The 288,358-nt window shown below is 40.8% G+C and overlaps 1 protein-coding gene across 5 annotated transcripts; it reads right to left on the bottom strand.

Annotated features, from left to right (window-relative positions):
- Positions 1-92,636: 92,636 nt before the first annotated feature.
- DIAPH2 (diaphanous related formin 2) lies at positions 92,637-263,314 on the bottom strand. 5 transcript variants are annotated; one of them, XM_062503109.1, is made up of 28 exons: positions 263,093-263,314; positions 247,709-247,741; positions 245,216-245,392; positions 244,281-244,385; positions 240,681-240,701; positions 236,419-236,558; positions 235,962-236,036; positions 235,812-235,881; positions 234,750-234,886; positions 233,867-233,978; positions 231,385-231,495; positions 230,503-230,621; positions 229,480-229,596; positions 228,829-228,947; positions 228,466-228,530; positions 227,581-227,685; positions 225,371-225,985; positions 222,837-222,951; positions 203,643-203,744; positions 202,157-202,251; positions 200,317-200,418; positions 193,859-194,098; positions 189,356-189,485; positions 179,058-179,182; positions 162,377-162,541; positions 154,378-154,513; positions 144,951-145,046; positions 92,637-97,167 (listed from the first exon to the last, which is right to left on the bottom strand). In XM_062503109.1, exons 1-28 carry the CDS (start codon positions 263,207-263,209, stop codon positions 97,103-97,105), a joined length of 3,609 nt encoding a protein of 1,202 aa, XP_062359093.1. In that variant the 5' UTR covers positions 263,210-263,314; the 3' UTR covers positions 92,637-97,102. The 5 variants fall into 5 exon arrangements, 4 of the variants coding, with proteins under 4 accessions (XP_062359093.1, XP_062359091.1, XP_062359092.1 ...); XR_009933664.1 differs by lacking the exon at positions 247,709-247,741 and adding an exon at positions 102,225-102,294 and having other exon boundaries at positions 97,110-97,167; positions 162,377-162,542; positions 179,059-179,182; XM_062503107.1 differs by lacking the exon at positions 247,709-247,741 and having other exon boundaries at positions 162,377-162,542; positions 179,059-179,182.
- Between the last annotated feature and the right edge of the window lie 25,044 nt (positions 263,315-288,358).

The raw sequence follows: 288,358 nt of genomic DNA, 5'->3' as shown, positions 1-288,358 counted from the left end.
AAGAAATCCATCTGCCAATGATAGAAGATTCAAAGACAATTAATTTATTATAGAACAAAAGATGTTGTTCTGACGATTTGAAGATCAGGTACAAGAAAAGCAACAGAACTGATAATGACTCTAATGCATGCTTTGATTGCTGGAGATGGAAATTGCATTAAAGAAGGCAGGCAGAGCTAAGTGACAGGTTGTTGTGCACACTGTGGGCCCAGGAGAAGCCAGGCTGGTGAGATTGTTTGGTCTCTGATGGGTTCCAATAAACCCTTTCTGCAGGGCTGCAGCTCTGGCAGCTCACTGCAGCCCTGTCCTGTGGAACTCCTGTGCTTGAAAGCACAGATTTCTGTCACCTACAGGGAAAACAGGATCTCTCCTCTCTACCCGACTGTTGTTCACTCAGCTGTAGGAATCTGATATCCTCAGGCTGTCTGCACTTTTGAGATATTCATCTGTGGACTAAAATGAGGGGTGATTGCAGAAGCACACAGACACCACAAAAACCTCCAAAACCAGCCAACCAACCAACCAACCAACCCACAAACCAACCAACCAACCAACCCACAAACCAACCAACCAACCAACCAACCAACCAACCAACCAACTAACCAACCCACAAACCAACCAACCAACTAACCAACCAACCAACTAACCAACCAACCAACTAACCAACCAACTAACCAACCCACAAACCAACCAACCAACCAACCAACCCACAAACCAACCAACCAACCAACCAACCAACCAACCAACCAACCAACCAACCAACTAACCAACCCACAAACCAACCAACCAACTAACCAACCAACCAACCAACCAACCAACCAACTAACCAACCACCTAACCAACCCACAAACCAACCAACCAACTAACCAACCAACCCACTAACCAACCAGTCCAACCAACCCCCTAACAAACCAGTCCAACCAACCAACCAACTAACCAACCCACAAACCAACTAACCAACTAACCAACCCACAAACCAACCAACCAACTAACCAACCAACCCACTAACCAACCAACTAACCAACCCCCTAACCAACCAGTCCAACCAACCAACCAACCAACCAACCCACAAACCAACCAACCAACCAACCAACCAACCAAACAAACAAACAAACAACTAACCAACCAACCAACCAACTAACCAACCCACAAACCAACCAACTAACCAACCCACAAACCAACCAACCAACCAACCAACCAACCAACCAACCCACTAACCAACCAGTCCAACCAACCCACTAACCAACCAGTCCAACCAACCAACCAACTAAACAACCCACAAACCTACCAACCAGCCAAGCCACTAACCAACCAGTCCAACCAACCAACCAACCCACAAACCAACCAACCAACCAACCAACCAACCAACCCACCAACCAACCAACCAACCAACCAACCAACCAACCAACCCACCAACCAACCAACCAACCAACCAACCAACCAACCCACTAACCAATCAGTCCAACCAACCAACCAACCAACTAAACAACCCACAAACCTACCAACCAACCAACCCACCAACCAACCAAACAAACAAACAACCAAACAACCAAACAACCAAACAACCCACAAACCTACCTACCCACCAATCAACCCACCAATCAACCAACCAACCAATCAGCCCACCAACCCACCAACCAACCCACCAACCAACCAACCTACCAACCAACCAACCAACCAACCAACCAACCAACCAACTAACCAACCAACCAACCCACCAACCAACCAACCAACTAACTAACTAACCAACCCACCAACCAACTAATTAACCAACCAACCAACCAACCAACCCACTAACTAACCAACCAACCAACCAACCCACCAACCAACTAACTAACTAACCAACCAACCAACTAACCCACCCACCAACCCCCCCAGTCAAACCTATTTTTAGTGGAATAACTGGGTTAAAATATGTATACAGCTATGGCTTTCAGATGAATTAATTTGATTTGGTAACTGTGAATAAGACAGTATTTGTTCTCCAAGCCTATCCATAGACACTGAATATTTATGAATTATTGAGAGGCACATGAAGACATCAGAAAAGTGACAGTGTGAGGCCTGGAGGTTTTACAGTCATCCAAGTACGTACTGTACATGAATCCGTTGTGAAGCATGGCCACTGCTGCCCCTACATCACTGAACTTGCTGGATTAACACCCCAGCAATTACAAACCACGTTTCTTACATGTGATTGTCACCACCAATGAAAACTGCATGTCTACCAGTCAGAACAATAGATCAAGTTAATCCAAATTTTTAAAAAGTTAGACTAGATAAGTCTATCATGGGCTTTTCTCTGACTTTTTGACTTTGACTTTCTCTTAGCTCTCAGCAGTACCAGTCACCAACACAGAGCTAAAAACTTGTGCACGTATTTGCAAGACCAGGGGCCCACAGAAGCCATCTAGCAGTCAGACAGACCAAGTTGATCCCTTCTTATTTTAAATTTGGAATGCTAATGTTGATTTTCAGTCCATATTTTCATAATGAAATCGTAAAATATTTGTTGTTCCAATAACAAAATAGAAATGATGGTAACTACTCTAGTTTGTCATGGTGTTCTTTAGAAAATATTTAGCATTTTTTGCTCTCTAACAGTCTGATATTTCCTATGGCAATTTTTCTGACATCTCTGTACTTCTTTAGGACTGATGTTTGCCCTGAAAATTATTAAAATACTTATTAATCAATCTGAAATGCTGAACTAATTCCAGTTAGTGCAAGACAGATGAAAAAAGGCATTTTGCAGGCAACTGGGAGACAACTCTGGGCACACAGCTTTTTTCAGCCAGCTGAGTCTGACACCAGGGTATTTCCCTGGATTCTCCTGAGAGAAAAAGGCCCAGCTGTGCTTCTCCTACAGCACATACTGCCAGATGATCCAAAGGCCTGGCAATTCCAGGGAGACTGGAGCCCTACCTTTTCCTTGGCTGTGAAGTCTTAAAATTATGCCATGATTGTTCCAGCACAAGGTATGTTTTGTTATTACCACTTATTCATTATTTATTATTAGGAAACAGTTGAAAAGCAATTAGAGAGTCAGACTATTCCCATGATTTTGTTTGGTTTTCTCTTCTTTCCTCTATTCTAAATGGTGATTAGAAATGAAAAAGAGGCAGGAAGTTCTACTGGCTTCACCACCACAGGATTGCTGAACAGAAGGAACAGACTCCATTCTTCTTCCAGCTCCCTAAAATTTTTCTTATTAAAACCACCAGGCACAAAGAACATAGAGTCTTTGTTTACCAGGACAATACCCATCCAAATTTGCAGCCTTCACTTGCTGTCCTAAAAATAGGTGAGCTTGAGGCCATTCTTTCCAAAGGGTAAACTGATTTTCTGCTCATATTTCGCAGATAAACCAGAGGGGCAACAAATGTTCACGAAAAGTCAAATAAAGAAAAAAAAATCCTGTTGAAGGAGGATTTTAAATGGAAAGAAATTAATTCCAACTTTCCATCAGAACCTAAATGAAAGCCCAGGTTTGAGCACCCGTTTGAAAAGAGAACCCAAGGTTCCTTATCAAAAGGTTGATAAAAGTGTGATTAATGGCAGGGCTTTCCTCTCCCTCACCCCACAGGGTGATTCTGCAGACAGTGAGGGGGAACAGACTCTGCCTGCACTGACCTGAGCTCACTTTTACTATTTCTGGAGACACTGCCCGAGGTGGGCTATTGATGCATGCTTCTCTTATTATCTTATACAGAGTTATTCCACCCTGCATGAATTTTTAAGGCCCGAAGAAGGGACTGGTAGCTCCGTGCCCCATTTTCCTGGGTGAGTTACCAGCTTAGTGACTTATTCCCCCTCTGGTTTGGAGATTATATAAATACTTTATGTAAATATATTTACTGGCTCCAGCTATAAAAATTCAGAAAAATCCATTTGAAATTACTCACAACTTCTTTAACAGGTAGTGGAATATACACCTAAAGATCCACTCTGCAGCTGGTTCAGAGAGGGGATTTGGACAAGGATTTTGATAGACAGTGACTCTGTATCCTCCTGAGAACTGGGCTTGGATGTCTCACATCTTGGTGAGAGCTGCTGATCTCCCAGGGAAATTCTAATAATGCTGTGTCTAAAACAAAAAGGAGCTTTCAGAAAACTGCTTTTCTGAACAATTTCAGAAATTGTTTAGTGATTTTGGCCCAGGTAGTTTTGAGGTAATGGAAGGTTAGACTCAAATCTGAAATGTTTCTTTTCAGTTTTAGAAAAAAAAAAAATTAAAAATTAAAAAAAATAAAAAATAATTTAAAAATTTTTTAAAATCTTTGTGTTACTTTGTCACTCTAAAGAATCACAGGTTATCATAAGATACAGACCTGGGCAACTTTCCCTAATTTCCTTGTATTCCATTTGCAGCTGCATTCAGGCACCTGATTCGTTCCCTTTCTATCCTTACATCTCAGCCCTGACACCAAAGAATGTGTATAAGAAAAAAACTGCTGGAAAAAATACCCTGGTGATACCTATCAAAAAGCAAGGCAACTAAAACCAGATGGTTAAGTACCAAATTTTCAGCAGAGCCCAAGTTTCTAAGGCATGTTCCAGAGGAATAACAAAAATAAACATCTGAATGTAAAACTCCGAAACATATGTTGACATTAATATTGAAGCAGCACCACTGGTGTGTGTGTGTGTTTATATAAATACATGAGAGTGGATGTACTTCTGATACCCTGCTTTATATGTTGATTATATGAATGGACTTGCAGGCTATTCTGATGTTATGAAGTCAAACATTCCCTTACCTGCTCTGGCTTTAGGAGCCATATGTTTTCATTTCCAGTCCACTGCGAATCTCCAAGTTCCACATGCACAATTGAAATGGGAATGTACATTTGTAGACTAAGCACACACTTGTCAAATTTAAAGCAACATGTCAGAAGCCTAGAATTTCATTATCCAGAGCAGAACTGCAGCAGCTACAGCCATGAAGAAAAGGCCTGGGCTGCGGTCACAGGGGGATGTGTCAGAGCTGCAGAACCTGCAGTGTGTTTGTGGCCAGAATTCTGCTGTGTTCCACCAGAAAAGGAGCCGTCAGTGGCATCTCCAGCCCATCCTATGGGCACTGGGAAGGGGCTTGGCTGTACCTAGCAGATCTTTTGCTAGGATCATGAGGTTTTCTCTCTCAATTCCCTTCAGCTCCATGTGAAAGCAGGACCCAACATATGCTGTGAGCATCCTGTGCTCCTGCACACCCGTGCACGTTGTCACTTTGTGTTATCCCAGGAGCCTCCTGAGCACGCGGGGAGCAGAGCTTCACTGGCTTGGAAATTCACGCTTCAGCTCATGCATTGTCAATTTGGTGACCATCTGTAATTTGCAGAAGTCTCGTTTTATGCTGTGCCAATGAATAAGGCAGGGTTTAGATTTCAGAGCAGACCCGGGAATGTTCTGGAAGCCCTGTGGTTCATGGGTTTGTAAAGGCCAAGGATTAAACATTGTATGAGATCTCTTCCTTCAGGTGGGCACATCCCAACACGGTTCCCACACCAGAGACATTTACACTTACGGGTGAACGCTGCAGACCAGCACAATGAGTAAGAGAAAGCAAACTTCTAGGAGTTCCAGGAGGAAGCATTAATTGCCTTCATAGTGCTCCGGAGAAAACCAGATTTTCAGTGGTGGTCAGTTAACAGACACACAATTTACCTGAGTTCTTTCCTCTGAGTGCAGATGAAATATGCACATGTACCTGAGCAATATATACAAGAAACTATTAATTATGTCATGAGGAATTTTGCCTTTAAAAGTAAAACTTTCAAAGAGCGATTAGGGATGAGTGAAAACGGTATTTTTCAGTTGAAAAAGCATTTCCAGCATTATTTATGGATTTTCTATCCAGAATTCAGGACATACACATCCCTGAGCTGCCCCCACTCCTGGTGGTTTACTGCAAACACAGAAAAATCAGGCAAGCGTGACCGCCTTATCAGGGGCAATTTAGGAACTGAATTGTTGGCCATTGTTTCCTTTATTTATAGCAACAGCCATCCTCATTGTCCCATTGAAACAGAATTTACACGGGGACAAAAAGATGCAGCTCACCTAACCCCTCCCTAAAACAACTCCACAACAGTTTTCTTCCTTCCAGTTCTCTCTAATCCCCATGAGGAGATGGTGCAGTATTAGTGAATTACATTCATTATTCACCTGTCATCCTGATAAATGATTTTTCAAGAGGAGAACCCACATAATACATCTTTACTACAGTGAATTAGGGAAACCCAGAACAAAGCAGTGTCTCCTTAGCTGCATTTGCAAAACCCGGGAAAATATCTTCTAAATCATTTCTGTTCCCTTTCTTGTTTGTTTTCTTATAAGCAGGATTTGAACACTGGCATTTGAGAGGGATGCTAATGAATTCCCAGAGGATTAAAAGAAAGCTACAGTAAATAGAGTTACCTTTCTGTCTCCTCTCTTATGCTTACATCTGTGTGCAGAAAGGACCTGAATGGAAATAATTTTCCTCCTCCTCCACAGGTTACTGTGTTGATTTTGGAGGGTTTCTACTGATCTCACTGCAGTGGTACTGGTAAAACACAAAACAAACCTAGAGAAGTTCCTGAAGCACGTGGGAACAATCCCATGTTGGAATCTAACAACTATTTAGAATCATAGAATGGTTTTGGGTTGGAAGGGACTTTAAAAATCGTCCAGTTCCAACCACCTGCCATGGGCAGAGAAACTTTCCACACACAGTCCCAGGCTGCTCCAAGCCCCGTCCAACCTGGCATCGCTGCCAAGGATCCAGGGGCAGCCACAGCTTCTCTGGGATTCCTGTGCCAGGGCCTCCCCACCCTCACAGGGAACAATTCCTTCCTGATATTCAATCTAAACCTGCCAGTCTGGGGCCATTCCCCTCCATCCTGTCCCGCCATCCCTTGTCCCCAGTCCCTCTCCAGCTCTCCTGGAGCCCCTTTAAGCTCTGGAAGGGCTCTGAGCTCTCCCTGGAGCCTTCTCTCTTCTCCAGGTGAGCACCCCCAGCTCTCCCAGCCTGGCTCCAGAGCAGGAGAATTGTTGAATTCTCTGAGGTTTCCACATCTCCCCCCTCTCCAGCCTGTCCTGGCTGCAATGCCCACAAGAACAAACCATTCTGGGCTCTTGAAAGCTCCTCAATAGGACAGAACATTCTACTTTAAAAATTACACTTAAAAAATATATTCCCCTTCAAAATCTGTTCCTTGAAAGGAGGTTCTCTTTTAGGTTTCAGGTTTCATAGCATTGGTCACCTGAGAAAAAGACACCACTCTTATAAGTCAGAGTATTCCTATTAATCTTCGTGTCCTAAGCACAGGCACCGAAAATCCACTGTTCAAAGGAGAGAAGGGAAAATGGAACATTTCCAAGGAAATTCAAGGAAATGCTTATATTGTAACCTGTTTAGCTTAGCTGGAAATAGAGCTCTGTGTTTGCCGTGCTGCCCAAATTTACAGCATTTATATATATCCAAATTATATAATTGCTTTTAGCTGTTTTGCAGCAAACTGCTTAGAAACCTGGAAATTTTCACTGTTATTTGGTGCAGCAGGGCAATCTTACAAACCTTATCAGTCTATAGATAGGATCTTGTGAAAATCTGCCATATCTTCTGCTATTTGTACAGCATTTTAAAACTTTTTATTCAAACAGACCTATTTTACTGAAGCAGGCTTAAAACTTTCTTAATCGGGTTTAAAACTTCTAAAATCAGGTTTTCTAACCTTATTTTTCTTTAATTTTTTCTAACTTTAAAGTGCTTAGGGTCAATCACACTTATTCAGTCAGGAGCCTGGGCTGGACAACCACTGTTACCAGAAAATATTTCATCCACAAACAAGTCATTCATAAGATCCTAAAGCGGGATTAATCAGTTTTCTTTGCTGTTGTGGAGACCTGCACTGTGATATTTGGTTCTGCCTGAAAGATCTGGAAATTAATTTTAAATTATTTTCACACTCTCTGGATTTAAAAACTTAAATCAGACTGGCTTTAGGCTCAAGTACAGCTAAATAGCCTTATAAATATGATTTTTGCTGATATTAGTAGATGGCAGAGGGCTCTGCAGCCTGCTCAGTCCTGTGATGCCACACACAATAAAGGCCTGAGAAATATTCAGTGCCACACATTCAAAGGGTAAAACTTTGATTTAGATACAAACTTCAGTTCATAAGCATTCACAGAACGCTTCTATTAATTTATTCTATTTATCACAGAACTCTTCTATTTACTTAAAGGACATTTATTCAGGGTATGTAGAAAGTCCAGTTCCCTTTATTCGAGTGCAAAACTCCATCAAAATGAAAAAAAAAAACCCTGTCACTTGCAGAAGGTACAAATCTGGTTCAGCAGTTGTTGAAATTAAGCAAATACTTGACTTGAAAGCTACCCTCAGTTTTGTCAGTGTAATTACACAACCCATAACTAGGCCAGGTGCACCATATTAACATATATGTGAACATTTGCATAAGAAAATTTGGCTGTGACAGATTTTTAAGTGCTACCAAGAAGCCTGAATTCCCTGGATTTTGTTGCAAGGCTGGCTTAGTATGACTGAGCTACATTTCTGAATGGACAATTCCACAAGCAGAGTAAAAATGCTGTTTTCTCTAGCTTATCCCTTCCAGTTGCCACTGATTTCTGTACAGTCTTACATTTCTTAGTTGCCTTTAATTTGTTTTCCTTTTTTTATAAGACATTGCCCCAGGTATGCCAAAAGAAAAGCAAAATATCAGCAGGTTAAGAGAAACTTCAATCTTTTACATATAAACATATATATGTAGATATATACACAGATATCAGTTTGTATATGTTCCAGAAAAATTGGTGAACTATTATAAGCAGCAGCACAAATCTTACTTGAGTTCTATACTAATAATGAGCATTAATATTGCTACTTAACTAATCAAGGAATTAACACTGCATTCTATATCTGTTTAACATTTATACAGTTGAACTGTAAAGTATTGGGAGAATGCTGAGGAAAGGGAACAAACTTTTTCTTTTTTATTTGATTTTAGTCTGCTTTAGCTTCAAGACCACAGTCTACAACAATTAATAAAAAAATTCCTGTACAGCTCTATTATAAAAAGCTAATATCAATGCTATTATTTCTACTGACACTAACAGTGAGAAATACTCGTGCAAATGAAAAAAAAATTTTCAAACAATTTCTCCTCCCCAACTATCATTTATGTAATGGAAGAGAAACAACTGAAAGGGAAGAAGATAAAGCAGATGCATCTTCCTGCATCACATTTTAGAGCTGAACTTTTAGGATTGTACAACACAAACAACTTCCAGCAGCAGTCCATCAATGTGATAAATGCTGCCACTCTATCACACGCAGCTTTGACACTCAGAAAAATCCGTTCTGAGCTCCATTCACTGGAAAGGTGAGATTGTTGTGAGAGCAGAGTAAAATCAAAGTTACAGAACAGCACATTCCTGTAGAAGAATTAGCATTTCTTCCTGGCTTTGGCAGCACTGCTGAGACCTGTAAATTATTCAGCATCTACAATCAACATGCCAAATTTCAGTGGAAACCTTGGTGCTTTTGTAAGCAAATTTTTATCTAGCCCAATCACGTTTGATGTGTGATTGACTAAGGTGTTTCACAAAGTTATCTCTCCAGCCTGATTGCAAACGCTGCTCTTGTGCTTCCTCAAGGAAGAATTAGCTACTTGCATTTCCAATTCATGTCATAAATTCCTCAGGATTCAGGTTTGCCATCTCTCTTATAGCCTCATTCTATCTCTAGAATGTTTGGCTTTGATGAAGCCAGGAGAAGCTACAAAAAACTACGAGCAGATCTGTAAGGACCATCCATTTATTAACTTCAATAAAAGTTTTCTTGATCCGCAATGCTCAGACATTTAATTAAAGTTAAATTGGAAAGATGCAGTAAAAAATCAGAGTAAAATTTAATATTAGATCAGCCTAAAGAACTACAAGAGAAAACAGAGGGGACTGATAAAATACCTGATGGACAGGGAAGGATGTGATAGCTCAAGGAGAGGGGATGTTGTTTAATATTGTCCCAGCTCAAGTGAAGGCAGAGCACACAGCTGCTGGACAACTCATTTACATGCACAAATGCTGGCCAGAATGGCCACAGTGAAGAAAAAGCCCGAGATAAATTATTTAAGGACTGGAAATGCAGTTCACCCTTCCCCTGCACTGACTCTGGTTTTGGCGCACATCCATCCTCCCACCAGTTTAAACCATGAGCTCAGGCAGGAGCACCAGTGCTGGGGTAGCAGTGATGCTTTAGGATTTTAGGGTTTTTTATTTTTCATGTATTTGTTATCCTGTAATTCTTTAGTGTAGAACTCTAAACTCCATACCCAGTGTGAGCTGCTGCTTCCCCATTTTGGTCAGACACCACAATTCCTCTCCAGGCTGGCAATCAAGGACACCTCACTGCCTCAGAAATGGAAACAAAAGTGAGCTGGGGGGAGCAAACTTGGGGTAAATGACTTCATTACCTGAAGCTGTAATTGGAATATTTACCCCCAATCTGCAAATGGACCAAACTTACAGAAGTGTGAAAACTCCCAACCCGTGGTCCATTTTTGGATGCACGGGTGGCATTGGTGGCATTTTTGGGTGGCTTTGTCTGCCCCAAATGTCCCTGAAGGCTCTTCAATAAATATAAGTGATGTGCTTTTTAATTCCCTTGATTCTGTCTGGCCTCTGTTTTCCAGTAGCCCCTGAAGGCATCAGCACCACGAGGTTCCTGCAGCCTGCAGCTCCCACCCAGGAGCTGGGATAACCAGGTGGGGGAAGGAGCTGCCCTGGATTTTTACCCCTTCACCACAGACTGGAGGCAGGAGCTCCATGAGCACTCGAGCAGTGTCGCTCTTTCCCCTCCAAGCCTGGCTGTTATTCCACTGAGGACTGCAGGAGACATTCTCATTGTTGTGATTGCCTTGTCAAGCCTTCAAATTCCTAATTTCTCAGTTTTGATGACTAGATCTGTGCTATAATACTAAGAACAGTGCAGGAAGTGAGTGAAGGACTGACAATCTTTCATTTTTCTGAGACACAAAATAAGTCTTTCCTGTCTACAAGTCAATCCTGTTTTATTCTTAGCTTCTCTGGAGCACACTTCCTTAGACAAGCACTAAACTCTTTTGTCAAAGACACGAATACTGGAGCAACATTGTTCAAACCCTTCCTTCTTGGATTGTGGTGGCAGATTGCAATTTGTCTGGTAGCATTAAAGTTCTAAAAGTTTTTGTTTGAAAAGTTGCCATTGAGTAAAAAAAATATATCATTTAAGTTTCATAAAATTCCTGTTATTCTCCTGAGGCAATTAATAATCTAAACATAAGCAACAGCTACTGTGTAACACTTTTCAGTCAACATCAGGCGAGATTAAGAAGATATTTCTTAAAACAGTGAAATAGAAAATTACATTTTACATTGGACTTTGATTGATGATAAAGAAATATTTTATATTCCTTGCACAAAATAGGCCGAAACACAAATATTAATACTATCTAAGACTTCAGTGTGGCTAAATAATTCATAAAAGTTAATTGAATTTTATTGGTTGGAAAGGGGCTAAGATTGATTCAGCAATGAGACAGATGAGATAATCCCCTTCAGCCTCTGCTATGAGGATTGCCCTGCTCTACGACCTCTTCCAATTTGTTCCCTAATTACACATGGATCAGCCAGCAAACAGTTTCTAGGGACTCCCAAACAGCTGCTGAGCCCAGAACTCCCTCGAGTGCATCCCAGGGGAGTGGAAAAGTCAGCACCAATTGAAATGGTTAATTCATACATATTTAGTGATAGGTACTCTGAGGCTAATATTTTCCTGACCTCTCCAGCCACCAAGAGCTATTTAAAATTTTCCTTATGTTTTGCATACTCCAGTTATTTTGCACTGTCCACTTGCATATTAATCTATAATTCAATTTACCTTGCAATACAGCATTCCAGAAAGTACAAAGAGAAATGAATGAAAATTTTGAGAAATCTGATGAACAATCAAATCAAATAATGCTCAGTGAGCTGAGAGAAATCAAAACTCTCTCCAGTCTATAAAAACCTAAGAAGAAAGAATGTTTGTGTCACTGATGTGAAGAATTTATCCCAAGTGTTGGTGTCAGTACCTCCCACCACTCAGACTATGACAGAGAGGTATAAAAGCAACTTAACAGAACTTTCATGCACAGTTTCAATGCTATTAATTAAATAAAAACTCTGATTTACAGGAAGAAACTGTAGCAGCAAGAGTTGCTGAGGAAGAACAGAAAATTACAGTCTGGAAACTGATTATTTAAACTATTTCATCTACAGATTAAGGAAATTTACTTTGGTCCTCTCCTACCTAAATCCCCAATTCAAATCCCAAACTGTAGTCACTCATTCACATGGTGAAATACTGTAGCCTGGTGAATGCTCTAAACCCAGAATATTAAAAAGGTCAAAATAATATTAAATGTGAGGCTTTGCGAAATTAAAGAAGAGTCTTTCAAAGCACTGGCTGGGCTCACAGAGCAAAGCAGAGGAATTCCAGCTCTGTGATGCTTTGCACTTCCAAGGATTGTGCTCCAGGGGAATGCTGATACTACACACTTGTAGTGAAATTTAGTGAAAAGAGAAGTGGCTAAATATTAATTCACACCAGTAAAGATTACAAAAGCAACACAAAAGAGAGACTACTGTGAGAATCAATCCTCCTTCTGTGCAAATGATCAGGAGGTAAAAAAAAGAGAGCCCTAAAGGAGGCGTGCTGCCATTGCCCCAGCTCATTCAGTCACCCAGGCTGTGCAACAGGATTCCTGCACCACCCCTCAGGGAAAACTCCCAGCCCGTCTACCTGCACAAGGTGTGTTCTTCTGGGTTATCTAATAGGCACTCCTGGGGCAGACAGGCACACAAACACGAGCACGCATCCGTTGGTTTGGCACAAGCTACTGAAGCTGATTTGGAGACTCCAGGTGCAGTTCTCTAAGCCAGCAGCACCGCACCACGTCAGCTCCAGCAGTGCCAGCTACAGATCATTTCATACAGGCATCTTCATCCAAAACTTCTGAAATAAGAAAATATTGAACCTAACATGTTTATTTAATTGTCTGTTTAAAAGTCTTCTGAAAGGACAGAAGAACAAATTTACTGGTATGAAGATGGAAGTCGACAGAGTGACAAGTACTCTGCTAATTCACATGGGAGGCTTTTCTATTTCAAAAACTACGGCCAGAATCAAGCAATTTTATATATATACATATATAAAAATTATTATTAATAGTTTTAATTATTAATTTTAATCACTCTTATTAATAGTAATTATACACCGTATATTATTATTAATACATTACAGATATAATTGTTATATATTCTAATTAGCCTAATATAGATATTATTATGTGTTATAATTAATATATAATTAATTATATATATATATAATTAATATATATCTGATTACAGGTTCTTACCACAGAAGAGTTAAATCTTATTAGATCTGTCTCACTCATCCTCTGCTTTTAAATCACAGCAGAGCAACTACACAAAACAAAGACTTCAGGCTGTTTCCAAGGTGATCAATCAAGAGGCAATATTACATGTTGCAAGAAGTTCACATTGCAGTTATTTAAGCCTTAAAATCTTCTTTGCTAGAGGATCTGCAAACTCCTTCCCTCTCATGCCCCCTTCTCTTCTACTTTTTTTCCCAAATGAAGGATTACGCAGGGTAAGGAAATGCAGGTAGATATTCATACTGCCAAGAGCAGAAGAGGCAGCTAAATGCAAAGACAAACTTTCAGGAAAAATGCCCTTTGTCCTGCAATGCTAAAACCTCCCCAAACTGCAGCAGGCTCCTGCCTTGAGGGGACACACAGATGTTTCTGTGATCTTCCCATCAGGCAGATTCCCAGAGGATTATTTCAAATCTCATGGTGGCCTAGCTTTCCTCACAAGACAGCACTTAGCACTCTCAGAGCATTATTGGCATCTCTGCAAAGGTTATTTTTAGAATAAGCGGCTGATGGAGAGGATTTGCTGCTGTTAGATGTATGGATACACCACAAGTCCTAAGTGATGTATTCCAGCTCTCATTTGGAGTCACCTGCAGCTCCCGTGGCAGAATATTTGGGAGCACAGAGGTTACATCCATTGTTTTACAGAAGCATTTCATGGGGGACACTGGAAGCCAGCTGGTGTCTGAGCCCTGGGTGGGATGGATCTGCAGTGAGTGCACATTGCTGTGTGCCACAGGGGTCCCTGTGCCCTGGCACAGCCTGGCACACCCATCCCACCTGAGTCTCACCTGGATGAGGATCCCTCCTCTCTGCCCCAGCTACCCCATGCTGGAGGGATTGTTGGCACTCCTGTGTGCAGCTGAGACCTCAGTTTGCTTTATCTCAAGGCTGCCCCTGCTTATCTATTCCCTGTTATCCATCTTTCCACAATGGATTGCTCCTCTGCTGTCAGCTGGCTGAGTTGGAAAAGTTTGCCCGTTGAAAAGGAAGCAAGAGTCCATATTTTATCCATTACATTCCATCACAGCTTAATAATAGGAAGCTTTTACAATTCATAAAATAGTGCCATGCTCATCTAATGTAGGTAAAAGAAAAAGACCAGTGTCTGAAAAATAAAAATGTTCTCGAGTCTCATTCCAGGATCATAAATTAAGCTTTTAAAACACAGTTGTCAACTTCGAGCTTTATTTTTTTTCTATGTTTTCGTGTCCTGAAATAACAAATGACTGATTTTTGGTCATGACAGACCAGCGCGGCAAGCAGATAGAATGAAAAGTTGATACCATAAACTCCTTTTTTCTTTTTTTACTCAAAAGCATCAAGTACTTTTTATACTCCTTTGTTTATTTTTTTTTTCTTTTCTGGCTGCTTATGTCTTGAGCAATTGCTTTTATAAGCACAAAGTGCTGTTATTAGTGGAAGTCTGGAGGGGTCTGCACAAGAACATAAAGCAGGGTTGTGACCCAAGAGACTGAAGCTTTGATCCAGTAATGAGATCATCAGAAATACTCCCAGCAGTGCTGCAGATGTGCTGTACAATAAAACAGAACTAACTACAGCATCAGGAAATGCAGATCTAGAACAACCACACACACAAAGTAACTGGGGAACATAAGGGTGAGGAAATAAAGGCTGGAAAATTACTTTCACTCCAAGGACTGAACGATTATTACAATTTCAACTTCAAAAATACAAACTGCATAAGTCATTTGCATTACAAATATTGTCTTGATATCTATGCAGTACAAAACACATATTAGAAGGAAAAATTGAGCTTTCAAAATCTGGGAAAATTAGATGGGATCCAATCACCTGTGAAATATTTCATTCAACTATATCATGAAGGAAATACAGGTATAGTTTTTACCAGAGAACATATTAGTTTCACTCTTAGTTAAGAAAGACATCAGGCAGCAGGCAAATTCTGATACACTTCTTGTTTCCACAGTAGGAGGACTTCAGGCCTCTAAATTGTCTTAAGGATAGAGACAGGACTGCCAATACAGTGACTTTTTCCACTGGGGCAGTGGGAACTGCATTTCTCTGTAGAACAATGGATCGGTGACAGCTCCTGTGCTCAGCAAGCAGCTGGGGGTCAGTTATTGGAACCCTGATTATCCCAAGCTGCATCTTGTTCAAGAGAGACTCATCATCTGTGTCGCCTCATCCATTATCACTTAATAAGAAGTGCTACTCCTCTTTGAATGTTCAGCATGGACAGAGACAAATTCTAACATTAACATAATGAAGTCGAATGTCTCAGTAAAGGGCACGAGTCAGTGACTGCCACGAGCCACGTCCTGTATTCAGCCAGCCCTTTAAAATTCCCGGGAGAGACATAGTCAAAGTATTGAAGGGCTCAGAGGTGTTTAAAAGGTGTTTAAATTAAAATATGCAAGTGAAACAGTAATTTCGGTTGCTTTAAAGATGGGATCTGAATATTGTTTTTTGCCAATTGATTCTGATTTTATCTGAAAACTATAAAGAAAAGATTTCAATGCTCAATTACTCAGAACTGTTCCCCCTGCACAGTGTGCCAGACAAGCCTTGTCAGATTCTTGTGTTTTACTAGTGTAAAAACATCATCTGCTTTATCCTTAGCCCAGATTCTTACAGTCACTTTAATTAGTGTAGTTTAAGGAAGATTCATCTGTTCTAAAATGTATACCTGAGCTGCTTGCATCACAGGCTGTCCATAATTTTTGAGACTTTTTCAAAGAGCTGTAACTTATGCTGTATATTGTCTGAATTCAAAAGAATAAATGTTTTTTTTTTTAGAAACAGTAATATTTATGAACACAGAAGTTTGATGCACATAATAAAAAGTAGCAATGCACGAAATACCAGCAGTTGATGCAGACTGCTTCTTTTTAGTGATGAAAAAAAATAAGGAAGACACATGCAGACATACATTTAGCAGCACTCCAGAGAAGTTAAATGTGACATGTCTCTGCTGCTCTGCACAATAAAAGATCACTCACCAAGCACAGGGAAAGGGGGAAGAATGAACTGTGGCCTGGCCACAAAACTGTCCCTAAACCAGCCCCAGTGCCCAGTACCCAGACTGAAACAGCACCAGCCCCTGAAACCCAGGCCACAGAGAAATAGATTCCATTGGCAAATGCTTGTTTTCCTGATTTTCCACCCCTGCTGCAACTTCAGGAGCTGCTGGAGGAGAACTTCTGCAGGGGAGAAGAGCTCCAGCAGTCATCATCTCCCTGGGGTGGGAACAGCCAGCGGTGAGCCAGCCTGGTTAACTCAATAATCAACAAAACTTTCAAGGCATCTTTGCGAAAAGCTGGCATCAGTAACACCCAGGTGACTGGTTTTTACATCAAAATGAAATGGTTCCTAATCCTGCTGCACTCCCATCCCTCCCAGACCTCGGAATACAGCAGCAAATTAACTGGGAACCTTTAGTACCAATGAGACAATGAGGAAACAATGGTGTGTGACTGTAAATTCTGCTTTACTCAGTAGGTGTGTGACCAGACCACTCTTGCCTGGCATATCCAGCACCTATATTTAATTCTTCCCGTAAAAACATTTCAGTTTGGCCCTTCTCCCTCCCAGGAAACTCTCAAATCACCCTCTTCCAGTCTACTTTGGTGTTTCCAGTCTGTGAAGTGGAGGAGGAGCTAAAAGACACCAGAAATCTTATTCTCCAGCACGAGTATTTTAGCTGTGGAGCCATCACATCATTTATTCATTTTGTCTTTCTAAGCATTTTGCACAACAGCTGAACAGCTCAGCTAAAGGCACTGAGGTATTTGCTTCACTCCTCCTATGTACAGGAAACTTTCTTTTCCAAAATTTACTCCTAATTCAACAGAATTGTCTGGAAGCTGTATACACAAATGTAGGGAGAAATACTCACAAAAGTGTTCACCAACACCTATAATTGGAGTTTGATTTCAGCTTTAATGTTCAAGTCATGTACGTGTCTGCCTTCAGCAGGCAAAGTCAAAAGCTTTTATCAAGATAACCAACTTGTGAGTTTTGCACTGTGACATCTGAGAAAAACATTATGTCTCATACTTCCTGGAAGAAAATGATTTCCATTAAGTCAGGTGTACAGTAGTTATAAAAGCACAGTCTAATACTGTTAAAGAAATACTTTGACATCCTGCTAATAAGATCATTCTACCCTTGCAGAATGTCAACAGCTAATCATATTCTTTATCTGCACAGATATTATACTGAGAAATTGACTTTGCCATCTGGCTCTCCAGAATTTTTATCAGGTCTTTTTAATTAGGTTCAAATCATTGATTTCCATTGTTCCCCTGCTCCTCTGTTTTTCAGGCTGAATCCATTTGCAGTGCACTGCAGCGTTCTCAAGTGGAACCTAAAATGAATGGGGTTTTCCCACAGGTTTTCACACTTTACATCTGCTCACAAAAGTCCTGTCATGCTTGCTTAGTGGTGCATATAATTCAATTTTTGTTTTATTAAGATATGAGGATGACCAATCTATTAGCAGCAAAAAAAAAAAAAAAAAAAAAAATTAGAAAGTAAATCAAACAACCTTAAAAACTCCATATGAAAAATGGGCCCAAGGCTCATAGATTAAAGACATCTGCAAGGAGTCTGGGAGGTTGGGTTGCTATAATTGTGATGAACATATTGATATCAAAGTTGTAAAGACTTTCATAGGCCAGGACATATATCTATGTTAGTTTGGGGTTTCTGGTCTGCTGCAGTGCTAAAGGCATTCCTGTGGCATTTCAAGTTCAGAAAAAGTTTACAATATAAAATACTGCTGTACACCTCACATACAGGTACTGACAATTTCTCAGAGCAGAAGCTCCTGGAAGACTATTGATTTTAAGCCTTACACAAAATAGTAATTAAAGTATCAAGTAACTTTGGCAATGTTAATCTATGAGGAAGATACTCTTCTGGATAAGAAAAGTCTTTAGGAATTTGCATTCATAAGGAAAACTGAAGAAAAGTCCCTAAATAATTGAAAACTGATTTTCAAAGTATGTAAAATCCAGGTCTGAACTTCCCTCAGAATTTAATGGATGGAGGAGCTTGGATAGAAACCTTAACATTAGTTTAAGTCAAACAAAAACAACAACCAAAGCAAAACCAACACATGAAGAAATAAAGCAAGCACACATGATTCACAATACAATTTAAAAGCTGAACAGTGAGGTTTACATTTTCTTCTCTTTTACTTCATTAATTATATTAAAATGTATATGTGTTCTAGATATAAAATACAGCAAATCCTTTGGGAAGGAGACCACACCACCAATTCGGGGGTCCACTCAACGAGGCTGTCAAAGCCTGAAGTTCAAATGGCAAGACACAGCAAAACTCCTCCAAAGTCACTCACAGGGCACTGCACTCACATTTAAGGTCCAAATACATGCCAGACTGTGTGAGCTTTCTCACTGCTGACCACAGAAACTTTGGGTTGGAAGCTGCCAGGCTGTGTCTGCTGGGGAGCAAAGCCTGCAGGGCAGGTTCCTGCAGGGCAGGTTCCTGCAGGGCACTGCTTTGGTTTCCAGCTGAGACAGGAAGGATTTAGCACTGGAACAATTTCCATTTTTTCCCCCCTAAAAGAGAGGCCAAAATATGACATCAGGGATACCAGGATATGTCTTCCTCTTGATGCAAACAGAACTTTCATTATGGGCACGTAAGTCAGCTCAGGTACTGGAGAGTACTTGGAAATTCAGCCTGCAAAATATTTCAGAGAGTGTCTGGAATCAAACAGAACCTGCCTCTCACTGAAGAAATTACAACCCTTGGAAAAATTTTACTCTAAGGCTGTACTAAACCCATACCCACTTAATAATGTATCAATAGCAGAGTTTACTTCAAAACAAATCAGAGGCCTGCAGTGCAGCAAACCTGAGGCACGAGGATCAAAATATGGTGATATTTTGCAATTAAAGCCAACCAGGACACGGGGCTGGCCGTGGGGCTGGAAAGGGAAGCAGAAGGTGCAGGAAAACTTTCCCAAGTTTTAATTGTAGGGAGCTTTCCCACTTAGTTGAGTTGTACATCTGGGCACTTTCACTGAGACATTTGTTCGAGATCAGAGTAAGAAAAGTGGAAAGAAAAACCAGGAGTATGTTTGGTTCACTGCTTTTCCCAAAACTGAAATTAAGCTGCCTTACCTATAATTCTCCTGCTCTTACCTTTGAAAAGAAAAATCCCAGACACCACTCTCAGTCTTTTGGGTTTTTTTCTTTGTTTGTTTTTTCTTTTCAAGCTGTACTCCTGTAAAATTCAAATATTATTTAGGATTTATTGTATGTGAATTATTCCTCCAAGTCTCTCAACACCAATTTTTGAACACCAAACATCATAAGCTTGACATTGTGCTGACCTCCAGTTCCTCTCTCATTTATATATATTATTGTATATGTATATATTTTTCAGTTGCTTTCTTAAGGTTTTCATAGGGATCCAGACACACAAGATATTTGATAGAGTAATACTATTCTTCTACTTTTGCTTTTATGACACTATTGTTAGAAAGTTCTCTAATTTATAATCCCTGTTCACTTAGTCCTTTTCACAGCTACAAGTGTTATTTCTTGCTCTGGAGGTTACTCAGCCACTCAGAAACACTTCAGTGATTTTTTTTTTAATTGATCAGGGACATTTCTGATGATTCATTGTTAAATGGCTTCGACTCTGCTTCATCCTGTGGTTATACATTTGAATATCTGGCATTTTGTGTCCTGTGAGGAGTTGCCTTGCTGGGTTTGGCCCTGAGAGAGGCAGAGCAGTCCTGACATCCCTGAAATGCAGCCTGAGTCCCACAGCAGCCTCCAGAAGTGATGGAGATTGATGAACTCAGGTGGACAAATGCTGTGACAGGTCCAAGCTTTTACTGCAGAGCGTGAAGAGTCCTACAGGAGACTGCAGAATATTCCTGACACTTTTTAGCTGCTCTCACAGGCTGATAAAAGCACAGCCACTGCAGCACAGTTCACCTCTTCAGCTTCTTAAACAATTTCTCCCCTTCCAGCAAATCTGCCTACATTAGAGTCAAACAGGTAAACTCAGCCTAACAAAGCCCTCAAGTATTTTACCCAGTTGAGAGCAATAACCAAATGCTCTCCTACAACCACTTTTCTTCAAGGTGAGAGAATGAAGAGCCAGGCTCTCATCTGCTACAAAGCTTTCTGTGCTGTGAGGAAATCAATAACAGGGCTGATGGCTTGTCAATTATCCCTTCAGTGCATTTTCAGTTTTCCTGCTTTTACCACAGTTTACCTTCTCCCCACGTCAGTCTCCTCATGGCTAAGCCACTCCCCAGATACTCACAGGAATGAGAAACCTTTCCTCATGTCACGTGAAATAACCCAAACTGTTTAATATTACTCTGAAGAGTTCATGAACTATTAACTATAAATTAAGAGCTATACCATTAAAGAACTATATACCATATATATATATTTATTTATAGAAAAGAACAAAACAATTACCTCTCCCATGGTTCTTTTCTCTCCCCCGTGATGAAAACTGCGAGATGATGAAGAGATGAAGCAGCAAACTAAGAAGGTAGCTTGCAGAGTCCTTTCTCCTGCAGCATCCCCAGTGAGGAGCCGTGTCCCAGGCCAGGGATGAGCAGCAGCCACCCCTGGGCACAGGCACAGGCACAGGCACAGCTGCAGCCCTGGCACTGGCAGCTCCCAGCAGCAGCTGGGCTTGGTTGAACTGGGAACCACAGCTCCTTGTGCCAGACACCCCAGACACAAGAGCTCTGCCCCAGAGCTCTTCCTTCTAGGACAATACGCTGAACATTGCTTACAAACAGCATGCTTTTTAAAAAACCCATTTTGCATAGAAGATAAACAGTGTATTCTTCATTAATCAGCTTCAGAGTCTTTCTGAAGATATTCAGTGTTTTCTGATGATTTGTTGAAACTTTTCCTTTTTTTGATTTTTCTTTTTAGCCAACAGTTCTTGTTGGAATTCAAAATGCAAGGAATTCTCAGAACATTGGGCCTACAAGCCAAAGCTTAAAACTAAACACAGTTAAGTAGTGACAAGTTTAGCTTTAGAGTTTAGGATATAGAAAAAATAAAAGTAACAAGAAGTTTTAGAGTGCAGCAATCTAAGTCTTTGTGTCAGAAGAGGATTGGCTAAGAAAGGTCACACTGTAATTAAATGAAATTTCTTAGCTTAATAATGTAAGTATCTCTGTTAGCAGTGTTTTGTTAGTTAATAAATCCTTCAAACAGCTTCCAACCTTATGTGTTGCAACCTCTAGCCATGCTCTCAACACCTGTAACACCTGTAACACAGGAACTCTCACTTGCAGTAAAAAATAAGAAAATTAAACCACACTTTCTAAAACAACGAGAAGTTCTGTCTCTCTGCTTCATTTGGATAAAGATCAAATCCCTGCAAAAAAAAAAAAAAAAGTAATGTAGAAACAACAAACCCACACTTTAAAAATATAGCATAAAAGAATAAACTCACAAGTTATCACCAACAAAAAGCCCCAAACCTCAATAACTGCTCTTAGCTCCACTCGCTGATTCAGGGTGCTTTGATCCACGCTGCCAGGGAGCCAAAGCAGCAGCACAGGCAGCGGGCAGTGCCTGGCACAACTGGGTCCAGGGCAGCCCCCTGGCACCAGGGACTGAGCTGGAACAGCAGGGACCGAGCTGGAACAGCACCAGGGACAGAGCTGGAACAGCAGGGACCGAGCTGGAACAGCAGGGAATGAGCTGGAACAGCACCAGGGACAGAGCTGGAACAGCAGGGACCGAGCTGGAACAGCAGGGACTGAGCTGGAACAGCAGGGACAGAGCTGGAACAGCAGGGAATGAGCTGGAACAGCAGGGAATGAGCTGGAACAGCAGGGACTGAGCTGGAACAGCACCAGGGACAGAGCTGGAACAGCAGGGAATGAGCTGGAACAGCAGGGAATGAGCTGGAACAGCAGGGACTGAGCTGGAACAGCAGGGAATGAGCTGGAACAGCACCAGGGACAGAGCTGGAACAGCAGGGACCGAGCTGGAACAGCAGGGAATGAGCTGGAACAGCACCAGGGACAGAGCTGGAACAGCAGGGACAGAGCTGGAACAGCACCAGGGACAGAGCTGGAACAGCAGGGACCGAGCTGGAACAGCACCAGGGACCGAGCTGGAACAGCAGGAATCGAACTGGAACAGCAGGGACAGAGCTGGAACAGCAGGGACCGAGCTGGAACAGCACCAGGGACCGAGCTGGAACAGCAGGAATCGAACTGGAACAGCAGGGACTGAGCTGGAACAGCAGGGACCGAGCTGGAACAGCAGGGACTGAGCTGGAACAGCAGGGACCGAGCTGGAACAGCAGGGACCGAGCTGGAACAGCAGGAATCGAACTGGAACAGCAGGGACCGAGCTGGAACAGCAGGAATCGAACTGGAACAGCAGGGACCGAGCTGGAACAGCAGGGACTGAGCTGGAACAGCAGGGACCGAGCTGGAACAGCAGGAATCGAACTGGAACAGCAGGGACCGAGCTGGAACAGCAGGGACCGAGCTGGAACAGCAGGCTCAGAGCTGGAGCAGCAGGGACCGAGCTGGAACAGCAGGCTCAGAGCTGGAGCAGCAGCAGCAGCCCCCGAGCCTGCCCCGTGCCCGTTCCCAGCCCGCCCAGGCGCTGCAGGCTGTGCCAAGGGCACTCACCCTTCTGCTGCTCACCTTTTCAGACCCCTGCAGAACAGATGGGCCCAGATTAGCTGCTGAAGAGCTGTTAATGTAACTATCCATCAGTGCCTTTAATTACGGTTTGCTTGTTTTCAAAACAGCCCATATTGATTTTTTTTAAAGTAGAACATAAAATAAACTGCTCTGTAAACACAGAATAGACTGATAAACACAAATACACCCAGCCAGTGTTGTTCTTTCTCGTCCTGTGAAAGCCCCATGTGAATATTCATCTGTAGAAAATGATCAGAAATATATTGTAGATATAGGTGATCTTAAGGTGTGTCAAAGGCTCCTCCTCAACTGAGAACAATGTTTTAAGCACCCGTTCCCAGAGCCCATAAATTATGTGCTGTGCAAAATATTCTATTACAAAAAAATCTTCCTGCTTAGAAAATGTAATTTAAATAAAATATATCATTTTCTGCTTTGGGAAATAATAGATGTATTTCCATAAAAAACTTACGGATGAAAAATTACCTTTGCCTTTATGTAGTTAGGATATTAGTTTGGTAAACTCTCTAAGGATATTCCTGCGAGAGCCATTTCATTTTTATTTTAATTACAGCGAATTACTTGTTAAATGAAAAAAATTCTTCCACAGATCACAGCTTCACATACCGAAGTTTCCTCCTTCAGGAACCAGGTAAGAGCCAATCCAACTTTATTAAGTCCAAGCCATTTTATGAGCGTGTTGCCTGTGCAGCCAATTCTCTCAGTCAGATGTGCACTTTCTGGAGATGAAGTGGCATTTTTCTCACTGCTCCCAAGTTTTGTGCAGGTAAAAACAGGTGGAAAGATAAATCGCAAACCTCTAATTTTAATTTTTTATTATTTTAATGCCACAAATCCAGCTTTTTGAGACATGGCATGGGTTTTTCTAACAAAGGCACTCTGGAATGTGCTGCAAATTAAAGCATTAAAGGTTACTGAAAATGCACACGTCCTTGGGAAGATTTATATACATTAAAAAAACAACTGAACCTGTAGCTGCAAAGCATTTTATTTTTATCTGCAAGAAACGGTTATGTTTGATGTAATAATTTTGTTTCATGTATGATAGTTTAATTCTTATAAATAAGGGTTTCTATTTTTAGAGGAGGAAAATTTCTAAGAACTCTCTGCCACAAGAAAGTCTTGAAAACCTTCTGTGTTTTAAGAGAAAGATTCACCTTTGCAAGGTGAACAATAACAAAAGGAAGTAATTTTGGGATCTCTGCCATTTCCTTTCACTGGTTACCTGGAATGCCAGCAAACACCCAGGTTTTACTTCCCTGAAGGGAAACACTGGTCCATGAAATTGTGAAAAGTGCTGTGTTGCAGCATGGCAATCTCTGCTGTGCATCAGCTGCATTTATCTGCTTAAAACCATGTGACACTAACCTCAAAACCAAAATTAACAGTGAATTAAAAACTAATTTCCATGTCTTCCTTCACGTAATGGTCTTTGTTCCAAAAAGGAACTATTTTGTGTGGATCCCCAAAGTCTGTTCCAAAAAAGAGCTCTTTTGTGTGTTTTTTTTTAAATCAAGAGTTCAAATTTTGATTTATTATGCTCATCCTCAATAAAGGCAATAAAACTGCTAGGAAGGAAGAATGGGAGTAAGGAAAGAGAATGGAAGAAACTGATCCGTGGTATTCCTCCTGAATTATTTGGAATGCCAAAGTGGCAGGAATTCCTGCAGGTATTTTGCCTTGGGATCTACCCTTGGCAAGGCTCAGTGAAAACAGGAGGGGAAAGTGTAATGCAAACAGTGGTGTAGCAGAAAGTACAAAAACCACTCCCAGGTGCTGTCTCTGTAGATCCACAGCTCCCTGTTTGTATGCATGTGTATGTCCACATGTGTGTTCACCACATCCTTTGCATGTGCCACACAAGGCTGAGCAAAACTGGCATTCAAAATATGTCAATCCATGCCAAGTGTGGCATAGAACTGTAAAAAAATCAAGAAGCTGTAAATGTTTAATAGGCATTTTGGAGCCATTGCAAATACACATGGCCAGGACCTGACCTCACAGACTGAATTAATCATGGATCACCCAGTCCCAAGGTCTCTTTCTGTCATGGCCCCTGAACTTTTTCTTCAATGACTGCTCAAAATCCATTGTAATTTATTCTGATGCCTGTAACTTGCTCCACATTTTTGAGGCACTAAGGCTATTCTCTGATTAGCGATTAGGGGGTATCTATCTGTTTTAGAGGAGTATTTTAAATGAGAGCTCTCTGACAGGCCACGGTGTCATCCATGGAAAGGTCACTGGCTCCCTTCTGACCCCAGGCAGCGAAGGCTGAAAGGCAGAGCTGCTCAGAGGCACATTTTATCCTCTGGATGCAGTGAATTGATGGGTTTGGTCCAGAGCACAAGTGGATAAATATCCCCATCCCAAAGTGCCACCAGAACTGGTGTTATAATGTCATTCTCAGCAGAAGGTCGAGGGGTGAGCTGGCAGAGAAACTGAATTGTGTTTGCAATCCCAGGAGGCAAGATAAAAACAGAATAACTGGGTGGCCTAGGAAAAAAAAAACCCACCCCATTCCTACAGCTGATCCAGAGCTGTTGCTCCAAGATTCTTGACAATCTAAGTAAGCTCTATTTCCAAAGGGATTTACCACTGAGAGGATTTCTAAGACATTGAACTGTTGAGAAAACACAATATTTATTGACAGCTATGAAGCTTACAGATCCAAGCAGCAAGTAATGATCAGATTGTTGCAGTCTCCTCAATCAGTCTGCACTTTGGAAAATCAACTAATAGAAATTAGCAAATGAAACAGCTAATCTGGTTTTACCTTTCTCCAACCTCCTGCCAGCAGAAGTTTAACCTTTGCTCTGTAATGCCCAAATAATTGCACACATTCCCCTGACACCATTTCCACTGAATGCTTTTCTTTCACTGCTTTCCTTTAGATTTTTGTTTAGAAATTTCTCTAGACTTTTCTTTAGAATTAGCCAAATTTGAGCTTACGGGATTTGTTGGGAATCATATGCAGTCACTTTTTGAACAGCTGAGAGTTTTCTTCAGCTCCACTTTCTGATTTTTGAATGCTGTGGAAAAGAAATTCTCTGTCTCAGACCCTTCCCAAAGTTCTGCTGGTTTCCAAAGGAGCTTTGTGGGGTTTGCAGGATGTGTTTTCAGACCAGGACTGCATCATAGCAGCATTAATATACAGCAAACACTTCATGTTTAAGAGAACATTTTACTCTTGAATTTGCTCTTTATGCACAGCTCACCCACAAGGTGCAATTTCTTCAGCCTACATGATTTTGGATGTATTATTTTTCTGGACAAAGGTTCGAAGAATTCCATTCCTATACAGTGTTCCTACCCACTTGTACAAATAATTGAAGGTTTTGTTTTTGTTTAGAACCAAACATGAGCGCTGTGGAAGTCATGGGAGAGCAGGGCAGTGAGGTCTGTGCCCCTGAGGATGATATTCTGATTATTTTTTACTTTCTGTAATGCAGGGCCCTGCTTTTAGCCATTAATTCTGCACAAATGAGAGCTCCTCAGTGGAAAGTTTGGCATCAGTGGGGACTAAAGAGAATTTAACTGTGGCTGAATACAGTTTAATGCAAGCTCTGCCCCTGGTGATATTTCTGCTCAGGGGACAAGGAGCTGTGCCTCACAGCCCAGGCTGGGATGGATGGAGGCTTCAGAAGGTTGTGGTTGTCCATAATTCCTCTGAATTAACCCTGAAACTAGGGTAATCCAACAGTGTCCCACAGCAGGAAACAACCCTCAATTTGCTGTGCTTGCTCTCCTAAGTGCACATTTAGGACCCACATAAACCAACCCAATCTATAGGAATTCTGGTTTAAAATGCAGGTAGGCAGGAAAAAGTACAAACTCCTCTTCATGCCACACAGCAAAAAGCAAAATAAACCACAAATATGTGGATTTTTCAGGGAAAGGTGTTGATCTTAAAGAGAGAAACAGTTTCCAAGAGGAGTGAGCTCCAAAAGATGAGTGAACTTAACCAGTTCATAAATATCTTGGCAACCACATGCATTAATATTCAATGGAATTAATTAAATAATTGCCAAGCTCTTCCACTCGAGTCATTACAGCCAATAAAAGAGAGCTACTCTAGTTGTTTACTGGCTTGGACAGAAAAACAAAGATAAATGGAGATATTAAAATGTATAACCAAGCTCTCTTTTGGATGGACTGGGTTTAAGTGTCAATAAATGTCTGCTCATATGGGCTCAGTGGTAATGAATGTTCACCAGGAGGTACATTTTACAAGAAAACCTCTATAAACACAAATGGGAAGACTAAATGTGGATGAAAGTTAAATCCCTTAGGAATTTCCCCTTAATTTATATAATTTCATCATTTGGGAAAAGCACTACAGTCATGGAACAGAAATCCAGTTTTATACAAGATTTGAAAGGTAACCAATTTACTTATTAAAATACAGGAAAAATTAATGACAGCATTACTGCAGTATTAAAATTCAATTTTAAAATATAATTTACAGGACAAAAACTTCTCTTTCTTCATCATGCTCACTGCCATGGAACAGCTTAAGTAAAGTATATTATTAGATAATTTTACTTTCCTGTTAGGAAATTAATTCTGAGTATTAAAAGTTGCTTGATATAATATACATGTGTCTCATTTTATATATATATATATATATGCATAATATCTTTTTTCCCTTTTGAGCCTGGCCACAGACTTCATGCAGGAGCACCAGAGAAGAGAGGGCAGCATGGGTAAGACATGTCAGCCCAGTGGGAGGAAAGGAGCAGGGGGAAAGGGAAATATGCAGATCAAGCCATCTTTTCATAGGATCCTAAAACCACATTGTTTGAGGCTGATCTTTGCCAGGAAGAGACTGGCTGGAATCTAAATCCAGAGTCCTACAGCTCAGTTAAGGTGAGGATGAATGAACCAGACCTCTTCATTGCAATAATTTCTCCTTAGCAGGGACATCGTTCCTTCAGTCCCAATGAAAATCTAGTTTTAACAGCAGTGCTTAATTTATTGCCAAATTAAGTAGGCAGGATTTTCAAATAAGGAAAGGACAAAAAGCATGTAATTCAAATTCAGCAGTGCTCTTCTCTGATTAAGATTGGTTTCTCTACACTTTCAAATAGAAGCCGGGGCATAGTCAGACCTGACAAGTAACATTATCTGACCTCTATTTGTGTTTATGAATATGTGACAGAGTTATTTTAAAGAGATAGGCTAAGATGTTTCAGATAAGTCACTCTGCATCAACTCCACACCGTGATTAAATATTACTGATAAGTGCCAACTATCACAGTAAGCCCACCGAGAAAAGGCCAAAAATACATTTCTGCTCCTGAAGTGCAATAGCCTGGGTGTTTTTAGCAGCCTCCTGTACACGCAGAGGACAAGTATCTGACAGAGGGAAGGCACAGGACTCTTACAACAGAATTCCACTGCCTCCTTAATTGTCATGGAAAAAGGAGCGAGCTCAGCATTGATATGAGCCTTACCAAAATTCCAATCGCTAGTATTCTCAGGAACAGCGTTAATTTTGCATGCTAATTGAGTGGATAAAGAGAATTAATATGGCTGAGGGAGGAGAAGAGATTGTCTGAGGCATGATCTGCCCCTCAGTCTGTGATTGTGGATGTGCTGTGTTTCCAGAAGCTGCCAGGCTCTCTCACTCGCTTCCTGCTTGGGGTAGAGATCTTTCTCTTTTTAATTTGAGAGGGTTTATATGGAGAGTGAAGACCAGTGTGATGGGTTGTTCCTAGGAGTGTAGTCCTTATTAGTATAAATAGCACTTTCATTAGGGTATTGTGGCAAGGGGCCACAATTAGAGGTGGGATAATTAATGTGGAACATGCAAATCTTTCCTTTCAGGGAATGCTTAATGTAGGACACAGCAGAATGTTGTCTGGCTATAGTAATACCTTGCTGCTCTCTTTTAATCCTCATCACTGAGAAAAGGAATTTATTCCTTCGGGTAATTCAAATCAAACTGCAAATACTGCAGTGAAAAAAACACGAAACCTGCCACAAACACACAGGGAAAAAATACAACAACAAACCACGCCAACTGGCAATTTATTTCATTCTTTAAACAGAAAAGAAAAAGGAAGCTAGCTACTAATTTTCTCTTTAATAAATGAAGTCTACTGATAAACTTATTGACAGACAGATATTCTGGCAACAGATTGTCAAAAATGTTTTACCAGGCCATACAAGTAACCCCCACTCACTGACAAGCTGTCTGCAAAGTTAATCTAAGAACCTGTAAAATATCCCAGGTTTGGAGTACAAGTATTTCAGTAATGAAGGAAATTCAGAATAAGTTAAGTGTTATTTGCATATTTAAATGCACACGGTTGTTAAATATGCAAAGACCTAAATTTAACTTCAATATTAAGAGGCATTTGTTATCTCTAATAACAGAAAACATGTACCCACCACTCCCCAGGCAAAAAATACACAGTCACAAATCCAAGAGCAAGTGGTGCCTCAAGTGCTGCTTTCGGAGCAGTGCTGGACATCTGCTCCTCCACACCAAATGTTGCAGTGCCTGGTGTGAGTTTCGTGATTGAATTCCAGCTGGGATATTTGGGGGTCAGATTTTGCTCTGGCAGCCTTAACATTTACCTAAACCTTTCCTGAGAACTTGCTCCATCACCAGGTTCCACGCTGTGCAGGCACCACTTGGGATAAAGAGCTCTGTAATTATTTAACGAGTCCAATTCTGTTTCTTCTGCTCCTCCTAAATCCTTCATCTGTTCCAGCAGTCATTAGGAAAATGGGGAAGGCCCTTGTTAAGCAAACCATGTCCTGCTGCACCAGTAATTGCTTTTTGGATGTAGCAGCTGTTCAGTCGTGTTAACACCTCCTTAACGATTCTGGGGAGACGCTCAAACCCGAATGGACACAATTCTGAGCAAGCTGTTCTGTCTACCCCTGTTTGAGCAGGGGTTTGGACTGGGTGTTCTCAAGAGGTTCTTGAGAACGTTGTTTTCTTTGCAGGTACTTTAGTTTCATTTGTGTACGTCGCTAGAGAGCCTGAGCTGTAAAATGAAAGTTGCACATAAGTCAGAAAGGATCTTTCTCCACCCTCTTGTTTCCAGCACTAGACCAGGTGGAACAGAGGGTGTGGGTCACTGTGGAAAAGGACCAGCTAGAAACTTCCCTTCACCTCTAGATGGTATTTCTGTGGTTGACAAGCTACCCTTGATCCCTGCTGGTATTTCCTGGATGATTTTGCTTCTTCTAAGAGGGTGCCACTGCCTCAGAACTGGCTCAGAGCTCCAGCAGAGACTCAGCTGCATGAAGACGAGCAGGCAGGAAGAGCAGGAAGAAGGTGTTCTACTTAGAAGAGGAAATATTTGCAAGACAGGCACTGGTAGGAGATGGGTACCAGACACCAGGAGGTCAGCAGATAGGACAGACACAATAAAAATACAACATGTGTTGCATATTCACTCCAGGATTCACACATTACACCAAGAAATACACAGGATGTTCTCCCATTTCTCAAATTCTGTGAGTTAATAAAAATGGACAAATATATAATAGAACAGGACAGAAAATGTCCTAAGCAATACCTCTGCTCCATACTGAACTGAAATATGTCGATGTGCAGGCTTACGTACCCCTCAGGCCAGGGACTCCTTCAAATGCAATTTTTGGTAGCTAAAGCAACATTTGCCTACAGCACCTGTCAAGCATCTATTGAGAAGGGAGTCATGTGGTTGCTAAGTACACATCATCTTGGGCTCCTGTCAAGATCTGGTGCTGGCCTGATGTTGAGCAGAAGTGTGTTCCAATTTTGCTCAGGAAAAAGAGACTTTGCTCAGGAAAATGATTCTTTGCTCAGAACATCTTGGCCACAATGAAAGGAAAGGCAAAGCCAAATCCTAGCACGGGAGGAAGAGACAGATCTTCCACACAGGCTCAGGAATTCCAGCTGTTCATGGCACCACCTGGATTTGACAGCGCTTGTTCTCCTCCACTCTGTGTCCGTGTCAGCCAGTTCCTCAGAGTGGGGTCACAGTCCCTGCCTTGGCTGGTTTCATTTTCCCTCTCCAGCCGCAATCAGGCAATGTTTTCCTGTTAGAGGGAGCACAGGAGGCACAAGCTGCCAGCTGCAGTGGAGCTGGCCCCTTCTGGCTGGGAGAAATCCTGGTTTCCATGCACCAGGTTTGGCACAGCAAAGCCCCAGGTGAGCTCAGGGCTCCAGAGGGCTTTGAGGAGCTCCCTGGGATGGCTCTCCCAGCTGCAAACCCTGCCCACACCTCATTGTGCCAAGAGCTGCATGGAGCTCTGATGGCTTGGCAGCTCTGCCCCAGCCAGGTGGGCCAAGCAATTACCAGGCACAATATCAGATGGAAGTGGACATGGCTGCAGGCAGCCAGGACACCCTGCATTCTCATAAAACCTTTTTATTTTACTATTTTTATTAAATCAAACCCAGATTTCTAAGTAAAAAGCACAAAATTGCTTTTTAATTTGAATGTCTGTCTTAAATTGTCTCACATTTACACATCTAGTGGTAAGACAATAATAGTCGTCTCCCTATTTTTATTATAGATAGATAAAGAAAATACAGAAATTTATAACGTCAGAAAAGAGGTATCATAAATATATATTGGTTTATAGAGTTCCATGTTAAAACCAGCTCGAAGAGTGCAGCTGTGCTTCATTAACACCCTGGTAAGAACTAAATGAGATATGGGTGAGGAGTTCTTGGACTCTACTCCTACCATGTCCTTGTACATCTATAAAGAACATCTCAAAACTTCTTCTTTCCTGTCCAGTGGAGCTCTGGAATTGCAGCTAAAGGGATCCTTTCTGCATTTTGCCTGATACTTTTCCTATATAGTTTTCAGATTCCAAATTAAAAAAAAAAAACTTTTTCAAAACATGCAAACTGAACCTTGTTTAGAATGGGATGTACACTAAGAAGCCTTCCAGAATAATTTGAAAAAAATCAAGAAAAAATTAGAGACATAGCACAAAAGTGAAACAATTAAATTAACAAGGCTGTCCCAAAGTGCAGTTTTATATCCCAGTCTCAGCAAGACATGCAGTGTGTTATTTCTGCTCTGATACATCAGTGTAAGCATAATTTCACTGAAATTGGCTTAAAAGCTTTGATTTCCAAAGGAAACATTTCATCATTTTCATAAATGTTTGCTTTGCATGAGAAGACTTCTTGTTATAAACAAACAAACAAAAATTAGTCGAAAATGAGTAAGATTTTTTCCCATAAAGATACTATTATTCCTTCTGGTTAAAAAAAAGAAAAAAAGAAAAAAAGAAAAAAAGAAAAAAAGAAAAAAAGAAAAAAAGGCAACTAGAAAAGTGCATATTACAACAGAAACTAAAAATAGGAAATAACTGTTTGAAAAAAAGCCTCTTGATTTTCCAGAAGAACTTGTCTTTGAAAAGCAATTCTAAAGTGTTTCCTCTGTGCTTCCTTCAGTGGCGCTATATGGCAAATGAAAAAAGTTTAAGACAAATTCGACACTTCTGTCAAAATGAACACATTGTTCCTCTGTCATGTCTTTTGTGGTTTGCACAGGTGGGAGTTTGGACCTGCTGTAGGAAGAGGAGACACGTTCAGCTGTAGATTTATAGGATGCATTTCAAAAAACTCCAGTGAATCCAACACTTCCTACAAAACTTTGTTCACTCTTCAGCACAGTGGTTCTGTTTCTGTAGCTAAGGCCAAACTCACCAAGCATTTTAAAGTTCTCTGGTACATACCAAGTGTCACCCACATACATGTAGGGGCAGCTACACAATACAGACCATCCTTTAAAGATTCCTGTTCAGCTGTTTTCTCCCCAAATACTGACCTTTCTGATTTCTTTTTGCCCTGACTTGTCCTGTCCCATAAAGGCATTTATTCCCAGTGCAGTAGCAGAGAAACACCTCGGGCTGGTGCCTCTCCCCAACAAAGGAACAGTTCTCACACAGATAATTCTGATTTTGTGAGTGGCTGTTTGAGGCAAGCTGTGTGGTGAGTGAATACAAACAGCACAAAACAGCTGGAATCATGGAATAGTTTGGGTGGGAAAGGAGTCAGAGGGATCATCAAAGTCCAACTCGTGGCCCCGCACAGAACAGCCTGAAAGTCACACTGTGTGTCTGAGCATTGCCCAAAAGCCTCCTGAACTCTTGGTGCTGTGACCACTTCCCTGCGAAGCCTGTTCCAGGGTCTGAGCACCCTCTGGATGAAGAAGTTTTTCTTCATATCCAACCCAAACCTCCCCTGACTCAGCTTTGACTCAGGTGCTGTCACTGGTCATGACAGAGAAGAGATCAGAGCCTGCTCCTCCTCTTCCTCACACAAGGAAGTTGTAACTGCTCTGGAGGGAAAGGGAGTCAGTTTATCCTTAATTTGAATCTTTCATTACGAATAAAGTCTTAGCAAATATAACAAGATAAAAAAAAAGATCCTGAATTTCCATTAGTTGTTTGACCATTGTCACCAAGGAATCAGACACAGAATTTGGGCTGTACCCTCCCTCTTGGGGGGGTCACTCAGACCAGGCTGAGCACTCAGTACACACATTTTTGTCAGAACAGTTGTGCTGTGTTTGTGTTTAGAAAATATTTGTATTCTAACAGCAACTTGGGATCACAGGATCAGGACCTTGGTGATCCTAAACACTGAAAGACTTGTTAAAGAAAAAAACCCCGCAATTTAAACTTGCGAGAGTATTTACCTCTTCAAGAAGGCAGGAAGACAACAAACATCTATGTGCTGACCTGTGCTGACGTGGAGAGGATACCCTGCTTCCTTTTCAGCTGCTGGCTGAGCTGGAGTGCCCTGACAAATATTTTCCCTTCCCAGGGCAAGATTATACAAACAGAAACTTGTGCTCAACCCTCACTTAAAAATTCTTCACGGCCATAAAACCCAGGGAGGAGGAAGGGAAGGTGATTGTGCTTAAGTGCTGCTGGTAAACACACACTGATGGAGAGCCAAACCTGAACATTTTGTATCAGTAAAATGAGCAGGAAGCAACCAAAGTCTGAACAGCAGGAGCCAGGAGGATGAGACAAGCTCCCACTTCCAGACACAAAATACTGCAGCTTCCAGTTTCATCTTGTGAGACCCTACAGCACTTACAAAATAAGTGGAGACTGTAAACTTTTATTATTATTATCATCCAGGCTATGCTAATGGAGAAAGCACCTAGACTTATAGCTCTTGAAACAAAAAGCAAAAAGGCAAACAAGAATCCAGAAAATCAAAGGCTTCTCTCTGGGACCGTTGTAAGACCTTGGAGTTTTGGACAATCATTCTGTGATGTTAAAGCCCTGCTGATCCAGCAGCTCCCCAGCTCACACCAGAGCTCTCCTCAGCTGCTCTCCCACCAGGCAGCTCCCATTGCTCTAATTGAGAAGAAAACCTGAGTCCATCAGTTTCCTTCAGTTTAACCAGTCTATTTAGCATTAGTGCTTTTCTGAGCAAAAAATCACATCCTGTGATCTCTTCCCACATCACTCCTGTATCTGCTCTCACTGAGTGTGTGATCCATGGCACAGTCCCAGCCAGCAAGTGGCAGATTAAATACAGACCGAGCAAGAGTGCTACATGAAATTGATAAAATAAGTCTGGATTTATAAATTATACATACATTTCCCAAATTGTCATATCTCCCAATCTTCTCTCTGCTGTTTGCCAGACTTTCTCCCACCAGTCACTGTCACATCACAGCTTCTCCTTTCTTTTTTATGTCCTGATTAACAGGACATCTATATTCTCCCTTGAGCTCTCTTCCTCCCAGCAAGATTATTTTCCATATCCCTACAGAGGGGCCAAGAAAGCATTTGCGAGCCTGAGATGCTTCTTAAGATATACTATGTGATCTAATAAAAGATAATACTTTTTCTTATAAATGTAGCTCCATGAGTGCAATTCAAATGCTTCAATATCGGTTCAGAAAAAAAATCTATATGAAAAAAAATTATTCTTAGATTACTTTAAAAAAATAAAATTTAAACCTTTCCCCCTGTATGTTAAGGGATTCTATTAATCATCTGGGGGGAATGGTTTGACTCTTCAAATATTGATAAAGACCACGGATTTTGCAGTAGGAAAAAGCAGCCAAACATGGAATGATTAGATTCTCCTGGTAGCACTGATTCTTTAGTGGTGTTCAGGACAATTTTGAAAGCCACTGTGCTTACAAACAACATTTACACCTCCTGCCCTATTTCAAAACTTACCCATCAGAGTAACGAATCTAGAATAAAGTCAAACAGAATTCTCAGGGGTTTTGGGGGTTTGGGTGGGGTTTCTTTCCAAAACTTTTGCCAAGCTTTGTAACTCTAACTTCCTTAGTTAGCTCTCAATGCTCAGAAATGCTTAAGGGCTATGCCAGGTGTTGCAGTGTGGCTCAGCAAAGAGCCCACAGCTGCAGGGCTCTGGAATGCAGGTGGGTTTATTTACCAAAACATAAATGCCAAAGTACATCATTTTTGCCATGGAGCAAGTACCACTAAGTACCACGTTTTTTCCAGGAGAACGATGGACGGTGCTAGAAAATGCTTCATTAACACTGAATTTGCTTCAGTGCTTGGGTAGAACCAAGCCACGTGGAACTGCTGCAAGCTCTCTTCACACCCGGTGCCCAGCTCCACAATTTTATTCAAAATGCAGGGTAGGTCCCCACAGGTCTTTTTGGTTTTCCTCTGCACTGTCTTCCCCTGCACATTTCCATCCTGAATAGGTACCACTTTGTTTTCCAAAATGTGTCTTTTTTTTGTGGCTATTACACACACAAGGCACTCTCAGCAGCTGTATAAACATCACTTTGTATGATGAGTTGATAGGAAAAAACCCTCTTGAAAACAGAACTCTCTTGCAGTTTTACTCTTTAATTGCACACCGTGAGTTGCTTTTGACTTTTCGATTTTTATAATGGGCCTTGGTTGTACAAGTCAAGCTTTTAGTTTTAAACTGAGGAGAAGTGTTCACAATACATCAAACAATGTGTAGGAAGTATCAAAATAATGATTGATATAAGCGTGTCTCACTGGTAGATCTTGGAGAGCTCAGTGGTTCAAGGTTTTTTCTGCTTGTCTTAAAGTGAATTTGCAGGTAAAAGGCAGTGTCTGTGTATGGACTACACAAATACACATCCAGATTCACCCTGGAGTTCAACTCACTTTTTCTAGCACAAAATAACACACAACACAAAGAGGAAGCAAAGTCCTTGACTGTTACAAGGTACATTTCTCAGGTGTCTTCCCTCCCACTGCTTCAGAGCTGCCAGGAGAAGAATGTCTAATTCTTAAACACCAAGTTTGGTGACAGACACTGAGCTTGTCCCTGTCTTTCCCTGTCAGCAGGGCAGCAGATGTGTTAAATCCTCTGCCTCAGACAGAGCTGTAACGCTTCCATTATAGAACTCATTGTGCATAAGAGACGTAACAGTCCAAACTCCGAATGTCACCTTTTATTCCAAAATGTTCCTTTCTAGGTGGTCTAAAAGCACTGTAGTTCTGTAGCAAGGGGTGGTAAAAGTCATTCCGTGTTTCACTTGTAATAGGAATATTTTGTTGGAGTCAATAATAACTATGAGTTGATTACCATTTCACGCGTCCATACTGAAATTAAGCCTGCACTGCATGGTTTGACCTTGAGAAATGATTTGGTTTAGTATCAGTGGCAAAAACCCCCATAATTTTTGAAAAAAAAAAAAGGGATAAGAGTATCAAGAGTATCTTAAATATGCTGTGCTTTTGTAAGAAAATGCATACCTGATGTTAGAAAATAGCACATTTATCACCTGACTGCCTAGGAAAAGTGCTGTTACTTGAACCCCTTAGAATTTATACATTTTAAAGAGAAAGGCTGTAATTCTGTGAGAGTTTGGAGAATGTATTTAACCATTAAAGTTCATTTTTTTGCTACCTGTGAAAGATAAGTTTCAAGCTTGTTTAAGACTTTAGACTTTCAATGATTTTCAGTCATTAGGTGCTGCTCTTCTAAAAGCTGTTCACCTCAGCATGGCTTTTAGATTGATGAATCTTAGCAAAGTAGACCTTACCATTTCCATGGTTCATCTGTTCCCCTGCATTACTCTCACGCTAAATCAATCTTCAGATTCATAAAACAAGTCTGTAAATATTAATGCAGGCCAAAGCAGCCTCATCTCACAGCAGAAGGAAACTGGGGGAGCAGCAGCTTTCTGAAAGTCCTTTCCAGCAAAATTTGACTCCTGAGCAAGACAAGAGAAGAATATTCTGGTGAGAAGAAATGAAAAATAATCCAGGAAAAGAATGGAGTTCGTAAGACAATTGGAGAAAAACAAGCAAGGGGAAAGTTGAAAGTAAGGAAGAGTGCAATGTGCTGAGAAGATATGAAAGGGAAGAACAGAATCAAGGAAGGAAGACAGAAAAGAGAAGAAAGCACAGAGCAGTGACAGAAAAGACAGTGAATAACAAAGTGGTGGAAAGGAGAACAAACACTAATGAGATTATATTTCCTTTTCTTCCGTGTCTGGAGAAGCAGCAATGAAAAAGCACACAGTTAAATGAATGAATGAATATTTAAACTGGGTAAGATAGCAGCAGAGGTCAGGGCACATAAATTCAGACTGACCAAGAGCAAGGGGATGCCTAGGGCTGGTTCCTAATCGCATCCCACTGAGACAGCAGCATAAATTGCCCTGGATTTCTGAAAGAAAGAAAGAAAGAAAGAAAGAAAGAAAGAAGAAAGAAAGAAAGAAGAAAGAAAGAAAGAAAGAAAGAAAGAAAGAAAGAAAGAAAGAAAGAAAGAAAGAAAGAAAGAAAGAAAGAAAGAAAAAAAGAAAGAAAGAAAGAAAGAAAGAAAGAAAGAAAGAAAGAAAGAAAGAAAGAAAGAAAGAAAGAAAGAAAGAAAGAAAGAAAGAAAGAGAAAGAAAGAAATTACTGCCAATCTCTGTTTCAATCTTTGACATGTATCATCCCACAAAATGATGATGATGGGTATCAGGTATCTCTGGTTTCTTATGCACTGATTTCTCTTGATTCCTTGGGGTTTTTTTCTTGTTTCTTTAATTTCCAAATTTCTGTTTACTTTAATTTGTCTTTCTTCAGGTTGTCAAGTGCCACAGGTGATTTTTGTAAGCAAATTCTCTCACCTGGGTAGATTTTCTTCTGCTCTCATGGCATTTTTGCTTTTTTTCAAGAAACAGAAGGAAAGATTAAAGGGGCATTGAGCACAGGCAGCAAAACTGGGCACTTATCTTTGCGGTGATTTTTATTTTTTTTAATTGACAATCAAGAGGAATTTAAACAAGAGGGGAAAACAAGAACTCCTGCCAAGACAGAGAGAGCAAGATCCTGTAATCCTGCTTCCAGTTTCTGACATGATACGTTCAAATACCTTTTGGTTACAGTATGTCAGCTCGTGTTTCACCAAATGATGTGACATAATTCAACCTGACGTGCCAATTGTTTTTTGACAGAAATGCAAAGAAAAGAGTGTCTCTGCTCTGCTGGTAAAGAAATAATTTTAACCAGAGGAACAGCCAGATTTGTCCTAAACATTAATGCATCAAAGTGTAATGGCCTTGAGAGCTCTGCTCTTCTGGAGCTCCCTCTGCCAGGGCTCAGGGGCAGCTCAGCTGTGGGGCAGCTCTGGGCTGTCCCTGTGCCCACACAGCTCTGGGGGTGCCCTGGGCCAGGGCTGAGCCTCCCTTGCTGCTTTTCAGTTGTCACTGTCATGTTTGGCTGCAGCCTGACCTGCAGCCCAGGTGTGCAACATCTGGGGCTGTGCCTGACCCTGGTCCTGGTGATCCCCTGCAAATCTGGGGCTGTGCCTGACCCTGGTGATCCCCTGCACATCTGGGGCTGTGCCTGACCCTGGTCCTGGTGATCCCCTGCACATCTGGGGCTGTGCCTGACCCTGGTCCTGGTGATCCCCTGCACATCTGGGGCTGTGCCTGACCCTGGCTGCACCAGGACACCCCTGTGGCTCCCCAGACTCGTCTTGGACCTGTCCCAGCTGTGCAGGAGTGGCTGGCAGGTGCTGGGACACGGCTGTGACTCCCCAGGACCTGTCACCTGTCACCTTGAAGCTGTCCCAGCTGTGGCTGGCAGGTGATGGGACACTGCTGGCCATGGGCAGCATCCCTGCCCCTGCCCCTGAGCTCAGCCACACCGCTGGGCAGAGCTGCCACCACCTCCAGGAGCAGGGGCAGCAGGAGGGGTCCCCCTGCCTGATCCCACCCGGCCCCTCTCTCTCAGCCCCAACACCAAATAAAAGCTGTTCATGGCCCCAGGAATAGCCCTGCTCCATCCCTACAGGCCCTGCTGGTACCTCCCAGCCCTGGTGAATTTTAATTGTAAACCTTTTAATGTCAAAGCACGTTTGTAGGGCCCGGGGTGAGTGGCTGACCTTTAATTTTAGACATGTATTATGTGTTCAGAGTGATTAAAGGAGGAATCAAGTTCAGCTTTTAACAGCTGGAAATTTCATGCAATCAGTTTGAGTATTATAATTTTGGAGCTTTTCAGCAGCAGCATTTCCAGACATCCAGAGCTTTTTGTTTTGTTTTTCCCTTTTATTAACTATTCTCTTTTCAGCAGATCTACCTGAGCCTAGGAGGCTGCATCTGCCTTCCTGGGGCAATGCAACTGGGGCAATGCAAAAACTGGAAGTTGTCATCACCTTCACTCCAATCTATGACTGATTTCCAGGTGAAAGACACACCACCAAGAGAAGTGGATGAGGTCTCATAAAGGACTTTTTAGTCACACAAAAATCACAAAGGAAACAAATCCTCCTCCGAATATTCCAATTAATGTTTTTGGGCACACAGTACTTGTATTCTGGTAGCTTGAGATCAGTGATGTTTCCAGCCCTTTTTCTGCAGCACAGGTTAGTTTGGCTACTGGAATGGTGGGAGGTATAGGAAAGGAACTTCATGCAACATTTTTGTTGTTCTCTTCCCTGATAAGGAGCGAGAGAATGGGAGAAGAGTGGCAATAATCCTCTGTGTAGTTACTGAGCCCATTCTGTCCTCTGTGCTCAGGTACAGAACTGCTAAGGCATTTTGATAAAGAAAAATAGGTTTTGTCTTAACTGACTCTTGAAATTCTTTCAACTGGGGAATTGCAACAGCGCTATTAAAAACCAGTTTTATCGACATGACACGTTCCCTAGGATAGGCCATTAATCATTTTGTGTTATTGTACCAGTAGTATACTTAACATCTGAAATTCAAGCAAAATCCTAATGATACAACTATCAGGAGGAAAAATGGAACTGAATCTACCTAAAGTGCTGCTTGTGCTGTGACTGAGCAGCACATTCAGACCAATACCTATCAGCTGCATTCCTGCTGTTAGTGTGGAGTTTTATTCCTTACAGTATTGTTCACAAAGAAGGAAGGAGGTGAGCAATGTCATTCTTGTCCCCTACCAGCTCAGAACTGCCTGGATACAGAATCCAGCTGTGTCCTCATCTCTAGGGCTTTCTTTTAAAATATCTGCATAAACATATCCTTAATCACAATACTGGGCATCTGTTTAAGCCCCAAGCAACACTGATTATTATGGTTCTATACCAAAATAACTTAATGAGATAGAGGCTACAGGTTTTGCTCCTGTTTTCCAAATAGTAACCTGTCCTCATTTACATGTCACTGAAAGAGGATTAATTTTGACTTTACAGCGTATGGTGGTTTCAAACCTCTAGAAAAGCAGTCTATTAATGTGTGACTGCCTTAATTAGTATATATGACTTTTGTAGGTCCTGGCTGGTCCTCTGAAAGCTTTTTTTTTTTCAAAAATAAACAAATTAATATTATTTCAAAGAGCAGAAGGAGACGAAAGCAATACTGTTGATAAAAAGGGAGGAAATCCCTGGTACAGAGCAGAGCTGAGCACAGCTACAGACCCCAACCAGCAGTGAGCAGAGTGAAGCCTAAGAATGAGGAAAGGACTAATGAACATTAATGGCCTTGAGTCAAAGGAAGGTAGATTTAGGTTTGATATTGGGAATTAGGAATTGTTCCCTGGCAGGGTGGGCAGGGCTGGCACAGGGTGGAATTCCCAGAGCAGCTGGGGCTGTCCCTGGATCCCTGGCAGTGCCCAAGGCCAGGCTGGAGCAGCGTGGGACACTGGGAGGTGTCCCTGCCATGGCAGGGCTGGAAGAGGAGAAGCTTTAAGGTCTCTTCCAACCCAAGCCATTCAGTGATTCTAAAAGGCTCCCTGCAGGTGTAAAATGTGTGCCAGCTCAATCCTGTCCCTGCTGTGACACCCCAGGTAATTGTGTTAGGGCTCACCATTGGCACAGAGCAGCTGGTTCTGCTCTGCTGATTGTGTTATCCCAGCTCCAGCTGTCTGTCAGGCACTGGGCTTGGAGCAGCCCTGCAGACTTTTGGTCCCCAGTGGCTCTTGTTGGAGGGTAAATCCCATTTCCACTCTGTCCTGCTGCTTTGCTTGGCTCCACATGCTGCTGAAGGCAAGCCAGACATGGCACCCACGGTCACTAGAATTTTCCTTCTGATTTCAAAGGTTTTGCCATGAAAACAGTTTTGTGTAACATTTGGGGGTCTCTAGAGAGCAGCTGGTGAACACAGACACCTGAACTGTGAATCTCACACCAGCACGATCCTCAGCCCAGGGTGAAAAAACAAAACCCACAGTAACAGAACAACAGAAACCAGCAAAAACAACAAAACCCACAGTAACAGAACAACAGAAACCAGCAAAAACAACAAAACCCACAGTAACAGAACAACAGAAACCAGCAAAAACAACAAAACCCACAGTAACAGAACAACAGAAACCAGCAAAAACAACAAAACCCACAGTAACAGAACAACAGAAACCAGCAAAAACAACAAAACCCACAGTAACAGAACAACAGAAACCAGCAAGGGACAAAAGGAAAGGGAGAGGAATCAGAACTGAGGGGGGAAAGATCAGAAAACACAACCCTCACCAAAGCTCTTTTCTTAACCAAATTAAGCATGACTATAAATCTGCTGTGTTTTTGCAGGCTGGGTTTACAAACACATTAGTTCACCATATTTCTTTCAAGTTTAATAAAAAAAAACCAAACCCAACTCGAATGAGTAATAGTCAGTTTTGTTGTCTGATAATAGATTGATGGCCTTAAGTTTTCTCAAAGGAAATTCAATTTGAATAAGGATTAAACTCGAATTGTCAGTGAAGTATCCATCCACAAATACTTATTTCTCACTTTCATTCCAAATTCTGGTTGTACTTTGTCTTCCAAAACATCATGTTTTGAAGCTAGACACAGCTAAATCACACACTATCCATATTAATAACGATGTCTAATGTAAGAACATTGCTTTTCTCACAATAATTCATGTCTCAAAAAGGTCTTTTATAGCACCACAGGTAAAGAAGATGTATCTGTGAGAAGCAAAAATAAACACTGTTGTTTTCTTTTGATATTTTGGTTGAGGCTTTCAAGTTCAAGTCATTAACTCACAGTTTCCTTGTACCCTTCTGCTGCTTCTTCTGTCTCTGTGTCAAAATAATTTCATTAAAACACTCACAAATTATCATTTTAATGAATTTCTGACAAGTTAATATACTCCTTGTAGAGGTGTAGCTACAGGTTTGGGTTTGATTCAGTGCCTGATACATTTGCTGTTTACAGAGCAGGAAAAACACCAGGTGTAATGAATGCTGCAAAACCAGAATAAAATAAATTGAACTCACATTTTTTGACTTCGAACCATTTTTTCAGTCAATATTTAAAATACTTGTCATTCAGCTGAGCTCAAATACCTTTACCCCGGATTTTACAAGAGAAAATCATTGTAACTGTGGAGTGCACACTTGGCCATGAACAGCAGGAGCTACAGATCCTCCTGAATAGCCACTACAAGTCAAAACAGGCTGATGAGATTTTAAAAGAGCACTCACTGGAGCCAGCTGAGGCAAGGAAGGAGATTATCTAATTAATTTATGAGTTTTCAATTCCTTCTATGTTAGCTGCCTAGAGTAGCTTCTTCAAAGATGTCCTAAAATGCTGCAAAACAGGGAATAATCAGAGAAAAAAAATCTGCTTTTCATGTGAGGCAGTAAGGAGAGGAAGACGGAAAAAAATGTGGGTTTGCTTCTCTTGTGTATAAAAAAGAATGGGGGTAGAGCTGCTTTAGACAGTCATTCCAAAATATTTTCCACAAATGAACTGATTTTGAAATCACCTATAATTGAACACCCAGATAATTTTAGCTTTGTACATAAAGTATGGTATTGCAGAAACTGCAAAAGGAGGAAATGGTGCGTGATGTATTTGTTGAATTTAGAAACAGCAAACTAAGAGGAAAAGTATTTTTTTTCTCCAAAAAAAGATTCTGGCACTCAGTAAAACAGTCAAGTTCTAAGCAGGGTAATGAGCAGTAATGCTGCTCTAAACATTACTCTCAACATAAGAAACAAACAGAAAGCAATGAAAAATCGACCATGGATGAGGCATTCTTCCTTGAGCTCACTCCATTCTAGGTGATGACTAATTAGGAAAATCTCCAAAACTGACTTTTGCTTTCTTTAAGTGCAACAGTGAAGATAATATAAATATAACTCAGCCATATCAACTGATTCTGCTCCTGAAAATAAACTTTTAAGCATATGGTCAGGAAAGCCAATATATAGGAAGAACAATTCTTGAACAGCATGACAACAGTCTGGAATTACATGCTAGGGCTCACACAAGCGGGTTTCCACAGCCATAATTTCATCAAATAAATTTTGGAGTTTGACAGTCAATCAGACAGGAACACAAGGAGGATTTCCAGGAAATGTTTACATTGTTCCTCTCGGCTTTTGAACAGTGGGATTCATTTCTAGTGGGGGAAGTAGGAATCTCTCTTTTTAAATGGGAGATTACTTCATTAAGTAAAATGAGACGGAAATAAAAGAGCTTGAATTGCATCAGGGAACACTGCTTCCCACAGGGGAGCTCTGCATCAAAATGCTCCACTGGTTCTGGCCTCTAACATATGGACAAGATGAGCAGGGATTTAACCCATCATTCCTGCACTGGATTTTGAAAACAGAACCCTTTGATCCACCTCCTGATAGTGATTTCCATGAGTAGATTTGGTCCCACGTTGTCCTCAAATTCCTTTTTATTTTTCTGATGTTCTAATCTATCAACCAGGCTCCTGATATTTGTTAACACTCTTGTTAACAAAAATGGAACAACAGCACCCCTCCAAGATAAAGTGATTCTCTCTTCAGAGTTATTTGGAAATAAATATATTGAGTGTATTTGATGCCTGCAGAAGCCTTGCTCCCTTGCACCAAAAGGGAACTTGAACAAGACTGGATATGCTGACAATATTTTGGATAAGTAGGTGTTTCCTGATGCACTGCAAATCCAGTCACTTGTGATACAAATGATCTGCATCTGGAGTATCATAAAATCAGAAATGTAAAAACTGGTTTGTGCTCAAAGGGATTCTCAAAAAAGGAAGATAAAATGAAGGTGATGTCATTGAGAAACTTCCCCTGTAGGAACAAATGTAAGTGTTCTGTGTGCTAGAGAAATCCTGAATTACAAAATGAGAACATTATTGTTTAGAAAATCTTTGCCAGAATTACAGAAAAGATACCAGCACTTCCACACTGTTAGGCTTCTTTACTCATAAATCATTACAATAAATTACAAGTGTCCAGTAGCATTCAGTAAAATGTGTAAATGTCAAAATAAATTTGTCACAAAATCCTCGTCATCATCACCAGCTGTTTTTAAAAGGAAACAATAAGAAAAAAATCCAGAATTTGCATAATGAAGCACTTTAAACATCCTTGTTTGGCTTTCATATTTCACTGAAGATTGGGTTAATGATCAAGCTGAGTCACAGACTTGGAATTTCTTAATTCAGTCTTATTTTACAACTCCTTTACCCAATTTGTTCTACAGAGCTGATATTTGGCAGTCAATTTTCACCTGCCTTTTTCTTCCAAACAGAGCACATGCAAAGCTGGCATGACTAGGAAAGTTTTGACTATGTCTGCACAAATCCATATTTGTTGTGGGAAGAATGCAGAGTGTATTTCAATAGCACACCTGCTTGTTTAACTGTATTTCCTGGAAAACTGTACAGAAAAAAAAATGAAAGGAGGAGAAAATCCTTGGAGAAGTCTGTTTGCTCAATCTCCCTTTCTGCTCTTTTGGTTTTGCTCCTGAGCCTGCAGTTGGCTGAGTATTTGGTGCTTCCACTGGGAAATGGAGAGTTCCAACCTTTATTTATTTAGGATCCACACTCTGTTTATCAGTAAAGCTCTTTTCATACCTCCTTCTCCAGGTAAAGCAAGGCTGGTGCAAAATCATAGGTTGGATTAGATGATCTTAAAGGTCTTTTCCAACTTAGTTCATTCTGTGATCTGTCATTCTGTGGTTCTGTGATGCTGTGATTCAGTGATTCAGTGATTCTCTGAGGCTGTGATCCTGTGTCTGTGATTCTGTGATTGTGTGATTTGTGATTGTGTGATCTGTGATTCTGTGATCTGTGATTCTGTGATTCAGTGATTCTGTGATTTGTGATTCTGTGATTCAGTGATTATGTGATGCTGTGATTCTGTGATTGTGTGATTTGTGATTCTGTGATTTGTGACCTGTGATTCAGTGATTCTGTGATTGTGTGATTTGTGATTCTGTGATCTGTGATTCTGTGATTCAGTGATTATGTGATGCTGTGATTCTGTGATTGTGTGATTTGTGATTCTGTGATTTGTGACCTGTGATTCAGTGATTCTGTGATGCTTTGATTGTGTGATTGTGGGATCTGTGACTGTGTGATCTGTGATTTGTGATTCTGTGATCACCACCCTGCTGTGCCTGGAGGTCACTGCTGCCACCAATCTCCTGGTGGAGCTGGTCCTGTGAGCAATTCCAAACCTGTCCCAATCAGTCTGATTAGCAAAATTCTCTTATATGTGCTCTGTTAATTTGGATCATTGAGTTGAAGAGGGCCCAGGTAAGGAAATCCAGCAGAATACAGGAATGTATTATGTGGAATTATGAGGAATATTATACATTCCACAGGGAATGTTAGTGAGGAGAGAAACTAGCAGCAGCTTCCAGCTGGTGGGACTCCAGAGAAAAGCCCAGATCTGCATCAAGTGAGCCTGGCTGCCCAGGGAAATGAATATTCTGCTTTATCCTTGAGCCAGGACACATTGGACTTGTGTCAGCCGCAGAACAGACAGCCCTGACCCAGCACCAAGTTACATTCTTACAAACAGACCATACTTGATTCAGCACAACCTCGTCAGAGACAGAGTTACTCCTTCGAAAGGTTCATAAATAAGATCTGGCAGAGAACATTTCTATGAGTTCAGCAGAATGTCTTCCCTGTGCTCAGCATTTCTGGGCTGTGCTCACTGGAAGTGCAGTTAATATCCCATGGAAGTGCAGTCTGAGTCCTTCAGACAGGCACGGCTACGCCCCCTGCTAAATTACAGAGATTTAGAAATTAACTCTTCTGTCTGTGTAGAAAGGCAGCAGGGCAAAGGAAGTAAGTGATCCTTTTCTCAAGCTTTGCAGATGCATAAAAATGATGCTGAGATTTAATTTTTTTTTTTAAAGGGTAGACAGTAACAACATTGACATTATATCCAATTTAGGTGGCAATAAATCCTGGACAGAAGCTATTGAAACACTTCTAACCATTATTGGGCATAAAGTACGTCTTTCCTCAACACCAATTCCATGCTATTTTAAATCTCTATATTAAATATTATCTGACTTTCCTATTGTACCGACAACATCTATTAACGAAGCCATTTAAAGTTAGCAACATAAATTACTTTTTTTTGTGCTAAGATTGTGAAAAACGTAGACGTGTTTACTGCAGCTGCCGTGCCCCGCACGTCCTCACAATATTCTGATTTACTGTGTAATTTTTCTCAGAAGATCCCTTAGCATAAGAGTAAGCAATTTTGCACCATACCTATGTCATGTTTTGTTGAATCCACATCAAGATGCCAATGCCCTGCAGCACCTGGAAATGTGCACTGATCTTCTGCAACACCAGTTTGAGCTCTTCAAGACTGAAATTGATTTTTCTCAAAGTGGCATGTGAAGGTACAAAGTGTACCCAGTGATCCATAGCTCAAATGAGTGTAGCAATACCAGTCTCAGTCATTGAAGAAGCAGTAACTTTTTAAGTCTTTGCAAGCAACAGTGCAAGAAAAAACAGAGTGCAGTGAAGGATTTTTCTTGTAAAATGCCAGGCAGTCAAGTTGTTGTACTGCTGCTGCAGGCTATTGTCAGAGCTGCTGAGTAAATGGTAGGAATAGTTTTCTTTAATTGGAAAGAGCTGGGATACCATGGGGATGTGCTTTTTACAGCCCCCCAACACAAACGGATAAACCAGGATCCCTGAGCTCAGGTGTTGTCGCGGCATGACTGGAACCCGGTTCAGGGGTGGGCTGAGAAGGGCTCAGGTGCTCCCTCCCAGCGCTGCACCTGCCTCTCCGTGCTCTGCCCACCACGCAGGTCTGTCTGCCTGGGAGGCTGAGGGGAAGGCACCTAGGAGTCAGAATTTGCAGCAGAGCCTGGCACTTGCTCATCCCTCCTCAGGGATTCCCTGGAAACTCTGCCCAGGGTGTCCTGGAGAGGACAGTGACCGAGGCAGTGCCACCAGTGCCACCCCTGCTGCTCTGCCAGGCTGTGCACGGGGGTCCCAGGAATGGCCTCGGGTGGGGTCTCACCTGAAGAGCACCTGACCTGTCAGCTAAGACAAAATTAAGAAGCTTAAAGATAAAATATTATTTTATGCATCTGTGACTTATTCTGGACTTTCGCAGTTTCACTGAAAAGTGTTTGAACAACAAAGTTTTTACTGCTACAGTGTCCCCAAAGAAACATCCGACTATTAAAATAATTAATGTTTATACCTGCACTGGTTCCTGCAGAGTCCAGGGTTTAAAAAGCTTGTTAACTTCTCATTAAATGTGTGTAACTGTAGGAGAATTTTCACAAGCCCAAGGAGAGGTGGTACCTCAGTGAATAAAAGAATTTCGACATTGCAACACCCGAGATAACAGATCTTTGCAGTTAACAAGTGAAAAGTGACCTTTGCAGGTTTTGTTCCTATTTTTTTTTCTCATGGAATGTGATATTTCTGTCTTTTTTTTCCTCCTACTTACAAAGAGGGATTATAAAAAGTTAGGGTTTGACTTTCTAGAAGAGTTCCTAGAAGGTCATTCAAGGTGAACAGGTGCAGATACCTGGCATTTTAAAATTCAAATATAAACAAGGAAGCGTATCTGAGGTCTGTCAGGTCCTGGAAAAAAATCCAGCACTGAGGAAAGGACATGGAGGTGCTGTGGTCAGGGAGCTGAACATGAGCTGCTCTTGAACCAAGTCAGAGAAACAACCATTCCTCTCTCTCAGCACTCCACCGATGTCCAAATATGTTTTCTTTTGCATCCATCTGTGACAGTGGGGATGCTCACTCGGGATCTGTGCTCAGTAACAGAGGGAATTGTTTCTCACCAACCTGACGTGCTCAGTACTGGTTATAAAACACTGAGAGTTAAGTGGGAATTTTGTGTGGAATCTGAGAAAATCAGTGTCAGTATTACACACAGGAAAACTGAATAAACCGAGCCCAACTTTGAAGGCTCAGGCTGTGTCAACACCAAGTTTGTGCTGTTCTGACAAAATTATATGGAAATGAGTGTTAGTAAATTGCAAAGATGATTTCATCTAAGATTTCATGTGTTTAAAACTTTAAGGGCAGGTGTAGTTTTTAAGAAGAGATTATGCTGATTATATCTCTTGCTTGCAGTCACTTACCTTTTTTAATAATACAGCTTCTGATAATGACAATTTCAGCGTGGCTGTTGGGGGGAATAGCTCCAGTTGTGGCTGTAATTCCTGCAGTCCTTCAGACTGTAATGCCAAACAGTTTCTGATTCTGTTCACAGAAAGAGTAAACAGGGATTCGATTTCAGTAATTTGCTCTGGCTGTGGTTAAGGCAACATGGAACAGAGTTCAAGGGGGTTCATGGGCATGGAGGGAATTCTGTCACATTCCCAGGCTCAGATCCTTGGGATGGGGTGCACTGCCTTGGAAAATACCCAGGTGTCCCTGATCCCAGATGCAGAGATATGAATAGACTGCTTCACTTTTACTAAAAAGAGAGCTGGTAACACAGTCCTTCTTTTAAATTATGGCTCATTAGGCCTAGTTCTTAATGTGATTAATGGCACATCACTGCTCAAAGCACGGGACATTCATCAGCAGAACCGTGTGCCCCTAGCACAGGTGTTGAGGGAATTCCAGAACGTTACAGCACAAAGTTCTACTGCTTCTACGAGGATCCGAAATGACAAATCACCAAAGAACAGAAACCATTACAATCTTGAAATAGGAATTAATTAGTGTGTATTCAGTGAGATGTGTTTTCCTCTGAAGTTGCAAGGATTCCATAAACCTGTATGTGCAGGGCATGTGACTGTAAATATGAACACAGGAAAAGCTAGACAGTGCAAATAATTCAAATTTAAACATTTTCCAGTGCAGAATGTGAGACAACAGGAAAATAATCTTTCTTGAAGATAGAAACTAGCTTTGGTCAAGGTTTTCTCAATGGAAGAGACATGTTCTGAATCTTGAGTTAACAATTTAGAGACAGAGAGAGAGCTGACAGTCATGTAGAATGCTGACCAAGGCATATTCTATATATACAAAAGTAATACAACTTACTTCTCAGCATCTCTGTAATTAGAGCATGAATGATCTGTTCTCAAAATCAGTCAGAAATTACAAAAAATACCCAAAGAAATAACTGTCACAGAGAACACTATTGATAAAACTGAGAAGCAGACCAGGTAAGCCAAAGACCCTGAGGACAAAAGCCCTCAAAATTCTGAGAGAAATGGAAAATAGCCTGAAAAGCAAACACAGGCAGGGAGTCTCAGTCCCTAAAATGTAAAGATGGCTGTGAAATTCAGCAATTAATTAGAAATAATGCAAGCAGAACTTATTACCTTTTGTAACATCTGTGCATCTCAGAACATTTTTGATCAAATATCATACTTTCACATTTGTTTCTTGTTTTACCAGGAGTCATGAGTGACTTCTGTTTTCTGTGTAGTTCTATTCATTTTTTATCTTCCTTTTCTTCCCCAACCTTGATTGTCTGTCTTGCTCTGTTATTTCATCTTCTCTTTCATGTGTGCTGTAAACTCTCTGGAGTACCTGTTTCTTTGTTATAGGTCTGCAGAGAGCCCTGAATAACCCAGCCATGATCTAAAAAATGAGGGCATCTAAGTGATAACACACAAATAAATGAATAAAATGTGTTTATTGCACTTATATCCCAATAGAAGTAGATGATTAATGGATATTAAACACTGATTTTATTAATTTAGAAAAAAAAAAGGGGGAGGAGAATCTTGTTGGTAAGCAAGTTTCGAAAAAAATATTTCTATACAATCTGTTGTAGCTATCTTCAGAAAAACATCCTGGTTCTGCCTTCAAAAGCAGAACTATTCTGAAAGAATGAAAAATTAGGGGGAAAAAAAGCAGCTAATAATCTGTCCTGTCTATCAAAAGGAGGCCTGTGAATTATGCAGTGCTTTAGTGCCCTGACCACGGTGGAAGATTGAAGATTGACTCTCTGGAACTGAAATTAAAGAGGTGTTGCAATATCTGCCATAAACCCCCATTTTTCATGGATCCAATTCATTCAGAACTGACCATTATTAAAAGGACATTCATATCAGAATGCAGTGTTTTTGTGAAATGTTCTGGGGCTGCTGAGGAGCTGCTGCTGGAGAGCAGAGCTGAGTGTGACCATTCCCAGCTCAGGGGGACTCCCAGCTCTGCTTCAGGTGGGGTTTGTGGAGAGCCAGAGCCTGGCTGGACACCAGGACAGGGACACAGCTGTCCTGTGCCCCCCCCCGAGCAGGGCTGAGATCTCCACACACAGCCACTCCTACCTGCCAAACAGAGAATTTGAATTTCATGTAACTGTTTCAGTAACTCTGCCGTTCCATCCACTCCTCTCAGCTCAGCTGGAACACAAAGCTTATTGCCCACCTCCCATCACTGCCCACCTCCCATCACTGCCCACCTCCCATCACTGCCCACCTGCCTTTGTCTCCCACTTAAGAACATCTTGGCTTCCTGCATTCCTAACGTGGTTCAACCCCAGGAAAGAAAATCAGCCTGGAATTTGTAAAAGATGAAATAAAAAAAAAAAAAAGGCAGCAAAATGAGGGCTCTGAAGCGCAAGTGCAGCTCCAGCACGGTCTGTGGAGGTTACAGACTCCGGGTCTCCTTCAGCAAGGGAAATCATTCCAGGGCTTCCCCCAAATCCCAGCAGAGTCCCAGCCCGTCCCAGCAGGAGGATTTCTGTGAAATGTGATATTTGCTGGACGACCTTGATTGCTGCTTGAGGAGAATGCTTGAGAATGGCTGATACTGTGCCAAAATAGTGCTGGAAGAGTTCTCAAATGTGACATTTTATTTTTCATATCCGTGCTGTTACTTCTGTGTGTTTCTAAACTTGACCTCCAAATTCATCCCCTCAAGAATTTCTAAAGTAATGGCATTCCATTAAGAATAATAATTGTTAAAAGTTTCCATTGTTTGTTTTGTCTCAAAAACTACTTGCAAAAGTGAAATTTCATCCTTTATCTCAACTCTATCTTTGAGGTATTTTCTGCTCTTTAGAAATCAACAATCTGCTAATAATAGATACTTCACACAAGATGTGTTAAGTGGTGTTTTATAAATGATGTTTCATAGCAAGGGATTACTCACAACACTCCAGCCATCTAAATCACAATACACTTTAACAAAGCAGTGGAAGATCAACTTTTTGGAGTTATTTAAATTTGCATTTAACTTTTTGTCTATTTAACTTTATATTTCCATTTTGAGTTAGTAGAACCTTCTAATAAATAAATAAATAGAGATTAAATCTGTATCTGCTTTTGACAAAGAAATTTTTGTTGACTTCATAATGAAATTTTCATTTCTTCAAGCAACTACCCTAATGCAGAGGAAAGTGATAGGAGAATTATCACAAATTTTATTAAGGTTTCTGCCTATGATAAATTACTTTTGTTTATCATTTGAGAATAAAACCCTCTTGAAACAGATTCTGGGTTATTTTTTTTCCTCTCCTAATCAACTGTCCTTATCTGTTTTCAGTGCTATTATTTGTGCCGGTCAACTTCTGATCAAGAGATTTGCGAAGTATTGAAGAATGAATGTGTTCGTCCTCTCGCTGTGGTTATCCTTTGGTTCCAGGCTGCCTGCTGAAGCCTTTCCCTGACACTCCACGAGCAGAACCGTGGGACAGCACCGTCACTGCCTGCTCCACTTCTGTGCCATGGAAAGAGACTGCCCGGGAAATGAATTAGGCACGAATCAGTTTTTATATCCCCATATAAAACAAAATACGGAATAAATCAAATTATTGTTTAATATGCTTAATTATCTTTTAATGTGTCTCCAGTCACATAGCATATGTCCTGTGAAAGCACTCGGTTTGGTCCTGTGAACATGTCATGTATCTCCTAATGAAGAGAGATGGCACAACGAGTTCTTGCCAGAGTCAGAATCCATGGGAAAAAAGGGACCTATGATATACATTGCTGCTTTAAAACCTGTGTTCGCAGAGGTATCATTCATTTTGAAGAGGCTGCATTAATTAGAAATCCCTTTCTCTGCAAACAGTGAATAATCCCTTTTGCTGATTGATATTCAGCAGAGAATCCTTGAGGTTGGAACCTCCTGAACTCAGCTGCTCCCACCCCTGCTCAAGCAGGTTCCAAAGGCCTTGGGCCTGTCTGGTTTTTATTTTCTCCAAGTTTTCCCTTTCTCAGCCAGTCACAAATCTATTGCACCACTTTAACTACCAAAAAGTTGATTTTCCTATATTTAAATTAAATTTCCCTCATCATGGTTTATACCAACTGCTGCTCATCCTATCTCTGGGCACCACTGACATCTGAGTGTGGGTTTTTAAAGAAACTTAATCCTAACATTTGTTCATATATAAACAAATTATATATATATATATAAATATATATATAATCTATATAAAAATCAGATCTGTAAAAAAATATTTGCAGTTCTGAAAAATACAAAAGTTATTGCTTGATCCAAAGTGTCTTTTTACAACTGAATCCCTGCTCTTGGTAGAACACTGCGCTTTCACAGTGTGATAAAGCAACTTTCAGTCACAAATTTAGCAGTAAAAAGGACTTTGAAAACCAAACGAAATTACAAGGATTATTTGGAAGTAGTTTAATAGTATTTGCTTGGATGTAGACAAAAAAGGGATGTAATCCAAATGATTTTGTGGGCTAATATCACTGAGATGAGCAATTTCTTGTTCAAGAGCACAGACTTAGTCACTGAAGTCTGGATTAAGGGTTTCACTGACTGATACACTTTGCCTACGTGTACTATAGCACAAATTTCTATAGCCACACATGTACTCAGTTGGGCAACATTTAATTTCCTGAGCTCTCCATCTTTAACAAGTCTGAGAGATGGAACCTGTTAAGTGTCTGCAATATGTTCACCTTTCACAGTGCATAATGAAGTCAAACACTCTCTTAGAGCTCCTCCATTGCAAACACCCTGGCACAGAAATGAAACCCTAAATGGAGTGAACTCTCCTGCAGTGCTGGTTGAAAGCATTCCCACATCTCAGGGAAGGAGCATTTCAGCACTGCACATCCTGCCAGGCCTTCACGGGCTCCAGAGCTCACCTTCTCCAAGCTCCAGGGTGAACTTTTTGCTGCGGCTTGCATTGTAAAATAGATTCATGTGTTGCACTCCTGGGCTCTTGTATTTAAAGGATAATTTTCACTTGCTTCTTGCTATTCCCAAGGAAATAACCAACTCCATATGACTCATCATTTTGTGGGAGTTCAATGCCAAGCCCGCTTGCACACAAAAGAAAATTACATAATTATACTAAATTTTGCAAATCAAAAACTTCTTTGTAATTGCCTTAAGATTATTTTATATTCCATTCTCAGAAGATGCTTCCCTGTGTAGCCATTTAGAAAGAATATTTATTACAAAAGTTAATTACAATTTTTTCAAGAATTAAATAGGCTTTTTTGATCTTTTGGGGTTTTTTTTGTTCAAAAAAATATCTCTGTAGCACATGTCCAAATGTTGGGGTTACGTTTCAGTTTTGCCCATATTTTTGACAATCTGATTAAGGAAATGTCATTTAGTTTTCCTGTAAATGTACATGTACATGTTTTCCTGCACATCTAATAAGTAAAACATATTTTATTGAAGTGATATTGGGCAAAAAAATGCCAAACACTACACCACTGCTGTTCTTAACTGCCTCTGAACTAATTTTAACTTCAGGAAAATACTTTAAAAAGGAAGGAGAAAACTACAGAAACATTTTAAATAACATGATATTTCAACATGGAGATGAAAGCAGCCAAGACTTTCAAAACATCACTTAATTGGAGGAAACAAGGGCTGGGAAAAAATTGATTGAAAAAAGTTAAAGTTTTCCCACATTCTGACATATTTTTGTGGGGTTGCTGGGAGTCCAACACTGCCAATCCAGCAATCAGCAGCTATTTCAGATGTGTTGTTTCCTAATTTAGCCACAGTCTGTCACTTGAATCTCTAGAGAAGTTTATTGTCTAGGAAAACCAAACTGGTAAAGGGGAGAAAAAGAGCAGAAAAATCCCTTTTAATTATTGTTATGTCCATTGGGGACTGACCAGAAGCATCAAAAATCTCTCCTCATTTCTTCCAATAGAGTAGAATCAAAGAAAAGTCTCAATTTGAAGCCAGCTCTGCCTGGGTCCTGAGAACGTGTTTTACCAAAAGGAATTTCTGGGCTCCAGGCAAGCAAGGACTTCTCATAATTTAATAACCAGTCAGGTTCTGTTTAGGCAATTCAAACGCTTCAGAAACCCGGATTTGGATGAGGTCTCCGCACGTTGATTTCCTGTCCCTTGGCATCCCCCGCCAAGGGCTGTTCCCTCAAACAGCCCCAGAGCTTCCCCACACCGCAGCCTCCAGGTGCCTTTTGCGGAGCGAGCAGCAGAGCCCGGCCCGCTCAGCGGAGCGGCGCAGGAAAAGGGACCAGAACTGCCGGGACCCTCTGTCCCTCCGGCACTCCCTGCCCGCCCGGAGCGCTCCGCAAAGCAGCTCTGCCCTCCGGACCTTACCTGCGCCTCCGGGCTGCACCGGGGCACTGGGAATTCTGGGCCAAATACACCTGGATCAGGGCACTGGGAATGCTGGGGCAAATACACCTGGATCAGAGCACTGGGAATTCTGGGGCAAATACACCTGGATCAGAGCACTGGGAATTCTGGGCCAAATACACCTGGATCAGGGCACTGGGAATGCTGGGGCAAATACACCTGGATCAGAGCACTGGGAATTCTGGGCCAAATACACCTGGATCAGGGCACAGGGAATTCTCAGCTCAATAAACCTGGATCAGGGCACAGGGAATTCTCAGCTCAATACACCTGGATCAGATCATTGGGAATTCTGGGCCAAATACACCTGGATCAGAGCACTGGGAATTCTGGGCCAAATACACCTGGATCAGGGCACTGGGAATTCTGGGCCAAATACACCTGGATCAGAGCACTGGGAATTCTGGGCCAAATACACCTGGATCAGAGCACTGGGAATTCTGGGGCAAATACACCTGGATCAGGGCACTGGGAATTCTGGGCCAAATACACCTGGATCAGGGCACAGGGAATTCTCAGCTCAATACACCTGGATCAGATCATTGGGAATTCTGGGCCAAATACACCTGGATCAGGGCACTGGGAATTCTGAGCCAAATACACCTGGATCAGGGCACAGGGAATTCTGGGCCAAATACACCTGGATCAGAGCACTGGGAATTCTGGGCCAAATACACCTGGATCAGGGCACTGGGAATTCTCAGCCCAATACACCTGGATCAGGGCACAGGGAATTCTCAGCTCAATACACCTGGATCAGAGCACAGGGAATTCTGAGCCAAACACACCTGGATCAGGGCACAGGGAATTCTGAGCCCAATACACCTGGATCAGGGCACAGGGAATTCTCAGCCCAATACACCTGGATCAGAGCACAGGGAATTCTCAGCTGAATACACCTGGATCAGGGCACAGGGAATTCTCAGCCCAATATACCTTGATCAGAGCACAGGGAATTCTGGGCCCAATACACCTGGATCAGGGCACAGGGAATTCTGAGCCCAATACACCTGGATCAGGGCACAGGGAATTCTGAGCCAAATACACCTGGATCAGATCATTGGGAATTCTGAGCCAAACACACCTGGATCAGGGCACAGGGAATTCTCAGCCCAATACACCTGGATCAGGGCACAGGGAATTCTCAGCTCAATACACCTGGATCAGAGCACAGGGAATTCTGAGCCAAACACACCTGGATTAGGGCACAGGGAATTCTGAGCCCAGTAAACCTGGATCAGGGCACAAGGAATTCTGAGCCAAATACACCTGGATCAGGGCACAGGGAATTCTCAGCTCAATACATCTGGATCAGAGCACAGGGAATTCTCAGCCAAACACACCTGGATCAGGGCACAGGGAATTCTCAGCCCAATACACCTGGATCAGGGCACAGGGAATTCTGAGCCCAATACACCTGGATCAGAGCACTGGGAATTCTGAGCCAAATACACCTGGATCAGGGCACAGGGAATTCTCAGCCAAATACACCTGGATCAGGGCACAGGGAATTCTGAGCCAAATACACCTGGATCAGATCATTGGGAATTCTGAGCCAAACACACCTGGATCAGGGCACAGGGAATTCTCAGCCCAATACACCTGGATCAGGGCACAGGGAATTCTGAGCCCAATACACCTGGATCAGGGCACTGGGAATTCTCAGCCCAATACACCTGGATCAGGGCACTGGGAATTCTGTGCCCAATACACCTGGATCAGGGCACTGGGAATTCTGTGCCCAATACACCTGGATCAGGGCACTGGGAATTCTCAGCCCAATACACCTGGATCAGGGCACTGGGAATTCTGTGCCCAATGCTCTTTTCCCTCAGCTTTTGGGACAGGTTAGAGACCTTTCTAAGCCACCTGACAGATTCACACCTCCTGCCTGCAGCCTGCCTGTATTCCAGCCTCAGAATTGCATTCCACCTACCCCAAATTCTCCCTTTGGCTCAACGGGGACCATGTGCCATTTTCTGAGCTGTGATGCTTTGCTTATAAACTCCCAGTGAAACTAAAGGGAAAGGCAGGCAGGATTTGGTTCACTGGTCTAAAACCATTACATACTATGCAGCAGCTGTTCAGGACAGCCAGTGAAACCACCAGCAACGACCTGGTCTGGAATTCTGAATGAAAAGCTGCTGCAGTCCCATTACCAGACTGGTGTGTGACAGCACTTCAGTTCAGTCCTGTTCTGCTTTATTCAAAGTGGTGCGGAATGAAAATATTTTCATATGGAATCTGGGACTCAAAAGCAAACACCCAATATAAACTTTAGAATAACATTTCCCCTTTCTGAAAACTGTTAAGTGGCTCCATTTTTATTTCAATGGGGAATTAAAGATTTCCAAAACTTTGTTTTCCAGGAAAAAGAAATGTCAGTCAGAAATGAAATTTGCTTTTCAAGCCCTAATGTAAATCTTATGCTGGGATTAGAGGAGTGACCAGAATCTTCCAGAAATTCTAGCTTTTTTCTTTAACACCTTCCAGTCGTGTGAATATTCATTTGTACTTGAAATAAACATTTGCACTTCTCTACTTCACGATTAACAAACCGATCATGAAACCTAAAGGGAGATAAACCAGTCAGAAGTACTGGCATTTGCAAGATAAAAGCAGTTTAACATGAGTTAAATATGAACTATTAAGCAGTAAGATTTTAGAGACTTCCAAAATCTTTTGGTGTTTAAAATTTAAAACCAGAACAGAGAAGAATAATTAATAAGAGGAATTAAAGTGGCATACTGATGCATATGGGAAGAGTGGATATAACTATGCATACAAAAAACCGCTCTTGAAGAAAGATCATCAGAACATGAATAAAAATGAGAAAAAAACCTCTCTGTGAGCTAGAGTTAAGAGAGACAGACAAAGGAAGTTAAAAAGGAAGTCAGTGGGGGAGAAGGTAAATGGACATCATTTCCTGCTCAGCATTTCAATTATTTTCCTTTAGCTCAGAGCTGCATCATGAAATCAGCATTTTCTTTTCTCTATTATACCCATCCTAGTAAAGCTCCTGGTGTTTGGATTTGCTGCTAAGTTGACAGAGGGATTTTGTCAGTAATTTGTTTTGGTTGCTCACTGCTTGCCAGTCTGTTGTGATGTGTATTCACACAGAACATATTTGTTTGCCTGCTGAGTGGGAGGAATGGGAAGAGGACACAAAAGTGGTGTGGGCACACTGACCTCCCCTGGGAGCTCTCCTGAGTTGCTGTGATGCAGGGGGGACTCTGTGCTCTCCTAGAAACTGTGTGAAACCCCCGTGGCCACGCACAGCACCCCCCAAATGTCACCTCTTCCCCCTGGTATCAGCGCTGCCCTCCCAGGAGAGCTCTGTGGAACGCGTAGTGCTGAGAGCAGAGCTGGTGGATGATAACACCAAACTGGGAGCCACAAAATCCTGCCTCAATTCTTTCTTTTTACTCCCTACCAATTCTCACGTCTTAGGGAAAGTCACTTAATTCCGCTAAAAAGACACTGTCCCTCCAAGGGAAAAAAATGTCCAAACAAAAAAAAAACCCAGGCCTTCCTAAACAGATTCAGTCTCAGCAAGGATTTTGTCTGCTGCTCTGAAAATGCAGAAGCTCATAGAAGCTGCATATGCGGGGTGGGATGTGCTTGGACAAATGATCAAAATGCATATTACAGGCATCTCTGTGTGTGAATGGTTCTCTTCCCACAGCAAGAGCACAAGGGGGCCAAATTCTGATTTTAGGGACACGTTATCAGCACGAGGACAATTAGAGTGTTCATCAACGTTCACGGAGTGGATCCTATGGAAAATTGCACCTACAGTCAGCAGTTAGTCAATGCATTTGATTAGAATTTTGCAAATACATTAGAAGTTAGTAAATGCATTAGAATAGAAGGTAGTGAAACCAAACATTTTCCATCACGCTGGAATTGAACATTGTCATTTGACTTTCGCCTGTAGTTTTCTGCAGTCCTCTAACACTTGCTCTTTGTGGCAGGACAGGCAACAAACCCTGTTTTTCCTGGACACTTCTGGACCTCCTGAAGCAGCCTGGCTCCCTTCTTTTCAGTCATTGATAACATTTGCATCTGATTGTCTCTGATGGTTTTCTCTAGTGCTAATGGTTTACCTTTTCCTTTTGAATCACTGCAGATGTTTGCTGATTACATGCAAACTGCAGCTGCCTTTCAAACAAGCTAGGCACTGGACATCAGAAGAGAATTTCACTAGCAGCAGGTTTTCCAGATGATGAAGAGACAGAACGCTAAGAAAAACTAATTTACTTTTGGTAGGAGGTAGAAGGGCTCTGCTCCTCTGGGCCTTTATTCCTGTGCATGCCACTTTGCAGATGGAACTCACCACATGGACTGCATGAGGAAAAGCACTATGAATACTAAGTCAGCCCTGAGTTGCACAGGAATGTAAAATGCATTGGTTCTAGTTAAAATCGATTTTTGCCTTGGAAGTAAGTATTGGATTCACTTTCTGTCTCTCTCCCCAAAACACTTTGAGCAGATGGAAAATATCACTGTAACTGCTGTATAGTGAAGTGGTAAATAAACAACCAAGCAGCCCAGAAATCGTGTTAGGAGTGTCAGGGAAACTCATTCTCATTGTTTCCCTGCAAAAGGGGTAAAGCCTCTGCAATGAATTGAGGGAGGTCTTCTGTGTCGATCCAAAAAATGAACAATTCTTCTTCCCCTCCCTCCCTCAGTACTAACAGTGTATAACAGGAGCAGAGCAGTCTCCAGAACTTCAGAGTCCCTAGAACTAGGGAACTATCAAAAGAAAAAGAGAAGAAATGGAACATGAGCCAATCCATTTATGTTCTGAGCAGAATTTTTAAGAAGTTTTTAATTTTCCTTTTTTAAAAGACCACAAGGTCACAAAGGGTTACATGAAATTATAGAAACAAAGTTTTGTATACTGCAGTAGTAAACAGAGCAGCTGCTGGATTCCTCACGCTTCTCTTTAAATTAAGATAAATGAAATTACAGATTGAAATTTTTTGAGTAACTACTGTCTTTAAGTAAAGATACTGATGAATGTTGATGAGGGGGACTCAGTGGATATTCAGAGGTGGGAAAAGCTGCAGCAAATGCTGAGTCGTGGAGTGGTTAAAGGTAGAAAAGCCCTGTAAGGTCTCGGAGCCCAGCTGTGAACTCAGCACTGCCAGTGGCACCACTGCCCCCTGCTCTGTGCACATCCAAACATTCCTGAACATTTCCAGGGATGGACACTCCACCAGTGCCCTGTGCCAATGCCTGGCCATGGCTTCCAGGGCAGAAGCCAGGCCTGGGATCCAACCCATCCAATCTGCATTGAGACTTCGTGCTCAGGCTGTTTTAGGTGAGAAAAATGTCCCCAAAGCTCCTCGGGGGTCTGAGAGGTTCCCGTGAGATCACAGAGGGGTTCTTGTGCAGGCAGGAAAGAGGAGAGCTCTGTTCTAGTGTTGCTAATTTAAATTGCACACTGTTAATGAAAACACCTGGTGAAAATTTTCTGCAAAGCTCCTTAGGTGTGAGCTGTGAAATAGGAGCAAAGAACTAAAAAAAAATCATCAGGAACTGGAAGTGAGGAGAAAAAAGAACCTACAAGATCTGAACTGATGGAGAGCTGTGCACTCAGCTCTGACACAAAGAACATTCTCCAGCCCAAGAAATCTCCTGCTACTGTCAGTGCTGCAGCCGAGAACGCCCTGTGCGACCCACTGGTGTGCATCACCACAGCAGGGGCTGTGCTGCAAGGAATTAAATGTTGGAAGAGTCTTCACTCAGCAGAATCTGTTGCTTCTCCACCTCCCAGCTGTTTTCTGCTCTGGCTGTTGCAGGACTGCACAGCTGGGTTTAAAGCATGGTAAAAGTAATTATCTTTCTATTGTAATTCCTATTTTCTTTGGTATTCTTTGTGAGGCTTCTGCAAATCCACCCGCTGCTTCACTGCAGCACTGTAAAAATCACTGATATGTGCCTTAAGAGATTAATTCGTATTTTCCTGAATTTGCATTCAAATACTGATGAACTGAGGAACTCTTCTCAGTTTTGTACATCTGCACTACTACAGGCATTTTTGCATTATGTCACACCACTCTTTCACATTTCCCTTACTATCTCATCATTAATAACTATAACAAACCCCTCATGTCCCTGCTTTCAGTGTGCTCCTCATCCTTTATGTGAAATGCCACATTTTGCATATCTACACCAAATTCTCCCATAGTTGAATTCTGAACCTCAGAGCTTTGTACTATATAAAATGTCATTCTTCAGGCTTGAATATATTCTGATAAAATACAGAGATTTCTCTTCCCAGCTCCCCAAAATACATCATTTTCTCCCAAAAAACTCTGAAATTTTCTGTAAATTATTCCCTTTGTGGTCACACATACTCTTTCAACACACAGCAAATCACTGGTTCAAAATAAGAATTAGCTGATTAGCTGTCTGCTATTCTCTTCTCTCCCTGGATCTCAGACCTGTGCACACAAACCCCACAGTCCTCTCCACTTCTTTAAAATTAAACTGATTTTTCTCTCTTTCGATGTGAGATGCAGCAGCAGAATAATGCCTCCAAGGAAGCTGGGTGAAACTGCTTTGAAAAGATTTGCTTTCTCAAGACTGGATTTGCAGTTGGTGGATTTCTATTTTTTCAAAATTTCTGGCACAGAAATGATCAGTTTGCTTTGCCTAGTTGAGCACGGTCAATATTGTCTCCTGGATAATTCTCCTGGGAAAAGATACAGGCATGATGAGACTTATTCATGTACATGCAGTCTACACAGTTAATATGGAGCCACAATTACCAGAAATTAAATTCTAAATGCTTCTGTAATAAAAGCACATCTATGAAAGCCTCAGAAAAGGCAGAAAGAGACCTCATAAAGGATAAGGCAGTCATCTAATAATGGGAATAAAGGGAACTGTTGGGGTGTGGGAATTGGGATGGTCATAAACCAATACTTGCACGGCTCTGTCCCAGTCCATTATTGTGTCTGTCACTGCAGCACCTGAGTGCCCCAAACATCTGCTGGGACACTTGCAGAGCCTACTAAACTCCCATGGAAAATAAATTCATAAACTACGGCTGAAAGTCTAAAGAACAGCTTTTAAAGCAAATGAAAATCTGTAAGAATCTTTGCTGTTCAGCTTTCTCAGCCTATGAATTTACTTGGTTATCAGTTTTGCACTTGCTCCCTCTACACAAGCATGTTAAAAATACTCTTCCTTTGTAGAATAAAAGAGAAGATTTGCCCTCCATGTTCCACTTTTGAGTCTGAGAATCCCTCAGCCTAGGACAGGACACCAGATGTCTCACATTTGGGGACATCACTGTGCTTGCCCCACTTGCATTTGGAAAGTCATAAATACAAAGCAGAGAAGCCTGATTTCAATCCTTTATGTACATGACTAAGCATGCAGTGAATATATCACCAGAGAGGAGATACACTTTGTGCACTGATCTGCACCTAATGAGTCTTTACCTTTTTAATTAATTACAGTCTTGTACACCACAACGACGTCATCATGGACTATAGAGACTGCCTTGAATTTGGATCCATCCTTCAAGGGTTTCACTCTGATGGCAGGATTCAGAGTACCCCAAAAACCACACCCCTCATCAGAGGGCAGAGCTCATCATCATCATCATCATCACCATCATCCTCATCCTCACCCCTCGGTGGCACCCACGCTGTGAGGAGCAGAGGCAGAAAAGTGCCTGAAAAGTTTCCACTTTCCAGAGCAGCACATGGGATTAAATACCAGACTGATCACTGTGTTATCAGAGGCAGCCTGGAGACCCAGAGAACTGAAAAACTTCCTTTGTCACTCATCTTTTTCCAATTTGTTTTTACTTTGTCACTTTTTAATGTTTCTTACCATTATGGAAAGTCTGAGGTCATTGTACCATTTTCATAACAGAAAACTTTAAAATTAATGTTTTACCTTAAAATTTCACTGTGCCACCCCTGGGAATTCTGTTTCCCTGCTAAAGGATGTACTTTAGGTGTTAATAAACACCAAAGAATACAAATGTTTCCTTAATCTAGAACACTTGAAAAAATAGTTAGAGAATGTTTTAACACAGACTTCCAGTTCTACCTTCCCCTGACTGAACTAAAATCTAGAAGTGATTATCATAATCATAATTTGTCAGTTCCAGCATTTATTAATTATGAAAGAATTAAGGTGGAGGGGGAAAGCACACATTTTTCATGTGTCCATGTGTGTTTATTTCCATATAGGTAATATTAGAATGTTACAAGGCTGTGTATTGAGCACAGCTGTTTGAACTTGACTTCAAACAAGCTATAATTGGGGTTAAACATCCTTTTCCAAGTCACTTACTGTGTCCTAAAAGTGATAAATTATAGAAGAATGGGAAAGCAGAACAAAGACAGGAAGGCTTCAGAAGAAACTGCCAGCCACCACTTCCTACCCATTTCCATCAGAGCAGCTCATGTAGTGCTGATATGGAATTCAGAGCTGAATCTCAGATTTAAAAGAGGTCACATACCCCATGACAGATTTCTTGTAGAACAATCTTGATAATTTATTCATCAAGATGGTACCAGCTAGGATATGACAGTGGGGAAAGGAAGCAGAAACAGGGCGGGGTGAAGAAAGATGTGGTAGAATCAGAATATGCTGTACAGTTGTCAGAACAGGAGGAAAACACTACTAATAAAAAACACCCTAAAAATGAGAATTAAAAGTAGATAAAACAACATGGTAAAGGAATCTAAAACATAACATCAGGTCTGTATAGTAATTATAGTGTCAAAAACAGGAGTGGAAGCAAAAAGCACTGCAGTTGGAAAAAATAATACAAAAAATAAAGAATGAAGCGAACTATAAAACTGTGATTGAAGGGTATATACAGCAATAAGCACAAAATTAAGGGGACCATAACATACATTAAGGACAAAAGCACTTGAGAATATCTTCAGTAATTCAGAGGCAGGAAAAGAAAAACTGCCATGTCATTTACATAAAAGCGTTGAATGAAATATCAAATGAGATGAATATGCAATAAAAATATATTTGCAGGAGCTAAACAAAGATGAAGAATGAAGATAAATAATGAGCTCTGTATAAATAAGTGATAAATTAATAGAATTCTATTACAAAACAGGAAACTGAACAATGCCTCAGAAATACACAGAAATAAACTACAGTGTGTTGTTAGCTGAGAGAAAATTCTCAGGGTCACAAAGAACTACAGAGCTACTGCAAATTAAATATGGTACCATTGTGGAAACCACAAATTAATTACAGACTGACAAAAATTATGGCACTGTAGCTTGTTGTGCCTCATCTCCTCAGTTAGTAAATTGGGTAAAACAAATTAGTAAAATAAAGTCTTGTGGCTCTCAAGAAGTCCCTTGCTTACCTTCAGTTAGTCATGACAATGAGTTCAGCTCCCAGGTAGGCTCGAGGTGAGCATGGGGAGCCAGGAGTGCGCAGCTTCATTCCCAGAGAAATTGCTTCAAAAGTGCTTAAATGCGGCTGTGACCTGCTCAAGTTCTGTATAAAATGAATCTGTTGAATACAGACTGAAAACTCCTGAGTGGTGTTTGGTTTTCAGGTGGGAAAGAAAAAAAAAGTATATGAATTTGAGAAAAATATTCCTTTCCTTTCCTTTCCTTTCCTTTCCTTTCCTTTCCTTTCCTTTCCTTTCCTTTCCTTTCCTTTCCTTTCCTTTCCTTTCCTTTCCTTTCCTTTCCTTTCCTTCCCTTCCCTTCCCTTCCCTTCCCTTCCCTTCCCTTCCCTTCCCTTCCCTTCCCTTCCCTTCCCTTCCCTTCCCTTCCCTTCCCTTCCCTTCCCTTCCCTTCCCTTCCCTTCCCTTCCCTTCCCTTCCCTTCCCTTCCCTTCCCTTCCCTTCCCTTCCCTTCCCTTCCCTTCTTTTTTCTCCCCATTGGCCATTAGCAACAAAGACCCAATAATTTCTAAGTCCCAGGATGGAAATGGATTCTGTTTCTGTCTGAGTGGATCTCAGCAGCCATCAGGAGAAGACAGAAGCCAGCTGAGCTCTAGTTCCTCAGGTCTCTCCTACAGGTCTGTTCTCTGGGCTGTGTCTGAGTTCTTCACACTTGGCTGGAGGGTCTGGGAAGCACCGAATGAGGAGCTCCAGTTTTGGCATAAATGCTGGAAACATTTGTGCTGTTACATACCCACATCAAGCACCGCAAAAGCTCCATCGTGGGCACTCCAATTAGAAGGTGCTTGATTGAGTTAGCAGGCAAAACCAAAGGCTGAGGGAAGGAGGACAGGTCAGAGCTCTGTCAGCCTCGGTGGTGTCCCACGTTGTCACCTGAAGTAGCAGCACATGCCTTTCCACCTGGCAGGGAATAAAAAATCCTCACATTTATTGACAAGAAATGTTGGTGTTAAAATTGCCTAAAAAAAGAGAATAGATTCAAATGAAAACTTTTAGACAGAATACCAATTAGCAAAGCTTTCCTTAGCAGAGGCAAGTAAACTCTTCATTAGCAGAAATGTGGTCTCATGTAATTCTTTCTTCCTAAAATTAGCCTGCTCCCTAGCACCACATCCAAAGGTAAAACTCTGTCCCGTGCCTGGGAAACAAGGTCGTGACTCCTCAGCAGAGGATACCGGAGGGAAACCCTGCTTTGTACAGGCGTGCAACGGGTCTCAGGCAGCACTTCAAGAACCGCGGCAGGAAGGAGCTCCTTGGTGCGCTTTGCCGTGCCCAGCTGTCCGTGCTGCGTGTGGCACACGCTGTCATCCTTTCCACACGGCTGGGCGTGGAAAGGGGCTGCAGGTCGCTCCACAGGGGCTGCAGGTCGCTCCACAGGGGCTGCAGGTCGCTCCGGGTGAGGCGGAGCTCCAGCAGAGCTGTCCGAACCTCTTCTGGATCGGGCACAGCTCCCTCCAGGAGGAGGCACAGTCCAGAGCGCTGCCTGCTCGAGCTCGGCAGCGGCCTTAGGGGAAAACATGAAAGAAACCAAGGCACTTCTCAGCTGCAGGGATTAGGGAGGCGGGATTGCTCCAGAGATGTCCCTCCGAGACTGCTGGAGTCAGTGATCTCAATCACTCAGCGCATTCGAAATTCCTGGGGAGTTCCAGCCCAGGGGCTTCCGCACTTTCTCTTATTTGGAGTCTTGTACTGATAATGGGAAGGTGCTGTAAGGCTGGAGATGAGAGATGAGATCAAAACTTCTGTAAGAAATCAAAACGTGTAAGCTCCACTCTTTCTAAAGGACATTCCTGAGTATTCCCAAATAAAATTAACGCATAACAAGACACGATCCAACTCTGGACAATAATGTGAGGGACAAGATGTGCAGCTCTGTTTGCATAGCAGGGTTTGAAACACGTGAATTTGCCTAGTAGAGCACAAATTGTCCATCTGAGCTTGGGGGTCCTGACACTGTGACAGCTCATTCTGCTGCCTGCCAACACCCAAAATATTCCTGTGCTGGGGAGAAAGAGGGGTCGGGGACAGACTGCAGGCAGCAGGTGCCAGGGGTTGTGTGGGTAGGCAAAGGAGAAAAGTCTGAGCTCGGGCTGTTATTAAATTTGCCAATCCCTGTTCTGCTTGTCCCAGTGCAGGGAGGTCAGCTTTGCTGCAGGAGCAGCAGGATTATAAACGGGGTAGAGCATTGGGTGGCTGCACTGCCATTCCACTGCACCTCTGGGCTTGCTGGAATTTCTCCTGGAGTGCAATAGGCTGTTTGAATGTGGTTGTTCAGCTAACTCGCAATGCTCTGATCCACCTGGCAGGTGAGGACTGTCCTGCCTTCCCAATCTCCCAGAGTTTTCTGGCTTGCTGCAAAGAAAATGAGTTCTCCTGCAAATATCAGCAATCGTGCATTCTCAACAAAACCAAAAATCCTCCCTGTTTCTGTGCAATCTGCTTTTTTAGTTAAAGAATTCCTCCCCCGGAAACAACCCCAGAAATCCATAACTGATTCTGTAAAATCTGCATTTTCTGTTAGAAAATTGCTTTCTCAGGAGCAAGTTCAGTGGGAGTCTCTCTGTTTCAGTTCCATTTCCCAAGCTGGGGCACAGTGGGAAATTATGACAGAGGAGCACTGAACCCATGTACTAACCCAGATATTTTATCTGTGTAAAGGACCTAAAATATACTTGGATTGGTCTTTTTTCTGAAATTGAAAAATATTTCATTTGCACTGAAACCAATCATCCTAAATAGCAGTGCAAATCAGTCATCCTGAATAACAGTGCAAAATAAGCTTATTTACTATTACATTAAGCAACAATTTTGCACCTTGTTGAGTAGGACTCCAGTTTTCATCTTTCCCTGACAGGTTGAAATTATTTTCTGGGCTGATAGACAAGAACTCACAAGAAGCCCTATAATTTAATTCATCTTTTTGGTTCTCCATTAAACATCCAAAATATACATGTTGCTCTAACCCTGCAATAACTCCAGCTGTAATAGGTCTCTAACATTCTCCTAAAACAATAATGACCAATAGGAGGAAAATACACATTGGCATCAAAATCAGAAGGATTGAAAATTCTTCAAAAGAGTACAAGATTCCCCAGATTTCTCAAGATTTAGGCCACTTGGAATCTTTTTCTAGGTTTTCAAAATAATCGAACAGCAAGCAAAGGAAATTACTTCCTCTGTACCCTTTATCCATTTTAGTTTTATAATACCTTCTCTGCTCCTTTATTGTAACTATGAATAGATCTGTGCAGAAGATCACTTGGAGCTGGCTCATACAGGAAGACATTTCATTGAATTAACAAGATTATGGGGCTTTAGTGTGGAATACTTGCAGTAATTAGACTTAATATAAGAACTCTCCCAGCTGATCAGAGGTGTGAAAGGCATCCTATAATTAAGACCTGCATAGCACCACACTGGCAGGACTTTTTAGCTGCACTCAGACATCCACAGACATCCAGGAGATCAAACTGGCTCCCAGCAGCCTGGCTGGGAGCACCTTAGTGCGAGAAGAAGAGACAGAAATAATCTGCATTTCTTTTCAAGAAAAATATAATTCCAAACTTTTTTTTTTTTTTTTTTTTTTTTTGCTTATGGTTGCCTCATCACCCAATTTATCAAACACAGAGAATTGATCCAGATGACACTTTTGGTATCACCACCAAAGAGTGTCTTCATCAGTAAATCCAGAGGACAGCTGGCACCTAATTGCTGACAAATCCTTGCTGATTTTTAACTGGACTCTGTATGAAGCCTTATCAGTTGTAGCTACTGATGAGCTGCAGTTTGATCTACATCCTGAAAGGGTTGGACATGCAGAGCTGTGCAGTGATCAGCTGGCACTCGCTAGTGCTGCCAATTGTTATTTATTGTATTAATGTCACTGCAGGACTGCTGCCTCTCCCTTTGCACAGCAATACTGAAGTTTGGTGAAGAAACTTGGGGCTGCCCAATTAGGCCAAAAGAGGAACCCGATTAAGGATGCCTAAAATGCATTGATTGCTTCAAGTGCCTTCAGTCACTTCTACACTGGTTTTAGAGACTGCGTGGACTAGCTTGAGCAGTGTGAAACCAAATATTTACTCTTCCACTAATATTTATAGACAAAATGGCATTTTTTTCATAATATTGATTCAGTTTCACCTATTTTTACATGTAGCATAAGTATTCCCAAAGCATAAGTTTCCCAGATCTGTGTTCAGCTGTGGAGGCATCAAAATAGAAAAGCTTTTCTTAGATCTGCAGCTGCTACTGACAGTGAGTCCTTTCAGCTACAGGGGAAGATACAGAAAGGAGATCCAAAATAAGCTTTGAGTTTCCTCCTTACCAAGATCTGTGACTTTTAAAGCACAGGTGAGAGTTCTGCTCAGTAGACTGTAATTTTGGCTTGTGAGATACAGAGATGCAAGCTGTGTTATGAGGCATCTAGCTAACAGAAAATCATCTCTAATGACAATGACAGTTACCCAGAAAAGGCAAATCATCCTCATTTATGATGGAAGGGGTGGATTAAAATGCCCCCAGATTCTATTTATTTTAATGAAGAAACAAGTATTTGAAATTTTAAAGACCCAAACAAACAAACAAAAGCCAAAAACCCCCAACCAATCAACTAAAAAAAAAAAACAACCAAAAAAAGCACAAATCCAATAAATCTGTCTCCTTGGCTTCCTTTCGAACACAATAATAGGTATTTTTTCACAGAGGTACAGTGTTTACTAAGAAATCTGCTCCTAGGGTAAGCTATTATTACTTCAGCAGTCTCCAGGCTCCAAAATGAATGAAAATAGTTTCAAAAATGCAAGGCATCCCTGGAATGGAGGAATGGATGATGAATTTGTGCCACTCACAGCACCTTGGTGGCTGTTTGCTTTTCATCAGCAGCTGGAGAGGCTCAGTAGCCACTTGGAAGCAGGGCCAGGCTGAAGCAAGAGAGGCAAACCTGGGGCTGGGGAACATCTATTATTCATCTGCAGTAATTTGTGGCCTGGCAAGAACTGATGAATCCAATCTTGAGAGCATTTTATGGTGAGTTAAGGAATCTGCAAGGGAAAACTGGTAAAAATGTTCACTCCTGTTCTAGAAATAAAGTCTTCACTGGAAATCCACCCTCTCTGATAATCTGAGTTCAACAAGCAGTGGTCAGCATCTCCCTGAAAGCTGGAAAATGGAATGTTGGCCATGCCAAAGGTCAGGTTGTGCAGGACAAGCAGCAGAAGAAATGAAGGGCAGAGGCTGTGATTCACTGCAGGTCTGGAGCATCCTGTAAGGTCCTCCACAGTCCCGAAACATGGGAGGGGACAGCACGAGTAAGGTGTGGGGCAAGAAAACAAAGAATGCTCAGTAATAAGAGAACAAAGACAGCTCGGTTAGGAGGAACAAGGAACAAGGACTATTCAGGAGGCAGGAGAGCTCTGACACAATTCCCAGATCAGCAAAATCATATTTATTGGGGCACACTGAGAACACCACACAAGCTGCTCTTACCACTTGAAATGGCCCAGGTTCGTTTGGACGGAATGGATGTTTGGAATCACAGCTTGGGCAATCCCTGCCCTCCAGCTCAGCAGCATCCCAGCCCAGAAGCTGAACCCTGGCCCATCAACTGCACCACCACGGCCACCACGGCCACCACAGCCACCAAAACCACCACAGCCACCAAAACCACCACAGCCACCACAGCCACCACGGCCACCACGGCCACCAAAACCACCACGGCCACCACAGCCACCAAAACCACCACAGCCACCACAGCCACCACGGCCACCACAGCCACCAAAACCACCACAGCCACCTAAACCACCACGGCCACCACGGCCACCACGGCCACCACAGCCACCAAAACCACCACAGCCACCAAAACCACCACAGCCACCACAGCCACCACGGCCACTACGGCCACCAAAACCACCACGGCCACCACAGCCACCACGGCCACCACAGCCACCAAAACCACCACAGCCACCAAAACCACCACGGCCACCACAGCCACCAAAACCACCACAGCCACCAAAACCACCACAGCCACCACAGCCACCACGGCCACCACAGCCACCAAAACCACCACAGCCACCACAGCCACCACGGCCACCACAGCCACCACAGCCACCACAGCCACCACAGCCACCAAAACCACCACAGCCACCACAGCCACCAAAACCACCACAGCCACCACAGCCACCACGGCCACCACGGCCACCAAAACCACCACGGCCACCACAGCCACCACGGCCACCACAGCCACCAAAACCACCACAGCCACCACAGCCACCACGGCCACCACAGCCACCACAGCCACCACAGCCACCACAGCCACCAAAACCACCACAGCCACCACAGCCACCAAAACCACCACAGCCACCAAAACCACCACAGCCACCACAGCCACCACGGCCACCACAGCCACCACAGCCACCACAGCCACCAAAACCACTACAGCCACCACAGCCACCAAAACCACCACGGCCACCACGGCCACCACGGCCACCGCTTCTGGCTTCGTGCCGGCACCCTAAAAATATGGCCACCAAAGGAAGATTTTCCTAACAAATGGAATTCTTGTGCTGGTTAATGCACTTGGGAGCAGACAGAACTTCTATTTCCTCCAGCAAAGCAGAAAGGAACAAACCCATCTAAATTTTCTCTTTCTTTTCTGTGTCGTAAGGCTAAAAATAGCACAAATACTGTTCATAATAAAAATCTGCATTTATTGATTTTGAGAGTGGTGTGATGGTAACTAAATTTAAAAGTTTTGTTCATAAACACTGACTTGTCAAGTAAAGGAACAAATCTTTTTAAAGAAGAAATGAATCACTCTCATAATTGTAAAGTCTAATAAAATAAAAACTCATTTCACTGTTACTGCAACCCCTTATTACAAGCTACAATTTATATTAGATTACAAATCCTCCTAAAGGTAATAAATTTGATGCTGAAAAAATTAATACGAAATCTAATTACATTTAATTTGATAGAATTAGAATGGATTTTTTCCACTATAATCTCATTTAATTCAAAACGTTTGTAAAACACCAGAATTATTAACAAGGCCTAAAACCCCCCACATCTGAAGTTACAGACGTGAGTAAATGTCTACCTTCCTCTCCACCACAGGAGATGAGAATGGAAATCTTGTGTTCTGGGCCAAATTCTGCCACAGGCAGTGACTTTCTCTGCTCTGCTGAGCTCAATCTGTGTTCTTGGGATCCACACTTTTAAAGGCAGACAAGAAATAGGGCACAGGGACTGCAGAGTGCTTCTACAAGTCACTATTTCTCTGAAAATATACAGGAACCTCGCTGCTATTTCTCTGCAAATGAAAAAGAATCTCACTGCTTGTCTCATCACATTTACCCTGAAACAATTCCTGATTTGCAGGAGTGAAATCTTTTCCTTTTTGGGAAAGGAGCTTTGTTCTGGCATGAGCCTGAGTCAGGTGTTCCACCCATTGCTCATATCCCTGATCCTAGTTTTTGTGGAATGGAACAGTCATGCTCTGCGCTGCCCCAGCTAGGGAGTTAAATCTTCCACCTGATGGAAAAAAATCTGCTTTAAACCAGCTCCTCTTGTGTGTTTTTCACAGGGTGTAATTTAAGCTGAAAACCCCAGGTACTCACACTCAACGCTTTCAACAGGAGGAAATGTTAAATGCTGTTTTTTCTCTCTTTCAATGCTGTTTTTTCTCTCTCTTTCAATGCTGTTTTTTCTCTCTCTCTTTCAATGCTGTTTTTTCTCTCTCTCTTTCAATGCTGTTTTTTCTCTCTCTTTTCCCCACAAAGCTGGCTCTCTGAGCTCTCTGCTGGCTTTTCTCCTCACAGATTCCTCTGTGTGGATGTGGTGCTCCCTTCTTGCTAACTCAAACTCCACTGAGGAGAAGCCACGCCAGGGAAAGGAACATTCCTCGTGTCAAAACTTCCTGCACAGCTACCAGCAGTGGGATGAGATAGCACAGATTATTAATTGACCTCCAGGCAGCTTTTCCAGCTGCCAATTCCTCATTTTTCTGCGGGTCTGGGGATTTTGTTTGCTTGGAAGGAGAAGTTGGGTGATGGATCTTTGACATCTCCAAGATTGGGTGATACACCTTGGGCAGAACTTTCTGAGCAAAGCTCTCCTTTCCTTGCCTTTCTTCCCACCTTTGTGTGCTGCAGAACTGGTTTTAAAACATCCCCACAAGCCAGGAATTAAAAGGAAAGAAAATTTCATTGTGCGAAAGAACAGCCACCATTTAAACGCCACGTATAAAAATGAGTTCTACACAGGAAATATTTAGGCAGATTTTTAAAATTAACAGCTTAGGCTTTCTTGAAGATTGATTCACTTAGTGACTCAGTATATCATAGTTTGTGCTTGATTTTTTTTCTGTGCTGTGAAATAAGCTTGGTTTATGTAGCAAACCCATTTTGATTTCCCATTTAGCCACATAGAAATTGCCTTCTGTTCAGATTCATGCTTCTCTGTAAGATTCCAATACCTTCCAGTGAGCAGTAGTGTATTATCAGAACAGAAAAACGCATTCTGTGAGCAAACTGAGCCTTGCCATCACAAGCTGGGACCAGTTTGTAATGACAAGATGTCAGAACCTAAAAAAATTTTAGGTTTGCATTTGGCATTTACTAAATCAAATTGTGGCAATAAGCTGAGATCATATCTAAATGGTTTTACACAGTTTTGTTCAGTGATTATTAGAATTTTGCAACTTGAATTGACATGTAAGTTACCTTCAGGAAACCAAAGTCCTGAAGTACCTGCACAAAAACACCTCAATACCATTGCTCAAGGTAGTGCTTGTTGTGCATATTAAATTAAATTCTGAATATGTTAACAAGGTTATATCCCAGACTGATTGAGTTTACTGGCAAAATGGAAAAATTCCAGTTGATATTTACTTTGGGTTAGAATGGAATTCAATATCAGTTTTGCATTTTGAAAAAAATGGATGGAAACCTGAGAGAAATCTCAAAATCCTAATAATGTGGAGCTATTAAAAGGTTTCCATATTAATATTCAAGAGATAATTCAATAATATTCAAATACATCACAAAACAAACAAAAATAACCCACACAGCTGGATGAACCAAAATACCTTCCGAAAAGCAAATATTTAAACATGTCAACATTCAAAGAAAAATATAAATAACTACAACATTTGCTTTAGCTTGATTTAACTGGTTAAAAAAATTAACATTCCTATTTTCAGGGGATTGCTTTCTCTGTAAAGGACTGGGCTTGTTGGAAGAAGTTTTGAACAGTTCTGTGCACAAGATTGACAGCTGTGTCTGTACGTTTGTGATTATAACTGTGATATAGGTATGTAAAATTGTGAATTCTATCATATTTGAGTCAAATATGGAATCTTACTTAACCTATATAATTAAAAAATAACTCCATCTCGAGGTTCCCCTCTTTGGAGGCATTTCCATAGTTACTATTTAACATTATTTCAGTTTTAAGAATGGCCTCCAAACATTCTGCTTCACTGTTCTGAATGAAAAATCCCTAAACCATATCACTTGATGAATGCTCAAAAGGAAGTTTGCTCTTTGTAATCTTTAAGACAAAAGGTAAAATTCAAATGGTGTTTTCCAGCAACAAAAACCCATTTCAGACTTTGGGAATCTTACCAGCCAGCACGGATCATATCTTCCTGCCCCTTAAAAATAACATCCTATTTCCACAGAAATCGTTTATTACAAGGGAAGCTAAATATAAAGCTTGTGCTAAACTCTACTCGTTAAAACTGCATTGTGAAAGTAAAGCCTTCAGAAGCTGGAGCTGTGCTTGGGAAGCAGTGAAGAAAGAGGAGTGCAAACCTTTCAGAAACCCTGCCCCGGTGCCTGGAGGTGCCAGAGTGAGCATTCCCCAGACATTTGTTCCTCTGCGTCACCACAGGATGATGAGCAGCTCCTTCAGCACCTTCCCACAGGGATATTTGAGCATCCAGACATTTAAAAACAGATGGGAAGGGGGAGAGGCAAAAGTCTTAGTGTGACCAAAATAGTAATTTTTTTCTTAGGAGTTTCAGGAGTTCTGAACAATCCCTCTCCAGGTCTGACCTAATGGGCTTGAAACGATCCCCAGCACCAGGCTGGGAATAAGCACATTTTGGCTGTGTATTGGAATGCACAGCGAGGGGCTGGGATGCTCTGAGGAGAAAAATCACAGCCTGAATGAGTTTGCATTTGAGGTTTTATTTATTTTCAATGTAACCTTTACATACTACAAACTCTTCTGTAGGTGGAAAGCAGCTTGCTTAAGACGTTTCTTTTACTTGATAGAAAAAACCTTAAACCAAATGCCAGCAAAGTGAATTTTTTGATTTATTTGCAATAATGTTCTAGCAGTATAGAACGGGTGTAAAGAATGTGCTGCTTTTCCCAACTCGTAATCTTTCACAATATTTAAATGTTGTTTAACAACAGGCAAATAAAAGGAACAGTTCATGTGAAAGCAGCTACTGAACTAATAAACATGATTCTGCAATTGAAGAATATTTAAACTGTTCCTTTTATTTGTCCATTTTCTCATCTACATCACGATGGCATTATGACCACCTTCAGTAGGGGGGCAGTGGGAAAATGCAGCATAAGTGCATGAAAATTAAAATAATTAGCAAGCACATGCTATCTCTGCCATTCCTATATATACCATATCCATTTTTGCTGCATGCTGGCATTTATCTTGTGCTGAATATGCAGTTGTAAAAGTGGCCATTGCTAAAGTTTATCCTTTGGAGCATCCAAGCCTGATTGCCAGAGAAGTAAATGCAAAATGCAATAGTTTGACAAATCCCCCCAAACTGCTTAAAGAGTCTACTCAGCAATGTTTGAACATTGTTTCAGTGTCACTTATGCAGCTTTGAAAAAAAGGGATCATGACAAGGGAATGTGTCTCACTGCTTCCTCCCAACTGCAATGGCATTCTATTAAAAAAAATTACATCAGCATCCATCTTTAAAGCATCAGTCCCTGGCTTGATCTTTAATTTGATTAGTTTGAAATCCCAAAGGTTTAAACTGAATCCTGTGCTTTAGCAAAAGGAAAGTGCTGCCTGATTGCTGTATTAAACACAGATGTTGCTGACTTGCACAAAGATCCTGAAATTATGTTTTGTTTTCCTTGTTCAAAAATTAGTGTGATCTTTAAACAGCTGCTTTGTTGAGTCCACAGGTAGCTGTACTTTATTTGGAGAGAAATAATTAATATATAGCATCCATATGTTTCCTTCCTTTCAAAGGCTTAGTGGAAATTAGGTAATCAAATAATAAATCCTCCTTGAAACTGCAATAAAAGAATTCTGCGAAGACCACATCAAGTCCAATGGCAGCACGAAGGTGATAACTGGGGTCAGAAGTCCTCCCATGTACTTGGTTTTAGAGCCAGCAGCATTTGGCTGTGTTTAAATCCTGACACCTGGGGGAGAGCCCGCAATACTGGGGCCTCCAGGTGGGAGTTCAGCTTTCCAGTGTGCTCCCAGATGAGCAGTGAAAATGTAGGAATGAATTGAAGTAGGACTTTTACCTGATTCACATCTGCATTACAAAAATAACAATAGCTCCCGGACTGTGAGCAACAAGCTCTGGAAGAAATGGGGTCAGGAATCTTATCATCCTGAGGTAGAGATCAGCCTCTCTGTTTTTCCCAGCACATTGCCACACATGCTGCCAGATAGCATTTATTTCATTCTTACACAAGTACAAAAGAGGCTCCTATCAAATCCCTGCACTTCGAGTTTCAGCTCCTACAGCATTTGATTTCATTTCTTGTATTACTTCTTTACAATTTTTGCTTGATTTGATTCTTATATTTGTGCCTTGTCAGAATACTATAAAAATCTCTTCAGTCTGTGATACGGACAGAAAACACTTTGATGCCTCTGATGTTCAATCCCAGCTTAATTCGTAAGTGATAAGTTAGAAGGTTTAATCTCAGTGCCCACATGCCACATCTCAAAACCAGATCACACTTTGGCAGGCTCGGCTTAGCAAAGCCCTGGATTGACAGACTGCAGTGGGTCTGGGAGATGTTCCTGGGGAAAGCTGATTCATCTTTTATCATGGTGGAAATATTCATGCTTCAGTTATCTCATATGGAAAAACAGCGTTTTCAAATCAAAGGATTCTTATGGACAGCTATGAAATCAGATTTTTCTTGGAGTCACTGCCCTGTCTGCAAAAATTGTTTTTACCTGAGCCAGTGCTCTGAAGAACAGGGACTGTGACCATCCAGCATTTCTGGGTCCCAGAGGTGTGCAAAGAGAATATGGAGAGGTGGGTGCAGACTTCCATGTAATTATTGGTAAATAAAATATAGACAGCATTTGTAACCTAATATCCACTCACCATCAGCACGTTTCACCGCAGACAAACTCATCAGACATCTTTGTGCCTTCACTAGGAGGTCAAAGGAACAGAAGTTCTTTAATTCCAGCTCTTCAGACAGATAGGTTCAAAGGCAGCACAGCTGGAAAGGGAGACATGACAAGCTCTGGACCAAGATAAACCAGCAAGTGCCAATGCGAAACACCTTGAAAGTTAAGAGCCATGTATTTTAATGGATCCTTTTTCTGCTCTGTTCAACAAGGAATGGAGTGTTGCAGTAGAAAAGGAATGAACATTCAGAAGAGAGCCATGGCTCACAGGATTCCTGGTCAGTGCTCCTGGGGGCTGCTGGCTCCTGAGCCAGCAATGCTCCTGCACTCTGAGCAGCCCTGCCACAACCAACCACAGAAAATGAGAGCTCTCCACACTCCCTGGTGTGGGACTGCCACCATTTAAATTACAGCAGCCTGGATTTGCTCTGATATGCATTGGGATTGAAACTGGGGCTGAGATTTGTACAATATTTTACATTCCAATTGTAACCTTTGCTCCAGTCCCGCAACACGTTCAGCATCTCACTCTGCTTTGTGGAGACTGAATTTTACTCTCTTCTTTTTTCCTTATGCCCTTTCCTTCTACTTCCTGATGGATGAAATCTGAGGCTGCCTTCTTGCCCCCTTAAAACTGGGAAGGAACTGTGTCCAGCCACTGCAGAGCTTGCAGGGATTCTGCTCCAGCAGCTGCTCAGCTCCGTACAGAGGCACTCACAGATGGGATTTTTCACTGCTTCTCACACAGCTCAGCTCTGTGGAAGCACACTGAGAAAAGTTATTCCCATGGAAGGTGAAGTAGTGACTGGCTGGAAGAAGCTGCCTCTGTGGATAATGATCATCCCTGGTATTTCTTCATCATTCCTGGAGAGCACAGCTATCAATCCATGCCTAATCTAGACAATGTATTTCCACCACAAAGTCCCCATATAGCAGGAAATGACAACTGCAAAAGCTGATTTATCCAAGCTGCTCTGCTAGCTCCTATTCCATGGCAGAACAGATAATATGCTGACAGACAGACAGCTTAAGGCTGAGCTCTCACTTGATCTCATTATGTGCCAACTGATGCAAGTTAAGAACTAAAGTAGTAAATTGCCATGTAGCAAACACAACTTCTGCAACAGCTTGTAGAAACAGTTTCCAGATAAAGCCAATAAACTTTAATTCTTTTGTTTTCTTGAAAAGTAGCCCAGATACTGACCTGTGCCACTATAGCTTCTTGTGGAATTATTCCAATAAAAGCTGCTCTGAGAAATATTTGAAAGAACACCACTTTACTAGTTCTCATGTATGTTTAAATTGAAAGTAATTAGTGATTGATTAGACCCAATTACATCTAGGTCAAAATGTTAAATGCAGATGGAGCCATTTACCTGAGAAGTGGTTAAAGTGACATTTATTCCTGTTTGTTGTGCTGAAGACAAGCAGGGTCTGACTCCATTCCCTTCCAGACAAAGCAGAGCTGGCTTTTCCTGCAGTAGTACCACAGCCTGTCAAATCTGGGGGCAGATTCCACAGGAGCTGGGCTGTCTGAGACTTGGAATCTGACAGAAGCAGACAAGCAGAGGAGCTCTCTATTTGAATAATATGGGGGGTTGCCTATATTTTTAAGCTTTCTCCACATGATACACTTTCCCACAAAAATGCTTGGGTTTAGATGAGCCTATTCTGCAGGACTGAAATAACAAGAGTAAACAAAAAAAATAATTTTCTTTTTTTAAAAAAGAAAACTAATTAGTATTAATCCTCAAAATTATATAAAATATTTACTTTTTTTTTTTCTTGTCCATTTCATTGACTTTGAAAGCCAATCCATTTTGCTAGCTTCATTTTGATGCTTCATTAGCTGGTGGATCACCACCTCTCGCTCCACTGAGTAGTGGTCATTTTTCATGCCAACAGAGACAGAGAATTCAGACCTGATTTGTACTGCAGGTAATAAATGGCAATTATCTGCACCTTTTTCTGATGTGTCTGTATTGGGGGAACTAAATCTTTGTAACTTTGATGAAAGTGGATTAAAGTATAACCAGTCTTTCTCTGGTAACTTACTGGAGCAAACACTTAGAGGTCATGCATTCAATTTGGTGTAATTACTGTCAGTTTAATGATGAAGATGAAAGAAGATAGTGTATACTTAATCAAGCAGATAAGCATATGAAGCTTTTGCATTAGAGATTTAATGGAACAACAGACACAGAACTGGAAAACGGACAGTGAGCAAAGCATGGCCCTGCTCTCCTTTACTCAGAGCACTCAGGACAAACAGCAAATCCTTTCTTTTCCCTCCATCCATTTTCCAGAGAAGCTATGGCAAAAATCAGGGAAAGAGGAGAGGCTCAGTCTCAAGAAATGTAGTTGAATTTCACTTTTTTTCCCATAGATGACAACAGTGAAAGGTGCCGGAGTAGATGTATAAGAGTTTGGAATTCCTGGAATCATGAAAGGGTGGGGTTGGCAGTGACCTTCAAGATCCTCTAATCCAACCCCCTTTCATGGACCCGCTTTCCACTACTCCAGGCTGCTTAAATCCTCATCCAACCTGGCCTTGAACACTCCCAGATTATTTACAGAGCAGAAGCAGCATTTCCACAGTGGCATCAGCTTCGTTTCCTCTGACTGTAACAATATCACCAGCAGAAACACGAACTTAAAATTCAAACTTTTATTTTATCTATCTTCAAAACCACCGGTGATCACTGGGGTGTCTACAGGGTGTAAAATTCTACATTTCCTCATCCTCACAAGGAACTCACACTCAAGGCTGCCTCTTTCTGGGCTGAGAGTCTCAGCACAGGCATCACATCCAAACCCATTCCGCTGCGTGTCCCTTGGATGCAGCACTTCCCAGTGGGCTTTTCCTGGCCATGCTTTACATGCATTATCATGCTCTGCAGGAAACTCAGTAAGCACAGCAGCTTGCCAGAGTAAAAGCAGTTATTTGGGGCCTCTTGTAATACAGCAGTTCAGCAGTTGAAAGGATTGTCTGTACATTTTGCAGCAAGGAAAAAAAAAAAAAGGTGTTGAATAAATATATTCCATGGAGTGGGAAACATGAGCATGAGCCTGGAGTACTCTGAGGAATGTTAACACAGAGCCAGGATAATGCTACCTCCTGCTTCTGGGAAGATTATTTTCCCAGCCTGAAAAAATGATAGGACCACAAATTATACGAAAGGAGATAGCAGGAAGCAGAAATATATCTTTCTTTAGATGTGTATTAAGAGAAAATAATGATGATTATTAAGACATATGACACAGCAATCCAACTCCAAGATTCTGATCCAAGATCTAAAACCTCCGACCAGGATTAGGCTCCTAAACTCACAAGGAATTTAAGTTTTAATATACATCCACCTCTTCATCGCTTTCTATTGACTAATGGGGGTGATATCCCAGCTGGATAAAGTCTGTGTTAGACCAAAAGGTCAGCGCTTTATTGTCACCATAATTCTGCTCAGACTGATGAACACAACTCTGCCCAGTGCAGTATTCAGAGCAATATTACTTATTTGGTGCATCTGCTTAGAGCCTCTAAAAGCAGTGGGACTGAAATCCCAGGGACAACTGAAGGCAAACAATGGAAAGGGACACTGTAGATTTTTTAAACCTCAGATAATTGTAAGATGAGCCTTAGTAAAACATCTCAGTGTGTCATTTCTATTTGGGAGAGCAATTCTTCACCTCCTGCCACAAAAGCTCTGTTTACCTGTGCAGCACCAGTGGTTAAATATCTCCTGCCTGCAACATCTGTTAAGAACTGGAGGGGTTTCAGACTGTGAACTGTAAAACTCTGATAACGAGACAGAAAGCCTGGCCCAGTGACCCAAAACAAAGGAAGCAATGGATGTAAAAGGGTAATGCTGGGAGAAAGAAGGGAAGTTCTGAATTAACCTGGGATGATTATGTGTTCTGACAGAATCAAGTAACTCCTGCTCGCTGTGCTAAAGCTGCATGGCAGCAGAATGGAACAAAAACAGATGTAGACTTTGCAAGCAGTAGATAATAGAGTCTCTTCTCTCATACATGAGTAAATAGAGCCGCTGGAATAAATTCTGTCAACAGCCACTAAAAACACGAATAATTAGACATATATTTAATATGCTAGATTTAATACATATTCATTTGAAAAGTCCATAAAGCTATAGCATAAAATCCCAGAGGACCACGCATGCTTTCTGCAGGACGTTTTGTTATGTTTATCTGCAGGATATATTACCCCTATTACAGCAGCTCCTGGTGCAGCTCTGCTCCATCCACATATCACTTGCATTAAAAGCTGTGGAACAGCTGCTTGAAGAAGGGTTTTGTTTGCTTTCATCTCCCTGTGCTCCTGCTGGTTCTTCCATTTCATAGCCCACATGGTTGGAGGCACCAACAGAAGCCATAACCCTCATATTCCTGGGCTCCACCGGGCAGGGAACTCCTGCTTCTCCCAGAGGGATGATTCCTTGTCTGCCTCGGATTTCTCACTTTCACTGGAGTCTCCTGGCACCATTAAACTATTTGATATTTCCCTTGCAGCAGCAGCTACAGCGGGCTGTGCAAATATCCCCCAGTGCTCCCCAGCTCCTGCCCTCCCCTGGCCCCTGACCAACCTCACCCTGGTGAAACGGAGTGCAAACAAAAACCTCTGCAAGCACCAGGAGCCAGCTGCAGAACAGGAGCACACCTGCAGCACAGGAACACATCTCAGCACAGGAACACACCTGCAGCACAGGAACACACCTCAGCACAGGAACACACCTGCAGCACAGGAACACACCTGCAGCACAGGAGCACACCTGCAGCACAGGAACACACCTGAGCACAGGAGCACACCTGAGCACAGGAGCACACCTGCAGCACAGGAACACACCTGAGCACAGGAGCACACCTGCAGCACAGGAACACACCTGCAGCACAGGAGCACACCTGCAGCACAGGAACACACTTCAGCACAGGAGCACACCTGCAGCACAGGAGCACACCTGAGCACAGGAGCACACTTCAGCACAGGAACACACCTGCAGCACAGGAGCACACCTGCAGCACAGGAGCACACCTGCAGCACAGGAACACACTTCAGCACAGGAACACACCTGCAGCACAGGAACACACTTCAGCACAGGAACACACCTGCAGCACAGGAGCACACCTCAGCACAGGAACACACCTGAGCACAGGAGCACACCTCAGCACAGGAGCACACCTGCAGCACAGGAACACACCTGCAGCACAGGAGCACACCTGCAGCACAGGAGCACACCTGAGCACAAGAACACACTTCAGCACAGGAGCACACCTGCAGCACAGGAGCACACCTGCAGCACAGGAACACACCTGCAGCACAAGAACACACTTCAGCACAGGAGCACACCTGCAGCACAGGAGCACACTTCAGCACAGGAACACACCTGCAGCACAGGAGCACACCTGCAGCACAGGAGCACACCTGCAGCACAGGAACACACTTCAGCACAGGAACACACCTGCAGCACAGGAACACACCTGCAGCACAGGAGCACACCTGCAGCACAAGAACACACCTGCAGCACAGGAGCACACCTCAGCACAGGAACACACCTGCAGCACAGGAACACACCTGCAGCACAAGAACACACCTCAGCACAGGAACACACCTGCAGCACAGGAACACACCTCAGCACAGGAACACACCTGCAGCACAAGAACACACCTGCAGCACAGGAACACACCTCAGCACAGGAACACACCTGCAGCACAGGAGCACACCTGCAGCACAGGAGCACACCTGAGCACAGGAGCACACCTGCAGCACAGGAGCACACCTGCAGCACAGGAACACACCTGCAGCACAGGAGCACACCTCAGCACAGGAACACACCTGAGCACAGGAGCACACCTCAGCACAGGAACACACCTGCAGCACAAGAACACACTTCAGCACAGGAGCACACCTGCAGCACAGGAGCACACCTGCAGCACAGGAACACACCTGCAGCACAAGAACACACTTCAGCACAGGAACACACCTCAGCACAGGAACACACCTGCAGCACAGGAGCACACCTCTGCACAGGAGCACACCTCAGCACAGGAGCACACCTGCAGCACAGGAACACACCTGCAGCACAGGAATACACCTGAGCACAGGACCACACCTGCAGCACAGGAACACACCTGAGCACAGGAGCACACCTGAGCACAGGAGCACACCTCAGCACAGGAACACACCTGCAGCACAGGAACACACCTGAGCACAGGAGCCCAGCTGCAGCACAGGAGCACACCTGAGCACAGGAGCACACCTCAGCACAGGAACACACCTGCAGCACAAGAACACACTTCAGCACAGGAGCACACCTGCAGCACAGGAGCACACCTGAGCACAGGAACACACCTGCAGCACAGGAACACACCTGCAGCACAGGAACACACCTCAGCACAGGAGCACACCTCAGCACAGGAGCACACCTGCAGCACAGGAGCACACCTGAGCACAGGAGCACACCTGCAGCACAGGAGCACACCTCAGCACAGGAGCACACCTCAGCACAGGAACACACCTCAGCACAGGAACACACCTGAGCACAGGAGCACACCTGCAGCACAGGAGCACACCTGCAGCACAGGAACACACCTGAGCACAGGAACACACCTGAGCACAGGAGCACACCTGCAGCACAGGAACACACCTGAGCACAGGAGCACACCTGCAGCACAGGAGCACACCTGAGCACAGGAACACACCTCAGCACAGGAGCACACCTGCAGCACAGGAACACACCTGAGCACAGGAGCACACCTGCAGCACAGGAACACACCTCAGCACAGGAGCACACCTCAGCACAGGAGCACACCTGAGCACAGGAGCACACCTGAGCACAGGAGCACACCTGCAGCACAGGAGCACACCTCAGCACAGGAGCACACCTCAGCACAGGAGCACACCTCAGCACAGGAACACACCTGAGCACAGGAGCACACCTGCAGCACAGGAGCACACCTGCAGCACAGGAACACACCTGAGCACAGGAGCACACCTGCAGCACTGGAACACACCTGAGCACAGGAACACACCTGAGCACAGGAGCACACCTGCAGCACAGGAACACACCTGAGCACAGGAGCACACCTGCAGCACAGGAGCACACCTGAGCACAGGAACACACCTCAGCACAGGAGCACACCTGCAGCACAGGAACACACCTGAGCACAGGAGCACACCTGCAGCACAGGAACACACCTGCAGCACAGGAGCACACCTCAGCACAGGAACACACCTGAGCACAGGAGCACACCTGCAGCACAGGAGCACACCTGCAGCACAGGAGCACACCTCAGCACAGGAACACACCTGAGCACAGGAGCACACCTGCAGCACAGGAACACACCTCAGCACAGGAGCACACCTGCAGCACAGGAGCACACCTGCAGCACAGGTGCCCAGCCCCTGCCTCTCACAGTGTGTGCTGCTGCCCAGACTCAGCCGTGCAGGAGCTGGAGCAGGGCTCAGACGTGCCAGGGCTCTGTGTCTGCATGGAAAAGCCTTTTCTGTGCAATTAAAAGTGCCTAGAAAGCTTTTCAGGTCTGCGCTGTCCTTCCAGACAGAGAACATTCTATCCCCACTTTGATTTTCTAGTCAATTTTAGTTGCTAGCAACAGTTATTCCCAGATAAATATGGCAGCAATAGTTGTACATTCTCGTAGGGAGAAAAAAAAAGATATTTTTTGTGTTCTTTTCAGGAATTTATGAAAACTAATGTTTAAATATGAGAACCTTTTCTGGGTCCTAATTTGAGCCAAGTCTCCTAAAGGGCTGGACCCGAGAAAAGGGAGGTGCTGCTTCACCTCACTGAACAGTCCTGTGTTGATATTTCAAGATGATGGTTGGAATTCTGGCCATCACTGGATCCCAGAGAAATGATGCCTGAGAATGTCATGTTATTGATTGAAAATGTGGATAGTACCATCATGTTTTGAAAGCCACAATAAGTGAAAACAAAAATAATAATTCCCCAAATGCCAGCGTAATAAATAATATATCAGGGATCATTTAAAGAGATTGCAATGTATCCTCTGAAAATATCCTCTTGTGACCTTCAAGACATAGAAAGGTGCTTTTTCTGGGATTATTTTTACAAATACTTCTACATAAATATTCTCAGTATGTAATACCCTCCTTTTCCCACATCCCTCAAACTGTTATCATTCTACTCCAGAACATTCTCTGTTTGCAAGGAATTCCTGAAGCTTGTTGTAAGGGAAATGGGACCTAGCTTTGTGCCTGAAAGGGATCCCAAGGAATCTGTCATGCAGATGAAAATCTGACAGTTGTCCCATTAGCAGTGCAATTACACTGCTGGGTTAATGTGGGAGGAAAAGCTGTGTTTACTTGTGTGTGACGTTTCTTTGGTTCAGAAATTGTTCTCTCCTGCTATTTCTGCACCCACCAACATCAGATGGATGAGCTGAGCTCTGTTTTTTAACACAAGTGCACTGCAGCAAGGTAAAACGTTAAGTTAGGTGTACATAAATGTTTCTGATGAGAGTGTGGTGGAGGATGTTTGACTGACAGGCAGATGGAGGAAGGTCTATTCATATAAAAACGGGCAGTGTTGATGGAGGGCTCCTCCTCCTCCTCTGCCATTCCTAGCCCAGTGCCCTGCCAGCACAGCTTTTGTTCACTTTGCATGGCCAAGAGTGGCAGAGAGCAGAGCAGTTCAGTCTCCAGGCCATTCACACCTTAATATCCCCTGCAAAACTGCAAAAGCTTGCACATGTCTCTGCAAACCACTGAGTTCTCAAATTCTTCCCTCAATATCTTCCCTTAGGGCACCCAAGGCATATTGGAGTGCTGAGGATTTGGAGACCCTGCACGGCAGCCAGGACAAGGTGAAGAACAGGCCAAGCATCACCTGTGCAGAGTTCAGGGCTCTCTCCCTGCACCCTCACCCTTGAACAAAGGAAATCCCTTGCTTGAACAATCCTCTGGGGCAGGGGGTGGCATTCCTGGAGTGACCCTGCAGGGTCAGGAGCTGGACCTGATGATCTCTGTGGGTCCCTTCCAACCCAGAATGTTCTGTGACTCCAGGATGAATTCAGCAGGTAAACTGATAATGTCTGAAGTGGGGGAGAACTGCTCCACCCTTGGAATTCCAACGCCTTACAAGCCCAGTTCAGAAGTCACTTAAGAACAGGGGGACTAACATTAAGAATCTTACTCTAAATTTCATCCTCTCAATTTCCTAAGCAAAGAATGTACAACGACAAATGAGTGAAGTGTTAAAAACGAATGCCCTTACGTGGCAAAGTAAATTAATATTGCTGTCCAGCAAACCAGGAACACATGAATGTAAATAGTGTGGTTTATGTCTCTGGACTGTCCCAAAATATCTGTCAGTCTGGCTGCAAAAAACAGAACTGAAACACTGCAAAAATTAGAAAGTTGATTTCTTTGACAATTCTTAGAGGTCCTGTCTGCCACTGGCCTTAATGTCTGTTGTTATCATGTGCTGTTTCTGTATGGTGTACAAAATGTCTGGCTTGAAGCAAAATATTGCAGTATGTCAAATAAAACAAATTGAATGCCAATCAGCTGCACTAATTGGAATGACAGTGACATTCTGCACTACACTTAAGAGTGGAAATACCTTACAGACAACATCCTGACATTTGACTGGGATTCCTCATTCAGGCTAATGACATTGTCTAGAAATGCTGCAATCACAACACAGAACTCAAAATGTATTAACACAGTTATAGTATTTACAAAATATCTTAAGCCTTTGACACAAGAAATTCTGCTTATAGAAGGAAAAAGCAGTTCTCTCTTACCCTGTGTAAGAAGGATTTCCTTTTACTTTAATAACGTCAATGCTAATAAGAAAAAAGACCAACCACACTACTGACTTAAAATTACATTTCCTCTGATCTTATATTGAAATTCAGGGTTCTTTATAAACACAGTTTCAAAAAATCGAGATATTAAAAACTTTTTCTAACTCCAAGCAAGAAATTCTTTGTGTCAGCCAGTAGAGACAACTGGTAATCACTCACCTGCATGAGGCATCCTGGCCAGTGTCCACACCCCTATTTCACCTCCTCAGCTCAGGGAGATGAATTGACACTGGATATGAAATCATTGTTTAGTTCTTATTTCCAATCAGTCTGCTAAGACTGACTGTGTGGTGGAATTTTGATAGTGGGGACACTTGCTCACTGAAATGAAAATCAATCAATGCAAGCAAGGAGGATTGCAAGAGAAATAAAATTATATTATGTCTTATAATTGCATAAGAATTAACAGCTGATAATAACAATTAACTGGATTAAAAGATGCTTTGGGATGGAGGTCACTTTCTTTTCAGGGTAGAGCCCAACTCAGAGGACCCATTTACAGTGTCTCCCAAGTACTAGAAAATAGAACTCCTTCTGGATAAAATAGTGCCTTCAAAAGTCACAATTTTGGGAATAAAATTCTGGAGTTCTTAATCAGCTCGGGCAGCAATCACAGAGTGCAATTCCAAAGCAAGCTCTAGAACAGGCACCTTAACTGGGACACAGCAACTGGGATGGGATGGAAAACTTCAGCTTTGGCTTTCCAGAGGAACCTTGTGCTGATATTCCCCCAGTGTAACTCCCATAAAACTGAGAACTAAAACCAATGCACTCTAAAAGGAGGATGCTTAAAATTCAGACCTCAATCTTTCTTTTCCTAGCAATTAAATAGGATAAACGTTTAATTTTAAAATGTTTTTTTAAAAAGCCCACTGCACAGAGCTAGGGACTTGAGGAACTTAGAGCGATAAAGAAGCTCGGAGTGCTTCTGCCTTGTTAGTTCACTGATGATTAAATTGGTTTAAATATTAGCTATAGTTAGAGCTGTGCAAAATATACTTTGTTTTTCAGAAATTACACAGAACTTTTCAATTTCATAGAATTCTGCACTGCCTCAGTTATGGGCTCCATTTGCAGTGCCGATTAAATAGCTTTTTTCATCAGACATGCAAATATATACACATTTTTGATGCAAAACACTCTTTGCTTGAACACTCTTAGGTCTGCTGTGATATTGGCCTGTTTGTGCTCAACAAATTTTTCTGTTCCTGGAACTTCACAGTACATTATGGGCTCAAAACAGACCCACTTGGGGAAAAAGAAAACATCCTTAAAGTTATGCAAAACATTCATAACAAAATGCAAATAGTGTTTACAGTTTTCAGCATCTCAGTATATAGCAACTCATATTCTAAATTGCAACCAGCTACCAGCTATATGGAAAAGTTTTTAATCAGCCTCTGTGCTGGGTATTTGTGTTGTTGTCTCACAGAAAGGCTGGGCCCAGCTTCAGGTGTGAGCCCAGGGATGGTGCATTTGGATATATTTAACTCTGCCACCTGCAGAATGAGATTCATTTCTTCATTTCTCAGGAGGGGTTCTGGGAAGGACATTCAGCCAGGCAGGGGGCTGCCTCCTCTGGGGAAGAGAAAACCAACACTCGACAGACTGGATTTTAATTCCTCCACTGTTAAAATTAATTGGGGCCAAAATAATTATTCCCTTCTCACGCTGCTGGGCAGTTACAGACTGATATATTTACATTTCCTGAGAAGTACAAGCCTCTGCTTCTCTCACCCCTGCACCAGGGACGGATGCAATCCTTGTCACTGATAGAATAGCACATGTCCCCTCACCCCTCCACACACGTTTTCCCTGCTCTAAGGGGAAATCCTCACATTCAGGACTCAACATTCCATTTCCTAGCAGCCGCACCAATAAACCAATGACATTTCTGTCAGCCTTTCCCCTGGTCAATGCTGCCTCCTCAGGAGATGTCCGTCAAACTGCTGCTCCCCACTGCAACCAACTCACACAGACAAAATTATTCTGTAGAGTGGGGAAGGAAAAAAAAAACAAACACTTACATTGCAAAAGAGTGTCAGCTTGCAGAGAAAGAAGCACAGGAAGGCGCATGGAGGAGAAGCCAGCAGGGTGGGAGCCTTGTTCAGGTGGGGAGCTCAGCCAAGAGCCATTTTCCAAGGAGCAGAGATAGGTGAAGGATGCCTCAACAGCACACCCTGGCCCACAGGGCTCCTCGGGTGAACGCTGCCTGTAGCAGTGAAGCCACTGCTGCCACGAAAACTGCCATGAAAAACTCTCCCTGCTTCAGTTTTCTCAGTTCTCTGTCTTTAGAAAATTCTCCCGCCCATTCTCTTGAACATTCCTTGCTTCTCCAGTTGGAAAATGTTCACTGAGAGCTTCAATTTTCTGCTCTGCAAAAGGCAGTCCCTGAAATGGTGCGGAGAGACGCAAACCAACTGAAAAAGCAGTGGACAAAACACAGTGGAAGGAAAATTGGCTTAATAGGTGAAAAAAATCTAAAGTTCAACAGAAACCTTCTGGTTTAAATCAGCCATCAGATTGTACCTGATCTTTCACACCTGCTCCTTTCTAGACTCAGGCACCTGCCACTGATCCCCCATGAAAGAAATCTGATGAAAACCAAAATGAAAGAAAATGATGAGTGTGTTGGTACTGGATTGTAACAAAAATTGCAGGCTCTGCCTTCATTAGGAGCAAAGAGGATATTAATGTAGGAAAAGTAGCATACTTTGCATGGAAAACATCTTCACGATCAAAGATCTGGTTTATATAATTTGCTTCCTTGATTATACAAGGAACTACATGTAAAAATATAGTTTTGCTGTACAGAAGAATTTACATGAAAGGCTTCCCCTGCTTATCTCAGTTCCCACCTACCTGATCAATGCACCTCTCCTCACTGCAAGCGTTCATCAGTCTGGCTCAAACTGAAAGCCAGGAATGGGGAAATTAATGAGCAACAGCAAAAGCCTGAGTAGTGAATAATCCTGGCAGTTTGCAATACCTAAAATAAAACCTGGCATAACTTTTCTACCAGATATCTTAATAAAATGCATAAATAGGCTTTATTCAAAGGCCAAAATTCTCTAACAGTCCAAACAGACCAAGACATCAGAGCTAGTGTTCAACAGATGCATTTTTGTCTCCCTCCAGGTTCTCTCTACTTTGCATTTGGTGTTTTAAATTTTGCCTCCTAGGAAGCTAAGCTTGACCCTCAGCCTGGAGCCTGTGTGGCTCACAGATAAGTAGCTGCAGGTCTGAATCACTTGCTGGGCCACACAGGGAAGCACATCAAGAGACCTTTTATCTACTGTGTCAGTCCTTTGCCAAATCCAGGAATCAGGAAAATTCGGATTTTATAGGGCAAAACACATGGTGAGCTCAAGGCAAACATAGATGAATGGCAAAAGACAACACTTACCTGATAGAGTTCACCAAAACCCAGAAAAATGAAATTTGTCCTTTTTAAATTGTTCCTTTGTGTAAAAGGGATTATACTGCCTGTGATTTAGTGCTTCTTTAAATGGCTGCTGCTGCAAAAGTCAGATTACCAAAATGAAGCGATTTAGGAAGAAAATACAAGGGCAGGTGCAAAAAGCCCCCAGAAGCACCTGAAATAGTTTCTCCTGAATTATTTAGCACAGTTATGTTCTTGTCCTCTCTTGTAAGTTGTGCCTACTCCAGTTTATGACTATCACATTCTGGAAACACTCCAGGTGAAAAGAGCACTAACCCCCTCACTTCTGCAGGTACGCACTCTTGCACTAAACACAGAACTATTGCAGGGGCAAAGCTGCTTCCTCTGATTCCAGGTGTTTAAAAATTAGGTATCTAATTCCAACTCATAGCTAAGAAACACCCTTTAACTTCAGCTTTATCTGTTGTAAAGTATTGCCTTAGAGAAACTTGCTCTCTTTGCTTACAGCAGCTCATTGGTGTTCTCTGAAGAGAGCACCCCGCTTTAGAGATGGGGAATTCTGTCTGAATTTTGCAGGGAAATTTTGCAGTGGATTTTGTCAGTGCAGTGCTGAGGGTGGCCACCAAACCTCAGCAGGCAAAAGAATGGTTACTATTTGAAAAAGGCAATGGAGACATTTGGAAGGCAGCAGAGGAGTAGATGAACCCTGGCCTCTGCCCTCCCCGTGGACACCTCTGGGCCGTGCAGGACACCCTCATGGACTCGGTTCTGTGCCACCAGAGCTGTTTGCTCTGCCAGGCATTTCTGTGTTTTCACTACTTTGTGAAACACCAGCTTCCAGAAATCGCTTTGTAACACAGTTTTGTGCAAATTTTGTCCTTCCTCGTTATTTCTTCCTGTCCTTTCTGGCACTGTATGTTATTCCAACATTTCCAAATGTGCAAATCATGACGTTCCTTGGGATATTTTTGCCAGGATGATTGAGAGCTCAGACTGACAGCTGATTATCACCACCCTGCTTCCTCCTCTTATTGATCCCTCACTATTCAAAAGTCAGATGTTTGTCTCCCACTCTCCTCAACCAGAGAGAGCTCTTTTCTACCAGTGTGTGCTTTAAATATCTGTCTGACTAGGACTGCTAGAATAAAGGAATAATTAGGTTATGCTGTTGTGAATGACTGCACTACTGTTATGTGCAAACATTATGGGGATGATTCAAAAGACACTTCCACTGTGCTTGGTTAAATCCATAGGAAGTTGGAGATACTTGCAAATGTTTTCTCCCAAACAGAATCCATGCCCAGTTTTGTGAAAAAGAATTTGTGAAGGAAATAATTTTTTACCATCTGATACCACAAATAAGCATACTTTTAAGTTTCACATGATGAGTATTTAAAGGCAGGGAATCAACTACTTCTAGGTAATTATGAGATGAAAACATTACTGTCATAAACCAACAAATTCTCTATCAGCATGCAAAGGGTGCTAAAGAAAGCAGTGACAATTGTAATAAACCCATACAATTGATATTAACATTATTTTTAAAAACCCCACAATTAATAATGCTTCAAGAATCAAAGCTTATATAAAATTTAACATTTATGTGGGCACTTGCAGAAGGTTTGGGGGAATTTATGTGTGTGTATATATATATATATATATATATATATATATATACATATATATATATAGTGCCTTTTACTATCCCTGGGCACCTGTTTTCCACATATAAAAAATTACTTCAGGAGAGCTGCATCAACATGGCTGCTCATATCCATTAGGATTATATCCAATTAGAATTTTGAGTAAAATTCAGTGCTATCTCTCTGTACTGTTGTGCAGTTCAGTCTGTTCTGGTGACATCCATCATTAACAGTTTTGAAGGGAAGAGTCTGTCAAGTTTCTGTTCTGATAAGACCATTTTAGGAACGAATTATATAATTTGGAAAACATCTGCAATAGCTGTCTGACTATATGTCTGCTAAAAAATTCTATACTGAAATCCAGCCTCTTAAAAGAAAGATGGGCCCATGGTATTTGTTCATTGATTCCCTTTTATTGTTATTTTTGTAAAAATTAAGTGGTTCTACCATGATTTATTGTTGGGTTTTTTAAATTATATACTTTTTTTGGATTATTTGTTTTTTAAAGTCCTCCTTCAAAGGAAAAGGCACCTTGTTCCCCTAACTCAAGTCAAATAGAATTGACACCTCAGAGAAAAAAAAAAAAGACAGAAATCCATAAAACAACAGTAAGCTAAAATGGAATGTAATTTCAGCATGACAGTTTTATACAGCAAATCCAAGCTTTGAGGTGATGGTACTCAATAGGAAATAGTCATGATAATCAAGTAAAACATTGGTGCATCTACCAGAATCATGGTATGTATATCTTTATTACAGTTTTCAGAATACATGGATTAACAATGGCCAGGCTGTGATTTCATCAAATTCCTATTTTAAACATTACATACAAACACAGAGCTGTTTAAAAAATAGAAATGCATGAGTTTTGTCACCTTTTTTTTGTTTGTTTTTTTTTTTTTGTTTTTGTTTTTTTTTTTTTTTGGTTTTTTTTTGGCATCAGGAGTCCTATGACTTCCAGAAGGGAAATCAAATGGTGCATGATAGCAGACTGACTGAAGTGTAAAAGGTTATTGTTCACATTCTGTGGCATATGTATCACCTCAAACGGTGCTAAAAGCACTCCAAGAACAAATCCTTCTCCTCTCCCACTCTCCCAGTGACATCAGTGGGTGCTTGCAGGACTGCAGAATGCACAGGCTCACACAACTCCCTCCCTGGAGCACAAAAGCAGCACTATGAGACCTGGAGACACCTGAAGCTGAGGCTTTTGGCTGCATCTGCTTTGATTTCTTCATTTTTGTAAAAAATGATTTTTTATTTACATTTTGTGTGCATGCGCGGGCGTGTGTGGAGACACCGCAGAAGAAAAGGTTTCTAACAAACACTTATTTAAAAATGAGTTTAAACTTGCAAATACAGTATGGCACATCAGAGGTGGGCTGGACATTGCTCAGCACTTGCCCTGCCCAACCTTGCAGCACTTGGAAGGCAAACAGCAAAGTAGAACTCAGCCAAGCCTTTGCTGAATGGAAAAGAAGCAAATTACACACAGAGGGAAGTTTGTTCCCACAGAACTATTTCCAGCTTGAAATACTTACTAGCCAGATCATTCTCAGGGTAGGAGGGACTAAAGTCACCCACCAAAGCAGGGTTTGCCCGAGGGATGCAAAAGCTGGACACTGCAAAATTTCCTCAACAAAAGCTATAGGAGGATTTCCAGAGCCAAACCTCAAACTCAGCCAGATTCTCAGAGTTTGGTGTGTTGTGGGATGAATTTAAAGTAGGTTACTAATGAATTGTGGCTTGGATAGAAACCATGAAAATATTATGGTTTTTTACAGCATTTGTCTGAGGTAGTACATATACCACACACAAAAATGCAAAAATATACAGATATTCATGATTATTTGCATATTACAGAAGGGAACCATGGGAACGCTCTTGTATCTCAGTTCTCAAGAAGGACAGATCATTTTAGATCACTCACATTGCCCACAGTCAGCTAAAACCAGAACAAATGCCAGTATTCCTGGGAATGCTCCCTGGAGCTGTTTGCCCTCGGAGGCACCCGTTCTGTTTTGGTTTTAGCCAAATCATTGGATTAACACAGAATCACCGGTGTGCTGGGAAAGGATCCCTGCTGAACCACAGACAAACATACATGACAGAACTTGTTTTCTCAGTAAACTGCATAAAACTGGAGCAAAAGGAGCCCAGTGCCTTTCCATTTCTGACCTGTACAGCCAGGAGTTCAGCCACAGGTATTTGTATCTGATTGAAACTTCTCATTCCCATGACATTTGGAGCTTTGATTCATCACAAAGGTAAAATTATCTTCCTCTTAAATAAACTAAGAAATGTAAACAGTGTAACATCATTTAAAAAAAAAACTCAGTACTTGTAACTGGTAAAATGTGAATGCAAACAGATGTGCTGGTATATTGTCAACGTCATGTCTCAGAGGACAGAGTGAAACATAATTAGCAAGAAATTTATGTATGAACCCTCCAGTGATTTTCTTTCTGGGATTATTTTGAATACAAATATAATTTAACTGATATATTTCATTTTTTTTAAATTAGAAAATAAGGCAAGTGCATTTCTGAAAAAGGTGCTACTCTTCTACACTTCTAGAATAACATGTGACACCTCTGAAAATTAGATCAATAATAAAAACATTAAAAATATCTGCAATTTAATATAGACTGAAAAACTATCAAAAGACAAAGTGACCAGCATCAATTTCAGAAAATATTTTAGACTTCATAAATACGAGCACCCTATATTTACATAAATTATCTTCTAAACTAGTTTTCCTTTGAAAGACACTTTTGTTCTAACAGATATGTCCATTAAATTATATAAATGTTTCAAATATGAAAAAAAATAGTAGTAAAATAGAAGCATCAGATGATGTTGTTATTTCGGATTTGCCTTTTTTTTTTCCCTAAGACTTGGTTCTTGAAAATCTGTAGCCAGCTTTCACAGAGCTTTCAAAAAAAATATAACCCATGGAAATGAAAAACTTGTGCACTAATAATTACTGCTATCGTATAAAGATTCTGTGGAGAGCTTTTGAGTTTTCGCATATAAAGATTATACCAATACTTGTAAATCCCAGCAAAATGCTAGTTTCAAAATCTGAATTCTAAGACACTATTGATTTATATAGACATTATGAACCTAATCCTTTAAACTGGCTTTGTATATTAAGCACATTTTTAGAACTGGAAATTTAATGGTTCCATTTAAAGAAGCAATGCTCCAATACAAGGCTGATGTTGACCTTGCACGAAACAGGATAGAATTCTTTTAACTCTTACTGATAAACAAGGAGACAAATTCCTGTTGCATGCTATTTTTTTTTCCTGAAGTACCATACAACTCTTCAGTGTGTTACTAAAACCCCCAAAGTTTAGGGAGAGTATTTAGTTGACAGCAAGAATTTCACTAGGCTTCAGTGGTATTCCTATGTTTAGAGCTATGGGCAAACCCCCTGTATTCTTTGAAGACAAGTTTAAAAAAAAAATAAAATTCAATACTAGACAGAAAAGTAGCTGTATCTTTTCTTACAACATAGCTTGTAATTGTGAGCATTTATCCCAAACTAGTCCCACAGTTTTAAGAGGATCTCACCAGAGAAGCAAAAATAACCTACTGTACAAAGATGCTTGGCTCAAGCAGTAGTGCAAAGATGCAGTGCCCCAGGAGCAAAGTGCCCCCAGAGCAAGCAGTTTGTGCACAGAAACCACGTGGCACCTCACCTTCCAAACAGGCTTTACAGACACTAAAAAAACCCCAAGTTCCCCATAACACCAGGCAATAAAAGCATCCCTAATAATTTCACCAATCAGTGATAAGCATTAATAAACTGAGAACAAGTGCCAGCTACTACAGAGCATCCTGATTCTTTAAAAACATTATAGCTCAGCAACTTATGCAGTAGTTCCACTGGAATTCCACTTCAAATCCTCCGTCCCAGCCAGGGGAGCAGTGGCCCTTCAGTGACCAGCCAGGCTGGACACTCCCCTGGGGACAAAGGGGACAGTGGCTCCCCAGGGAGTGGCAGAACAAACAGGGGCAGCTCACCCGGGGAGCTGCAGTGCCAGGACACAAAGGGGAATGGGAGCAGCTTCCCAAAAATCAGACTCGGTCACTGCTAGGCAGTGCTCCAGGTAGGAAATGTGTTGGTAGCTGCAAAAATCTCAGCACTAAAATCCACCAGTGGAGACCCTGCTACGTATTTTACCTGAGAAACAGAGGAAAAACTCAGAGGCAGTTCTGAAAAACTTCATCGTGTAGCTCGTCTCTAAAAACCCACACACAGGTATTTTAGCATCATCAAAATAGGACAATCATACTTTCCCCCAAATACCTTTATAAAGAGTATGTAAGTGCACAATTAGAAAAATCCCTCCTTAGATACAGTTAAAAACATATTCTGCCCTTGATATCAATTTGGAAAATTCTATGCTCTGTTTTATTTAATTTATTTTTTTTTTAGCAGTGATAAGTAACTACATATCATCCTATCACCAAAAGTGTAGATATGTGGTGTATCCCACTGGCAGCTCAAACAGCTGAATCCACCAGGCTTTACACTGAGATAAGGTTTTCAGCAACCTGACTGGGGCTGTGTGTTGCTTTTTTATGGTTACAAAAAAGATTCTGATAATGTAGACCAGCTCATCTCTGAATTTATTAACATACAATTTTATTATTTTTCCTTTCATGTTCAAATCAGAACTGCAAATGGAATCCACAGCTGTACTCTTTCAACAAAACTGTATTTTTTTTACCCATATAAAATATAACCTAGAAATCCCCAACTCCTTTCATGTGAGTTGCCAGCTTAAACAAAAGGGGTGGAAAAAAAAAAAAGAAATAACATAAGAAAATAAGATATATACCCTACTGTTTAACACTGTTTACAGATCTTGGTAGTTGGGGAAATATACAGTATGTGGATGTTTTTAGCAACAGCTTTAAAATTACATATTTTTACACCATCTCATGTACTCAATACCAGTATTCCTTTATGATCATTGCCAATTTGGATGATAAACTCTTCCCAAAGCACATCCATTTCATTGTAAATAAAACAATTCATTAATTCTTTGGCATCAGAAGAATCATACAGCTGCAATTGCTCCGTTGTGTCGAGAACGAGACCTTTCCAAAGCTACTCGTTTGTTATCTGTAACAAAAAGAGAGAAAAAAACAAATCACCACAAGATTTGAAACACGGATAATGCCATGTCAAGAGGTTTTCAAACAGCCCTGAAAATCATTCTGAATGATATGTAAATAAGTAAGTAGGAGACTGGATCAGAGAAGTTTCACACTGCAGCTGCCAGACTGAGTTCAAGAGTTCTGCAATCAGCAATAAATTACTTTCTTGATCAGAGAAGCTGGGTGATAAAAGCATTAGGAGAATCCTGAAACACAGTCCCCTTGGAAACAGCACAAAATAAATGAAAATCTGGGTAAGAATCTTGCCAATTCTATAAATAATTTATGCACAGAGTCTCTAGAAAAATACATTTCAAATTTCATGAGAATGCACTGACCAGTGCAGTGGTGAAAACCTGCTGGATGCTCCAAGTCTAAAAGCTCAGACACCTCTCACTATAACTTGGTACAGAGTTAAAAATAGAACAGTTAAATCAGCCACTTCCTAAGCATTTCCTGATTGTGCAACGTGAACAACTTTTAGTATAAAATATTACACAGTAATTATTGCAATGAATAATAAATACGTCTCTATCACAGGAGAACAATCACCAAGTACCAGCCACACTCTCAAATGCCTTTAATAAAATTTTAAAGTGAGGAATACACACACATACACATACAAAAAGGGACAGAAGATTGACCTCCACTTGGTGTTCTGCAGGTTTGCATCGCAGGTTTGCATCTTGGGGTTGTGGGGTTTTTTTTGTTTGGTTGTTTTTTTTTGTTTTTTTTTTTTTTTTTTTTGGTGGCTGCATTGCTGCAGCAGCAGGATGTCCCAAAAGAGGGATGGGACTTTTACACAGGGCTGGAATATCGTAAAGTTGATGCCTTTTGGGGCTACATAAAAATAGAGGCCAGACAGAATTAAGGGAACAAAAAGCAGTTTATTTATATTTATTGAAGGGTTTTCAGGTACATTTAGGGCAGATAAAGCCCCCCAGGGGCTACACCCAAAAATGAACAAGGTCCATTTGCATACTGGAGGTAAATATTCCACTTACAGCTTCAGGTGATGAAGTCATTTAAAATGAACAAGGTCCATTTGCATACTGGAGGTAAATATTCCAGTCACAGCTTCAGGTGATGAAGTCATTTACCCAGGCTCGCTGCCCCCCACTGCTGTTTTACACTTGTCAGGCCTGAGGCACTGAGGAGTCCTCGACTGCCAGCCGGGAGAGGAATTGCCGTGTGTGCCCACAACGGGAGGGCAGCAGCTCGCACCGGGCGCGGAGCGTAGAGTTACGCACCGAAGAACTGCAGGGTTACAAATAGATGGAAAACATCAAAGCCGAAATCCCAAGGCCCCAGAGTAGCTTCAGAAACAAAGCGCCGGCCGGGCACGCTGCAGGCACCCGGGGTCTCTCACGTCCCCCGAGGACTCGGCACACCGCAGTGCCCCTGGCAGTGCCGTGCTGGGCACTGCCCTCAGCTCAGAACGCGTCCGGGGGCACCGACACGGGCTGGGAGCCGGCTCTTGGCCGAACCGCAGCGCCGGGGGAGGCAGCAGCAGGAAGAGGGCCGGGAGGCAGCAGCGGCTGTGGACACACCCGCAGGGACGGTGCCGGGAGGACGCGGCCAGGCTCGGCCCGGCAGGAAACTCCTCCTGACCCCGAAGGGCACTGGGCACTGCCCCAGGAGGTGCTGGACTCTGCGTCCCCGGGGATGTTCCGTCCCTGCACAAACCCAGGGAACCAGGCTGGGCACGGCTGGTGGCCCAGGTGACCTCCACAGGTCCCTTCCAACCTCAGCCACCGCTCCAGCCCAGCGAAGCCAGAAACGGGCCAGGCAATTGCAGGAGACAAAGAGAGCCATGTCTGTGATCTGTCTGTGGCCAGAGAACACGGGCTGCCCGTGGAGACTGCAAAATCAGCCCCTTGCCCCGCTCCTGAAGTGTCTCCAGGGCTGTGGGGAATTAACGGCTCCTTTAGCAAGATTATTAGTTCTTTTTATAGTTCTGCCTTGCCTCCTCTTCCTAATGAATCCAGCCATGCATAAAGTATTCAAATTACCCTAAGTCAATCTGTTTTGCATGGCAATAAATCTCTAGGCTGGTTGCAGTGTCACTAAGCGCCGGCAATTAAAGCACAGAAGAAGGGAAGTCATCAACTCCAATGTGCTGCTGCTCCTCCAAGAGTAAAGAGGAGCGAGGCCAGCTCTCAGTGGCCTTCAAGTGCCTTCAACACCAGTTTCAACCAACTCTACAGGTTCAAAACAAATTAAGAGGGTCTAAGAATGATTTGTTGCTTTTTAAATTTTCGTTTATTTTCTCCTTTTAGTTTTTTTTTTTTTTTCCCATCACGGAACATTTTCTGCAAGTGACAGCTCGGTTTCTGCTGTAATTGCTACGCTGGGCTGGGACTTTAGGAAAACACAAAACCGCAAAACAAAATTGTAAAAAATTATAATTTCCTTCTTCAGGTAATAACACGGTATTTTCTTAATACTTATGTGTTAAGTTAAAACAAAATGTTTGATATTAGATATGAAACTGGATTGGGCTGGCATTTCACTCACTCGAGCAAGAATTTTGAGAGATCATTAAATTTCTACCACTTTGAAGATGCACATTCAGTTACCTCCAACATCTGTATTTACCTTTTTTATGTAACAGACCATATTGAATTCAACACAAAGCAAGTGTGGTTCACAAACGCAACCGACTATTCTGGCATAAAATTAACTATATCGTCAATAAATGGTAACATTATTTCCTTTTATTATGGGGAGACGGAGAGGGGAAATAAGAGTAAGTTAAAAATAGCTGAAAAAAAATAAAAGTCATTGCCCAAAGGCTCAGGCGTACCCTGGAAACATGCAAACATGAGTAGAAAACATGGTCATAGGCTCTGTGTGTACCAGGCAGGCCTTCTGGGTAACCCCACCCACAGGGAAGAGAATTTTATTTCTCACTTTAATTTTAGAAGTCTGTTTTTTTTTTTTTTTAAAGCAGGGCACACTGTGCTCCCATTACAGACATTATAATCTACCTCAGAAATGAACACACCACCTGAGATGAGCCCTCTCAATCTGCTGAAAGGATCTTTCTTAGAGCAGTGGAAGGTAGAACAGTAAAGGATTAAAATGAGAAACAAAGCAGATTTTTATATCACAAAATAATCTTCATCTTTTAGCTAGCTGGATCAAATGAAAATGAAGTAAATATAAAATTAAATGCTGAGGAATCAAATCAGCAGTTCCTTTTTAGCACACATAACCTTGGAATGCAATGGTGACCATGCGAAAAACAGATGGACTTTGTTATAAAAACAATTCCTTGCTCAAGTCTTCTTGCACTCAGCATAGTACCAAGACAGGAATAAACCCTGCAAAATCTATCTTTCCTTTCCTTAATGCTCCTTCATTAGCTCTGTTATTAAAAGAGAAGTCTCAATAGCTGCCACAGATTTATTAACTCAGTGGCTTGTTATCAACACAGAACTCAGTTATATGAGGAGAAAAATAAATGGTACTTTGCAGAACTGCAGTACTAAGATTAAGTGACTTCTTCATTTCATTTTCTCCTTATCCACTCTTCCAGGTAGTAACTTTATGCTCTCCTAATTATAAACCCTATTTGGTATGAGCAATCAATGCTATAACAATATAGATGTTGTGCAGTCCAATGGACTGGTCATGACACTGAGATATCTGATAATGGAAAAGACAGAGTCTATAAAACCATACCTCAAAGGTACCTGATTGGAATTTGCATTATCCTGCAACAAGAAAAAAAAGTTCTCTTCTATCATTATCTCTCAGCCCTGATATTAAAATTATAAATGTATTAAAAACTGCTACCTTGGGCTTGGTAGCTTATTTGACTCTTTTTTTCCCCTCCTAAATCACCTCCCCAAGGTGGAAGAATTGACCTTTCCACAGCTGACAATAATAACAATAAAAGCTGTTTAATACTCAGAGAAAGAAGGTACTGGTTTGACTTGCCTTGATAATGATCACAGAAAGAAGGTAGAACTCTCAGCAGTTAATAAAATATTTAAAATTTCATCTTTTTGAAATAGTTTTGACTATGCAAAAGAGACAGAAATGTGTGCTGTAAGGGAATTTGTATGGCCCGTTCCTTTGGGAATCAATGAAAGCCTTTACATCAAACATTTATTTCTTCATTCATGTAAAATCTTGTTCACTAGGAAATCCTACTGAAACATATCTTGTTTTCATGAGCAACCAAAGGAAAAATACTCATGGAGTCCCAAGCACTGCAGCAAGTAAAACAGGGAAAAGAGTCAGAAAAGCAAGACAGTTACCTACAGGTATGGAATGAGTACAGAAAAAATGGGGGAATCCCTCATTTAAGTAGGTTTTAAATGGATAAAATGTCACAACAGATGGATTCCAAGGATCAAACACTTCATCTGCACTAATGACGACATTGCCATTTACTCTATAGAAAAGGCTGAAAACCTGGAATCAGTTTTACAAGTATCACTTTTTTCTGATCAGGATAACCATATATTTTCTAGTGTCACTGATTAAAATTGTGACAAGTTAGGTTAAATTCAATTCACTTGAGCCTGGGTAGCCTCCAGTTTTCTCCTGGAGCTACCCAAGCACAGGGAAAACTGAAGCCAACTTTTCATTTGCTGAAACAGCATTAATTACCAACTGCTTGAAGGAACAACCCAAGCCACTAATAATAATAATAACAACAATAATAATTTTAATTTCATTATTACTATTATTTTCTTCTTATTATTTTCCTTTATGGACTGCAGGCACTTTCATCACCTTTAGCTTCCCCACAGTGAAAGGTAATTTTTTTTTTGGAAAATGGAATGGATAGAACCTGAGGCAGGAGCAGAACTGATCCAGAGTAAACCAGCAGGGAAGTCCATCCACACCCAGCACCTCTTTAGCAGCTGAGCACTGCCTGAACAGTGGCCCTCTGACATTATTGGAGATCCCAACTGAGAAAAAAGCCAGGAAAGGAAATTAAGAGCATCAAAACTGCTGTTGCTGTCTGGAGCAAAACCCTTTTTGAGAGAAAATGGTTCTCCTAACCTCAATTCTCTTAAGATTCAGTCCATCTCTGGGAGATTTGATTTCAAATTGATCTTTCAGAATGTATGGCCTATAGAGAAAAAAACAGCAATAAGGTAAAAATCAGTTATGGGAGAAATACAGCCGAAATAACACTGCAGAAAAGGCTCTGAAATAGCTCTTTTCAAAAGATCCTTATTGCCAAGAGATGAAGCAAGCAAATAAAATACTTTTCTAACTGGGTTAAGGGAAACTGTACACTCAATATATCTTCTACTAAAGTATTTAAACCACTCGTATTTCAACCTAAACATGCCTGGTAAAATCTGAACTCCGCCCTTTACGACCATCACACCAGGGCATCTGACTTTCACTTGGATTTGATATTTTTGTAACCAAAAGTGAGAACAGATCAAGTGAGCCAACATTCCTGTTCTCAGCTTTTTTTTTTTTTTTTTTTTGCTAAACAGAATCCCAAATTCTTGACAATCAAAGTTAAATGCCAGGTTAAAAGGTTATTTTAGCATGAGTTTGAAAGAAAACATCGAGATTTCAAGCCAACCCTGGAGCTGTAAGGTCAGATTTTATAAATCCTGGTTTATTTTGGTTTAGGTCAAGACTTTCATGTGAAAGCTCAGTGATAACCTGGGTTTATAAATGTTATGATCGAGAAACAGAAACTTACCCTTAGGCCAAAGAAAAAAAAGCAAAAGGTTTTCGTTGTTTGCTTTTTTTTTGTTTCTTTTTTAATAAAGCCCCCAAAATCAGATAGCACAGCTGAACACATTAATTATAAAGATAATTATAATTATTTGCTAAAAGATGTCCCTGGTTACTGGGATATTTACAAATATATTGATCTGAAAGGTGCTGAGGAGGAAGAAAAGGTTTAAGAAGAAACAAGGAGGAAGAAAAAGCACTAAGGAGAACTGCTGCACTTAAAAGGATGTCTCTGAAGGCTGAATGGTTCCTCCTCAGGAAAAAAGCAGAACCAGACATCTCCTGAGTTATCTGCAGGAGTCAGGAGTGTTGTGTTCTGCTCAAAAATACTGCCTCCAAAGCTGGTAAGTCACTTAGGGAACACACAGCACCTTCATTTTAAGGTTTCCTGAGTATTCCATGTGAACAATTTCTCACGGAGAAGATACGTGGCTGTTTGGATCCCCTTAAACTTGCTAAATAAGTTTGCTAATACCCAGCAGCAGTGTAGTAGAGAAGCAGGTCTAAAATACAGACAGTTAAAGAATTTAAGCCCTGACACAAAAGAGTTTTACTCAGATTAAAAGGGAACAAAGCCACGTCTAATCTTTGTGCTGCCACTCAGACCCAGCTTGCTGGGCACTGTTAATTGTAGCCTTTGAGTCATAGGAAGATGCAGAACACCAGTAGAAAACCCATTTATTTGTGTCCTGTGTGTTAGACACAAAAGTGCTTTAAAATGGAATAATGTGGGAAGTTTTAATGCTAAATGGCATGTGTGATGACATTTACCAGCTCAGCGCAATCCAGCTGTGACCACAGTCAATACAGCGTGGCAGCACAATAAAAGTCACACTTCTGCAACCCAAATTGAGGATATTGGCCATCTGTATCATAATTCCAATAAAGAAACACATACTTACCCTATTTAGAGCTGTATTTGGAGGATGGAAAATGGATCTGTAAACCCTGTTTTCAAGTAATCACTTTATGGGAAATTTTACTATTGCATACCCGGCCCTAAGAACTGAAAACAACCCAAAAAATAAAGAAAGAATTGCCCCAATAAGATAAGATTCCTTAAACCTTGAAATGATCTGTTTAGTATTTTAATTTGCCTTTGCTTTCTTTGTTAATAGCACCACTTGGGATGTGCAGTGAAAGCTCTTCCACAAGAGCTGCAGTGGAAAAGCCTTAGCAGGAGAAAACACATGCCTGCCTCAGGGGTTACAAGACAAATCAATCTATTTTTCTCCTTTCCTCCAAGGGTAATTGGCCTTTAAAATTACAGAGAAAAATAGGCCTTCATGTCAGTACAATGCAGGCACATACACAGCCATTTTCCATTTCTTTTTCACTTGGAATTCTCAGCTGAGAGGTAAACTTATAAAGGTGGGAAAATAAAAGGGAGATGAAGAGGAACGATTGCATCAGTTCAAATCCCCTCCAATAACAAGCAGCACTGTGACCAGCATTTGAGGCTGGAATTTACTGAAACCTGCTATGAATAGCTGTCATTTTCCTAGGCAGTATTTTTTTATTCTAGATTGTGATAAAATTTTCTTGAATTTTTGTGACAGCCTGTACCACCGGCACTCATGGAGATTTATCACAGAATTTAGTCAAACTGAGAAGTTCTAATTATTGCTTCATTTCCCATAAAATCTCACAAAGCAATACTGATTTTTACCTCATTCTTCTGAAACTGCCTTTTTCAAGGAGCAATCATAGCTGTGAATATCCCTACAATCCTGCTGCTGTGCTGTACACATAATCACGTATAGACTCAGTTTCAGCCTTTGAATGCTGTTAAATTGTATACAGTGCTTTTAAATTGGCTAATAAATTGTTTGATAGCAGTGAAACTCAGATGTTAGTCTTCTTACTTTTCTGATTGCTATTAAATCTGATTTGCAATCCATTAATCACATCCTACTTTTAATAAGAGATTGTCATGTGAAAATATTTCCCTGTGCATAAAGATGAGCAATCAGCTAAGCTTCAACTGATACATGAAAACAAGAACAAAGTTGAAAAATGTCTAACTTAGTGTTTTCAAACCAGAGCTAATAGTCCCTTCAAACAGTATTGAAAGCACTAAACTGTTCATGTGGACTCGCTCACTGGGAGTGTGGGTACAGGTGTAAAGCAATTATTAAATTTGATATCTGCATGAACTCAGGTTCCCATTAGAGCCTGAATGCTTCAATGACCCTGTTCTTTTCCTTCCAATGCTCCCAGACCTGATCAACTTAATTATTCTGACTTGTGAAACATTTAGGACATGAATATATGATTTGTTTTAAGCCAAATGAGACAAATGAAAGTACTTCACAAAACAGCTCAAAGGAGAGAATAAAACACGTGAGATGATGTGTCAAATCCAGCAAGGTCAGGACTAAGTAACAGTAACAAAGAAAAAAAGACAGAGATCCTCAGCAATAAAAATACATGCATTCAAATATTTTTTCCCTTGAACTTCTCATTTGTAACCTCTCCTGTACAAAGAAGATTTAGCTTATGAATCAGGAAGGTGAAGTAAGTTTCAGAGAGTAAATTAACTGTCTGCTTCAGTACTGAAAGAATCCAAATCCCAAAACACAGAGATTGTGATTCTTCTTTCATGACTACACACACACTTTAGCAGCTGGCCAAAAGTAAAAGTAGAGCCTCCACTCAAAAACCACTTCATGTCAGAAAGGACAGATGTGCTAATGTGAAAGCTGTGTTTCCCTGTTTTAATTGTCCCTACTATTTCTCTGCTAAGGAAATGCGTGCCACTGCAAAACCCACGTACTCACATTTTGAACAGATCTGTGTGGTGCTAATACGCTGTATTCTTCATCAATAACATAATTTCAAATGTCCTGCTCCCAGCTCGCCCATTAACAGCTCCACTCCCACAATCTGTACTTGCTTTGAAAGGGAGGTGACTGAAAGGTTACAAAGCAGGACAAGAGCACAGACAGGAACAGGTTCTGAGCTGGAAGGGGGCAGGGAACCCCAAAGTTTGCATCCCTCAGGCTACAGCATTTGCCCCTAGAGGAACCAGGGCTGACACCCAAGTGCTCCCTGGCCCTCGCTGCTCTCACAAGGGAGCGTGGCTCTGTCCAGCCTCATTGCCATCACCTCCCCAGCCAAGCTGAGACTTTCGGGGAAGAGCATGTGGGAGAGCAGCACCAGCCTGTGCTGAAGGCACTGCCTGACATCAGCTTCACTCGGCACTTCAGACGGAAGGATTCGATCTGACAAAACAAAGTCAGGGGAGAAGGCTCCTCACCTCCTCTCCCAAACTGCCTGAGAGAAGTCAATACCAATCCCTTCCCACAGTCACAATCAAAAGCTGACAGATGGAAGTCAAAGGGGAAGCTTGCCAGCGAATCCCTACAATATTTTATTAAAGACTGGCGTAAGGATGATGCCTTAGGATTGTAGCTTTTACATTTTCAAGTCCTGTACTGCATTAGGCTATAACTCTATACTCCATATAGTGTTAGTTACTGTCTCCACATTTTGGTCAGATAAAACAATCCCTCTAGGCCTGGGATCCAAGGACACCCTACAGCCTCAAAAGTATAAATAAAAGTCAAGGGGAATCAAGGGGAGCAAACTGGGGGTAAATGACTTCATTACTTAGAGTTGTAATTGGAGCATTAACCCCTGATATGCAAATGGACCAAATTTATAATTGTCTGAAAAACTGTGCCCGCTGTCCATCTTGGGAGTAGCCTCTGGGAGGCTTTGGCTGCCCAAGGTGTATCTGTTAAAGGCCTCCAATAAATCCTCACTTTATTCTCTTAACCTTGTCTAGCCTCTGTTCTAGGGAGCCACTCCAAGGCAGCAAGGGCAGCTTTGCCTGGCTGGGATTGATGCCTAAAGCTTGAGCTCTCATATTTTCCAGGCTCTGACTGCATTGGTGTTTGACTCTGAACTGCACACCAAGTGTTCCAAGTTCTGCTCCCAGCTCAGTCACACAAAACAATCCTTTTCCAGCCCAGAACCAAGGACACCGCTGCAGCTCCAGCCCCTAAAAGTGCAAAGAGCAGAGAATTGAGGAGAGGATCTGGGAGGGTGGGACTGCAGAACCTGGAGCTGGAATTGGACAGTGAACCCCAAGATGGAAATGGACCCAAACTTATAAAAGAGTGAAACTGGTGACTCTGGTTCCATCTTGGGTGGAGCCATGGCCGGGCTCTTGCACTGCCCAAGGTGAGTCCTTGGAAGGCTTTGAACAAATCCCTGCTTTATTCCTTGAACTCTGTCCAGCCTCTGCTCCAGGGAGCCTCTCCAGGATCTCAGGATCACCCCAGCTCTGCTGCAGGTTCCTCTGCCTGCACTGCAGCCACATCTCCCTGCACAACTGCTCTGCACACAACACGAAAGCAATGAACTCAAAGGCAGTGAGAAAAGGGAAAGCTCTCTTTGCTCCAAAGGAAATTCTTTCAAAACAGGAGTTGGGTAACTCTCCTGAAAAGCAGGTATTTCCTGCTGGTTCATATAAACTGGTTTTTCTCCATACCCAGACAACGGCAATATTCCTCACAGCCCGCAAAAGTCAGTATTCTGTATTTTTCATGCATCACAAAAAAATTCTTTCTCTCTATATAAATATATATATATATATAAAAGCCATTCTGCAATAACTTGTAGCCTACATGTAAAATGAAATATTTTAAATAATACAATAAAGGCAGAATATCCATAATTATTTTTTTTATTAAATAAAATATCAGCATTTTTTATTCATGGCTAGGTTAACATTTACAATTCAGCGTTTTGCAATATTTAAGTGGACTTGAATATGCTATGAGAAAACTTAAAACTACATCACTCATATAAGACTGGCTGGCACAGGCCATGGTTTTCTGTGCCCATCTGCATTTTACCAATTTCAGAACATGAAAGAAAAGCTCCTGTTCCAGCCTGGCAGGATAATCTCACCACCACCCGATCCCTCTCTGCACCCCCCAGCTGAGAATAACTCGATCCTGAAAGTGACTTTTAATCTGTATTATTTGTATGGGCAGGTCATGTGAAAGTGAAACTGTAGCTTATTAAAATAATGCATACAAGAAAGTAATTTAGACTACACATGGCAGGCTCTGAGGTAAAATATAATAACTTTTAAGAACTTAGGAGTCTAATTTCTTTCTTGGCTGAGCACGGACACCTCCATTATGATTCAGTGTGAAAACCCCGTGCTCACATAAAGCAGAATTTGACCCTTTATATTCAAATAAAGAATAAAAGTACAGAAGCAGTTAATGCTGGGAGAGGGCAAATAGCTCAGAATAGTTTCTATTTATCAGCATTTGTATCTGAGGAGGATTATTTTATGTGCTGCTCCAAACCCTGAACAAACATTCAGACATTCACTCAGGTTTTTTTCTCCAAACCAGGCCCCTCCTTCAGCTCCCACAACACCTGGGGATGTAAAGATTAAAGAAATATTCACATTCCCTTGGGCTGCAGGGGAAGCAGCAGCAACACCTCCCACAGATCAGGAAGGGTTTGGGATTTAAATTGTTCTTCACCCTTTTCCAGACTGAACGAAAAGTCAAGGGGAGCTTGGCTGTGTCTGGGGGAGCACAACAGGCTCAGAGTGCAGAAAAATGAGAAATCTGGGGACAAATCCTGGCCTTCAGCATCTCCTGTGCACAGAGGAGCTGCCTGGCTAATCAGGGTGAGCACTGCTGCATGGTCCTTCCACTCTCACATGGAAGAGACTTCAGGATCCTCCATCACCTCTTGGATGCCTTTAGACTTGAAAAGAATGTTTTGTGCCACAAAATAAACATTATTTTTCTTTCCAGTTTTGTTCTCATTTAGAGATCTTGTTTACAGCACCACTCCAAAACTGGTTTTACCATACAGACAAGGAAATTCTGAATTTGGGTGAAAGAAAACCGTCAGGAGCTTCTCTCTGGGGTGGGAGATAGTAGGAACTTACACAAATTTTGCTGCTGGATAAAATGATTAGGAAAATACATCCTTAGTGCCACTAAAATCACATTAATCCATCAGCTATTTTTTTGCCTAAAGCTGGTAATGTCCTTTAGAATTATGTTTTGCTGTATAGAAACACTTTTAACTACAAGCTCCTTCTATTTCATCCAAGGGAATATTTTTTCACGCTTGAACTAGTTTCATCTTCAGAAATCACAAAGGCAGTGTGTTAACAGTTTACACCTATTTGTGATTCACTGGGCACGGTGGCCTTTTAACCATCAGCCCACCCTTCCCTGAGCTTTCTCAGAACTCCCAAAGTCAAGGGATTCTGGTTGCTTTCAAAGCCAAATCAATGGAAACCAAGAGCAGCAGAAAAACCCTTTTTGTTGAATTAAACGTTTGATCAAAGGATTTTCTACTCTTTTTTTTTTTTTGCTTGTATCCTCTTTAAATACATGTTCTAGACAGAGTTTTCTGTAAAACAGGGCTGAGGCTTTGCTGCACTTTGATGGCAATTCCTGCTGCTGTCCAAGTGTTCCTTTTGCACTGGATACTCAAGCAAACAATTATATAAACTTACAGGAAAAAAAAATACATTTTTGATACTCTTTAAAAGTGCTTCATCAGCTGCTTATCATGAATGGAAAAACAAAAAACCCCAAAAAGAGATCAGCAAACTCCTCCAATTTTCCAACCTAATTTTTCAATAGGAAATAGCAAAAAGCTGAAACAGTAAATAAAAGAGAGCTTGTATTTCATCTTAACAACTTGACTTGCAAGTTTTCTAGGCTTTGGATACAGAAAACCATCTCTAGACACTTTTTTTTTGTGAGGATGGGGACTTTTTAAAATATGGGGTTGTTTTAATTCTATGAAATTCACATCTGTGATTTTGGAATTTCCTACTCAGCAGCAGCAGCAAAGCAAACTGTAGATGAAGTATTTTCAAAAGGTTTACTACAAAGTTTGTAACAGAGATTTTTTTCCATAAACTATGCAAATCTGGCTACTTATATGCCAAGAGTTCTACTGACTCAGTTTAAGGCAAATAACTATTTCATAAAACAGCATGCTTGCAGAGGGCTAGAAATGATATCTCAGTCCAGAAGGGAGAAATCCAAGGAAGATAAATACTCTCAACTATGCAAAGTATTTTCAGATGCCTTTTAATGTTGTTTTGGTTTTTTTTTTCTTTTTTTTCCAGAACACGGTTAAATACTCTTGGAATGCCAGTAAAAAAGTCAAAGTGCTAAGTGCAATTTGATTTATTTGGTTTGTTTTGAGTTCAAATTCAAACCCAAGCCTGATGCACTTCAAGTCCAGCACAGCATGAGAGAGCCTCAATATCTGCTGCAGAGTCCAGAAGGAAGGATTAGAAAATGTCACAACACCTCCAGGGCACAGCAGATCCTTAAAATAGGGAATGATTCGAGAGTTTGAACAGGAGAAGTACAGCAGGGTGCCTTAAAAAAATCTGCATCAGGCTGGAAGGTCTGTGAACCTCCCCTCTTGAAAAAGATCATCCCTTTTCTGCTGCATTCTCACCCACATGAACAAACCTGGGCACAGGAGGGACCTTCCAAAGGTGAAATAAAAATGCTCTGGATAATTTAAAATAAGTTTATATATGTGTGTACATAAATGTATACTTTAGAGGTACACCAACTTATGCCTTTTGACAGGTAAAATTTCACTGGAAAAAATAAACATAAACAAATTATGAAGAGCCGATATCCAGAATTTCTGAGTTTTCTTTGACACAGCTAATGACTACTTGCATAATGCCTGGAAATTCATAAGGTTTCCAGTAACTCAGTCAAAATGGTTATCATTCTATTACTGCTCACATGTGGGTATTGGAACATTGATCAGCAGCTGAAAACAATTATGGTTTTGTAGTTTAAAGACAACACTTAAGACACTACTAGATCCAGTAAATTTTAGCATTTTAAACTCACTCTCAGAGCAGTTCAAAAGCCTTTGTTGTCTGAAATTTGAGTAGAAAGATAAAGGTCTAAAAATGTTCTCAAAATCCAATAAAATTAGTATTACTTGAAATTTTAATAAACTGGCTAAATGAAGAACCAAAACCTTTTCCATTTAAAAAGCAATGAAATATAATATTAAACCATTTTCACCACTTTTTTTTTTTTAAATTTCCAACAGAGAAGTCAGGTTTAGGGTAATTCTATAGAGCAATCAGGCTCCAGGACATTCTAAATTTTCTGAAAATACATGATTACACAAGATATTAATTCTTCCTCCTTTGGAAGATTTTTGAGCACTGACATAATTTGCACTTTTTCTTGGATGCTCCTTGGCCAGGGCCATCCCCTGCAGACAGGACAGGGGTGTCAGGGGAGCACTTTGTGCTGCTGATGACATTAACTGCACTCTCATTTGCCACCACCACACCTCTCACCTCCAATAAGGCATTAACAGCACACTGCACTATTTTATTATGAAATATCTATGTGCATTTACAGATTATTTTGACTTTGTACACTTCTGAGTTGCTTTTTTTCTCAGTTTCTTCTGAGTTTGCTCATAATCAAATGATTTTTTTCATATAATTTTGCTTCCAGTGATTTATTTCTCCTTCACAAGATGAAGTACAAAAGGGTCGATCTGCTGCTAGGTGTCCACCTCTTCAGGGAGCAGTAAGGAAATGCAATATAAAGTTCAAGAACGCTTGCAAACAACAAAGCAAGGCAACAGTAACCATGAGGGGTTCATGATTTTTGTGTGTGAGTGCGGATATTTAACAGGTTTATCCTAACTGCAGTTTGCCAAGAGCTGTCTGGTGAGATCCATGACAGAGAGAACACTGCTTTGCATATTAAACTGTGTCACCAACAACCCCTCAGCTTTCTAAAAAAGAAAAAATAAGAAAGGGAGGGCCTTCACACCAATTTGCAACCGAGAAAAACAATTTACACCCTACCAAGGCCCAATAATGCATTTCGAAGTCTGTAGGTAACGCAGAGCACTCTTATTTTTGTAAATAAAGTATCAGCTAACTTAGCAGCTAAGGTACAGAGCAGCTACATCCACAGGTACAATGTGACTTTCCCCAAGCAGATTTACAACAATCCAGCCGCCGCAGGAAGGAAAGGGGGATTTGCAGAAGAGATCACTGGAGGAGCAGACTGTGTGGTACTGCATGGAAGGGAGGCACCAAAGCTGAGTGGGGCAGAGGAGGCTCTTCTGAACAAGCAGCAATCCCTCCAAAAGCTCAAATCGCGTCTCAGTTATTCCAGCAAAGCAGCACGATCTCTGCACGGCCCGGAAAGTGCCAAAGGCAGCCCCTGACAAGAAGCAGCACTGTTCCTCCCTCCCGTTTCCACTCCATTCCACGTGAGAATGAGGGCCAAGAGCACCGAGCTTTCCACCCCCTCCCTCTGTCCCAGCGAGACTCGGCTGGCAGAATTATTTCCTGTACATCCCAGTGGTGCTGAAAATCTCACTAAGTATCTTTTAAAAATCCCAGGTCAAACACAGAGTCAGCATTTAAGCAAACCACTTAGCCCTGGATATGCTGGGTCTAATCCTTGCAGTTTAGCCACAAGTTAAGCTGTCTTTCCTTCTTTCTCCCTGAAAATCATCCAGCCTGGCTTCATGCAATTAAAAAGCTCCCTGCCTGTAATTGACAACTGATGGAACCAGACATTAATTCTTATCCTGCAGAATTTATATTTAATCTATAATACTAATATTGCCCATATTCAGATAATTCACTGAAATCATTGATTCTTACGTCTCCAATCCCCTGCCTCTGCAAAATGTACTTTTTATACAAAACCCCGAAGCTAATTCAGGTCATTACAGGCTCTGCCTGTAAGAAAGGAAGAAAATTCAGCCTAATAAGATATTTTGTCCTGCTTTTTCTTTCAGGTGACCTGGAGACAGACAACTGTTCCTGTGGACTACAAAGAGGTTGAGGGACTTGGTCTCGTTGGCTCTTGTGAAGAGAAGGGCTGGGAAAGATTTAACAACAAAAAATCACAAAACCTGAGTCAAATGTTCTCGATCACAGCCAGGAGGTAAAAGAAGAGCCAGCAGCCCAAACCTGCAGCTTCAGTTTGGCAAAAATGAAATGTTCTACCCAAGGAATGCAGGGCTGGCCTGGGGTGCCCAGGAGCTGGGCAGGTTTGCAGGAGATGAATCCCCAAAGCCCTTCCAACATTCCTCACACCCCATCAACTCACTGATTCTTGGCAAGCACGTGGCAGGGGTTCAGAAATAATAAGTATTAACATTAGTTATTTTGGGCTTGTCATTAGTATTTACAGACACGCTCTTAGCAGTTCTAAATGCCAAGGCTCCGGTTTCAGTGATATTTTTCAAAAAGGAAAGAGCTTTTTTTTGCCAATTTATCATTTCTAATCTGTTCAAAGCTTAAGCCAGAACTCTTCAGTGAGACTTCTTCATAAATAACTGTACAAAATGAAAATAAATTAACATCTATTATTTAGCTTCATTCTTAAAATAGTTAACACATGCCCACAGGCTTTGGCATATATTGAAAAAATAAACCAAAGTTTTAGATAGGGGATCTTCAACCCTTTCTGAGGACTCAGAAGATATGGTAGAGCTAGGATTCCCAAAATGACCAGTAATGGTGCAGAATTTAATAGACGTGAAATATTATTAATTATTTTCACATCTACAGCAGCCATAATCAGGTTTATAGAACCCTAAATCAGCTCTCAGGATCATCTTCAGCAAGAAGACACCCAGAGAGGAAGCTGGGCAAGGGTGGGGAAGGAGGGAGAAGGAAAGTAGAAGACTTAAGGGAAAACTTAGTTATCCTTGCTTTATTTGATTAATTAGATTGCTGATGGATCTCACCAAAGAAACACAAGGCTGACAGAACCTGCTCTATAACACAAGTAAGAACATTCCAAGAAAAGCAGCAAGTTGTGACAAATTCTTGAGATGTCACTGATTTGTGAATGTGTGTATGAGAGGAAAACGACATGTAACTGAGAAAAGTCAGCATGGAAAACAGAAGGAAATTCAAAAGTTAAAAGAAACCAAATGGGGGAAAAAAAGTGCCCATTAGACTGCTTCGTGATGTGGTGGCTTTTTTTGTGTTGTTTTGTTACTTTTTGTGGCCTTATTATAGCAAAGCTACAATCTCAAAATCTGCAGGGACTGGAGTGATTGACAGATGTCTCTCAAATGTGCGTGGTCTGAAAACATGAAGCACGAGTAACTTTAGCTTTGCTTTTTTATGACATATGCTAAAATTGGAAACAAAACAAATTACAGGGCAACTTTAGGGAAAGAATAAACTAGTTGGTATAAATTGTCCTAACCACCTTTTTGCTTGGGTAGTGGAATAATTTTCAGCCACCACTGAAAAGTGCATCTGCCAAGGAAACCTTTGTTCAGGTGGGACCTTTGCCTTAGAGATAAAATTGGAAAAAAGCCTATAAATCAGCAAATTATTTGAATTATTAAAACCAGCTCTTATTCTAGAGAGTATAAATATTAATTTTTATGGAAAGGCTTTGGATAATCAACAGGAAAACAGAATAAGGTAAACTAACTTTCATGTTAGCAAACCAGAATGATTTTGACCTTCTAAGTACTTTCCCGTAGCTTTTAAGAAAACCTGCTAGCTATCCACAAAAGGATTCATTGCCACTTAATCAATTAATTAATTAAGTAATGACACTAGATCTAGAATTTGAAATACTTATTCAGACTGAATTCACAACACATCTTTGCTTTTAGTTCATGGCTTTTTGAAGCTGGACCACAGAAACTAAAACATGATTTAGATTCAGAAAATCACTGAGAGCTGAATATTGTGTCCTCAAGCTCAGGCTAAACACAGAAGGAAGAACAAAATACAGGCAAGAAATCTGATTTATTTTCAAAGGACAGACGGGATGACATATGGGTTCAAAATACTGTAAAGACTCCGAGCCTAAAGCTATAAACATGTCCATAATATGTGGAATATATGTACACTGCTGATGTGTGCATAGATGTACACAAATATATATGGGAGAAACCCGTGGCATTTAGAGGAGCTGATCAGAAATCTGTCACAGTAGGAAAAACTAGGCAGAGGAATTAATTCATTGGGAATAAGAGAGCTGAGGAGAACGTTTTCACAGAGCCTCAGAGAAGCCATTAAATGCTGTGCAGCAGCACATGTAAGTGAAATCAAAAACCAGACCCAAGAAAGGAGAGAACGGAGCGACCTCCTGGATCTGGTAAATACAAAGCCAGGACACGGGGAGGGTGAATTTTCTGGGTCCACCAGAGCATCCAGTCCTGGCCCAGAATTAAAGGTGTGGGACAATGTGGCTCTGTAGGCACTGATGCCTCGACACAGAAATACACAAACACCTCTGAAGTGTTTGAGGCTTCACTGATTTTCCTTCCAGGGGTCCCTGTGATCGAGGAGTGAAACAATAACTAATTAATAAAAGCACAGCTGTTTAAAGTAATCACAAAAGAGAGAAAGAATAACCAGCAGCACAGGCTCTCAAGGGGCAGCTCCTAGTGAGGCAGTGCCACAGCAGCCAAGTCTTTCCAGTACCTTGAGCCATCCTTATCTTAAAGTTGACCAATTCACCCAGAAACCGACTCTTATTTTCTTCTACACAGCTGATTTTTAACTTAGCATTATCCATGATGCATGCACATGGCTACATAAATTCTATGCTGGAATGTGTATGGAAATGTGTTCTAAACACAGGACACCCAAACAGCAATCCTCACCCAGCCGTGGGGGTAAAAAATTAAAATATTCAAATGAAAAGGAGATTTATGAATTAAATTTATTTTTTATCTACCAGTAAGCCAAAGTTGAAATATGAATAACTGATTTAACACTGAAATGACATTCAAATATTTGACTCCAATCCCCTATTGCTTCTAAATTCATTCAGAAGTCAAGATTATTAATTCTTCCTGACAGAAAATCAAGATTTAATGATCATCTGATAACCCTTAGGAATTACAAAGTAAACTGAGATGATAACTCAGACAAAATAGAATGATTTCACACACATAAGGAAAACACCATGCAGAATATCCATTTAGGCATTTCCTATGGGGCAATAACTAATTTTTAAGAAAACACAGAGCAAAAACCTATGTCTTGGTATGTACACTGAAAGGTTTAGAAGGTAAAAGGGCACCTTCATTAAAATCTGCAGACCTTAAACCCTCTGCTTAGACCAGAGACCAACTGAACCCCTCAAGAACTCCTTCAAAAAAAGCCTGGAATGGGGAAAAGCATGGAAGAATTTTAACCCAGTGACTTTGTGGAAACAGTGCTGCTCACCTGAAGACAACAGTGCTCTCAAGATCAAGCCACCTATTCACCCAGGCACATCAGGCCAAAATAATGCAGCAAAATAATGTGCTTTGTGCAATTTTACAGAGCAACTGATTTCAGCTTAGTAAAAATGACATGCAGGAAATGATTTTTAGGTAAATTTTAGTTTACGTGTCATGTCTGCAGGGAAGTAACATTAGAACTAGCAGTGGTGTGAAAAATGGGGATGCAGAAGCTGTACAGCCTGTGCATTGATTTTTTTCTCTCTCTTTTTTTTCCCTTGTTTTTTTTCTTTTGTTGTTTTTGTGTTTTTTTTTCTTTTTCCCCAGAGCTCTCTTTGGCAGCAGGAACACTGTAAAACCAAGTGCAAGCCAATGACAATCTATTTATATATAGAATCATTCAGTATTTCAAGTTGGAAGGCAGCAGCAAGGACCACCAAGTGTGAGTCCCTGCTCCCTGCAGGATTACTGAGCACTGAACCCTGCACTGAGCATGGCCCAGGTGTCTGTGAACCCTCACATTTCAGATTTGGGGCTGAGCCCATCCCCTGGGAGCCTCTTCCTGTGCCTGACCTGATCCCCTCTGGGGGAAGAACCTTTCCCTGAACCGACTGCTCATCTTTCATTCTCTGTATTGTTTACTGATCTTTATAAGCCTTTGGGTTTTGAAATCTTTTTAAAACTAAAATCTTGGGGAAATAAGTTTTCTTTGAGCACTGGCAGGGAATTATGAGAGAGGATAGTATGAGAAATGATGATTAACTGTATTCGCAAAAGTGATTTTTCATTCTAAAAGTCTGCAAAAAAAAGAAATCCAAATTCCCTTTCTCTTCAGTAAAATACAATTTGAAAGTGTTTCCATTAAAATAAATTAGAAAATTATGCTTTGTCTTCCTGGAGCTGGCCTTGGGATGCTTTTAAGATTTAAATTAAGTTCTAAATATAACTGAATTCTGATGTTTATACTTCAGTTACAACTGTACCTCTCCAATGGATGTAACATTGCCTCACCTGAATGCAAAGTTCCCGTTAACATAAAAACACAAACCAGGGCAGCAATTCTGTCCAGCACTGAGTAAAAGATCACAGCGGAACACCTGAGAGACAAAGTGAGCTCCAAAGGCAGCTCCAGTGAATTCTGACTGCAATAAAAAATCCTGGCAGATGCTTCCCTGAAAGTTTAGTTGTATCAACTTGAAACAGGGTTTAGAGGTTGCTGCTAATATGACCCCTGAAAAAACATTTTTGCTGATGCCAGATCTGTTTGTTTGAGCCTGAGCATTCCAGGAATACCCATCCAGTGGAAGTAAGAGGGGTGGGAATGTGCCCTGCCCTGCCACACCAGCTTGTGTCTCAGGGCAGGAGACCCAAAGAGCTGAGAAACCTTCCCTCAGCTCAGCTGCCAGCATGTCAGGGGCTAAGAAATGATAATGCTTGAACAAAAACCACACCACACTCTCAAATTTGCGACTTCTATAAAAATCTTAAAACCTATCACTGTGGAACACCGAGAAACTTTCACAAAGCACAGTTTGATTTTGTGTTGTTTGCCTTAACTCGCCCGTAGAGCGATTGATAAAAGACTTTGGAGCTCTTTCCATCTGCAGAAATGATGGGTGGAGATGAAAGATAAGAACGGCATTTCCTTTCTTCCCACTGCAATTCTGGCTCCTTCAGCATTTCTGCCCTGTCATCATGCATTTTACCTAAATGCAGTTGTGCTTTCAGCAGGACACATCTGCCACTGGTCAGGGGCTTCCACCTATTTCCACGCCATTCCCCACACGTTCACAAGATGCATTTAATCCGTGCAATTTTGTGATCTGTATCAAAAAAAGTTCTTAATTTGCACACAGTGCTCGTATTAAGGGGGTTGCAGAATGCACACTGAGTTAAAGGTGAATGAGTTGCCCTTCATGCTAACTTTATACGACTTCTGGGTTCCCCAAAGATGCCATTTTATCTGTAAAATCCATTTCTTTGCTATTTGCAACATAAAACTTGAAAGGTGCTATGAAAAGTGCTGAATATCTTCAGTGGCAAAGGAGGAACTTGGGATTTGCAGAATGTAATTAACACTCTTTTGCCTTCAAACCCCTCCCCATCCCAATCTTCCCATTCTGCTTTGTCAGTTTGGAAAAGTCTTTGGAGAAACCATCTCATGATTGAAGAGAGTGGAAGGAAGAACTTCAAAAGCAGCCACAGCAATGATAAACCTCCCACAGTTACCCAGGACCTGCCCCAAACCAGAATGGCTAAAATAATTCCTTGGTCATGGAAAGTACTAAATTATGGAATCTTCTCTTTCCTGAAGATCTGTAAGCAAACGGCAGATTCCTCTATTTCCAGCACACAGACACATTCTAGATCCATACGTGCAACAGTGGGTACCTAAACACTTCCTTTGTACAGGAAAACTTCCTTTGCTCTGCCAGACCTGACCCAGTTGGTAAAAAGCTGATTTTAAATACATGTCACTATTAAATGATGCTGGAGTGACTTTTTTCTCCTTCAGAATACAGGCATACCCTTTATGTTCCTAACAGTAAATTATATCTGACATTTAAAAATCAAGTTACCCTAATCTAGAGTTCTACCACAACAACACTGAGAAAGCAATGAATCTTTCTGTAGGAAAAAGAAAAACATTTTAAAAAAAAAAGTCAAGATAATTTTAGTCATGAGTAATTGAAAATGTAATTTAGAATTCATTACTTTGCGTGGTTAATTACAGCAGAAGAGTTTCAAAAGATGATGATGATCCAATAAAGTAATATTCTTTTTCTGAAACATGATATCAGAATAAATAAAATAATAAAATGCAAATTAATATGACTATTTGGATTATGTTGAAAACATTAAATGCATACCAATATGTAACTCAGTCCTGATGCTGAGGCATTGAACCTGCAATCATCTCCCTGGAATTCAGAGAACTGAACAACGTAGACAAGTCTCCAAATCTTCTGACAGATCTCAAAGTTCTTTACTCTTAATTCCCCAGAATGTTTTTGGTTTTTTTTCTCATGATTGTGCCATTAGTCCCCAGATCTTCTGAAGCCAGAATGGATTTCCCAACCTCATCAGCAAAGCCAAGGCTTTATCTCCATTCCACATGAATTCTGCACTTTTCTTCAAAAGGGAAACAGAGGACATGTGTTTAACCAAAATACCTCGTTCAGAAAATAAAGTTCTTTTGCAGTGACTGTCTGCAATCCACCTGCAGCCACGGAGCAGCAGCAGAATCTGTGACCTTATTCCTTTTTCATAAAGGGCACTTAAGCTAAATGAACTCCTTGCCCATGTTCCTGGAAAACAAAAGCCTTGATTTGACCTCAGAATTTTTGCAGCAGTCCCCAAAGTCGGTTTCTTTTCCCTGTGCAGCTCCAGCAGATTGGAAGGTCAGCAGTGGCTACACGGTTGATGCAATTACAGCTTTCTGAACATTTTTGTCTGGAGAACTTTAGAATAATTTAAGTGGTTTGACTATAACTGAGTGAAAAAGGAACTGTCATGCATGAACCAGATCAGAAATTTCCCATGCTGAGGCACATGGCTGATTTTAAATTGCTACCATTGCACCTGGAGTTAAATTGTCTATTTGGGTAATGTGGGATGTCCTACTCTGGCCTAAAATACGGATTTTCCTAGTAACTTTAATTCTCCAAGACACAGATAATTTTAAACTCCCAGTATCATCCTCCCAAAGCTGTGTGTCCCTGTGGGAAGAGTGAGGTGTGTGTGTGTGTGTGTGTCTGTGTGTGTGTCTGTGTGTGTGTCTGTGTGTGTGTCTGTGTGTGTGTCTGTGTGTGTGTCTGTGTGTACTCTGAAGGGTTTCCTGATCGACTGTTCCTGACAGTGCTCAGCCAGAACATCACAGATCCCAAATAATGGCCAAACACACAGGTCCCAAACACTGGCCAAACACACAGATCCCAAACAATGGCCAAACACACAGGTCCCAAACAATGGCCACACAGATCCCAAACAATGGCCAAACACACAGGTCCCAAACACTGGCCAAACACACAGGTCCCAAACACTGGCCAAACACACAGATCCCAAATATTGGCCAAACACACAGATCCCAAATATTGGCCAAACACACAGATCCCAAATATTGGCCAAACACACAGATCCCAAATATTGGCCCAAATAACGTGCAGAGCAAAGGCTGCAACGCCAGGATGGCACCAGAGGTATCACACACCAAAGCAGAGGATGAGACACATTTGCAGAGGCACTGCCACCACAGCAGCACCAGCAGAGCTCTCAGGAGAAGTTTATTAGGATGCCTTTAAGTGCTCAGCTTTATAAAACATAAATACCACGGCCCTGTCTATTTTCATTTGTGCATAACCCAGCGAGGGGATGGCAAAGTCAGGATGCCCCTGGGTTTTCTCTCTGAGTCACCTTGACTAGAGCTGCACATTTCTGCTGGAAGCAGGAGCAGGCAGTGCCATGGAACAGCCCCATCACTGCCTCTCAGCACAACCAAAATGCTCCTTTTCACCTCTCTCCAACCCCCAAAGCCTCAAACACTTTATTTCAGAAGTGCAGTTTTCCTTCCATCATGGTCACAATCCTTTAAAACAGCTCTTTCAAGAATCAGACTACATCTGAAGCTGCATGAAAAAAACCACAGGCTGTATTTCAATTAAGTAGTTTTGAGGTTACGTTCCAAAAATCGACACTGCCTTAAAGACAACTCATTGGCCTTTAGAAAGTATGTAATTTAGAATAAAATGACACACATCACAAGACCACTAGAGCTTTATCTGCATGGAAATCACTTCCAAACTGAACTTCCTCCAACAGTGTCAAAAATCTGCACTAATTTGCTCTATATTTGGACTATGAATTATGCAATCAGCTGGGAAACTGGACACCACTTCATCATCATACCCTGCAGAGCCAAGAGAAATGCAACTTCAGTTACTTTGGAAACACAAAAAATCTAAGACACAAGTAGAGTTCTTTGGTTGCTATCATGAACTCTGCTTTACTCCTGAAAATATTATGGGAGGCATTTTTTCTTTACAGATTTACAGTCAGTGGAACTACAGTTCTAAAACTCATTATCCAACACCACTGCACCCACAGTGTCAGAACACAACACAGGAAAGTACTAAAATGTTATTTTGGCTATTTCTAAACTTTGGAGAAAGATGTAGCGTGATAAACGCACTATCAAAAGGCTATCAAAAGAGGGGAGTCACTTAAAATTATCATTTGCTATTTAGAAAAAAATCTCTGTTTCAATTATGCTTGTGGCATATATTGAGAATTTATGGTCAGAGATGTGAGCAACTATTATTAATTATTCTCAACAAAGCAGCTTTGGGTTTTAGTGGATAAAAATATGCTTTTCAGATACAAATATGTGACTGTAAACAGCACATAATTAACAGTAAATAAAAATATCTCTGAAGACTAACAGCTCAAATGGCCAACAGTGCCTTTCTGCCAGCCTTGGGACTGTACAGGAATTCAGGCAGCAGATTTAAAAGTAATAGAATTAAAAGCAGAAGAGAAAAAAGAGGAGAAACAGAAGCAGAAGAAAAAGTAGCAGAATTAGAAGCAGCAGAGCTACACTGGATATGAAAAGGTGTCTGGAGTTGCAAAATTCTTATTTGCACCAGAGAAAAACTTATCTATGGGAGAAACTGGGTTATGACAAGGAAAGTTTCTTTGAGCCATGTTAGCACCAGAAACAAACACACAAAACAAAAGTAATTTTCTACTCATCTGCACTAGAAATAATCATTAGTTTTGAGTAGTCTAATTTGATTGTTTTTAATTAATTTACTGTTTCTTAGTTTTTAATATGCATACTATTCAGCAAAAAAACTGACAACAAAGTATCAGAGGATATTAAAAAGTGAAAATATTTTAGACATTTGCATCTTCCAATGAAGGAGAAATTCCGTTCCACAGACAACTACTGGCTGCATTTTGTGAACTCTCAAATCCTTTACCTTGTCAATAGAAGAGCTGAAGATAAATTGAAATTTGGAATGCTCTGTCATCCTTAAAAACTATGAGTAACACATTATCAAGCAAGGTCACTAATTAGAGCTGTGCGAAATAGAACAAAACAGTTTTCTTGATGATAAAAGCTTTTTTTTTTTTTACTTCAGGAGTATCTGTTTTTCCCTGTGCTGTAAAAATAAATATCTCATTACTTCTATATTCAACTTTTGAAGGGGGTAGTTATAGGATGATGATACTTATCAGTTTTAAAGGCAAAAGAAGGTGAAGAAAACCAACTTGGATTAACTATTAATAAAAAGCTGTTTACCTGCTAACACCCCTCACCCATTTCATAGCAACTTGTCACTGGAAGCTCATCACAGGAAAAACAAACACTGAGAGGGCTGCTATCCTCTGCAAAAGGGTTTTGTTAAAAACTGACCTCAGAGCTTGGTGGGGTTGGATTCAGGAGCCCCAGGAAAGGTCTGACAGCAGATATTTAAAATTAACACCAATTCACAACTCTCTGACCAAACAACCATATTTCCACTGCTGATATAAATATTTCCTCTCAATGAGTCCTGACTATTTAACAGTGACACGTCTGATACAAAGACAGAATTTCCATCTCTGCACTAGAAATAAGAACTCAGCCCATGTTTAATGCACATAACAGGACTTTATCTTGTACCTGTCCCAGGATATAAACCCCTGCTTTCATAAAAGAAATTAAAACATGGTTAACAAGGCAAATATTACAACCAGAAGATGTTACCATTACCTTGCCCACTGTGTAGCCAAATTGGAAATAAACTCAACAGAAGAATGAGATTTGGGAAGGTATTTTCTTGGGGCTTGGTTTCTTTTTTAGGTCACTTCTGTACTCATCTAAGTCTGCCTAAAGCCCACAAATAACCTGAGATGGAGACAGATTAGCAACCATGGGAAATAACATGAATGGAAAATGACACAAATTGAACATTTCTGCTAAGTAGATTTTATAGCAAAAAAGAGAAATAGCAGCAAGATCCATTTGTATAGGAATGAGGAATAAAGACAAATTGAACTAATATTTAAAGACGTAATTATTTTGTAATCTAGACATTTTCTTCAAAGGATGATGAGAGTCAGAGATAAATGATGAGGTGACACTAAAACTACAGGCAGTATGGATTATCTTAAAAAGAAAATTTACAAATCAGCTAAAATGTTTATACGCTAAAACTGCATCTTAGTTTTCTCACAGAAATTATAGGGCATTTTGGGCTATTTCATGCAGAGTCAGTATAAAATTTTATAGCTTCATTTAATATTAGTGCCAGCACATTTTTACACATGTGTGTATTTGTCTGTATAGAACACAACATAGATTCACACATGTACAGTATCTGTACATACACAGAGCTTTTTGTCTCATTTTCTGCACAGCAAAAATGACTTTTAAGGTCTGAACATTCCCCCTTACACAGCATCAAGAAGTGACTGGTAAAAAAGACATGGTGGTTTCTGAATGATAAAACGTTTTGACGTTGATGTTAAAAGTGTTTTACCTCTCACATCTTTAATTTGCACCACAGACAGGTTGTCTAAAATATGTTCTTAAATACATCAGCCCTGCTCATGGAGCATTTTACTCAGAGATTTGTCTGCTCCACTCAGATGCTGTCTGAGGCACTCCTGTGTGTAACATGCCACGAAGAATTTCTTCATCATTCCTGCTGAAAATTACTGGATCTGGGGCAAGGGCACACTGACAAACACCACAAGCATCAGAGTCACTCTCTGTGATTCTGAGGCAGACATTACCAAAGAAAAGGCATCCAAAAAATCCTAAATAATGACGCTGAAGTAGAACAGAGAAGAGACGTGACATATGCTCCACCACGAGGTTGTGTTCCTTTTTGTGTTACCATAAACCTCACAACACTCTGAACACATGAATAAATCATTTCACGCTTGACACTATTTCTTCAATATACTTCAGTTACAAACCATGAAGGCTTTCTCTGTATGCCAAACATCCTTTTAATTGATAAATAATCTGCACAGCTGTAGGGCCGAAGTGGGCTGGAGCTGCAGCTCTCAGGGTTAACAAATTCTCATCCTTGGTGTCTGAGCACAGCTGAGACCACAATTGGAATTGCCTTTTCACCAGCGCCGCTCACCACAGAGCTGGGAGAATTACTCTGCTGTAATATTGCCATTGTAATATTGCCATATTGCTCAATATTGCCATTAAATTCTGGTGCTTTTGCATTGTCTTATAATGAACTTCAGGCTTGGGTTTTGTCGCTATTCTTGTTATTTGTTTTTTTGTTGTTTGTTTCCTCTAAGTAGCAGCCCTAATAGCCCCCTCATTTTAGAAGCAGAGCATTTTACTTTTGGACAGTTCTGCTTATAAATTTCTAGAACAATGCATTTTTAAGGAGTAGGATAACTACTGATTCATGAAGCAATCAGTGCAACACTTCTAAATAATTCACCACTGGGCAGAAGTAAAACTTCAAATACTAATTTATACCTTCATCTTCCTTTTCAGAGCTGGATTTTTTGACTCTTCATCAAATGGTTTTGAAGCCTGCTGAATTTTTTTTTTTAATCTTGACATTTGGGAAGCTTAAATGTTCAACAGATTGGAATGTTCTACTAAAATATACTTAAATAATGCCTTGTGAATGATTGAGTCCTATAAAATTCTGCAGTCTCTCTGGAGTTCACACCTGATGAACAGTGCACTCCTCTTTAAGCCATGTCTAAAGATACCAAAAGAACTTTATTGCCATTCACTGAGTGTGTCTTGCTTTGATATATTTATTGTTGATAGATAAATCTGATGTTGATTTGCTTTCTAAACCCACAGGTAATTAACCATGTGAATTAATTTAGTTTCATATCAAGATGCACTCTGCTGTTTAAGTTTTTAAAACAACTCACATTCTCTAAGAGCTGAGTAATCAAAACTAGTAAAAAGTGAGTAAAAGTAAAGTACATCTTCTAAATTTTGCCCACACGGCTATGTAAAAGAAACACAGAGCTCTTTTTCCCTGTGAAAGTGAGTGCATTCACCAAGCAAAGCATAAACCCAGATCAAATATGAACAGAACAAGCCCATACGTTCCATATGTTTTAAGAGATACGGCCTAGAATTTTCAGTGTACTTAAGTTTTATTTCTTGGCAAATGCCTAGGAAAACCTACCAGAGCTGTGTGACAGCAAGCAAGGTGCATTTTCAGCTGCATTCCCTTGTAAAAAGGCAGAACTTTTCGAAGAGAAGGCTCTGGGGAGACCACAGAGCCCCTTGCAGTGCCTAAAGGGGCTCCAGTGGAGCTGGGGGGCACTTGTGCCAAGAGAAGGGAGTGACAGGACACAGGGAATGGCTTGCACTGCAGAGGGCAGGACAGATGGGATTTTAGCAGGAACTTAATCCTCCATCCCGAGGGCTGTGAGACACTGCTTGTACTCGCCCTAAGAGATGTAAATGCTCCCCTCCCTCCCTGGGGGTGTTCAAGGCCAGCTTAAATAGGCTTTGAGCAAACTGGGCCATGGAAGGTGGGCCAGGGGGTTGGAATGGTTTAGATGACTTTTAAGCTCCCTTACAGCCCAAAGCACTCTATAATTCTGGGGCTGTACCTTGAAATACGCACGTTGCTGTTTTCAATATTGGTGATACATCACAGTCCCCGGCCCAGGAAGAAACTCAGTTTATCACTTAAGAGCTACTGACTTCAGTATTTGCAATGGTGAATGCGCAAAAAGTCCTGTAAAATATTATTTCCAGTTAAATTACCACCGGGCTGTTACCAAGCTAACAAAACCTCATGAAGAGCAGACACTGAGGAGGATCTATGATTATGTTTCTGATGGAAGGGAATGGCACGGTTAGGGAGGATGACTCTGTCTGCATCTTGAGGATGTGTAAAAAGAAAGTTTCTGCCTTAATTTATGCTGTTTGAAAGCCCTGAACTAGTTTTTTTAAACTTTATCCTTCAAAGGCATTCTTAATATTCAAAAAGACCCTTGCTAATTAACTCCTAAAACTACCTCAAGTCCAACCTGCTTTTCCTGCTCCTTAGAAAAGTTTTAATTACACAGATTAAGCACTGGAATTCCAGCTGTCACCTTCCAATAGCTTTCTTCCTTTTTAAATCAGGTGCGTTTGTGCCGATCTCTTCTTTACTTTGAGCAGAGCTTTGGGCACATTGCTTTTATGATGCAGCAGTTGCATGTGACTATTAAAAATGATGTGACAGCACAGAAGGCACATTTAACCAGTTACAGAACACGGAGAGTGCTCCTGAGCGTTTTGACACCTGGCAGTCAGACCGGGCTTAGGCTAAGACCGAGACAGAGCCGGCTGAACTGCGAGGTGGGGCCCGCACAGAAACCAGCACAAGGGACAAAGGCCAGAGCTCCTTCAGGGCGAACTCCAAATCCCGTGACAACAATTAAATATCGCAGGCCGCCCACACAAGCGATGGAAAGACTCAGGAGAGCCTGGCAGGAAAGCAGCCCCTGGTCCGTGGCCCTTTGTCCCGCAGGAGGCTGGGGAGGTGACCTCGAGGTCCCTGCCAGAACCCCGCGGGGATGCTGCGAGCACAAACCACCCCCGCCGAGGAGCATGGCCACGGGAAGGGCGCTCCAAAGGATGGAAAGGGTTTTACCTGTGCTACGCTCGCTGCACCACCGATCAGCGTGACTCAGTTACACACCCGAGTGGAAAATCCGCTCAGCTGGGAGAAGCTTTCCCGATTCCTTGGTGCCGGGCTCCCCTTTCCCGGCCTGGCAGCTGCAGCTGTCCGCGCTCGGTCAGCGAGCTCCGGCCCCATCCGTGCGCGGGCAGAGCCCCCCGGCCCCGGCCCCGGCCCCGGCCCCGGCCCCGGCCCCGGCCCCGGCCCCGGCCCCGGCTCGGGCCGTGCCCCGGAGCTCCTCTGCCCCGGAGGAGGAGTGCGCACCTAGCGAAGCACAAGGATGCTGCCCGCTTTGAAAATGGAACAAAAATAATTACTAATCATTACCGCTACGACGCAATGGCTCACACAGAATTCGCGGTCAAAATCTAAATTACTCCAATTATCTTTTAATCAAGGTCTAATAATATTTACCGCAGTGTGCTCAGCTGGAAGCACTTTCCCAGCTCCAGCTCAGATAAAATGACCAGGATCTGTGTGCTTAGGAAATACAGTCATTTGTCACAAATGTCCCCAAAACACTCTGAAAGGAAGTACACACTTCCCAACAAATGCGGAGCAGAGTTCACACATTTCAGCGTACCAGAAAAGAGATCTCTGGTGCAGATCCAGACTAAGTCAGTGGTGATGCAGAAGCGATGCAGAGCCAGGATAATCCAAGCATTCCCCTCACCAGCTGATTCCTCCTGCTGCCACCTTTCAGTGCTCTGCATGAACTCCCACTAAACCAGAACTCTCCAAGCCCCACTTGTTCCCTCGCTGCCCCACCTGAGCTCCCTGTGACCACGACAAGCATCCCAGCTGAACTTCAGCACAACTTCACACCAAGGCTGCTCAGAAAAGTTTTCTTCTAGAGATGCACAAACAGTATGTCCTTTAAACATCTGGCACGTGTGATGTTTCCTATCCATCCATTTAATGGAAAATTTTGATACTTTAAAAAGAATTTTTACAGGTAAGTAGATAGCAAAAAGAATTCAAGGAAGAATGGAACATGGGTTACATCACTTTCAGATGTTTGATGGCTTATGAAACTCTGTGCTTCTGCTTCCAATATATAAAAAAGGAATTTAAGAAGTCGTAACATATAAGAGAATCAGATCTATTCTCCTAATAAATGAGTATGTTTTTACAGACTCTTCTATAAGTGTAGAATATATTCTATGCTTACACCAACTATGATCTCATGAAGGCAGGACAGGTCCTTCCAAACCCTGAAAATCAGAGAGCAATATTCATGTATGATCCAGAACAGCAGGCTCCCATTCCATCGAGCTCTGCTATTCAATCTTTACTGGTACATTTCAGTTACTTCTGCTTTGCCCTGGATAAAAGATTCAGCACTATGAATACAAAGGGTTCAGCAAGCTGAGGGACCACTTTGGTTTTGCAAGTAAATAAGCATCACTCAAAAGACAAACCAGTTCTGATTACAGTTTTGTGTTTCCATGGCTCACTCTTATCTGGTTTTGTTTGGGTCTTTAAATTGATGAAAGGGTGCTGGCACTTGTGATTAAGAGGTCAAGCACTGAATACAAAAGTTTTTTAATCTACTTTTTCCCTCAACTAGCACTCAGTGTCCTGAGTTATTCATACCAGCAGGAGGCTGTGGGTGAACACTGCCCCATGGCCAGAAATTCAGGGAAAAGCCTCGTGATCACCTATGCCCGAAGTAAATAAACCCACCGGGAGTTTACATAATCCAAGCACATATACTCCCTTGCAAATCCAATAACTGCATTTGTTCCCTGCTTCCGAACTATCAAGTCCTCTTTGGAAAGCTTAAAAAAAAAAGAAATTATACACTGCTTTTTGGGTGGTGGTTTTTTTTGTTTGTTTGTGGGGTTTTTGTTTGTTTTTATTTTTTTGTTGTTGTTTTTTTTTTGTTTTTTTTTCATTTTGTTTTGCGTCTGTGTTTTGAGGAAAGGGAACCTCCTTTGTTTTTGCACAAAAAAAAGAAGCAAGAAAGGTACTCCCTTGAACAGAGTCCGTTAAAAATCAGATTATTTCCACAGCATTCTCCTATTATTCACCTGCCAGTAAAATATGTACACTCATTGTCTCTCTTTGAATGCCTATTTTTATCTGACTGAGGGTATATGGTCATTTTTGTACTTATTACTGAGTTACTAAGTTTTTTTTCTTCCTTCTTCTAAAGCATGTTTTTCTGTTCTCAAAATCTGGGCCACATGCCTCTGAGGAGAAAGTAGTGCATTATTTCATTCCCACCTTTTCTTCTTTTTGGCATCTCTGAGGCCTGCTATGCCCAGAAGTGCTTCCACTCAAGCTGGACCATCAAATCAATTATCACAGCAGTCTGCTTCCTAAATATGAATGGCAATGAATGACAACAGGCAAGGCCAACGTTCAGCTTGGATTTGTCATTGGGAATGTAAATTTTTTTGTTTTGTTCTATAGATGTTTGGTAGAGTGGCAGTTTGACCAAACTCTTCCCCCTGCTGTCTGCAGCTGCATCCTGTGGGTACCCAGATGAAAAGCTTCCCCTTTGCTACTCCAAAGACAGAAAGAAAAGAGAGAAAATAAGACATAGGGAACTAGTCTCATCACAAAAAGTTCTCCTTTCTGCTTATGATTGCTGATATTCAGCAATACAATCATTGCTGTCAATGAAAAAAAGAAAAGGCACAATGACAAACTGTTTCCATTCCTAGATGTTCCCCATTTCAAGGTGCAATTATTTTCAGTGCTGTTGCATCATTTCACAACAGATCCCCACTTCCAGCAACGTGTCAGGGCTTTGCAGCTGGAGTGAGCACGGCCTTGTGGCAGCACTGAAAGATTAATTACTGTATGAAAGCACTCATGTACAATATAGGACAATGCAAGCAAACATAGTAAATTAGGAAAAAACCAAGAAATCTTATCCCTCACTCACAGTCATCGTTTGCAATTCCTATTTTCCCTAATGAAAAACCATTTTTTTCTTTTGCTAAGAAGAGAATTAAAGTATATAAATACTAAATGTGATTGTAAAAAATGTATTTCTAGAGCTCTCCTTCAATGACACTACTCCTTCAAAAACCTACAAAGAATTAAATTTATAGTAAAGCCTGGCTTAATTTTTGGAGAACTGATTATATACTAATGAAAGGGGATTTTAGAAAGGAATTGGGACACATACCCAAAAACTTTGGGGCGAGAATGCTGCAGAGGTTGCATTACTGCCAGCACACATAATCCCAGTGGTCATATAGGAAAGATTGTATTGCCTATTTTAGTAAAAAACAATTTCAGCCAAGCGGCCAGCAATTTATTTCTTCCCTCATAGACAGATGAAAAAAATAATACTCTCGACTTCCATCCTTTTAAAAGACTCTTTGAGCTGAGAGTGAGCTTTCTCTGGCAGCAAGGGAGGGTTGATGGTTCCACCTAGTGGTACCCACACGGTCCCAGTGGGCAGCACTGGGACACGAACTGGGAAAAGCTTCCCAGGCCCAGAACTTGTGGTGACATCACTTCAACCCATCACAGTCTTCACGTGCTTTTAGGTCCACGAGATATTGAATGGCTAGGCTTTCAGTTTGTACAAGGTGGTCAGCTCAGTTCCTCACTTGCTGAAAGTTAACTTTCATTGCAAACCAGAATCCAGAAGCATCGTTTGCTCCTTAAACCATAAAGGCTCTTCCCAGGAGCCCCTTCCAACTTATTCACCTGCTAAAATGACAGGATTTCTACAATGCATTGTCAGAAAATTCTATGTACAAGATGACATTCGTGAGTCCTTTTGTTGTTTGGGGTTTTTTTTAAACAACTGCTCTCGTGTCTGGCCAAGGAGCAAGTTCTTCCTGGGTCAGACTGCTCTAGCAGCTGAGAGAAAAAAGGGTTTTGCTGCTGGAGGCTTTGATGCTCTCTCAAGAAAGCTGCTTTGATCCAGTGCCCCTGATCACCCATCAGCACAGGAACCTGAGGACCTGTTCCACTGACTTTTATCTCCCCACTGACAGGGACAGTCTCCAGTGAAGGACTGATTTAAACACATCTTTCTGTATGGAACCACAACAGAAACAATTCCTCGTTTCCCTCCCAATAAAATAACATCCAGAGGTGCTACAGATTAGCCAAATGAGGTCTGGTAAAGTGTGAACACCTCACTTGGGAAGACATTTCTGAAATTATCTTTTGGAATTGTATAATATCCTGAAAATGCAAAATGTTAAAATTGCTTGCAGAGTCTTATTTATAACTGAGCATTTTGAAATACAGATATTTCAGAATATACAGGGCAAAGAGAGAGTTTACAGCAACCAGAACCCCAAAACACAGCAAATTGAGTTGCAGTCACCATCTCCAAACCATTTCCTTCTGCATGAGAGAAGGAAAGGAAGGCTTGAAAAGTTTCCTTTGGTGCTCCCTACTCCCCATCTGGCAGTTGTGAATTCTGCTCCACGAGATGAAGAACTAGTCAAGAGTGAAGAGCTGAGCTGCTCTGCAGCACATCCCCAGGCCTGACTACCTGTCACATAATGTTGGGAGGAGGATTATGTCTGAAAAGGTTGACAGAGCACAGATTTATCTCTCAAAATCAAACACTGCGTGTTTAGCTAAACTCAGTGAACTTTAACTAATTAGCCCATCATTACAGTAAATTCATATCGAGTAATCCTCAAAAGGCTGCAGCCAGAGCCCAGAGTATTTACACTTAACCTGAAGTACTGAGAGTAACAGCGAGCCATTGGGAAAGATTTCCTCTTAAATAAAACCCCAAACAAATGCAACCTTTTCATGTCAATTGTTTAAGGTGAAGCCCTTTCTAAAATAGACATTAAAAAAAAATAACTAAATGTATATATATATATATCTAAACAGAGATGAGCTCAGCTGGTCAAAGCCAGATGCTAAAACCACTGAAGCTAAGGGGTCAATCCCTGCATGGGCCATTCATTTAACACTTGGATTTGATGACCCCTGCAGGTCCCTTCCAACTCAGAATATTCTGTGACTTCTGTGAGTTATCTACGTACAGTAAAAAGGAGTTAAAAGTGGAAATCAAAAGGCTATACAATCCCACAAACATCATATTTTTCATTGCTTCTGTATTTCATGTGTTAAATAAAGGAAAAAATACTGGGTAACAGGAATTGCACTTGAAGGTAAGTCCATTATAAAGATATGAACATCTTTAAGAAAAATGTGGTAAAAATCCATCTAAAATCGCAATTGCAGAAAGACTTCCAGAAAACAACAAAAAAGATCATTTTGAAGTAACAAAACCATATTTATCTTTTAGTTTGCAGCTGTGTGAAGGTGCTCCTTTTGGAATGGGTGACGCAGAACAAGTGCAAGGACTGCTGAGGGAAGAGGCAGAAATCTCCTGCGTTTGGAGGGCTGGGCTGTAACTCTGCCTTTGGCTGCTCAGACCGTTCTCCTTTGCCTGCACTGATTTGTGGGTCAGGCTCTCAGAAAGGAACAGGAAAAGTAACACAGGAGAGGTGGAGCTGCTTTTGGCCAGAGAGTTTCCAAAGTTCGCTTGAAACAAAAAATGCGATGGGAGTGTCTTTGTCCAATTTGTCCAGCTGACGAGTCCTGAACCTGCTCCTCACTGATTAATATTTGTACAGAAAGGAGGAGGGAGAATTGCGGCTCCTGATCTTTCTGCATTGCAGAAAACCCCAAAATCTTTCCAAGCCACGGAAAAGCTTCTCCCTCAACAGAGCTCAGCTGAAGGTGTGGGTTGTGGCCGGCACCGAGGCTCACCGGGCTCAGAGCCAGGAGATTCACAGGTGCTCACCCTCTCCAGGTGATGCTGCACTCACCTGACAACATCTCCCGGGCTCAGCAGCCAGTGCTGCCCCTCCAGGGGATGCTGCACGTACCCCGTGCTGCTGTTCCTGTTTCCTGCAGCTCCAGGTCACAGCCTGCACCAGCCACACCAAGAGAACCCTGCCGAGCCCGCTCTTCGTTCTTGGGAAGAGAAACCAGAGCCCTCTGCATCTCAATCCCTAATACAGTCTCTACAGAGCACCAGCTGGGAATTTCATTGCTAGACAAAAGATCGCTTTTTAAACAGAACTTCTGTTCACACTTGGTCCCTATTTGCCACTGCTCGTGCAATCAAACAATTGAGTTCGCGTCTGAACGTTCCTACAAGTGTTTCTTGTTTCCATATTAAATCCAACCTGTTAATAGCTGGAGCTGCAATTTGTTTTCTTTCTTGTGTTCAGAGGCTTCTGTTGAGATTAAACTGCCTTTTGTTCACTTACAAGTAGGAAAAGATGTTTTAGGAAGGAATACATCTTCATATTTTATAGATGGAATAATGGAGCATTGAATACTTTGCTGGAGCAGATCCCAGCTTCCATCTGGGTTCATGGCACTCCTTAGAACATCACCAAAGTCAAACAAGAACCTGGCACTGTGTGTAAATTTAACAGGTCTGCCTATTGTACAGTTATTGTCTGAGGAAGTCTAACTAGAAGTTCCCAATTCCTTTTTGAAATTCATTCTACTATATTCCTCCTTAATCACTGGAATTTAAAAAATAAAAAAATTAAAAGCATTCTAAGATCTCTGGCTTTCATTTACAACAAGCTGTGCCATATTCAAATTTCTAAACCCTACAAAAGTTACTTTATGCTAGAAAACACAAACAGTTCAAACAATATTTTTCAAATGCACTCTACCTGCTACCTGTAATAGGTTCCTTTAGAAGTTGCAGCCATTGTGTTTAAAGATGACAACATGCAATTAAAAATCCAGATTCTCTTACACTTCTCTCCATGTAATTCTCAGAGTAACACTGCCTTATTATCAATATTTTGCAGGGATTTTTCTCTCAGATTGATATTTCAGTGATCCTTAAAGAACCCTCTTGCATAATTTCTGAGATATTTTGATCTTGTGACAGCTTTAGGATAATTTCTCCGTTCTTCCACCATCCATGAACCTCTTTGAAAAAAAGACATGAATATGCAAGCATGAATTTGGTCTCTTTGTTCTTCAATACACATGAACCGCAAAGAACCTGTAGGGCATGGGAGATGTACTTTGGGAAAATTGCCAGGCACATCAAGATTTGAACTGTTTTTGTTCTGTTCTAACTCCTCATGAGTTTGCTACCAACTCTATTCATGACTACAAGGACACTGCCACCAGCTGGAGGAGCCAAACAAAGAATATAGGTGGGTTTGTTATTGTTTTGTTTGGGTTGTGGGTTGGTTTTAAAATGATTCCTTTTTAAAATTAAATTTTACCTCCAGTTATAGAGACTTTAAATAGTTTAAACCTTTTCTTCCCTGAAAATGTCAACAGGTTTTTCTAAGTCAGGGATTCTAGCCACACACAGGAATTGAAAATTGTCTGGAAGATGTTTCTGCTGACATCTGGAAGGGAAAATGTGCTCAAAATCAGGCACTGGACAGCAAGTAAGAGAGGAACTGCCTCAGCACAGGAACTGGGGTACTCTAAGGTGTTTCAAACAGAACAATTGCTTAAGAAACACAAGGTGCTCTGTATGTAATTACTCAACTCGTCTGCCCTATAATAATTTGTTTAATGTTAAGTCTTACTTTTATTTACAACAGCTCATTGCATTCATCCTGAAAGGAAGTAACAGGGCAGGTATGAAGGCAAAGCAAGTCTGAAACCACCCCAAGAAATTGCAGAGCTGGAGCTCTGCAGGGGAACAAAACCTCCCAAGGATGGCAAGCAATGAGCTGTGTCTGGAAAACCATCAGTGCTAATTCAAAAACAACCTCAATAGCAAGTGAAGCTTCGGAGTCAAAGAGTGCTGCAGACCATTTCAGAGAGCTCTCTGAACAGTAAATGTAAATGTTCCTGGGAAATGCCAGCAAAGCAAAATCCCACTGCCTTTCTGCTCTTGTGGATGACAAACAGAAAGCCCGAGAGACCACGGTGCACTGGAGCCTTTCAGGATGGTTCTCCCTCAGATCTGTGCAGGTGTGCAGAGCTCTTCCACACAGGGCAAGAGAAAACTTATAATTATTATCAGGGTATTTAAATGCTGAGGTCTTTAGACAATGTGGTCACTCAGAGAACAAGGCCAGCCCTACATGGCCACCAGTTCCTGCCCCGGGGACTCAGCCAGGGACTGAAGGCTTTTGTGCTTCTCTCTGCCCTGACACAATTCCATCCTCTGGTCCAGCCTACATGGAATTAGAGTCCTGCAGGCCTTGGACAGCACTTCCCTACACTGAGGAGCAACTCCTCTACAGCAGGCTTTGTGTTCCACTGCCTCGCCTGGTCTGGGGATGTTCCATCCTTTCACCTCCCGTCCTGCCAAAAAGGGCTTCAGCACAAGTGCAATTCCAGCAAACTGCTAATACTGCTTTCTAAAGGGTTATGCACCTCCCAAAATTCTCTGCCCTCGGTGCTACAGAACTTTCTGATTCTTTAACAACACATTTTAAGAGATTTTCCCAAAAAGTTTAACGACAACTCAGAAATTGATTCATATCTGTTCACTTAGCTGGTGAGCTGCTACTCCTTGAAAACAAAATCATGATTGCCTTCTGTAAAATACTTTTTTCAAATGTATATTCCCTAGTACTAGTGTCTCTACTAATAATTTCAACAGAAAGTAAATATTCAGAAAACTCCATAAACATAATTCCAGCTACCTTATGAGTAGTTATCCTTTAGGAGCAAAAACTGAAACTTCTAGTAAATCTCCCTTTAAGGTTTACACTCTGGTAAAGTAGATTTAGAAATAAAACAAGCTCTTGTCAAAACCATCTCATAAATGAACAGATTTTACAAGTAAAGAAATTGTGAGTAATCTTTGGAATGTCTGACAGGGATGATAAAGTATTTGTTCAGGAGTGAATCATCAGATCTAGGTGGTTTTTCTTGTTCTGGCTTAGTATTTTTGGGTGGTTTCTCTCTCTTTTTTTAAGAAATAATTAATTTCCAATTTGTTGATCCAATATCTTGCTGGAATTTAATCAGTCCCCAGTAATGATGGAATTTGCTGTTGTTCTCAGACTCAAATTCTGCTCTGTGAAGTCATAGGGACCTTTTGGGTCCTCCATCCCACTGTATTTTGGACATAACTCTTACAGAGCTTCAAGCCAGGTGAGCTGACAATGTAACCTGATCACAGAACAGAAAACACTGTGGCCTTCCAAACTGAATTATTTCTCCTCTTCCTGAGGGAATACTGGCAATAATGCCTTTTTTTCCTATTATGTTATTTTAGAAATATGTTCCCTTTAAAATGAAAAAAATCATCCTCACAATGACTGAACATTTTCCCTATTTCCATGTGGTATCTCTATTTTAATTTGTAATTTAAATTTGTAAGGAAAAATGCAAGAAGGCTGACATTCCACTCCAGTAATATATTCATGGAATTACAGACACATAGACAGCCTTGCAAAATTTTATATACTCGCCTTATAATTATTTAAATAGAATCTTCTTCACCAACAGAAGAAATACCCAATGCAACAAAAAATGGAAGAAAAAAATACAGAAATCCCAGAGAAAATGAGAAGTGAATATAATGTAGATCTAAGGAAGAACTCTAGTATCTTTGTTATTTTTAGACCTCCATCTGGAAGGCACTGTACAGTGCGTATACAGTTTTTAAATAACAATATTATGACATTATATACTTCCATAAGAGGGTAAAGGAGATGAGCTAATGCACACACTAATAGATGTATTAGTGATAATGTTATAAAATCTTGTATCAAAGCCTGTTATATCACTTTTTCCCCCAAAAGAGAAATCAGGTGTGTAACATGCGGAGATCTTTTACTGAGACACAACAAACCACCCCAAAGGTTCAGCTCTGCAGTGTCTTCTGAGGATGGCTAAATAAAACCAGCTCTTTTAAGGCTGGTGTCTGTTTTTTTACAGAATTAAAGCAATTCCAGGATTTGAAACTCAAAATACAGGACTATCAGAATCATTATTAATGTACATCATCAATCTCTCACATCTGGTTTTAGTCATCATTAAAAATAACTTCACCCTAATTGCATCACCCTTTAAAGTGTAACAGCATTGAAACTGAAACAAGCTAGCAGTGCAAATGTTCTACAATTAGCCAGCATGGATAGTGTTCAGGATGTGAGAGCAATTTTGGAACTGCATACATTACAAATGTACCAGCTCAGCTACATTATGTTGAGGCAATAATGTGCAATAATTAGATGAACCACCTGTGCTGCAGTTTCAGAAATGCAATGGAGAAAGCAACAGGAAATTGGGTTTGAAATGATGATTGACCAGTTCTCAACACTGCTCCTGAAATTGCAGCTTGCCTGCAGCACAGTGAGTGCACCCTGACAAAGTGCATTGTCGTGCAGAGTCAGGCCTGCAGTCTTCTAAGCCCAATATATTGTGAATAAATGGCCAGAGATGCTTTGTAGAAAGATGCAAAAAAATCACAGTATAAAAGTGCCCAACAACCTGCCAATACACAAAACACCTCCCTGAAATTATCTTCTCCCAAATTCCTAGAAGCATAAAACCAATCCAGTTGACGACGAGGTGATATTACAAAATCTATACCACAAAATTGGTAACATTTTCCACTTGTAATAAGCTATAAAGACCAAACTCTGTTGTTGGGTATCACACCTCTGATGAGCACCACAAAGCAGAAGTTGAAGCACGGAACTCAGGTTGCATTGTCCATTCCACACATGGTGTCCTCCTCTGCACAGCTCCTTCAAAACCACTGCTGGCCTGACCTGTCCCTCTGCCACTGCACACCTGAGGCAGATCTTGAACTTACCCTCTCACAGAGTATTCAGCTAAAAGATCAGGAAAATAAAATTCCTTCAGGCAACTGGAATTCTGGCCTCTCCCAGAAAGACATAGCTAAGATGGTATCAGTGCTCTGTAACAGCATTGTTATTTTGGGTGTGTTGAACACAGAATCTTATCTTTTTCTGCTAATGCAACTAGAAAATGAGAAGTTTCATGGTTTGCTCTGTTACATCATAACCCATAGGGTAAATACTGCCTTTGCAGGAAGGAAACTAATTAAGTTCTTACAGCTGACAGCCACAATTAAGAACTCTGGGCCAGCGTCTCTGTGCTGAGATTGGGGGATTCAATTCTACACTGTGTGCCCAGAACAGGATGGAACAGAAATCCTCCCTATCTACAAAATAACCATTTGCACCTAATGTCACTTCAATTAATCCCCTCCCAAGTCATACACTGCAACAGTGATTTTCATCTCTTTCCTTTCCATTCATTATGTATATATATTAAAATATGAAAGCCCATGTGCTTTACCTCAGTAAACAGTACTGTGGGAGAAAATTTTTCAAATAGAAGTGTTTCACAATAATTGCATGATAACAGTGTCAGCACTGACAAAGGAAATTCAAATGGCCAAATGCAAATTAAGTTAGCCTTGCATATCGTTCATTACTACTCATGTAGTTGGTAAATGAATGCATGAATATCCTTTTTCTGCATGTAAAAGAAGTTCCTATAACTTCAGCTACTGCATAAAAATGTAGCCAAAACTCAGCTATCAATCTCTGGAAATGGAGGCCTTCCTATCTAGCAGGCCATAGCTCATTAAAATAGAACAGTTTTCAGATTCAGTGTGAATTAAAAAATAAATAAAGTCAGAACGGTGAGTGACTTCCAACTTGTATAAAATCCTCCTACATGACCTTGGCAGCCTCCTCCTGGAGCACTCTTTTTGAAAGGCTGCTTACTGTGAAGAATTCCCTGCTTCTCAGAAAAGTTTTATTTTATTTCTAAAAAACCTACTTCACAACACAGGTCATTCAAAAAGGCTTTTGGATTTCTAAGGGTTTCTAGGAGGTTCCGAGGCAACTGTGCCAAATCAACTCTAAGAGAAAGAAGCTCCATAATAAACATTGTGTGTGACTCCAGAGCTGTTCTGGGTGCCTGCAGAGTCCTGTGATCAAACAAACAAAAACAACTTGAAAGAAATAAATATAAATAAATACAACACTCAATTTCAAGGTCTGGAACAACTTGCAACTGTCTGGCACAAGCTCAGATGTTCTGTGGTGCAACCTGCAAATTCCATGAGGCTTCAGAAAGATCCTCAGTGCTTCCATGGAACTCCCATCATCATTCGTGGACAGTGGGTTTTTACTTCAAAAGGCACAAAAATTTAGAATTTCCTATTTTTGGATCTTAGGGCAATTCGATGAGTAAAGCAACACCAGTGCTGAATTTTAAAAATGCTGGAACTTGAAGAATGTTCTGAAACTTTACAGGGAAAACTTTTCCCACTGCACTGAAATGCACTCTGAAGCACACTAGTAAAAACAAGGGGTACAGAACTCTCCTTAGCCTGGGTAAGTAATTAAATGCTTTAGATGAACAACCAACTGAGAGGTAATTAGTTACAAGTACATAGCACAATAACCTTCTGAAGGACATTTTGCAGAATGTGCACGTGGCTTTGCCATTTGATGGCACATTTTCATTTGTTCAGGAAAAGTTCTTGTACTGGGAAATAAGAATAAATGTATTCTTATTTATATTCTTATAAATGACAAATAACAACTTAGGTCTAGAGAAAGCAGCAGCAACAAGCACCAAGAGCTCACAGTCCCATTTCTCTGTGTCTGTCAAGTTCACCAAACATACATAAACACTTGACATGCTCCAGGTCAACACGTGAACAATCTCCTGCACTCCAAGACCAGAAAAATCAGTTTTAAAGACAACAAATCCATCTCCAGCACTTGCTTCAGAGAAGGGTAACACACCAAGAGAGGTGAAAGCAATTATGCAAATGTACAGAATTGCTGAGTTTCTTTCTGCCCAGCCAGTGGTCCTGAGGTGCTTCCAGAGCCTCTTCACTCCTTGCCTGCTCAAGTGTGCTGTCCATCTAAAAACCTGGAGAATCCAGTCTGAGCAAGCTGGAGGCTGAAGCCTCTTTAGTCCCTTTTTGTCCACTTCTCCTCCATCCTGCTTGTAAGGAGAATCCCTCTGAAAACTCATATAATTCAGGTTTGGGCTGCAAGAGACCTTAAAAATTACCCATTTCCAAGCCCCTGTCATGGGCAGAGACACCTTACCCTGTCAAGTAAAATCTCCACATATTAAAGCTATTAAAGTTTCTTTCATGCCAGGCCACCAGAAAAATGTATTGCCTAACTACTCCTTTAATTACAAAAGCCGTAAGACAAAATGCAGACACAGTAAAAATAGATTATACCACAAATACCTATTTTTAAACAGCTTTGGGACTGTTTATGGAGCTCTCAGGACTCAGGTAACTTGCTGAGATTCGATTTGAATGGTGCCCATATTTATATTTAGAAATAAAAGTAAACTTAAATCTACAATAATGCCATGATAGCAAAATGAGTATATTTATTATTGGCTAGCTCTTGCTATTACAGACGTGGTAATTTTGAAGCACTTGGATCATGTGTAAGTCTCATTAGCCCACAACACCTGACCGTAAGCAAAAATCCTCCATTACACAACTGAACAGCAAACATGCTTTTAAATGTTCAGCTCCTATGAATAAAAATGTTTGAACAGATGAAGAAGTTTAAAATACAAACTGATTTTTAAGCTTGAGACTAAATTTCTGTAGTCCATAATGGATATTTCTAACTTCATAACAGGTATTTGATGTCGAGGATCTGTTCCTCTGAAAGATACTTTATTGAGCACAAATTCAGTGCACCCCCCTCCTCCTTGCATTTCAGCATTTATAATATTCTCACCAATTCAGAGACGCAAGCATATCAAACCCAGCTTATTTAGACAACTGTCACATACAGAATTACTGACAATGCTTTCAGGAAAGCAAATTTGCTTTGACTGAAAGGTTTTATTTTAATGTGGTTCAGGTAAATGAGGACTGTGCACCCAGAAACCCTCCAGATTTTATTTAATATAATCATGCGAAGGTAAAATTAGTTTAGCCAGGTAGACAAGCAAAAGTGAGTCTTTAAGCACAGCTGTATCTCCAAGCAGAAGACACAATATTCCTAAAACAATAACCTCTAATTAGAATTCTGATGCAATGTAAAATATCCACCTACTTAAACAAACCCATATTTTAAATTACAGTGTGAAAATTACCAAAAATCATTTAAAAATTGGAATACTCCATTACCACAGCTCCTTTTTCTCTTGCAAAAATTAAACAAGGAGTGGAAGCCCTTCAGATGGCTCCCACCAAAGATACAAGTCAGATGCTGAGAGTGAAGCAGGGAGCTTCACTGTCTCCCTTTCACTCCCAGGGTGTTCTCTTAGCATGGAAATAACGAGAGAGCAGCAACCGATTTGATTTCAAGGCAGGCATTAAAAAAGAATCCAAGAAGTGTGCTAGGAGAGCACAGGAATTCCTCAATGACTTCACAGAGGCTCCCTAGAAGAACCCTCACCCACGTCCCCTGCAGCACTGCATTGCCTGCAGTGAGAGCCCACAGAAATAATGGCCCAGAGCATCAGGGATTGCCAGAGTTTGTATATATGGGAGAGGGCACTGGTTATTAACACTTAAAGAAATTTAATTCCATGACAAGAAACTTAATAGAAAGAACCTTAGCAGAATAGTTAGCTCTGTGCAGAAATTTGCTTAAGCTAATTTAGAGAAAAATTATTCCTGAATTGGTCTTCTTTTAATAATTTCCCACCCCAGGGGCAGGACAAAGGGCAGGGATTACTGTGCAGCAGCAGTACTGGCTGCAGATTCCAATGGCACCCTGGGATAAATGCCACCCAACACTGTTCTTTATTATGCCAATATTGGCAAACTTGCAAAATGCAAGTGTGTTTTTGGAAGAGGAACCAACATTTCTAGAAACTGATTTCTAATTATTATTTTATAGGCTCAATAAGAAAAGCCATCCACTGAAAGGACAATCTCTCTCCTCCTAAAATCCAGTGGCTAGAAACAATAAAGATGGAGTAATGAGCTCAGGAGAGAGAAACCACACAACATTTTTGCACGTGGAGAAGTCTACAGAAGAAACAACACATAAGAGTAGAATGAAATGTAAAACTAGAGCAGGGGGGGCAGGAATTTATTATTATTATTATTACTTCCATGACCTGATATAAAAACCATTTTTATTGGAAAAGTCTGGGGTTGTAATGCAACCCATTAAAGTGTAGCTTTTCATTTCTAGGCTTAGCAAAAACATAATGCAGTTAAACATGTTAGAAATGGGGTTTATTCTTCTGAACCTGTCTGTACATTTCACCATTTGATTTTTCCCCAGCAGGAGCACTGCAGTGTTGAGCAGCCCCCTGTGATCTGGAGGAACAGAGCACCACTCCCTTCCCTTCTCCACCTCTTACCCAGTCTGAATCTGACTGTAGATGTTTTGAAGACATGGCCATGTAAGCACAAATATTCTACAAGGCATAGCAGCACCCTCTGTACCAAAGGCAAACTGAAGAGGTGGAATGACACTTTTGGGCTGGTTGTAAGCCTGTAGTAATGGGAGCTCTGTTATCCAAATTAATTAATCCTTCCCAGCTCCAGCTCACTCACCTAAAGCCAGCAGGGAACACACACGGGGACTTTTTAGCCTTTTTTTTTTTTTTTTTTTTTTTTTTGGCAAAGTTGTGGGGTTTGAGCCAAACTGATAAAAAATGCCACTAGTAGTGATGCTACAGTTTGCTCCATTTGAGTTAAATTTCCTTTGTGAAACCACTAGGAGAAAACACAACAAAAGCTAAATTTCCATGATCTTCTGGTTGCAGCCACTGTGAGGGTGTGAAACCTCTCTAGTTTTAATTTGCACTATGAGAAGATGCAAGTACAATAAGCAAGTTTGGAAAAAGACAGATCTCGAGTGCATACATTAAAAATGTACAAAAATGAGCTTACTGCATTGCTGAGTGGTTTTGGGGGCATTTTCTTTGTGGGTTTTTTAGGGATTTGGACAGGGCTTTTTTGCCTTCCTGGAGGGGCCACCTGTTACCAAGGAATTAGCCAAGCTACAGAAGGTAAGCAAGCAGAAGTCGTTCTTTCTCCTTGCTGAATGACAACCACAACTGACAGAGAAAAATGAGATGTGTGTCCAAACAGGCAGAAAACAATAGATTTTCCTCTCACATCATGATGTGTAACCAAGACAAGCTCAAACCCAAAACTCGGCTGGACAATTCTAACTTTGGAAATAGCAGCACCTTTACTTTTTTTCTTTTTCCTACAAGTGTCCCAAAGCCAGGCTGATTCCAGAGGAGTTCAGCTCCAATAATGCACAGGAAACCCCTGCACTGTGCACTGCCCACAGACACAAGTATTCCACTTGCTATACAAATGCCAGTCAACCACATGACCCAGCAAGCCCAGAAATCCCCCAGAAATCTCTCCGTTCCAGCCCTTTTATTTCCCTTTTTTCCCCCTTCCACTGAACCAAAGGAGTTAATTGTTTATTCCAATTTCACTGGCTGGAACACTGCAGGACAGAGTGGCACCAAAGAAGAAACTATTATTGTTCCTTTTTTGCAGGAGAGATGTGGAAGTTTGCAAATGTGGTTGCAGGTTTTTCATTCTGTAATTCTCTGCTCACAAGTGTCACAGTCACACTGTTAAGCACTTTTTGGTTTGTAGACAAGTCACTCATGAGATGTCATGTATGTTTCCAAACCACATCAGAAAATTTACATGAAAGTTTAAATGAGATATTTGGCTGGGACTAACACCTATTGCCTCCTATTCTCAATTTTGTTACCCCTGAAAACTTTACTTTATGGCTGCCTTCTCTTATAGAACAATTACAGTTGGCCAGAGGTTGGAGCTGGAAGACTCAGTCCTTTTTTCACAGTGACATCTCCAAAGTCAATCAGCTCCTTAAATTTAAAATCCAGACCCCACTAGAATATCACTTGACTCAATGAAATTGCAAACACAGAAGTCAAAGTAACTACATAAACCAGATCAGTCAAAGGGAATTTTAATTAGCTCTGTCCTCTGTTTTGCTGGAGTCCCTGGTTTTGACCCAGGTTCAATCATCTTCTTGGTTCTCTCAGCTGCAGCAGATTTTGTGCAATCTCCTCTGGTCCCTGGGAAGCTTTGCTTTGTCACCACTTGGTGACAAATGTCTCCTCGAGTCACAATACAGAAAAACCATCTCTCAAAATGATACTTCTCAAGATAGGAAAAAAACCAAATTTTGATCGAGGAGATCCTTCATGTCTGATCTGAGAGCAGAAACAAGCCCTGAATTAAGAATGATACTGGAACTGGAGCAGAACTGACTTCATCGTATGAACAAATCAAGTCGCTTATTTTTATTTTTTCATAAGGTCATACATATGGCAAATTAAAATTAATTATGCACTACCTTTGCTATTAAAGAGGGCTATAGAAATTGCCTTTACTGTTCTGTTCCTCTAAAAAACATATAATCTGCCAACATGAACCTAACCCCAGTTCACTGAGGATCAGGTGGATAAACATGGCTTATTTATGACTCTCTTTTGCCAAACATATCCAAACCAATTTGGATTTTATGCCAAATAACTTCAAGTGTAGATTTTTAAGACTGCATTTTTTACTGTAAGAATTGTTTCAAATGAAAAATTGCAAAACAGTTACCATGAGCTTCGATGAAAAGTAAGAGCAGGGTAAATGCACTTCACAAACTGTGTGCCACTGGAATATCATAAGCAGAGAAGTGAAGGAAGGAAATGCTGCCACGGATCAACTTCTCAAATTTTCTCAAAATCAACTTTGCAGGAAGAAGCAATCGCTCAGTAAACTGGACAAAGTTCACTCCAATATTACTGTCTTCCTTAGGAAAATGAAGCTCTTTCAGTGAGTTTTTAATGTTAACATGCCAAATACTGCAAGTTGATACCAAAGCAGAACACATCCAAGAGCAGTGCTTGGAAATGGCGACCAGCTGAACACTCCAAGTCTTATTTGTTAAGAAGCCAGTATTCCTCATGGCACCACCTACAATAAATTAATTGTACTTACAGTTGTAAGAATGAAGCACGCTTAGTGCAGGGATGTTTAAATGCCATTTCAAACACAACAGGAGCCCTTAGAGCACACAGGAACCTGGAGGTAAAAACCCAGATCTTGCTGGGCTTTCACAGGACCTCAGCGCCCTTGAGCAGCCCAGTGGCTCCCAATGAAAAGTGTAGGCAAATCTTTGCCAGACACCTTCAGCCCGCTCAGTTTATAACCCTGAGTCTGCAGAAATTCAAACTCTCCTACCTTGTGGCCGCGGCGTTCGTTTCCTGCGGTCTCTGAAAGCTGCTCCCGACTGCAGGGCCTCCAGCAGACTGTCCATCACTCCTGTCTCGTCACCCTCTGAGAGCAGCAGGAAAAGAAAATTAAATCAGCACAACCAAAAGCAGGCTTTAGGAAGAAATAAAAGCCCAAGCGTTGTCACGTTTCCGTAACGCCGCCGGGTGAGACAGCCGCGTGTCAGCGCGAGGCTGCTGGCAGCGCACGGGCACCGCCTGCTTTGGGGCCAGGCTCCATTGGCAAAACTGATGCCAATGCTGCTGTTCTTCCAGCTCGGGGGGTCATCTGTGCGTGATTGATGCCAGCTTCAGCCTGCAGATGGGCAGCTGCTGCTGAGATATCTGAAGGCTTTTCTGAAGTGGAAACAGGTCAATTTAATCAATGCATCTGATGGCACTGAACAGCAGAAAGTTCAGTATTGCAGTACGGAGAAGATATTTTGTATGCTGCCTCCCGACTTCATGATTCACTAAATCTGTGGGAAAAATGATCTATACAATCAACAGCATGGATGGTCTTCAAATGATATAAGGAAAGAATGAAGAGAGGATAACCGTGCAGTGGAACTCAATGGTGTAACACTTCTTAACAGCTGAATTTTATTTCTGCTAAATTTTTTGTTTTGCTTTTTTTCATATCCAAGCTAACTTGCAGCCTTTAAATTGCTGGACTTTATGGTGCATTATGGAAATTTAGGTAGAAAAATTACTTCTTTTTATATATTTGACTCTTTACATTCCTTTGCATTTCAGTCTGTTAATAACAGTTGACAGCAGCATTCAGCAGCATGAGAAATAGAGGTCAAAGTACTGAAAGGTTAGAAAACTATTGATTAATACCTCCTTCTGTGCTCATATCTGTGTTATAACCCAAAATTAAAATATAAGTTAGAATCAGCAGGTAGGTGGACATTTCATCCACATCTCTCAGACTCCAAAGTATGTAATTCCCCATCTGGGAATGGGAAGATCATTACTTTATGCAAAAAAAATTACACTACGGTAAAAAAATCTCTGACTCACATGAAGTGTAGGAGGCTAAATGCACATTCAAGCTCTCAAATGTTCAAGTTTAAAAGCAGCCTATTAATGAATAAGTTGTTCTGTCCTGGCTCTCTGTTCCATTCAGATTTATTAGACTCAATCCAGATCTGATGTAGGAGCACACCTAAAACAGTTAACTGCTTCAAATTACCACAAACTGATCATTAGAATAACTACTTGATACCTTTAAACTATACATCAACCTGACTTAAACCACTGTACACACACGACACAGCACCTCCCTAAAGTTCTCTCCAGGGTGAGAGGAAAGGGAGCAGAGCAGAGCAGGAACCAGCACAAGACTCTGAAATACCAGGTATAATTACATTCCATCTAAAAGCCTGAAAACTGAGCTCCTGCAAGACAAATAAGCAAATGAGCTTCTCTCAATTCCCACTCACATACAAGGCCAGAATTTTCTCTAAACTATACAACATAATTGTTTTTTCTTTGTGCTTCTGATCCTACCCATACCTATTCATTGATTTGTGGCTGGCTCTGTATTCAATTTACCTTCAAAATCAAAGGTCTGTGAATACACTTTGTCCAAATTAATACACATCAAGTTGGTCTGAAACATTTAATGGCAGTGAGTGCAGACCCAGGACTAGTTAATCTCTTAGAATATTTAATGTGTACAAAAATTACAATATTCTTCGATCTTCATTACATGTAAGAGTTGGCAGAGTTTATTAAAAAGACAAAATCCCTTCAATACTTATGTAATGTTTATGCAGCCTGTCACTTTTTTGCTGAGTGAGTTGCTTTACCTGCTAATTACTGCAACTGCCAAAACCCAGCCTGGTTTTGGGATGCCAGAATATACAACATAAAACACATAATTAAGGAAGCTGTAGGGCAGAGTGATGAGATTTTTAACCCCTCAAAGTCAAATCCATGCGAGGTCTGATCTCAGCAGCGCATCTTAAATCTTCAGATGGTTAAGTGGGAACTGGACAAAGAACTGCATTTTCAGGGAGCCTTGATTAAAATTGATAAATAAAATTCAACACAAATTTCAGTCTTTCCCTATAGTTCTGGCTGCAGTTCTTCACACAGCACCAGCTATCTCCTCCATTTGTCTTTTTTATACCACTCACAGCCATTTATAGACACAAATAAGAAACAAAGACAGAAATTGCCAGAAGTTTGAAAACTAAAAACTTATTTCCAGCATTTCTGTCAGTAGAAATAAAATACGTAATCATTATTTCTCTTTTAGATGTCTTTCACTGTACACAAGGATAGGCATTTCATCTGGAACAAGTAATTTCCTTACTCATTGTTTCTTCTCCAAGCTGGCCTCGAGCATTTAAAAGAGAGCAAATGTGTGGAGACATGCAAAAAAAAAAAAAAAAAAAAAAAAAAAACCCATAGATGGCAATTTACTTTGATTTGCCTTAGCAAAGAGCCAGATTCACTACAGGTATGAAAGAGGACTGCAAAGGCAGAAGGACCCTCAGTCATTAATTGATGTGTTAACTACGAGCCCCATTTGTTTTTATTTGCATTTGACACTAATTCTATTGCAGCTTTGGTTTTGAGAGCCAGGCTGGGTGGGTTTTTAGGAGGTCTCAGAAATACTCATGCTCCTGCAGGTCCCAGGCTGTAGACCTGTGCTACTCAACATATTTGGACCACTTTTAATGATAATAAAAAAGACAAAAATAACTTTCTTCTTCCATGGAACAATATTATTGCTCCTTGCACTGCTGTAGGGACCCCACATGCAGAAGATTGGGAATAATAAAATCAACTGAAATAACTGAGTGAGTGCGTGTTAACTTCACAGCCAGGAAGTCTTAACAGGAATGGCCAAGAGCTCCAATCTAGAGAGGTGAGCAAAGAAACAGCAATGAGCCAGTGTGCTCAAAATCCAGCATCCTGTTTCCAGGAGCAGGGGTGCAGCAGCTGGATCACAGCATTCACAGAAGAGAGATCACAACTGGAAAAGAATTCATACAGCCAGAGGATGCATTCCAACAAGAAACTGGCAGCACAATTTCTTCACACTGCACAAAGCAGCCACTGAAGGGATGCAAGGCAAGCTCTCCTGTGCTCTGGAATCTGGGCAGTCCCAGCAGAGCAAGTGAAGAGAAAAACCAAAACCTTCCCAAGGCTGGGGCTGCTGAGGAACAGCAGCACAGAGCAAGTGAAGAGAAAAACCAAAACCTTCCCAAGGCTGGGGCTGCTGAGGAACAGCAGCACAGAGCAAGTGAAGAGAAAAACCAAAACCTTCCCAAGGCTGGGGCTGCTGAGGAACAGCAGCACAGAGCAAGTGAAGAGAAAAACCAAAACCTTCCCAAGGCTGGGGCTGCTGAGGAACAGCAGCACAGCATGCAGGGTGCCACTGCAATCAGCCTTGCCATCAAACCTGCCCGTGCTGGGGGCTCCTCCGAGCTTTCCATGAGGTTTGTCAGGCAGCAACACTGACAGAAGGGATCCTAACTCCAACTGGAGGGTCATGTTTCAGAAGGTGCTGGAACATCTTGGGACTACAGAAACTGCTCTTCACGTGAAGCCCCAGAGCTCAGCCCAGCATGGTCCAGCTCCAGGAGCTCTGCTTTGCTCAGCTCAGAACATGCTCTTGCTGCTGCAGTTTCGCTGCCTTCCCTGTTTGCTTCTGCCCTGATCACTGCAGGAGCACCCACAGGTTTTGCTGGCATATTTTTATTTCCTACCATTTTCCACATGCACTTGCAAAACATCTGGTACTCACTACTACAAATATACTGACTGCAAACTGATTGAAGTTAATAAGAAGTGTAGATGTTGCCCAGACGTTTGGGCAAAGGTTTACAGGAAATGTTTCCTAAATTTGTGCCCTTACTGGAAGAGTCCAGTCAAATACCACATTAGGTAACACATGCTGCCTCCTGCTGCTCCAAAGGGTTTTAAAATTATGCTTCTATTCACATCTTGCACGACCCTGTTTTGCTTTGAACTGTTAAGCATTTTTCAAAGTCTAATGTGTGTCCTGTAGAAACTTTTAAACAAGACTTTTTATTCATAACCAGTACCAGAATTTTTAATTGCAATATATTCAGTTAAAAAGGTCAGCTCTCAATGTCTTTAGGAAAGCGTGTTTTTGTGTTCTCCTCATATATTTGCATTTTATTCGTTTACTAAATTCATTTTGCATGCATAATAAATATCTGCAGGAAGCAGTCCTGCTCTGCAGCTTGCAGCAGAGTGGTGTCTCGTGACTCTTATTTACTTTTTAATTAAAGGAGAACAAGTTAGGCCAGTGTGACTGAGAAGCGAAGCCCTATCTCATGTCAGTCTACAGAATAAGGCAAACCCTTGCTTCCACACCAATTAAAAATATTGTTGATGATAAATCTGACCTCAGGCTTAAATAAATTAATAGGAGGAAAAAAACCGTGTTTTGTTGTATAGGCAGGCTATCAAAAACAATGTTTGAAATGCACATTTTTTAATTTATTGGGAGAAAATGTCCCAATGGTCAAAGCTGTGGCTTCATTGAGATGCCCCTGGAGCCTCTTCCTGCAAGGACCACACCTGAATTAGGCTGTAATGTGAATTACCTGGAACAAATGGGAAGTGATTGCCTCTGTGTGGGAAGGAAAAGATTGTGCAGCTCACCAAAAACAAAACAAAACAAAACAAAACAACAACAACAAAAAAACAAACAAACAAAAAAAAAAACCCCAAAAAATCCCATGTGATCCCTCATTAATTACACCTGTAAATAAAGTTCTGCTGCAGTTCCAAGGCTACATTTAAGCTACAGTACTGGGCTACTTTTAATTTCTGTGATGAGCAGATACATAAGGCAGAGCAAAATCATCAATGTTCTTATCATGGTTAATAATTCCCTCTTCAAAGTCCCTTATAATTGAACAATTGCTCTAAGATTTTAGGGGAAATAATGGTTTTGGGAACACATTTTGAGGAAAGGGGAGTTCTTACACATTCTTGATGACTTTTTACCTTTTTTTTTTTTGAATATTGGTGATGGCTTTGACTGGGATGGAGTTAATTTTCCTCACAGGGGCTGGTGTGGGGCTGTGTTTTGGAATTGGAAATGATGTTGATAATTTAGTTTTTGGTCTTTTTTTTTTTTTAATTATCACTGAGCAGCCCTCACACAGAGCCAAGGGTTTTTCTGCTCCTCACCCCATTCCACCCTGATTCCTGAGCCATCCTTATACTAAAGCTGATCAAGAATTATTTCTGAAATGCTTTTTAACATTTTAAGTTGTACAAACTATCAACTGCTATACAGCAGTCACATTGAGATAAACAAAATTATGGCTACTTTCAAAATTAATAACAGTATCAACTTTTTGAAACACAAATAATTTCTCTAAGGAAAAGCTGAATTTGCATAGAAAACTCCCCAAAGTTACTGCTTGTTACTGTTCAGCAGATAATACCCAAGAAACCTACTTTTAAGAGAAAAAAATGCAATTTTTCTTTCTTCCCTGCAATTATCCCAATCGCAGATTTGTCAGCCTAATAATTTTTTCCCCTGATATACTCAGTCAGAAGGTACCATATGGGCCATCTTCATTATCAGAACCAAATTTTTCCAGAACAAAACATTTAAAGGTGAGACTAAATTTCAGGCTGCAGTATCTAACTTCCTGTCCACACTCACATTTATTTGCATTTCTCCTGAGCTGTTTCTGACCCATTTAGCAGCAGTTCAGTAATTCTGACACTCACCCCATTCTCAAGACTGCTTTAAACTCCTGCACAAACAGATTTTATAAAGTTTTTCAGCAATTCCTGCAGAATTGCTTTGAAGAGGAAAACTCAAACCTCACCCTGGTTCTGTAGATGCTCACCTTTAGGCATAATGCAGAGCTCTATTTTTCTATCTATTTTTTGTTCTGTGAATATCAGGTTTCAGGAGGTGTGCAGCATATTGAAACAGACCATCGACATCAATATGAAAAATAATGACTTCCCAAAGGAATGTGAACATTTGCCTCATTGACATCCAGCATCACAAACTAATAATCTTTAAAATGCAAATAAGACCCAAGTTCTAGCACTCCAGGTACCCCCACGCAATCACCAGCCAACACAGAAACTCCAAAAGACATTTACAAAATAACATGTAACTCCTAATAAGCGTAGTATGAATTTCTGTTTATGCTAAAGGATGTGAAAGGAAGACAAACCAACCAGAAAAGCACAGAATCATTAGGAAACTGCAGCAAAAGCAACCTCTGGAATTGTATCCTGCACCAGTGAAATGGAACACCAGCTCAAGGAAACACAGCAGAACCCTTGCTCACTCCAGAACACACCAGTCTGAATAAAAAGAAATAAAATCTTCTATGGGGGTACTTGGAAAGTGAAAGCAGGAATTTCCATCAACCTCCAGCACAGAACTTCACTTGCATTATCTTCATCTGCGTTAGGGGAGAATGTTAATATGTCTTCAAAACAATTAATTCAATCCTAATTGGGACTGAGAAAGCTCATTCCCTCTTTTATCTGAATACTGGTAGTTAAAAGGTGATTTTAATTGCCATAGTAATCAGATATAATGAAGAGCAAAACTGTTTCTGATTAAATAACATTTGCATCAGAATTGCTGTTTCACACTTTGCAGCTCGCAGGAAGCTGAATCCCCCAATTCTTTTTCTCTCTCTGCTTCAGACATGCACACAGAAGCAATGCTGCAAGAATTTTGCAGATGCTGGATCAGATGGAAGTCATGAAAGGTTTCTCCTCCAAATTCCTCTCTCATCAGGAGAAAGAACTGGTCGTGATTTGAACTGTGGAACTTCAGATCTGTAAGTTTGTGCATAAGGCACAAACCTTTCTGTGCCTCCAGACTTCACCAGGAAACCTGGACTTTCCACCTAATGCTGGCAATCTTGATAACTTTTTGGAATATTCATTTTTATGGAGTTTTTTTGGTTTGTTTGTTTTTGCATTAGTCTTTAAATATTTTGGAACGTTCAGCAGGTTTATTTTATCAGTTTATATGCAGTAGCTCAGTTACACAAAGCACAAAACCACCAAACTGAGTAAATTCAAACTACTGGCAAAGTCTGAGTTACTTCACCACTAGAGGAAATATTCAGAACAGTTCTTGATTCTGGCCACACCGTGGTTTTCTACAGTTACATCAAGAAACAGATATTAATTTTAAGTTAATTAATTATAACTAACCTAATCTGGATTCTCCAGTGACCACAAAAAAGTTGTCACTGAATGATCACAAAACAGGAAAAATACTTGTTTATAGAAGCTTATAGGAGGAAAATGCATGAACCCAATTGCTTTATATTGCTTTAAATATTCCTTTATAGAAGGAAAATGCAGGAACCCAACTGCTCTGACCCCAAAGGCTGCAGCACTGAGATCAGATTTGACTCTGGGAGATCCAGAGCTGGGAGAGGGTGAGGTGAAAATGAGCCTTTGGGTGAAAATCACCTTGTCCAAGTGACAGCTTGAGAGGACATCTGCCTCCTTCCTCTAAGTCTGCTGTGTCACATTCACTTAGACAAATTTACAAACTATTTATGTAAGCAGCAATGAGCACACAGAAGTAGCTGCACCAAGAAAAAATCAGTTCTTTATCAGGAATAGTCAAGTGAATATCAATGTCATGGAATCCAGTGGGGATGGAGGTTTAGCCCTCCTCCTACCACACCAGCAAAACTAAAATATGCGAAATGGATATTTTAGAATATTTACAAATTGGAAAAAAAATATTTTAGAAGTATTAAATTAACTTTGTGTCACAGATTTACAAACATTAGTTATTTAAATGGCAGCTTCGGTGCATTGGGCCATGTAAAGACATTCACATATTTGCATTTTCATTAAGAGAAGACTACAATGCAAAACTAAACTCGAGTTGTATCTTTTAACAGGAAAAGACTTTCAGGATGGCAAGCAAAATGCTGTCAGTGCAGGGAGGCACCTGTGCCACTGCTGAGAGTGGTGTCCCCTCACCTGGCTGAAGAGTGAGGGGATGCAGAGAAATGAAGGTGTGCCCTTGGGACTGAGCTGAGGCAGTTTTACAAGTTGTAACTTCAAACTGAGCTCCAGCCCTTAATTCAGCCCAAGTCACTGACAACAGCATCCAGCACACTTTTCAACAGCTCACAAAACATTCTGGCTTGCATTGTCTCCAGTGGGAGCTCAAATAAACCCTCAAGCACTCTGGCAGAGGAAGGGTGATGAAGGGGTATTTTTCTGGTTCTTCTCCCACTCACAGAAAAGTGCCTGTCCATATTACCATGGACTTTTTTTGGCAGGTGGCAGATATTAAAGAAATATTAATCATATGCTGAAAGAATGGATTAGGAAATGTCTCATTAGAAATCTTCACTAGTTTAACTTCACAAAGAAAAGAAAATAAAATGGATTTATGCATCCCCTGTGTTTAAATTTTATATTTGGTTTATAGCTATACTGAAATTAGACTTATTTTTAAATTATCTGATAATAAAGTTTGTCGTCTATAGAAAAGAATTTCTGCCACAGAATATTCCATGCAGTGTCAGTGCCAGGTCAAGCAAGGCCAATGATAACAGGATTTGTGGCACCATTGCAGCGTTTTTCCCTGAGCAGGGCCTGTTAAATGGATAACAAGGACAGGTGTTTTTATAGCTGGGTCAGATTAACACAAACTCAGAAACTGAACAAAAAACTGCAAGTAATCTCTTGCCTAAATCCAATTTTACCTCTGCAGTCAGGTAAGGAATAAAGCCTTTTATTTTACAACCTTCTGGAAATCTGCACAGCATCAATATCAAGCCCACCCCATTCCTTCTGCTTTTTTACCTTCCTCTCTGGCAGAGAGGTCTCATGTGAAATACAATATTCTCCCAGCTGACAAGCTCAACACATTGCTTTTTATCGTGCTGAAATGTCACTCTGTACTCAGGCTCCAAGCTCAACTAGATTTTCCAGCTCCTAATAGGACTACTGGGAGAACATCCATTCTAACACAGACCCCCAAGCCCAGAAAGAAAGACATTAATTGCCACAATACCCTGATTATGGAGATGTTTACAGAATTAAATTAACAACAAAGCAAGGAAGACACTTCTTCTTGGAAGTCAATCCATAAGAAAAAAAAATCAATTAAGTGCTACAAATGCAAAAAAGCCAATAACTCACAACAAAACTCCTTGAAAGGGACATTATACACATTAAGTGGCAGAAATGGAGTGACATGACCAGGTAGGCTGAAACAAAACAGAATTTTCCATTTTGCAAAGTGAACTTTTTTCAGCTTTCAGAACAGTCAGCAAGTATTTCTCATATTGATCAGAAATAGCCTTCAGTTTCTTACTCCTGACTTGGTTTTGCCCTTTTTAACAATAATCTCTCAGCTAAAAATGGTGGCTTACCTTTGTTCATATCAATCAACTGCTGCTTCTTCTTCTGTCTCTCCAGCCTCTCCCGCTCTGCCTTCTCCTTGGCCAGCTTGGCTCTCTTGGTCTTCTCCTCCAATTCTCTTCTTTTGTTGTTTTCTTTTAATGCCTCCTGCATTAGAGGAAGTGAATATGAGTGTCTGCACACTGAAGAAAATCAAAATAACCTGGTTTGCACAGATACTGTGTTTACATGAAATGAGAGCAGAAACAAAAAGCAAGGACTTGACCCAATACTTGGAACATCCTCAAAAATCTTGGGGGGAACATAATGTACCACATTATTTGTACACGTGAGCATTGTTGATCAGAGCAATGGAAACTGAAATAGCTTTGCACTTATGATGAAGAAAAAAGAATTCTTTTCAGCAGCAACGTGCTTCTATTTTTCCCTATTAAGATTGCAAGTCTACCTTAAACCTGTGCCATGCTCTTAGGATGGGGGAGTGGAGAAGAAACCAAGTTTCCACTATGATGGAAATTCAACTACAAGTGGCTGAAACCCAGGTGCTAGAATTTAAATAGAATTAATTTTTTTTTTTAAATAGCTAGTCTGGATGACTAAAATACTGACAAAACAGGAGAAGAAATTGGAAACAGTTGAATTTTTAGATTATGACTAAAAAGTCTCTGAGGTAACAGTTTATACAAACCAGCATATTAAAAGCCAAGACTTCCAAACACAGAACATCCATTCAAACAAGGGGCAGCATCTTTCCAAGTGCCATTTCAGGACCCCACTGAGGTCAAACAGCACATTCCAGCCCTGTTTTGCAGGGACTCTGGACAGCAGGTGCTGGTACCCACAGCCTCATCCAAACTGCACCAAGAACTGCACTCACTGCCCCATCACAGAGCCAGCTGCACCAGGGACACCAGAGACACCTTTTCTTTCAGAGAAAAAGGGAACTAAAGGGCACACCCAATGTTTTATCCCTTTTGGTTTTGGACAGTTCTGTCACTGCACGTTCAGAGATTTCATTTTATTGCAGCTTCCCAGGCTGCAGTGGAAGCAAATGCCCTCAGCCTTAGGAGAGAAAGCAAATATGAAATGCCATGGTTGCACTGGTAGCTTACTTGGCCACTGACATCCTGGGATTAGGTCACAGATTCCAGCACATTTTCCACCAGGATATCTACAGCAGAGTGAACTAAACAAGCTCTAAAGTTTTCTTATCTGGGAATTCTCCTTGAGCCCAACTGTATGAGCTCTATCTGAAGGAATATTCTGTGGAAATTCAGGCTGCACTTCAGGAAATACAACGGATACCAATGGAGATTAAAAAACCCAAAACCTTCAAAATAAAGATTTAATCTTCTTGAAGAACAGCAAAATAACAAAATACTGATAAGAGTGAGAGTACCCCTTTTTTACCTATCCACACCTATCCACCACCTGGAATAGACTTGCTTTTTATTTCCCTCCATCAGGCAGTTGGACTCTTAACCATTCTGTATTTGTTATGTCATTTACTGCTATACATTTAGTCAGAGTCAGATGAAAGCTGAAAATAAATCATTGGCAAGAACATACTCCCACCACCTGCTATCAAAAACAGTGCAGAAAGCAAAATAAATCTATACTCATCTATATTTATAAACATGCTTTATATTTGAATTAATATTGCTAACAAATTTGATCACAGTTTCTCAAAACTGACTGATGATTAATGTAAGTAAAGAGACTTTTGACTCAGGTGTACAGTGGTTTCTAAAGCATTTGCTCTGCCTGAGTTATAGCAATCCTTTCAGTTTCTACAGCTCTACTGCAAAGGGTTATTTTTCTCTCTCATGGCATGTTTTATATTCCCCCAGACCTTCTCTATCCCAAACATTTGAGTTGCAGAGATTTCTTTTTATCCAGAACTGTGCTATTCCAGATGAACAGGTGTTTTTTCAACTATCAAATACCAGTGATCCCCCTTCTGCATAGTTTTACAGGCTAAATTACCTCAAAAGGTAAAGATCAGTAAAAAGGTAAAGATCAGGAAAAAATAACCCTGTAATTGGCATTGCTTTTAAAAGAGAGAATAAAAATCTTGTATGTTACTTGTTTTGTAACTGCAATATAGTTCCACAGTGACAAAGACCTTACTACTGCTCATAGGGATCTACTACATAACTAAATTTATTCTCCAATTAAAACTAAACTAATCTAGCAGTTTTAAATCAGACAGGCAATCCTCTGGTAAGAATAAAAGCCTTTTCAGCAACTTTAGAACACATTTTGAAAAGTACTCATCTAGATGCTGTCTTCTGAAAACATGTAAGTGCATGCAAAATAGGAAATAATTTGAGTGAATCTCAGGAGACAGAAATATTTAAATGCATAAATCCCTTTTATTGATGTGCTTTTCATGAGCCTCTGTTATTTTGGTTAGTGCATAAGGGCAAGCAGTTTTGCTAATTCAACAGCAAATTAAAAGTTGCAGAAAGTTTGAGCGTGGGTTTGCTTTGTTATAATAAAAACAAAACCGAATTATTGTCTCTCCTAGCAGAGAACTAGATTCAGTGAGGAATATTATCTCTTTTTAAGTGAGTTAGTTGAAGAAGCACATAGTTTGATGTTCCCCCTTGTGTTTATTAGGATTCACTGAAGTGCAGCTCTGGCACTCGGCTCTGCCAGTTTACAGCTTGGCTTCCTTAAGAAGCAAATAAAAAATTAATGCATCTCTTGCATTCTGTACATATCTTAAGTTCTGACAGACAAACATATTCACACATCGACACGGTTGTAAATAGACTCTCGAAGGTAAATTATTAAAAACAAGAAGAAAGAAAACAAACTAATGCACAAATCTCCCTGGATATTAAAGATGCAGTTGGCTACAAAGCGGTCAGGCACCAATAATGAGGCTGCCTGTGATCCCTCAGGCCTTCCCCAAATTTGCCTTGCAACTGCAAAATATGGCAACTGAAGTTCCAGCACAATAATCTTCTGCAGTCATGAATTGTTAGCAACGACCAACTCAGATTAACTGGAAGTTAATCTACAGAAATTCAGAGAGAATACAGCAGATTGAGCAATCAATTTACACGTAAAAGGAAGATCTTTCATGGGTGTTCCTTGGAGGACAACACACCAATTCATTCTTATCCCTATGAAAATAATGACACAGAGATGTAAGGAGCTGGTATGAAACAAGAGCAGACAAACTGAATTTCCTGCTGAGTGGCCACCAAGCAGGGAGCAGACAGGATGAGCTTTGGGCCAGTGGCTCCTGCAGCAGGGCCACCCCAGGGACACAAATGTCCTGGGCTTGCCAGGACAGATGAAGGGTTTGGCAAGTGGAGCTGCTGCTATGCAAAAAACCTTCAAACTGCCCAGGCAGAAGAGTTTACTAAACCAAATCTAACACTACCAGTGAAAAGCTGCATGGTTTCACTTAATGACTCAGCTGGGGAAGTTGGCATCATTATTAAATAGCCCTTGAGTGGACAGGCTTGGGAGTGTTTTTCCAGCTCCCTTCAACCAATATTTGGATAGCAGAATAAACACACACATCTCATTCAGGTTATTCCTGATGGAGACAAAGAGCTAAGAGCACGCACAAAAACAAAGTTGTATCATTGTCTTCACAAAAAGTCACACAGTTTGAAAACCCCAGGAAAACAAATGTTATCTGTTTGGGTAGTACAATCCCAATCCTAAAAGAGAAACCAAGGCCCAGGGCAGACCAATTATTGTTTTGTTCCAAAAGCAATCCTTTTGGATCAAGGAAGAGACAAATCCATGTTGTGGCACATCATCATGTGAACACAATCTTTTAGACTTTGTAACAAAAATTCTTTCTAAGGTAGGTCTGTAAGAACTGTTCATACAAGAGCCTGAATCCAGTAGAAAAAGTGAATTACTCTTTTTAACAGCAGGACATTGAATGTGAAGTGCTGAAAGGTTTCAAAGTTTCTGGGTAGAAATTCTTAACAGATTTTAAAAGAGACTGTCAGAATTACACACAGTGTAGCATATAAAGAGATAATGTAATTAAATAACAAAATAAAAATGCCTGGCTTGGGAAGGTCTTGCAGACTTCCTGAAAGACATGGAAGCACTGCAGAGGGTGTGTGGCATCACACTGCAAAGAAGTAACACATGTGAAAAAAACAACATTGAAGAGCCAGGCTCACACTGCTGCAATTTTTTCCTTGAGGTTTCTTACACCTTGCACTTCATGCTTCACTCTGTGTTCTGACAGGATTATCCAGTTCCATTAGCCTGCCTGGATTTTCCTCTACGTGCTACGCAAGCAAATATGAACTTAAAGAAGTGAATGAGCTGCAATTTACTCCAACATCAGCATGCTAAACGAAGCTGCAATAATGCAGTGATCAATCTGAAATCACAATTAAGACAAATATGGATTCCAATTATCAAATTCTCTTAATAGGATATAGGAACAAACAGAATGATGAGACTAAGATTAAGTATGTGGAACAAAATTGGGGAGAGTTTAGAGAAGTCAGGTTCATTCTAGTACAAAGCTTCTCAGAAATAGCTGAGTGCAGATGTTGGCATCTGTAGCCTGCACACATCACCTGTGCAAGGGTCTCTTCTGGACTTAGGATCGGGCCCAAGGGACTCAGAGCAGGCAATGAAGTCACTGCTTCACAAGAGCTTTTCAACAGCTTAAGTTCTGCCTCAGCCAAAATCCCACACTATGCTTTGCTTTCAGAGTGGAATGAGGGTTCAAAATCCTCACTTCAATATTACAAACTTCCAAAGATAATGCCTGGAAATAATGACATTTCTCAGTTGGACTCACTGCTACCAGCACTGAATATAAAACAACAACAACAACAACAAAAAATCTAACAAAAGCTTTTTAATCCTGTTCCTTTCAAGATTAGGAAATTTAACTTCATGGTTTCTTCTGGACCACGTTCTCCCCTGTAACTTTTGAAATATTCTTTAATCAATGGCATCCTCTTCCCTGAAATATGACTTCCAGTGCTTTCACCCCATCCACAAAGGCAACCACCTCAACAGAGAAATAACTTAGGTCAGAACAAAATCCCAACTCCACGTAGGCAGCCTTTTCTACACAGTTTACTTGAACTCAGTTTAATTTCTTTTATTATTTACTTCTACACCTTTTGGGGAGCTTCCAAGAGAAATGTCATCCTTGTGTTTTACATCATGAATGCACACTTAGCTAGCAGCACTAACCTCTTGTAAAGAAAGCTGAGCTCCTGCTCCTATGTGGACTCCACCACCTGTGTCCTTTCCTACCTACACCTAATTCCTGATTTGTTCAGGATAATGATTAAAACCTGTTCTGCTCAGCACTAGCTGCATGTACCCACTCAGATGAGAATTGAGAGAGCTTACAAAAGGTTTGTATTTTGGGTTTGGGGCAGGGGGGAGGAAGGGCTTGCTGGATATTGCCTATAATAAGGACAGTGCTTCACTTTTGCAACCATCTCCTGGGAAATTTCGCTGAAGAAAATACTTCTTGCTCATTATTCTTGATTTTTTTCCCAGTTTCCTGCTAGCTGGAAACTGTTATCTTTCAGGCTGCATTAAAAAACTGTTACTTTTTAGGCAGAAGGGATGAAGTGTATTCCCAGACAAATAACCAGAGAGAACAATGAATAAATAGAGCCTTTCTTTTAAACCACTCCTGAATTACAAACTCAATTTATGAGTTTGAAAGCTGGGAATTTAGCCTGACTATGCACTGTATTTCATGGTAAATCAGATGTTTATTATGTATTTATTTATGCATTGTATATTCATTGAGTTATATTACTATAGCAAACGACCTGCTGCATTCTAGGGACATTTCAAAAAAGCCACCAAAAAACCACTCCTGAGTCGCAGAGCTTGAAACTCACTTTGAAGCAAGTTATAAACACAAAAATTAGGAAGAAGGAAAGGTCTTACAGGTACATTTATACTCAGGATGCTGAATCCACTGTGATAAGAGCTGGTTTTTATGAAGGCAACACAACAGATGCTCTGTGTCCTGTCTCATTCAGAGTATCAATCTTCCAAAACCTTGAAGCCCAGAGCAGTGGTCACCAATAAAAAGCATTCAGTTTGCTGCTCACGTAATGGTCTCCTCATTTTGGGGAGATTTTCACTTTGTGCATGTTGCACTGCAGGGCACACAGCAGCCATCAGTCAATACCAGTGTTGATGTAAAAGGACAATTTATTTCACTGGTGCTTTACCAAACCCATCTCTCATTCTGCCAGCTGATGAGTTACTCACATCTGCTTAAATACTGACTGGAACTGGAATACAACCCTTTTCCTCTAAGTACATTTATAATGGACTTTAAGATTTAATTCCTTTTTCAAAGACCTGCATTTAGACAAATGTGAGGGAACCCTGATAAAACTGACTACCAGAATAAAAAAAATATTAAAAAACACTTCACTCAACAAAGCAGCCTCTCTGCATTTCACACAACTATACCCAAAAATCCCTTTTCCTGCTTCAAAAACAACTTGGTTTTTTTAGACTCAGAATTCACCTTTAAGACCATCTACATTAAAAGGAAGCCCACAGAGCAAACAAAATCTAAAACATCATAATAAACTGGGTAAGAAAATAGGAAGTTTTCCAATCTAGCACTGAGGTGGAAATTTCATACAACTTCCACAGCACAGTCAGACTGAAGGGAACTTTATGTCCATTTACCAGTGTGGGCATGACAGATTTGGTGGATGTTTTTAAATCCTTTGCCACCAACACAAACAAACATTCAGAAAGTGACAGCCTGGAAACATTACGGGTCACTTGACAGAGAGTGTGAGACAGCAAGTTCAAGAACACAAATGGAAAAGAACAAACTGGCATCTTGCTCCAGGCGACTGATTACTCATTATTTGATAAGAGCCTGATCCTTTTGGATCTGATCTTGTAGCAGGTTGCAGTTGTCCTCAAGGTCAATCAAAATTTGCATTTACTGTCAATGGAATAAAGGACTAAAAATCAAAAAAATATTTGTTCTTCAGAGTCCTAAATATTAAAGATATTATTATCCAGTGGGTCTTTAACTGCAAAGAGGAAAAAAGAAAACCCACAACAAACCACCCTTTTTGCTACTTTTTATTCCATTTCTCTGCAGTTGTCAGCTCCCAGAGAATACACCTTTTTTCTTTATTCTCCAGGCTTGGATTTGACTCACATTGCACTGGCAAAGGAAAATCCTATAGAAACACTTAATTCCTCTGATACTCCAGCAACCTGAAGAACTTTTGAACCTCCAAACTAAACTGGCTCAGGGCACAAGAAAGGAGCTTGATTCAGCAGACAGCCACTAGCAAGAACATAGGAGAATGATGAACAGGAAAAAAATGAGCCATCAATATTTATAAAATATCTAGAATTATACTTCAGCCAATCTCTAAAATATGAAAAGAAGTTAATGAAGCACTCAGAGGGAGCAGGAAGGTATCACAGCAATGGGAGCTGGACAAGTTGAACACACATGCATGCTCTAGGGAATGTTTGGGGATGTTCTCTACACTCAGTCTTATCTGATTGCTCCCGGAGTCTTATCAGTACTTATTACTTTTTCAAAGTAAATCCCACAGATTAAAAGAATTTCAGCATATTTTTCCTCTGGGGAAACTTCTTGCAAGCATCAAAATGGTGCAGAAAAATCTTAATTCTTTTTTGTAAATTTTTCTGCCCTTCATAGAAAAAAAAATGTTTCACTGTGAACTTTTCATGTTCCCCCTGGTCCATTAAAACTGATTCATTACATTGCTAAAATATCAAAGTTGAATTAAATTTGGCTCAACCTTATCCCCAGTCGAGTTGTGAAGTTACACACTGAAGTACAACAAAGTGACCAAAATCTAAATGATTCTGGAAATGTTCACCCAATTTCCTGCCATGGAACAAAGCACGAAATTACACATAACAGAAAAAAATACAGAGACAAGGAAAGAAGTAAAACTGGGAGAAAAAAAAAAATAAATATATATAAGAAAATATGTAACATTTTGAGGTATTACTCACCAAAAACAGAGTTCTGAAGTTGCTCAGATCGCCAAAGAATTCTTCTATGCTTATTGCTTTGGGATCAAAGGTGAAGTATTCTCCCAAATTCTCATACAATTTTGTCATGTTGCTGTGCATGTTGGACAGTTTTTCATATTGCTCTCGGGCACTCTCAGCAAAGCTGTGAGGTTTTGTTAAGGAAAATTATTCAAACGCAGCACAAATAAAGGAATAAAAATAAAAACAGTAAATAAACAGTACACAAGGAAACTGCAAAATGTGCAGGTGCTGTCCTGCTTCCAAATATGGCATTTTAATGAGCTAATATTAATATTATTAATATCAACATTTCATGAATTAATGTTATTACTGTCTGCAAGTCCATACCAACATTAAATGATCCCTTTCCAGTGGTGAAGATTTGCCACTGACAGAGAACACAACTTGCTCTATACCTTTTTTAAATACTGTGGGCATTTTCATTTGAAGAGATGAACAGTTTCATAAAAGAAACTCTATGAAAACACACAGTGACATTTAGTTTGCTGTGAGAACCAATGATATCACTGATGAGTGAAGTCATGTCCCCCACCTCATACACATATTTTATATGTAAAATGTACATAACTATCAATGACAAAATCATACAGTATGACATCTAATTTTCTTCGCCTTTTATTACCAAGTTCTTCTCTGTGGATTCTTTGCTGCCCAGCCACAGTTCATGCCTCAGGCTGCCTGTTCTAGGTTCACTTTTTTGAGGCACAATCTCAACTCTGTAATTTCACCAAACTTACAGAAACGAAATATCCACAAACAAACTGACAAACAGCTTTGAGAAATTATTAGTGAGAAAAACACCATGGAACAACACAAGTCTTGCTTTTTTTCCTTAGGAAGTGTGGAAGGCTAGAAATGAGACTGAGATTGACTTTCATCCCAGCAGCCATCATTACAAGTTTGGCATAATGCTTTTAAATAGAAAAATGAGGAGGTTTTTTATTTCCCTGCATGAAAAAAAAAAAAAATTAACAATTATTTTACAAATAGAGGGAGGGTGCAAGCTACTAAAGGAAATATTGGTTTGCCTCAAAGCAAGTGCATTTTAGTCTGCTCTTTTCTCCTGTGGGGTTGTTTGGAGCCACGAAGCCACAAATCACTGGGAAAAACACATCTGCTCCAGGATTAAAGCAGCTCTGCTGATAGAGAATTGTGGCTGATGAAAGTGTTTGCTGCACATATCAAACCCCAAGAATAAAAGACACAAGAGATTCCCCGAGCTGCAGAAACCCTACAGCCTGGTTCCCCGTGGCTTTTCCTTGTAACAGCTCCTTCCACGTGAATTCTGGTTGTTAATAGAGCACAGCTCTGCTCCAGCCTCTCCCCAGACCTTCCCCTCTCATCTGAGAGCCTGCCTGGTGCCACATTTCTAATTCCACACCACTTCTGAGATCCCAGGCTCCCTGCAAAACAACCACCAGCCTGCAAACTAAACAGGGGACAGACGTACAGAGAAATCCTAAAAAAAAAAAAAAAAAATATTCTTTTTGAGATTACACTAAACCCAAAAGCCATGCTCCAGAAAATAGTCAGCAAATTTCAGAATGAAGCACGGGAATTCAGGGGGATGTTCTGTGCACAAGGTTTCTGCAGCACCTCGACACTGCTGCCACTGCACCACAAGCTACAGGCAAGCACAACAAAGCTGAAAATACTTCCCGTTGGAAAGAGGCCAAATATTCCACCTGGATTTGCCCATTTTAACTAATGGGAGAGTACATAAATAAACATTTAAAAATTAGTTCTTACAAGTGTGCTCGAAAACTTTATCAATATCGATTTTTCCAAGCAATGCTGTCAATTAAATCCTCAGTGGCCTAAGAACAAAGCTGGTAGCTTTGTAAAGTTCATTGAGAAACAGAAACCAACACAGTGTTGGATATTAATTTATAAAATCAAGATTTTTTGAAACAATATCTCCCTATATAGTGCCACAGCAGCGGCAATACCTAATCCTCAGTTTAGTGAAAACAAGTTTAACCTGTCTGATTAGAGTTTCAATCATCTCAAGATAAACCTGGTACAGTTCAGTCTTCAGTGACATTTAACTGCACAAAAGGAAATGAAAGTTTAACGGCAAGAATACATTAAATAGGTAATAATGGCACATCACTGAATTACTGAGCAGAGTCTAAAATTTTTAGAAATACACAAATTGCCTTAGAGTCAGGAGATTGCTGTTGTGAGCAGCTCACCAAAAATAAATACATACAAGTGTACAAATTAATTTAGAGGAACCCTTAAAAATAATCATATATAATACAAACCCAAAATGACCAAAAAGTCTGACAAAAAGACATATACTTAGACAATTCCAGATTTGCAGCCTATTCTTGGAGACAGAGCTCCCAGTTCTCCACTGATGTTGCACACTCACATAAGAAATAACAGCAAGCACTAAAAATCCCCAGTACTGCTACTGAAAGCACCACTCTAGAAACAGACACTGTAATTTCCACATTATTATTATTTATGTACTAAGTACTAACTGCAAGTGAGAAACATCTCTAACAGATGGCCTGCAAGACAAAGGGATGTCAGCAAGACGGATGAAAGGGGTGAGCAAAGAGAGAATTGAACATTTCAACTGTGCTTAATTTTGAAGAAGACAAGGCAGAGCTGTAAAGACAATAGTCCCCAGTCATAGCCCATGCAATATTAACCAAGTTCCTGTCACACTCGATGTGCTTCATCCAACCTTCCCACTTGTAAAATATTAGTGGCTTAAAACATCCCCTTGAAATGTACTGATCCAGCCAACAGAACAGTTCCAGGGGAGCACAGCCAGAGGTGCCAACATTATTTCATGAAAAAAAATTAGTGAGGAATGTGAGGTATGTCAGCTTTGTGTAATGGCAATACTTAATTCCAAAGAGTCCCTGAAAAGGGACTGAAGCTTTACCGAGCTCATTTCAAAACTCTAAACTTGGTTGCATTCTCGCCATTCTGAACCAAACCAAAAGTCACAGATTTTTTTCACTAGCAAGTTTAAATGTGCATGTTCAAGGAGGAGAAAGTACTTTATTCAGAAGCTTGTTTGCTCTTGCATACCACTGCATAACATTTTCTTGCATACCATTGCAGAGCAGGATTCTGACTTGAGGAACCACCAGGCTAAATATCTGTTTTAACTTGTCAGAAGAGAAGTTTCAGTCAGTGGTGTCATCTTTAATGAAGGATGCACAAGAGCTCTCAGTTTCTAATCTCCCAGCTCATTCATAATAGAGCATGCTTTGAATTGAACTGTGGCAATGCAAACAGAACTTATTAACTGAAGGCAGAAATTCAGCTTTAATAGCAGTAAGTCATTTCCACTGATAGCTCTATTTTCACCTGCCTTCATCAGGATGTAAACACATGCTAACAATTTTATCACTCACACTCCATCCATAATGCATCTCTGTGCCTGCACAGCAGCCAAGACTTCTGGAGCATACACAGATAATTATGAATCATAATTATATCACTAATCTTTTCTTGTTGGGAGCCTTTGCAAAAACAAAACAAAACAAAAAAAATTGCGGAAATCTCCATTGCAATACACTTCACTCTACCCAAATTAGAACCCAAAGAAAGCAAGAGCCATAGCAGGAGCCCAACTTCATCTGTGAAAAACTTAAAGATTCCCTAATAACATACCCCTAAAAAGCTCAGTGTAAGAATTTCTTTCTCAGTACAAAGAAAATTACCTCATCATTCAGCATTTGACAGAACAGCTGAGGAAAAAACCCAAACAAACCAAACCACAAAAGGATTCTCAGCTGTCTTTGAGCAAGGAGGGCTCTTCCTCCCCCTTTGTTCCGTTCCTACCTGAAATTATCATTACCTACCAGAATGATGTAACACAACTGCATTCACTGTAAAAAGACAGGATTTCAGTGGGCTCGTGTTGGTGGAAATGAAGCACAGAAACACCACAACCATCTAAGAACAACCCTGCTCCTTCTCCCAAAATCTCAGAACACCACCTAATTCACGTTAATTAAGATAACGCTTTCTGGCTTGTGCCTAAATGGCCATAAAATTTTCATCTTGGCAAACACTAAAAAAATCTGTGATTTGTTTCCTCCCAGCTCTAAGCAATCAATTTGGTTCCTAACTTTGCTGCATTCAAACTTCTCAATAACGAAAAGACAATTGCCATTGATTCCACCACATTGCTATGCACAGGAGAAAGCTTTTTGTCAACATCATTTCAATATTGCTTCTTTATTTATACTTCTGTTAACGAGGATGCAGAGATCACTGCTCAATTCTCTAAAAGTCCCAGAGGAAGTCTCTGGGCAAAAACTGATAAACAAGGCCCTATTTCACAAAATATTCAGTGCAAGGAGCAAAGCTCCATAGGCTGTGTCTCAAACTGTTTTATACTGGGAAAGCTGGCCCCAAGATTTAGGTGGAAAATTAGCAATTTCCCATGGTAGCAAAAAGAAAACTTTAAAAATAAATAAGAGCACTTGGTTCTCCAAAGAGAACACAAAAGGTTAAATTTCTAAAGCCACAGGCTAGAGAGAAGGTAAGATCTTATCTATCCTAAAAAAAACAAAAAAAAAAAACCTCAAACCAACAAAAAACAAACCAACAACAACAACAACAAAAAAAAAAACAAAACAAAAAAAAACCACAAAAACCCCCAACACTCCAAAATTAAAGCTAGGCATTAAACAAAATTAACCTGAACCAGTTGTGGGTTTTATTATGCAAAGAAAAAGAAAGTTGCTGAACTCAGAATTTTTCCCCATTATTGTAACAGAGAAATAATCCCTGAATTCCATACTCCCATTTTAAAGAGAGTTTTTAAAAGCTTTACAACTGCTGAAAGCAAACCAAACCTTTCATCCTGGCAAAAGCAACACTTTACCTCCACTGATGACATCACCAGAATTTTGAAACTGCCTTCATACTACCTGACAACAAAAATCATCTAGTTCTTAATTCTCATTTCTGATATTTTGATGTTTAAATAATTTGAAACAGTATGAAGAGTGGTATTTGGAGCTTTTTTTTTAAAATAAAATATATTTTTTATTTTGCAGTGACAAACAATCACTATTCCTGCAATAATTAGGAGGCAACACAGAACATGCTAGTCAAGCATATATCAGACAGAAAATGTTGCCAAAGTAATGGATTTGAAGCATCCCTTCCCTGGAGAACAATTAGATAAAAATCTCTTTAGTTGAATAAAATCAAGAAAGAAAACAACAGAAATGCAGCTTGTACAAATGAAATGCTCTTGCAAAATTTGTTTTGCATATTATATCCAAATTAGTTGTGGCTGTTTCAAATAACACAAAGTGTTGACACATTCTAACAATGATTAAAAAATTAGTTTTGTAGGTATCTCAGCAAAAGCCTGGTGGCCACTCCTAGAAATATTCTATTAGCTTTGGATCACACAATCAGATGCCTTAAAGAAGAATTTCAGCTCCGTGTGCCCTGAATCTTTCAGGGAAGCTGCAGCCACGTTTCCTCTCTTTGATCATGCAGCTTTTCCTCACTTCAGATGGCTTTAATTAAAGGAGGGATGTCTGAGCTGTCACTTGCAGCTGGTTTTCAATCAGGAGATCTGATGGTTACTTCATCCAGAGAAAGGTTTTGGTAAAGGCTGGGGAAGGAAAAGAGAAATGCCCCCTGTATTTTTGGGCTCCCTTTAGGGCTGCCATGGCAGAATTCCTCAATGTCTTGTTTTGAGAAATCTGATAAACTGCTGATTGTGTAGTGTTTCAATAGCCCAGATGTTCCAAATCAAGGGGGAAAGGAATTTTATGTCACCTGACCAAAAAAAAAGCATAGAATACCTTTATTCAAATTGAGATTTGCTCAGCACAAACAACTGCTGCAATGTAGTGCTCACAAACTCAGAGGAGAGAATGAAAGACTAGACTAAAATTAATTTATTTTTCACCTAAAAAAATAAATTATAGCAGGTGCCTATATAAAACCACAAATCAAATATAATTTGAGTGAAGTGCTCCACTGCTCCTTCCCCTCCAGAAATGGTTCCACATTTTTGGGATTAATAAATCTTTGGGCAATTATTTGCCAGAAGCTCACCAGTGCCTACACACAAACAGCCTTGTCCCCAGGAATTGGGATTAAACCGAGGTAAAGTCGGGAAAGTGAAGATATCCCTCAAATCTCAGACAACAGATACTTGAACACATCCCTCACACAACAGCTCTGGCCAGAGGGAGAAGCCAAGAGTGGACTCACAGGGCAATAGGATCTGAAATCAAGGCTTCCTTTACTCACAGGCACCTCTTGTTGCTCAGAGACATCCTTCCCCTCCAAAACACTTCAGCCTTAAAAGAAAAATATCTGGAGCGTGGGGAAGTGCAGAGGGCAAAAAGCAGCTCCATCAACACCAACAGTTTTGCTAAAGCAGAATCTCAGGACAGTTTGATTTTGATGTCTAAAAGCTGCAGCTCCAGGGATCCACACAGTGCACCTCCCCTTCAATTTCTGATTTTAAAATAAGCATACAATAATTAGAGAATGGATTTCTAATGGATTATCACTCTAATAAAGCACAGTCCTTCACAAAAATATCTTTCAGTGATCTGGACAGCTTGGTTTAATATCAATTTAAGGATGAAAGCCCAGTTTCCCTCAGGCAATGATTCACAATCAAGGAGCCATTAAATCTGCTACATGTACAGAAGTGGAGTTCTGTTCATGGAATTTTATTCTTTGGAATCTTTACATGATTTTTTTTCTCCTGTATAACTTTCCATGTGCTGTGTAGACTGCTGTCAGGAAGTTGTCTGTCCCCAGCCAGCCAACACAGGCTCTTTTTATTCTCTCCTCCTTCCCTGCCCCAATTCTCTGTGCACGGTTTTGGGGGATGTCTCAAGGTGCAGAACAGAACAGAGCTCCCTCCTGGGGCACAGCTCCATCCTCGTTGGGATTCAACCAAAAATCCAACAGAGATCTCTGATCTGAAGCCTGCAATTTAACGTACAGAAGTTCACGCTGTACGATTTACAGAATATATCTTTTTCAAGATACAGAAATTACAGAGATAAGCATTCTTGACTGTCACAGAGCTCTTACATATCATGGTGCCTCCCCACTTGTGGCATTTACCAATTTCTTCCTCTATTCACACTACAATGGAACGTGCAGATTATCTGTTCATACCCCTACTACAACCCCATATGAATAATCTTATGTCTCCTCATATCAGGGCTTCCCTTTGTAAAAAGGAATGAAAATCTGAAGGAAGAAAAAACTGTCAAAGAAAATTGATACTGTGCTTTGCATAACATAATTTTCATTTATAATGTTCCAAAGTTCTTGTATTTAAAATCATTAACTTTATGAAAACTCTGCCTTAGTCCAGACCAGTAAAAATACAAAGGATCATTTTCCAAAGGGATTTGTCTTTTTTTTATTTTTACTGACATCATATAGTTGTAAGAGAAATGAACATTGTGCAGTAAAACATGACACATTAGGTGCTTTTCAAATTCAATCCAAGCAAAGATTATACCTAAATAATCCTATAGTTATCACCTGGAACATGGCAAGCATTTTCACTTTGCTTTAAGATGGATCAAAGAGGAAAAAATGTAAAGAAAAGAAATATGTGATAAGAAAGGTAGTGGAAAGCTCTTTAAAAAGCCCTGTTGAGTCTGGAATGACAAGAGATTTAATTCTTCCTGTACACATCTGAACAAGGGGGAACCAAGGAGAGAGAAAAACCCCTTCAAAGAGCAACACGAAGGTAACAAAAGATGAGTCCTCACTGACCCTGAAAATCCAGCTGAACTGGGGAAACTCACTACTAGGAAAGTTTACAAAAGCTTTTATTAGACATGACTGAGGGCATATAAACACCAAGTTCTATGTTAGTTCACAGATTCCATATTCCTATAAGAAATCATAGGATTTTTCATGAAGATGAATTACTAACACTTTTCTTTCACTTTTTTTTTTTTGTCTCTGTGTACTGCTTTTACTTTTCTTCTCCCCAGGCTCACAGGTATTTCTGTGAGATCCCATCACCCTCCCAGCCTTACTTTCACCTCTGTCCAACAATGTGCAGAGTGCCTTGACTTTAGTGTCTGGCATCTGTACAAACATAAAGCCATGAAATCAACACTCTCACAATGCCATCTCTGCACCACAAAATAAAGAACACATCCTTAGCAAATATACTAATTAATTAATGTTACTTTATGAGGAATGAATTGTGTTAATACTGCAATTCCTACCGTGTTGACTTTCTGGATTTTTACATGATAAAAAGAGCAGACAGTGCACAGCTTATCCTGCCATCAACCACATCCTCCTAGATACACAAATCCATCACTGCTTTTCTCCATTACAGTGGAGAAAAACCTCTCCAAAGTTTTTCTTCACACTATTAGGTTTTGATTCCTGATCCACAACCCTTCTGTATTTTTCTTCTTTGTATGTGAATTATTCACTAATTTTTTTTTTAATCTGCTAATTTAGCTGATAGACTAAATTTTGTTACAGACTGTCTCTGAAGCAGTAGATAAAAGTGAATTTCCCACCAGCCCCTGAAGGATCCCTTATCCTACTGAACGTTTGGGGACCTCTCATTGTGCTGTGCTCACACCCTGAAGGCAGCCTGAAGTCTGAGGCTGAGCTTGTCTCAAAGCAAATCAACAATTTTCACATTACTGGTCAAGCACTGAAACACTGATTTACTAACAGCTCCCTCTTGGCTTATATCATGTTTTGTTCATAAAAGAATGGAGTATCTCATGATCGCTTCTGCAAGCCTGGGTAGAATTCTTTTCCCACCAATGAACATAAAGATATTAAAATACACAGATATAATAAAGGGAATAAAGCCAAGTACCAAGCAAAATACTGTAAAAAACTCATATTAGAATAAAAATAAACATCTGGAATCTTGCCAGATAAGACCTCACCAATTAAAAGTTTTTTGAATTCTATTTCACAGAACAACATGCAGACTACATCAAATTAAACAATTCACATGAAATATCTAAACAGCACTTCTGTTACTTGATGGTTTGCAACAAAATCGGAGTAACAATTCTTCGGATGCTTAGTGCACCACAGAGGAAAATACAGAAATTCAGTATACCTTAAGGACAATTTCATACCTGGAGTGATTAAAAACCCACCCACACACAGGATCACCCACACTGGTCCCAGAAAGCTTCGCCATGGCTCGTTAGAGCTGACAAAAAGGTTGTGAAACAAAGGAGGGCTTTGGGTTTGAAATGATGGTGTGGTGCTCTGGTTCAACATTAACCTGCTGCTCCACATACCCCACAGGAAGCCCTGGGAATTCCAGCCTGACTTTTAAAACTTTCAGGTTTAGCAGAAGATAGGCTGACAGTCCTTTCCACCAGGACTTCTCACATCTCTCAGAATTTACTCAGAATAAACAAAGCAGAGGGCAGAAAAACGAAGGCTAGAACTGCTGAAACCTTAATTCCTCAGCAATCTCCTACCAAAGAAGTGTTCATGTTATCCTGGCTCTCAGAAGGGAAACTGGACTTGACCAAGCAGAAGGAGATTAAAGTTGTTTTTCCACAAGGTTAAACTCATCTTTAATGGGGAAATATCTAATTCTACAAGGGTTACAGCTTAGTAACCATGTATGATCAAGGCACAAGAGTAAATGAAGGAAAAGCATTTCCCTTTAAATGGCCAGTGTAAAATCCTGCACAGCAATTCTGGAACTAGGTTTGTAATGGGACCATGACAAATTGATTGATATTTTTCCCCCCACTAATTTAGAAAGATGATTATTTGAGACAACAATTGGCAACATTGCCATTTACTGTGTTAAGTAACAAACCAAACACAACTGGTTTCAGTCACGACCAGAAAAGGAGAGTCATTCTATTAGAACAGCAAAATAATTTGCCTTTTTTCAGCCCTTTATTTTTATAAGTTAACTTTGTGCAAAGGTTCACAACACTGACCTGCTGCACATCCCAGCAAACACATGGGGTAATGAGCTGCAGGTCTGGAATATTTATCTGCAGCAAAATCAGAACACTTAACCTCACTTTAATTCAATTATATCTATTGACCTTCATGACATTCAGTCACACCAAACATGACACCAGTCATGCAAATATTTCAAAGCTCTTTTATTATTTTTTTTTTAATTCCAGGGTGAAAAATCAGGTAAGCGAAAGGATTAGTAAATGCCACAGGGGCCATTTCTCAGTGGAAATCAAATTGAATGGCAACAGTTCTATCAGGACTGTCAGTGAACAACAGGCTCTCCAAATAAACAACCAAACAAACAAATTCCAGCTTCTGGGACTGTTTGTGTGAGTGTTGCTGGGCTGCTCAGGGCTGACACTTCAGAATGTGTGGCTGATGTTGTTCCCCCTAACTGCAAGAGGTCCTGGCCATATTTCTGACTCGCTAATTACCTTATTTTTAAACTTTTACCCATAAAAAGGCAGCTCTGCACATACAGACCATTTTATATGCTGGGAAGACACACTCTCCAACTGAAGCACATTTGAGCTCAACAACATCATGTACTGCTGGCTTTTTCCCCCATTGCTTAATAATGTCAATTGAATAGAAGTAACTAAATATAGCTCAGATTGCTTGTAATCTGATTTTTAACTTGGCAGGGTCAATCCAATAGGATTCAAACTGCTGAGATGCCACCAGCTTAAACAATTAGCAATGCAAAAATGGAGAAGGAAAACTGTTTATTCACCGACGCCCTGCATTTTCAAAAAAAGCCTCCAGTTTGGAAAAGAAAAGCAGATTATTTGTACAAACTAATTCTTCCTATCTTCTATCACCGTGCTTTCAGCAGGGGGATTTTCTGCCAGTGCTGATGAAATCCAGCAGCCCCTCAGATGTATTTCTCAGAATTACAAGCACGAGCAGTTAAATCAAGTGAGTCTTGGTTGCTTTGGCAGCTCCATTTAAATATCGGGCGAGTGTTGAGAGATAAAAGGTTTTTAAACGTAACCCTCAGAACATGATACACTGTCAATTTCCTCTGCAAAAGTGCATTTTAGGGATTCTTCTCTAGCATTTGGGGCAATACAAAATAATGCAAATCTGGGGCATGCAGAGGTGGGGGCTCTCAAACAGCCAAGCAAACCACTGGAATCTCAAATCTAACACTCAGATCACAAATTTTCACGTCTTAGAGCTACAAAAACTTGGAACAGAGCATCCTAGAAGCAAAATTTAACCTAGACCACTCTTTTTCTCCTCTGCTCGTGCTAACCAATTTCCATAAAATCCTATAGAGTAGGTGGCACAAGGTGGATATTCGGAAGAATTTTATTAACTTATTATCAAGGAATTCAAATTGACACAAGTCTGCAGCAGAGCAAAAATAATTTTAAAAAAGAGCTATTCCTGCTGCTTAAATACAGGCTCTGCTTCAAAACGTTCCTTGAAACATGAACAATTTATGTATTAAAATTAATTGCAAAGCAGATGTACAGCATTATTATTGCTTAAAACATTTTTCCATTTACATATAAAACTAAAGATTCAACAGGAAATAAATCCTTACTTACCTATGCTGTGCCTTCAATAGGCACTGCAAAGTCTTTCTTCCACTTGGTATTTTAACTTAGAAAAAAAGGGGTTCTCTTATATGAAGCTAATAGAAAGTTAAATTATTCACAAGTTTACTTTTAAAGAAATAATTTCTCTTACTTAAATGCAAACAACTACAAAAATTACCAAGTCTTAAAAAATCAATACCAAATAGAAATTTCCTCCTACTGCTGGATGCTCATTATAAATTATTGATATTAAGCAAATCCTGAAGTTTCAACAAGTTCATCATTGTTTCATCTTAAACGTTTGCAATTTTCTGATTGCTGCCCCTTAAAAACTGTTTTGAACTGTAAGCAGAAAGAATTTAAACAAATGCCCAAAACTCTAAGAAATCACTCTGATGATGACAAACACTTCTATGATGTAACAGCAACTTAAAATACAACAAATAAAATCCACCATCTAGAAGCAGGAAGCTAGACTTCTATCCCTACACAATAATTAGAAAAAGTATTTTATATGGATAACCATAATTCTCCTTCAGTCAAGAGTTGCACTTGCAAATTAAACTGTTTGAAATGTCATTTTTGTAGCTAGCGAGAAGAAAAACTTTATATAAATACAGCAAGAAAAGGCAGAGATATATAAAACTCTTGTAAGGTTTATACATGACCTGAAATTTGAAAAGTCGTTGAATGGTTCCCTCTTCCAGCTCCCAAATCCCTGAGAAATGCCTCTACATTGAAACCACATGAAAATACACTCGGACAGAAGGCAGAAACTTCAAATGTAGAGACACATACAAAAGCTCCTAGAAATGTTTTCCTGTGGGGTTATTAGTGAGAATCCCCTGTTTATGAGCAAAGTCAGATATTAATGTACATTTTCTGCAGAAACGAACACACTAGTACATCCCAAGTTCCAAAAACCAAACCAGGCTTTCCTAAAAACGACATGTCCAAAGCCATGAAGGGAATGACTGCTCCCAGAGAAGGCAGGAGGAGCTCCAGGTGCTGAGAGATGCCAGGAGTGCTGCTGCCATTGCCACTGGCTCTGGAATTGCTAATTCAATTATCAGCTGGAGCGCTCTCCTGCCCCTGTGGCACTCTTCCAGGATGCTGAGATCCCTTGGGAACAAAGGATCAATGCTTTGGGAACCTTGGCTCCTTCCCCAGGGGCTGCTCTGACATGCAGCTCCCACAAGAGAATTATCAGCTGATGTTTAATTAATGCACTTGAAATCCTCAACGTTCCCATGCACAAAAGTCCCAGCCTTGCCCCCAGATCGTTTCGGCACAAGTGAAGTGCATCAAGTGAGGAAATAAACCCCTCAGCTGAGCTGTGAGGCTGCAGTGGGTATTAGCTAGAACTGGGAGCATGAATGCACATCAAGTGAGGATACATGCCTTTCAGGAAGGCAGCATTTTATTCCATGAAAAGGATTCTCTTCTAATGAATGGTATTCCTTACTGGAAATTAAAATTAGTTCACAAATTGCTGCTGTTCCATTTAATGATAAGAAGAATGCACAGTGCTTTGAATTTTTTTTATCTGCTGTAATTTTTGCTCTTTCATTCATCATTCCCTTAATTTTGCAATTCTTTAAAAATAAGCTTTTAATTCTTCACATGTATGCAATCAGTTAGAAAACCCACGTGGCAGCATTGACTGCTCTGGTAGGCAAAAGATTTCAGTAAGTTTAGGCATGTTAGAGTCTCTTGTTAGGGTAAAGGATCCAGCTGAAAAGCAGAAAAGCCAAACAAGGTCTCCATTTAAGGAGACACCAGTTCATGTTGGACACATTGGAGAAATAAATCCACGTCAGATACTGTATAAATTATACACAGCTGAAGTTATTCTTGTCCAGGGAGCAGGATAACAAAAAAACATGAACCCAGTGACCAAATATGTGCCCTGCTGCCCCTTGGAACAATGTTCAAAGCTCCTCTTTATTTCTACAGGAATAAATTATTTTGTAGAGGAATAAACTTTAGTGTGAATGTTGGAAGGGAGAAAAGTGGTATTTATTATTCATGTATTTAGAGTTCTAAATCAATATTAATGTTAACTCTGTACAACTTGCCATTTGCTCCCTCTAAAACTGCTTTTCAATTCAGTTGTTTTTAATCTTTGTTAATAACATTTACAGTTGAAGCCCATTAATCGGAATACTTTTCTCAATCCCCAACTAGACACTCATGTTTTAACATCACTGAAATCAGTGTACACACCTACAAGCAGGCAAATAGAAAATTCAGAGTTCTGCACTTTAGAAAAGATCTTCAATTAGAGGTACAAACACTGAAATAAAACAGGGAGTGAAAGCCAGATTTGGCATAGCCTGTAATTGCTTTTCTAAACTGTTGAATCAGACTCCCCAGTGCTGCATGCAGCAGGGCTAATTATAAAAGAAACCTCTCCCATTTAAAGCTGAATTATTTACAAATTGATCTTCAGGTAAAATGCAATGCCAGCCACAGATCAGATCATGAAAAAGTTCTTTCAGGAATCACACATAAGTTCTTTAATATAGCAAGAAATTCACAGAAGGAGTATTTTAATCCCTTTATTTTCTTCAGCAACACTGCACTGAGATGAATAACTGTATGTGCTAAATAAAAAGCTGATTAAGTGAAGTGAAAAATTATCTTGCTTAGAAACTGACGAAGAAAAAAAATGCAAAATGAAAATGGAGGCAGACTTTCGATCCATCTTTCTGTCACTCACAGTACCAAAATCTTGTTTGTTAAAAAAAAAAGTTAGAAAAACTAAAATTACTTAAATTGTTTGTCAGAATTTTCTTCTGTATTTTGAATAACTATTTCATTATTATAAATTCGTATTATGAATGTTATTTTTCTTGTCACTGGCCTCCTACATAAATCTGATACTCAAAGCAGGATCACTCTCACATCCTGTGAAGAAAGTCTCATCCACAACTCCTGGTAAATAGCTTTGTTTATGACAGGAACAAGAAACTCTGCCTTGAATATTATAACTGCTGCATCCTAAAACTCCACTGAGACATCTTGAATTTTCTGAAACACAAAATGCTCAGCCTGAAATTCTGTAACTTTCCAATCTCTGGATGTGCCATCACCAACAAATCTTCAGGCAGCTGAGGAAATCAAAGAAATACATACTGCAGACAAGGGTGCCGTTTTTACACCCTCCAAAATTATTCCTCAATCTAATAAAAGATATGGGAGTGTAGAAAACCTTAAAATATTCAGTGATAAGCAGAAACAAACTTGATCACTTGATCTAAGGGAGATGACTTTCTGAAACAAGAACACGACTTATCAGGTCATCTATTAACAATGCAAGCACAAATCCCAGGTGGAATCAGTTCACTGCTCCAGGGTTTCTCTCTTTTGTCAAGCCCCAAACTCCCAGGGCAGATAAAAGCAGGCAGGCACGAACAGCTCTGGGGGCCTGGTTCAATTCCAGGGGGTGGAAACTACCTGGGAGTCAACACTGATGCACCGAAGCCAGGCTGCCCAGAACACTGGGAATAATTCATTTCCAAATATTTCATAGGCTCCTCCTATTTTTGCCAACACAAACATTAGTACTTTTTTTTTTTTACTCTTTTGCATTGTCAATTTTTTTTTCTCTAAGAAATTCAGGTGATAAGCTGCAGAGAGAAAAATGTCGAATATTATCTACTTGGCTCTTTTTCCTCACCAAATCATCTGAGTGATGCTAATCATGTCTATAAGTAAACACATAGGAAGCAAAACAAAAATACAACTTAACAATAATTTCTGCACCCTGGAAAGCAGAGCTGACAAACTTAATTAGAAAAAAACAGTGGTAAAGGGGCATTTCATAAACTGGTTTAATTTACGAACAAAAGTGGGGCCAATGTGACAGAATTCAGCCCTTGCATGGGGTGCCAAAGCACAGGACAATTACAATGCAATATTGACATTTTTCCTGATGTTAATGAATCCCAGGGAAATATTAAGGAGCTTTGTTTAACAGCAGAACTGATAACAGTGATTACCAGCAGCAAGTCTCTTAACCTCACACAAGACAAGGTGAAAGGGAAGATGTAAGGAATAAGAAACAATTTTCCACTTAGTCAGAAGTTGTCTCCCTTAAGCTCCTTTCCAGCAGTCTTGTCAGACACTTAAAACAAATCCATACACAGGAGATGTTAAATACCTGCTTGTGAGACTCCGTCACTGACTCCATTCAGATGGAAAGTCCTGCAAAGAACTGACTTTGCACAGACAGCAGTGGGGGGAAATCTTCATTCCACCCACCTACCAAAAATGATGAACAGCTGTGAATGGATCTAAACATCAATCCCCTCCTTTTTCTTTCCTCTGAAAAACCCCAAACCCCACGATTTCTGACTTCTGCTGCAGCAAGAAAGGAGAGATCCCAGGAACTATCTGAGCTTCTGGAAATGCACAAGATGCCTTGGACTTGGCAGCACACTGCAAACGCTCCCTCATTTCCACACAGAGCTGGGATCTGAGCACAATACAAACCTGGGAATTTTTTTTTACAGGCTTTTTCTCAGTCTTTGCTGAATTTTTGTGAGTATCTTGTTACTTCGAACTTCTCAACAAAATGAAAGGTGGATGTACAAAAACAAGCTGGACACAAATCGTATTAGAGTCCCTGTACATTTTACTTGGTAGTGCTTAAAGAATCCACAGTCTCTATTCTCTACAGAAATTAAAGGACATAGCACCTTCAGGTGAAAACAAATGTAAATATTCCTCTAAAACGATGTTAAAAATGTAACTTAAAACATTAACAAAATGAATAATCTGCCTTTCAAAAAACACATCTGGAGTTAAATAATAAATATATCAACTGTGCTGCTGGTATTTTTCTAAAAAAATATTCATTAATTCTTTCAGACAGAAAAAAAAATTTCCCATACTGAGTTTATGGCTGCTCACTCTAACTACTTTAGGAAATACATCTGGGTGCCCCCTCGAAAATCTGATTATTGCTGCCTCAGTTCTCTGCTTACATTCACCATGTCCACAGATGCTTCTTCTCTGCTCTAGAAGAAATGCATGAAAAGAGACTTAAAACCTATTTTCAAGTGCTGCAAATACTCAAGCAGAGGATCAGAATGCTCAGACCACCAGTGCAAAAAGGATATGCTCATCTTCTCTACAAACTTATCGTGTTCATCCTGGGTTTTAGGGAAATTCTCAATGTCCCTCTCCAGGCGCTGGATCTGCTGGTTCATGGAGTCAAGATTGCTCTTCAGAGTCTGGGCTGAAACTAAGGGGAAAAAAAAAAAAAAAACAAAAAAACAAAAGAGAGTTCATAAAGCTTCCAGATTCCAGAAAGGGTATCAGAAGGGGAAAAAACAATGTCAGTATAAATAGACTCAAAGAGAATGATTCCATTAAGTAGACTCATATTTTTCTGAATTATGGCTCGTAAAAATCCTTCCCTTCATAAAAATAAAGTGAAAATATCTACTGTAATATACCAGACCATCATATTTAACATTGAAATGTTGCTACTTAATTCTACCATTAGTTCAAATTATTCCATTTCTATTTAAATTTATGGTAAAATTTCCAATATTTCTAATATTATTATTTCTAATATTCTTTTAAATCTAATTCAAAGATTAAAAACTAACTAGAGTTCAAAGAGATTTCATCTTCTTAATGCATGTACTTGGTTAAATGAATGATCTTATTAACATAGATTTCTGTTACAGGAATAATTTAAAGAATAGACATGGGGGGAAAAAATGAAGTATTTTTCTTACATTGAAATTACACTGATTTCTGGGGCCCAGAGCTGTGTTAATAGCAAAGGTAGGTCTGAAGAATAAAAGCTGCTGATAATCAAAAGGAAGTAAAAGACTCAGAGTACACCACACTAATTAAAAAAAAAAAAAAGAGGGGACTGTAAAGGACTCCTGCTTGCTGTGTGACAAGCTATTCCAATAAACAGCACTGTGATGCTGATTTTGATTAAACTACCCCTAATTGACACATCCTGTGAGCTAAAAATGACAGCACCATTGTGAAGGTGAAGCAATCCCACGTGAGAGAAATTCCAGACCTGCATGAAAACTGACAGAGCCTCGGCAGAGAAATCCCTGGTCCAGCTGGAGAATTCAAGCAATCTGAACTCCAAATATTGACTTTTTTGGCATGAAGTGCATTTGTCAGTCTCGTTTTTATCACAAAGAACTACTGGACAAGCATTTGCTCTTCAGTCAAAGCTGCCTTTTGGAACTCAAGCCTCTCTTCTCTCCCATTTTTTGCTCCTCTTGAACAGTTCACAATTCAGTGCTTTTAAGAAAAAGCAGAGAATCCCAAGACACTTTTCCCCCAGTGCAGCAAAAAAAAACAAAAAAAAACAAAAAAAACAACAAAAAAAAAAAAAAAAAAAAAAAAAAAAACCCACAAATTGCTCCTTTTTTATAAGGAGTTTTTATTATCTTTTGCTGGAAAGCAATTTGCCCAAAAGTTCCACTACAAACTTTCTAAAGAACCATTTATTTCTCTATCTTCTTGGTATTAGAAAAAAAAAATATAAAAAGGGTGCTGTGACTTCGAGATGAAAGAGTAGAAGGAAATTGAGTCACGATGGCATGAAAAACAGCACATAGGAAATAAAAATCTGGTAAATAAGGAAGCTGCTCCCAGAAGAAAGTCAATTTTCTATTCTAAGTAACAACTCACATCAGCCATAACACTGATTTCACGAGCGTGTTCAAATACATAAGGCACCAATAGAGCTGTCTTTATAGCAGCCATTATCTTGATTTTATTTTCAATTTTATCCATTTTATACTGGGTACCAAAGGAACCACTAATCACGTAATCCTAGAATTACAATGGAAGGTTTTTAAGCTCAGTTCAACTGGGTGGGAATCTATATTGACCACAGAATCCTCGTAGCTTTTAAATTCACATTTGAGAGTTAACCTTGAAATCAAGCACTAAAACACTCTGAATATCACAAGTTATCAGAGCTTTCAGCTTATGGTTGCATTAATTTAATCATTTGATACTACGATCAAAGCACACACTTTTGCTTGAAATGAAGAACTTGAAATTATTGTCATGTTTTTATGGACTGCTGTGGAGTTGGAGAGGGGGACAAACAGCACTGAAGGAAAATACTGGAACTGAAAACTAAATGAGGAGGATGCAAATGGTCATTCTGTTCCCAAAAAGAACAGCAGCTGGTGTGTAAATAGGCAACATAACAAAGTTTAACTGTTTGCAGTGATTTGAAAATACTGAAATGCATGACCGTGTAGCAAAAGTTGATTTTTGCCTGGAATTGAAAGGTGCAAAGCAATTCAGCAAGCAATGACAAATAACTGTTAACATTTGGGATTAAGATGGGTGGAAAGAGTTTTCAGTAACACCCTTCAATAAAACCGAGTTGAGGAAGCCCCAGATAGGAACACACTGACTTTGCAAGCAGGGAGGAACTCTATCCAAGCAAGAAGGCTGCACCCTAAAGCTGTGCTTCCCATAATTAACTTCCATATTCACACTCAATTGATGAAAAAAATGCTGTAGAATATGCAATTCTGTTCACTTTTTCTTCCCCCTGGCCCAGGCAAATGTACAAGCTCCTGTTCAGATAATTTATGAAGTTGTTGTTCTGCAAGACAAATTTCAAAAGATGACAGAACAGGGAACATATATATATACAGACTATAATAAAATATCTGCATTTCCTCCCATAAACCCTTTTATTAGAGATTTACTACTTCAGTAATGTGCAAAGGAATCAACATGAATACTTTCTACTTTCAGGGAAATTCATGTAAATTTCTTCAAACTCTTACAAGGTTTTAATTTATGAAAGCATAAATTCTACTTGCAGCACAAAGCTATATCCTTGAAACCATTTCAAAATGCACATCCAGAACAGCCTGTCCCCTGCCCTCCTCAAAGACAGAGGCTTGTTCACCTTTTTTTGTCCAACACCCCACAGGAAAATTAGGAATTTAAGAGAACTGGTCTCAAAAATGGACATGGAAAGCAGCATTTGGCCTTCAGTGGCAAGGGCTCTTACTGACAAAGCCCCTCTGGAGCAGCCATTCCAATATTATTCCACTTAATGTGGCAGCAAGAGAGAACAACCCACTAAACCCAACACATAAACAACTGATGTGGAGGCAGGAACGTGAGGGAAGTACAGAAAATGAGGAAAGCATGAAGGAACAAAGCCCAGCAGGAGGAACCACCAGAAAAACCCCCAGACACTCAAGGATGAGCAGATCCCAAAAGAAAGGGAAGCAACCTAAAGGATGCCTGGCCATTTATTTCCTGGCATTAGCAAAGATACAAGGTTTGCCACATTTCCAAATTAAAACAAACGAGCAGCAGTGAAGATCTCACCTCACCCACCCTCAGAGCTTTGCAGGACAATGAACACTCCCACCCGCAGTGCAAAGGCAGCACTCAAGAAATGGCAATGTTTGAGAATTCAAAAGTCAGTCAAATTTGCTGACACAGGGAATAGTGAGGACAGAGTATAAATGAGTTCAGAAAAGAATGATGTGGATTCTTGGACAACAGGTTCAGAAAGACGTCAAAAGTAAGAGGCAAAAATGGAATTTTTAAGGTCTGCAAACATGTGCAGGTGGTGGGAGAAACAGCTGAAGGAACTGCAGTGGTCTCCCCAAACTAAAATCCCACAGAAACCCCCAAATCTTTATAAGGACCAATCCTCAAGGCCAAAGAGAGGAGAAAAGGCAGCAGGATTTCTCAGCCTGTGCCAAATCGTGCCAATCTCAGTTCAGCCCTAAGGAAAGGCTGGCTTGCAGAGAGCACCTCCAGCTCCAAGGTGGAAAGAAATGCAGCACCTTGGATGTGTGTACCTCAAACCCTGGTGATGAAAGGATTTAGGAGACAGAGAAAAAGCCAACAGCAGAAGTTAAACTTGTGTCTCACCTCACTACAGAATCACTGTAACATATAGAGCTAACTTCAACAAGGTGAGGTGATGTGTAATAATGTATTTTGCCCAGATTTTTCCTGTCAGTGGCACACCAATACTTAGATCCATCCATATTGTCTCTGCACAAATACTGAATGCAACTTGCTTAATCATGCATCATTAAATCTTGGACTGATTAAAAGATTATTTTGTATATTATTATTTAATTATAGTAGGAAAATAGTAGAAAATCACAACAATGAAGAGATGGCACAAAATTATTCTGACATGGAAGGTAATAATTTCCTTCACCTTATTATTTCCCTCATACTAATTGCTCCTCTGAAAACAACCCTGAAACCAATCCTATCCACTTACTTTGGAGAAAGCAGTAGCACAGTCTGCACGCTAAGGAAGGCTTAGTGAGTGTCTGGTAGAGCAGTTTAGTCCCAGAAAAATGCTCCAAGCAGTTAATCTCATGTTGATGGCAAGCACTAGCTGGTCCCTGTAGTCAAGCTAAGCATTTTGTATTTACATTAATACAGCAATAGTACCAAAGGTCAGACTAATCCCTTCTAAAGTAAGATTGCAGCAGACTGAGAGTCCTCCCCACAACAAGAGGTGAAATGATACATTTTGATTAGGTGCAGTGCCTCTTGCATAAGAAATTTAAATGGTCTCTGATCATGATGCAGAACTGGGATGGCCATGTCCACATCTGGAAAAATCTCTGAAGTGAAATCCAACAACGTAAATTACTTCAGTGAGCAAAAGCAAGTCTGTAGGAAGCACATGAACTCGTGGATTTCTAAGTCTAGACAGTATTTGCACCATAACTACATTGTAAGCATACTAATGACTATTTATTTCTTATTGCCCGAGGGCAGATGGAAAGTCTTTCACAAAGGAATGAAAGGCAGTTTGGAGGGAAATGGGTGAGCAAGGACATAATCTGCAGGAATTGCAAGCATTGATTACTCAATTCATACCAAGCAAGTTTCTATTTGTTAAGACAAGAAATGTTTAAACACCTCAGGGTCAAAGTGGAAGAACAGCTCCCATCTTATCCAGCTAGAGGAGTAGTCATCCTCCTCTTCCAAAAACTGGGAAAGCTTTCTGACACAAGGTCCTGGTGCTTAACAACCAACCCAACACGCAGACAGAGTCAAAAAGTCAACAAAAGAACAAAGTCAACAGACTTTTTCCCTGACAGAATTTTCCCTGCACTTTTCCAAGTTTGGGACTAAGAGAAGGTCTGCCCAAATGTTATATTCTATTACAATATACTGGAATTTGATCTGAGGAAGCTTCAAAGCAGAATTTTTAACACACAGATTTCACTCATGGATGTGCATTTGCACTTGTGATTTGCATGCTGAGATTTCCTTGCCCAGCAGATCCTCTGCCTCTCAGCTGCCTGCTCACAGCTCTGCAGTGGAAGGGGGAAGAAGGCAGGGACTCAGCTGTGCTCCACCTTTTCAGGTGAACAGATAGACAGATGTGAAGCAATGGAAAAGCCCTTGGTGACAAGCCCAGTTAATTCCTGGCTTGGATTTAATGTCTCAGTCTCAGGCACTCTGTGTGTGTCACCCTTCCACATTTACCTCGCTGACTAAACAGCAAACAATGGCAGAGAGTGTCAGTTTTTAATTAAACTGACTTTTCAAATTACAGCTACAAATCTTTTAGAAAACAGATGTCCCAGATTTAGAAAAAATAACCAGGAGCATCGGAGCTGATGGGTGAGAGCAGCTCTGCAATCAGCAGAGCTCTCCTGGCAATGTGGGCTATCACCTCCAGAGCACTCCAGAAACTCGCCCTACTTTGACGTTGATTTAATTACAAATGTCTTTCAAGATCTCAGAAGTTGAGTTTATTTTTAAAAGAGAGCTTATAATTACAAAATCAGTATGTATTAAATGAGCAGGCTGAAGCAGAACTGCTGGCAGGGGTGAAAGACAAATTGCAAATAAGGCAGAGGAGACAAGGAAACACAAAGTAAGGAACGCACAGAGAAGGAGCAAAGCTGCTGTCACACAAACCTGATGCTGATGTAAAAACTCACATGTTGGGTAGCTTCATCCAACTAAAGCCTGGCCTTCCTGAATGCCTGATCCAATCCCAGAGGTGCCACAACCTTCCTCCCAGCCAAAGTGCAAATTCAACCACAGAGAGGCAAAAAAAAGAACAAAGTGCCATTTTGTAGCTTTTGCCTCTCTCTAGGGGCTTGTATTAAGGAATTCTAAATGGATTACACAACTCTGAGACATTTAAACCAATCTCCACTACTGAATTGGTTTAACTACAGCCAGAAATTCTTAAATGCTTTAATTTCTTTAATAAGCAGCAGCCCATGAGAGTCATTTGGACTGTTCTTTCATTTTGCCCTTGATACTTACACTTCAGGGAGAGGAGCAGAGCCTTAAAATGCAAGCCATACAGAAAGCTGTTTAATGGAGATTCCAAATCACAACTTCAAAATGTAGCTCCAGAATGCAGAACAACCACAGCTCTGTACAGCATTTATTACCCACAGACAGAAATTGAAAAAAAATCCTCAAAGCCTTCACAGACTAGGAGAATTCACTAAGCAATTCTGCAGAGTTTAAGGCAATCCAGAACCTTAGTGAGGCTCCAGGAGGGCTTAGAGAAATTGCAGCTTGGAACTACAGCACAAGAAGTGCCTGTGAGGTTTCTGCCTCTCTGCCTTCCACCACTCATGGGCCAGACTGGGCAAAATCTGTTTCAGCAATTTCAACTGTGCAAGGTGGAAATGCTGCAGATTTCTTTGCTAAAACACGGGTTTTTTCTGCTGCAATGAACTATAAAACTTTTGTTTGACAGAAAAACGGCTGCAGCTTATGAGCATGCTTTAAATTGCTCTACTTCAAAGTGACAGTGGCACAGGATGTTTTAAAATATTTCCCCCATTCTAAAATGATGCCATTAAATCACAGTGAAGTACCTGTATAAAATCTCAAAATTAGTACTTTATTACAGTATTTGTAATAAAATGTACACACACATTTGCATTCCCCAGTGTTTCTGAATGCTAATGGCCTTTCTAGAGAGATGCTTCAACCATCAGAACCATATGCTTGCAAATTAATGAAATAAATTTCAATGTCCACACGAGTGACAAAGCTGTGCTGGTGTTATTGGTATTTTTCAGTCCACTGCACAGACCTAACTCAGCCCCACAAGGCACTTTTCTCCTGATTTTACTTTCAACAACACTTAAACTGTGAAGGGGCACACCTTTATATCAGGCAAAGAATTCAGTGTGTTAAGTGCTCAAAAAAGCCCTCATTATTACTGAAAGAGACTGAAAAGCACAGATATTTCTATTCTGTATATATATATATATATATATATATATATATAATTTGATGTGACTGCATAGCCCAGGGACTGCCACTGCTGGAAGACCAAGCAGGTGACAGCTACATCAGGAACATGATATTCAACAGATAAAGACATAGCTATGGTTTATTTTTATGTTTTATTATTTACAGGCACAATGTTTAAATCATGAACTGGGATGTAAAACTGTTGCTCTTAATATCTAAAATTAAGTTACTGTGATAAAATACATGGCTAACTTATTTTAATCATCTTAATTTTGTGTGTTACCCATTTTACTTTTATGATTTCTGAGAGGCTTGACTCTCAGGAGAGCCTCCACTTTAAAAATATATTTATTTTCTGAGTGATTCCAAACTATACTTTTAACCATGTGGCTGTCTAGAAATATCTGACCTGTAAGGTCCCTCTTGTTTTTGTTTGGAAATTTCACTGAAGCCCAAAATGAGATGGGAATTCTCCAGGTATTCAATAAAAAGCTGAGGTTATAAAGTGGTAAGAGCAAAAACCATGAAAAGCAGCAAGTGGGGTAACAAGAGAAGGCTGGGCCTGATTCTAAGGGACAAGAGGAAAGTGCTGGAGAAAAAGAAAAAGGGGGAGAAATGGAGGAAAAAGAAAATCACTGACATCAAACAATGTACTTTGTCACAGCCTTGTGAGTTTTGATTGGTTTTCCTTTCACAGTCTGCTTCCAGGAAGAAATGCTTTTCCAATGATCCCTTGATACTTCATCCCTTTGACCTTTGCTTGTATTTTCCAGAATAAAACTGTTTCCTAATTTATTTTACTTTTCATAAACCTGCAGGTTGATCTTCCATCTTTAAAAAGATCAACCATTTTATTATACCGAATATCAGATTATTGAAGATTTTAGTACATGCATGGGCAGTTCATCTAATCCCATTGACCTTTTCATATTAAAATCCAGTTTTATGCTTTAGCTGCTCTTTGTTAAGAAAAAAAAAAAAAAACAACGGCAGTTGTTCAGATACTGGTTCTTTATTCTTATATGAAAATTAAGCTGAACAGTATTTTTTTTCTTTATCTGGAACTGAGAATATGCACCCAAGATTGAAAAGAAGCTGTAGATGTCAAATGTAGCATTTGGAAGGTTATGCACAGTCCAAACCACAAGGCTGCCTCCTGACTAAAAGGCACCAGCCTCCACCTCAAGTACTGATACTCACCTTATTTAAAATTCATGCAGAGATAATATTTGCTGGTAATTTCCTCCTATTTTAGGAATCCATCCCCAAAACCACTGGTTCATAAAACACCAAACAAACAGGAAGTGCAAATTTCCACCATGCAAAGCATTTCAACTTCCTACACAGAAGCAGCACCATGTGAGACAGAGCAGATGAACATTACAATTAACAAAAACCATGGGGAACACTAGAAGCAACTTGCACAAATCCCATATATTCTGCCAAAAATCTGCCTTGCTCCAGAAAGCAAAGAAGGGCAGAAAGAGAAGTTTTGGTCATTAAAAATGAACAATAATTCATGCTCTGCTAGAAGTCAGTGCTGTTTATAGGAAAAGAAGCTTTAATCTTACAGAATGAAACAAATTTAACTGCAATAAAATATTTTTCATATGTATTCTAAGCAGAGTTATTAGAGACTTTGCTTCCATTAATATGCTTTCTGTTTAGGATGCTACAGCTTAACTAAACTTTACTGACTCTCAGTTTAATTCCTGAAGTCAACTTACAGAACATCAGAGGCTTTGAATTAAACTATAAAAAATCTCAAAGCTGCAAGGTCAAGTGTCAGCCACAGAAGAAAATTCATAAAAGATCATCAAAAGTGCCTGGTAAACCAGAAGACTTTACAAAGAAAGGAAGAAAAAATATTAAAAGTCACCTTGAGAAAAGAATTATCAAATGGCAGAAAACACTTTTGGAATTTAGATAAAATGCCAAATTGCTACTTGCATAAATAACTTAATTAATATGTTAGTCCACAGAATCAGAGTATCCTGAGCTGGAAAGGACTCAAGGATCACTGAGGCCAGCTCCTGGCCCTGCACAGACATCCCAATAGTCCCAGATCAGTCCCACTTTGACCACAGCTACTGAGGCCAACAAACCATCCTGCAGCAAAGCGAGGCAGGGACACATTTCAGCAATACAAATAAAACACAGGTTAGGTGCAAGAAAAAAACATGGAAAAGTGCATGCAAAGTTTGAGAAACAGCAAAAAAATAGTATGATGGAGACAGACACACAAAGTGTGAAGAATGCTGAAGTGAAACAATGGCAAAGTTGGATTGATGGATGAGCTACTCCCCAGGTCCTCAGGGAAACAAGAGCTCTGCTCTCAGCAGGCAGTTTAAGACAGAAGAACACAAACTGAAAGCAAATGATGGCCTAATTAATGAAGTATCTGTCTAACAGCTAATCACTGTACTCAAGAGAGACTCTGACTGATAACACTGGAAAAAAGGAGACAAAATTTTCCAGAAAACCTGGACAAGCCGGTCTCCAACTACTTCTCATTTCTATTTCCCTTCATATTCTTGTGCTTGCCCAGGTATTTATATCTTCTGATGAAATGGGAAAATTAAAAGTTTGTCTTTTGCCTCAGCAGAAAACTCAGCAACAAGTGTGCCAAGTGTGTGTATGGGCAGCCTGTGTCATATGAAAAGGTGTCCAGCAGATGAACTAAGCTACCACATCCCCCAGCCTGGACTGCTGACTGACCAAAAGTGATTAATTGTTGCCTGGGCAGCACAATTAAACTGCATCTATTCATATGCAGCCTGGGATTGTTCCAGAGGCTGTTTGTAATTCTCCCAGGTGTGGAAAGGAGGAACTGTGTGTGTGTGAAGGCTCCTGGCACACACAGCTCACTCAGAGGTCTGGTGGGACACTCAGCATCATCACTGCACTGCTGACACAGCTCCTGAGCCGTGGCTTTCCAAACACCTCACAGAAATAAACTGTATTATTTTCACAGCCTACTACAGAAGAAGAAGAGTTGCACTATTACTGTTTTCCCTCCTGATTTCTCAGCTCAAGAAATACCAGAAAAGTACAATCCACATGGATTACCAATGCTTACAGGTTACATAACCCTACAATCCCAAATGAAATGGTGGAAGTATTTAATGTCAGAGCAAACAACTGTTACCTTTAGGTGCTTTGGCTGTTTGCTTACCTTTGCTTGCACTCTCAACATGCTGCAATTCATCTGGAAATTTTAAGATGTCCCTGTAATTCTCCTCACAGATTTCTGCCAGAAAATGCAGCAGGGTGGTTTTCTGATCTGATGATTTCGTATCTCGAATCTAAAAAGTGAACACAGGAGAAAACAAAGAAAAAAAAGTTCTTAAAATGTTTCAATAAAGTGGGTATCGCAGACTTCAACTCATTAGCACAAAGTTACCTACATGGGTTACCTGCAAATAAAGAGATTATTTAAAAAATGAAATTTCTAGAATTCTTCATAATCTAGGACTACAAAAGGAATCTACGCTATGATGTATTTTAAGAAAGAATGATTAATTTTGATGACCTAAAGACAGTCCATAAGGTTCTGAGATTTTACCATTGTCAGATCAGAATCCCGCAGATAAAAAAACAGCTGTGAACAGAGATCAAATAGAACTGAATTTAGAACATTCCTTCAATGCCATAAATGTCACATCTCTTAAAAAAAAAAAAATCCCTTAAACGTTGAATAGCTGGAAATCATGCTAACAGTCAGAATTTGCATTTTGACCAGTCAAACTGAAGTAACTCCTTGCTTTAAATCTACAATTTTTTCTTGGAACAAAGTCTAGACCATGCTGCTTTAGGCTAAAGACCTGGAGACCAGTTCTACAGAGACACAAAATAAATGTCCCCTGCCTTATTGGAATACAGAATGACAACACAAAAAGCAAAGGTAATCCTGATGGTAGCTAAAGGAAATGTATTTAAAAGCTGCAGGAAAACTGTTCACAATGGGAAGTAATAGGTAAATGTGTATTTCTGCTCTTCTTTTGACTGCAGAGGCAGTTTCCAGTGGCCTGGAAAACAATCAGTATTCTTGGAAGTAATAAGACTCTGTTGTCCATTGGCCTGAAAGCAAGAACTGCTGAAATGAGTTTTTTTGGGTTAAAAAATAAAAACCTGAACTAATTGTTAGGATATGGGACCAGTGGCATGTTTCCAATAACCTTATGGCCAAATCTCATGGCAGAATGCACGTGTCTAGACAAAGGAACATCAGGAATTTAAAGGAATGAGAGAACAAATTTAAGACCAAATTTCTGAGTTTGCCCATTTTTGTGCAGATGTGAGGAAGGAATGTGTGAGCTGATGGGAGATCTAGCAGAGGCAGAGATTTCCTCTTATTCACAAAGGCAACAGACAGAGTAGGTGCATGTAAGAGTGGGAGAGGAGCACACTTCACTTGAGAGAATTAGTAATACATCTAGAAAGAATTGTTTTAACAGCATTTTACTCATCTAGTACAGTTCTTACACAGAAGTAAGCTACGACATACACAACAAATGAAAGAAAGGATTTATTTAAGAAGAATACATAAATGCGTGTGTAAAATCTCCTATTTGTTTTCTCATTCTCTAAATCACTTGAAGTTCTAATTCTATAATCCTCATGACAGGCTTGCCATCGATGTTCAATTTAATAGAGGCCTTTCAGCTTTAAGGATTACCCTGTTAGGAATAAATGAGTGCAGTGGAAAAACAAGCTTTTAAAAATATAAGGTATTTAGGCAATTAAGAAAGCAATTTAATTCATACCAATTCAGCGATTAAAGACTAAACAATGCTCAGTAATGGTACACAGTTAAAGGGCTTTAATGTGCTACATACACAGAAGTTCTTGTGACTTGAAAAAAAATCGCAGATTTACTGGCTAAACATCTGCATGGAAAAAAGAAATTGCATTTCAATTTGTCTGTGAACAACAGTAGTGGGATTTGCAGTCTTTGATCTCTCTGACATCATCAAGTGGATAAAGCACTTTTTTTCTAAATGGACAAAATTATTTTGCTTTCAAATTACAACACAGACATGTTTTGCCACCAAGAGCAACATCATAACAAGAGTCAGTATTAGCACATCTTAGAAAACATTTATTTAGATCTTGAACAAATGTCTCAAACTCATTTCTGTGGCCCAATCTTAAACAAGTCCCTGCTATATTCATCTTTAGCGTTAACACAATGGATACAGACAGGTCTGTTTAATATTTAGAATCAATATCTGTACTTTAAAAATCAACTCCTAAGCTTACTCTTACAATGAAAAGTAAGATGGGTGCTGTTTGAGTGCAGTTTAGCACACACTATTTAAACATAAAAGCAGAAATGAAAGGCAGGAATTGGACAGATGACAGACAGCATGGCTGTGTCTGTATTCACACCCTGCACTCATATTCAATATATGCTCATTTCAATAACCCACCCATTATTTTAATTTTTTTGCATATAAATGCAATACTTTTTATATTCAGCTTTTTACTTGCAGTAATTTTGCCCAACAGATAAAACATTGCTTGGCTTGTAAAGAACCTAATGGCTTAGCCTGATTTCTGCTGCTCTACACACTCCAACCAAGTGGATGAAAAGCTAAAAGAGCCTATTAAGTTGTGCTTACAAGACCAGGAGCTGGACTTTGATGAACCTCCTGGGTCCCCTCCAACTCAGGATATTCCATCATTCTATGATTCAGGATAAATTTTTAACACTGTGGTGTTCAAATTTTAAAATACAGGTTTTGAGTCTATGGCCTTTCTTTGCCCAAGAGACAGAATTTGGGAAAAACACATTCGGTCTGAAAATGGATGAAATAAATTGGTAGGACAGTGTGGGCTGCAGGAAGCAGCTCCAGCTGAATACTGAAGCATCAATGTGAGGGTCAATACCACGAGATCCATTGCTTGGGAAAGGATTAAAGGCCAAGGTACACAGAGCACAGCACGACTCAAATCAAGGGAGACACAGAGTAAGACGTTTAATTCTGTGAGCCAGAAAAACACCACCAGAACAAAACTCTCCCTTTTCAGAGAGTAAAGCATTTAACCCATGCCAGTCACCCATAACCTGCTGCCAGGATGGGACTGGGTTTTCCCAGCTACTTCTGGATGCAGCTTTCAGGTGGGAGGGTTAAACATGACAGCCAATGCAAGGAAAAATTCATGGACGAGCCATCACTGGAGTGACACTTTATTATAGCTATAAAAAGGCACTCTATTGATTTTTATGAGATTATAGACCTTCTCCTACCCTAGAAATCTGTCCCCCCTTCCCAGAACAAGGGCTGCTGGACAATAAATGTCCCCTCATCAGTAATACTCAGACCGGATAAACAGCTTGTCTTGTTCTATTTGCACTATGAACAAAAAGTAACATAGCAGCACTAAACAGATAAACACACATTGATCCAGCCAGAATGCTGCAAAAGCTTTATTGAAACTGAGCTGCTGGTCTTCACTTGAATTCAGCACCACAGGACCAGCAGCTGGACCTGCACATCCCTAAAACAAACCTCCTTCCTTTCAGTTCCATTCCCACCGAGCAGAATTTTGGAGCTCCTGAGGGGCCTCCTGCTGCACTGGGGGTTCATAAAGCAGCTGGATCCTTTGGACACATTAAACAACCACAGCAAATTTCCCCTTTAGTGAATTACCAGAGCAGCCTCCCTCAGCCTGAGCACGTTTCCTGCCATATTTCTATTTTTACAGAGCATTCCATGCTCAGGCAATGAAGATGCTCTGCTGCAGGCACAGCAATAGCTGCTCTCGCTTGCCAGTCTTGATACATCCCAGGAATTCTGATGTTGATATCTCTCATTTGAGGAAAATTAAGTTCTCTGCCTTCTGCCAAAGGTTGTTTACAAATCATTTCTATCTTCAATAACATCATACACTGCAGTATAACATCCAGAGAGACAATCTGTTTTTAAAGATTTGCAATTACTATTCAGTCATTAGCCTTCTAGCTCAGTCCAGACAGGCTGTAGTTGTGCTTTCTTTTATTTTCTTTATCATGTTTTAATAAAAAGTTGTAACAAAACCAGACCTCTGTGTACGTAATGACCAGCTCTGCTGTAAAAACATTTATTTTCCAGAACCAGACACTTATCCCAGATCAATACCTGCCTTTCTTCTGCTCGTTTTTTCAGACTGTATAATGTAAGTACTGCATCCAGTAAACAGACAATTAATTTTAAGATTGTTCAAGAAACAAGCAACAACAAAAAAAAAGTCAATACAAAACTCTGGTCTTATTGAAAAGTGAATTCATCACATTAGGATTCCTCATCATGAAGCGTGTTCTACACATAGAAATGTGTACACAGACATCTTCCACCATCGCTGACAGCTGACTCAAAAAAATTATAAAACTCTCTTATCATGGGCAGGAAGTCCACTAAATGATAGCCACTGTAAAAAAATGAGTTATTAGAACAAAACGCAAAATAAAGGCTCCCAAATTCTGCTAGACAAGCTCGAAGGCTGAAATCCATTCCTTAGGAGCAAAACAAAAAGATACCTTCAAACTCCCTGGGGAACGCTGACCCCATCTGCCCGCGCATCACTAAACCGAGGGGCGGCCAGTCCATTCCTCTGCTCTTCCCTGCTTCGGGCACCTTCTCCTGCGGCCCCATCTCCCCAGAGCTGCCTTTGGTGTTTTACAGCCGCAGCTTACCTTGCACAGGAAGCTGATGTTGAAGCCGAGGGACTGCGCGTTTCTGGAGCCAGAGTTCATGTAGTTGCCCAGGAGCAGCACCAGCTCCAGCAGCTTGCTGAAGCTCTCGCTCCTCTTGAGCTCCTCGCAGGCCAGGGTCACCGCCATGATGTCAGGCTTGACGTTGTTCACGTGCTCCTCGAACATCAGCCGGAACAGGATCCCGTTGAGCCGCGCCCGCAGCATCTTCACCGAGCTCATCTGCGCAACACCAAAACCACACAAAACCTAAGGAAAGCAATGCTTCTTTATGGGGAGAGCTTGTATCGACAAACCCGGCGCAGTGCAGCCGGCAAGCCTCAAGCTCCTGCATGCTTTCATTGCCTCTCTTGTATTTCCAGGCATCCCAGGATCCTTCCACCTTTGTGTTTCAGACACTTGGCAGAAGGGAGCACAGGACTAATTCCTTCCTGCTCTGATAAAAAGATGGCGGGCTATAAATCCTGACATTGTAACACAGCAAATGATAGAGCCACTGAAAATAATTTACCATGCTGATTCATTAATTTAAATCCCCAGGACCAAATTCACTAGGCTAGGTAACAAAATATGGCCGTGTCTTTTGTATTTTGCACAAGAGATCAGAGTTATTAACCTCCCGCTTCGCACACCGTAATTCACAAGAGAAATTTAAATTAGGATAAAAAAAATGTACTGAGCATTTTTAAACCACTTGAAATTTTTAATTTAATTGCAAGAATGATTATGTTCCAAATCTATCTCATTTTACTTAGCAGAATAAAAAAGATTTCTTCCCCAGTGTATTTACCATCAGTGATGTTGCTGAAGCACTTAGCAAGGAAAGCTTTGCTATGTGACAAATCACAGATCTTGACTAACAAAACAGGAAAATTTTGATGTGCTCCTGTCTCTGTTGGACAAAATCTGACCATGGTCCTTTGAGGAACCACTGTTTTTCTGCTGGTGTTATCTCCCAACAGCTACCAGAAGCAGCAGCAATAACTTGCACAGGAAGGATTTGAGTGGCCTGAATAATAATGAATTCATTCTAAAATGAACATAAACATGAAGGCTCTCCAGATGGTCTCAAACAATTTCTGTGATCAGGCTGGAACAAGGAAAAGGAAAGGATCAGAAAAGAAGCATTTCAGCAGAACTAGTGATCTTTTTTTATAAATCTCCATTGTCACAAATTTCTCTCTGAGCCTCTATAAGCCAAAATCATTGAATGTCTTGAAACATTATTCTTCTAATCATTCTGTATTTCAGAAATATCATACTGAAAACATCTGCCTTGAAAGGATCTACTTACACTAATCTGCAGTAGATGGAAATTAAAATTAATCACATAATTTGCTTTAACTTTTGTAGAACAATCTCCAATTGCTGTTTTTACTCAAAATGCAACAGAAGAAAGTTGTCAAAAGCTTTAGATCCCAAAACCAGAGTGCAACAAAACACGTAAAAAAAAACCCACAGGAGAGTATGACAAACATTGGTGAAGAATAATCCTTAAACTTCAGAGGAGTGTCCTTTCTTCTTTCAATACTGTGTAGTGCCTTGGAATACTGATCATTTATGAACTTTTGACCACCCAGCAGAAGGTTTTAATTTCGTCCCCTAACCTACATAATATTTTAAATTCTGATAATTTCCTTAAGAGCTGTTTCATATGGGTTGTTTCCTTAAAACCAAGACCATCTTTATACACATAAAGCCCTTTAGGTATCAGTAGAAGGTGGCCACAAATGCAATTTTCATCCCTCCTGCCCCACCCTGCTCTGGTTTCCCCCTTTTGTGGGCCTGTTTCTAAATCCACGTGTCCAGTGGCAGAGAGAGTGATCACATACTGAATTTTGAGGAAGCTCATAGAATTAGGTAAGGAGCAAAGCCTGCATTCACTTAGAAAGCTCAAATTCGTTATGGCTTTAAATAAAATTAGTGTCAAAGGGATAATAAATAAAACATTCAAACAGGTGCAGGGAGCAGCAAGCACTGACTTCCACTGTAAACAGTTAAAGAGGCAAGAAAATGGATATTTCTTTTCCAGCTGACTGTCAGCGCTGGACTGCATGTCATTATTTCCCCTTCTGGGCTCTCATAAAGGTCTTGTCTGAACTCCCCACATAATCAAGTTCTTTATTCAGTTCTTTATGTTTTATTATCATCATTCAATTCTCAAGCCCTGAATTAAAACGAGGATCAAAGGCTACTGGAGAAAGGCAAAAAGCACAATTAAATTTGCCTCACTTCCTAAGAAAAAGCTGACGTTCCTCTAATAAAAATTAGTCAACTTACTAGGACAATTCAGCCTCTTACCTACGTTATATTAAAGTTGCCTTTTTTTTTTCCCCCTGGAAACATTCTAGGAAGATTAGTTCTGCAGAAGCTCAGAAAGTTACAATGAGGCCAAACATGCAGCCAATAAATTCGATTTAGAAGACTGAATGACTCTGAACCCATGGAGGTGCAATAAACTTGTACACCTCTCCCCACTTTGTCTGCCTCCCAGCCAGGACTGCTCATGACAGCTGACCTGGTGAGCCAGGGAGAAAAGGGACACAGAATATGCAAGTTTATACAAGTCCTCAGTAAAATTCATGCTTTTGTAACTCTGAACATCTTCAACTGGCACTGAAGTGGAAATGCAGCTCCTTACTGAAGTTGCAGCTGCTCCCACAGCATAAAAGAATTAACTCTTAACACAAGGTTTGCAAGTAGAATTCAGATACATCCTGCCTAGCTGGGTTCATGTTACACAGTTGATTCAGTTAATCTATTTTTCTTGCTCTACTTCAACATCAATGCAAACTTTATATATATAGGAAGTTGTGTTGCCTTTTTTGATCCCAGGATATGACTTCAAAAAGTTCCAATAACTAATTAGAATATATAATTGATTTTAACATTTCATCTAAATGAAAATGCAGTTCTAATTTTCATTTACATATCAGCTGAATATTAAGTTAATCCGTCCCTTCAAATAAGTTAATCATTTACTAAGTATGGTTTTTCTTCACAAATTTTAAGCAACTTATTCCAACTTTTATTAAATTTGATGGGCAAAGCAATTATGCAATTAACATATATTAATAATTAACACACCTAAATTTACATAAAAATAAGGGGACACGCTAAATATTTTTTAGTCTGTCTTCTAGTCCTGAAGTCAAGGTTAAGATGATTATTAATGAGAAACTTCAAAATTAATCTGACACATTGGAAAAAAGCATTTCAGCCAAGATTTCAAGTTCACCTGCATTTCTTCCACTTTAATGGATAGTTCAATTATAACAAAATCAGAAACAACCCCAGCATTTTAGCACCAGTAATGCAGTCAGAGCCTCTAGAAACAAGACAGAAGCAGGACCCGTAAGGCAAAGTACTGGTTTTTATTAAAGCAGATGGCAAAGCTGAGTAAGCAAACAAGCTTCAGGAAACTTGGTTCCTTCATGAGGAAAACAGCACCATTTGGAGATGTTTGATTAAGCAGTTTTTGCTAATTAACGTTGCGTTAAATACTTGGAAACTGTCTCTACTTTCTCAGTCAGTGTTTCCTCAGAAACTCAAACCCCTGGGACAGTGACTGTGGCCAGGCTGGGACATCAGGGAGCTTCTATGGATTTCCAGTAACCAAAGGCAAGGCCCAGCCTGGGAACAGCAGGAATCCCAGCTCCAGGCAATCCACGAGCCCCAGGCACGGGAAGCAGCATCCCAAACCAGCAATATCAGCTGGGAAAAGGCAGGGGTGAGGTTTGTAAAAGGGAACGTGTGTCAGAAGGAGGGAGCAATGCAGAACATGGTCCAAGTCAAAGATCAGGGTGAAGCATTATGGAATTTACAGCAGCAAAAGGGAGAAATGCCTCCAGAGTCCTCAAATCAAGGTCATGGTGCACAATTCTCCCAATTTCTCTGATTTTCAGCAAGAAACTGAACAGAATTCCCAAACATCAGAGGCTTCCTTTGTCCTAATCCCTCCACCTATCCTGCCTTCATTGTGCTTTTCCCTTCAACACACTCCAAATACCCTGCCTGCACAAAACCCAAGGAATTGCTCACTTTGTCTGACAATATCTAGGTAGGGGGGAATATACCCAGAAACAGAAAATAATATATAATCAATATAACAATTTCATATTACATACATAATATAAAATAATATATAATACTATAATAAAATATCATGTTATTATAAATACTATCATTATAGAACAAAATATATCAGTAATAATATAGCTATATCATTTCAATAGTACTTTTATTACAAAATATATGTATATAATACACATGGATATATCACAATACCTCTATATACACACATAATATATCCATAGATAAATTTTGGTCTGTCTAAACACATAATACACTGATATGCTTATATTCTATGTATGCTATTATTGCTTAAAAGAAAGTAGCAAATATGTATTTATAGAGATTTTTAGATTGTTGCTGATCACTAAATGGGAACATTTCCTTCTTGCAGTAAGACTAACATATCCCATTTCTACCAAAATTCCTCATCTTTGTTTGGAAATAGAAGATTTTTGGAACTTTATGCCATTCATTAAAAAAAAAGGAAATCAACAGGCTAACGTTTTTCCAAAGAAGCCATTGATATCTTTCATTTTCTAAATCCTCTCCAAAAAATCCCATTAGGACAAATCATGTTCTGTTACCCCAACCAAAAAATAACGCTTAAAAAAAACCACTCAAAAGGCACTTCCGAAGCCAAATTATGCTCAAATCAGAGCATTTTAGCAAAGAAAGTCTTCTAAGAGGCCTCTATTTCTGTTTTAATGCATTTAAATGTACATAATGCCTCAGAAATCCAGCAAGAGCAAACGTAGCTCCTGCGGAGCTGGGGATAAATCCTGAGCACGTTCCAGAGGCTCTCATCATCATTTTCATCTCTTAGCTGAGAGGAGAACAGAAAACAGGAGCTCATTTGCCTAAAGACTTCGGAGGTCTTTGGAAGAACGGGAGCAGAGCTGATTTCCAAGGGCCGGCAGAGAACTCGGTGCGCCACCCTCACCCAGCAGCAGGGATCAAGGAATTGCTGCAGTCCCCTGCCAAGAGAGGCCCCAGCCCCTGCACGGCACAGCCCTGCCCTGACACACCCGGCACGGCACAGCCCTGCTCTGACACACCCGGCACGGCACAGCCCTGCTCTGACACACCCGGCACGGGACAGCCCTGCTCTGACACACCCGGCACGGCACAGCCCTGCTCTGACACACCCGGCACGGGACAGCCCTGGTCTGACACACCCGGCACGGCACAGCCCTGCACTGACACACCCGGCACGGCACAGCCCTGCTCTGACACACCCGGCACGGCACAGCCCTGCCCTGACACACCCGGTACGGGACAGCCCTGCACTGACACACCCGGCACGGCACAGCCCTGCTCTGACACACCCGGCACGGGACAGCCCTGCCCTGACACACCCGGTACGGGACAGCCCTGCTCTGACACACCCGGCACGGCACAGCCCTGCTCTGACACACCCGGCACGGCACAGCCCTGCACTGACACACCCGGCACGGCACAGCCCTGCTCTGACACACCCGGTACGGGACAGCCCTGCTCTGACACACCCGGCACGGGACAGCCCTGCTCTGACACACCCGGCACGGCACAGCCCTGCTCTGACACACCCGGCACGGCACAGCCCTGCAGTGACACACCCGGCACGGGACAGCCCTGCTCTGACACACCCGGCACGGGACAGCCCTGCTCTGACACACCCGGCACGGCACAGCCCTGCACTGACACACCCGGCACAGCACAGCCCTGCCCTGACACACCCGGCACGGCACAGCCCTGCTCTGACACACCCGGCACGGGACAGCCCTGCAGTGACACACCCGGCACGGCACAGCCCTGCAGTGACACACCCGGCACGGGACAGCCCTGCTCTGACACACCCGGCACGGGACAGCCCTGCTCTGACACACCCGGCACGGGACAGCCCTGCTCTGACACACCCGGTACGGCACAGCCCTGCAGTGACACACCCGGCACAGCCCTGCTCTGACACACCCGGCACGGGACAGCCCTGCTCTGACACACCCGGCACGGGACAGCCCTGCTCTGACACACCCGGTACGGCACGGCCCTGCTCTGACACACCCGGCACGGCACAGCCCTGCAGTGACACACCCGGCACGGCACCGGAGTGCCTGTTGCTTTTAATGCTATACTGTAATTCCTCCCAGAATCACAGAATCAGAGGGGTTCACATTGGAAAGGACCCTAAGCATCACCTGGTTCCAACCCTGGTTGGAATCTTATTAATACATAAAGAGATTTTTTTTATTACTATTTATCAGAAAATAGTAATTTTTTCCTCCTGCATATCTTGCAAAAACACTATCAAAAATATTTTATCCCTAAACTTGTTCATTTCTTTTGTGCCAAAATGGAACTGTCCAATTAATCCTTGCACTAATACATACCACAACTCCAAATTGCTCTGGCTCAGCAAGATCATTATATTCATCCTTTAATTCAGCTAAGGCATTGAGTTCTTTCTGCTCAGGAAGATTCTTCACCAGGTTCTAAAACAAACAAGGCATTATATCAAATTTGTTACATTCAACTACCTAAGATTTGAAAAACAACACGCTTAAAATACCACAACACGGATACGCACAAGGAAATTACAGGAGGCTTATTTTATTTAACATTATATAAACATCAAATCAAAGCAGTAATTATTTAATACAGACATCACTTGCTCTGCTACAGTCTCTGATTTGAAGAACCTACTAAAAGGTTAGAGTATCATTTTTCAGGGTCTGACAGCACCAAGGAGTTTTGCCTCTCTACAATCTCCTTTTGCCCTAATGGTTGCCTATTTCTCATTAAATATCAATCAAGAAATAACTAGTCTGTGTAAAACATGACAAAAATAGCAAAAAATAAATTACAACCATTAGACATTCAAAATATCTGTGCACAAATTACACTTTAAACCACCTTACAAAAAAGTCATCCAAAATTTTATAGATTTTTGGATGGCAAATACACAGAAACTAAGGAAGAAGTTCAATTTGCTTGCAGTCTTATCCATGTCCCCAAAGAAAATTGTGAGTTATTGTATGATCTTGAGGCGTCAAAATACAAATACACTAAGTATTTAAAATATTTATATTGAGTGAATAATAGTTTGCTTTAAAGAAATACTCAGTAGAAGTGTAGACTTGCATTTATTATATAATATTTTAAACAGTGTATTAAAATACTGCATTTTTAAAAGGGTAGATTGGATTTAATATATAATATTTTCAAATGTACAAGTTGAAATTCAAACAGTAAAGTATTTGTAGTAGAGGAGATCCATATGAAACTACTCTGTACTTCAGCTATCCAAGGTGGGGTTGTTCCTCCCCCTTGATTTCTGATTTTACTAAACCTGAAGGTATCTTAATCATCTGATCTGACATCTCTGATCAATAAACCAAATCCTCAATAATGTTAGGGCTTTGCACTTATTTTGAAATACAGAGGCAACTCAGTTTAGATCAGAGTCCAGCAGAATAACCATTCTGCAGGTCCAAAAAAAGAAGAAGAAATTAGTTTAGAAAACCTCGGGGGAAGGGGATGAAGGTGCAAACAGGAGACAGGGAAGGATGAAAGGCTAAATCGAGGCCCAGTGTGGTGGCAGGAATCTGAAGCAGTGCATGATGTTAACTAAAACAGCACCAGCACTGCTGGGGTGCTAAATCTTTGTGACTTTTAGGGCTTCCATGCTCGTGTTGAACTGTCACACCTCAGACACCACGAGGGGCCAGGAACACACTTCTCTCCTCCTAGAGGGATGGAAAGAAGCTGCATTCCATCCTTTCTACTCTGCAGCTGAGAGTTCTGGGGCCCCAAATGAGACCAAAGCAGCCTGAGAGCAGGTTTGATTTACAGACAGGTTTGGAGTTGCAGCCATATCCTGAAACATTTTGGGAGTTTCATCTCTCACTAGAGAGGCAAAGCTGGTTCCACAAGGAGCCTCATAATGAAACTTCATTATGCACCAGCCTGAATCATCTTCAGCTTGCCTGCGAAGCTGAAACACTAGAATTCTCAAAGATTTCCCTTTGGAAGGGGGAATTCCGAGGAATTCTTTTGTTAACAGTGTCTTTGGAAGGCCGTTTTAGTGCTACATGTGACCACATTCAAAAGCAGAAGTGAAATCAATGAAGCACAGCTGATACTCTGTCTTACTCTTCAATTCTTACTCCTTCTTGCCATTTTTACGTGGAAACCAAGCTATAACCAAAAGCAGAGATTATTTTCACATACCTGAATCAAGGATTCACTCAGCTTCTCCTCATCAACCTCTAAAATGATATTTTTTATTTCTTCATAAGGCAAACGGAAGGAACCCAAAAATATTGCTGAAATTCAGTAACACATCATTAGAATCAAAAAGGTCAAAAAAGATCAGTATACAAAGGCAAACAATTTCTAGCAACTCAAAAACCAGGTCTCCATCTAAATTGTGTTTCACAGTTAAGTCTCCCATATAAACAAATGCTAGATAGGCACACTATTGCAGTTTGACTTACAATGAAGTTCCTTTCTAAGAAATGAAACTATGACAACAATTTTAGCTTTTAAATCAGCCTCAGTAGCTCCCTAGCAATGTTACTTCCCAGTAAAGTTTTACCTTCATGAATGACATCTGCATTCCTACCTAAGCAAGCCTACTCAGCCAGTAACAGATATTTTTATCTATTAATATTATTATTACTTCCATAACCATGTATGAATAGCTGTAGTGCACAAACAATTCAGTAAATTATATTTATGGGATGTTCTAGAAAAAAAATCACATGACAGGGTAATGAAGAGCTGGGCAAAGTCAGAAAAATGCCCTAACTTACCACTTTAAGGGTAACTTAAGGGTAAGAGCTTTTACAAGAGACATATACAATGGAAACCCTTCAAACACTGAGTTCTTAAAGCAACTTGATCTCAGAATGTTAGAAAATCTCAAGAGAGCCCCATTCAGGAAACGACAAAGAATTCTTAACATATGGATCAGCATAACATTGTAAAAGTGCTTTATATTCAGCCTATGGCTCATTATCCTACATCCACACTTTCCAAATCTGAAGTTTTCTATCAGCTGTGTCCTGGCTCATTTTCTGCTCATGGATGTGCTACTGAACAATGCCCACATTTGGGTGTACACACTGGTTTGCCATGGCCACAGCTGCACTAGTGACATTCATGGAGTTTCTGATTCAAATGAAAGACTCTACTACTCTTAATTATTAATACTACTCTTAATGATTTCCCTCCATAATTAAAGAGGAAAGGAACAAGTTCAATGATCCAAGTGGGCTGGTTTTGTCACAATTTATAGCAGCAGTACTTGCACCTGTGTGGTCTATCTGGTAACAGCTTCCCCTGACCCTCTATTTCTTCATTGCTCTAACCAGGAGGAACAATAAGGAATGGCTTCTAAACCCCTCCCACACTGTGCTCTGCCCAAATTAGTGATCATCACCTAACTGTACTTTCAGACCTGAGCAAGAATTGAGAGAATCAACTGAGAAAATCCCAGTAACCCATTGAATCAGTTTTCCATGTTACGTTTTTCATTTTCCCCAAATTATACAGCAAAATCAGAATGCATATTTAAATACCTCTGCATTTAAGACTCATGTTCAAATTAGCAGTTTTTAGAAAAAGCAATTGCACATGTAAACAAAAAAAAAGAATTTACAAATGGTGAGGTGTAGCTACCACTTAGTGACCTAACACCTTTCACATCACTTACATAAATTTTGTGCAGATTTTCCATCCAAAACTCTTAATTCTTTGATCTTCTTCTTTGACTGAGATGCTTTCTTTTCTTCTGATTCTTCTACAGGCTTTTTGGCTGGAAGGTAGGTATTTATTAAATTCTATCCATTATTACAACTGTTCAATCTTAGCTAACAGCCAAGTCCATTAGCAAGCCATAATAATAGATCTTTTACAATCAGTTCAAGGCAAAGTGACTGCACTGCCCCAACCTACTGTAAAATATCCAAACAAAGCAAATGTCCAAAATTGAAAGGAACAAGAAATAAAAATATGACAATGAACAATTTTCCCAAGCAGTATCAAATAATATTTATGTATTCCAACCCAGGAAATTTCACTTCAGCTCCAATTCATGGCAAGCATTTTTAAAAATACAGGGATTTGGTGTTACCTCGAAGCACATGAGTGCCCTCTATTGAAACATTAATAATATTTATAAATTCTTCAGCCAAAACCAACAACATAAATAATTTGATATTTATCACACTGAACAAAGGTATGTTTTTATTAATTTATTTTGTCAGTGGTAAAGAGCAAAACGAAGGAAACAGTGTATATTTTTAAGTGATTTCTTCCAAATTAGCAAGATTCACTAGCCTTATAATCAGCACTTTAAATTTTATGGAAAGAAATGTGGCATTGGAGTACCTTAAATATAAGCTGATTTTTTGCATAATTTAAAACAGTCAATTTTCACAGAATTTTCTTAAGCATTAAGTAAACCCATTAACAAGGATTTATTTCCTTTTAAATATCACATAACATATTTGGCACTGAAGGAATAGAATCTTAATGTGCTTAACATTAATTGAACTTAATGAATATTTTAAGCCATTCAAAAGTAACTGAAAAACTGGAAAGTCAAATTAAGATGAAGTTTCAAGCAGACTGAATAGAGTTTTGTTCTCTGAGCACTATTTTTTGCTGCACTGTAATGAGCCATCATGGGTTTCATTACAGGTATTTCCTAAGGAAAAAATGTTAATTTTTAGTGTGAAGAGTAACTTAAAATCTCAGTTTCAATCACCTTATTAAAAAAATAAAAAGTATGTAGAATACAGGAATTTGTCTCCTTACACCCATTACCACCAGGAAAACATCTGGCATAAAGGAATTCTGCTGGGTTTAGAGCCCTGAATAATCAGTTTCTCTTGGGCATGTTCATGCCAGCACTAACTGAGCCAGCCCCAGGCAGTGCCCTCAGCCCCAGCTACCTCTGAAGAGCCTAAATCAGAGAAAACTGAGCAGAAAAGATGATTCAACACCAAAGCAGCCCCTGCTCTCCCCTTGCCTTCAAGCCTCCCACGAGCAGCAGGCTTGGAGCTTGTACAAGCCCTGAGCTGCACATCACCAGAAAAGCTCCCAGTTCTCCCAGCACCGACCCCTCAGCTCCGAGCTCCAGCTACAATCCTAAGGTGACACTTCATCCAGTAATCAGGCCTTACCACTAACTGTTCTCAACTAAACCAGGAAATAAAACCAGGTGCTCAACAACACAAAACAAAAGCCACCCAAGAGCTAAAAATTAGCTGTCCCATGGGGAGGCAACAAACGTTGTTAGCTCTGTTCTATCACAGCAGACACTGCACAGCCTGAGACAGCTGAGAAGAATGACTCAAAGATGAGTGACCTGCTGCAAACTGGATCTGTTCAAGAGTTCAACCCTCCAGATCACAGAATCACCAGGTTGGAAAAGACCTTCAACATCGAGTCCAACCCATGCCCCAACACCTCAACTAAACCACGGCACTGAGTGCCACATCCAGGGGTGGTGGAAACACAGATCCCCAGGTGTGGTGGGAACGCAGATCCCCAGGAGTGGTGGGAACGCAGATCCCCGGGGCTGGTGGTGGGAACGCAGATCCCCGGGGCCGGTGGTGGGATCACAGATCCACGGGGCTGGTGGGAACGCAGATCCCCACAGCTGATGGGAACGCAGATCCCCACAGCTGACGGGAACGCAGATCCCCACAGCTGACAGGAACGCAGATCCCCAGGAGTGGTGGGAACGCAGATCCCCAAAGCTGATGGGAACGCAGATCCCCGGGGCTGATGGGAACGCAGATCCCCAGGGCTGGTGGTGGGATCGCAGATCCCCGGGGCTGATGGGAACGCAGATCCCCAGGGCTGGTGGTGGGATCGCAGATCCCCAAGGCTGGTGGGAACGCAGATCCCCAAGGCTGGTGGGAACGCAGATCCCCAGGGCTGGTGGTGGGAACGCAGATCCCCGGGGCTGATGGGAACGCAGATCCCCACAGCTGATGGGAACGCAGATCCCCGGGGCTGATGGGAACGCAGATCCCCGGGGCTGATGGGAACGCAGATCCCCGGGGCTGGTGGTGGGATCGCAGATCCCCGGGGCTGGTGGTGGGATCGCAGATCCCCGGGGCTGGTGGGAACGCAGATCCCCAAGGCTGGTGGGAACGCAGATCCCCAAGGCTGGTGGGAACGCAGATCCCCGGGGCTGGTGGGAACGCAGATCCCCACAGCTGATGGGAACGCAGATCCCCAGGAGTGGTGGGAACGCAGATCCCCAGGAGTGGTGGGATCGCAGATCCCCACAGCTGATGGGAACGCAGATCCCCGGGGCTGATGGGAACGCAGATCCCCAGGGCTGGTGGTGGGATCGCAGATCCCCGGGGCTGGTGGTGGGAACGCAGATCCCCACAGCTGATGTGAATGCAGATCCCTGGGGCTGGTGGTGGGATCGCAGATCCCCAGGGCTGGTGGTGGGATCGCAGATCCCCGGGGCTGGTGGTGGGATCGCAGATCCCCGGGGCTGGTGGTGGGAACGCAGATCCCCACAGCTGATGTGAATGCAGATCCCCGGGGCTGGTATCTTCAAAGCTCTGAACACCACACCTCTCCCAATACATGGAGTACCAGACTTGTCACATTATTTTCGAGCACCAAAAACAAATGTGTATAAAACACAAACCCAGTTCCTTGGCTTGCAAACTGCAAAAGTAACAGTTTAAAAGAAAACAGGAGTAATAAATGTTTTTGTTACCAAATATCTCACAGAAAGGAAACTTTCTTCCTACAGGGATAATTCCTGTAAATCAGAAAGAGCAAGAGTTCAAGGGCAAAGGTGCTACCCCAGCCCAATGCAAAACAGGTATGAAGTTATTCAGCTGGTACAACATCAGAAAAGGAAAAGTAGTTTGGGGTTTAAGCACATAATGCTTTATAAACAGCATGCAGAGGGTGAGCTGAGGCAGAACCCAACAGGAACTCTGCTTGTACAGAGCACAGAGCCAGCTTTCCTGCTCACCCCTCCTCACCTGTATGCAGGTGCACTCCTCTGTTGGTTGTAAAATGGAACTACAGGAACTACATTTAGAAATCAGGAACTACATTTAGACCACAGCAGGTCACACATCCCATAATTTCATAACAAACCACAGCTACTCTGACCTACTCAAGCCTGAAGGGCTGCAACACCACTATTTACATCATCCATTTAGCAAACACTAGATGTCTGGGTTAGATTAGTTTTTTCCTACTTAGAAAAGGCCAGAGAATATGTTCTTTCCAAAAGGTTCTATCTTACCAAGCATGAGACTTCAAAGTTCACTTCATGCCAATTCACAAAACCCAGAGGAACACCAGAACCAGATGCTTATGTGACTGCACTAAAGCCACAATACAGCATCAACACCAATCTTACCAAGCCCAAATTCACAGGCAGAAAGAGACACTACCAACATTTCTAGACTTAGGCAGCTCCTAGAATCTCGCCACCACCGTTTCAGCCATGCTTGAGATGCCATGGAGCATCAGAGAGCTCTCCAAATCCATGCTTGTCCCTCTTCTGCCAGAGGCTCTGATCACAAAATCCATTTCAGCAGTGATTCAACTGTAACACAACCACGGATTATGGAGTTTGAAAAATAATTAACTCAATTAAAAAGATACTTGATACTTTCCAGAATTCAATACACCATTGCTGACCAACCTCCCTCCCCTTGTCAGGTTCTCCTTTCACAAGTGCCTGTTTAAAGATAAAACACTTTTTGGTTTGATGCCACAGAACCAAAGGGAGAGATGAAAGAAGGATTTTATAGCAGACAGCACAGGGCAGCTCAGAAAAACAAGATGAAAAATCAATCTGGTAGCTAAAGCAGCTGTATTACTTCATTCAGACCTTGGAGTTCAGTGCTGTGATTATTCATTACAGCACTTTGATAACGGTACTGGCTTACATCTTCATTCAAAATCAGGTTTTTCCAAGCCAACAAGTCTTACAGACAGCATCAGAGCTGGTTACCCAGGTTTCCATGAAGAAATGGAAACAAAAGGTGGAGCAGAGGGGAACCTTCCTTACTGTGGCCACTGCTGCTGAAGCAATAGAACTGAAAGGCACAAGTCAGCTCAGTGTGCAGCACTCACTGTTCTGGGGAGTGGAACTGCTGGGCCACTACTGTATCATCTTCCACCAGTTCCACCTGTACAAGGTTTTGGGTGGGCTTTTCCTCATAATTGACCTCCAAGGTAGGCAGGAGAGGGAAGGAGAGCCACTATGACAAAGCCAAAGGAGAACAGGGGCCAGCTTTAGCACACACACATTCTGGCGACCAGAAAACACAGATGGAAACACCAACACTTCTTACCAACACCAACATTTCTTACTTGTTTCCAATTTAGAGCTCTATTAAGTGAGCAATAATACATTTGTTTATCAGTGGTGGAGGGAAAAAGCTGATGCAAGATGCTGCAAGGCATTGTTTGCTGTTGGTCTGACATTTCCCAGTGCATGTGCAGCTCAGCTGTGCCTTCAGTGATTCCTTCAGCTGGGAACTCATCTAATCCCACTGAAAGTGCCCTGCTTGGAACCCTTTAAACCCATCCAGGGTATACAAAACCCTCAGCAAAACCTTAGGTAAGTTTAAAACACATTAAAAGCATGGCTAATGATAATCGTGGCAAAGAACATACACAAACTGAAATACTTGAGAGACTTAATTAAGAAAAATTCTACCATCAGTACTTTTGTAGTAAAAAAGGAAGTGTACCTTATTCTTGAAAATCATAATTTGACACCTGTTCATTAATTTAGCTACTAAATAGCATTAGAAGTGGCCATGACTAGTTTTTTGAAATATATATGATTTTACTTAATGATACTGAAGCTGTTAAAGCATTTTATTATGAAATGTCCAGTTCATATGAAATTCCCTTCTTTCTTTAAATTATTAATGAATCATTTTAATAAAGAATTAACAGGAAAAACTGTCAGTCATTAATAAGATGAGGAAGAAAATTAAGGGGAGATAAAAAGGAGTACACTGTATTAAAGCATGGAGAAAGAACACTTAGGTCAACTTTACCCTACCTTAACCTGAGCCTAAGTCTCCAATTTCTGTCAAGCCTGTACACACAGTGAACAAAAACATCCTTATATTGCCATGGGAAATGAAGGAGTAATTTCATCTTATTTCCATCTGGCAAGTGGCTTCCCAACTGCATTTACCAGTGTTTGGCAGTAAAAGTAAATATACAAAAGAAATTAACTGCTTCGTTATTCCTTCTACCTGAGAGAAGAGCTATGGCTAGTACAGGAGTATAGGAGGAAAAAATTAAGTGTATATACAGTTGCAAGAGATATAAACTACACTCACAAGAATAGATTTGAGCAGCTGAAATCAATAATTACATCAAATTTACCCCACCCAGGGAAAAAAAAAAAAACCAAAAAACAACTCTGATGTGATGTAGCTTGGTAGAAAAATTAAATAAGGAGCTAGGAATGCCACAGAAAAATTAACAAGTAATTTGTAGCACCAAAGTTCAGTAAATTCTGTTGCAACACAATAAAACATCTCCAAATCTGGCTAAATTGATCATCTTGGAGCGCTGCTGATAGCATTCCATTTCTGTGTTCCTAGAGGCACTCAGAAACAGAAATAAAAGTCAAATGAAGGGGAGAAGGAGGAAAGTCAAACACCAAGTAATCTAAAATTCGCGCTTGTTTTCCCTCAGCAGTGCACCCAGCCCGAGGGCGTCCCTTGACGTGCCCATAGCACTCTGTGCCCATAGCACTCTGTGCCCATAGCACTCTGTGCCCATAGCATTCTGTGCCCATAGCACTCTGTGCCCATAGCACTCTGTGCCCATAGCACTCTGTGCCCATAGCATTCTTGACGTGCCCATAGCATTCTGTGCCCATAGCACTCTGTGCCCATAGCACTCTGTGCCCATAGCATTCTGTGCCCATAGCACTCTGTGCCCATAGCACTCTGTGCCCATAGCACTCTGTGCCCATAGCATTCTGTGCCCATAGCATTCTTGACGTGCCCATAGCACTCTGTGCCCATAGCACTCTGTGCCCATAGCACTCTGTGCCCATAGCATTCTTGACGTGCCCATAGCATTCTGTGCCCGTAGCATTCTGTGCCCGTAGCACTCTGTGCCCATAGCACTCTGTGCCCATAGCATTCTTGACGTGCCCATAGCATTCTGTGCCCATAGCATTCTGTGCCCATAGCACTCTGTGCCCATAGCACTCTGTGCCCATAGCATTCTGTGCCCATAGCATTCTTGACGTGCCCATAGCATTCTGTGCCCGTAGCATTCTGTGCCCATAGCACTCTGTGCCCATAGCATTCTTGACGTGCCCATAGCATTCTGTGCCCATAGCATTCTGTGCCCATAGCATTCTGTGCCCATAGCATTCTTGACGTGCCCATAGCATTCTGTGCCCATAGCACTCTGTGCCCATAGCACTCTGTGCCCATAGCATTCTTGACGTGCCCATAGCATTCTGTGCCCATAGCACTCTGTGCCCATAGCATTCTTGACGTGCCCATAGCATTCCCAGGCTGGCACGAGCCAGGGAATGGGACCGGAGCACAGCTGGGGCACAGCTGGGGCACAGCCCGACCCCCTCCAGCCCTGCACGGCACAACAGACGAACCGTGAGCTCGAACAAAGCTTGTGCGCTCAGGCCAAAGCGCACAAATAACCTGCTGATCGTCAACAAGGGCAAAGCAGTCCATGGAGTCATGGAATTGCTCAGCTTGGACAAGCCTCTAAGATTCTGAGGTCCAAGCAGCAGCCCAGCAGCCCCACGTTCAGCACCGTGTGCCCAAGTGGCACATCTCGAGTTCCCGAACACCTCCGACGCCCCCTGCCCCGGGCAGCTTGTGTCAGTGCTTGACAAACCCTTTCTGGGAAGACATTTTCCTGGGGTGTAATCCAAACCTGCCCCGGCGCAACCAAAAGCCGTTTCCTCTGCTCCTGCCCCTCGTTACCTGGAGAAGCCAAGCCCTGATTCTGGCAGCAAGGAGAAAGCAACAGTGGCAGCTCAGCAGAGCAGTGACCAAGGAGCAATTCCCTACCCAGTCCTGCATCCAGTGACACATAGAATACTCAGAGCATCCTGCAGGGGAGACTCTGGGAGGCCACAGGTCACAGAGCTGAAGCCACAGACTCTCCTGGATCACTGCAGCCAGCCTGCAGAACATGTGCCATGTGATTCATGAACTGCACACACTGAGATTAAGGTGGTTTGGCACCTAAATTCATTTACAGCCTTCGCGCTGTCATTTGGGCTCTAACTTTGACAACCAGCAAACAGTTTCCCCAAATATCCAGAGAGAAATGCAAGAGCATCAGCAGATGTCAGCCACGCCTCCTGTCAATTCAGGCAGCAGCTGGGGGATCTCATCTTTATTCCCAATGCCACCTGGCATTTTTCAGTTCACCTAAAATCACTCAGTTACCAATTCCTGAAGCAAAATTAATTAAGCACTCCTGCTGTCACTCTGTCCTTTCTGCAATCAGAAGAGCTCAATACCTAGTACAGCAATAAAAAAAGAATTATTACAAAGCAAGCAATTGATCTAAAAGAGAATCTTACACTGAGCTCTCAAGATAAAAAAATAAAACTAACAGGGAGGAAAAAACATGGAACCTCTTGCAATCTTGTGTGCTTTTTGCCTAATTAATGTAATCAAGCTGAAGGAAGTGGCATCAACCCAACAAATTATGCTCTGTGGAAGAATAAAAAAAGATCATAACTTAGTTTTACAAATTAGTTTTGCAAAAAAAAAAAAGTAACAAGGGATCTGTATTCCTATTAACTGTTCTTATAATTGATTGCTACTTTATTTGACCACCACATTTAATTACTACTATTTATTTCACATGAAATATTCCTTGTTCTGTAAAAATTGCCCTAAAATGGTTGTAAATAATCTAATTGTCAATCCCTAGCAAAAAGTTGTGCAGCAAAGTTGTGCAGCTAAAGTGGCCTTAATTACCCACTCTGTATTGGGATGGCTTTCAGCTTTCTATCAACAGCATCAAGGAGATGCCTGGGCCACAAAAAAATCCAAAAAAAAGTCAAGAACCAAAACAACCCATCCCCAGGCACATACAAAAAATCCCAAACACACCCACACCCGATTTCACAACTGATTGTGGACCCTTCTACTTCCTGTGAAAGATGCTGCTTTTGCTGTAAGACAGCAGGCAAATATTAACAATTCATGACAAACAAATGGTCACAGAAATACAGATGAACATTAGAAATCAAACAACAGCAGGTAAACAAGGATTAAACTAAAAATATCCTCGGTGGGCCTCATTTGCTGGGTTGGAGATGTGCTGTAAGAAAGTGGAATAAAACCCAGCAGGACTGTGCACCCTGTTTGTCCCTTTGCCAACAGCTCCAGGCTCTCCCCTGGAGGTGCTGGGAGCAGCTCCCAGGATTTGCTGATCCTTGGGGTGTGGTGGGCACTGCACAGCCCCAATATCAGTGTCTGACCAGCAGATCAGGCCCTGCGTTTCAGAACTCACAGAGGAAGTTTTGCTCTGGGGAAGAGAAGATGTTAGCCTATGTAAATAAAGTGCTGCCCATAATAGCATTTCTAATTTAAACAGCCACATGGCCCAGATCTATTTCTTTCCTCTGACATCAGGCCATCATCAACACCAAACTGAAACAGGACAGCTGTAATAATTTCCCAGATTTTGATGTGTTTCTTATCCAAACAATTTTCAAAAGTAAAAAAAATAACAAAAACAAAACAAACCAAGAAAAACTATCAAGACTCAGGAAAAAAAAAGCCAATAAACCACTGTCATATTTAACCAAGATTCTAACAAGCTCATTTTCTTTTATTACTATGAGAAGTCTAATAAATAGGTATCTTAAATTATTGGTTCACCTACTGTTCCCCTTGATGAAGCCCATAAAAGGCTTCACAAACAACTAATGGGTATCACATTTTCCAAAGGAACTTTCCAAATTACAAAGCTAAGATTCCAAGATCCAAAAATCCTTTCATAAAAGCAAGTTAATTAGATACTGGTGTTTAATGGAACACACCAGAATGTTAGTAAAAATGAAGTGATAAATTGATTTCTTCTATCAATGTGATATCCGACATTTAACAATCCTGACTAAATATTGAAGCACTAAGTAAAGCACACATGTCCAAACAGACATTTTGGTATTCTCTTCCATTTTGAAGTATTTATCATCAAGATTTTAAATAAACATGCATGCAAAATACTCAGACTGAATTCCAAATTACTTGACTTTTCAGTGTAATATAACCCATCCTGGTTATACAATCTGCCCTACAATCAAGTATACAATGTTACATTTCCACTGACTTACTAGGCAAGAAATGTGATTTTATGTTTAATTAAAAGAATCCTATTTTCCTATTTAGAGGAGAAATAAAAAATAAAAGCTTTCAGAGGCATCAGGGCCAAAGCAGAACTTCACGGGGCAAAAGGATCATATTAAAAATAACTGGGAAATAATCTGTCTTAATAGATTCCGTTAATTTCAGCAGTGCAAGTCAGTACCCCATGAGGTTGACTGGTAAGCACAGCTTTGATAGGTGATCAACAGAAAAAAGGATAAAAAGATAAATGTTGGGAAATTAGTCTTCCATAAACAAATGTCTGAACTGGCTTTGTGGTGGATGGTATCAAGTAAATCTAATGAGCTGCACAGAAGCTGCACAAAGCAGCCCTTTCACCCTTCTCACACATCAACACAAATGTCGGGACCGGGCTCCTGCACCCCTTGGAGCAGAATTCCTGTTTAAGCAGCCACAGCAGGGGGCAGTGGCTGGCTTGGAAGAGGAAGATGCATTGCCCATTCCCCCCACCACCTGAACAAAGTCATCCCAACAGTTCCAGTATCCTGGGACACTGGAACGTTTCTGGCATTCTAATGTCACTCTGAAAAACAAACAGCAAGGCAAGTATTTGCTGACAACCACATCTGTGACTGCCCCTCAGTAAATGGGGTGGACCCACTGATATTTTTTGGATGATGGCCAGACGGATGTTTTACATTGTGCATGATCTTCTGTGTATCTGCCCCTCTGGGCAGTCTTTGAAAATACAGAGAAATAAAAATAAATTAGCTATTAATGAGACTCCCAATGAGAGAAAAAGGAGGCAGCAAACCAGGGTTACAACTCTGCAAAAACACCACATCTGTTTGAAATAGAGAGCAGTGCAATGGCACAGGTCATAAATGCTGAAAGATCCTGAGTTCACTGAAGACAAAACACAAAGACTTTACTACATGTAAAGATGTGACCTCTGGTTTTGAAAAAAATATCAACTGCTGGCAGCTGAGAAGTATTTCTGTCTCATCGATCCTGTGTACATCAAGCAGGAGGCATTTAATACATATTAACATGTATTTACTCTTCTAACTGAGCACCTGCTCTCAGTCACCTGCTGAAGATCAAATGCAGGGCTCAACCAGCAGGAAGTCAGCCTTGGACAGCTGTGTGTGTTACCACCTTAGATTTACCTTGGAAAAGCTTTCTTGGGGTCCAAGTGCCCCCAGGTGTCCCAAACACACCCAGCTGCTCAGAGAACACACAAGCAATGATTACCTGCCTTTAAGACACCCACACAAGATAAATTACTGCCACATTACAGCATTAGTCTTAGAGGACCTACAGGGTACTAAATGAAGCAGCTTGCATTGTGGCAGACTAAAAATAGTGCAGAGCACACAGCTCCCCGTGTCTCACCTTCAGCAGCAACATCAGGTTCCACTGCTCAGCACATTCTGCACAGGCAGGACCCACTGGACATTCTGAATATAGCAGTTGGAACCTGTGCTCTGCTTGCCTTTTATATTACCAACACAAGCAAAATTTGGCTAAAATGATTCATTAAGAAGACAGTGTCTCTGTGCTAATGATCCAAGTCTTCAATGAAACAACAAAGAAAAGTCAAAGAAAACTTTGACATTTACTCCCATTCAGAATATAAAATTTTACAGTAATTCCACACTGACTTTTACCACGTGGACTTTTTGCTTTTAGAAAGCCTTTAAGCCACAACTTTTTCACAGTGGGAAATTATTCTCTAGGAGTATTCTACAGTAATTACATTCCCACCTTGCAGAGCAGAATAAAGCAACTGAAAGGAAGAAGTTTCAGAGACATTTCAGTTCCTCACGTTGCACAAGACACACAGCAGTCACACAATACAGAGAGCTGCAATTATAGCTTTACATCTATTTGAGATGATTAGTAAGTAATTCAAACAGCTGATACTTTTGTTACTATCCATACTAATGCCTATGTACCTAGTATTTTCAATTTGCCAATGAATTCAGAAACTTAATAGCATGATTGTTCACTTTTAATCCTTTAGATAGCATTTGAATATCTTTCTCCAAAGAACCTCTATTCATGTGGGTAACAGAACTAGCCTTGCTCCACTAGAAATGGCAGAAATTCTTACAATAGCAGATATTCTGTCCACAGCATCCTGGAACAGCATTACAGGTGAAGCAACTATCACTCAGAGAAATGTTCCATGTCAAGAGCAGATGACACATTTTTGGGGTTTTTTGTGGTCAGCAATAAGAACGGAAAAACAGTTTTGCACATAAAACATAAAATCCATGGAGAGGGCATCATTTTTCTACAAACACAGAAACACTGCAGGTCAGCACAGTGAGCAACTGGAACCAGGCCATGAATCAGAGACATTTTGTCAGTTTATGCTCTTGCAGGAAAAAAAAAAAAAAAAGCAGCACATTCTATTTCTTCTGATGGAAAGCAGATTTAGGAGGAAGTGTAGGATGTGCTAACCATGGTTCTGCTCAAAGATGCAGGGGACATCTCTTTAATACAGCCTTGAAAGAGCTATTTTACAAGTAAGACCATAAATTGTGCTTATAACCACAGCTTTGTTTATAGTGGGGTTTTATTTATTTAAGCAAATACATTGTTATTCCTAGAACACTGCTGGAAGTCTTCAGGAGAGTGAAATATCAGTGCATAATCTATTTAATAGTCAGCACCAAATGTCCTGGAAAGTAGCTGGGCTGCTCTCCATCCTTTCCTCTAGACTTTTTATTCTTCCCCTACTTCACTTAGTCACAAATTCCCATCCAATGTTCAGCTGAAGAACCTGCACTGGAACACTCAGCTGGAGTTTCCTTTACCAGCACTGAGGAAGTTGCCAGAAAATGTTTCTACAGCTACAACACATCAGAAGGCAAAAGGAATTGTTTTAAAACCATTCTGCACAGAACTAATGAACACAGACCTAGAGCTGACCTCCAACTCAGCATCAGTGTATTTTATGTACATTTACAGATACCAATTTCTGCACCTTAAAGAGAAGCCACACTTCAGGAAAATTGCCACAGTGGGTAATTTTAACAGTTCATTGAAAAAAAAGGATTGCTGTCAAATCCACAGAATGATTTAATCGTGTCATCATAGAATGGTTTGGCTTGGAATGGATCTTAAAGATGATCTGGCTCCAACTCCTGCCATGGGCAGGGACACCTTCCACTAGGGTTGCTCAGAGCTCCATCCAACCTGGCCTTGAACACTTCACATTGAAAGTAACTAGTTTCATATTAAATAGATTTTTGGAATAGTTAACCTAAATTCCCATGAAAAATGCAGTTGCATACTTGAAGAGGAGCATTTTTTGCAGGTTATTCTTTCTGTTTTGACATTAGAGAAAGCATTCTTCTCAGTCTAATCTCTTTACTTATTCATACAGAAGGGGCTTTATTCCAGGAATATAGATTTCTACTTGTTTAAAAACAAACAAACCCCATTTCTTTCTGCAGTTCAACACAGTTTCTTTTTTCAATTCAACTTCTGAATTTTTTTCATCGAATTCATAGGAAAAAAATACTCCCTGTAAGAGCATTATAGATCAAGACTGCTTCATGAATGTATTCATATTTCATGCTAATTAGTCTTTGTACACAACCCCTGTCTCTGCAGTGCCAGTACATGTGTCTCTGTCCTCAGCTCCTCGTTAAACGTGCTGGGCTTTATTTGAGCACTGCATCACTGAGCCCCAATCAGACAGTTGGGAATGCAGAGCTGCCTTTCTTCCCCTGCTGCATTTTAGCAAGCTCTGACACAAAACTCCAGCTCCTTAGAAAAATGAGGCGTGGAGGAAGCACAGGAGACACTAACTACCACCAGAGTTATCACACAGCAGGCTGGAATTCCAGACTTCTGGAGTATGTGGGTAATAAACAAAGAAAAAAGATTCTTACACTGCTCTAATGGGAACCTCCAACACCTTAGATGTTGGAAAAAACCCACTGAACGAATTTCCTCTGTAGGAAAAACCCAATGCCTTTGAGAGTTCATCCTTTGGCTTTTTTTTTTTTATATAGTCGCAACTGCTCTTCCATCTTTTCTCTTCAACATTTTAATTTTAATACTCTGAGAGCTCAGGCATAACAAATTAATACATGAATTCCATAAGCAACTACCTAAAACATAGCACACTAAGACAACTCAGTCACAACATCGTTATAAATACATAGAAGAGGTTTTTTTAGACAATACATGTCTGTCCCTACGCCAATTCTATTTTAAATTCTCTTGAAATTCTTCTGGTGAAGCTTTCTGACAAAATTACCAATTGAAATTTGCAGAAAATCTGAGCAGCAGGGAATTTCTTACTAATATTTTTCAGAAGTTTTTCAGTGCCTGAGATTTGATGGCCTTGCAGCAGGCACACACCAATCTCCAATGCCAGTTTGCCATGTGGCACTGAAAAGGCAGGCGGATAATCAGTTTAGAAATACTATACAACATCTAGATTATAGATATTATATCTATATAATATACTATATTTACTAGATAATCAGTGGAGAACTACTCCAGTCGCCCAGGAAGCTGCAGGACTCCTTATTTCAGAGCCTTGCTCCTCAAGTCTCCAGTAAGGAACTCTGGCCTGTCCCAGTCACGTTCCAAAAGGGTTAAGCACTGCCAATTAAACTAAACTGAAGGAATGGCCTCCACTTCAGAGCATCTGACCTGGATTCAGAGCAGACAGTGCTGATTCTGAAAAGGAGCTCCATTTCTACAGGAACTGTGTGGAATACATTACGCTGTACCTCCAAGCAATCCATGAATAATGATAGCAGCCTTCAAATAGCCCAGACCTCCAACAATTTCCCACCTGTCTCTTAATCTGAATGCAATTTAATTCCCACACAGGCTGCTTTATTTGATTTTCTGAAGGTGCAGTTATTGCAATTCTTTGTGTAATGCTGATTAGGATAATGTCAAAACTTCTCCAGCAGAACCCTCGTATGGAACAACAATGCTCTGAAGAAAATACTAACTGTGCTGCAGATGTAAAGAAAGCAAGCTCCAGGAACACCAAACTGGAGATAAGAAAATTGCATCTATCTGACCCACCCCTCTTGATTTCCCCTCCATGGATCTTCCACAAAACTTTTACAAGCAGAGTCCTAAGAGAGACAGTGTGCCACAGCCTGAGACCTGCAGTGAAATTCCTGCCTCTGTCCAACACTAAAGCATGAACATTCTGAAAGTGCTGTTTATATAAGATTTAACAGGACAAGAAGACAAAAATAGCACAACTGACACTGAGCCTAACTTCTGAAAAAGTCTAAATAGATTTTAATTTTTCATCTGGGATATTCTTCATTCATAATCACATGATGAAAACAACTACAGTTAGTAGGTCACACCATGCACATGTATTTTACATAGTATTTTTTCTTAGTGACTCCATATTACAAACTACCTTTGACATAGAAATTAAGTTATTGAAAGGTGAGTGCATTAAAATGTTATTTGAAATAAAATATTAACTAATATTTACAATCTTTACCTCCTAGTTGGAACTTTTGCTTTATTTTAGACCCTTCTGAACACTATACTCATATCAGTCTTTTTGTCCCATGATAAATGAAATGGGTCCTGAAATAAGACTTGGACTCTAAATTTCCTCTATCATTTAAGAATTAAAAACTAGGTATAAAAATCTATCAAAATATAGAGATATACAGATGTAAATCTATGCCAGATGTTAATAATTTCAGGCAGCAGTTTATTTAAACCACGCAAAGCTTTTTTTCACCCTTGAGTTTGAGAGTTTACTTATTGGATAAATCCAGTTGAAAAGAAAAGGAAAGTGAAAAACAGTAAACTAATAACTCACTCTTCCTTTATGGTACTTGAATTTATTCTACTGCTGAAAAACAACAACTTCAAATACATCCAAAGCTGAAAACAAACCAATCTGCTGCACTTCTGTGTGAAACATATGAAGACTGATGACCTACGTGTGCAATTCAAGGAAATGAAATTCCTCTGCCACACAGCACTGGGTGACCCTGCACTGCAAAGCTGATCTTTGGATTCCCACCCTTCTGTGAAGGAGAGACTGAGGAGGGGAAGGAACCAAACAAACACAGCCTGCAGAATCAGCAGACCAAGGGAGCCACCTGCAGTTCACAATCCTGAAGCAAATTCACGATGACTTCAGAGGATTTCCTTCCTTTTTCTGTTGACAAAGCAGCGTAGGTAGCTGAGCTAGAGCAACACAGCTGTGCTTAACACCAGAGATTTCTGCACTAAGCTGGGCCTTGCTGCCTCACACCTACTAATACAGCTGTCTTAAAGGAAATCTGGCCACAGCTGAATGCACTGAAAGCGTGCAAAGGTTGAAGTTCTCTGATGAGTTAGATCTGGGCTTCTCAGAGTAGCAAATTCAAAACCATTTTTTGAAAGTACCAATTGCTACTCCTTGTACTTACAAATCCCAAATGTAATTGAATGCAAAGAGTTTTCCTTCAAGTTTAATAGTGCACTGACCTATTATATAATATTTATATGCATTATTATACATTAGACACATTATTATTTCTATAACATGTTCTTTATATTATACATATAAAAATCTGAATATTTTGCTCATATTTTGTTCTATTACAGCTTACATGGAAGTTTGTCTTTTCTCTTGCCCCTTCCCACTCAAATTTCCATCATGTGAAAAACACAACTGAACTATTAAGACCTTACTTCAGTTTTGAAAACATATGAAAATGATTGTTGAATTGCATTTTAAAAGTCAAATTGTAAAGCAACAGTGCCCTGACGGAGAAGTTTTCCCTTGAGGCAAGTTGGATGGATAATGAATTCTGTATTGGAACAATCCCAGTAGTTACAGACTATTATGTACTAATTACTACCTTTACAGACCTACTGTACACATAATTAATTTCTTCAGAGCACTATCATTCTTGACTGGCAAAATACACAACCTAAATTACAAGAGCCAGAAATTAACATGATCCTTTAGGGAGAAGGCATTAACTTGCTTTGCAGTGTTTTGCAATTAGACCATCAATCAAACAGTGAGAAATGATTTGGATAGCAGCAGGCCCAGCACTGAGTATTGTCACAGTCCTGAGTATGGGATGTGTCACAACCTGGCTGCAGAGCCACAGCACTGCAGCCTTTACCTGGACCTGCTAGCAGACACTTGAGCATTCAATTTTGCATGGATTTAACACTGCATAAGTTAAATAGGAGCTTTTTGACATCATATTCCACCAAGCACTGAAGACATGACAGTGCTGCTGGTGCTCTCCCTTCTGCTGGTGGCCAGAGAGAAAGCTTCTTACCAGTTAAGGGACAAAAGCAAAAAGTTTGGTAAAAGAGTGCTCGACATAATGTGACCTGCTTCAATGATTTCAGAGATTTAAGTAGGTTCTTGACAAGAACACTCATATTTTCAACTGTTAATTCCAGTTGTTGGGGCATTTTGGACATTCTACATAACTAAATCATACACACCCCCCAACTCCATCAAAAAGCAGGAGCCCAGGTTTCCTAAGATGTATAACCACATTGGATTAGTAATACAGTAATAAAAAATTACTGTTCAACTTCATGACAATATTTCTCCCCAGAAGTACCACTTCCCTTCAGCTCTGGCTGCATTCCTCTAAAACAAACAGCACTCAAACAGCAAGGCAGCTCACAGCTTAGTGATAGCAAACAATAAGTCATTTCTTTGGAATATCCTAAAACAAAACTTGAATGAAAAAAAAATGAATGAATGAAAGAAAAATGAATAAAAAAAAATGTATGAAAAAAAAATCACCAAGTGTTACTCGTTGTACCAAAGAACCATGAACAAAACTCAGATTTAATCAAATTTAAGTGCTGCAACTTACACAGAATCCCAGATTTTTAATAAATGTCTACACTACCATTTATTTTACTTCTATTACCATTCCCACTGGCATTCCAAAATTTCACAGAACACAAGCCAGTAAATACGAAGTCATCCAAACTGCTTTTGGCAATTGTCAGTTTGCTTCCACTCATCCCTTTGTTTGTTTTACATGTTGACTGTGCTCTTTAAAGAATATCACATGCATTTCTATTTGGCTTTTTATCACTCCCCTACAACGTACCTGGAGACCACCTCATGAAATTGGACTACAGCAAGAGGGAAATCTAATCCCAGATGATGCCTGAAATAAGTATTTGGGACATTGTGGAGCTGCATAAGGTAAAAGGGGAGGAAGAACAGTGAACATCATTCTACACTTGCCTTTGCAGATGGCAGCTGCAGGAAAAAAGCTGCTTCTGGCATGCAGTTCTTTTGTGCTGCAACTAAATGCTCCAAGAGTCTTTTTGAATTCCAGTAGGTTTTTAAGTTTAAAAAACCCCTTGAACTCAGACAAGTTTGCCTTTCTGCAGAGCCAAGTATCCTGAGTACTGTGCAGCAGCATTTTTAGTGTGCATCCTTTGTTATGGCATGTTATTTTCTACAGCCATTAATTGAGAACTACACAAGGAAAATATCTGCAAGGCTATCAGTACACTAAGCTATTTGAGGAGTTTCTGTTGCTCCCAGTTTTACAACTGTGCAACTATGTCAACAAGATTTTCTTCTCATTGGAAACTGTCAGCTCTGTCAACATTTCAAGAGGGTTTTTTCAGCATTTTTAATGAAGCAGCTTTTCAGGAATTCCAAAACATTTCTTGAGACTTCTGATGAAAGAATCCAGCTCAAGGCAGAAGCTTGTCCTTTGCGTTAAGAAGGGGCTCGTGCCATTCTGTCATCTGCCTTCTTCCCCTTAAAGGTCTTCCTGTCACACCAACAGAAGAGACCAACTCCACATCACTTTACCCTCCCTGCAGTGCTAGGAATCAAGAGTCAATCCAGCTTGGGCATGGAAAAGAATGCTAAATTACTGCAAAGGGCGCTTGTGAATTACTGCATGGAATAGCTGAACACTTAGAACCAAAAAGTGGTTCCAAGGTGTGCTGCAAAAGGACAACTCCAATGGTTTAAATTCACTGACTACTGAAAGGAACATGAATCTATCCTAGGAAAAACACAGCCATGACCAAATCTTTGAAGAGGTTTCAAAAGAACACAGAAAAAAAAACCACATTCAGAGATAATGCAAGGAAACTACTGAAGAAATAGTTCATTACAGTCCTCTGAGAACCCTTCCTGAATTCATCTTTTTTAATACTGAATTAATAAAAACTACTGCTCTTATTCCAGAAATTCTCAGCTAGGAATAATAATGCAAGTAAACATGACTTCAGGATCAGAACTTAAATTTAATTATAATTTCCTTAGAAGAAAACTCACATCTGTCTGCAACATACAGTGCACTTTTAAAAGGTATTATTGCAAAAAGGTTCCTCCCCTCACGCTGTAAAGTGAAGGGGAAGCAATTCTTGTAATAGACTGTTATGCTTAATGTATGTTTTAAATCATCTCCCCGCTATAAAACCATCATATGAATTCCATGGTATTGCACAAAGCATAAAAGAAACTGCCATTGCACAGTTTTAAACTTAATAAAAGCACAATAAAGAGTAAAGTAAGAATGTACCTTTCATTTGGGTTCCAAAGGTAAGTGCCAATTTTGCAAACAGCTCCGGGTCTTCGAATTTATCTTCTTCAGCTTTTACCCAAAAACTGTTTTCTCCTATTTCTTGAGGCTCAATCTGAAAGAAAAACAGCATCTCCAGAGTCAACAGGGAGAGTTTTCAACATCCAAGTTAAAAGAAAATGGTACAGAACTCCTGTGAGAGTTGGGCTGAATGAAGCTGAGCCCCGTTCTGGGCTGTTCTCTCCCTGCTGCCTCCTGCACAAGCCCTCTGGCCATAAATGGGCTTCACTGCACTTCTCCCGTTCAGCAAGTTTTCCAAACAGAACTAGTAACAGCAGCTGCCTTTTCAAGTGTTCTAGCTCTCTCTTGATCACTTGGAAGAGAGTTCCCAAACTCTTCAGCACTTCTTCCCTGAGAACTGTACGGAACAACTTAGTGGGAAATGAACTGTCCCTGGGGACCTGGCAGAGACTCAGGATGAGTCTCTACTGGTTATATAAAGGAAGAAAATGCTCTGCAATACAGAAGCTGGAAGACAACATGACTCTTCATGTATGACTCAGAACTGTGATTCTGTTTTCAAAATATATTCCTCTAACACCTTTGAACACATTATTAATTATTGTTTTTGCGTTTATTTAAATGCCAAGTAATTTCCAAGGGCTATTTCACTTCAAGATGATATGCAGGGGATTTGGCAACACTGCATTTGTCAGCCTCACTCCACTTTCCCTGCAACATCCTGGTCCTCCACCTTTCAGCCCTGCTTTACCAGCAGCTCCAGGGAAGACATTTTAAAAAACTACCTTAATCCAACACTAATGGGGAAGACAGTTACAGCAAAACGGACTAAATTAAACAGTAAGAATTTTATTTCTCAAATGATGGCTCCTTAAAAGTGATGATCAAACAGACTTTCCACTTTCTCAGTAGGCAGGAGATCTCTGGCACTGTTCCCAGAGCACTTAAGCAAAGCGTCCATCTGCAGTTCCTTCCCATTGTCACAGCCAGTGCTCAGAGACACTCTAGAAATTATTCCTCTAAACTCCCCAATGGAACTGAGCACAAGAAAATTGGCTGCAATTACCAATATGTATAATAATATAAAAGCTTGCTTTTCTCTGTGTTTACAGGACAGCAATCTATATCCCACAGTTACAAAACTTGAGCAATGCATCCTGATTCACTCCTTTCTCTCCAAGATACTGAATTGCTCCTCCCACAATGAAAGCTATCACTTATAAAATAATCTGCATCAAAGGATAAGAATAACAGAAAAACAAAAGATTTTCAAACTGATTTTAAAATTTATTTTAATTAATACACTAAAACATGGCTGCCTGTTTTATATCATTCTAGTTAAATATATTGAAAGCCTGTTTTGAAACTACCATGCAAGATACACTTTCAGATTGTTTTAGTGGATCCCCAAATATTTTGAAATCCTTTGAAATCATTGAAGCATTAATTCTTCTGCCAAAAGAAACTATACATTGGCATGCCTCGCATTTCCACACAGGCTCTCTCTCAACCTTCTAGATTCCTCCTCCAACATTGGTGGGATTATTCTACTCTTTTGCTGCCTCAAAGACAGAGCTTTTTTGACCACTCAGAATTTAGAGGAACCACACCTGGAATATGTACAAATCCTTTCATTTGCCTTGATCATTTGGTGAATTTGATACTTTTTCCTACACCAAACATCCACATATCTGTCATATTTTATACCATCAAAAACCGCCAACCACAACTTTGAAATTCAATGATTTAATCTTGATAACAGATGCAATTATCTAATACGCCCACATTTATTTTCCTTATACGGGAGCAGCAGTGGCTACACTGACCAGAAAGGGGTTTTTAAACAACACACCCCAGCACACACCTGGATGTGGGATAACTTCTGCTAGAGAGGGACTGGATACTGAGAGGCAAGTAATAACTGGGAACTGCTTTAAGGCCTCACTTGTAAATCAGATTGTGCTTGCACTTTACTACTCAAGTAATGTTTGTATCTTAAGATGATTTCAAAAATGAAATGTGATTAAATACAACCATGTTAAGACACTGGAAGCTCATGGAAGCTCAATCACCTCTCCCTTGAGCAGTCCCATGGCTCCTCCCAGTGGCCACAGCCCTGCTCCAGCACATCACTAATTGAGAACAACCAATATATATCTGGGATAAGTAATCAAGTCACATTAGGGCCTGATATCACCAATATATGAACTCACAGCTACAATAAACATAATGAATTTAAAAAGCTTAAATTGGTTTGTTTTGCTAGGTATGTGTGAAAGCTGCTTTAAACCAGTTTGGAGATAAATATTTATTTATATACAGCTTGATGCAAAGCTGCACTTCATGTCCACAGCACCTGATCAAATGCATTGGAAGTAAGTTGGCTTCCTGGGATATCTGTACAACAACGAGGTCTGCCAAGATCAATTTCAATTAAAAATCCATCATGGTAGCAAGCACATCTGTGAAGTGAAGGAGGGGAAAGAACATCATCCCCACACCTCCTGTCATACCTTGGACCAGTTGATTCTCTTCATTGAGACCTCCAGCTTATACTTCTTCTTCTCCTTCATGCCATGAGGCAATGCTGGGATCACTGGGAAGGGAGCAAAGGGAACCCCCCCCAGAGGGGGAGGCATTGGGGGTCCCCCCAAAGGTGGCGGTGGAGGGACTGCTCCCCCAGGCAGAGGGGGAGGAGGAGGAGGAAGCCCTGGTCCCCCAGGCAGAGGGGGAGGAGGAGGAGGAAGCCCTGGTCCCCCAGGCAGAGGAGGTGGTGGGGGCACACCGGGCAGAGGAGGGGGAGGTGGGATGGCTGCACCAGGCAGAGGAGGCGCTGGTGGAGGAACTGATGAACCAGGGAGTGGAGGGGGGGGAGGAATCCCTCCTACAATTGGCAGGGGAGGTGGTGCAGGAATTGTTCCATCAGGTAAGGGAGGTGGTGCAGGAATTATTGCACCAGGCAGGGGAGGTGGTGCAGGAATTGTTCCTGAACCAGGCAGGGGAGGAGGAGGAGGAGGAGGAGGAGGAGGAAGAATGGCTCCACCAGGGACTGAAGGCGCTGGAGATGGCGGGATGTTCTCACTTGGGAGGGCTGGAGGTACTGCTGGGACTTCTGTAAGGGCCGGACCCTGAAACATAAAAGAGGAATTATTTTCATCAGTGACGGAAGGCAGTTTGAGACGAAGCTGAATCAACCAGGATGAATTTTAGCCAACTGCACCTCAAGAAAGTGAGAAATGCAATTGTTCTCCTATTTAAATGAGAAACAATAACAATAGATTATACCACATTCCATAAAGCTGCCAAGTAAACTGAATAACCTAGCATTTTTATAAAAACAAATTGTTTCAATTTTAAAGAAAATTTAATAGTAGCAGTAGCATTTAAGTGAACAGAACAGCATTTTATTTCTTACCGATGCACAAAACATTTATCCTACTTAGGATACCCCAGCAAACTGGGGCATCAGAGATGAGAATAACCATGCTGAATTTTAACACCACTCATCTGCTGCTGGAAAATTTTCCCCAGCAATCAGGGGAGCAGCTCATGCAGTGCAAGAGGTCACAGGAGCACAGCTGTTCATAACTATTCTGACACCCAGAAAGGTGAAGGGTGTGCAATAACCTGTCTTAAATCTGTCTGAGGGCACTTTGGTGAGAGGAAGAAAGAGCAATCACAACATCCATTCTAGTAAGTTCTTACTAACTACTAAGGAAGAGAAACAACACCATGTCAAACCACCAGAGGGGTGAGTGCAGCCAAAAATAAGTGTCATCATATTCTGTGGGGAGCACAACACCAGAAAAGGGAACAGACACCAGAATTACATGGTTAATTAACCAGTGGTCAGCATTACTGTGAATGCCCTGTCACATCCAGATAATCTGAACTGTGATCGAACCAATAAAACAGGACTAACAATTAATTAGACTAAAAGTACATTTTTTCCTTTGCACAAGGCATATGTTTCTTTGGCCCACAAGTTATAGTGCAACAATTGCTAGAGAACTCATTAAAACAGACTGTCAAATTCCAGTGCAACACTGGCTCCTAGCAATGTGTAACAAACATGAAGATCAGCAAGAAGGAAGAACAGGAGTGTCTGTGCCTCCACCTTAGGCATCCAAATAGGAAGTGACATCCCAGGCATTGTAACAGCAAAAATAAAGTCAAAAATGCAACAGGCAGACCTTGCCTAGCATTGAAGGAGTACAAAATAAGCCAGACTAAATCATAGTATCTGTTAGCTCCTAAAACCCAAAGCCGGTGTCAAAAAAAAAAAAAAAAAAAAAGGAAAAGGCTTACACAAAGTGTAAGAGTAAAAAAACACATACAAAACCAAAAGCCTTTAAAAATAAACACTTGCAAAACATACAGAAGCAGAAATGCAAAAGCATAAACAAATACCTGCAGGGATAAAAAAATCAGGCTGGATACAAGAATTTTATAGCGTAAGGAACAATTTTTCTCAATAAAGCAGGTACCTGTGACAGGTTGAATATACTACTGTTTGATAAATGTTACCTCTGTTAACTATCCTTAGTAACTTACACTGGCTGCAAAACAAATCAATACACCTAGAGCAGACTCTGCAAACTCCAGAGAGACAAGTTACCCCAGGGGCAATTTCTTTTCAACTCCTCCTCCTCCTCAAGAACAAAACAAAAGAAAAAAAAAAATCAACTCAGCTGTAGAGCTTTAAGTTATACAGTTTTATTACCTGGGTCCGGAGCTGTTTGACTTCTGTTTCAAGTTCTTTGATTTTCTCTTCTCGTTTCTGCAGCTCTGCTTGTGCCTCTTGTCGAGCTGTGAACTCTTCATCAAACTGTAAGGATTTAACCAGTACAGGAGAGTTTGTCCAGTTATGGCCCCACCAGAACCTATATTGGCAGGAATTCTTTGAACAATACCAGAGCTGGAGCAATTGATGCACTTTTAACTCTTTTAGCAGCCTTTTCCTGACATGTTCACTTTTAGTACCACAATCTCTTCCATCAATAAGTCAATGACAGAGAACCACCCAGACCCAGCTACTACAGGTTCTTTCCTCCAAGAGAACACTGCAGACTTCTCAAACCAAACTCCAATACACATCTACTGCAGCAAGCTTAAATTCATTTAAAATTAAATCTGCAATCATGTTCAAGCACATGTCTTGCCCTTTGGCCTGAAAATGCCTTAGATCAAACCAGCAAAAAAATGAAAATTTTGAATTATTTCAATACACACCTCCATAATACAGGAACTCCAGTACTTCTGCAGTTAATACAGCACATTCATTCATTCATTTTTTAAAGCTTATCCCTAAGTTATTTAATGATGACTATTTCAGGACAGAAGAGCAACAAGTGGATATTTCCCCATCAGTTATCTAGAGCAGAGGAACACAACTGAAGAGGTGCACAGTTAATGCTACTCAGCTGCCTTTGATTTCAGACTCAGCTGCATCTGAGCCTTTCCCACACACAACCACAGAGCTCCAAATATGAAAGCACATCCTCCCTGTGAGAGGCACTATTTCTCAGGTGTAGCTGGGAAACAAGCTGACTGTGCTCCTCTCAGGATTCCGTTGCACAACTTAAAGAGAACCATGAGTAGGACTTACCTTTTTGGAAAATTCTGCTGCTTTCTTTTCACTCTCTTCTACTTTAGCTTTGTCCACACAAGCATCTAGAATTTAAATAAAATACCACACACAAAGTCAAAGATATCACAGCTCTGAGGCGCTTCCAATCATAATTATCCTGTGAGCCCACGACACAAAAAGCAACAGGCACTTTTATTTTTCATTCCTGTCTCATTTCATTAAAGGCTACAGCATTTGGTCTGGTACTCCACAAGTACACCTGTAGCTTACACACATTTCCAGAACACTGAAAAAATTCACAGTCAGTGCTTACACTGACTGAAGACAGTTCTAGACTGAAGAACACAAAGAACAAGGTAAAACTGCTTAAAGAGTACAAACCAACAAGATGTGTGAAATTAATGTCCATCCTTCCTCTGTATTTAAAATCTGGGTCCATGCCACTGCAGTGCAGCACTATCTGTGACACACATTCTTCTATGATCTTGTAATATTGAGGTCTAAAACAGGAAACATTTACAAGACAATTAGAGCATGAAGAAGCCTTTATACAACTGGGGAGGGGTGGCAATAACTAACTCCTAATATCTGAATTCTACCACTGCCAGAAGAAGCAGCAAGTTCCAACTCTTATTTGTACGTATTTTGGATATGGTGCCTTGACCTTGCTAAGACACTGTGCTGCACATAAGAGAAGCTGACACTGAAAAGACCAGATCCAAGGCACGTGGGAGTATTTTCAATTATCACCTATACAACTTTCATGTTCTTTGATGCAATGAAGGTATCAAACTTGAATAAAGTGCCCAACAAGTTGAGGATTTTGGGATGAGGGTGTTACACTAAGCTTCAAGTCTTGGAAATAAACACTATTCTATTAAACAAGATCTTTTTAATACTATCACAGAGCAAAATACTATCACTGGTCTCAGAGTGACTTTTAAGGCATGAGCTGCTCAGTTTACCAGGGTCTTAATTTCTATTCTTGCTCCTAGTCCCTGCAAAAAATCCAGCCTGGCAGCTGGCACTCACCGGATATAGTAATCGTTCCTGATCAGAAGGAAATGTTGGAGAATTGACAAGAAGTAATTTTCAGAAGAAGTATCCTTCACCATATTATACAGCAGATGAAATACTTCGCTCACATCAGTGCAAACATTGTTAAGAAAACACAAGTACTTAAAAAACCAACAACTTAAAACAAAAGACCAAAAAACCCCACTGCAGCACAGAACAGCCATCCCACGTTGGGCAAGTCAAACCCCTCCACACTTTGAACTCCTATCCTTAGCAGTAAATATTATTTTTCCACCAAGATTGTGCACAAAATTTCTGTGCCCTGATTACCAATTAGGATATGTTACATTATCAGTCAAAATAATCATAGTACAGGCTTAATGTTGTAGAATCCTGTAAAAATATTTCACACAAAGCTTTGTTTCCACTCTGAGCTCAGCCAGGCTATTGGCAAACACACACTAGTCAATCATTTCTCATTTTATTTCCTAAAGATGACCTTTACTTGTAATTACCTGTTCTGCAAAACAACATTATAACAGGGGATTTTATAGTCCTCCCATCGATTGCCTCTACCTCCCTCTGCTTCCTCCCAAAACCTGCAAACAGTCATTCTGAACTCAGGGAACTCTGCATTTCCTGCTCCTTCACAGCTAGAAAAGGCACACATCTGAAGTGCTTCAGAACCTATGAGAGACTTTGTTCCTTTTATTATCAAAATTCATTTTTCTTCAAACTTATGATCTTCCATGGGTATAATTTTATCTCTTCATGTATTATGAGACAGAGTTTAGCTTAATAAATGTTATTTATGAAAAATTAATTCATTTCCAAATGACTTACATTTGACATGCAAATTTAAGCACTAATTATCTAAATATTTTCTAACAAAAAAAGCAACTGGAGAGAAATCTGCTTGACAAAGCCCCTGGTAAGACACACAGCTGAGACAAATAACCTGCACATAGAGCACTGTAATTTCCATTTAATAAAGTTCTGAAACGACACGCGTTCCAACAGCACTTCCTTAAAGGATATTCCATTTCAGCTTTGATATCATTGAGACGATGTGACAGTTCAAAGTGGTCTTCATCTTTGTTCTCATCAAACACCCTCAGCTGAATATCAAGCTCGTCATTTTCCTTATCTTTCAAGGCCTGTTGTTCAAGGTAGAGTATATCTTAATTTTTCCCTTTTTAAAGCAAGAATTCCTCCCCTTGAAGGACTGTATCATGATGAAATAGAAGACATTAATCTTTAGAACAGAAGCAAGTTTTAACTCAGTGCCTGGGCTTTTTTTATTATAATGATTCAACAGAGAAAAACTAAAGGCAAAGTATCAGCTCACAGAGCAGGTATGGTCTACAGAACAAACCAGAAGACTTGCAGTTGAATCAATTTCTCTTAATGGGACACAGCAGTTCCTGCTTGTTCATGTCAGAGTTCCAAATCTCTCCCCAGGTCAGAACTATTCCTGCCTGTGCAGCCGCATGAATTCAGACATGCAGTCTCAGAAGGAATTTCTGATTTGATTTTTTCCTTACAATGTCCCAGTGTATTCTCAGCAGGCAGATTAAAGAAAAAATGACTTCACAGAAAACAACAGGAAATGCAGATACAAAGAAAGTTAATCCAAGATTGGTTCCACAGCCAGATTTACATCCACTGCATGTGCTTTGAGCTCATTATGCAGAATTTGGCTACCCTCATTAAATTTCTAATATATTGAGTTGTTTCAACTACTACTCTGGGTTTATACAGCTCATGAGAACCTGAATTTGCAACTCTGAAGGCAGATTTTGGATTGATAATCTGACCTTCTGCACCCCCAATCCTCCACATCTGCAGTTCTGGTTAAACGGTTTGGTTATCTTCAACATTCACAGTGGAGTGATCAACTCCTGGATACAAATGACTTACAGGCAATATTTTCTTCAGGCCACAACGTAAAAACTCATTTCTCAAGTGTATCCTGAAATCAAGGTCTTCAGGGGACGTAACAAGGGCGTTGATGAGCTGCATACATGCTACCTGTGATCAGAAACACAGCATGAAAACCAGTGCTTTCAGTCACTGCTTCAATTCTAGAACCAAAGAGACAGATATTATTTATTACGCAGCACACATGCAACACTTGGGTTTATTTCATCAAATACTGCTCTGTTTCCATACCAGGGTGCTTCTGCAATGTCAAAATAGAACCACACAAATGAGCACAGAAGAATGGTTTAGGGTGGAAGGGACCCTAAAGCTCGTCCAGTGCCACCCCTGCCATGGGCAGGGACACCTTCCACTGTACCAGGCTGCTGCAAGTCCCAGTGTCCAGCCTGGCCTTGGGCACTGCCAGGGATCCAGGGGCAGCCACAGCTGCTCTGGGCACCCTGTGCCAGGGCCTGCCCTAAATCATGCACTAGTTATTCCCAAACTAAAGTTGCCCATTGTACCTCCTCCTCTTTCTCCTCAGTATTTACCAGTTTGATAACAAACTGTTTCTACAATAACTAAAATCTGAGCAAACCTCACATCAGAACCACCCAATAAACACCCATACCCCAATTAGCCACATCACCAGGTGTATTTTCCATTCCTGCAGAGCACTGCTGCAAAATGCCTGAAGTCTCAGGGTGGTGGCTAATGCTTTAATTGAACAGCTGTGCACTTTAATTGATTTATTTGAAAACAGGTAGACAACAGCACGGCACCAAAAGTGCTGATCCACATTACAAGACTAAAATGGGACTCAAGGGAAATACCAAGTTTGGCAAAAGATGTTAACTGCAAATAGAAACAGCTTTAGAGTAGGACAAAAAAAAATCAATAGCTGCAGAGGAAAAAATCAGATAAAAAGCACCTTCCTGTTTTAATTACATTCCCTATTTAGATTTAATAGAACACCTTATGGAGTCTCAAATTTCTATTAAAACACCCTTTCAAAGGCATTCTCTTGATAGAGCTGCATCTTCAGATAATGCAGTATCATCGTGCTTGCTTGAATGATTCTTGTTATTTTACTGCTATGACATGACTTAACAAGCCAAAGCACATGTCCAATCTGAAATTAATAGAGAGAAGAGGTGCCATCTGCTCAGATTGCTTCTGCCAGAGACTCTGCCTTAATGGCTTGTGCTAATACATTACCAGCAAAGAACGACTTTGTCAGAAACAAGGTAATGAGTCTTGCAATTGTGCCTTCAGTGAGCTTTGGGAGGGGGAGGTTGGCAGGAATGGTGGGTGCTGGTTGTTGTTTGCCTTAAATCAACAAGGTCATGGAGGAGGAGACAACTCCAGAATGAATTCTTCAGTGATAGCACTATTAGGATTAGAATGTCATTTATAGAAACTTACTGGACATCATTAACTCCTCTGCTCTGAAACAAGAGGTGCTGATGGTAAACACAGCATTAAGGCAGCTACAGCTGATGTGTATTTGAGCCAAGACCTGGAAAAAGGCATCCCAAGGATACCTGCTCAGCCTATATTTTACCACCTCTTTCAGCCAAGGTGGCTGAAAAATAAATTTTAGCACAAACTAAAGTAGTAGTTATAGTGTAGTAGTATGTGCACTAGTATGTTGTAAGTGTAGTAGTAATGTGCATAACTACTGTATTGTGAGAAGGTCATAAGTCAAAGTCATCCTTGACTGGAAACATTCTGCCACTTGGCCTCTATGCAAAAATGGCAGTACCAAGAAAACCCAACCAATCCCAATTTAAAGAGCTTTCATCTTAATACCAACCAAAACTCTGGTGTCCACCAGAGCATAAAAACCTCTGTCCATGGACACAGGCAGCAGCAATGAACACAATCTAAATCATGACTTAGTAAAAACCAATAGCACAGATTATTTAATTATTTCATAAAGATATTTTTGAAAGCTCACTAGATTACCCTCAGAGAAGCACTAGAGGCTGCTGAAAGGCACGTGTTGAACACACAGCAAGCAACACAGAGGCCTTGTTGACAGAAGTACCAATAATATCCTGCTGCACTTCACTCATCCCAAAAGGAGCTCTGCCAAAAATGGGCACACCCCATGCTACACCTGCCATAATTAGCATATATCTGAATATTTAAGAGGCCACAGGTATTGCTGCCTCAAGTACCAGCTCTAGGAAGAGATTTATCACCTGAACATTACACCCGGCATCCAAGCAAAGAAATATTACTAATTACTCTCTTTACCAAGGTCAAGATTTCTTAATCCTATTTTTGGGACAGGAAGTGAGTTCCTTGCCTCTCACCACTAACAAGCAGAAAATCTAGTACCAGTAGGCTGCTGGTATTTAGTCCTCCTCTGTGACTGCCCACTGGATTAACAGCACTGGAAGATGTTCTGTGTAAATTACAGATCATGCACAATGTTCCAGCCTTTCAGCTGAAGCCCACAGCAAGGCAAACTCACCTGCAGCTGTATGAACTCGTGGTTCTCCAGGCCTTCAACAATCTGAGAGAAACGCTCCTCCCTGCTGTGCCTTTCAGCAGCAGTTGTAATAGCACCTAAAAGCTTGTCCAGACTAAGAGAAAGACAAAGTGTCACGAGAGCACAGCACAGCCAACTTGCTCATCTTAAACATACTCAGCCCACTATTCACACAACTCAACTTCAGTGCACTGACAGTTTAAATGAATTTATCTACAGAAAGTTGAAAACAATCCAAGAACAAAGTGTTAAAAATGTCTACAAGAATAATGGTCAAATAAAAAAGGGTGACTAAATGTCTATACTATTATTTCAGCTAAGAAACAATCAATGAGGGGGGGGAAATCCCTACCTTTGCAAGACTGTGTACTTGATAACAGCTGACATGCTTAACATCTGGAAATGCTAATAAATTGTCCTTTCAGAAATCAAAACTGTTTAATCTATTTATTGCATAGAAGACACAAAGTTAGCCCACTCTAACCTTCAGTAAACAAACACATTGGTGAATTTACAGGAAACATATGCCAAGTGATAATCTTTGTTTTAAAAATCTCACAGGCAAATGCTATGTAACTCTAAGTTGAACTGTTCCAAAGCCCAGCTGTAAATGTAAACTTCTTGCTCCTGTGGTAAAGAGATGATTTCAGACCTTCCACTTCAGCCACAGTGTGCAGGTCTCTGCTCATTTGCTTAGCTGATTTAATACTGAATTAAGGCAACACAACAGGCAAAGTCTCTTTAATTTCAAACCACATTATTAAAGACTTAATAGGTTACATTTGTTTCACTGACAGCTTTTCTCACCTGGGTCCAAATTAACACCTCATGTGCACAAAAAGAAAAGCTTCAGTATCTCACTCACATGTTTTCCTCTCCAATAATGCAGAGGGCAGAAAGTATCTTCACTGTCTCAGTCATCATGTGTGGTTGCTTTGGATCAATTGCTCTTGACAGCAGCAAGAGACTTCTTTCATCTCCTAGAATCCTTTGCAAACCGTACTGGGAGAAACAAAAAGCTCATGGTGAAAAGGCTGTGCTTGCCTTGGCTACTCATCACCAGCCTCAGATCCTGAGGGATCCTCCCAGCCCCTCCCTCCCAGAGGGGCTTTGGCACCACTCTACCAGGACTCCACCAAAACCCCTGGCCATCATTTTGGGGCACAGGTCAATGTCCCTCCCCATCTTACAATTGAGGCTTTCTTCTGACAGAGAGAGTCAGCTCCTCAGGAGGGCACCAGGACCTTGTAAAATCAGTACCCACCAAAAGACAAACCAGGTTTTATCTTCTATTTATATGCTGAAACATCTCAGCAGTATGAAAAATCTGCACTTCTCCCACTTCATTAGACAAGCTCTTCTGTGAGATTTTTCTAAACAGAGTTAAAGTAACTTTTATGCATTTTTATTTGTAAATCAGCTTCTAGAAGGTACTCATACTCTGTAAACCTGAGTGACCAGTGTTAGAAACAAATTAGATACAACTTAACCTAATCTTTTACCCATGACCTACCAACTTAAAAACTGCAGCTAAAAAGATATCAAATGCTAGTCAATTTAAATCAGGTGAAAAGTACATTATATTAACAATTATGTATTGAAATCTGAACTTGGAAAGCTATTATTTTTTCAATTTCCAAGTACTTAATTTCCAAATTCACCTTAAATTTATACTATCATTCTCTCTTTATCAAATATTTTACTTCCAAAGATCAACTCTGTTTAACAAAATTAAGAAAAAAATGCAGAAAGGTGCACGAAGACCCTCAAGAGAAGTTAAACTAAGTTTAAGACCTGCATTTCCAAAGAGTTAAACACTGGATATACAAACATTCCTTCCCTCTCCAATATTTAACAAGTTATATGCATCTTGAACTCAACAAAGCCCAGTCATGTTAGAAGTATGTGAATTTAAAACAATACTTACTTTATTGTTCATAAATGCTTTGAGGCACTGGATAAGTTTATGTTGATTCTTCTTATCAATACTTTCCTGCCTTGAAAGGAACGAGGAAAATCACATCAGGAAAATCTTCACAACCTCCCCATCCCTCCCTTCAAATGATCCAGTCCTTACTGTTTCTTGTCCAGAAGCTTTTCCAATGCATCCAACAGAAGTCCAAGACCTTCATGTCCAAAATTGTTAACCCAGCTGAAAAGAACCCCCCCGAAGAAAAAGACATTTAATTATTTATTAATCAAATGCAAAACTTGCAAAGCTGTTTCTCCATTACTGCTTGTGCATCCCTTCATAGGCTCCACTATTGGTCTCACTTCCCAAAAGACCTGATCAGCCACAAAGTCAAACAGTTCCAAAAAGTACAAACTGCTGAAAGCCACAGAGAAAGGTGAGGAGATATTGCAGACAGCTGCAAACATTTCACTTGTCCTTACCCAGGATGCTGAGAACACTGCTCTCCTGTCAACAAGCATTAGCATAATTACTCTGGTTTCAGAAAAACCCCAAAGCCCACAACTCTCCTGCTTAGCAAAAACAGCATGATGAAAACTACTGCAGAAATTGCTCTGCTTACCTGACTGGGTTGCTGGTTAGAGACACTCTCAAAGACTCCAGGCAATTAAGAAGTTTTTCATCTGAAATTCCAGATCTCAGTTCATGGATGTATTCTTGTGAGGACAGGGTACATTCGTGCTTGCTGTTTTTCAGTCCACCCTATCACAGAAGGCAGAATGCTGCTGAGTGTTTTAGTGACCAGTGTTTAAATGGTAAAACAGAAGACTAATGTTTCCATGTGAATTTTCACATCACCATACAAGTACTGAAGACCATCTGACTTGACTTGGATTTGTCATCCCTGTTTAATACTTTTGGTTTTACATGACAAGGACAGCTATGCTTTCTGGAATCTTTTCCACTTCTTTGAGTAAAAGTGCATGTAGTACCAATTGAACATACAAACTAATTCCATCATTCAGCTGTATTAACATATTTAATGAGAGTGTATTAAACATCTACTTCACAACACTGTATTGAAAACAATCATAAAGAGCCACACAGAAAAAGCCCAATTCATGCACATTCATGAGCCAATTTTTTGCTGTACCACAGTCCATGTTTGGTACCTAACAGAGATCTCTGGAAGATCTTGTTTGCAGCAAAAAATCATACAGGAGATTTGACAAAGAATTCTCTCCTGCTGAAGTGCCACTACAGAAGAATAACTACTCACACAATATTTCACTATTAAAATACCTGAATATCAGTTTTTAGAGCTAGAGTGTTCAACCCCATGAACAAGACAAAACATTTTTCCAAAAGGTGCAACTAATCTTTTGTACAGCTCTGACAAGCTGCAGTAGGCTTATCTCAGAAGAGTGGTTTTGATGCATTTGCAGCTCTTAAAGCTCCTTAGCTCTGAAGGGTCTGTTGAAGAGAACCTGATTAAGATGTCATGAGTGTTAAGGCAACATCAAGTGCCTGTCCTAGAAGAGGATTTATATGCATTTGCTTTTAATTGCATCACTTCCACTACAAATATTCAAATTGTCTCTCTTTTTCAGTTTTTTACAAGTTTACAATCTTTACAAAGCTCCACTTCTTATGAAGTTTCTGGTATGCTCTCTTCAAATTCTTACCATTGAGTTTCCAAAAATGCACTAAGTATGGCTGATGACAAAACGACTTGGCTAAATTTAAGTGAATGACTTTCACCTAGCCAGATTCAAGGCACAAAACAGAAGGGAGCTCACAATACACGTTCAGATTCAGAACAAAACCAGGCCAGACTGTGACTGCAGTGAGACAACAGGGTCCTCTGCACTGTGTCAGCTTTGAGTCTGTTCCTCGTGCAAAGCGCCTTCAGCTGGGCATCACAGGCCAGGTACACACCCAAGGAGCCAGGCAAAGATGAGGGAGGATACAAAGGGACTAGAATCAGTCACCACCAACATCCTGAACAAAGAGATGCTCTTCCACCAGAAGAAAAAGGGATAATTGGGTGGGGTTTGTCTTTGCAAGAGTAGGAGCTGATTGTAAATCAGGTTAATATATCAAAAATAATCAAAACTCAGAAAAAATCATCACTCTGAAGGACCATAAGGTAAAGAACTAGGAAAAAGGAACAGCTTTATCCCACCCCTTGGACAGATGGGAATCAGAGAAGATTTTGTGCGTAACTAATACACATCATCTACACAATACAGATCTAATTGGGCACAAATTTTGTCTTTTCAGCCATTCCCAAGTGGCAAGAGAACAGAAATGCTGCTGAGAGCCACAAAAGGCACAGAGATGAGACAATGGCAACTTCAATCAATGCCATTGCCTGTCAATTAGACCCTGAAAAGCACTCTAGAATGCAAGACAGTGGATTTTCCCAAGGGATGAGTTTGTCCTCCCACTGCAGTCTGCTGCAAGCTCCAAAGGACACTCCAGTTCAGACTGGGCCAACCTGAAGTCTTTGCTATTCTTTGTTCCATATTTAAACCAAGGCGGGATCTTGCTGCCTCCTCCTTCTGTGCCATCCAAGCCATTAGTGAAGCACCTCTGCTCTGCCTAGACCCTTGTTTTCAGAAGACCCATGACTCCCTCAAAAACAGGTCAGTAGCTCAAAGAGCTGGCAGCGTGCTCTGCTAAGACTCCTTGCCATGGCTCGCAGGACAGGCACATTTCTTCACTGAATCTTGAAGAAAGCACAGCAAGAACTGCACAGCAATAAGGAACCAACTCCTCTTCCTTATTTTCCACCCTCTTCACAATGGATGGTCATTGAAGACAGCTCATAAAAATCCATCCTTGAAATATTTCAGACAATTTTCATCCTACCAGGATTGCTTTCTGTTATTCCCTGCAATCTGTGTCTCAGTCTCAATCCACGCTTACCTCCAGCCATGCTAACTCCACTGCTGAACCAGCTGCTACTTCTTTTATTTCCCTCAAAGAGAGTTTGATTGGAATACTATTTTTAAGTATTGTTATGTCTTTAGATGGATCAGATTTTTATTTTTTTTTTGTAAAAAATTGCTCATTTACTTGAAGGTGTAAGGTCTCAATGAAAAATGTTTTCTGGAGAACACCTAGTCAAGATGAAAGCAAAAGTCAAGTAGAAAGAAACTGAAGAGGACTGGGTTCCACATCAGAATGTTCAGAGATTAAACCAATGCTTAAGAATGAAAATACTTCATGACTGGGCACCTTCACAGAGTTACAATTAAGGCAGAGAATGATTCATTAATGCCAACCCAAATGAGGCTGCACCCCACAGCAGACCCAATGCTGAGGATCCCACAGAAAATTCATATCAGTTCAAGTTCCCAAGTTCCCATGAACAGGGAACCTCTTCTCTGCAATCTCTACAGCCCAACAGCAGCACAAGGAATATCCCAAAACTCCTCTGCTCCCTGATCAGCGTGAATCTGTGAATCTCCAAGGAAATAGCCCCACGTGCTGGCAGAAGGAAACAGTTCCTAAAGGAGGAATCCTGGGAGAAGCACATGGAGGTGCAAGCTCTCATGAAGCAATAATATGCAGAAGCCAGACTCCAGGCACAGCACCTTGCATTTTAGGATTTAGCAAGTTATTTGCACAAAAACATGCTTTTAATGCAGAGCAGTTCTTGCTCTCTATCACACCCTGAACTCCGAGGCATGGGGAAGAAAACATCTTAGAATTTCTCCCCTACCCATTGTGGGAATATCAGCTTCCTTTCTAAAATAACCTCTTCACAAAGCAGCTGCTCAGGCTGATTCACACTATAAGGAAATTACACAGCAGCAGGGATTATTTGAAACTGGTTTTAACACACTGAACTGGAAAATTCATAATCTATCCCCTTCAAATATATAAGCATAATGAAGGTATTTTCCTCAATCAGGGGAAGAACCAATAATGTGTACAGAACTAAAAAGATACTGGTGAACATAAAAGTCTCTTTAAAGGCCACTCTCAATAAAACAAAGCCAAGAGAAAAATACAAGAATAGTGTAGGATAGAAACCTAACTACATCTGAGGCAATGATTAGACAGTTTTAAGTCATAGATTGTTTTGTATTATTTTTACTACATGACTTAATTACTGAATATGACCTAAGTAGAAAGACTTGCTGTACCTGAAAAGCCTGTTTTGGCTGCAATCAAAAATAAAGTCTATCCATAATTTAAAAGAACATCTTTGCTTTTAACAACTATTTTAAATCCATATGTAATTATTCCCACAAAAAATCCTTTTGTCCCAGGATACAAAAACTTGCTGAACTCACATCAACAAATTAAATCTCAAATATTTGTTTATAATATTAGAATTCAATGAAGACAACATAAAATGTAGATGAGTCCTTAATAAGAGAGAAGTTATGCTCTCAGAGATCTCATCAAATTTATTGACCTCCTGAATCCTCTAACTAAATCTCATTCTCACATTGATCTGCTGAAGCTGGCATTTCCAAGACAAACTATGAAAAACAACAATTAGGACATAAAAATCCACATCTAAATAGAATGAACTAAGCCAAATATTCTCAATTTAAAATTTCAAGTGCCTGCCTTCAATAAGACAAGCTTAAACTATATTTGTTGCTCACAACGAAGAGATGAGCTGAGTGAGTTTGAACTATTTGGAAACAGACTCCTGAAAACTTGAAGTAAAAAGCGTAAGCAATGATCTCACCCTGGTTGGATAAAACATGATTGAGGCGGTTGACAATTATTCTGTTAAAACAAAGATTCAGTTGCATCCACTGAACTTTTAAAACCCAGATAAAAGTCCAAAATATTCCAGCCTAATCTCTAAAAAGGGAAGTTCATAAGAGAAAACAAAACTCTCATGTTCGTACTCACCGGAACTTTACTTCCGACTATCTGCATGCAGTGGCCAGCCAAGAGAGGTTATTGTGTAAAAAAGATAATAATAATAATACATAAATAAACAGCACAGTACTTAGTAGGATGTAGTTGCACACACATTTTTTCAGTGTTTAATCATTAGTAGTAGTTACATTCTTTTATTACTTGGTCAACCTGTTTAGGGGTTAGAGCTTCTCAACAGGCAAACAGCAGCTCTATGGCAGGAGCAACATTTTCAAGTTCTTATGTTCTGCTGATGAATCACCAGTATTTGATACATTCACCAACAAATAACTAAACACCTGTCTTGACAGCTACATCTTGAAAGATTAAATATGCCATTTTTTAAAATTATCAGGTCAGATACTTTATATATGACACTGAGAACACACTAATGGCACACTGACTTCCTTGTATGTATAACAACTGCTTTTATTATGGAGCTTTTGATCTGTTTAGATGACGTCACCACTGAATTTAATTAAGCTTTCGTAATCAAAAACATAGCCTACAGTCATAACTCCAACTTGCACTTGAGGAAATCTCACATGACATTTTTATTCAACTGCTCGGTATGGATGCTTTTAATTACATGGATAATTAAACAGTGATTTTCAGAATGCCATCTTCTCTTTACCATGGAACAGTATCTCTCTATATTCATGAGCAAAAAGTTGACTTTCCCCAGAGAAAGCTGCAGGCAGGCAGCACATCTGTGCCCTGTTCTGTCACCCTGCTCTAACGCCCCCATTCCTGGGAACACCAGGTCAACACACATCTGCTGCAAGAGTGCAGCCTCTCCCACGCCGCTCACCTGCTGAACCTGACAGCAGCCAGTTCACTGAACATCCACTTTTAGCTGGCCACCAGCTGCCTTGGTTCTGTCATCTGAATCTCTATCTGTTCAGCCTCTACCTGCTTCAATTTCTACTCTTATCTCTTCTGTTATTCCTTTAGGAACTCTTTTGGAAACAAAGGTCCCTGCAAGTCCTTCACAATCAACACTTCTCTTCCTGAAGAAGTTTCCTCTAGAAGCACAAGAAGGGATTGCCATCACCAGACAATCTCTTCTCCTAATTCATCTTCTCCTCTCACCAATGTTCAACTATTCAGTACAGCACAAAATGTCACCAGGTTCAGCTCTGTAACAGAATTCCAACCCTTCACCAGTTCTCAAGCACAATTTCATGGTCAACAATCTTTCTCTTCAACTGAGAGAAGGAATAAGCAGCACAGAAAATCACTTCCCATGAAAGCATCCAGCTCATCAGCTTCTACAAGTCCTCCAGCCCCAAGGAAAACTTTCCTCACCCAGTGAAACCCAAAGTTCCTTTCTCAGATGTCTGAAGATGAGTTTTTTCAGAAAAGCATGGTCAACATGCTGCAGACAGCACACAGGCAGAGAAAACGAAGCACCAAATTTAAAATAATTTGGTTAGGACAACAGCAAATGAGAGTGGTATTTTCACATGAAGGGAGGGAGCTCAAAAGCCTAATTCAAACAAACATGAAATGAACTGCAAGAAAAGTACATCAAGTGTTAAATGTGTTTTGTGAGCTCTAAGCAGAAGGTCCAAGTATTTTCAGTGTAAAAAAAGGAAGACAGATAATTATCTGTGACAAAAGAAAAAGGTAGAAAATTTAAAGACAGATCATTTTGAATGCAACCAGCATTTTCATGGAAGACAATCCTGAAGAAAAGGAAGTTTGACAATTCATAATGCAGTAAAGATTGATTAGGGCTTGAATTCATCAAGCAGAATAGTAGTTGCAGTAAACAGAAGATGAAATTACAAGTGAAAATGAGGTTTGTCGCCACTGTAAGATCCCAATCAGCATTTTAAAATTAAGCTCTGTGTTTTTTGTTCTTTTTTTAAATCAAGTTGCAAGCCATTTAGAAGTTAAACCAGCGTTACACACTACAGAAAGGTAATGCATATTTCTGAAAGATTCCATTCAAATGCTGTGATTCAATTGCAAGGAGGACGTATTGAAGCACACAGACTTCGATATGAGCTGGTTTTCCTCTAGGAAAAACACTTGGCAATGTGTAAAACATCCACACTGGTGCTGACTTAAGACCAAGTGCACATTCATGTACCAGGACCTTTTAGGATGACTTGGTTTTAAATTGTTAGCACGTGTGGACAATTATATTCCCAGTTCTGTTAAACTTCCCATGCTGCAGCACACATGGGGAGCAATGCAGTACATGAAAACTTCAGCAGTGAGCCATGCAATGGTAGCCATGCTTTCCTTACTCAGCTGCACAGTTCTGGGGCTTGAGGCAGCTACACTTCCACCACAGTGTACATGAGACATCACCATTGTTCGACTACTCTTTGGGAAAAAAATGCAAATACTTCTGTTTCTACTTCCAATTTTTACTGCTTCAATAAAGCATTTTTGCAGACTACGAAAAAAAATCCAGATTTAATACTGATCATCAAGTGAAGATAAAAACCTTACAAAGCATAAATTAACAGTTCCCAAAGACAGTCTAGTTCATAGTTCATAACATTCACTGCATAAGCTTGAATAATTCTCCAGTAATTTGTACATTTAGTTAGACCATGCTTAAAGCACTGGATTCCTTCCAGCACATACTCAAGGACTATGGATTTTGTTTAAGATGAACTCATGCAGGAACAACACTCCTCTCAGAACTTAAATCACCATTTCCATTACCATTTCATCACCATTATTACACAAGCTTCTCCTCACTGAAGTTTATAATGTTTCATGCAAGGCATTTGCATAATAATTGCATGTCACTGTCGTCTTAATTTTTGACATTTAACTCTGCAGAGGTGATTTTCAAGGTTAACAAGGGACAAGTCAACTGTACTGCTTGCAGTCCATGCTTAAAGATTCCTTAGGCAGACACCAATGTAATCTCTCCTTATTTCTAGATTTGCCATAGTCAACTTCTAACACACAAAGCATTGCTGGGGTATTTTATAGCTAATTAGTACAAGTAGTTCAACTGCAGAAAATAAACTGCAGCCCTTCACTACTGGAAACTGTATTCCTCCTCCCCAAAAAGGTTGGGGTATCCAGTCATTTCCTTGCACTTCTTGCACCACAAAGACGACAGACTTCAAAAATTCTGCATGAAGGGTTAATCAGTCAATTAAATTCCAGAGAATAATCAACATCAATGAAAAGTCAAAACATTTTTTCTATTCAAAACGTAATTTGAAACTGGTTTTAAAACCATCTTTTCACTAAAGGAGTCTAATACATACATCACTACTGAAACCACAAAGTCAGAAACTTTGGGAACCAAAAAATTCTCAAGATAAATTGCACAGAAATATGCTCAGGTTCCCTCCATGACTCTACTTCATTGGATTTGCAACTCCTGATAGCTTCCAAGAAGCAATCAATTTTTACATTGCCCAGCAAGGGGAATGCAAACTAACTGCTCAGATGCAGCTGCGAGCATTTAGAAGTGTGTTACTAAGTACACATTTATTTTTTCCTACCACTCTTAGATAAATCCAGACAAAAAACATCAAGTCTCAAGCTTGAGCAGCACGACTCAAAGCTAAGCTCCTTGCTCAGGTGTGCCCTGCAGAGGGGGGTACTTACAGATTTGGCAGTTGCAGAAATGTACTGCACAACCATCTCCCGCTTTGTGCTCAGGTCTTTGTCTCGTAGAGGGGCTTTTCGCTCCTCGTTCAGGTTCATGTCCTCCTGCAAACAAACAACCAGGAACACACCTCAGGATTCGTATCAGTCTTTGCTCTTTTTAAGCTACTTTTGTTAAACAGTTCATTTTCATTCCCAGTTTATCTCTGTGTGTTTGATCTTGCCCTATCTGATTTTCTCATTTAATTCTGTCACCTCAAGTGTTTGCTGTTTTTGAGACCTAGCCAAAATTTAAATTGCATCAAGGGTAGTTAACATTTGTGAAATTTGGCTCAAGAAGTAAAACTAGAGGACAAGCACAACAATTCTACATATCAAGTTGATACTTAAGTGTCAACTCTTGTGATCTTCCTGTGTTTTTAGTGAAATCTTAGCACAGTGGACACCATTCCTGCACTACCTAATCAGAAGGCTGTTATTACATGGATTATTACCTTGTGGAAGGTGTAGAGGTGAAACTGCTCCGACTGATGTATTTAAAACAAGCCTAAAAGTCAAAATGTTCTACCAGATTAAATCTATTAAGACACTTCTTTTAATTTAATAACTGATTAAGTACAATGCAATCATTACTACTCATGACTAGGCTTGCCATTAAAAGTGGAAACAGCTTCAGACTGGCACCTAAGAGCAGACAATGCTCCTGCAGTAACTCCTGGTGAACAGCCTTATCACAGAGTTCTTGGTCTCTGTGAGACAGATCTATTGTCTGCTTCAATTAACATTACTTGGAAAAATTAAGTACTAATCCCTTAAACAAGCAAATCAAGCAAGAGTTAATTAATCCAATCTCTCAAAAGACATTCACAGCTCCACTGAACAGACCAGAGCTACCCAGTGGAACAGGACAGCTCTCCCCCATACCCACACCTTACCATCATTTTTTCAAAGAGATCCATAACTTCTTTTTCTGACAGGTTCATGCAGCGCTCATCAACAAGTGCCTGGGCATGTGGGATCTCACTGATGGAAGGCTGGGAGTCAATAGGATGCTGAATGAGAGGTTTCTCTTTTTTCACGGCCGACTTTCTGAAGCTTGTGATTCTGTCACGCTGCAAAGACATTCAAAAATAAGCAGAAATAGAAATAGAGAAAAGCAGCCAATTACATGGCAGCAGTGCACATGGTTTTAGTTAATCCAAGCAGCAGTTAAACCGAACCATAAGTAAAAATAATATTCAGAGATTACTTTGCACAGAAAGACAATAACATACATTTAAGGTAAACTCATGACAGGTCACATGCAAAAGGGATTTAAATATTTCTCACTGATCCAAAATTGCACCAGCTAGGTTAAACTCTTAGCACTCCAAAATCTTCAGCTCATCTTCTCCCATGATTCTAATTATCCTGAGAGTGAATAAATATGGTACCACAAAGGTAATGTCCAATGCTCCTTCACTGAAGAGCTGTAAGTCTTTGGAGGACAACTGAAAAAGGCACCATTGGGAAGGAGGTACTCACAAGTTCATCAGGCTTATTAAAAAATCCTGCTAAAGTAAAATAAAGTTTGTAGAGGAATTAATGCTCCAAGCATAGTTCATAACTCCTTGAAGAGCTTTTGAGTAGGAACTGCTGGAATTAGTGCTGAGCTTTAGAAAGCCAGGTGATGGACTGATCACACAGAAGCAGCTCCCCATGGTTAAGCACACGGCCAGACGTGGTGGAAGCATCAGTCAGTGCCAGGGTGTTCTCTGGTTAGGGCTGACACCACTCCCCAGCTCCTGGGCTGCAAGCATGCTCAGTTACTGGGTTAATATTGGAAATAAGCAGCACCTTCCTTATAAGGCCATTTTTATTGTATTTTTAACATCAAACTCTTATTTTGGATAGAGTCCAAATTTCCTGACTGAGTAACTGTCCTTTTTTATATATGTACACATATATATGTTCATTTTGACATCATCATGTATGTAGCAATTTTCCTCAAAGGACTGTTTGCATCCACAAATACTCCTGTATTTGTTTCAGGCACTCAACAGCCTTATGAAGATGTGCTTTCACTTAACAGCAGCTTATGTAGGGTTACCAGGATCATTCAGAGCAGTTACTGTCATCTCCACCAAAACATGTAAACTGAAATGTATATTGGCTACCATTAAACCACCTCTCTGAGGTGTGAAATGTCTGATGGAGTACTTTGCAAAAATGTATTCACTTTAGATTAGTGAGTCCAGAGTGGAGGCGCTAGAGCAAGAGCTGTACAGTATGGAGAAGAAAGATTATTTTTCTGTTTTGTTTCTTTTTATTAATTTTTGTTGTTCATTGTTTTTGTTGTCAGAGTACCTTAAATTTCTGAAGAAAAGTGTCCCCAGATAAGCTGCATTCCCTTTGAATTTCTTTTTGAGGGTTTGTTTGTTTTTGTTTTTTTTTTTGAGGGAAGGGTGGAAGGAGGTGTTTCTTCTTCCTTAGATACTTTTAGATTTGTGGACAGAAGCACAATACCTACAAGGATACTGTTAAGGTCTTTGGCAAAGCAAGAATATTACTTTAATCCATTTTCCACCTAATTAGAATAGTTTAAACTACATTTTTGGAAACTAAAATTAGGGCAGAGCCTGGTGAAAAGGCCAAGGACACAACAATGCTTGAAAGGCAGTATCTAAATTTAGACAAATGCAGTTTTATGTTGACCATTCAACAGTCACAAAAAGTCATTTAAGATCCAATTTCACCACACTGTCATCTGTTTCAAGTAGAACTTATTAACAATAAATTTGTTCAATGAGATCACACTGGTGAGATCACTTGAAAGACACAAAGGAATCTTCTATGTGATTACCAGGCACCGTTTCCTCATTTCAGATGTGCAGACAATCATTAACTAAAGAACCAGTCTGCTTTATTTTATATATATATATATATATATTTAATACAAGGCTGTAATTTTAATGAAATCAATTTGGGTATAAGTTTCTGAAAAAATACTTTGGAGCCAGTTTGAAAGTATTCAGCTTTATCAAGTTAGTGCTAGGGAATACAAATTTTGGCATTCGGTACACAGTTATTACCCAAAATGGTTCCACTTGAACCATGTGGCAACCAGCTTTGAAAAACCACTACAGACCATTCCCTGGTAAAGAGAGGGTCAAGAGAAATAACACTTCAAGTGTTGAGTAACAGTTTCAACATAGCCACAGTATTACTAAAGTATTCAAAATGTACTTAAGGAAGTTTCTCCAAATTGAAATCATGGTTAATGTTCTTCAACTGAAGTCACAAATTAAGATCTTTAGGAACAGTCACTCAATTCTCTGGAATCCAATGTTTAATATCCTTATAAGAATGTTACTTTGTCCACAACATTGAGTAAAGTAGCATGCAGCGTGGAGTTACCATTGCAAATTAAGATGCTACAAAGACCTTACCACATCATCTGCCAAAGTTTTTATTTGAATATTCTATTAAAAAAAACAAAAAACAACACACACAAATCAAAGAAAAAAAAAGACAGCGTTACCTACTGCTTCAGAATAAAGAAGTCTACTTCATGTATTTGAACATTAAAAAGCATTTGAAATCTCACTAACTGTTCTAAAAAACTGCAGGTAAACGGACATGGAATCTCGCGCCTTTTCTGTGAAAAAGCAAGCTTGCATCCCACGGCACCTTATCCCGAGTGCACAGCTGGACCTGAATCCTGCAGCGCTGCAGCCCCAAGCAGCAGCCAGGCTGCTCTGAAGGGTTTCCAAAGCAAACACGGACTCCTGGACCCCGAGTGCGTCAGCAGGGCCACGGGGCTCTGAGCTCAGAGCTGGGCACTGCCCTGCGCCGCACTTCTGCAGCCTTCTGCCAGCTGGACACGGAGCGGGTCGGTCTGGAGATGCACCGGCTCAAGTCCTTGAACTCATCGTGCACAAACCACTCTCCCTCCCTTTTGCCTCGTCACTTCTTCCTAGGCAGGAAAATCCTGCTGGCAGCAATCACCAACATTACATTTTTATTCATGGCCCAAAAAGCCGCTCCTATCGCGCACCAGTATCAACCGTCATTCTCAAGGAAGCATTTAGCTTGTGACCTTTGCTCAGTTGACACAAAGCTGTCACGAATAGGAGTCAAGGTCCAGAACTCAAGGGGGACCGAATGTGAGAAGCATTCAGAAGTACGTGGGACAGCGGAGAGGACTGAGCCCGGCTCACACGTCAGTCCCACACGGCCGCTCGCTCCTTCCCTCCCCGCAGGATCATGCGGCCAATCAGAAGTATGAGAGCAAGAAAAACTTGATGGTTGAAATATTAAGACAGTGTAATAACTGCTGGGAGAAAAGAAAATAAACACATAAAAAAGCCATCACTTGGCACCAGCAGGCCAATGCCTACTCAGATTCTGAGCACCTGATGATTTGGGAAAATCTCCTCCCCACCCCGCAGCCCTGCCTTGATTGCACGGTGTGACATGATAGATTTTGGAACACCTTTGGTCACTGTGGATGAGCTGTCCTGGCTGTGCCCCCATCTCCAGACCACCCACCTTGCTCCTGGTTGGAGCTCACAAGAAGCAGAAATCCTGGAGACTGGGAAGGGCTGCTCAGCCAAAGCTGAGGCACTGGGGCTCTTTCTGTCAGTGCTGTTTTGGTCACAAATCTAGCACACTGCACCAGATGGGCTGTTCTGAACAAACTCCACCTGAGGAAACCTGCACAGACCCTGCACATCCAGATGTTGACATCAACCTTTCATCTTCCAAACCATCACATATCAAGGCCCTTCCTTACACCTCTCCTGTATTCTCCTCACCTAGACTTCGAATGGAATTCATCATCTTGAAAACAAAACTAAGATGTCCACTTACCATTCCAGTAAATTAACATTTTAATTAAGACTACAGACAAAAACAAATTGAATCCTAGCCCTGTTTTTAACCCAGAGACAGCCAGGCAAGCAAGAAGTTCTGAAACTCCATATTAATTTTAGGAGCTACTTGTATGAGATTTTTTTTTCCCCCCCTTCTCATTTAAGTACTGTCAATCTCTGCCAGAAGCTGGAACAGGATCATCTCCCCCATCTCTACACTTATATTGCATTTGTCACTTCGACCCGTCTGGGCAAAATACAGAATACTAAAACAAGGTAGCACACTGCATTTTTTCAGACTCTGCAAGCACTCTTCCCAGACATCCTTCTGGTGCACAAGCTCCGCTGCTGCCAGCAGCCACTTGAGATAAGCAGCACGTTTAACAGGTAGGAGAGAGTCTGCAAGTAGCTGGAGGCAGTTCTGTACCTGCAGATCCTCACACAATTCTGACAATCTCTTGTACTAACAAAGAAACTGCACTTCCAGGCTGATTTGAGAACATAACCCAAAAGTAGTTTACCTCTCTGGAAGGAAATGTAAGATATTGCAGATTCTGCAGTCCTCTAGCATTATTCTTTCAGCCATCTATGAGACAGCCAGAGCAACACAAGACAGAAAAATCTATACCTTTTCCTAGCTTGTTAAAGACACTGAGCTCCCTGTTTGCAGGAGCAGCCCAAGGGAAAAGGCTTCACAAAAATCTGAGGAAGCATTTGCAGATAAGAGATATCAAATTAACATTTATAAGCATAAATACATACACAGCTTAAGACAGCTGCAGATCATCTCTCTCCTAGCTATAACATCAACACAAACCACAGAACTTCTTCAGCTACTATACCAAAGAACTGTTTCCTACTGACTGACTCAGTTCTTTACAAAGACGATTTAAGTGATAGAGCTTCTTTCTTCCCTTCAAAAACAGCCTTTGCAGTCTACCAAAAGTCAATATTTTCTATTCCCTCTTCCCAGTTTTAGTTTACTCTGTGTATCTGGCTACTTTCATAAATACAGATCATGACAGTAAAGCACACAAAAATCACAGCATATACTAATGCAACTGCACCAGACAATTATTTTATCTCAAAAGGTCTCTGGCAAGTTAATACTCAGAGTAATTGAAATCTTGCACATGAAAACAGTAGAAAGATATTCATAGATCACTACATTTCTTGATGCAGAAATTACTGCCTCCTCATGCAAACAATGCAGGCTACAGCAGCAACAATGTCACATTCACAGAATTAAATTACTTCTGGTGATTGCAATAACTTTTAATATAAAACTCCCCCCAAGTCTACTCTTTTTACACCTTTTTCTAACTTGTGTTGTAATAAAACTTTCCAAATCACTTAAACTGGCCACGAGAAGTCAACCGAGGTGCGTTTACATGGATTGATTATAATTACTACTTGGCCATGTTCTTAATTGTTATGCTCAGCAATCTCACTCCCACCACAAAAACCAAACCAGCAGCAACTCCCAGATCACCACACACAGAATGAACAATGATCAGCTGGGTAACTTCTGAACTGAACAGCAATTTTTACTCCACTGCCCAGGCAAATCGTGGTGTGGTGGGACACCCGTTTCAGCACACAGGCTGCAAGCTCAGGGAGCAGCTTCCACTAAAGCTCATTTTCTAGGGGTAATAATCAGAAGCTTAACCTTCTCTTCACTTTTATGTTTTTGGTTTTAATCTGAGTTGATATTCCTGTTTTCTAAAATTTACCTCGACTTCAACACCTGCAGAAGCCATGGTAAAGCTCCACTCAAGGACAAGAGCCTTTTAATTTGCTTACAAGCAGGAAAGGAAAAGACTTCCCAGATGAGCACCTGAACCAAGGGAGTTTAAAGGGACAAACCCCAAACTCATCAAGATCTGAAGTACAAAAAATCATCAGCATCTTGAATCTAGGTCTTAGTCACAAAATAGAATTCACTCCTACAACCTCTGTTCTTCACTTCAGAGAATGAATAATGTTCCCATTAGACAATTTAACCATCTGTTAACATATTCAGTTTTGCAATTAAATCTGAAAAGGCACCTAGGAAATGGTGAAAAGATACCCAAGTCACAAAAGCTGATGTGAAGAAACCAGGATTACGCACTTATTTAGGCCTTTCAAGATCTTTACCCATGATGAAGTATACTTGACATTTTGTGAATTATATTTTTACTAATTTTATTACTAATGTTTGCTTTAGCATAATATTTTTCACACTTCAAAGAACATTCACCATGCTTTCAGAAAAACCTTGAAATGACTGTTGTAATCCATCTGCTTTCTCAAAAACACTTGAATTGAGCAATACCAATAGTTTTGTTACAATTGTTGTACGTTTCCATTTGGTCTATATGACACCATATGGAAAAAATCTTGTTTGCCTTGCAGCTGCTTGCTTCACAAACTCCTTAAATATGCATTATTCAATTTTCAAATTAAGACTTAACCTAGAGCCTGAACATGGAGGGAGACACAGGATGCCAAAAAGCAGATGGAGAACTGTTGGCATCCCTGGGGCAGGGCTGTCCCAGTGCAGGATGGCACCACCACCAGAGGGAAGATGCCAACTTTGCCCCATTTCTCCACATTTTCCCCCAGGAGAATGACCATCCATGAATGAGCAAGGCTCCAGAAATGAATCTGACAGTTCCTCATGCTACATAAAGCCCCAGGGTTACCCAGGCTGGTAAATCATTAACAGCAGAGGGCACCCATTCTTTAATCGCCTGCTGGGAGATGCCCCAGCACTGCTCCCAAACAGAAGGGAACACATGCCAGAGGCAAGGGAATCACATCAGATACTCCCCTCATAAATGCCAGGGGCCAGGGTTTCACAAAAGAGCAAATTCATTCAGAAACTGATAAAACCAAACCACTGTAAACAAAAACTCAATTCCATCAGCTTTGTAACTGAAAATACAAAGGGAGTTGAGGAAGATGTCTGAACTTTATATATATTTATATATCCATGTATATATGTATATAAATATGCAATTTGAAGCTCAAGCTGCCATCCCTGTTTTGAAAAGTTTGTTTCTGACAATGGTTTCTTGGTGCTCACTGATAAGTAAGCTTTAAAAGACAGAAGCGAATGAAAAGCTTTTTCCAAAAGCTGCAGTTCCATGTCAGTCTAAGCCAAGAGAGGTGGTGAGCCCTGGGTGTGAGACACTGGGCAAGGGTGGCAGCAGGACAGTCAGATCAGGTTAGACAACTGCACAAACACCCGCCAGTGCAGAGGCAAATTAAGGAAGTTCTGGCACTTTGCAGAGCCACAGCTAAAATGCAAACATTTCCACACCAACCATAAGAGATGAGCTGCTGCTACCCCAGCAGCCCAGGAGCAGCAGGGCTCAGAGCCCTGATACACAACTGCAGAGCTCTCCATGCAGCCTTGCTGCAGCCAGGACCTGGCTCCTGTTCTGATAGCTGGGCATCCTGCAAGACAGGTTTTGCTTTGAGCACCTTGAGAAAGTGCCTTGTGACAGTGCAGCATGCTTTTCATTAGAGACAGCATGATTGTTAGTACAGAACACAGTCTGTCCTCAAAATGCTCTACAGCCTTTACATTCCTCAGTTCAAACTACCAACAGTTTGCTGTTGAAACGTCTGCAAATTAGACTTTGGAAAGAGCCAAGTTGCTTTCCTGCAAAGCGTGCCTAGCAGAACCACACTCAGCACTGGATCTCTGCTGCTTGCTTTTCAAAAATGTGGTTGACTTGAGCTATGAATTTTTAGGGAACTTGGCTTTTGCTTTTTGGTATAATATTACTGTGAAGTGCTTTTGAAGTATTCTGGAACAGTTAAACTGGAAAAACTATGTCAAAACAACTCCTGACATAGTAAGTGCAGACTTTATGTCAATTTTATGCTTAGACACAAGCAGTGGGATTGAACTCTGTACTTCCATCACAGAGGCAGCACAGAGCAGTTTTGCTGGATAGCAACACTTGATGTGCACTGAATTGCTGCTCATCTTTTGCCCCTGCTCCTGGCGCTCCTGAGTGCAGGTGCTGAGCTTTTCATTCAGACACACTGGGGAGCTGCTGGCACTGAGTGAGAGCTGCTCTAAAGCTCAGAGTTGGGTCAATAAAGAGGAGTGAGAACAGGCTTCCCTTTATGCCTCACTCCCTCAAGAGACACCTTTTTCATCATGACAAGATTCACCTCTGCTCTGACTAAACTGCAATCTTAGTTTTTTTACCCTTTTAACCACAATCACATGCTTTGAACCTAGAATTAAACTTTTGTTGTAACCTAAGTATTTTCTCTTGAGAGGAGCAATTTGACTTGACATAGTTGGTTTGAAATTATCTTAAAAAATGCAGCAGAAATTTCTTCACCTCTAATACTTAGACACTTGGTTGTTTTCCATTTCTGCTTACTTGCTTCCTCTGTGATAGTGTATGCAAGGACAGCCCAATACTCCTGCACAGGGAGAGGCTCAGCTTCTGTAAACTTCTCTTGCTGTTCTATGCAGAGATAGATTTGCTAAGATCTCTCACTGCATGCTGGTGGTTGTGTAGAACATCTCTTGGTCTTGTGGGTACAGTAAACATTGAAATAAGTGCCAGACTCCATTTGGATTTTCTTACTAAACCATTTGAGAAGCTAAACTGGCAGAAAGCATATGTTGGGAGAGGACTGATACACTTAAAAATAAAGCAAGCATGGAGCTGCATTGGATACTGGGCAATTCCCAGAAAATGGAATATATTGCCTTTGATAGACTTTGAGAAAGTGAGAACATGTGTATCTGCTTTGTTTGGGTTGTTTTGTAAGCAGTAAGAAAATCCAACCAACCAAAACACAGCCTACAAACAAACTGGCAGCAGAAGGGATGCAGTGAGCCAAAGGAGCTGGAATTCCTTGTGAAGACATTCATTTTGTCTGTACTCAGCAGACTTGGAACATGGTCATAAGGAACATGTCAACAACTTCTCAGAATAATGTTGTCTGTCTTCCAAGACCTACTAGTAAAGAGCAAGTCCTCAATCAGAGCAGTATTTGATCCCTACATTACAGTCAGTTGATGGTAAAGTCACTTTTTTCACCCTTAATAATAACCAATGTGATACCAAAACTTGGAAAAATGAGCAGAGCTGCTGTCATAGCAGGGAACTCTGGCTTTTCCTCAAAGAGCTGAAATTGAAAGCTGAGTAATTTCCATAGGCATGGACCACAGTAACTCAACAGGCAAAATATCAGGTTTAACAATGCACAGCTGCTGTGGCACACATGAGGTCTTTCTGTTCTTCTCCTTGTTCTTTCCTGTTTATAGCAGCATCCTTAGAAGACTGTTTGTCCTTTGGGGAAGTGGGAACTGCAGCACCATGTGAACAGACAGGAATTACATTGTACTTAATGAGGAATCCCATGGTATCATTTGTCTTCAGTGCAGGTGAGAGTCCCTGTTAAGAACAACATGGGATTCAGGACAATTAGAGAAACTTGTCACATATTATGGAGAATCTATTGTTTTCTCCTAAAGATGATAACAAAACATGATGGTTTATCTTTAATATTAAAGTGTTAAATGTGCTTTAGCTACCCCAGAACACTCATGAATTTTATAAAGGTTTTTCACAAAACAATTATTTTGAAATATCAAATGTTAACTGAGGGGATTACTGCTTATCTTAGAAGTCACTCAGGAATTAGTCTGAATCACAGAACACTATAAACTAACCTTAAAGGATTTAGGAAGCCTGTCCTATCCACCCAAGCTTTGCCTGAAGTTCAAATATGAATGCATATTAAAAATGAAAGTTGACTTTCTGGTTTACACTGTACCAAAGTCTTCTGCTGTGCTCTTCATCTTTCTAGTCTGGGAGCATCTCCACCAAGCTACAATAAAGTGGAAGAGGAAAACAAAATTCACTGCTGTGAATTTGTTACTGTAAAATTTACTTCAGTGTGTACAATACCAGATAGCAAAGCTACTGTGTAGCTCACAGAGGGGCAGAGCCAGTCTGAAGGATCAAGTGTCAGCTCCGGAACTTGGCCCTCTGATGTGGGGTTACCCTCTGAACTCCAGGCTTTGTGCTCAAGCCTTTTGTTTGTCATTCACCCACTAAATGTGCCTGGCACAACAATGGTAACATACAGGGAATCAGTGTCTACTCTCAGCCTGATGCATTGCCTTCTTCCTCCTTTATGGAAATTCTTACCTGTTTTAATACAGCTGGGACACGCAACCACTTCAACTCTTAATAACTGTCAAGTTCTCATCTACTCATGTACTCACACAATTAGAAATGCAAACACCTAGCACAGCTCCATTATGAAACCAAAGTATTTCAGAAGTTACTCAAATTTCGTAGACTTAAAAATAATTCACAGCAAGAGAAAGAACATGAAGAACCAAAATGCAGCCAGGAAAGCACAAAACTTTATACTGCATAAGAATTAACAGCTTGTATTCTTGTATTAGGAGCTAGAATCTAATGAATCTCATGTTGTTTCTGACAAAGCTACACTCATTAAAAAACACTAAACCACAGGCATCCTTAAAGGTCATTATAACAACCACCATTAGCTCTTACCATATTAAGGAGTAACAAAGAGCAGAACTAACATTTTTCCTGACCAAAGTACTCATTTTGTCTTGTTCCACCATCCCTGAGAGCCCAAACTGAATTTATACAGAGCCACTTGTGAACACATAACCGTGACTAAAAGGTGTCCACAGGGACATTTAAGGTCTCAGGTTATTTCCTCTCATCTCCATGCCTACACACGTACGGTTTGTTTATGTGACTCCAGCCAGGACAAAGTTATTAATGTTTGACCACAAAGAGCCAGGCCTGTGTCCCTCAAACCAGCCTGCACCCACCAATCCTGCAATTCTCTCAGCCTCTGGAACCTGAAATTACAGCTGCTGCTCTCCTGGCTGTAGAGCAACAGTCCTGCAGCACCAGGGGTTGGGATTCTACAGCACTGTTCCTTAAATATTTTATTTTTTTATTTAGAAACTTCTTCTAAACTGCAAGGTAGCAGCATTCAAGTTCCTCAGTCCTCAAGAAAGTTCTTCTGTATTTATTCTCACTCAAAGGGACAAACTAAATATGTTAATGGGGTCTCATTATAAAAGGAAAAGTTCGTAATTCCACTAGGGCAACAGTAAGTATGTTAATAAATATTTACACACACACAAAAATCACTAAGGAATACAAGGGAGAACTTTTTCCAATGACATGGTTTTCCATCAGTCACTTTTACACTAACATTTTCCACCTTTGAAGCAAGTTTAAACTGTTATAAATTGAATTTCTTAGTAACACCATGCAAAGAACACATGCAGGCAGCAGACACAGACACCATAATCATTGCTTTCTCCAATGACTTTCTCTGGGGCTCACTCGAAGGAAGAGAACCTTTCAAGAAAGCCACAAGCACCACCTTGACAAGGCCCTTTTCTCACCCTCCCGAGTTTGCTGTTCACACAGGAGGAGCCTGTGTCCATTAGAAACTCTTCAGAACATTCTGCCTTACACAACACACAAGGTGTGGTGACATTACACTCTGCACTACACCTTCAGGCCAAATACCACCACACCCAGGTGAACCAAACACCTTCAGGAGCTGTAACAGACCATAAAACTCCCATGTGTTCCTTGTTCCAGAATTGAACTTGCAAGGTATTTCTCCATTTCTATAAACCAGAAGAGGCCATGATTGAGATGATGATTTAGATTTAATTGATTTAGATCATGATGTACATTACAAAATGATTTCATTGCCACAGCAGATCTTTCTCAGATCTGTGCTGCTATCACACCATGTCCAACTAAAGAGCTAGCAGGACAAGAGGGTTGGAAAGCAGACCCAATTCCATGGGACTGGTGGATGAACTTTAGACAAATCCTTTCAATAAGAGGATTTATAATGTGCCATAACTGCAGTCTTCTTAGTTCTAGCAAATAACCAAAGAAGAGCAAGTAGTGAAGGAATGGTTCTGACAGGTTCATTTTCATGATTTTGTTTGTCCCACTGCCACACAAAACTGATGTCAGCAGCACACCAAGGGGAGCACTGAGAGTGCTGAAACTCACACCACTCCCTAAAAAGCCCATTCTTTAACTGGCACCCCTTTCCATACAATTAATTGTTACCAGGTATAATATCTGCCTTGCAGGCTGTGTTAGTGCTACTTTTGTCACACAACATCCCACCTATGCACTTGTTAGGAAGCTGCAGATGCAAGTGGGGATCCTTGAGGTGCTCACTCCACCACTACTGTAGCAAAAAGCCACTTCATTCACAAGACTTGAAGATCATTTTGATACACAACCAATACACAAGTTTAAGACTAGTTAGCTTTGTCTTCCTGGAACTTTATCAATTGCTACACAAATACTAAAGAAGATTTTTACAACTGTTAATCTTTCAAAATTATCTGCTCTATCACCATAGCCAATTTTAAGAAAAAAAAAACCCCTTATTCCTTCTAAAGAAAGTTACTGCATAATTTAAAAAAAATAAATGTAAGGAGCGATGATGTACCACTTGCCAGCAACTGTGCAAAACCATTCATTTTAGTAATTTCCTAACTTCTTGTGCTTTGAGGTTGAACAAGTAAACTGATGAAGAACAAACTGAAATCGATAGTTGCTCCAGCAGCAGCTGACATTGCTTGTTGCACTCTGAATTTGGACAGGGATGAAAAGAATCACAGGGGTGTTGTTAGCCATCACTGGTTTAGTGTGTACTGCTAGAGAACTGCAAGTGATGCAGAAAATACAAAGTCATCTTGTAACCCACTCCACGCTTTTAGGCAGATTTTTCTTTCTGCCAGGTCACCAGCAATCCCAGTGTCACTGGCCAGCTTTACAGGCTCCCTGTCACACCAGAACAAAGTTCATCCCTGAACACTTGGACACTCAGCACCACACTGCCTCAAGTCTCAGAAATCACCACGTGCATTTCTGTGCACACCGGCAGCTCTCACACTGCCTTTCACTGGGCCTGGGGGGAATCGCCTTTGTTTGCAAAGCTTCCTGTAGTGTACAGAAGTGCTCTATGGTTTTGTCTTACACGGAAACAGTTCAGGAAGTTTAATTACCACAGACAGGCTTATCACTGTCCCTATCACCTCGCTTAAGCAGTGTCAATGGCAACTCCCATCAAAAGCTGAAGCATTTACCTGAACATCAGCACCAAGCATGCCCTACCCTCCCGTGGCAGTAGCAGTGCCTGACCAGAATAATCCTCAGAACAGACATTTCATAAGACATTCATTTCACTTTTCAGTAATGGTTGTACCCTTGATAACTTCACTTGCTGGAATATCCTGACTTCCATCTAATAAGACCAAGACTCCAAGAACACAAGCATTTTGGTACACTTTTTCCTCAAGCATGCACTTGAAACAAGAACTCTCTGCAGGCATGCACAGATTTCACTCAGACACTATGATTTCAAGTGTAAAACATCTGATTTGATTGCCAAAAATCTCTGCTCAACCTGACTCATAGCTCACGTATGCAGTACACAGATATCTAAAAGAGTCATGCAAGAAGCACACAGCTTTTCAGTGGGTCCTGCAGCACACAGTCTGACAGGGATTGATAGGCACAATTTAAACCACTCAACTCCTGCACTGGTATGGGTGGTGCAACACAACTGGGAAACCTTCCCAAGCACACTCAGCTTATTTCTGCTTTAAAGCTACTTCATAAAAGCTTTTATCCCACTGTTTGATGCCAGGTTATGGCACATTAGTCAGAATGTTGAGCTTCTAGCTTTTGATTCATCTCAAAGTTCACGAGGTTTAAAAGACTTCAGCGGTAAGCACAAACAATTTCTGCTTTTAAAACCAAATATGAGATGCTCCTTGGGTGGATCACCAAATCCACCTGCTCTCCAATTAAAGGAGTTCTCTCTTCCCCCTCATAATTTGTTTCACAAGTTGCACAACATCTTTCTCCTAATCTGATTAATTTAAAGGCCACATCACACGCAGAAGGGAGCCCTTTCAGAAATGTGATTTGTAGTAAGTGGAGAATCCTGCACTGAACAGCTCCCACACAGACCTGGAGGGTACGGGGGGGGGGTAAAGCAGCATGACAGCATGGCACTGGCACCACGTATTTGTGCTAATGCTAAACTGACATGAAACATTAACTTGAATTCAAAGCACCACCAAAAAAACACTGACAACACTAATTTCTAATTAGACACTGCTCTAACACTGCCAGAGCACCCCAGTTGTGTTACAGCACCTCTTTTCAAGTGCTGACTCACAAAACCACAGGCATTTGAAAGGATCTCATTCTTTACTCAGTGCAGTCCAAACTCCTGCCCAAAAAGCAGGGTCACTGACCAAATTCCCATCAGCATGCTAAAGACTCCATCCAGATTCAGAACATGAAAACCTGCAAGAGCAGTGATTTCAGTGTCTCCGACCAACAAGTACTCAGTCACCCTTCAAATTATTTTACTCTTATAGTCCCCTCTCCAGCAACCTCCCCAGCTCTTTTTAATTATCTGTCTCCCCTTCTGCCATCTACTCCTATAAAAACCCTGACTTCAACTTCTCAACCAAGAAGATGCTCAACTTGCCAAGCCCTTGGTAAGCTACACCAGCCCTGCCAAACCAGATCTGACATCACAAGCACTTCCCAGGTCCTAGGTCCCTGACAGAATTATCCATTTCCCATGTGACTGAAGTGTGGAGGAGAGCAAAGAACATCTGAGTTAAGCGTTAACCAGCAGAGGAATCCCAGCAATCTCCCTGACAACCTTAATTTAGTCTGTTTGCCCTAGCAGAACAGGCATGCTTTAAAACAAGCACGTTGCCAAGCCCATGGAACTGCTCTCTGCCACCTCCTGCCAGCCTATTCTCAGGGCTGATGTGAAATCAGATGATTGTTTGCCAAAACAATTTAGACTTTTTCTGCCCATTTCACTGCAAGCAAAAATGATGACAAAAAAAACCAGGCACTTATTTCAACCTCTAGTCCTTAAGCCAGCAAAAAATTAACAAAAAAAGACCTAAACACCAACCCAGAGCTCTCCCACAGCAGTTATGAGTCCAAGTGCTCATATCAAACTTCAGTACAATACCCCAGTTTCCATACTACTATATAAAAACTGCAACTAAACTGTCATTGTGCAGTTCTGTCACATTCAACACCATATGAATGAAACCTGACCACCTCTCCCAACTATCTAAAGCAGGAAATAACTGAATTAGTAGTTCTGATACAGCTCACCTTTAATTACTTGTGTGTGTACATAGTTATCAATTGTCTTAGAGAAATACTCTCAGGTATTGTTTTCTTTCCCAGAACAGAATCTCTCTCAACAGCCCAGTCCTGCTTCCTGCCCATCAGGAACAAGTGCCATTGATCAGGCTGCAGCCTTTAAAAACCCAAACAAAGCACTGCACAGCTGCAGGCCAAGCACCACTGCACACCTTCTAGTTTCAGATGAAGAAAACAAGCAAATAAAAACCTTCCACCTTTCTATTCTAGTTTCCCTTCTCTCAGGATAATGACTTCAGTCCCTAGCCCTTTGTCACCTAGAACCATTTTTATCATGTAAAAATCATTTCTCTGGACTTCTTCCCAAGGATCTGCCTAATTTTAGTTCCTGTGCCAGGAACCAAAAATACTTTCTCCTCTCTGTATAGCTGCACACCCTCTCCCACCAAGCCCTTGCTCAGCACTCCCCTGGATGTGTGAAATAAGTTCTGGGAAGAGGCAAACTCCTGGCAGCACGCTGAGAGCTCCTTGAATTACACCCAACACATGACAGAGCACAGGTTGATTCATCTCTGAAACTCCATGAAGTGTAAATCACAAGGATGAACCAAGAAAATCCCCACACCCAGTGAGGAACTTTGTATATGAACTCAGTAACAACTCAGCATCAGCACAAACAGTGGGGATTCTCTGCCACAAGTCCCAAATGCACCTTTCTCTTACTTGCACAACAAGGAGAACAGTGATGAGGTGTAAGTAAGAGTGCTCTCCTAGTGCCTGAAGACACTGCCAGCCTCAGCAGAACCAATTCCTCATTCCAAATTAAAGCCAGCAGAATTTCTTGGGATTACTCTCCTGTGTAATGGATGAAGCCTTTCCCTGATTACAGGCTTGTTCTTCCCTTAGAACCCCATGGTAACTACTGATAAATCTGGCTGTCCAGCCACCCCTACTCAATTTAAACACACCTGAATACCACTCCCTTTTCTCCCTCAAAAATAAATCTCTGTTCATGTCAGGTTTATACACCATGCCCAGAGTGAAAAAAAATCTCCTTTTCTATTCAACCCACTCACTCGATTACAACAAAGGTCAGTCACTTATCCCAGGGCAAAACTATCTTTCAGAAAGCTCGGATTTGAGCAACATATCCCTGCTCTGATCCAGGGTGCTGCTGGACTGCAATCATCCACCCCCTCAAGAAGCAAAAGCATATTGCTAGGAAAGAAGTCAAATATTAACATAATGTGCTTTTTTTCCACTCAATAGAACAATGAAAGTTTATTCTAGTAATTCTAGAATAGCTGAATAGACCACGCAACAGAAATAGTCATCCTGTTCAATACAATTCTGAGCTCATTTCACTTTGTTTTTTTCAAATTATGTGTTTTTAGCAGAACAGAGTTCTCTTCTGCTAGAGCAAAATTCAAATTTATGTTCACAGCTTCCAACAGAAGCACTTCCCTGGATTTTTTTTTTAAGCAGTTCCCTGCAGGAATCTTCAGGCAGCCTCCTTAGCTATTTTAGCAGGAAATAGTAAAGGCAATATAAACACACCCAAAGGTGTTGTTTATACAAAGTTCATCCTATGCAAGGAAATACCAGTTTGTTACCAATAACACCATGAAACAAAACAAGACACCACATATACTTATCTTTTGCCAAGATACACATTGCCACTTTTAATACAAGTGCAGCTCAAGTCACTCAGGTTTCTGTCATCCTCTGAAACAATTATAACTTCCAGTAATTTTTCTATGCCTCAATGTAAGATATTTAGCAACTTCCCCATATGCTAACTTCATTTTCAGTGACAAAAGTCCCAAACAAAACAAGAAAAAGACCCAAACAAACAACAAAAACCCAAACTGCAGTTGTCAGGCTGATTATCTAAAAGCTCTATACTCAATGAAGGGAACACACAGTGGGAGAACTGCAGTACCGACTTCGTTTTACTACTATGGGGGAAAACCCTTGCAACAGGTTAAATAAAGTCTGTAACTAGTACTCTCTCCAAGGAGAAGACTCGGGGAGTTTTAAGTTTCTGCTACACTGTTGCTTTTGGAAATACAACCAAGAATTGTGCTAAACAGGATAAATTGAGCACATGTAACTAATAATGTAAACAACCAAAGGTAAACACTGTCACGTCAGCTGCTCTTGCTACTGCAGCACTTCTGAAGTGTGATACAACCCAGCGATGCTGCCTTGAACTCCACCTGAATTTCAACTTATCAGATCTGCCAATAAAAAAAAAAAAATCAAAGTGCACAGCCGTAAGAAACAAAAGGCAGTCCTAAAGAGGACTTACGTTCACAAAAACCCGTAAAAAACCACCCAGTTTTTAAAATCATTTTCCCATTGAACGAGCGGTTCCATTGGTAAGCACGTGTTTGGCATCACGATGAGCAGCGTTCTGGATTGTTCAGAGTGCTCAGCCGCACCCCGTGCCCTGTCACCGAGCGGGGCAGAGGTTGAGGAGCAGCGCTGTCGCCGTCCCCTCCCGAGCGTGGGAATTCTCACGGCCCGCGCTCAGCGGCCCCACGGCCCGATCCCTCCGAAGAACCCCCAGATGCCCACGGAGCCCCGGCGGCTTTAACGCGGACCCTTTAATCCTCAGAAGGGCTCCCACGCCCCTCACTGCCCGCTGGAAGCGGCGCGGCCGCACCCGCACCCTCCTCCTCCTCCTCCTCATGCTCCCCTCGGCCGGGCCGTTCCCCGCCCGCCTCCCAGCGCGCTCCCTCACCAGCTTGGGCTTGTTCCGGCTCTCCTCTTCCGCGGCGCGCCCGCCGCGCTTCGCGTTCATCCTGCCGGAGCCCAGCGGCTCCTCACCGCCCGCGCCCGGAGCCGCGTGTCCGTCCATGGCCGCGCTGGCCCCGCGCTACCGCCGCCGGGCCGGGCCGGGCCGAGCCGAGCCGGGCCAAACCGATCCGGGCCGAGCCGAGCGCTCACGGCCGCACCGGCCCCATGGGCCCCCCGCGCCCGCGGCCGCGCCCGCTCCGCCCGGGGCGGCTCCGCTGCTGCCGGCCCCGCCGCGCACGCGCACGGCCCGCCCGAGCCAGCGCGCCTGCGCGGGCGGCGCGCGCCTGCGCCCTGCGGCGGCCGCCGCAGGAAATGGCGGAGCGCGAGAGGAGCGCGGGACGGGAGCGGCCCCGGCACGGCCTGGGCGGGGGAAGGCTCGGGCTCGGGCCGGCATTCAGGGCACAGCAGGGCGCCGGGCGGGGCCGCGGACAGCGGGTCCTTCCAGCCCGTAGCCCGGGTGTCTGCAGTCCCCGCCTCGCCCGGCCGGGGATGGGCCCGCGGCTGCTGTGGGTGTTGGAAATGGCAGTGTGATAGTGGCTTTCGCGTTTACGTATTGGCTCTTGCGTGGTGATGTTCATCACAAGGGTTTTGATATGGTACCACTTATGCTTCTGACTGCTTTTTGGTGTACTATAATCTGTCCGTTTATATATGCACTGTATAGCTTATATAAATAGCAGCGTGATAAATATGTTAGACCGCAGCATAATATTGAAATAGAGACTGGTGTGTTAAAATGCTTTCCCCCCTCCCCTGTAATTAACTCAGAGAATACTGTAAAATAATTAGGTGATTCCCTGCATTTGTGGACCATCTTTTCTGAAGGACAAGATAACGGTGACAAAACCCAGAACACCTAGAATAAGAATTTATTGACTCCTCATTATAAGGGCGTGTAAAAACAACAGGATGGAGCCACTAGAAGTAATAAAATACATTGATCTAGTTAATGGGATGGTAAGCCTAAAACCAAGCAGGAAAATCCCTGAAACATCCAAACTCACAGGAATGTTTGAATAATGACTAAACTCATGAATATGCATGTACTCCTGTAATGGAGCCGCGTATGGGGAGCAGTATTTTTCGCTAAAGTGCGTTTTCAGCACTACAAACACTCCAGCGCTGGATATTTGTCCCTTTTTATCCCTTATTAAACTTTTAAAATTTCTGAAGTGTGAACTTTGTTTCTTACATGGGCAACCTGTGTCAAGGCTTCCCCATCCTCCCAGGGAAGGATTTCTTCCTGATATCTAATCTAAACCTTTGCTCTTTCCCGTTGGAACTCTTTTCCCTATGTCCTGTCACTTCGTGCTCTTGTAGATAGTTTTGTCCCATCTTTCTGAAAGTTCCTGGCAGATTCTGAAAAGCCACTTAGACCACCCCAAAGCTGGCTCTCTCTTCTCCAGGCTGAGCAATATCTGAGTCATTCCCCATGCCCTTACAACAATGAAAAAGGGGTTAAGGCATTTCTGTGGGTTCCAGAATCCCTTTGGCTGAGCCTCGCTGTGTGAACTGAAGGTGTCTCAGGATGTTCTGTATCCACATGGACAGTGGAAAAATCATGGGTCACATGTCTGGTTATTAAAGGTGTGTTGACACATGTCTTCATGTCAATATAATTGTTATTTTTAAAAGAAAAAGATATATTTTGTGTTGACTCGATGCTGATTCTATGCCTGCTAAATGAAGTTGAGAAAGCAGTCATGAAGACCATCATGATCTGCTGTTTTGGTGGGACTTTGGAGTTCACCTTTAGATATAAATGTATCAGTTTATTGCCCTCTAGGAGAGTGTCCCAGCTCAGCGCTGCTTGCACAGGGGGGTTGTACTTCTGAAAAGGCAATTGAGACAGAACAGTGAATTTCTGATCTCTGTCTAATATCTGCAAAGTGATGCAAAGCCTGAGATTCAGGGGGCTCTCTGCATTTCTTGTGACTCTCTGAGGCTTACCTGAGTACTCGTGGAAATCTTTCCTTTTTTTTAATCCAGCAATGAAAACCTATTGATAAAATCTGACAATAGCAGATTTCAAATAAAATGACAGCTCGAAAACTGGCAGAGGTCTTAAAGTAGAATTTTGGCAGCAGAAGTCAGGAGGTTATAAAATAAGCCAGCTCTGTCTTGCTGCTCTGTTCTACAATTTCCTTTGAGCTTCACCTCTTCCTTCCTGTATAAATCTTCCCTTTTTTTCATTCTGATTTAAAAACAATTATTTAGGCATAGTTTATGATGCCATCTTAACCATACCTAAGTTGGAATGATGAAATCAATCAAATAATCATTAATTTAATCACTTGTTTGCCATGTGAAGCAATGTCATGTTATTTCCAACTACATCCATTTATAGCTTACAGGATATCATTCTACAGCAACAGTTTAACAATGGTTAGTTAAAAAGAAATGCTCAAATTTGTTTGTTTTTTTTTTTCTTTTCAATTAGCTCTAATGACCTTTTTGTGTTTTCTCTGCTGTATCTATTTTTCTATATTAAGCAGCACCCATATCTGGAGCACAAAGTTCAGTCAGTCCACATTCAGATAAAACAGAGAAAAGTTTCCAGCAGCCTGGCATCTCTCTGCACAAATTTGAGAGTTTTTAAACCAAATTCTGTAGCACTATTTGTTCAGCGTAACTCGTAAGTGCTCAAGAACTTTTTGTCCTCAAATTTTCTAAATTTGCCACAATGCTGCTCATAGTGCGTTAGCCAGGTGCTCTTCAGTAAAACCTTGACATTGAACTGACCTCTAAGATTCAGCTGGCACAATATGCCAAAAATAATTTGTGGTGTGAGTGAAAGCAAGTGCAGCAATGTGAGAAATTGAGAAAATTGAACAAATATACGGTCAGGTCTTGAGTTAATTTAGTTTTGATGGAGTAAAACTCAGATGACGTTCCTGACTTTAGCAAAACATGAAAAAAAACCCACCAAAGTCAGGTGTGGGGGCACCACACATCACTGAAAACATAAGAGATCTGCTGTTTTGGTGCTGGTACATTGTAATTTCTGTACCCTTGTCTGAGTGAAGGAGAAAAGATGTGCAACCATCAGGATGCAGCTGCATCATGTGATGAAAAGTCATCCCACAGCTGCTCTTAGTTCCCCTTCCTGGGTTTGCCTGCTCTCCTGGGACAGATGGCTGCTTGCTTAGCAGTTAGGTCATTTCTTGAACTCTGATTTACAAATGCTTTGCAAGTGTCCATTTGGAGTTTTCAACTGTGGCTTAAAATTGTTGTTTGTGTTGTACAAAACCTTGCTGCAGGATTTGCTGGAGACTTGCTTTTGGAAAGCTTGCTATAGATCAAGTGTCTTTAGATCCACTTCACAGCCTCCTCAGCAGAAGTTAAAGCCTGTTGTTTTCTTTTTGAAAATGTTTTTAGTCATGGTGCTGCAGTTTTAGTGTTCTTCCCCCACCCCACTCCAGCTTTCAGGGCTGAGAAGCAAATATTCCATGTATGAACTAAGGACCTTTATGACCATATAAACTCTGCAGGTAATTCCAAGCCAAAGGAGTGAAGAGAAATAATGTAGCTATCCCAGTAAGAAAAAAATGTCCACGGAGAAGGCCCTCAACACCAAAAGGAAACAAACAAAAAACTCCTCAGAAAACCACAACTGTGCTTAAGGCAAGCAGACAAACCTCATTTTGGCAAACACTGCAATGCAGTATTTTGGCTCAACTCCGAGAGCAACAGTGTGGCCTGAGGGTGGAAACGAGTAGTTGTACAAACTGTTCTTAACTTGGCTTCATCTCTGAAACAAATGGATTTCAGAACTATTTATTTCACAACACTGCAAACATGTAACTTCAAAAAGCCACTGCTCTGTAGGTGCTGACGTTTCTCCTTATGGTTTCGTGTGTAATCTCAGTCCCACTCAGTCACACAACCACAGCATCTCACAGAGATCACACAATTACCTTACAGCAAAGTGATCAGACACTGCTAAGCATGAGGTTATCTGAGCATCCCTAAAACGTGCATTATTTTATGTGTGAACTGATGAAACAGGCCTTTGAGGGTGACTGACCAACCCAGCAATATGAGACCTTGCAGCTCTTAACATTCTCCCTCTAAACAGAGCAAGAGTTCAACCACGCAAGGTTGCAGAAGGCACTCACTCCAAGCATATCCAAAAATGAAAATGATTCTGGGTTTATGAGAATTCATAATTCAGTGGCAGAATTTCCATTTGCCAGACAAGGCACAGGGTTCTGCTTGAAAAGTGCAGCTGACAGATCACCTGTTCTCCACATTTCTAGAACTGAAAAAGAAAGTTAACAGTCTTTGTCCTAACTGCACTGGAGGGGAAAAAAAAAATACTCAGTATGCTACCAGAAGAGAAAACACACAGTATATTTAACCACAAACAGGAAATATGTTGCTATGTCACCCAGCAGTACATTCCCAGCTTTTCATCCAGAAATTCTATGTCATTAGCACAACCACTGTACCACACAAAACACACCACAGTCCTTCCCCTGCTCCTGTTGAGCTGGAAGGTTTTATCTCTTCTGGATCAGTGTCATCCCTGCAGTCAGCTTTTAATCTATATTTTCCTCCTTTTTGCCATTTTAGTTGGAATCGATCTATATTGAGGAATTTTTTAAAATTCCTGCATTTATCTTCGGAAGGAAATCAGTCTAAGCTTGTTTACAGTGCATGAGAATGTGGTGAATAACAAGAAAAGCATGGGGTTGAATAGCTTATCTTAACAGGTGGGAAAATAGGATTAGAAGTATTAACTGCTAAGCAATTAAAATAAATGAAGAGCATTAATTGCATGTGAATAGATAGTCTCTATTGACAAAATGGCCTCGCTTTCTAAAAAATACTCTCTTAGACTACTTAATAAATATTATTTATTTGCAAACTTAAATCCACAGAAAATCCACTCACTGATAATTCAAAGGATTATTTGTTTGCTAAAGCTTTATTTAATCTAAACCATGATTTCCTGGCTTTCTAGAGGCAATAATTGAACATTCTATAGTGTTTCTGCAAATGAAGCCACAAGAAGTTACTATCACACATGTATAAAATGTATTAGTGATTCGAAGGTATATTAAAACATTTATATTAACCTTTCAACAGTGACATTTCATGTTACAATCATGCACAGTATCACCAATGTTAATTAAAACCACGGCTGATCCTGAACATTCCTTTAAATGGCCCAGAATGACACTTGAGCAAGGTTAATTCTCCATGGCTGCAGTTTGTTTTTAACCAGCTGTGAGTTGGCTGCACCACAGCTCAATTATTGGGCTTTAAACTTTTCAGTTCCAAGCCAGTTTACACGTTTTGCCTTGTAGGGAGAGGAAGTTGAGTTTCCCACCTACTGTTTAGGAAAGATTTTCATGTTGAATATGTTGGGGAGGTAATTGTGCTTGCAGCAAACCTCCAGTTCAACCTGACTGACTAAATCCAGTTCTGATTTAAAAGCTAAAGCTGGACGAGCTAGACCATTATTAAAACATACAGTAAAAATATGAGGTTTATTTTTGTCAAGGCACTTTTTTCGTTAAACTGAATAATTGTTTTAATTTAAAAATAATAATAAAAAAAAATCATTAGAGATTTTGATTTACTCCAGGCCAGGCTCCCCTAATACTTGGGAAACAAAAGATCAATACAGTTTTTAGGTTTATATTTTCCAAAGTGTTACTTCTCTGTTACAAGCATTTGCCCTCCTTGAAGCAATGGACTGGTTTAGGTGGATTGTGTTGTCACTCTTTTCTCTATTTTGACCACTCAGTCTATAATTCTAGATCCCAACAAGGTTTATCTTCTCCAAAAGATTTTCTGCTTTCAGGTTTTTAACAGAACAGTAAGAAAACATAATTCTTGCTCCATTCATTCTTTTTAGAAACAAGGGATGTCTACAAATAGCACAGAATTAATTCAGAAGACAATGTAAAAAAAAATATAAGAAATTATTTTGTTTGATTTTGGACTTTTCCCACAGGAAAAACTAAGCAAACTGCTGATATATGAAGTAATGGTAATTAGTTAATAATTGATTCTCTCTTTTTCCCTTTACATTTCAAGTATCCTATTCCATAGAATAATCATGCATTAGTACTTCTATTTTTTTCCCAACATTTTATATTCTAGAACAAAATGGCTCAATGTAAATAAAACACATTTATGTCTCTCAATACTTTATGAGTTTTCTTCCAAGCCTGAAAGAAATTGAGATGATCTGTACAGAGGGAGAAAAAAAATGTAAACATTGCCACTAAACACTATATCCCAGTTTTTAAGCATACAAATATTATTACTCATATGTGCTAACCTACCTTACAGTTTTTAACAATATGGTACATCTTTTTGATTTAGAGTCAAATCCCAACAGTAACTGTGGATTTAAATAGAGTATTCAAGGTCTTGGTAAAAGTTCCTTATTTTTCACTCTTTTTCTGCCATCTCTGGTATTTAGGCACCCAGCACCTCTGTTTTGTCTGTCTCTGACAGTGCAATTCTGTCATTGCCTGCAGTTCTGCAGAAGGAAACTGAAAAGCTGCTTCTTCACACTGGGAGGGTTTTTTTCCCCTTGAAGGCTCCTGGAGGCTTTTTCTCTCTGTTCTGCACATGTCCCCACAGCCCCATGGCTGACTTCACAGCTTATCTTGCTCTGGAATCTCCCCCAAATCGTTTAGAAAATATCTTTTGATTTTCGTATCTCACAGCACAATTTGCTTCTCAAACATGACTGAACAGTTGAAAATAAACTCCTTTTATTTACTACAAGGCTTCCCTTGATCACATTCAGCACTAGAGACCTTTCTATTTATCCTGCTTTTGTACATCTTCACAGCTTTTCACAGAAGCTAAATACCACAGCATTCTCTTAATAAACCACATTTCTAAAGCTGCCCAGGGCTGCTCAGAGCACAACAGAACCAAACTGGGCATTTAATGGTCAGGCTGGGAACTTTCCTACTTTGTTTATTTTGACTGCAAAGAAAACTCAATCACAGCGTTTACAATTTCTGTACATGATACAAACACCTAACAAATAAGAATGCTACAGCGCAGGGAATGAATTATTATCAGTGGAGTAGCTTGAAATGTCTCTCTCCTTAGCCCATACTTCAATAAGCAGATTTCTGGGTGGAAATAAAGCTCATTTTGATGGAAATAATGCACATGGTGAAGGCATTAGTAACGCTAATGAAGAGCTGGCAGGCAGATGGACAAAAATAGGCCTGATTAAAGCTAAAGATCATGTTAAGAGATCTTTGTTCAAATTGTTCAATGCGAGAAAAAGATAAAAACTTGTGGAATGTTCACCCATGGTCAATGACTGTTCAGCATATTAATAACAGTTTCACTTACTAAAAAGAGATGGATTTTTATTTTGTATTTAACTGTTCTGCCCTTTTGGGTAGCACATTTATCAGTGGGACTTCCATCACCACATTGGTACCAAAGGCTTTTCCTTTTCCTTTTCCTTTTCCTTTTCCTTTTCCTTTTCCTTTTCCTTTTCCTTTTCCTTTTCCTTTTCCTTTTCCTTTTCCCTTTTCCATGCTAACTCCACTAAAGCCTATTTCTGGGGAGAATAAAGGGACACATTTTACAAATGTGTCCTTTTGCAGGAGCTAACAGTGGGATTATTGAAACAGCTTCTTTCAAGGGGGATAAACCAGGGATATGATGCAGTTATTTAGTATGTAAACTAATTGTATTATATAATTTCATCATGTTATTTAAAAGACTGAGTTAATTATCTTGAAAAGCAGGTATTGCAGCTCTGAGGAATGAGAATTATGCTCAGCAGGAATGGTTTTGGTATACTCCCTATGTTGATTTTGGTTCACTCAATATTTGGGTTTAACTTAAGAGACTTTAGTAGCTTTCACTGAAATCAACTGCATGTTTATCTTTTCTGAGGGAAAAACCTGGCTCTGAAGTCAAATATGCATCCTTGTCATCCAGCACAGTTCCAGCAGGACGGGACCGTGTAAAATACTGCAGAAAACAAGGATCTGCTCTTCTTCTACATTTTTGGTTTATTCTGAATTATTCTTCCTTTTGTGTCTATTAGTTCCTCAAACATTGCTCACAGTGAACTTGTGAAAAGCAACATTCTGCAACCTGTAATCAAAATTCTTTGCTTGTCCACTTAGTCCTTTTTATGAATGAATGAAGATGTCATGTCCTAAAATAATGACAGTGAGAAGCAAGATTAACTGTGATCTTCTCCTGCACACGCACAATTGTCTATTTTTAATCAGACAGGTGGCTGAAGATGAGTTTAAGGCTCTGCCCAAAGGGAACACACCTTAGACTTCATTTAGTGTAAGAAGAGATGACTCTCAGGGTGGCAGTGGTTTATATTTCCCTCACTTTATCCACATGCAAAATGGATTTGTTCAGCAGCCTTAGCAATATTTCAGATACAAAATTAATAAGGGAGAAAAAAAAAATAGTTCTCTGCAGGTTAGTCTGCTGAGCTAATCCTCACCCGTAGTGTCCCTAGTTCTGGCATGAGGAAAGTGCACAAATGTGGCAGGGAGAGATTACCAGGCTAACAGTAATATTCTCTCACCTTTCAATCTCCACTAAAAGTGCTCTGGTTCATGAGATGTGACAGTTTCTGTTGTGAAAATTGCAAAGGTTTTTTATCCTTTCCTGCTGCCACATTGACTTAGGGACCAGCACTGTGCACCAGGCTGCCACAATTCTCAGCCCTGTGTCTGAAGATCAATAGAAATTGTGCAAAGAGGGCAAAGTCTATAGGCTGAGGGCAAGTTAAGCTCATCAGCCGTATGAGTGGATATTATTGGCTATTTCAGGGTCAGAACTCTTTGTCATTATGTTCTTTATTGAGTCTTCAGTATGATGCCAATGCAAAACCCTCTCCTGCATGTGGCAGATGCTTGTTCCATTGCTTAATGCATTACAGGAGGGTGGCACAACGCTCCGGTGATAAGGATGGGACAAAAAAATGCAAGTGTAGGAGAATATAGGTTCCATTTGCAGGAATGATTATTGACAATTTTTTTGGAAGAACCTGATGTTCCAAGCAGTCTTAAAATTTCATCATGGAAATCTGTGGATGAAATTGTCCAAGGAGAACACAGAAGAGAGAGCGCAAGTCCAGAGGAGAGAGCACTGTAATTGTCACAGGCTGTCCCCAGGTCTGAAAGAGAAGCAGGAGGGAGCCCAGGGCCAGGGGTGGCTGTGTCACCTGCTGCAGGTGTCTGAGGACACAAGAAAGGCCAAGGTGTCCCAGCTGGACCAGCAGCTCATTCCAGACCTCACCGAGTGCTTCCCTGCAGTCTAAAGGGGTGGAAGTGCCCTGGAGATCCATGGCCCCATCTCTGCTGCAGTTTGGGGTTCTGTGATGTAAGTCATGGTTATTGCTTGTTGGGGGGATTTGTCTCTTTAAAGTTTTCCAAAGGTGGTTTGAACCTCCCACCCTAATTAAGGACAATCTTTTAACAAGCTCAGGGCTGCTTCTGTGATGGTAACAGCTCGCTTTGTTCTGAAGGTTTTGAGATCAAGTTCCTCTTTTCCTTATGTAGTTCTTGCAGTTCTACTGATGCAATTTTGTTAGCTGGAAGTTGCTTCAAATTTTATTTGGATTTTGGTGGCACTTTAATGTATTAGGGTTCCTGCAAAAGGAGTTTGGCTTTTTTTTTTTTTTTTTTTTTTTTTTTTTTTTTTTTTTTTTTTACCTGTTATGTTTTCTGTCTGCTGGCAGATTTTTTGTTTGCTTTTTTGTGTACACCAAATGCTCTGTGACTGGTGTTAAGTGTATTGCAAAAGTGATCTGGGTTAAAATTAATCTCTTTTTAAAGAATGGCTGATTTTAGCTCAGTTCCTTGAACTTGCTTGTTGTGTGCTTTTAGAAACACCTGTGGTGGTAAGAGAGGGGAGACTGGTGAGAAAGAAAAGTGAAAAATCCCTTCCCAGCCCTGTTCCCTGCTCAGGAGCTGCTGCTCTGAGCTGGCTCAGCTGCCTCAGCTTGGCTGGAGGAAATGGCCCCATTTTGAGGAACAGCTGTGAGAGGGCTGGAAACCACAACCAGCAGAGGGGAAAAGGCAGAAATTCAGCCTTTGTTTGCTGGTTTAAGAACTATATGTTCATAAGAAATTCTAAGTGAAAATAGAAGGAGCTTAATGAAAGATATCCATGTAGTAGTCATAATGCTCCAACCAGGAAAACTCATTTTTATCTCCTGGGACTTTGCTTGTGTGGCCAGCAAGGATTTTGCAGGTGTTTTATTAGCCTGGTGAGTGCGCTGCTCTTAACCAAACAACTTGCTAAAATGAATGAAATTAATGAAATAACTTGCTAAACCCAAATTATGCTTTTAAGTTACTGCTTTGTTTTGAAGCTGCTGGCATTTCACATTTGTGTGGCCTCTGGAACTGAAAGTGCCTGAGAAGTGCCCCAGGCAGTGATGGGGGCTGTGCTTTAGCAGCACCGTTGGCCTGTGTTTGTAATTATACAAAGGGATGGCTTTTGTCTCACTTACACGGGAAATACCAACATCCAGTACTTTTATGGCAGCAGAAGAGTTTTCCTGGATTTAATTACTTTAGACCAATCAGTTGAAATACAGCGCAGTGGTTTTTATTTCCGGTCCTTTTTGCATCTTAATGTAATATTTTAAATAAACTGATATATTTTGGTCACCCTGTGAGTACAAAAGAGCATTTGTGGTTTTGTTAGTTATTTCCTTTCTCTCTTTTTAATGAACCTAGTGTAGTTGTAAAATGCTTGTTTTTTGTTTGTTTTTTTTTTTTCTTTTTTTAATTTGTAAGTAGTTCTTAACATCCTATGGTGTTGGCATGACTCAAATTTCCTATTTTATCCTTTGTGCTCTATTAATTTAATCTTAGTCTGATTTGACTAGCTATGGTTAACTTGTTAAGTTAACTCTTGAAATTACTTTCCCAAAGTTAATCTGTGCTTTAACAAGCCTGTTTATTCTCTCTTTAATAACCAAATATTTGTCCCAAGCCAGTATCTGTAGCTAAAATTCTACTTAAAGCTTATTCTGTAGGTGGCTTCTAGAACATCATGGCTTTTTTTCTTTGTAAACCACGATGTTCCTTGAGGTTTTTTTTTTTTTCCTGGCAATACACAGCTATATTTATTTTTAATTGGCAGCTGGTTAAATAAGCCATGGCTGTAATGTGCTCCAACAGGAGAAGGCAGACGATGCGGTGATGCAGAGCAGTGCCCAAAATTCCCTTTATCTGAGCTGAAGGGACAAAGGTGGCACTGCAAGGCTCAGGCTTGGGACTGGTGAACCTTTAAACAAATCTTACCTGGACTTTCTTTCTGACAGAAAACACAGTAAATCCAGGCCTGCAGGGCCCTGGTCCTGGGTTTGAGGGGTGTTTGGGAGCCTCACCTAAGCGAGCTCACTGAGTCCCTTAATGCAATTCCGTGGGCATTTGTCCATGGGTGACACACTGGAGGCAAAAATGTTTTGACCTTGTGAACGTTTAGATAAGGGCAATGATGTAATTGCAAACAACTCCCAGTTTCTAACAACTGAGATGTTATTTTAAGTTTCCTAATGGGTTCTTTGGTGAACTGGGGGGTCTTGGGCTTTGCATTCGTGATATTGCACTCCCTGAAATCCTTAACAGTGCATTCCACAGACTTTGGTCAGATCTTATTTATTGTTACAGGAGAGGTAATCAAGTAAACGTTCTTCTGCTGCTAAATATAGCAGCAAGCTGCTTATGAGTCAGAACTCCAGCAGATAATTCTGCCTACCAGTGAAACCTTCACTGGCTCTCTGTCATGTTCCTTATGTGAAAAGTAACAACTGGGCTTTTACTTGTTCTTGCCATTCCAGGGAACATTTTGTAGTGAGGTTATGCTCATAAGGGACTTGAACAACTCCACAAGTGCATCATGTAATAGTTCAGGAGCATAACACACAGCAAACAGGGAGATTTATGATCTTCTAGCCCTTGTTGGTTAGTAATTAGGCTTTGAAATATTCAAAAATATAATTTCTATACACGACAGCAGTAAAGGGCAACTTGACTGCATGAACACAGTAGCATCCAAAACTAGAAGTATATAATTATTACTGCAGTTTTGAAAGTCTTTGGATGTTGTTGCAGGTTTTTAGGTGGGAAAAGTGTATTGTGAGCTCATATTAGTAAATAAAGGGATAGGTAATATTATTTAATATTCATAATTTCTTTTAAACTACCATAACTTTTGAAAAAACTTCCAGTTCTTTATCTATCACCTGCCCAGTAATTTTTTTTTTGTATTATCTATAATTACAAAAGGAGCAACAGCTTGACAGAATTGCTTAAATGTGATTGCTAAATTATGCCCAATGCTTACACTTTTGTATAAATATTTTTTTATATTAAGGTGGCATAATAAGATTGTTATCATCTCAGCTTAGTGGATCAGGACTACTGTGTGTGTAAGCAGCTGGGCACTTGGCTGAGATGGAGGAAAGAATTTTTGCTTGTCTTGACCAACGCCTCAAAACTTGCCCTTTGCCCCGGGGGGGGGGGGGGGGGGTGGTGTTTGTTTTACCCCCTTTGCCCCGGGGTGTTTTACCCCCTTTGCCCCGGGGTGTTTTACCCCCTTTGCCCCGGGGTGTTTTACCCCCTTTGCCCCGGGGTGTTTTACCCCCTTGCAGTTCCCTTTGCCCGGGTTTTCCCTGTCCAGTCCCCTTTCCCCGAAAGCCGCAGGGGAACTGGAGGTGAGTGGCTCGTTTAGGAAGCAAGTGCTGAAGTTTGCAGTGCTGAGCACCGGGTGGGAGAGTGGAATTCCCAGGTTTGAGCAGAGCTCCAGTGCTGTCCCCGCCATCCCATGGCTTCGGGGACCCGGCAGTTCCTGCTGAGATTGGACACTTAATGCCTCTTGCTGTTGGTTTCTGCAAGTTTATTTGCTAATGAAGTATAGGACACACAAGGAAATAACTGTCAGAACTATTAAATAACTCAGTTATTTAACATTAGGTCCTGGGCTAATGCACTTAGAACTGAAGCTAATGAGGTGTTAAAGTGATGCACAGCAGCCAGGATTATGTTAATCTGGGTTTAGTGACACAAGCATGAGAATGCTAGAGCTGATTTTCCAAAATCAAGTATCCCGTTCTGAAAACTGAATGAAGGAATAGAGGAGTTTGATTCTCTAAAATGAAATACATCTAGGGCATTAACAGTTGCTTATAACACATTCCTATGATGGCAACTCCTTTTTTTTTTTTTTTTTTTGCATTAGAAAAGTATGCAAAAACTGTATTGCTTGAAATGAAATACTTGCTTCTAAAACAGACTTTAATAATTAAATATGTCAAATCTTTTTGGTTGTATCATTGAATCATTTTGTAGAATGCAGTGGCCCAGGTAGTTAGCATACATAGCATCTTTGGATTTTTATTTTTGTTTTTTTGGTAGAAATGTCTTGATAAGCAAGTGTATTATGTTTGTATGTTGGAAATTAAAGTATGATTCTAAAGCATGAAATCCTCCTCTTTGGAAGTTAAAGTATGATTCCAGAGTAGTTCTTGTATTAATTAGCCTTGCACTGATGACCACAAGTGGTATTCAGCTGTACAGAGTATTATTTCTGCTTGTCTGTACCTTAAACTTGAGTGAACTTTCTATTCAGCAAGCGAATACACGCTTGTACAGATGAGAACAACCTGAAGCACTAAAAGGAAGGTTGGAGTTATTCCTTACGCCGGTGAAGGCGTGATTCATTTAGGAGGCTCTTTAGTGGGGCAGCAGTGTGCTGGCGTAGGGAGCTGTGAGCAGCTCCCAGGGCAGAGGCGCTTCTAAGGAAAGGCTCGGGGCTTCTGGATTTGCCTTCCTGCAGCAGCACTGCCTGGGCTCGGGAATGTTCTGGCGCTCCTTTTCCCCGTGCGCTCCCCAGGCAGCAGCCCTGAAGGAGCTGAAATGGAGCTGGTTCATAACTGATAACGAGAAATCTTTTACCCTCCCACTGTTACCCTGTCAGAGGTGGTTTCATCTCGGAGTTCGCACCTGCCTGACACGACTGACCTGCTTCTTTCTATTTATATTTCTGTTTCTCCAGAGTGAAGTAAAAGCTGGTTGCCCTGCAGCACCAGGGGTGCGTAGAGTCACGGTGGGGTTTGCCCTTTAGATGGGTTCCACCTCCTGCCTGGTTCCCAGCAGCTGCAGAGCTTTGGGAACAGTGATGAAAGAGGAGGGAAGGGATAACAGAAGAACGGGAAAACCTCAACTTTGAAGAGTCAGAGATCCTGGGAATGTGTGGGCTTCCCACCCAGCCCTTCTTTTTACATGCTGGCTGCACTACACTCCTACTACCTAAAAGCTTTCCCAGTTTTTAGCTGCTCCTACCTTTCCCCATTTAATCAGGAAATTCACTGTATTCTGTCTTCCCTTATACCAATTCTGGTGAAATGGCAACAGTGATTTGGAGACTTGATACAACTGTCACACCGATTCATTTCATGGTGATAACATCTCCATGAGGGCAGAGAGATTAGGTATGTTGGGGGAACAATACCTTGACTGACAAGTGTTATAAGCACAGACAGGATAGACCTATGTGAACAAGTATTAATAGGAAGAGAAAGGATATGGATTTTACAGAAGTTTTCCTGCGTTTCCTTTTGTTTGGGTTTGGGGTCGTTTTTGGTGGGATGTATCAGTATGTGTATCCAAGTGCAGACAAACTGAAGCTGTTGTTGTTAGTTACTGGTGAGTAATGTGGCCACAGTGAGCAGAGAGCAGGAAACAGCTTTTTGTCACGCTTCCTTTGGGGCTGCTGCATCACCACGCACCAGAGTTGATGTGCCAGCTCTGGGGCACGCCCAGGGCTGCACCCTGGGCAAAGGAGGGGAAGCAGCTCCGTTTGGGCTGCTGGAATGACAAATAACGGGGTTTCACCAATTATTCTGCTTCTTCTGCATATACAGGACTAAAAGGAGTCTTTCAGGAGTGCCAGTGAGCTTTCTGCAGATGTAAGGACTGCTGCATACCAGATCTTTGAGTAACGCTGTCTCATGAGGAAGGATTAAGTGTTCTGCTTGCTGCACGATCAGTCAAGATGTTTTTGTTTTAATGAAAAAGGAAATATAGACAAATTACAGCTTTTAAAAATGTGAGCTCTTAAGCAGCTAAAGAAGCATAAACTTAAAGCATTTAAATGACTCAAAGTCTGCTTAAAACAATTATTTATCAATTGACAGACAAATAAAAGTTCATGGAACTTCTCTTTTGCTTAAACTTTGCTGTGGTAGCAAATACCTGAGGCTGAGGACCTTTGAGTCATGCAGATCCATGGTGAGGAACAGTCTGTATAATCTCAGTGGTAATTTCGGAGTTCTGCTTGGTCCCTTTTGGGCATCTGAGCTGATGGCTCTGGTTCTAAGCTGTGTTGGCAGCAGTGACAGGGCCACCATTCACTGTCACAGGTCTGGTTGTGCTTTGGGAGTCCTGCGTGGACTCCTCCCAAGGAGTGGTGAGTGAAAGGGAACTTACTGCCAGTATCCTTTAAACATTTAATGATGACTAGTATGTTAATTAAGACCTGAGTGAATGCAGCTGATGATGTCCCACTGCTTTTTTGGAGCTGACATACAGACCAGACTAAGTCATGATTAAGCCAAAGACAAAATTCTACCAGCAGAGTCTTCAATAAATAGGAAAAACCCCTGCTTTCACTATTAGAAAACACTACATATATCTGTTGCATTTCTATTTTTTCTGAACGCTCATCCTTTTCACATTAAATCTCAACAAATACTTTGCTTTAGAGAAAGGACTGCATACATGCTTCTTTCTACACTGGCTTTTTGCAGATAAGGCTTTTACTTTCCAGACCTCATTAAGCAGTCAGTTGAGCAGCTAAATGAGTGTTCCAAGTGGTAATGGATACTTACTCTGTGTGAGTACAACAAGATTATGAGATACTGTAAGGCTGAGTACTTAACTGCACAGGATTATTTATATTACAAATAAGTGCATCAAGTAAATAACTCAGGTGTTCAGGACAGCCATGGGATATCCCACCTGTTAATAGATTAGATCTGGGTCACTAGATAAGGAGTTTAGTTTCCTGTTTTGATTCATGTATCTTTCATTCCACATATCTGAGCAGATTTTAGCCTTTTCTGAAAATCAGGGCCCCCTTTTAAAGAATTTAAGCCTGAATGGAAGGAAGATGAGTAGGCAGAAAGCTTCCAGCCAAACGTGTTTGTGAAAATCAAGTTGGGTTGTAGCAATCCTATCTGCACACACTTTCAGTTCTAATTTGGATTTGTAGCACTGCAGGTGGTTGTTATGATACTTAAAAAATATTGCACAACTTGCCTTGATTTCTCCAAGCTGGAATTACAGATATTCAAATATAAGTAAGTGGAGATTCAAATAGTTCATGCTTTGGGAGTTATGAAGGATCATAAAAATAAAAACAAAGCTAAGGCTATAAAAGGACAATTAATATGATGAGCAGAGGAGTTTATGAAACTTGAATTTTCTAAGTGTTTTGCTCAAGTTCTCATATCTGAGGTGTAAACTCTGAAGTCATTCCAGCAGATGAGGTGCTTGCCTCTTTTGCACACAGGTTCTCTGGTGTTTAAGGGATACATTTCTGCTGTTTTAATACAGAACATACCATGGACCTCTCCTGTGCATTGCCACCTATCTTCAAAGCTGTCTTTTGAGATCTCTGGGGGAAACGGGGTTAAAATAGGGATGGAGAAAAAAGCTAAAATATAACTAATGTGGATAGTTCAGAAACTTGGTGAAGAGAGCCTGCAGGTTACTATCAGGATGTTCTTTGTCAGAATCAGCACAGCAATCGTAACGTGAACTGGGGAAGGCTTTAGCTGTCCTCTGTCATCTGCTTATACTGGTATTCTCTAAATAATTAAAGATAACTTTGTTTTCCCTGCCAAGTGTCTTGAGGAACAGTAAATAAGCAGTGGGAACATGTCACACTGAGTGATGAAGGTGATCTGATCTTCATCCATTCTCCCTGCCGCTCTCTGAAGCAGATTTTCTACACAAAATTATTTTTCTCTCAGTAAACCAGTACCTCTGTTTTCTCTGGTTATCTCTTATGAACATTTTTAAATAGGCTCCTGAAAAGCAAACCAAAGCTTTCTATCACCTCAGCTTGCTCTGCTGTCTCTAAAGTTACCTGGAGATTTCACAAGAGTTAAAGGCTACAGCACTATTATTTTAATTTTATCCAGAAGAAAACCAATTAATATCTGAGTCTTTGCTAATTATTTCCCCTCAGCTTTGTTTCATGCCAGACTTTTTAGTTGTATTTAATGTTGTAGCTTGTTGCTCTGGAAATAATCATTAAAGAGAAATGGGTCACTACCACTGAACACTGATAATTCTGTAAAACACAATTTGAAATGAAGTTGCGTTTTTATAATGATGCTGAAAAGCACCAAATGCTTTCAGTAACAACGGCATAATGTAATTAAGTGATGAAGTTGTTTATTTTCCCCTGAAACCATAATAGATACAAGACACAAATTAATGGTACAGGACAGCATTGCATCTTTAGGTATTTGAAAAGTCAACAGGGTAACTGAAGATGGAGCTGAGACTTCAACAAAAGCTTTCTAGAAATGATCTCTGACACTTGGAGAGCAGCAAGGCATTGCAGTTAAAATCTGTCATTAACCTGGAGACAGGACATAGAATTTTGGAGAGGCTGTGGATCTCTGAAGGGGGAGAACAGCATGAATTGGGAACTTGGCATAAAATAAATGTATTTTAGCATCATTTCATGTCTGACCCTGCTTTTTCCACAGTTTCGAAATACAGATGATGGAACTGTCTAAACTTTCCAGGAGTACAAAATTATTTAACAAATGAGATGATTTGTAAATTCCTACATGTATAATTCCTGTATTTCTGCAAGTCTCATTGTTCTATTATGGACATAAGGAACATCAGACCACCCCACTGTTTCCTGAGTCTGCACAGAGGACATCACTGATTCATGGATTGCATTGTGATTTATGCCCTCTGGAGCTTTGTCAGATAGGAAGTGATGATGGGACAGGAAACCAGGCATTGTATGAAAACATCATGAGTATGTAACTAGAGGAAAAAGCTGCAAAATAATTTATGCGAGATAAAGATGTATAGATGGGAAAAAATTTATTTATGGTTGTGCACAGCTGGAAATTGCAATTATTGAAAATACTGCAAGCCAGTGAGTGACTTCTACAGAGGGAAGAATCCAGTATTGTGTTTGAACAGTGTCAGAGAAAGCCCTGGAAGGACTAAAATCCCCCCAGTCAGGGCTCTCTCTGCCTTACTGCCTTTTGTAGGTTCTGCTAACAAAACCTTTCTGACAATTACTTATGAGTTACCTCAGATATACAGTTTTTTGAAACTAGTAATAAATTCTTCATCTTGAAGGCTCGGGGTTTATTAACTTAAATCCAGTTTTTCTTTCTGTCTGATATAAGTTAACAAGTGACTGTGGACTGGCAGCAATAACTGTAGGAGGAGAGGTCATTGGGACAAAGCACTTCAAAATCTCAAATAATATGGGGAGCAATTAATAGCCAATTAAGCTTCTACATATGCCAGAAGCAATCTGAGCTTTGAGAGGCCGTGCTCAGCAGAGAATGTCTGTCCCAGTCCAAAACAGAATTACATTTGAACCTGTAATGTCACTAAATGTGATTCAGGTCTTGTTATTGGAAGTTTGCAGCAAGTTGTCACCCCAAAGGGGCTGTTTGGAGACTCTTTATTAGCACAGTAATAAAGAAGTTATAAAGAAAGAGTCACCTGTCTGATAGGTGAAGATGGGTAGAAATAAGGTTAGAGACAATTGCAGATTACTTGGTGTGCCCTTGCTGGTTTTGAGCCCTGCTGAAGGAGGGTACTGCAGTCTTTTTTCTATTCCAAGTGGTAGCATTGGCACTGTTTTATTTGAAAGGAAAGGAACTGAAACAGGGGAGTATGTTGATGGGGAAAAAAAAGTATTACTAGGATTGTTACATCTTTTTCCAGTGTTCCCAAACAAGATGCTGCAGAAGGTGTTAGAGGAATGAACACAAACCAAAAATTTGAAGACATGATGGATTACAAGAGGCTTCTTACTGCTGAAATCTGTCTTGGTTTCTCTTTTTTTTTCTTTGTGTGAGGGCCTCCCTTGAAGGTTTGGCCTTGTGAAGGAGCCAAAAATCCATATGCTAGAGAACAGAAAGGATTTCCTTAAATCTGAGAAAACCACTACAATGGTGCTTCTTTCAGTGTTAGATAGCAGGTGTTGTTTTACAAAACAAATGTTTTATTAAGGGCACAGTCCTTATCTTCCAACAGTTCTCATCTTCATGCGGTTCCCTGCTTAAAGTAATTTTAAAGGAATTTATATACCTTCAACCTGGAATAAAATTAAGATGAAAACAGGAAAGTATGGAATAGTTAGGACTTCGATTCATCAAATTCTTCTAACTGCTGCTGTGATCTTTAATAGCATCTAAAGGAAAAACAGGAAAAAAAACCACCAACCAAACTGTGGGTCTGAATAAAAAATGGCAAAATTAGCGGATCCTTTCTGTCATCATTTGGTGTTTGTGGCATCTGTGCTGTCCTGTGCGAGGCACTTGGAGCTTGAGCAGTTCTGGGCAAAGCTCTTCCTTGGAGCTGAGCTCAGACTCTGCTGCTGCGTTCGGGCAGCATCGCCCGGTGGCACATTTGGGAATCTGATGCTTCCCTCTACCGGCCACACTGAGAGGAAATGTTATTGTGAAATGAGAAATGAATTTTATTTTTTTTTTATTTTTAAATTTTTTTTTGAAGCAGCCTGTGCTCAGGAGGGAGGACAGAGGTTTGTTAATGCAGTGTCTTACACAGGGCAAATGAAATCACTTACCTGTATCACCGAACTACTTCGTGTTAAAGTAACTCTCTGCTGTTTGTTTTGGGAAAAAGGAAATGCACAAATATTTCAAGGCACTTCAGTCCACTAGTGATGCTAACAGCAGGGGCGAACAATTAAGTATTTGAAAATGGATCAAAATGAGAGTGCATCGAGGGTTTTCTGCTTTCTTTTGTTTTTGCCAAAATTAGCAGGCTAGTTGGTTTTTTTCTTGTTTGTTTTTAGGTGAGGGTGCTGCACTGATGACGCCCTAAACTTTTGACGGCATGAAAGAGAAGATGGCTCAGTTTCAGCAGTGAAGTGCTTTAAAAAACCAAAAGTTTGTAAAGCCTTGGTTGATGTTGTGTGGATGTTATCTGAAAGTGCTGGTTTTTCTGAGGTTCACATTACTCCTGTTCAACATGGGAAACGTGGCTGAGCTGACTGAGGAGTGTTTTTGGAGGCAGTTCATGAGAGCTTAGAGCTATCCCATAATCCACTTTCCAGCCCTGCTGGATAAAACCATTGGGGCCAGGATGTGTCCAACTGCAGAGATCAGATGCTCAGGGGTTGAAATGTGAGAGGAATGTCCTGGTGCCAGTGAGCTGCTGCAACCCTGGCAGGAAATTCCTGCAGCAGTGAATGTAGGGTCTGAAATCTGAAATTCCCCAATACCTTTTAGCCATTTAGTATTTTCTTCTTCCCCTTGAATGATGGCTTTCATTTTTTTTGATGGATACGTTTGGATTGAATTGCACTTTTGCTAAATGTGTGGGGTTTTTTGGTTTTTTTTCCTTCTTTTTAAATTATGTCTCCTCATTTTGCTTTTTGTTTTAAAGATGAGAGTGGGGAGAAGAATGAGTCCACAGGACTTGTACCAAGCTTCAGAGCTGTATGAAGGGGAATAGTCGATTAAAATAAATAAAAATATTGGGAAATTAGCAAAAAAATAAAGACCAACTCCCCCCCGCAAGAGAGGGGGACACCCCACACCCCCTCCCTCCATTATTGAGTCTGCACACCATTTTTTAATCATTACTATTGCAACAATTAATTGGCTCTGTTTTCCTTCAAGTGCTGTGCTCTCTGGAGCATGGCCTTAGCAAATCCAAGGATACTTCCCCTGGGAGCTGGCAGCTTTGCCAAGGGAGGCACCAGCTGCACGTGAGCAGTGACAGCACCTGTCCTGAAGTAGAATTTAAAAATAAATAGCTAAAAACCAAATAGGTAAATCCATGGGCAGCACTGAGGAGCACAGGGAGGCTGCACAGTTGCATTCCTGGACGGACACACCCCAAGTCTGAGCTGCCAGTGGGAGCAGCCTTTGCCCAGGTGTGGATGGACTTTGTCAGCCCCCATGAGGGTGGCCCTTGATTTGATTTGATTTCCAGCAGAAGTTTTGACCTTCAGCAAGGCACTCTGAGCCTTTGTGCTGCAGGCTCCCAGTCCAAGGAATAGACCTAGAACTGGAGTCTCAGGAGCGTTGGGGTATAATTTTCCTAGCACTCTGCAATAGCAGGATGAAGGGGGGTGTGGAGCTGCAATTAACACTGGATGAGGCTGAATTGCACTTGCAACAAAGAGAAGTCTTTCACTTAGTCTACAATAAAATCATAATTATATCCCCAGTATCCTTGGCAACAGATTAAGGTCCCAAAAGGTGATTTTACAGTTCAGTATTCATTGCTGATACAGAGATGGAAAAGAAGGAAGAGCATAATCATTTGAACACTTTCTGGGGTGTAAACAAGCGTTGTGTGAGAAACATTAAATGCACCACACTGAATATATAGGAGTGTGCTCTCTAAGGAAACAAATAATTTCTGTAGTTAGGACATGAAATTCAAAAATTTGTATGCTTGATGATTTAAATTCATACAAAAGGATGGTGCTCATTGGATAGGGATTCATTTCTCAACAGGGAATTCTATCCAATTTTCATTTTAAGAAAGCCAGCCCATGAGACACAAGGATTATCAGCTGATGAACTGAAGATAACTTGCTTTATCAGAGCTGTTTATATGGAGGAATTACCTGATTATAAATTCTTTTATCTGAATATATTTTAAACTCCCTGCAGTTTTTAATGATCAAATTCCTTTTCCTATGCTTCATCTTTAAGGCCGTATATAGGAATATAGGAAACATACTCCCTTCCTCTGATGACCCTCTCAAAAAGGTTAATGCTTTAATAAATATTTGTTGTATGGGTACCTCTTTTTAAATATCTTCCTGTTTCCATTTGCTTTTTATTCAGTACATTTTACTGCTACAGTTCTCACCAGCACAATGGTGAATTTTCTTTGCCTTCCCCTTTTCTCCCTATTTTCTTTGAAATAAGAACCAATAAAAGTAATAACCTTAGAAGGCAGAGTTCTTATGCTTATTTTTGAAGAAATGATTCTGTCATCATCTGGACGACAAGCTCTGTGCATGAATTCCTGGATGTGCTATCAGTAAGGAAGATGGAAATGGGAAAGTCAGCAAGGTGCATGAAGATATTTGCGGAAATAAGATCTCAGAAATAGGACAACAATGAATAGAAGGAAAGGGTAATGTAGGCATGTGAATTCTAAATGCCTTTCTACCTGGAAAAAAGCATTGGCTGCTGGGAATGTATTTTAACTGATGTTTGTGTCGCTGCTGAGGCAAAGAATAAGTCATGTTCTAACATTATTGGAGGTATGGCATAGTTTGAGTTTGAAAATGATGCTGGGGACTGCTTGGAAGTGACTTAGGTGATGGAAACTCCTTCGCCTTCCTTCCATTTTGAGTCTCAAATGAGTGATGAGCTGTGTAATTTTGTAAATAATGATACATCTCTCTGACAGATTTGGTTACTAAAGTTTCTCAGAGTGTACTTGGTAATAAATATCAAGAGCTTGTTTTGCTTTCATTTCAAATAAAAGCCTTCAGAGGAGAGGGAAGACATAATAGGACAAAATAATTTTGTATGTATTTGTTTACTTATAATTGCATGGTTTGGAGCAAGACTTTGTAGTTCCAAATAAGCGTGAGGTGTGCCTGTAAGGAAGATGCCAATTTTACAGCTTTAGAGCCTGTAACTCTTCTGTTTGGTACCAACAAGCCCATCTCCAGTGTGAATGCAGTCTGTTGAAATTCTGCAGGATTTGGGATCTCCTGGGTTTTCACAGAGATGTTCAGAATTCAATACCAAAGACCAGTGAAACAATATGAAAGAACTAAAGACCATGGAGACTTGTACTGGAATTGTGTTTTCATTCTGTTCACAGGAAAGGGCCAGAAAATAGGAATTGTATTGGCCAGATCAGTTCTGGTAAGTGAATGAGTTGCTGGATGAATGTAGTAGTATCAGGTAATTTCAAGACTTTTTTTCCCTTCTATTTATTGTTATTAGTACAGTAATTTCCTTTCATGGTAAATATACAGAGGCTTTTCCAGCTTACTGTAACTCTTGCCTGGTTACCTGCATTAAGTAGCACTTAATGCAGAATTTGGTTAATGAGTGAATGCATCCATTTCCATAACACACTGCATGCTCTAACACAGTTTTTGTTGAGGCTGGGGAAGCATCTGTTCAGACATGAAACACTGGCTGCATTCATCTGTGTGAAGATACAGCTGAAATCCTTCTTGTGCTTTCCTGTGCTGTTTTCTGTGCTCCAGGGATAGGGGGCAGGATGGTGCAGAGTGTTTGACCCTGCACTGGCAAAAAAATCTTACTGAGATACCCAGAAAGGGCAGGCAGGGAATCAGAATAACTGAAAAACTGTCTTTTTGCTGAAAGTCTATTACTCACTTTACACATTAGCATCAGATAGCATGGGAAGAACAGTGAGAGGAAAGTAAAAAATAGCTTAGCTCTGTAGAACTGCAGAATGTTACTATAGATAGGCTGTGAGATTAAAGAGCTGTCTTGGCACATTACAATTCAAAGACCAGCAGCCTCATCTGCCTTCCTGTCCTGAGGAATTTTTCTTAAAGAATTTTATACTTCAGATATCACATTATAATGTGGGTTAAATCACTGTATTTTGTCTTGATTTTCCTCAACACTTTCCCTTTATCCTTTTGTTCTATCATTATCCCTTTTCTATCTCTTGGCTTGGCTGTTAATTCTCCCATATGTGGTTGTTGGAATAATTGGAGAGGCAGAGCCCAGAACTGGTTGGTTGGGGGATCTGTAGAGAATAGAAAGCACAGCAGGAGATTCCAAAACTCAGATCAAATCCCTGGGGGTAGGTGTTGAATGCTGGGCTGACCAGCCCTGCCCTGAAAGTCTCTAAACTAATTGTACAACATCTGCAAGTCTTGGTGGCTTTCAGGGAGCTCTGGAAGGCTGCAGCAAAGAAGGATGTTATGTATGGCTTGATGGAAACACTGCAATATTTTGGGATGCAATATTTTGCATTTGGGAAAAAACAAACCATAGCATTGTCTAATAATCACTTTATTGTGTAGATTAGGTAAAGTAAAACCAAGCAAACCCCTGTAATTTGACTTTACCTTGGAGCACTGTAATGCTGATGAAAACCTGGTTTGATAAAGAGAAGAGAATAATTTGTTGTGTCCGTCTGAAGCAGAAAGGCAATCAGTGACTACTGGTGAACCAGCAATTCCATTCTGGAGGGGAGCTTTTATTTTATTTCCTATTATGGAACTTGTGTGGTAATTCTGCTGACCTTGCTCATGGTAACCTCTAGTACTTCTAAGGATTGTTGGAGTGTAACAAAACTGAAGTATTTTTGTTTCCACTGCAGTGTGTGTGCGCTCAGAACTGACAAGGAGAGATTGCACCTTGGTTAAGATGAACTGGACAAAACCTGTGTGGCATGGCAGTGTTAGTTTGCTGTCTGAGTGTGGAAGTCTTTGTTGTTGTGTTATGAGAATACCTCAGTGCTGGACAGCTGGATCGTATTAAAGAAGTAGAAAAAACTCCCTGGGAGTCTTTCCTTCCCTGGGAGGGGAAAAAAGTGTACTTTACCATGTAAGTGAAAATATAGTATTAGAGTGATTATATAGAACAGGGAGAAAGTGGGGCAGTCTATATGAGGAGCACAAACAGCATGGCTGTCTAACAGCTTCTATTTTTGAACCATTAATAACATTCCAGCTCCCGTTTACTGTGCATTTTAAGCCAGGTAGCCTTCACGTGCACCAAATGTTAGTGTTTTCTGTGGATGTTGGCAGGGAGCCTGCGAGTGTTGGTTAAAATGTGGCTGCCCAGTGCCTTTTCTTGGGCCTCTGCAAGCCTGGCCTGTGCTCAGCAGGCAGTGAAGGTGACCGCAGACAGAAGTGTGTGCCAGAGCTGAGCTCTGCACCCTGTGTGCCCTCCTTCCCCTGTCCCTGCTCGTGCCTCTCCTGGCACACGGGTCCGTGTCACCAGCACGTCCCC

Source organism: Cinclus cinclus, chromosome 15, assembly GCF_963662255.1.
Source record: "Cinclus cinclus chromosome 15, bCinCin1.1, whole genome shotgun sequence".
Taxonomy (NCBI): Eukaryota; Metazoa; Chordata; class Aves; order Passeriformes; family Cinclidae; genus Cinclus; species Cinclus cinclus.
This window is presented reverse-complemented; position numbering and strand designations above follow the sequence as displayed.

Excerpts from the sequence above, each read along its gene's own strand:
- DIAPH2 (XM_062503109.1), bottom strand. The coding sequence starts at position 263,209 with ATGGACGGACACGCGGCTCCGGGCGCGGGCGGTGAGGAGCCGCTGGGC. Across the intron at positions 247,742-263,092 it reads GCCGGAACAAGCCCAAGCTG|AATATTCAAATAAAAACTTT; the intron begins GTGAGGGAGCGC and ends TTTTTTTAATAG. Across the intron at positions 229,597-230,502 it reads GATATCAAAGCTGAAATGGA|TGATGTGAGCGAAGTATTTC; the intron begins ATATCCTTTAAG and ends CAATGTTTGCAC.